Here is a 288,358-nt window from a genome sequence, read left to right as displayed (position 1 = left end):
GATCCCGGGGTCCTGGGATCCAGCTCTGCATTGGGCTCCCTGCTTGGTGGGAAGCCTGCTTCTCCCTCTCCCACTAACCATGCTGTGTTCTCTCTCTCGCTGTCTCTGTCAAATAAATAAATAAAATTTAAAAAAAAAAGACAAGTGAAATATAAGTTTATAGGTTTTTTAAATTTTTTTTTTAAACTCTACTCCATGCAAGTCTCAAACTCATGACTCTGAGATCAAAAGTCACACGCTTTCCCAACTGAACCAGCCAGGCACCCGGTAAGTATATATGTTTTAAGTTTGCTAAAGGGGTGCTCGCTTTGGCAGCATATATATTAAGTTTGCTAGAGAATTCTTTAAGTAAATCATTCGTTTACAGTTCTCCATATTGACTTTTTGATAGACCCGTAAACAGGTAAGAGGGCTCCTACCATTTGAGAACTCAGGAAAGGCTGCACAAAGGTAGAAGTCCTTGAGCTGAGACTTGAAGGGTAAGTTTGCCACAGGTGAAAAGCAGGAAAGGGCATTTCATCAGAGGGAGGCCATGGCACTGAGGCGTGTTTAGAAGAATCGTAAGGAAAGCACATACTTCATCTGGGATATTTGTATATTTGGTAATAGGGAATTAGGTTGAAGCTAGATTTTGAGGGGCCTTAAATGCCAGGCAGAGGGATTTGGATTTCATTATTATCAGTAATGGGAAGCTACTGAAGAATTTTCATCATGAAACAGTGCAGTGTGAGAGATGAAAATAATTTTTTAGGAAAGATTAATTTGTACTGTTAAAGGTAGGTGGAATAGAGAGGAAGACCAAGGTCAGGACTGCCTACCAGGAAACTACTAGCAAACAGTAGAGGAATTTTTTTTTTTTTTTTTTTTTTTTTTAAGTAGGCTCCACACCCTGCATGGAGTCCAATGCAGGGATTGAACTCAAGACCCTGAGATCAAGACTTGAGCTGAAATCAAGAACTGGACGTTTAACCGACTAAGCCACCCAGGCACTTCTGGAAGAAATGTTCGAAGTGGTGGCAGGCAATGGGAATGGGGAGGGAAAGGAAAAATGCAAGTGATGCCATAAAGGAAGAATCACTACAAATTGTGAATGACTAGATATATGGATAATGGAGGAGGGAGTGGTCAGATATGATTTCAAGGCTTTGAACCTGGTCCGGTCAGTGAAAAGAATGACAGCATTATTAGTAGAAAATGACAAGACGGGAGAGTTGGTTATGGACAAAAGATTAAAGGCTGGTTTTAGATAGAATAGGAGATAAGGCAGAGTAACCAGGTAGGAACGGCAGCTGCCGGTGCCAGAGCAGAGATCAGGAGGCTGAGGATGTACGTTCTGGAGAAAGCAAAGATGGACTAAATGCCACTTCTATGGCTATTGACCAAGTCCTTGGGTATCAAAGAGAATATCTTATTTTCCCCTGCCCTCCAGCCCTCTGCCAACTTAAATAAAATTCGTCTTCTAAACTGCTTATGCAGCTCATGTTTTTAGTTTTTAGTCTTATTCCATGTTTTAAATGATGCAGCAAATACTCATCTTTACTCCTTGCATGCTCATCATAGCATAAAAATCTAGTTTATCAGATCGATGTGCTACACGGTGATTTTTCTAGCCAATTATGTTCCCCCATTTCTAAGATTTTAACAATGAGAGTAATTGATAGTATGCAGAGAAAAAAAGGGTAGATTAGTAAACCTTAATCTTGTGGTATTCTCATGTTCAGAGGGAAGAGGAAGCATAAAAAGGAAACAAAGGCAGGATAATCAGAAGAATAGTATAACAATAGTGTAATATCGTGGATGCCAAACGAATTCCAAAAAGGAAAGAGCAGTCCATAGCATCAGATGTTTCAGATAATAATTGTAAATTTTACATAAAAACTTTCCATGTGCCAGGAATTGGTCCAAGAACTTTTTGGGTAATTTTTTGGGGTAAAGTTTCTTAATACATTTTATTTAATCTAATATATCTGAAATATTATCATTTTAAAATGTAATCGATAGAAGATGTTATAGTCTTTTCTCTATACTAGGTCTTTCAAAACTATTTGTTTTAAACTTCTAGAGCATCTCAAGAAAACACACAAACGTTAGCCCCATCTTTCTGCCACCCTTTGTGCCCATGATAGCTCATAGTTCTCTGGAATCACCCTGAGCACCCTCCGCCTTAAAATCCTCTATTCCTTACCTCCTCCTCACTTCTCTTCTAGAAAGCATAATGAGGGCACTCTCACCACACCACCCTGCTGAAGCCACCATCACCTCTAGCTTGAGCTGCTGCCCCTGTCATCTGCTCCCGCTCCCTCCAGTCCATTCTTCACTGAGTGGCTGTGATGCTTTTTTGGTGATTTTTTTTTATTGTGGTAAAAAATACATAAAGTAAAACTACCACTTAGATCATTTTTAAGTGTACAACTCATTGGCATTAAGTACATTCATAATGTTGTGCAACTATCACCATTATTCATTGCCAGAAATTTTCATCATCCCAAATAAAAGGTCTGTGCTCTTTAAGCAATAACTCCCTATCCCTCCGTCCTCCCCACCCCCTGGTAACCTCTATTCTACTTTCTGTCTCTACCAATTTGCCTTTTCTAAGTAGCTCATGTAAGTGGAATTATACAGTATTTTTTTCATTTGTGTTTGGCTGTTTTTTTTTTTTAAGATTTCATTTATTTATTCATGAGAGACAGAGAGAGACAGAGAGGCAAAGGGAAAAACAGGCTCCCCACTGAGCAGGGAGCCTGACACGGGACTCCATCCCAGGACCCTGGGATCATGACCTGAGCCGAAGGCAGACACTTAACCATATGAGCCACCCCGGTGCCCATGTGTTTGGCTTCTTTCACTTCTCATAATTCTTTCAAAGTTTAACCACATTATAGCGTGTGTCAGACTTTAATTCCTTTTTATGGCTGACTAATACTCTACTGTATGGATAAAGCACATTTTGTTTATCCATTCATCTGCTGATGGGCCTTTGGGTTGTTTATACTTTTTGGCTATTGTGAATAATGATGTTATGAACACGGATGTACAAGTATCCAAGACTTCTTTAATGCATATTTCCCTGAATCCTACCAACAACTCTGTGGACTAAATACTAATATCACCTTCATTCAGATAGGAAGAAAGAGACAGAGCTATGTGAAGGCACATGGCTGGTGAGCAGGAAAGCCAGGATTTAAATGCAGCAACATTATCATTTCATGTGTGCCATGATGTGAAAAGGATTAGGAGGTACTGCTCTATACCTGCATGTTACAGCCGCCTTATCAAAAGGGTGGAAGAATAAGGAGGGATGGTTGGATATTTTAGAGCTCAGTGTGACCAGGGGCAAGGTGGGGACAATGAAGTATAGAATAAAGAGGTCTGGCAGTAAAAGAGAAACAGAAAAACAGGATGATAGCTAGAAAGCCCAGCAGTGTCGAGTGAATGGATTTCTTTTTTCAAGGTGGGAAGCGTTTTCAGGATGAACATTAGAGAGTTTAAAACAGATTAGAGAAGTAGATTTCAAGATCACAACACAAAATAGGATACCTAGAAAGAAAAAGTCAGGCAGATAAAGTAAATGACAGACTTACTCTGGTATAAGACAAAGAAGGAAGATGCTATACTTTCCAGTACCAAGCTGTGAAACAGCAGTTCGTTTTAAATATGGATAAAAAGATTAAGAATTAAACCCTGCCTAACCAATGGCAGAGCTTTATTCATTAGGAAGAAAGCATTATTCTGAATAACATCTTATGCTACCTTGCTTGTCTCACTGTCTTTGAATCCTCTTTCAAGAATTTGGAGCAGATGCTTTTTCTTCACTGTAACTTCAGGATCAAAAACGTAAAAAAGACATTCCAGCATCTTTCGATAGTTCCTTAAGAAGAGTTGAGACCAAAAAAAAAAAAAAAAAAAAAAGAAGAAGTTTGAGAATTGATTTTTAAAAAGCTTAGCTATAGATAAGACAACCGTATATCCTGCCCAGGATATTTCTCATTTACAATGAATGTTCCACCAGCATTACTAAGCCTCCAATCCCCCTCAATCTCAAAAAAAGCCCCAGTGTGGGTAAAGTCATCCTAGTCAAAATGCATGAACAGGCAATATTTACTAATGAGGTGTATTTTTAATAGTGTTAACTTTTAAAACAGAAAGACTCTTGTACAAAATAAAATCACACTTCTATAAAAATGTTCCTTATGGAGTTTAACTTCTTACTCTGAATCATGCATATCTTCATTGTCAAAAAACTTTTGGAATTTTTCTTCAAATTTTAGTCTCAGAATACGGTTGTTGACTTTGATGACACGTTTTACTTTCACTCCTGTAATACCATATGTTCTGAAGTCCCATGTACAAAAACGTGAGAGAATTAATTCATAGCAAGAGTTAAACCTATATGGGAAGACAGAATATATACAAAGAACAGATTGTCCTAAAAATGTTGAAGAACACAAAGTTACATATAAAAGCTATAGTCCATTATTTTATGTTTTTTTTGCTAAAGATACATTGGCATATCACACTTATCAATCAATAAAAGAGAGGCTAAACTTTGAAACATAAAAGTAAGAGTTTTATTAATTATTATATATGTGTTCTGACTAAAAGATACTTTGGTTGAGTAATCCTCCATTATGCCTCTCTGCCCCACTTTCAGCAAGTCTGTTTGACCCTACGTCTAATATACATCCTGAATATAACCCTATGTCATCACCACTGTTATTACCCTAGTCCAAATCACCATCATCTCTCACTTGGACTACCGCAAATAACTTCATAACCAGGGATATAGAAGTGAAAGAGGCAAGGTCCCTGCTCGCAGTGAACCTATATTGTAAGAACTTGGCTAAAAAACAAACAAGACATAAATAAAATAATTTATAGATTGTTAAAGGCTTAGAAGAAAGAGAAGTTAAATGTAAGGATTGGAGTGGGGGCTACTTAAAACTGATCTTGGGTAAGATCTTTCAGAGAAGATATTTGAACTAAGAAATGAAGAAGGAAGGGCCAGCTATGTGAAGATCTCAAGAAAATATATTTGGAAGTGCTCATATGCTCTTTACTGCCCTTACTGGGCCATGCCCTGTCTTAAAGTAGCACAGAATTTGGCTTAATTAAGATGATATTTTAAAATGTATCAATTTGAAAAGGAAGTTAAGTGATTTTATATGGGATATACTTGCCTATAATGAGATGTCTGGTCCTAACCGGCATATCAACCAAAGCGTGAGCATGGTGTGGGCTAGGATCGCAGAAGTGAGCTTCCTGGTGGTGGTCTCTCCCTGAGACAAACTTATTTAGAGTGTTTTCCTTTCTCACTGGCAAAGACTAAACCAGGGCAGTTGGGCGCTGCCCGGTTACTCTTCCCTTAGAACTGAAAAGTGAGGGCGCCTGGGTGGCTCAGTGGGTTAAGCCGCTGCCTTCGGCTCAGGTCATGATCTCAGGGTCCTGGGATCGAGTCCCGCATCGGGCTCTCTGCTCAGCAGGGAGCCTGCTTCCCTCTCTCTCTCTCTCTCTCTGCCTGCCTCTCTGTCTACTTGTGATCTCTCTCTGTCAAATAAATAAATAAATAAAAATCTTTAAAAAAAAAAAAAAAAAAGAACTGAAAAGTGAGCTGCCCAAACCAAACCATTCCCACAGGAGCTCCCAGCCCATAGGGAGCCAGCCAAAGATGTAAGTAGTGTTGCAACTCCTATAATTAGTTCAGAGGTCTGGCTAAACAGCTACATCATCATGAGGAGTGGGAAACCTATAGTTGCATGTATAGAGGGATCAATGTCTGGGCCTAATGAGTCCAGGTCACCCCTACATTATATGTCCCGAAACCACAGAAGCTCTCATTACTCCTTGTACCCTATTTATTGTTATTATTATTGTTGTTGCACTTTGATAGAAACAAGTGCTGTAGGCATTTTATTGAGATAAAGTTTTTGTTATATAGTAATAAAAGGGTAATCAAGAATAGATGTAAGTGGGGCACCTGGATGGCTCAGTCAGTTGGGCATCTGACTCTGGTTTCAGCTCAGGTAGTGGTCTTGGAATCATGGGATTGAGCCCTGCCTCTGGCTCTGTGCTCAGTGGGGGGAGTCTGCTTGAAGATTCTCTCCCTCTACCCCTCCCCCCACTCATGTGTGAGATTCTCTCTCTCTCCCTCTCAAATAAATAAATAAATCTTTTTTTAGTCTTTTTTTTTTTAAGATTTTATTTATTTATTTGACAGACAGATCACAAGTAGGCAGAGAGCCAGGCAGAGAGAAGGAAGCAGGCTCTCCACGGAGCAGAGAGCCCAATGTGGGGCTCGATCCCAGGACCCTGGGATCACGACCTGAGCCAAAGGCAGAGGCCCTAACCCACTGAGCCACTCAGGCGCCCCTAGTCTTTTTTTTTTTTTTTTTTTTAAAGAATAGATATAAGTGATAAATGGACAATACCTAACTTCTAGTTTGGTTCCCAGGAATGCAAGAACCAGGAATGGCACAGGAAACTCCACAAAGTGTGGTCCTTTCTTAGAACTTTCCTCTGCCTAGAAATTCAGTAGTGGGGCCCTTCCTTGCATGGAATTCCTAGAGCCCTGGAGACTGGGGACCCCAGTGCTAAGAGAACATGGGCTCTGTGCTACCTGGGGTCAGAGCAGTAAAACAATGCATTCCATCGCCTGGCCATGCTGGGGATGAAAAGACATCATTCACAGAGTGCTGGAATACTGCTGGAGGAGGGAGAACCAGACCTATGCCGACAGAGAAGTACTGTGACTTCCACTATTACTATTACCAGGTCCTCACAGAGGATGATACTTCTCACAGCATTGCTGTTAAGTAACATGTCATTACTGGCTTGAGATACATGCATTGTAGTCTGAATCTGAAATAATGACTATAGAAATTTATATAAAGTAGTATCTAAATCTGTTCTACCTCTCCAAAAAGTCCCATAGATCTAAGGGCAAAATTCAAACTACCAACTCGGATGTTATTTCCTCTGCCTGGGAAGTCCTTCCCCTAATACTCTGTATAGTCAACTTCTATCTGTCCTACAAAATTCAGATCAAAGCGTCTCCCTACCAAGCGTCCCCACTTCTAGAAAACTTTCTCTACATCCCCATTCTGGTTTGAATGCCGTTCTTCTCCATATCGACAATTATCCCACAACCGAATATGGTTTCATTACCATCATCTCCTACACCAGAATGCAGCCTGATGAGAGCAGGACCCATGCCTTTTACCCCCAGCACCTAGAATAGAACCTGGCCCATAGTAGAAACTCAGTGGATGGATCCTGAGCAAGAGAATGGAATAGAAAAGATTCAAAGATGAACACAAATGCAATCTTTCTCTTCATTGAGTTTATAAACAAAAGGAGCATAAAAGTGATGGGACACGTACAGGCTCAGAGTAGAGTAGAAGATGGGAGAGAGAACAACTCAGTGCTATGAAGATTCAAAAAGAATAATAATGACTAATCTGATAAAAATGACAAAAATATCCCTCACAAAAGATGGCTCTTGATGTTGGCCTTGAAGATAAAGTAAGTTTTGACAGATAGTGATAGAGTGTGTGGGCAAGGATGGGCATTCTGGCAAAGGCAGCAGAATAGAAGAAACCACTTATTTGGTGGCATACCAGGTATGCACCATGAGCAGTGAGGCACACATGGTTTGGCTGGCTCTGAAGGGGTTTGAAAAGGAGTTAGGCTAGTTCAGAGACCATACAGTGAAGGCTGCTGAATACTGGGGTGAAGGGTTTGAATATAATTTGGAAGGTAACAGGTTGCTATAAAAGGCTTTTGTTTTGTTTTAAACAATGCTGTGTAGGAAATGCCAGCAGGGACCACATAGGAAATCCTTTAGTTATCTTTACTGATTGATTAGCAAATACCAAGTGCCTAATGCATGCAGATCTAAGAGGAAGGTTCTGAGGCCCTGGGTGCAGGTGATTAGGGCCACTATGGAGAGGAGAGAATGAATGCAAGAGATACCATAGAGGGACTTGGCCTGACTGGAGGTGGAGACTGAGGGAGAGAAAGCAGTCAAGAATGGCTTCAGTGTTGATTGCGTCTGCATGACTGGTAGGATGGTAGTGCCACAAACACAAATGGAGGAGTCAGGAGAAAGGGTGGTTTGTAGATAGAAAACAAAAACATAAAGATTAAGAACTAAGAATTTTCACACTATTTTGTCTAATCCTAGCAGTAAACTTTTGTGGTAGATTTTCATTTTTTTCATTTTTAGAGATGAGGTTCAAATGGGTTAAATGACTGTTTCAAGATTATGTACATAGAGTGTAACCTAGGTTTTCTGACTCTAACCTTACTATGTATTTTATTACTTCACAGATGAGTTCTCTTTTGAATGTGTTGAGTTTGCCTTACCAGTTGGACATCCAGATAGCATCTACAGGACTAGAGTAAAGAAGAAAGACTATAACTGTAAGTAGTTTTTAAAAGTTCAGGAATACAAGAGACTAGCAAGAGAATATAAAAAGGAAATAGAAAATGTCTAAGTACAAAAACCAAGAGAGGTGAGGAATGCCTGGTTGGGTCAGTCGGTTAAGCATCTGCCTTCAACTCAGGTCGTGATCTCAGGGTCCTGGGATCGAGCCTCACGTGGGGAGCCTGCTTCTCCCCCTGTTCCCTCCACCCCCCACTCCACTTGTGTTTTCTCTCAAATAATTAAATAAAATCTTAAAAAGAAACAAAACAAAACAAAACAAGAGAGGTAAAGTTACAGAAGGAATGGTTAGCAGCATCAAGTATGGTAGAGGCTAGGAGAATGAGGGCCCATCATTTCACTGGGTACTGTCACTCATTCAGTGGTACCGGAATGTGTGAGCATCCCCAGTGGTGATATACATCATTGACTGAGATTGATTTACATGAGAGATGCCTACAATCATTCAATAATATCCAAATGACACACTCATTTAGCAAATGTAGAATGCATGTTTTTAAAATGGCTGTAGCTCAGTAAGACCTATTAAAATGTACTTCAAAATTCTAAATACTGTCAACTTATTTGCTGACTTATACCAATATCTTATCTGTATAAAACAAAAAGTTGAGTGGGGGGAGGGGTAAAGGGTGATGGGTATTGAGGAGGGCACACGTTGTGATGAGCACTGGGTGTTATACTTAACTAAAGAATCACTGAACACTACTTCAAAAACTAATTATGTACTATGCAGTGGCTAACGAACATTAAAAAAAAAGTTTATGCTGCTGTAACTCCCTGAAAGAGTACAGGAAGCACGAAATCTTTATATATAACAGTAGATTACTGAAAGTCATTATATACACAAAAGTGAAACTGTTAAGTGAGTATCTATGAAGTGATTCAGAAACATCAAATAGTAGTTATTATAGAGTTATGAATCCAGCCAGCCCTATGCTAGTTGTTATTACTTACAAGGTACATGAAACATTTTATCAGTCCCCAAGGAACTTATAGTTACTTATATATTATTTTGTGATGCTTTGAACTTATTTTTTTTAATTGTAAATGCTCTGAGATCTATAACCAGGTTTGAAGCTTCTCAAGCACAAGGACAGTGTCTTTTATGCCTTGGAGTGAGTCCTGACTTGACCAATGTTGTCTGCTCTCAGTGGCTAACTCAACTGGTAATACACAGGTAGATAATAAGAATCTATAATGATAATGCTACAGTGGCAAAAATCTACTCAACAAGGAAATCTCTATAAAACAAGGTCTTCTCTGAACTGAAAAATGTAGTCCTTTTATTTCATAAAATAAATGAAGTGAAGAAATAGCAAATGATACATAATTAGAAATCTGCAATGCTCTTTTCCTAAAGAAATAAGCAAAGACTATTTTGACACAAAATCTTTGTATTTGGGTTCTAGCTCTACTCTAGTACTTTTTATTTAAATCCTAAATCACTGATTTTAAAAGTATTAATAAGAGAAGCCAGTGCTTAAATAAAATAAGCAGACATGTAGCACATTGAGCAATTTAAAGCACATTAGTAGTTATTTCCTTTTTTTTTTTTTTTTTTAATAATCTCTACGCCTAGTGTGGGGCTTGAACTCAGGACCCCTAGATCAAGAGTCACATGCTCTTCCAGCAGAGCCAGCCAGGCATGCCAGTACTTAATTCTTAACATCCATAAAAAAATCACAGCTAAGGTGGCCAAGCTTGTGGTACACTAAAAGTAAAAAACAATCTTTCAAATTCTGCCAATATATATTTGATTTTCTTCTTAAAGTGGGTCAAGGTTATTCTTATTTAAACCAAGTAAACAATTGCTAATGAACATCTAAATCCATCAAAGCTGGGGTGCCTGGGTGGCTTAGTTGGTTAAGCATCTGACTTGGGCTCAGGTCATGATCTTGGGGTCCTGTGATCAAGCCCTGCATGGGCTCCTCACTCAGCTTGCTTCTCTCTCTCCCTCTCCTTTTGCCCCTCCCTCTCCCTTCCCCCTGCTCATGCTCTCTCTCTCTCATATAAATAAATAAATAAATAATTTTTTAAAAAAATCCATCAAATCTTATATACCATCAGGGTGACAAAGTTACCTAAATGGCTTTTTTTTTTTTTTTTTTAAGATTTATTTATTTGACAGAGAGAGAGAGATCACAAGTAAGCAGAGAGGCAGGCAGAGAAAGTGGGGTGGGGAGGTAAGGGGGCATGGGGAGCAGGCTCCCTGCTGAGCAGAGAGCCCAGTGCAGGGCTCAATCCCAGGGCCGTGAGATCATGACCTGAGCCAAAGTCAGAGGCTTAACCCACTGAGCCGCCCAGGCACCCCTCTAAACGGGTTTTTAGTAATTTTTTTTTTTAAGATTTTATTTATTTGACAGAGAGAGACACAGCATTGAGGGGGAACACGAGCAGGGGGAGTGGGAGAGGGAGAAGCAGGCTTCCTGAGCAGGGAACCTGATGCGGGGCTCGATCCCAGAACCCTGGGATCATGGCCTGAGCCAAAGGGAGACACTTAATGACTGAGCCACCCAGGTGCCCCTAGTCATTTTGCTTTTATGTTTTTTACTCTATAATCTACTTGCTCTGTAAAAAAGCCTCCTCCGCAATAAGTTATAAAAAGAAAAAAAAATAGTAAGAAACAAATCTATTTAGGTTGAGTGAATATAAACGAAAGACTAAAAAATTATATATGTACCCAACAGACAGACACCATGCAGTTTTTGCACTTAAAAAATCAAGGCCTTTATTTGTTTACATGGAAATTGGAATTAATACCTTTTATATCTTTGTACATAAAAATCAACTATTGTGGTTAACTGAACAGTGGTAACTGCTGGGCAAATGGATGCAAAGATACAAAAGGTCTTTTTCTCACTTGGGCAGACTTTCCCACCAATGTATCCCCAAGGCCCTTGAGAAGATTTTATTCACAGAGGTAAGAGCTACATATAGTATAAATCAGGGGCTTGTTTTAAGGTAATCCATAACAATCATGTATTTTTCTTTATACAAGGTAAATGCAATTTTTTCCATTTTACTCCAGAAAGGTCAGTATATTTTTCAACACTGACTGCAAGTAAAATCCTCTGGGATGATATATCAAGTCCATCTATCACTTTATGTGTTTCCTGATTTCTCTCCACACCCACATTTACAGTATGCTTCTAGGATTCTATGACAATCTTTGGCTTGTTTGTAAGCTCCCCAATTTTGAGAAAATGATTGCAGAAATGTGAAAGTTAAAGTTAGTGATATTTTTCTGCTGCAAAATTTTTCTTTCCCTTCTTTCTTCCTTCATTTCTTTCCTTCTTTCTCCTTCCTTCCTCCCCCTCTCATCTTCCTTCCTTCCCTCCCTGCTCCCTTCCTTTTTCTGTTCTTTAGAATCATTTCTTTAGTTGTATCCTCAAGATGAGGCAGCACAACCACTTCCTGGTTTTGTACCAGTAGGCTTCAATTTTTTTTTTTCACTGATACCTATTTTTATTTTTATTCATTTTTAAATTTAATTTAATTTTTTCATTATTCCAAGATTCATTGTTTATGCACCACACCCAGTGCTCCTTTCAATACGTGGCCTCCTTAATACCCACCACTAGGCTCACCTAACCCCCGCTCTCCCCTCCAAAACCCTCAGTTTGTTTCTTGGAGTCCACAGTCTCTCATGGTTCATCTCCCCCTCCAGTTTCCCCCAATTCACTTTTTCTTTCCTTCTCCTAATTTTGAAGTGTGTATGCCCATTTCCTGCTGCTTCTGTTTCTGGTGGCTCTCTCCATTTTTTATCTAAATGGGTTTTCCACCCACATTCCTAGCTTTTAAGTGTATGCCTTATTTTTTTTTTAAAGATCACTTTTTTTTTTTTTTTTTCAGATTATTTGACAGACAGAGATCACAAGTAGGCAGAGAAGCAGGCAGTGGGGTGGGAGGGGGTCTGGGAGTGGGGAAGCAGGCTCCCTGCTGAGCAGCGAGTCCGATGTAGGGCTCTCGATCCCAGGACCCTGGGATAATAACCTGAGCCAAGGGCAGAGTCTTTAACCCACTGAGCCACCCAGGCACCCCAAGTGTATGCCTTATTTTAATTCACAAAGTCCATGTGCACCCTGACTCTAACTAACTCTAGACAACTGGTTTGACTGTGACTATGGACCTGCAGGAAATTTGCTAGGGAGGCTCCTCCAGTGTTTACAACCTGCTGTGGCCAATCTTGCTTCTGCACTCCTTCTCTATTCTAGCTTCTCATACAGTATTCAGAATCCAGGCTTGTATCTAGTCCAGAAATGAACAGTGTAAACATATGTAAAATTAATACTTGGCCATAAACTTTTAAAAATTGTATTCTGGCAACAGAAAATGTATTGATGGCAAAATAGGTAATGGCCAATTTCCAGTGGATGAATATTCTATATGATAAGTTTTTTTGAAAATTGCATATCTTGAGATTTTATAAGTTGGTATTTTGGTTGATGATCTATCTTAAGCACCAAAAATTATTTTTAAAGCTGTAACTAAATTTCAGATAGATTTACCAGTCATCAGATCGAGTGCCTTCTTCAAAGTGGATATTTCCCACAGTTTCCAACTCAATTAACAAAAATGGGATCAATAATCCATGACTTTTCTTCTTTTGCTTTACTTCAACACGATAAATTGCTTCAATTCTATTTAAAAAAAAAAAAAAAAAACCAACAAAGCTATTAGAAACACTTAAAAATCACAATAAAATTAAAATAGATTTTTTTTTAATAGCTGATGTGAAAATATAGGCTTCTGTCAATGGATAAATAAAGCCTGGTGTTAACAGTTAAACCAAGGAAAAGATATTCTATTTCTGACAATTAAAATCACTTCAAATTATGTTAATTTCAGAATATGTGGAGGTTAGAAGGCTGTCCTGGCTCCACCACTTATGGCTCTCAGATCTTTTTTATGCTGTAGTTTCTTAGTAAAATGGCAATATTAATAGTACCACACCTGCAAAAGCTTTTTTGAGGATTATATGCAAAATTCTTGTAAAGCTCTTAGCAAAGAATTTGGCACAAAGTAAGAACCCAATAAATGTTAGTTATTATTAGTAGTAGTAGTATTTATAGGGCAAACCTACTTAACCATTTAGTGCCCTAGTAAATAAAAAATTTACAGTACTTACTATGTCTTCCTGTTTTATATTTCTAGTTGATATGCAACCAGAGTTTGTTTCTACATGATTCCGGACAACTGTGTATATGCTTTGCTCAGTCAGATCTATGTGGTGAGTTTTCTGCATCAGTGGCATCTCTGTTTTTAGTTTGCAAACACCATAGCAGTGATGTGACAGGAAGCCAGTTGGGGGAAGTTCGCTATGCCTAAGTAAGTATTGCCTCTGGAAAAACAACATGTGTCAGCTTTGAACCAATGATGTCTAGCTCTACTGGGAACTGGACTGGAAACACATTCCATGTTTTCCTTCGTAATATAATTCTTTCCACTCATGAAGAAAGGAACTGAGCTCAACTGATAGCCTAGAACATTCTATTCTCTCATTTTCAAATTTGAACAACTAGATAATTCATAAAACATACTCATCTAATTTTTTGTTCCAGAATGTTACCCTTTCATTCAAGGCATTTAGTTTGGTCAATATCTTCTGTTGAAGATTTGGTTCTTCTGTGACAGTTTCACAGTTCTTTGATTTTTCAAGTTCAGTTACTTCATTGTTATTGGATCTATCATTGTGCCCTTTGCCAGATCCCTTGAGTTCAGCAAGTTCCCGTTCCAGCTGTTGAAATCAGTGTGCCAGAGAGCAAAACTTTTTAGTGGAATTATTAAATATATAGTTAGTTTAAATTAATAAAATAAAAATCTAGATAATAAATAGGCTAAAGTTCATAAAAACATGCTAAATGGGTGATTACAACCTGGGTACAAGTTTAGTTAGCCAACTTATCTTGACCAAGGGACAGTCTTAAATACTTCAAATGTGGCAGTTTTTTAAATTGACAATGAGAAAAGCAAATAAATGGATTTTTAAATATTAAGTGACGGGTTTGTTTCTATTATAAAGCCAAAGTAAAATTATAACAAATACTGGTTTTGGTATAAATAAAATACCTAAACTTCAAATTAATGACTTCTATTCAATTTTTCAATATTTTTTTAAATACTTTGATATTCTGGGAAAAAAATCAACCATAGCATATGTACAAAACATGTATATAGGGATGCTTATTTTTTCTTTTTGCCGCAGTCTCCTATATATGGCTCAGCATAGCAAGGTCTTTGTCTAAAATTTTGATATTTTGTTTTTTCTTGTTCATAATGGGCTTTGTTGGCATTCATTTGCATTTTTAAAAAATACTGCACTAGGCATGATTTATTGTGGTTACTGAGGTTTTTAGCACACAGATACTGGGCCCACAGTGAGTGCCTCACTTGTCTTGCCTTATCTCTGCCTTGCAGGATTTCAAGATAAATCGTGCTATACATGGAGAAGTGTATATAAATAGAAATTAACTAATTATCTGTTCTCCCCCTCTATAATGGCTATATACAGCTGTTAAAAAACAAATTAAGCATATTTATAAAAATGTCTGTAGTTTATCTTATCTACAGGTATTATTTTTCACATTTGCAATCTTACTTAATACATTCATTTCCACATAAAAGTAGATATAAAATGATTTCCATATACTGGTTCATTTTTTTATTCAAAAATAAATTCTGTTAATGTTTCACTTTAAGGATAAATTTCTATTATACCATTAATTAAAACCTGCTTATGTTAGAAATATATAACTTATGTTCTATAATTAGTGATAATTAATGTATTTATAAATATTAAATCTATTTATTTATTTATTTAAAATATTAATATATTTAAAAGACTTGGGTTTTAATGGTAGTATACTATTCTATCTTAAGAATGAATAATTCTTCCTCTCTGGTTAAACATTTAGGCAAGTTTCCAGTTTTTTGTTGTTACTAATAGTACAGTGATCAATATCATATCTATGTAAATATTTATCCAAATCCTTAGAATAGAGTGCTATACATGATTTATTAGGTCAAATGCTACAAGCGTTTTCAGGCTGTGAATACATGTGACCCAAATTATGTTCCATTGTTGATATAGTAGTGTCATACACCTCTTCACCAGCCTGAGTACTATGATGTTTTATACTTTGACAATTTTATAGGCAAAAATGGTTGTTATCTTAATTCACATTTGGAAAATTCATAATCAAGTTGAGCTCTTCTTTCAAATGTTTATCAGTCATTTTTTATTTCTTCTTTTGTAAAATTAAAATTTATGTGCTTTGCTTGGTTTGTCTATTTGAATATTTGCTTTTTGTTTTACTTATGACTCTTTATACTAAGGATATCACATCTGTCCAGAATGTATGTTGAAGACATTTTTCAGACTGTCATTTATTGTTTACTTTTATTAATGATGCTTTTTAAGTACAAAACGTTTTACTTTTACTTTTTGCAATCGAATCTACACTCTGTTCTTTTGTCATTTCTAGTATTTCTTTTATTCGGCAGGCTGAGGTCATGTAAACATATTCATTTATATATTCTTCAGTTTCTTCAGGTTTTTAAAATTTTTACATTTTAGTTCTTTTTTCCCCACTGGCATTTATTTTTGGTGAAGCGTAAACTAAGTCCAATTCCCCTACTCCCAAATTGTTTATGTTTTTGATACCATTTGTTGAATGATTATATTTTCTTGCCTTTAAAAAAATACAGTAAGTTCTAATATATACAAAGTTTCTATTTTGAGGTTAATAATCCTTAATTTTTCAGAGCCTACTTTTGGTAAAGGAAATCCAATTTACTCCAAGTTAAAAAAGCACACATAAAATAACTACCAAAGTATAGCTTGATTTAAAGTTCCTACCTTGTCTTTATATCTTAATAATATTAGTAAAAGGGGTATTTTAGCACTTTAGGCAAAAATATGAATTTTGAGCACAGCCTGAAGGTGTCTAATAAAAATGCAGCAGAAATAACTCTAATAGATCTTTATAACTTTTGGAATTATATTGAATTACTCAGCTTTTTAAAATGTTTATAAATTAACAAGCCTGTACCTTTTTATGGTTGCAGACTTCTAAGCACACAATGAAGTTTAGTCAAGCAAGTGGAATAAAAAATTTGGGGGCAAACTTGGAAGTATTAATGAAAACATTATATATCTAAAATTTAAAAAGTAATGCTGTCTTATCACCAGTTTTCTTAAGCTATGGCCACTGAAATTTTATATTAAATCTTACATTTTTTTTCACAAAGCTAAATAATTTTATGCGTTCTTCTGGCAACTTCTGTAATTTGCATTTTCGATCATTCAGTTTTTCAAGGTCTTCATTAAGATGCCTCTGAACAGTTTTTATACGCATATTATAATACATTATTTTTTTCATTGCTGTGGTCTAAAAGTAAGGGGGAAAAAACACAAAAAATCAGCTGGAGCAAAAAACATTAAAAGTAATTATTAGTGGCATTACGGGAGTGTGATATGTTCTATATAATCCACTGGAAAGTTTTGCATGCGCATTTGCTAATAATGATGACAGTTGAAATGAAAATGGCTACAGAGTGCTATGTTTAAACTTAATAAGCAAAATATAAAATTCCAAAGATTTTCTTTGTGGATAATATTTAAGTGTGAGGCATATTCACATTTATTTCGAAGATGACAATGTTAAGAGCCTCCAGATAGAATTCAGTTTATAAAATCATATCATTTTGCAAAAGAAGCAGTACTACTGAAGCAAATACGTAATTACATTATCCCTGTTTGATTAATTTAGGGAAAAATACATCAAAAAGCATTAAAAGCAAATGTAACATTATCCAATTGAGTTTTTTTTGTTTTTTTTTTTTTTCAGTGAAAAAAAAAAGGGGGGGGGGATTTTATTAAAGCACGGCAACAGGACCCCTCAGGCAGAAAGGGCTGTATTCTAAGTGTGAGGAATGACTGATTCTATAGGTCTTTTTTTTTTTTAAATCCTATATGGGGGTACGGAGGTGATGTTAGGACTCCAGGAAATTGAGCTTATACGTTTCTGAAGGTCTGACTACTCTTAAGATTGTGCTTTTCTTGTAAAATCTGTGATCTTTATCAAGTGACCATTTACTTTTTCCTTCCTTTGTCCTTGGGCAGTCCCGAGTGTCTAAGAAATGTCCCATGTACCCCACTCTCATCTTGCGGGGAGGGAGATTCCAATTGAGTTTTTAAACAGATGGTTAAGAAATCATGGATTTGATGGTTTTTTCCCCCAATTCTCTAAAAGGATGCTCTAAATAAACTTGTTTTAGATTGAGCAAATGATTAAGTTGTCCATCTACCCATTACCTAGAATACCTTAATACCAATGGATCACCCAGTTATTAATAAATACATGATGATAAATAGATTAAATCTACTATTGAAAAATACACCAGCTATGCTAATACAGCTAATACTCATAAGCAATATTAGTCAAAAAAAAAAAAAACTAGCTAAGGAAAAAAATAAATCAAATGCACTATTAAATGTGACCTAGATTTCACTGTTTACCTGAAATAATGAAGGCATTTCTCTTTATTAGGAAAACTGTACCTCAATTAATGTGGAAGCCTTGTACACCATTCTGGACTAGATGCAGGCTGTTGTTATGTGATTTATTTGGTACTGTGTGGATCATCAAAATCCCAACAGAATTATTTGATGTAAAAGATGGAATAGACTCAAATACATGGCATGATGAACAGGCCAAAAGAATTCCCTTGCCCATGCATATTATGAAGTTCTGAAATTGAAATGACTAAATTCCTCTGCAAAAAATAAGGCATTAATAACACAGAACGCTTCAGGGAGGGAAAAAGTGTTTTAGGATGATTAAGGTATTAAAAATCCCCGATAAAGAAGAGCTTATTTTGGAAGTGCAACTGAATTAGAAGAAAAAAGGGAATGGCAAGTAGTGTTTCTTAATTTTTGACTATTTGGAGAAAATGGAAAATCCAATAAAGAATGCTTTGAGTCAGTGGCAGCTAAAAAAATTTCTGTTGAATTCTAAAATGAGAGAACATGAATAGAGATTGGACTGCTACATAAAATATAAGATGCCAAGTTAAATTTGAACTTCAGGTAAACAGTAAATAATGTTTGAGTATAAGTGAATAAGTATGACTAAGTTTAAGAAGTATGATATTAAAACATTATTTGTTGCTTATCTGAAATTTAAATTTAACCTGGGAATCCCTTAAGTGGGGGGACAAAAAAATACTGCTTTTCTTTAGCTTTTAATCTTTTTAAAGGTTTTATTTGAGAGAGAGAGCAAGAGAGAGACAGAGAGCCCAAGTTAGTGGGGGGTGGGGGAGACAGGGGCAGAGGTACAGGGAGAAGCAGAAACCCTGCTGAGCAGGGACCCTGAGATCATGACGTGAGCCAAAGGCAGAGGTTAAGCCAACTGAGCCACCTGAGCACCCCTAATTTTTATTTTTGAATAATATACTCATGTTTTAAACATCAAAATAATTGAAGCGTGTACAATGAAAAGTCTACTTCTCACACCTGTTTCCCATCTGCCCAGTTGCCCCCACCTTCCACAGATATCTACGGATTTCAGTTTCTAGTGTACCCCTGCACAGTTTCTTCTACGTGCTTCTATATTTTATTAAGAATATACCTATGTCTGACTGACAGAATGGGAGAAGATATTTGCAAACGACATATCAGATAAAGGGCTAGTATCCAAAATCTATAAAGAGCTTAGCAAACTCAACACCCAAAGAACAAATAATCCAATCAAGAAATAGGCAGAGGACGTGAACAGACATTTCTGCAAAGAAGACATCCAGATGGCCAACAGACACATGAAAAAGTGCTCCACATCACTCAGCATCAGAGAAATACAAATCAAAACCACAAGGAGATACCACCTCACACCAGTCAGAATGGCTAAAATTAACAAGTCAGGAAATGACAGATGCCGGCGAGGATGTGACGTGCACCAGAATGTTTATAGCAGCAATGTCCACAATAGCCAAACTATGGAAAGAACCTAGATGTCCATCAACAGATGAATGAATAAAGAAGATGTGGTATATATACACAATGGAATACTATGCAGCCATCAAAAGAAATGAAATCTTGCCATTTGCGACGATGTGGATGGAACTAGAGGGTATTATGCTTAGCGAAATAAGTCAATCGGAGAAAGACAACTATCATATGATCTCTCTGATATGAGGAAGTGGAGATGCAACATGGGGGTTTGGGGGATAGGAAAAGAACAAATGAAACAAGATGGGATTGGGAGGGAGACAAACCATAACTGACTCTTAATCTCACAAAACAAACTGAGGGTTGCTGGGGGGAGGGGGCCCGCAGAGTGGGGTGGGGATATAGACATTGGGGAGGGCATGTGCTATGGTGAGTGCTGGGGATAAAATACATTATATGTTTATAAAAAAATAAAAAATTTAATAAATTGGGGGGAAAAAAAGAATATACCTATATCTGGATTTAGGAACATACATTGTGAGATTTTACTATTCCTGAACTCTTTCAAAATCACTTACAGTGTTACAACAATAAATAAGAGTTATCAAACAGAGTTTTTTTGGTCCGTGTTTGAGGGTATATACTAACACTTTGGAAAAGCGGGGAAGACTATGTTGCAAATTGTAAATACGTGGCAAACTGACTTTGTAGGCTACTATACTCAATTTGTAGGCTACTATACTCAATTTGCTTTTTTGTGTTTGGACTTTTGAGAATGTCGAACTCATTTTTCACTCAGTTCCACTTTGGTAGAATTACTTATTTATTACAGTAAGAAATTTTTTTAATAGTCTAACTGTAATGTTAAATCCAGTCGCATGTTTATACTAACAAAATTCGTTCCATTTGCTTCTTTGATTACCAAAAAGAATGAAAAGTCATAGGCTCAACTATAGTTTCATAGTAATTACTTTTATAGTATTTAACAATTAAAATGGGTTTTATGCCCATTAACTCACTGCATCTCTACAATAACAGGACAGGGACTATTTTTATTATCACTATATTAATAGTGCAGAAAACTGAAGTTTGGGAAGGGAAAGGCCTTGTCAAGTGACTGGTTGCAATGGATACAACTGGAGCTTGAATCCAAGTCTTCTGTTTTGAACTCCCATATTCTTCCCTCTTTCCCATGCTGACTGACTCCATGGTGATCCTCCTGACTTTACTTGTCACTTATAGTTTACACAAATGACTCACAGTCATGGGTGAAAATTTGAAGAATCAACAGTACTCTCTGCTCAAGGGCTTATCACAGTGGAGAATTGCTACAACCTGGCACAACCTGTCTTCTTATGAATGGTAATGAAGAAAAAGTATCTTGGGAATCCATACGCAATCCTTAAAATACTTTGAATTTGAAAAGTCATCTTGATCTAAATAAAAACCTGAGCTATATTATATATCTTATTTTTGCCTTAAAAGGGTAAAGAAAGAGAAGATATAAGGAACTATGTAACAATTCCTTATTTTATTCTTTTAATGATAGTACTTTGACATATACAAGACTAAACCAAATGTTATGACAATCTTAGGCAGAATGTCAAAAGAACCTCTCTTACTTCTCCTCTTCCATCTCTTCTCCAGGTTCCTCTTCTCTCCCCAGTCTCTAACACCCAACCAACACAGTTCCCCATTTACACCATTCCCTGGGTGATTTCTCCAGTCCCTGGCTCTATGCACCATCTATCTGCCTTCAACTCTCATATTTGTATCTCCAACCCTGGCAACTCTCTTAAATAGCAGACTCATATACCCAACTACTTACTGAACATATCCTCTTAGATGTTCAAAAGACTGAACATCAAAAGATGTTCAAAAGATGTTCAAAAAAATTTACATGCCTAAGAGGCACTTGGGTGGGTGGCTCAGTCAGTTAAGTGTCGGACTTGATTTTGGCTCAGGTCATGATCTCAGGGTTATAAGATCAAGCCTGCATCAGGCTCTGCTCTCAGAGGAGAGCCTGTTTCTCTCCCTCTCCCTCTGCCCTTCCCCCCACTTGCATGTGGGCGTGCTCTCTCTCTCTCTAAAATAAATAAATCTTTAAAAAAATTTTACATGCTTAAAATTAAGCCATGATTTTTCCTTTTAACCTACTCCTTCCCTATTCTTCCTCATCTCATTAAGAGCAACTTCTTCCCTCCTTCAGTTGCTGAGGCCAGTAACTTGGAATTCCTCTGTTTCTTTCCTCTGCACCTCAGATCCAATCTATCAGCAAATCCAGATGGGTTCCGCCCTTCTAACTACTACAGAATGTGACTACTTTTCGCCATCTCCTCCACTAACTCTTTGTATCAAACCATCAACATCTTTCATCCCAGTGACTGGGCTCTAACTAGTTTCTCTGCACTCGCCTTTTCCCTCAAATCCTCTATTCTTAATCCATTAGCCAAAAGGATCCCTTTAAAACATAAGTCATTTTGTCTCTCCTCTTTGAAATTTTCCAGTGACTCCACCACACTCAAAGTAAAAGCCAAAATCTTTACAACATCCTACAGTCTCATATGATCTCCCCCCTCCACCATTCCTGTCTTCATCTCTTCTCTTCCTCTCACTTACTCAGCTCCACCTACACTAACCTCCTGTTCTTTAAATATGAGAGGCATGCTCCTGCCTCAAGTTCTTTGCATTTGTTGATCCCTGAAAAGCTTGCTCACTTACTTCCTTCAGGTCTCTGCCCAAGAGCTGCCTGAGGAAATCCTCTCCCAACAATTCTATATACAATAGCCAACACACCTCCCGCTGCCCCCACCAATAATCCTATTTTCTTTGCCCTTGTTTTATTTTTCTCCATAGCATTTATCACTACTGAGGTACTAGTTGTTTTCCTACTTAGGTGCTTATTATTTGTCTTCTCTTATAAGAATGTAAACTCCAAGCAAGCAGGGATTTTGTTGGCTTCAGTCACTCTAGATCTCTAGGGCCTGAGCTGTGCCTGGAATGTAACAGGTATTAAATATTTGTTGGATAAGTTAATAAGCCAAGTAATTTCATGAAGCATCAACCAGCTCACCTTTGAAGAAACTGCCTAATGTAAAACTCTGCAGATATATGGATATTTCAAAAAATGTGTTATTGTGAAGTTTTACTGTTATTTTTGACTTAACACTGTTAGAGAAGACATTCTTCCCTGAATCTCCAATGACTCTACTCATCTGCTAGTAGACAAGAACTCTAGCCCTTTGCTTGATGCTGCAAGACAGCTCATTTTTAGGTTGGGGAGGGAGAAAGGATAATCTCAGTTATGGAAAAAAGAGAGGAGAGAATGGAACCTGAGAATAAATCCTCAGGCTAGTAAGAGAAGAGGGACAAGATAAATAGATAAAGGCATGGTTTATATTGAGATGATAGATGAGCCATAAGGAAAAAATGGGAGGGCTCATGCTTGGCACTTTCTAGATGCTCAAAACCTATTTACTGGATGGTTGACTGGATGAACAAATGTGGCACACTGGACTGTAAGGAGAGGAAGAAATACAGTGTGGAAAGACTATTAATAATAACGGCGAGTTCCTAAGCACTCCATTCTGAAACTGTAGAATTCTTTGATGGCATGTGAAAGTAGCCCCTTTACTGGGAGGTTCATTGTCAGTAACAGCCCAGGAATGGCTCTCTCCAAGATGTGAGAGCTCTTCAAGATTTTGGGGGGGCGGGGGTTGATCCACCTGTACTTCTAAGGAACCCCAAACCATCTTCAATTAGATTAAAATCAACCTAATCCTGGCATACTACCATCAACCATGGACATTTTCTAATTTTGATATATAGTGTTCCAAATGAGAGGGTTACTTATTTCATTTCTACTTTAGCTAAGCCTTATTAATTTTTATATCTATAGCACTAGTTCAGTTATTCTTAGGACTCATGAAAATCTTTCAGATTTCTTTTGTTTCGTATAAATTATGTTTTTCTATTAATTCACCTTCCCGTACTGTCATCAAATTTGAGATTCTAGTACTAATATTATTATTTATATACATTTATGGGAAATATCCAGCTCACTGGGGCAAAAGCAGAGTTGGTGACAAGAACTGACAAGATAATACCACCTACCATATGTGGACACAGCCAGAAAGAAGCAGTTAATTAAACTTAAGTCACAGATATCTGATTAGGGATGCACTTACATCTGCCAGTTCCTTGATCTGTCTTGCTGACACATCAAACGTGTCAAGTCTTTGAAGGCTAGGCAAGTGATACAATACATGTGTGGAATAATTGCACAGCAGACAAACTGGATTGGTTTTATATTGAGGATCATTCAGACACAAATCCTTTAAGTGACACAGCCTGGTCAGGTTAGTGAGGTCCTAAAACAACAGCAATGAAAATGTTCAATTAATTAATGGCAACAGTCCCATTTCTAAAGGAGGCATTTGAACACTTAAGATCACCCATAATTTAATGTCATGCATTTTACTATGTGCTTAAACATGTTAAAGTGGTTTAGGGGCGCCTCAGTGGCTCAGTTAAGTCGTTAAGTATCTGCCTTTGGCTCAGGTCATGATCCCAGGGTCCTGGGATTGAGGCCCACATTGGGCTCCCTGCTCTGCGGGAAGCCTGCTTCTCCCTCTCCCACTCCCCCTGTTTGTGTTCCCTCTCTCACTGTGTCTCTCTCTGTCAAATCACTCCCTCACTCAATCAATTAATCTTTTAAAAAAATAAAAAAATAAAGTGATTTAGATGGATAATTTTTTTTCTCTAGTAAAAAACATCAAGTACAAGAAGAATAGATAGCAATAATTGAAAGCAGACTCTTCTTTATTCAAAGAATATAAATATTCAAAGAATATTTACTAAACCATATATTCCATAACTGGGACCTTGGAGCCAGTCACCTGAGCACATTTATTAAGACAACGTTGCCTCCTCTGCACAGTCCCTTTGCTAACAATCCTCCCCAGTGTATCTGTAGGTCTCCTGCTTCCTTTGTTACCATTTCCCACACTTAGCACTCTAGGAACACTGCTTACCATTCTTCTGGGCCAACAGATCTTCTCTTCTCATCAATGGCTAGGGAACCCCTGTTCTGTTATAATCACCATTGATTTCCTGATTTTTAGGGGTTTTTGTTTCTTTGCTGTTTTTCTATAAATGTCCTTCCTACCATTTAAAGGCAACTGAAACCTAGCTCTCTCCTGAAGACCTCATTTTCCTCACACCCTGTGCAGGTCGGGGGTAGGGATAGATTAATAATGCACATCCAGACCAGTGCTTCTCCTGAGCATCTTTTATCCTGAGGCTTAAGCCACTGTTTACACCTTCCTTTATTTGGCATCTGGCCCTTGCTTAACTCTTCGGTCTTGTCTCTTCTGTCTCAAACCTGACATTTCATGTTTTGGCTCTACCATACAAGTGGAAGTTGTAGAATGTACTAGACCCTGACTTATCATTATACCTTCTCTCATGCTGCTGCCTTTGAGTGAACTGAATTTCATCCCAGTTTTACCTCTTAATCTGTCAAGACTCAATCTAGTACCATCTTCTCTGGGAGTCTTGTTTCATCGCCCAAGCGTGAGGCAGATGCTCCTACTATGAATTCTCTTAGCCACTGGGTTTACCTTTGTTACAGAATTTATCTCACCTCTATTACCAACTGCTTACACATACACACGTCTAGAAGCTAAGGGTCTATATAGGCTTTGGGCCTCAGTCTCTAAGCTAGGAATGGTGGTTATATTTTTTAAGTGTTGAAAAAACTAAAGAAGAACTGACGACAGAGGCCTGGTGGAGGAGGGTACTGTGGTGGGGTTGGCCTTAAACAGATGTAATGCTAGTTAGTAGAGTCAGAATCAGAGTTAAGGGAAATCCAAAGCAAAACCCAGGAAGTAATAGTTCTGAAGATAAAGTACAAATGGAATAGGGAAGTAAGTAGTGAAGTCAAGCTCCTAGAGTCAAAAGTAAGACAGGATCAGGTGGCTGATGTGTGTCCGAACTCTCTCTGGCCAAGTGAGAACTTGGCTCGCTGGCTGGCACTGAGGCTAGTACTGGGCTCGTGGCAGAAGTCGGACTAAGCAGAGCTGCTCTGAAATGGAGATTTCTGGATAGAGCTGTGCAAAGAATTATTTGGTCAAATTCTGCAGGGGCAAAGGAAGGTAGGCTATCAGACTGTTCCAAGGAGTAAACACTGTCTTTGATTTCTGGGTGGCTGTGTTGCCTTTGACCACCCTTCTGAGCTATGATGGGTATGAACTCTGAAGTCTTACCCTATCCCCACCTATAGTCTAAAAACCAGATGACACTGCAGTCTATGAAAGCACAAAATCTCACTGGAAATTAGTGTTATGGTACCTATTATGGATGGAAAGTAGCACAGAAGTTATTCCATCACCACCAGTATAGTATCTTTTTAAGGTGGGTGGAAAGATTAGAGATAAAAATTCAAGATAATAGTGTTTCAGGGACATTCTTACTGTGAGAATAGTAAAAGTTGCTGTGAATCATGTTTCAGTGTTTTTCTAAAATATTGTTATAGAGAACCTTTTTAATTTTATGCCATATAATAAATTTTCACAATCCAATTTTTACCCATATTTTTTTGATGAGGAGATTGAAACAGAATAGGTTAATATAATTCAAGTGATAGTAATCACAAAATAGCAGATCTACTGAGTACTTACGGGTGCTAGTCATTATTCTAAGAGCCTTACATTATTATTTTATTTAAACTTCATGTTACCACAGTACAATACTGCCTCTGGCTTGTGGCAGGGCTGGAAGAGACAGATCTTTCTATGCAGCTATGCTCTTTTGCGCCACAAGGCTGAAGCACCACATGCTAGCCAGGGTAGGACAAAACCTTATCTTCACAGCACTGTGGACGTATCTTCTTCAGCTTCAACTCATAAATTCTCTCCCTCACTCTGTTCCAGCCACAGATTTCTAGTTTCTTGAATTTGCCATGCTCTTTCCCCCCAACTTAGGTCCTTCACACTTTGCCTGGAATGCTCTTTCCCTAGGCACCTCCTACTCATGTCTCATAAGTTAGCTTAAAAATTGCCTCCCACAGCATTCCAAATTTATCTTTCATAGTTCCCTCTGCTCTCTTCTGCTGATGTTCTCAAATATACCCGTTGATTTCTTACCACCATATCTCCATGCATATTGTTCTCCCCATCTTAGAATGCCTACTTCCCACTGCATGTATATATATATTTAGTAATCTCTATACCCAATGTGGGGCTTGAACTCATGACCCCAAGATCAAGAGTCCCTCTGAATGCATTATAGAAGATTCTCCTCCAATGCCTATTGAAATTCTGTCAGCCCCTCAGTGTTCACATCAAATATTTCCTCTTGAATTTGACCAATAAAATTTTGTTTAAACTTAGTATGTTTTTAAAAGTTTTGGTTAAAGTGTTTATAACATTCTGCCTCGTTCTATAACTTTTGATATCTAATAGTCTTCTCTGAGTGAGCAAATGTGTATTTTCATAATGATCAATTCAAAATTATTTTTACAATGAATTTATTCATCTTTGTTACTGTCTAGAGGAAGTGTTTGAATATGCACTTTCAACTGGACACTGTCAAAATTGTAAATGCCGTATGTTTTCACCTACATTACATGCCATAAACATTACGTCTTTTTGTTTTCCTCTCTTTCATTCAAATGTTTATTGATACTTTACATGTAAAGTACTCTTTTAAGCATTGTGGATACAGCAGTGAACAAAATAGGCAAGGTTCCTGCACTCATGGAGCTTGTACTCTAGTAAGGGATGTGGATCAGTGCCAAGAAGAAAAAGCAATGAAAGAGTGATGGGAATGCTTCAGGTTAGGGAGGACAGTAGGGCTTATCGCTATTTTTACAAAAATTGGCCAGAAAAAGTATCACTAAGAACATAACATCTGAACAAAATCCTGCAAGAAATGAGGAGATAAGCCATGAAGATATTTACTGGAAGAATATCCCAGAGCAAGTGCAAAGGCCCCAAGGTGAGAGCACTAGCTATGTTCAAGGACAGTGAGGAGATCAGAGTGGCTAGAAGGCAGTAAACAAAAGGGAAAGTGGTAGAAGCTGTGGTCAGAGACACAGTGCGAAGGGAGACTAGATTATATAGAATCTTGTGGGCCGTAGGATTTCTTTGAAAGAGATGAGAAGCCACGGGCATTTTGAGCAGAAGATTGATTTTATTTGACATATTTTTTAAGGAGCAGGTTTCTACACAGCAGGTTGCTGTGTAGAAAACACTCATAGTAGTGAAAGGGTAACACAGGGAGACCTGTTCAGAGGCTTCCCCCCCACCCCCCGAATGCAGGTTAGAGATAATGGTGTCTTGAACCAAGGTTAATAAAGATCTAGGTGGTAAAAAATGGTCAGACTGGACATATCTGAAGGTGTAGCCAATAGAATTTGCTGATGGATTGCATATGGGTTATGAAGGAAAAAGAGGAGTAAAAGAAATGACTAAGGATTTTGGCTTAAGTTATTAGAAAAATGGAGATGCCATTTAGAGAGGTGGAGAAGGCTGCAGGAGAAGGTTCAGTGCAGAGGAAATCAGTTTGAGTTAGGATAGCAGAATGTCTATAGTTCTGGGGAGTTATTAGGGAAAGTAGAAACAGAAATAGTTGTTAGGGAAAGTAGAAAGTTGGGGTAATAAATGAATAAGAGATATTTAAAGTCATAAGATGATGAGATTATTTAGATAATGAATACAGATAGTAATGAGAAAAGATCCTGGGACTAACCTGGAGCAGCCCATTTTTCAGATGTTAGAAGATGAAAAACCAGAGGTGTAGCCAGAAAGATCGGATGAAAACTAAGCTAAGTATAAGTAGTTTCTTGTTTGGTTTTACTAGTGTCAGAGATCATTAGGGCCAACTTAATCAGCTGCCTCTAAAATTTCCTAGAGTATTGAATAGTCCAAAATAATTAAATTGCCCCTTAAGAAGGAACAATTTAGGGACGCCTGTGTGGCTCAGTTGGTCAAGCGGCTGCCTTCGGCTCAGGTCATGATCCCAGCGTTCTGGGATGGAGTCCCACATTGGGCTCCTTGCTCAGCGGGGAGCCTGCTTCTCCCTCTGCCTCTGCCTACCACTCTGTCTGCCTGTGCTCATGCTCTCTCTCTCTCTCTAACAAATAAATAAAATCTTAAAAAAAAAAAAGAAGGAACAATTTAGTACATTTTCTGCAATAAGATGGTTCATGACCTAGGTTGTTACATATAGACTGTTCCACTTAAACATACCTTGAAAGAACATATTTGGTTACCAGAAAGGTTTAATCTTTCCAGTTGTTCATTGGGATCAAGACATCGACCTTTAATTTAAAAAACAAGATGAAAGAAAAATTAAATTAAATTTCCTTTTTTTACGTCCTGTTCATATCCTATCATATTTCGTAGTTGTATATGATCATCATTTCTTGCATATAAGTAAGGCTAACAGTAACACTGTATAGTTAATAACAACTGATTAATATTTTCACATCCTATAATCATAGATTTAGAAATGCTCTGCAAAATATCATACAAATGAATCTAAAAAAAGAAATCTAAGAATGTACTTTTCATACTGATAAAAAATTATTATAGCATTATCTCATATTCCATATGAAATAATACATACCAATGCTGCTTATTTGATTTCCAGCAAGGTTGAGGTCATTTAAATTCTTCAAAGTTTGCAAGCCCTAAAAATTTAGACAATATATCATTTAGAAGTCAGTAAAATATATATTTATAAATGATCTGATCAATCTGGTTAGTTCTCCAAGTGCTCTGAACACTGGGTACTGTGTACTTTCACAAACACAGAAGTAAGTAGATGCTTTAATGCAGTCATCTTTGTTTCTCTAGAACATGGAGAGAATTATTGGAATAGGGAACAGGGAGGGGAGGGGAGAAGGAAGAAGAGTAGGAAGAAAAACACATCACACAGAGTGTGTTTATAATCTTTGGCAAATTATATATACAACTTCGCTAAATCTCCATTTTTTTTTTAACTTTCAAGGAAGAAATAATATCCTACCTCCCAGGCTTGGTGGGAGGAGTAAAGAAAACATGGTATATGAAGTTTTCTACACATTAAAAATGCTATATAAATGTTAGTTCTTCTTAATAATAATTAAGCTAGTCATAAATATGTCCTTAATATGATCTTGGACATTGTGATTAAAACTCCACAGGGGTAACTGACTTTACATACAAATTACTGAAATAATCTTACCTCAATATTTTTAATTGTATTGTGATTCAGCCAGAGAACTTCCAATCTGAATAATTTCTCTAAATTTTCTATTTTGGAAATTTTATTATAATATAAATACAGTTTTTCCAAATTTCTACATTCTTGAAGACCTCCAATTTTCTGTTAAAAAAAAAGAGAGACTGAATAGTGTTAACTTATGTTTTGGCATTATCCTTTTAATAAACTAGATTATAAGTACATTTTCTTTTTCTTTTTCTTTTTCTTTTTTTAAAGATTTTATTTATTTATTTGACAGACAGAGATCACAAGTAGGCAGAGAGGCAGACAGAGAGAGAGGGGGAAGCAGGCTCTCCACCGAGCAGAGAGCCCGATGCGGGGCTTGATCCCAGGACCCTGAGATCATGACCTGAGCTGAAGGCAGAGGCTTTAACCCACTGAGCCACCCAGGCGCCCCTACATTTTCTTTTTAAAATCATATTTTATTGCAAAAATCTGTATCCAACAAAATAAAACATTTTAAAGATTTTTAAAATTTATTTATTTTAGAAAGAGAGAGACAGCACATGCACATGAGTGGGGGGAGGCGGTGAAGGAAAGGAAGAAAATCTCAAGCAGACTCCACTCTGAGCTTGGAGTCTCAGGCTGGGCTCCATCTCACAACCCTGAGATCATAACTTGAGCCAAAATCAAGAGTTGGATGCTTATCCAACTGAACCACCCAAGAGCCTCAAAATGAACTAAACATTTTAAAAGAGAAAACGTGTAATCTTTTTATCTAAATACAACTATTTCCAATGTTCATATTCTTTTAAAATTTTAACTCTGTATCTATTTTTATACTATAATCATTATACCTATATAATTTTGTGGATTTTTTAAACTTAAGACCATCTAAAACATTTGTGTAATCATTCAAATAATATTTAATAATTACAAAATATTATATAAGCTATAATAACATTCTTAAAAATACCTGTATGTGTGAAATATTTGTTTAATTTTTAAAATATTATAAATAGTACTGCAACAGGTAACTTTATGTTGTTTTCTGCTGTCGATTTACTCCTCTAGGATTAAATCTTGAATGAGGGATTTCTGAGTCGAAAGGTATGCACCTTTCCTTGACTCATGATACATTTTGCAATCTTGCTTTTCACTACAGTTGTTACAATTTTCTTTTTCTTTTTTCAGATTTTATTTTTAGGTAATCTCTGTACCCAAGGTGGGCTTGAATTCACAACCTCAAGATCAGGAGTTGCATGCTCCCCTGAGCCAGCCAGGCACCCCTAGATGTTATAATTGTCACATAACCAATAGTGAGTGACTAAGTAAACCAATTTAAACCAATTTACTACTAAGCAATACTGGGCATTATTTAGATCTGATATGATTACTATAAAGTAAAGTATGTCTACATTTTGAGTCTTTGTTTCTATTTTCTCCTTTGTAGAAATCTATTTCTGTATTTTACCCATTTGTTTTGTTTGTTTTGATTTACTGGGTAAAGGGTTTTATTTTACTTCATCATGTATGGCCCTCTCCATCTGTTTTGATCCATGACTCACACATATATTTCAAGGAACTATTTTTCCAAGGCCAAAGAATTCGCATAAAATACTTCATATATGGTTATGTTTAGACTTACCTCTATGTAGCATTCAGCAATCCAGAGTTCTTTAAGTTGTAAACAAGTTTCTAGCCCTGAAATTTCTTTTATATCTTGAGCAACAACTGTGAGACTTGTTAAATTAGGAAATAATGATAATCCAACTATACGGGGATACCCTGAGAAAAACATCTCCAGTTTTGAAGCATCTGATCCTTCTTGTCCAACCATCTCATAAGACAAACCATTGCATAAACACTGTTTCAAAAAAAGAAATTGGGTCATTGCCTATTTAAAATAATTTAAAAATTATTTTGCTATTAGAAATTATAAACTGTCAATCGCACTGATGTCATTTTAACTCATAAGAAGGTAAGTTATACCATATATATGGTTTTTCTCTACTTTCAAAGGTCATGAGGTAGAAGAAATCTAGGTAAGCTCCAGAAAGGAGTGTAAAAATGTTCCATTTAATATGCTTGCAAATGTAATTGAAAAGAAATTTGGCTTTGACTCACCAGTTCTTTAATTATTTCTTCCTGGTTTAGGTTTTCACATTCAATCATCTTCCATTAAAAATAAAGGTCATAATAATATATCTGTTAAGGAAAATGAGAAGTTGAAATAAGACAAATTCTAGAGTCATGTTATTCCAAGTTGAAGGGGCCTTAAAGCTACTTAGGTGGAATTACCCATATGTGGCCTGAAATTTTCACACAGTGTAATACCAGCTATCTGTCTGGTCCCTGAGACAGTCCATTCCATCTCTAAAGTTTTCTGTTAGAAAATCAATTTATTTTGAATTTAATTCTGTGTCTCCGTAACTCCACTCCATTGTTATTTTACCCCCCGAGTTCAAATAAAACCAGTGTTGTTTTTTTCCATGTCATAAGCCTTTCATACTTGAAGAACATGGTCATCTCTCGTCTACAACCTTACCTCACTCCCCAGTTCATCTCTTTAGTTCTCTCACAAGAGATAACTATTTCTGTCCTTTGAACAGGACCCAGTGTATCCTTCCTATTATACTGCTGTGTCTAAAACTGAACATAACTCTCTCAGTGTACTAGTAAAGAAAAGAAACCTCAGGATTTTGTGACATACCTGGCATGGGAATAAATATTTAATAAAACGAATTAGCCAATATTTTCATTTTAGATTATATGAACTGCTTAATACGTAAGTAGCTATAATAAAAACTCAATTTTTGATAATTTCTAGTATATTCATTATATTATTCCAGATATATATTTTTAAAATATAGGAATCTAGGGGCGCCTGGGTGGCTCAGTTAAGTGTCTGCCGTCAGCTCAGGTCATGACCCCAGGGTCCTGGAATTGAGCCCCTCATTTGACTCCCTGCTCTGTGGGAAGCCTGCTTCTCCTTCCACCACTCCCCTCTGCTGTGTTCCCTCTGTGGCTATCCTCTCTTTCTATCAAATAAATAAAATATTTTTTAAAAATAAAATAAAATATAGGGATCTAGGCTTTAATATGATGACATAACAAAGTGAAATGTAGGTATGATGTATATTGTGATCCCACTTTTTACAATTCCTCTGTAGTTATGTATGGGTGTACATCTGTGTGTATATGTATATATATGTATATGCATGTGTATATGATTACGTAAGGAGAAAATATGTAAAGATACATACTAAATTGTTAACATGAGTTGCCTTGGATGCAGGTGAAAACTAGTGTGGTTATAATAGACACGAGAGGTTGGATAGGGATAGAGCTAGGTAAAAATGGAAAAGAAAAAAAAACTTCTTAAAAGTGTGTTTAGTACTGTATAGTATGACTATATAAAGCATTTATATTAATTCTACTATTAGTAGATGTTTGGAATGTCTCCAGTTTGGAGATCAATAGTGCTTCCCTGAACAGTTTTATCATGCAAGACATTAGGTCCACTTAAGTCTGAGTTTATACCTAGAAGTGGAATGAGAAAGAAACTATTGTTGTATACAACATGGATGTTCCCACAAACACAAGCTGAGCAAAGGAAGATATGCACACAGTGACGTTTATACCATGTGGCTCTGTTCACATAAAATTTGAAAACGAACCAATTTATGGTATTAGAAAAAGTCAAGATAATGGTTACCTCTCAGGGTGAGTGACCAGGAGGAGGTAAAGAGGGGCTCCAGAGTGCTGATGAAGATATATTTCATGATCTGTGTGCTGGTTAAAGGAATGCATTGACTTTGAGAAAATAAAATTAGATATCTAAGATTTGTGTGATTTCTATATATATATTCTACTTAAAATGAAATTTTAGTTAAGTATTTATTTAAAAAGCATATGCTCACTTTCATTCATTCATGCAAAACTATATACATGTACAGGTGTACACATAAATTAAAATTTTAAGAAAAAAAAAGATGGTGACTTGTGTCCTTATATCTACCTACCCCCTCTCTCTCCAAATCTTACTAGAATGAGTAGGGAAATATGAAAATAAGAAAACAATGTGTAGCAGTGCTAGGAAAATAGCACTGATTGCCAGAGATGTTGAGAAAGGTATTTTGTTGTTGCTTTACTTAAATTCCAGTATAGTTAACACACAGTAATAAATTAGTTTCAAGTGTACAATAAAGCGATTCAACAATTCTATATATTATGCAGTGTTCTTATTGATAAGTGTACTCTTAATCCCCTACACCTATTTCACTCATTCACCCACCTCCCCTCTGGTTATTTGTTCTCTCTAGTTAAAAGTCTGTTTTTTTGGTTTGTCTCTCTCTCTCTTTTTTTTTTTTTAACTTCATTCATTTGTTTCTTAAATTCCACATATGAGTGAAATCATATGGTATTTGTCTTTTTCTGACTGGTTTATTTAACTTAGCATTAACACTCTAGATCCATCCATGTTGTTGCAAATTGCAAGATCTGGGGTTGTTTTGTTTTGTTTGCTGAATATTCTGGGGTGTGTGTGTGTGTGTGTGTGTGTACCAACTCTTCTTTATCCATGCAACTATCTATGTATACTTGAGATGCTTCCACAGTTTGGCTATTATAAATAATGCTGCAGTAAACATAGGGGTACATATATCCCTTTGAATTAGTGTTTTCCTATTTGGGTAAATATCCAGTAGTGCATTTACTGTATCATAGGGTACTTGCCAAAAATATCATAGCTATTTTTAACTTTTTGAGGAACCTCTATACTGTTTTCCACAGTGGCTGCACCAGTTTGCATTCCTACCATCACTGCATGAGGATTCCTTTTTCTCCACATCCTTGCCAACATCTGTTGTTAATTTTAGCCATTCTGACAGGTGTGAGGTGATATGTCATTGTACTTTCAATTTGCATTTCCCTGATGATGAGTGATGTTGAGCATCTTTTAATGTGTCTTTTGACCATCTGTATGTCTTCTTTGGAGAAATGTCTGTTCATGTCTTCTGCCCATTTTTAAATTGGAATATTTGATTGGTTAATATTTTGGATACTAACCCTTTATCAGATATGTTGTTAGCAAATATCTTCTCCTATTCAGTAGGTTCTCTTTTAGTTTTGCTGATTGTTGCAGAAGCTTTTTATTTTGATATAGTCCCAATAGTTTATTTTTGCTTTTGTTTCTCTTGCCTCAGGAGACATATTTAGAAAGATGTTGCCACAAACAAGGTCAGAGAAATTATTGCCTGTGCTCTCTTCTCGCATTACGATCTCATCTCTCACATTTAGGTCTTTAATCCATTTTGAATTTATTTTTGTGTATGGTGTAAGAAAGTGGTCCAATTTCATTCTTTTGCATGTAGCTGTCCAGTTTTCTCAACACCATTTGTTGAAGAGACTTTTTCCCATTACATATTCTTGCCTCCTTTGTCGAAGCTTAGTTAACCATATAATTGTGGGTCTATTCCTGGGTTTTTTATTCTGATCCATTGATCATTGTGTCTATTTTTGTGCCCGTACCATACTGTTTTGATTACTACAGCTTTGTAACATAACTTGAAGTCTGAGTTGTGATACCTCCAGTTTTGTTTTTCTTTTTCAAGATTGCTTTGGCTCTTTGGGGTCTTTTATGGTTCCATACAAATTTTAGGATTGTGTGTTCTGTTGGCATGTTGACAGGGATTGCATTAAGCTTAGTGTAGATTGCTTTGGTTAGCACAGACATTTAAACAATATTTGTTCTTCCAATCCATAAGCATGGAATATCTTTCCATTTCTTTGTGTTGTCTTTAATTTCTGTCATCAGTGTTTCATAGTTTCAGAGTACAGGTCTTTCACCTCTTTTGTTAAATTTATTCCTAGGTATTTTATTAGACAAAGGTCTTCTGAATGGAAATGAAGTAGGCAGCATGAGACTTGAGTACAAACCAGCCACAAATTTAACATACCAGGGAAAGAAGTTTTACAACTATGCTAAAAACTCCCCACACTCAGAGCCTCAGTGATTGTGAAGAAGGTGGCTGGGAGCAATCCAAGAGAACCAAATCAAAGGACTTTGAGGCTTGTAAACTGGAGATGCAGTACAACCCTGCTGAGTTGAGGAGAGGAGGGGCTCTAGCTAACACCACAAAAAAAAATACAGCCAGAAAATTATCCTGGAATCTCTACCAACTCATTCACTCATTCATAAATATATGTGTTGATATACTGATACAGCTACCAGTCAGAAAATGACAGGGGTAGAAGAAAAGACTTTTCCAGTAAGGTAGCATCTGGGCAAGGAGCTGAAGGAAATGAGGGAAAATGTACCCAGGCAGAGGGAAGAGCACATGTTAAAAAAAAAAAAAAATGTGAAAGATACTTGGCATGTTTGCAGAATAGCAAGGAAAATGATATGGCTAGAGCACAGCTAGGAAATGGGAGACTGGTAGGATGTGACATCAGAGAGGTAGTGCAGGGCCAGATCATGTGCTAGCTTGTGATTTGTAGGCCCTTTGGAGGATTCTAGATTTTATGAGTAAGATGCAAAGCTATGAGGATTTTGAGGGGGAGAGTAATATGTGCTGTCTCAAGTTTTGAAAGAGATCACCCTCAAAGGATCTGCTGAAAATAGACTATAGGGGTCTAAGGTAGAAGCAAGGAGACCAGTTAAGGGATAGTTGTAATAATGTAAGTGAGAGAGGATGGTGTTTGTAGTAGGGTGGTGGTAGTGGTGATGGTGAGAAGTAGTTAAAGGATGGACCTGTGTTGAAGGTAATACTCATCTTTTCTTCTTTGCTTGCCATCAGCAACTGTCTCTTGACCCCATTCTTGGATACCCCAAGATATTACACCGTAGGATGCAGGAGCCAGCCAAGGGAGCACTAAGCAAGGAACAACGTGAAAGGATTTAGATACTCCATCAGAGGCCCATAAATAGATGCAGGCCACAGTCTTGCCTCCCTAGGCTTATTTGGATGCCATACTAAGTAAAGTAGGGCTTTGTACCACTACTTCTCATCAGAAAAGCCTCCCCTACATTCTGGTTTAATGTCTGTGAACATTAAAAGGAAAGTCTGCCTTCCAACTGTCCTCAGTACATCCAAAATCACCAAATGGGGATCCAAGTTATCTAGTCTATATCCAAGATGTCTATTCCAAAAGAAATTAACTGTGCCCTTTGTTATTCGCTAAATTATCACATATATTTGAGCCTAATTTTTGACTTCCCAATCTGTGTTCTTCCTTAGCTCTATCTTTTCCTATAGCATTATCCTGTTTTAATTACTGTGGTTTATATTAATTCCCACCTCATATTCTTTTGTAAAAATTTCTTGGCTATTCTTTAAAACAGATTTATTTTTCCAAATAAAATCTATGATAATTTCATATTTAGTGTTTAAAAATTCACTTGGGTTTTTGAGATTCCATTGTAAAGCTTCATTCAGAGAAAACTTCCATCTTCACAGTATTCAGTCTTCTTGAGAACAAGGTATAGCTCCCCATTTATTCGGGACTACTTTGTCTTGACAGAGAAATATGCCTGTTTTGGATACCAACCTTACTTCCCACTTCATCTTATTTAGGAAAAAAATCTGTTCTAATTCAACAGTTAATTAGCAAAACAATATACAATTTAAAAATCCTCAGTTCTATAATCTGCGTAACTACATCTGAATTAGAAGAGCCTGAACCTCCCTGGAACTTATAAGCTTCCCATGCTTCCTCCAGTCACAAGTGGACCCAGGTCTTCCAGGTGAAGTTTCTAATTCCCTCAAGAGGTGTGCCCCGCTGGCCAGCTTGCACCCATTCTCCTCCACTTCGCGAAAGTTCTTTTCAGGGCCTGACCATCTAAGAGACCACGAATCTTTTTTTCTAGTCCCTTCAGGGAACTAGGAGCCACTCGGAGCTTCTACAGCTTTCACCCTTCAAATCTCAAATCTTGGATTGCTTGAATCCCCTCCTTCCCCTCTCCACTCTGGAGTGCTGCTGGATGATTTCACATTACCAGCACAGAGCTGAAATCGCTGCAAATGCATGGCGTCTAACTTCAGCTGGATCTTCAACAAAAGGCATTTTATATTTTCCTCTTCAACTTCCTCTTCTAAGGAGAGTAGGGCTAGAGATACAGCTCTGGGATTCATGACATAGGGAGTATTCTAAACTTCTACCGCTCTCCTCCAAGTCTCCTTCCCACCCCTCCTCGGCAGATTTTTTTTTTAAGGTTTTATTTATTTATTTGACAGAGAGACACACAGCGCGAGAGGGAACACAAGGAGGTGTACTAGGAGAGGGAAAGGAGGCTTCCCGCTGAGCAGATAGCCCAATGCGGGGCTCGATCCCAGGACCCTGGGATCATGACCTGAGCCAAAGGCAGACGCTTAATGACTAAGCCACCCAGGCATCCTGATCTTGTCCGCATCTTAACAGAGAACAGTGATACCATCATTCATTCCTTAAATTCCCTTTCCTCCTAAAAATGTATTTCTTTTCCTTCCTGACTGCTATCTTAGTAAAAGTATTCTTTCTCTTGTCTAAATTGTGTGTACTGATCCCATTGTCTTCATTCTCTTTCAGAACACTGTTATGTCCAATTTTCCTCCTCCTTTCATCCCCATTTTTCTTCTCTAGGGTCTCCCTTCTCCCCATATATGAATGTTAGATCATTCCTGTCTTTAAAGAAAAAAAAAAAAAGTCCTCCTATCCTATATTCTATGAATGAATGTTTTAGATACTTTTACAGAAAAACTTAGAGGAGTCATTAGAGCAACACTTCACTACTTCCACTCAGTTCTTTTTTTTTTTTAATTTATTTATTTGACAGAGATCACAAGTAGGCAGAGAGGCAGGCAGAGAGAGGAGGAAGCAGGCTCCCCGCTGAGCAGAGAGCCCGATGCGGGACTTGATCCCAGGATGCTGGGATCATGACCTGAGTCGAAGGCAGAGGCCCTAACCCACTGAGCCACCCAGGTGCCCCTTCCACTCAGTTCTTAACTCACTGAAACCTGACTAGGGATATGTCAGGCCACTACTGCTTCTTTTGCCAAAGTCAACAATAATCTTCTTGTTGCCGAAGACACTGGACATATTTCAGCTCTCAACTTAACTCTCTTCTTTCAGTTTTCTTTTTTGGTTTGCCTTTTTCTCCTTGGCTTCTCTCTACTTGTTATTTCAAATCTACTTTTCTTTTCTTTTCTTTCTAAAGATTTTATTTATTTGTTTGAGAGACAGCAAGAGAGGGAACACAAACAGGGTGAGTGGGAGAGGGAGAAGCAGGATTCCCACCAAGCAGGGAGCCCAACATGGGGCTGGATCCCAGGACCCCAGGATTGTGACCTGAGCTGAAGGCAGATGCTTAACGACTGAGCCACCCAGGCGCCCCTCAAATCTACTTTTCTGATCAGTTGTTTCCTTCTTGGTGAAAAATTTACTAATCGTTATCTTTTTTTTTTTTTTTTCTGTATAACAAATCCAACTTCCCACATGGAAAGCTATATCTGAATGTATCACAGGCATCTCAAATTCAGTGTGTTCAATACTGAAGTCATATTTCCCAGCCAGCCTGCTTCTCCTAGTGTATGCCTTCTCTTGGTAAATGGCATATCTTTGCAATCATCCATATCAGAAACCCAGGATTTATTCTGAACCACTCTTCTACTCTTTCTTCCATGTTCAGTCATTAAATCCTTCTGCATATACTTCTTAAATGCTTATCATTTTCCCCTTCCTCTCCATTCTGTTTGCCTCTGTTTTGGTTCAGGCCTTCATCACTTCACCTTAATTGGATGCTCTCTTTACAGCCCTGAAGCCTCCATTCCAACCTCTACACTACTGTGACAGCCAACGTCCTGAAAGATAAATACGTGTTTAAGCTTCTTCCCTTGATAAGCATTCATGGTATCCATGCTCTGACTCCTGCCTACCTGTCAAGCTCATCAACCACAAACTCCCAACACCCTCAGGGTCTGGCCACAACTATAGTTCTCTGAATGGGCTGGGGTATTTCTATATTTTGTCATATGCTGTCTTCCTTCCCTAAAATGTCTTTTTCCCTTGACTCTATGGCATACTCCATACATCCTTAAAGATTTAAAGCAAGGGTCTTCTTGGTGAAGATTTTAATTCTCTCTGGTAATATTATAATCATTCTCTTCCTTGTGATTCTAGTTAAGGCCTGCATATGTTCTATATATAGCACCTGTCCGACTGTATTGTGATGCCTGCTGGTCTTTCCTCCCTACGAGGTTACATGTTCACTGAAGGCTGGGACAATGAACCTATCACGGTGCCTGGCACTTGCTTGGTGTTCCATAAAATTTGTTGAATAGTTTGAATTAATTGTCATGCTACAGAGTTCTATATGATGTAACTTGGAATATATATATATATATATATATATATATATATAAAATATGTAAATACTTGGCGTACATGCCCAGAGTGTAATAATAATTAGGGTGTAAAGCACCATGTTTCTGTCTGCCAGGAGAGCCTGGTAGGGTAGTATTCTGAGAAAATCAAATTTCTTTTCTACAAACTAAAAACTCTGTATGATCAAACTGTCTCCTCCCTTGGGTATAAAGAGATCAGAATCCATCTGTTAGCACCGATGGACCCAACAACAAACACACTTCTGGCCCTAGGTGAGCAATAACCAGTTTGGCCAAGGAGCACTTGTTTTTCTCAGTTTTGGACCTTAACGTATGCAGTAAAGTCTGCACAGGTGACTGTGGGCCACCTTCCCTTTCCTCCTCCTCTTAACTTTTGCTCTGGTCACCCTGACAGCCTCCAATAAATACACGTCCGTATCTCATTATTGTTATCTCCATTGCGCCATTACCGGGGTCCTTTGACCTCAACGTTGCTAGTCTCCCATCTTCCTCTCGGGGGCGGACAGAGAGGGAGGAGAGGAGAACAAAGACTCCTGGGGCCTGCAGACAGGTGACATAGGCCCGAAGGCCACAAGGTGACACACTCACCTTATCCCAGAGAGATGGTGGCTTCCAGGGCAATCCGAGACAGACCAGAGTCCACTCCGACCCCTCAATCCCTGTCTTGCAACAGCGGGCACGACACCCTCTCTAATCCCGGGCCTGCTGTGTGTACACTACCAGCTCCAGTTGCCTAGGAAACCTGCCCTCCGCCTCCCCCGACCTTGGAGTGGGGAGGGGGACAACAGAGGCGGGGAAAGCAGCAGCCGAGTCAGTTTCTAGGTCACGTGGCGGCAACCTCCAACCAATCAGCAAAGGTAGGGGTCCACCCGGAAGACCCCGCTGGTGCTGCTGGGAAATGGTGGGGATTTTTTCGCTCGCGGGTCTGTTTGTGCCAGCGCGCATCTTTTCACCTGCCTTCACTGGATCAGGGGACCGGACTGGAAACACCGAGTTGTGGGCATAGTGACAGGGACCTAGTCGTGTGACCTCCTCCAGGCCCGGCTCTCTCCCACCGAAAGCCAAAGGCTTGGAAGCCCGGAGCCTCGCTGGACTTGAACCTCAGTCATGGCGCTATGATGTCATAAGGCAACCGAAGAGCCAGAACAGCCCCCCGATCCCCTGGCGTGGCCTCCGATCCCCTAGGAATGTAGCTGACCTCCGCCTGGGCTGCCGAGCACAGACGAGCCGATTCGAAGGACGGCACTGGCAAACGAACGCCTCGCTGCCCTCTGGAGAAGAGATGGGCCCTCCTAGGGTCGTCTCAAAGACGGAAAGGGAGGAACTTCTAAAAGAGTGGGCAGAAGGGATGAGAAATGAATGAACTTAGTAAAAGGCAACTCAAAATAAATGTAGCTCTCCATTTCCTACATCTGCCCGTCCAGTAGGGGAGTCACTAGCCACAGCCAAGCGTGGCTCTTGAACACTTGAACTGTAGCTAGTCCGAATTGAGATGTACCATAAAATACGCATTGTCTTTTGAAGGCTTAATATTAAAAAATAAATAAATAAATAAACTTTGTGTATTGATTCAATGCTAAAATAACAATATTTTTGATATATCGGGTTAAATAAAAATGCGTTATTAAAATTTTACTTTTTAAAAGCAGTGATTAGAAATTGTTAAATTGCATATGTGAATTCTATTATGTTTCTGCTGGACAGCGCTACTGAAATTTTTGTGGTTCAGTTGGTTTGTGCAGAACATCTATGACGTTCAGTTAATGTAAGATAGTGCCGGCAGTGCCCTTTTCCGTCACCAGATGGCCGCCTCATTCAATAGACTAGAGTTTCAAGCTACTTTCTCAAGAGAAACAGAAATGTAGATTTTAAAAATATTTCTTGCCAGGGGCGCCTGGGTGGCTCAGTGGGTAGAGCATCCTACTCTTGATCTCAGGGTATAGGTTCAAGCCTCACATTTCGTGGGGAACCTACTTTAAAAAATTTTTTACATTTTTCTAATAACTATTAACAATTCAACATTTGTCGTGATTCACTTATTTTTTCTATAATGTTGACTGTAAATGCATAAACATTTTAAAAAGTAAATTAACGTTCCCTCTATATTTTTTATGTCACAAGAATTTGTTCCCATCCGTCATTAATTAGTTAAGAATAAATTAATTAAAATATTTGTGGCTTAGGGGTTTAAAACAATACCAGAGAAATCTGATTTGTATTTTTAATATTTTTAATATTATTTGGAAACCTAGTTAAACAAGACCTGTCTAAGCAGATACTCATCTTGGGGTATAATACTAGATAAAGACAGTTTAGCAATCTCAACTTTTAGGGCACCTGGGTGGCTCAGTGAGTTAAAGCCTCTGCCTTTGGCTCAGGTCCTGATCCCAGGGTCCTGGAATTGAGCCCCGCATCGGGCTCTCTGCTCAGCAGGGAGCCTGCTTCCTCCTCTCTCTGCCTGCCTCTCTGCCTACTTGTGATGTCTGTCAAATAAATAAATAAATCTTTAAGGAAAAAAAAAAAAGAAATCTCAACTTTTAGATCAAGAAATTGGGTAATTGATTTAATGAGGAGAATTTTATACACCAAGCTTCTCATTTGGGGGATGCAGCTCTTTTGGATAAAGCATAGAGACTATTATAGTATATTATTAGAAATCGGTTATGACTGTCCTAACCAGTAAGACTAAGAAAGAGCTAATACAGTTTTCTTTATGTTATATAAACAAGTGATTTTATTTCTAGGTTTTGTGTTCTATCTATGGCTTTTAATTGTAATCATCTTTTGTTCCAAATACCATCTGGAATATGTTAACAGGAAATTCTTCTTTTGAGAATTACTCAGGACAAAATCTTTAGTTTGGCAAATCACCAATGGTTATTAGCCTACAGCTACCCAAAAACTCTGACTCAGTTGCTGACTGGCCACATCCTTGAGCTTTTGCAATAAATAGGGAGGTGCATATATCTTTTTGAATTAGTGTTTTTGTTTTCTTCAAGTAAATACCCAGAAGTAGAATTACTGGGGAAATGCAAATCAAAACCACAATGAGATATCACCTCACAGCCGTTAGAAAAAAAGACAAGGAACAAGTGTGAGTAAGGTACAGAGAAAAGGGAACTTTTATTCACAGTCGGTGGGAATGTAAATTGGTGCAGCTACTATGAAAAACAGTATGGAGGTTCCTCAAAAAATTAAAAATAGAAATATGACCCAGTAATTCCACTAGTGGGTATTTACCCAAAGGAAACAAAAACTAATTCAAAAAGATACATGCATCCCTAGTTTATTGCAACATTATTTACAACAGCCAAGCTATGGGAGCACCCAAGTGTCTATTGATAGATGAATGGATTAAGAATATGTCCTTAAAATTTATACATCGCAACGTGTAGTTGAGTATTAGCTTACGTATCCCAAACCAGTGCTGCTTTGACTCCGTACATATTTATCCACATCCTTTTCATTTCTAATATTTTATAATAAAATACTTGAGAAGTAAACAGATCAAACATGAGACGCCCCTCCCCCACCCCACAGCATTGGCTTACCTTTCTTGATTTGGTGAAGCTAATCTACTAGAGGATTTAAAATACTGGAGATTTGCTCCTGTTTTCATCTGTTTGTGCCCAAGACTAGTGGGAAACAGCAGTTTTGCCTAAGTGAATCTTCACCAAACCAAACTTTCCCTCAGGTAGACTGTTGCAAGATCTGTTTGGAAGATGGAATATTAGTGAGCCCTTTTCTCTACAGATACACACCCATTTTCCCAATGACACTTCCAGTATTATTAAAGTTGATATTTTAAGCTCCCGTTATATGTCTCATAACTATTTCCCAGGCTTAATATGATTCAAATTTGATTATTTGAATAATTTGATTCAAAGCTTGGAAGGGAAAAACGGGGTATTGTTTATTTGCCTTCTAAAGCCTGGTTCTATAGTTTGGGTTAAATGTATTTTTGTATAATCCAAATGTTTGAAATTGAAAATGCATATTGACACTGAAAAAGAATATTCTGTAAGTCAAAATAGAGAGCTCTTTTTCCAGTTTAGGAAAGTGATAGTGTGCTGTACCCTTACTAGAGATCTACCTCTTAGCAGCAAGTGCACAAAGATGATAGTATCTGTAGAATTTAGAGCCAGCCTACACAGAAACACCTGATTTGCGTTATAAACCACGGCTAATGTGCACATCTGTGTACTTGAAAAGAGGTCCTGGGAAAGAGATCCAGCACTGTTATCAAATACAAGGACCTCTAACACAATTGCTGTTTGTGGCTAGCAACATCTTGCTAGCTCTGCCAGAAGGATCACTTCATGAGCCAACCTGCAAATCCAACACCTGAGTGGAAGCAGAATTTTAATTGTGCAAACACAAGATGAATGCCACCAAGCAGAACGTTAGACTGTAATTAGTAACTTCAAATGACCCTCTTAAATAAAAAATAAGGACATCAAAAATAAGAAAAGACATCAAAAATAAGAAAGACATTCATGCCCTTGAAAACATAAGTAAAAAACTGATACATATATAAGGTGAATGTCCTATATGTATTTTCATTTATGTATATGTATTTATAAATACACAGAAGAATTTTACCTATGACAGCAGCTTTTGTATCAGAGTTTTTAAATTATTGTGCTTAGGAGACTTTAAGCATTTAATTCACCTTTTAACATGGAATCACATTTAAAATCATCCCAGATATTTTTTCTTTGAAAGATGTATTAGCAGTCTTCCATTTTATTTTAAAACCCCATATTGGCAGGACATGTACCCCATGTCTGACTGACCTAAATCTGAAATGCTATGGATTCTGTCATCTTTGTCTTTTTTGATCTTCAATAAACATACCTCCTTATCCCCATATTTAAAAGTCCATGTTCTAATCAGTTCTGTTCAATAGAAATAAAATGTGGACCATATATGTCATTTTAAATGTTTTATTAGCCATATTTAAAAAAGTAAAAAGAAGCAGGTGAAATTTTTTTTATATTTATCTCCCCAAGGAGAAATTTTTTTAAATTATTATTTATTTATTTGACAGAGAGAGAGAGAGAGAGATCACAAGTAGGCAGAGAGGCAGGCAGAGAGAGGAGGAAGCAGGCTCACCATTGAGCAGAGAGCCCGATGCGGGGCTCGATCCCAGGACCCTGAGATCATGACCTGAGCCGAAGGCAGCGGCTTAATCCACTGAGCCACCCAGGCGCCCCAGAAAAGTCTTTTTTTAAATTGAGATTTAATTGGCATACATTATAGTAGTTTCGGGTGTACAAATTTGATATTTGTGTATATTGCAAAATGATCACTATAATAAATCTAGTTACTATCCATTATCATTAGAACTTTCTTGTGGGGAGAACTTTTTAAGATTTACTCTCTTAGCTATTTTAAAATATGCACTACAGTATTATTAACTATAGTTATGATTTTGTATATTGCATCCTCATGACTTTTTTATTTTATAACTGAAAATTTCCACCTTTGACTCCCTTTACCTACTTTGCCCAACCCCTAAACCCCAAACCCCATCTCTCGCAACCTCCCACCTGTTTTCTATTCATGAATTTGGTTGTTTTGTTTTGTTTTGGTTTGGTTTGGTTTTGTACTCTGGGTATAAGTGAGATCATACAGCATTTATCTTCCTCTGTCTGACTTATTTCACTTAGCATAATGCCCTCAAAATCCATTCATATGGTCACAAATGGCAAGATTTCATTCTTTCTCTTTTTTAAAGATTTTATTCATTTATTTGACAGAGTGAGAGAGAGAACACAAGTAGGCAGGCTGGGGCCGGGGGCAAATAGGCAGGCTGCCGCGGTGGGTGGGGGGGAAGGCTTCCTGCTGAGCAGAGAGCCAGATGTTCTAGATCCTAGGAGCCTGAGATCCTTACCTGAGCCAAAGGCCAAGGCTTAACCCACTGAGCCACCCAGGCGCCCTGCAAGATTTTATTCTTATTTACGGGTATATATATATATATATACCACAGTGTCTTCATCCATTCATCTGTCAGTGGACACTTGGAGTGTTTCTGTGTCTTGGCTACCGTAAATAATGCTTCACGTTAGTTTTCATTTTCTCTGAATAAATACCCAGAAGTGGAATTGGATCATATGGTAGTTTTATTTTTAATTTTTTTTGTGAACCTCCATGCTGTTTTCCTCAGTAGCTGTGCCAATTTACCTTTATACCAACAGTGCATGAGGGTTCCTTTTTCTCCATATCTTCACCAACACTTGTTATATCTCATCTTTTTGATAAGTCTTTCTGACAGGTGTGAGGTGATACATTTTGTGGTTTTGATTTGCATTTTTGTGATGATTAGGAAAGATAATTAGAGAAGATGTTGAGCATCTTTTCATGTGCTTGTTGGCCATCAGTATGTCGTCTTTGGAAAAATGTCCATTTGAATCCTCTGTCAGTTTTTTAATCGGATTGTTTGGTTTTTTTTTTTTTTCTCTATTCGGTTGTATGAGTCCTTTATATATTTTGTATATCAGCCCCTTATCAGATATATGGTTTGCAAATATTTTCTCCCATTCAGTAGCTTGACTTATTTTGTTGATGGCTGCCTTTCCAGTGCAGGTGAAATCAGTTTTTGTATTTTCAACCAAACATATCAAAATATTTTCATTTCAACATGCACTCAATATAAAAAGTCATTAATGAGCTATTTGCCATTCTTTCTTTCATATGAAGTTTTCAAAATTTGAGGTATATTTTTTCCATACAGCACACCTGAATTCAGACCAGCCGCATTTTAAGTGTTATTAGATACCTGTGAATCATGGCTACCATATTCAATTGCATAGTTCCAAATGATTGCCCTTAATTTTTTCCATTTAGAATTTAGATGAATATTAGACTCAGGTTTGGCTGCACTGAAAAAAAAAACACAAAATAATCATAGCTTTATAAAGATGGAAATTTATTTCTCTCTTATACAAAATTAGGAGATAGTGGTGTGGGCCTTGTAAGGTGTCAGGACCCAGCTTCCTACCTTGTTTCTCTTCTGTGTATGTCCTTTATTAGCAGGGTCACCTCATGGTCTAAGATCCTTGCTTCTTCTCCAGTCATCCCATCTGCCTGCCAGCCAGCAGATGGTGGGGTGGGGGGGGGAGAAGAAGGAGAAAGTTTTATGTAATAATTGTATACTATCAGCCAGATTTTAGTGACGGGTCCACAGATTGCTGCAAGAGAGGCAGAATATTTAATGTTAATTTAAGGTAGCCCTATGTCCAGCTCAAAATCGGAGCTTTTGCTACTGCAGAAGAAAAAGAACTAGATAAGGAGGGAAAACCAGTAATCTTTATTTCAAGTCTTTGAAAAAACTCAGTAGGATTTCAAAAAAATTATCTTAAATATACCCACCATCAGAACTAAAACAGACCTCTTTAGGGTTATACCTTCTTTAGTAGAATTAACCCACAGATTTCTTAGTTTACTGGCAAACCCACTGATATTCAACATTCTATAAGGTAGAGATTTCAACAGGTTGTGTGACCTTACCACTTGAGCAGCACAGAACTATGCTTGGGTGATGAACATTCAGAGAAGTTTCTGCTATAGTAGAAAGGTGCCCTCAGTCTTGCTTTTAGCCAGATCTTGTGACATGACCCAGTCTTGTATTCCACATGCAGATGTTTAATTGCCCAGTTATTACATTTGGGTTGTATTAAATCAAGAATTTCTCTGAACGTGGAACTGTTTTCTAGGGAGAAAATGGGCTAAATGGAGGATAGTGTCACTTTCCCCCTTTTGGCAGGTGGATTTGCTACCATTTAACCATTTTGTTAGGTATCTTTTTTTCTGCTTAAATATCTATAAATAACCAGAAGGCAAGGGCCTATACATTATTGCTTTTGTGTTTCCCACATACAACTTTAGTATTTAAATAAACAGATATTTGATATTTCTAATTAAACCACTGCTCCTTTAAAGCTATGAGATCTAGGGTAAATACCCACGGATCAGGGTTACAGATAGTACAAACACTCAAAGCCATACCCTTCCTGCTTTAATTCAAAGCCAGTTTGCCTACTTTCTCAAGATATATCTTGAAAGTTGAAATCAAAATTCTCTCATTCTTCCTTCCTTGGTCATTATTCTTGACTTCTGATCCCACAGAAAGCATCACTGTTCCAGAAAATTATTTAAATTGTGTGGAGACTTGAAGCCTGGTGATAAGTAGTTGAGTTCCCAGCGCAAGTTTTGTTACAGTGACTTGAGTAATCTAAACAGATACAGCAGAATTCTTAAAATGAACTCATTTTTACTTAATTTAGTAAGTGAGTGCACTAATAGACAGCTTGGGTTTGTTTGAGAAAGAGCAGGAGAGAGGAACAAATAAAGGGAAGTAAAATGTCATCCAGTCAAATAAATGGGAGAGATTCACTATGTGCTTTTGAGCCCATATTTTCTCTACCAGACTGGGCAGCCCTCAGGGAATGGGGTCCCCCTCTCAATCTCTGTCTTTAGGCCTCAGAAATGCTCTTTCCACATAGTGGTTAGTGGGCAAGTGTTAATTGTGAAATGATGGATACTCTTCCTCATTGCAGTGGCCCCAGGAAATATTGGCTGAAATACTGCCAATATCTTTTTACTAACCAAAGGTGGTTGAGTTAAAAGGATAGTTGAGTAGAACACCTGCGTGGCTCAGTTGGTTAAGCATCTGCCTTCAGCTCAGGTCATGATCCCAGGGTCCTGGGACTGAGCCCCACGTTGGGCTCCCTGCTTAGCAGGGAGTCTGCTTCTCCCTCCCCCTCTGCCTGACACTCCCCCTGCTTGTACTTTATCTCTGTCTCTGTCAAATAAATAGAATCTTTTAAAAAAATGATGATTTTAAAGAAAGCACTTGCCCTTCCCACACCAAATTCTTTTTAATGTGTTTAATCATGGTTGTGATTCTCATTTAGAACTATTTCTGCAGCCTCTCAACTGGGTTCAAAAAGGGAAAAGAAACTAGAAAAGATTGAAGTCCCTTCTAAAGATGTAGATCGGAGAATGGAGACGAGAGAATAAATGAAATGCTTGCAGATGAATCTTTGTGTTCTTTGGTTGTAGATGTTTCTCCTTCCCTCGGATGCACTTTCTGTCTTGAATTCTTCACTTATCATCTTTACTTCTTCTTATTAAGTTGAAGTGATTATTTAATTCATCTGCAATCATTGTTTTGAATGCCCCAATTCTTTAAATTGCCATTAAGAATTTTCCAACTGGAAATTCCATTGGAAGAAAAGAAAATGTTCATTTCTTCAAGGCTTTTCAAAACATTCTTAGATTTTTATCACTAATTTTCTTCCCTTTGGTTTTATTTATTAATTTCTAAGTTCAATTTAAATGTGTTCCTAAGCATTAGGGGTACTATTTGAGCCATAAATACAGGGACTCATGAGAGAGCGATACTAGACATTCATGAACAGCTGTAATGAGTGACTGACAGTTACTTCAAATTACAAGTTTATTGTGTTGTGGGTTTTTTAAATAATAATAACACATTGTCCTAATTTGCAGAATATCCCTGTCTTTCCCAGTTTTCTAGACTATCAAAGCATATTTACTAGAGAGAGCTTTAAGTTTAGAACTTCATTACAAAATTTTCTTGATTAGAACAAGTATTCTCAAGCTTTTGGGTCTCCTTTATACTCTTAAAAATTACTGAGAACCCCAAAGAACTTCTGTTGGTGTGAGTTATACCCAACTGATACTTACCATATTAGAAATTAAAACTCGGAAATTCAAAACATTTTTACTTTAAAAAGAATAAATGATTACAGTTAGCATAAATAACATGTTTGTACAAATAATTGTACTTTTTGAAAGAAAAACTTTAGTGAGAAACCCAGCTTTGTTTTACAAGTTCTTTAGTATCTGACTTCAGAGAATATGTCTGACTCAAGTGTCTGACTTAAGATTCTTACATGTGCTTTTGAAGTTGGTCTGTTGCAAAATCTCAGCTCATGTAGCTTCATACACTCATAGGAGAATGAGAATGAAAGGCAAATTACACCATAATATTGTTATGAAATAGTTTTGACCTCATAGACCATGAAGGTCATCCACCACACGTTGAGAACTACTGGTCTTGAACAACATTTGGTCCACGAAGAAAAAAATTTTAATATTCATAACTGAGAGTAAAGGAGTTTAGAATTCTAGGCCTAGAAGCTACTCCATTGTTATTGGAATTGTTATTGGAACAATTGTTTTAAATCCATTTCAAATAATGTCCTCACTATTTTGCTTGTGGAGGTCAAGATCAGTTTCAAAATTCTAAAAAATTCTACATATGTGCTTGGCATTATTGAGTATATTGACATTATTGACATAATATAAGGATATATACACACATTGAGCAGAACTTTATTTTTTTTTTTAAGATTTTTTAAAAATTTATTTGCCAGAGAGAGGGAGAGAGAGCACAAGCTGGGGGGGGGGGGGCGGCAGGCAGAGGGAGAAGCAGGCTCCCCACCAAACAGGGAGCCCAACTGGGGACTCGATCCTAGGACCCTGGGATCACACCCGAGCCAAAGGCAGACGCCCAAGCGTCCCACATTGAACAGAACTTTATAAAAAAATGTCATCAGAAGTTGTCATTGTTGTGATCGTACTATTTTAAGTAGTTACCACCAACATATTGCCCAATAGTGTCAGCATGGTGCTGGATAAACAGCTCAAGGTTTTGAGTTGTAACTTCAACACTGACTGGCTTTGTGAATGGGCAAGTTACTTCACTCCTCTAAGACTCAGTGTCCCCCTTTGTAAAATGGGAATAAACGCGCCTGTGTTGCAAAACTGTCAGGACTGGAGGGTGTGTGTGCGGATGCGCGTGCGCAGGGGAGAGTTAGCGAGCTAACCGCTGGGACTAGGGGGATGAAGCTTCCGCCTCACAGCTGAGCATGGATTTTGACCGACAGCCATGCAGAATTCCACCTGGAAACAGGTGGGGGCAGTGGTGAACTGCACGAGTAGGAAGGCTTTGGCAAACAGCGGCAGATCGGCTGCAGAGACCCTACTGATCCAAGCAAGAAGTGGCGGTGGCATCAGAGGAGTACGCGTATCAGTTACCCTGAGGTACAGAGACACAGAACCCAGTGTGAACCAAGAATGAAAGCCAAAGGGGCGCCTGGACGCCTGGGTGGCTCTGTGGGTTAAGCCTCTGCTTTCGGCTCAGGTCATATCTCAGGGTCCTGGGATGGAGCCCCCTCTGCCTCTGGCTCTAAGCTCGGCGGGGAGTCTGCTTCCCCCTCTCTGCCTACTTGTGATCTCTATCAAATACATAAATAAAATCTTTTTTTAAAAAAAGGAAGAATGAAAGCCAAAGAGCAGGCCGCCACATCATCAGAGCGGAGAGTCGGATCAAGGCCAGGAATTAGGAACAGTTAAGGACCGGGAGAGGATGCAAAGAATCTCAGGAGAGACATTTCAGGATCTCTTTTGAGGTGGAGGCGTGGGCAGTCATACAGGCCCCGCCTGATCAAAAAGACAGCTCTTCCCAGTGTGGCCATAGAGAAGGGGAAGAAGCTTTGACCATGCTCTGCTCAGGCGCCGGATGAATCCGGCCTGGGTGAAGTAAATACTCCCCATACTCCAGCCTCTCTCCTTCTTCATCTTGTAACGGAAGTGTTTATTCCTGTGGGGAACTCGTGCCACATAGAAAAAGTAAGGTGGCCAGTTTTCCCAGTTTGACTGGAACTGAGGGGATTTCCCAGGACATAGACTTTCAGCTTTAAAACTGGGAAAATTCCTGGGGTGCCTGGGTGGCTCAGTGGGTGAAGCGACCCACTCTTGGTCTGGGCTCAAGTCTTGATCTCAGGGTTGTGAGATCAAGCCCTACGTGGCTCTGGTGGCTCTGGCCTGGGTGTGGAGCCTGCTTAAGATTCTCTCTCTTCCTCTGCCCCTCTCTCTCCCTCTCTAAAAAACAAACAATCTGGGAGAATTCTAAGCAGACCGGGACATGTTGGTCACCTTGGCCCATAGGACAACCAACCCCCACTCTAAAGCAATGCACATATCACAAGTGAGGCCGGTGGAAGTCAACCCCCGAGAGTGTTCTTTTCAGAGCTTTCAGTAAAGACATTTCTATGGCTCCTGGCTGAACTGAGTTAGTGGGATGGATGTCAGGATCTGCCAAAGGTAATTTCCACCACTATAGCAAGAATTTCTGTCTGAGAGATAAAGATAAATCCTGATCTCTGATGATCATCTTGATCCAGCTGAGCCTGAAGCAACACTACCCAGGGAACTTTCAGTGACATAAATTTACAAATTCTTTCTTCTGCATAATTTTGGATTTGGTTTCTAGCCCGGCTTAATATAGTGGGTACCTTGAACAGAAGGCAGCTTATAAATCATGGCATACACTTAGCTACTAGGACCCTTTCTCACTTTGTGAGAAATTAGAGCTGACTGGGTTAAAAGCTATAATAAGGGACTCCTAGACTATAAATAGCTCTGACTTTACCAATGTCCTATGACTGACTGTCTTATATTGACTTGATGTGTCTGGTAATATAGCCTTTACTAGCTTAGCGTGTTTCTCAAATTCTGCTGAGTATTGTCAGTGATGTCTTCCTGCTGTAACTGTCCTCACTATCTCCTCACCCCTCTGTCTTAACTCTTCTAGCACTATACCTCGGTTTAAACCCCATTTCTCTCAGCTACTTGCTAGTATTTAATGCTCCCAGCTCCACCAGTCTTTCTGGGTTCCTAGCTATAAACACTTCTTGACCTACTTGACTACAACTTGGCCATGGTTACCTGCTCTAGTCTCTGCTTAACTTGGTCTGCCCTGACCTTGGCAGGCCAGTAGGGACTGACAACCAGTAAATAGAACTTTGGCTTAATCTTTAGACACTTGACTGCTGTTCTTGGTTGCAACAGCCTGTTTTTGTCATTATTGGAAACACGGTCCTTTTCCAAATAATTCTTTCAGGCTTTATGCTCCTTTAGTGGTCAAGAACTTCCTCTAGTTCTTGACCAGAACTCGAAGTGTTCTCGACTAGGTGGTTGTGTAGGGCAGGGGATGGGGAATGGTAAATTTGCAGAATAGATTTGTGAAAATGATGAGTCAGGGCTGAGTAAAGAAGGATGCTGCTACAGCTATAGTTTTCAGATTTTAGTGACTATAAGAATAACTTGAGGGGCTTATTTAAATTGCATATTTCTGAGCGTGTTTCCAGTGAATCTGACTCAGTATGTCTGGGATAGGGCCTAGGATTAAGCATGTTAAGCAAGAATACCAAGTGATTCTGATGTAGTTAGTCTCTAGAGCATACTTTGAGAAATATTCCTCCATGTTGTGTTCAGAACATGTGCTTGGGGGAGGAAAGACCCCGATAGTTTGGGTGTGCTAGAATAGCTACAGGGGTGGATAATCTTTGTGATTTTCAAATCCTTTTGGATCTTTTATGATGCTTGGCTTGTTTTCCATAAGCAGTTTGGTAAGCTTGGAAGTCAGGATGGAGAAATATGGAGATATATATATATATATATATATATATATATATATATATATATATATCTCCCACAACTATGCCATAATATTCCACAAAACCCAAATTTACCAGAGACTTGGAACTCGATGGCCTGCCTAATCCATGTATATCATTGAATGTCTTGGGGGGAGATGATTCTAGAGAACTGGACTTCACAGTATTATATTTTGATTGATTCAGCTCAGCAAAGAACCAAAATTACTAGCAGCAATTCAAGGTTATAAGAGAGAGTGGGCCAGGTCCCTGGAGTTGTGAGACAATCATCCAGAATACAATTGTACCTCAATCCAACATGTACTGAAAGAGGATATTCCCTGTTTGTGGCACCTTCACAGACTGGTTGGAAGGAAGTTTTGGAGTAACTGCATCTGTATTCTGGGAACAATGAACATGGCTCATTAGAACTGGGGCTGCTAGCACCAAGAAGGTAGCTTCCACGATACTACAAGTGTTCTGGAATTCTTGACACTTCCAGCATATCTCAGGAAGGCTTTGTTTGGCTGATGGTTTCTGGACAGAATCCAGGAAAACCACAGACCTCTCTAGGGGAGCAAAGTGCCAGGTCTACCCTAGACCACAAATTTCGGCACCTATATGGAAAAGTGAGATACATATTACACTAAGGGTTAGAGTCTTCTATAAAACTGAATAATTATCAGGAGTAGCTGGCTTGTCAAGTTTGGCCACCAATGGTCTCAGTTTCAGTGAGGCAACAAAATGGCTGCAGCATTTGGCTTTTGGAACCTCATCCACATAGAATGCAATGGCCATGGAGCTCCATGTAATATTTGTATTTGTAAAATAATAACATTGGGGACAAGGTTGTATAAAAAGAAATGTGGTCTCTAGTTATTGGGCAAAGTGTATAGTTCCTGAAACTATTTAGGTTGGTAGAACTTTTGGAGGATGTAACTTGATAGATGGAGGTCCTGGGGTTGTTCTATGATGAGATTCATCCTTTGATAGGGGCCTCATTTACACCAGAGCTGATTTTTTTTTCTTCTACTCTTTCTCCACTGGGGCTTGTAAATGGCATAGTGCCTCACCTGCCCAAGCTCAAAGAAGAGAAAGGTTGGAGCCAAGTTAACTTAAGTGCATCAGTTTAAGATGACCCCAATGGAGGCCACCAAATTGGAGCATAATGAAGACACCTGAGCTGGTATTTAAGGGGCCTTGAATCAGCTTCAGTCAGTAGGCACAGTAATGTGGACGGAATCACTACAATTTCCACTTGGGTGGCCCACATGGATTATTGAGAACTTCCCAAAACTCATAAAGTGGCTTTATTCCAGTCCAAACTGAATAAGCTAAATGAAATTAGCAGTATAGACCAAGACTAAGCTATACCTCTGCTATTATTAGCACTGACACTTCCAGACCCATTCATCACCTTTTGAACATCCTTCAAAATCCACCACAATTAAGCTCTGGATTACCCAAAACAGCAAAGTGAAGAACTGTATTTATTATTGTCAGAGGTTTTGGGTTTTTGGGTTTTGTTGTTGTTGTTGTTGTTTTGTTTTTTATCTCTCATCCTCCTGGAGTGGTAGTGTATGAGGAAGTCCAAACTTTTTTTTTTTTAAAGCTTTTATTTATTCATTCGACATAGAGAGATCACAAGTAGGCAGAGAGGCAGGCAGAGAGAGAGGAGGAAGCAGGTTCCCTGCTGTGCAGAGAGCCTGATGCGGGGCTCGATCCCAGGACCCTGAGATCATGACCTGAGCCAAAGGCAGAGGCTTAACCCACTGAGCCACCCAGGCACCCCAAGGAAGTCCAAACTTTAAGGCACCTGTGCTGGTCTATAGTTCTATAGCTAGAACTAAAGCCATGCCAAGAGGCTGGACAGGGTCTTAATGTTTCTTTCAAGTGTATTTGGGAGGCTAAGGAGAAAGATTACAGGAGAAACCAGAGAATTAAGTGAGGGACTTCAGTTTTAAAAATATTTAGGAATGGTATGAACTTCTACATGACCTTGAGCTAAAGGTAGTATTTCTCTATGCATATTTGAGGTCAATGGGTAGCATAGGCACAACTGACAGAACCCAAGAGGTTAACTTCAGAGACTGCAGGTACCAGAGCTGCACAGAAACCTCTATCTCATAAGTATCAGATGTAGAGAGCAGAAAGCCAAGGAGTAGAGAGCCAATGACTTGGGTTTCACTGGGAAATGGGTGGAGACTTGCAAGGTAAAAGGAGGCTGAAATGAAACTAGGGGAGGGCAGATCACCAGAAGTGAAGCCATATCTGGGGATAAACCAGGACAAGCAGGGATTAAAACCTGAAATCTAAGTCAGTTCGTCTCCAGGAGGAAAAGAATAGTCAAAGTCAGGACCCAGAATATCACAGTATCTGGAGGTGCCAGTAGAGATGTCTCAGGGTTGGAATGGAGGAGCAGCACCTCTTAAGGAGGTGATCCTGCTTAAACTAAAAGATCCCCAATGTGTCTTCCAATCAGGACACCACGCTTCACTCATTTATTCAGCTATCATTTATTAAGTATCTACTATATGCTAATCTATAAATCAGTGAGAAAAAAGATATCCAAGAACTCAGTGCTACTCTGTTCAACACAATATATAGGAAACAGTTCATTTTTACAGGACCAAAATAACTCTTAGTCAACATGAATCCATCTTCACAATGCTCTTTCACAATCCCTCTCCTGGCAGCTGGCCCAGCTGGTCGGCCCAACACTGCTGTTTCCTAGCATTTCTTAACCAAGAAGGACCATCATTGCCTGTAGCTCTGTGTTCATTGATTTTTATGGTGTTTCTTCAGCTTGAAGTTATATCACTTTTTGGTTCATGTCAGAGCAGCTACTTAAAATCTTGAGAGCATTCATGCTTTATATGTATCTGCTCAGATGCAGTGTTAAATGCCCCCTTATCTCTAGCATATTTTAGTGTTCCAACTTTCTACAACTGTGTAAAAACATATTCCATGAACCATAGTTGGAATGCTGGCATTGCCAATTAGGCTTTAGGTAAACCAATGTTTATTACTGGATCAGAATCATCTCGAAGAGACATTTAGAACATTCCCTTTAGAATAATTTGATACCATTTATTGAGTCTTGACTATACGTCAGGCATTGTGCTGAACATATCATAATAGTAGTGTTTATTTAGAACTCACTATAGGGGCACCTGGGTGGCTCAGTCATTAAGCGTCTGCCTTCAGCTCAGGTCATGATCCCAGGGTCCTGGGATTGAGAACTGCATTGGGCTCCCTGCTCAGTGGGGAACCTGCTTCTTCCTCTCCTACTCCTCCAGCTTATGTTCCCTCTCTTGCTGTGTCTCTCTCTGTCAAATAAATAAATAAAATCTTAAACATTAAGGGCTTTATATTATCACTCAATCTTCACAACAGTTCTCTGAAGATGGTACCCTTAAAACAATTCTGAGTTGAGAAAACTGAGGCATAGAGGCTAGCTCACCTAAACATCTCACAGCTAGACTGTGGCAGAGCTGGTATTCTAACTCAAGCAGCCTGATTGCAGAGCTTGTGCTCTTAACCCTAAATTTATGATCCACCTCATGGAATGTTCACAATAATCCTATGAGGTCTACATTAGGACAGCTGCTTTATAGGTTATAATACCATTATTAAGGATGTTAGAAACAGGTTTTCGGGGACTCATTTGAGCTCATTAATTCACAATTTGGACCCAGGAAGTCTGATGCCACAACGTCCTTCTGCCCTTTTTTGCTTTACTATACTATCAGGACGTGGCACAATTGGAAATCAAATCCTGCCTGACTTCAGAGTTCCTAACCATTTCAATATCAGTCTGTTGCACACAGTTCTCTTTGTGTTTGTTTGTTTGTTTGTTTGTTTTGGTTAATGATTTGTACTAAGTCTTAGAAGCAGTGGGCTAACTACTGCAGCTATTTTACTCCACTGGAATTATTGAAGAACTTTTAGAAATAGAATATCTTAAAATGCTTTATGTATGAAAGTTCAAGTTGATTATTCATTCAACTATATTGCCTTCCAGGGAGAGCATATTAGAATGCCTTTGATTTAAAACAAAAAAACAAAAAAACAAACAAAAAAAACCCAGTCAGAAAGCTCTTTGATAGGGGCACCTGGGTGGCTCAGTGGGTTAAAGCCTCTGCCTTCCACTCAGGTCACGATTCCAGGGTCCTGGGATCTAGTCCCGCATTGGGCCCTCTACTCAGCAGGGAGCCTGCTTCCCCACCCCACCCTCCCGCCTGCCTCTTTGTCTACTCATGATCTCTGTCAAATAAATAAATAAAATCTTAAAAACAAAACAAAACAGAAAGCTCTTTGATAATGTTACAATTCTCCATTTGAAGAATTACAGTCTAGCAGATCGGAGGACAAATGTATATAGTCATCAATTGGAAAAAGCAATACAAATTACAAATATTGGGCTTACACACAACCTTTCCTATTCTGAAACCCTTTGATTCCTGCCTTCATGCATTGACCATGACTCAGCCTTATACTTCACTGAAAAGTTATAGGCCATTTGACATGAACATCCCTCATCTGCAGCTCAGACTTTTTTTCAGTATTCATCTCCTTTGTGTTCTCTTTTCTATCTCTGAGAAAGAGGTAAATTTCCTACATTCTTTTCTTTTTTTTTTTTTTAAGATTTCATTTATTTATTTATTTGACAGACAGAGATCACAAGTAGACAGAGAGGCAGGCAGAGAGAGAGGAGGAAGCAGGCTTTCCACTGAGCAGAGAGCTCGATTCGGGGCTCGATCCCAGGACTCTGGGATCATGACCTGAGCCGAAGGCAGAGGCTTTAGCCCACTGAGCCACCCAGGTGCCCGTAAATTTCCTACACTCTAAATTTAATCCTTGCCCTTAAGGGCCTGCACCAGGTTGTGGGTCCTATGGAGACTAGATTAAGTAGGATGTTTTAGCTGGCTAAATTCTAGGGGGTGAGTGTGAGCTGTGGACCAAAAAGGCGAACATTAGTATTAGAGGTAAATATCAAGCCCCCACTTCAAGGAGAGCCTTCAAGGCTATAGCAAAGCAGGCAGGATCAAAGAGAGGCGGGAACTGACCAGGAAGTGGAGTTCTGGAGGGTCCAGATGAAATAGTTTAGGACATAGGCAAAAACAAAGAGAACGAATGATAAGTTGCTTCTTTTGGGTGATGAGTATAGCAAGTGAGGAGAACCAGGTGCTGATTCCATCCTCATCCACTGGCTTCATCAATATCTCTTCTTTTTCTTGAATCTACTGTTTTTCCTCCCCATTTTATATTTTCCCTTAGCCTATACACTTTTTCTCTCCCTTTCCAAAAGGCCACACTGTCCCTTAATCTTTTTATTTCTTTAAGCAAGTGTCACCTTTTCCCCTCTTCCCTTCCAGTGGCCAAATTCAGTGGCCAATTGAGTTATTATCACCAACAGGCTCTCTGTAGCATTAAATATTGTTGAAAGTGCCCGCACTTGAATCTCCTCCCTTGGCTGTTCTTTCCCCCTACCTCCCTGGATTTTCTTCTCCTTTGGACTCTGAAATATGTATTTCTTAAGAATATGTTCTTGGCCTGCTTCTTAGCCCTTTACTGTCTCCCACAGTATACCTATCAAACCTTATGACTTGGATTACCCTCTCTACCCAGGTGATGCCTCTATCTGAATCACCATCTTTGACTTTGGCCTCCTTTTCACATTTCTAGTATCCTGCTAGGTACCTTCATCTGTGTCTCATCTGCACATTAAATTCTGCATGGCCAAACATTAACTATTTATTCTTCCACAACCAGCTTCTCTTCCCATGTTTTTTTAAATTTCCTGTTAATGACATTTATGAACTCTCCATCCCTCAAATTCAGGACCTTTGGGTCAAACTTTACTCTTACCACATTTAATCAGGTATCAAATTCTGTTGGCTGAAATATTTTTAATATATGTCACCCCATTTCTATTATTATTTCCTTTTTCCCAGTTGCCCTTCATCAAAACGACTTTAATAGCCTGATAGCTGGCCTCCCTCCCATTAATTTTTTTCCACTCCAAACCATTTTAATTGCTACTACCTTTTCCTGAATAGCATCTGTCATACCTCTCATTGAGACTCTTATCTATATTTAAAAAAAAAAATCCCAACATCTTAACCTAGCATTCTAGTTCCTTCACAAGCTGAATGCAGCCAATTTTTCTGTTTTTATTTCTGACTTTGCTGGACCTTTGCTCTAGAAAAAAACAGGCTTATTCTTCTCTGTAAGTGCCCTGTAATTTCTCTCTCCCACGTTCTTACTGTTTCTGAGACCAGAATGGTCTCTATTCATCAGCTCTTCATGTAGAAATCCTACAACTTTCAAAGCCTAGCTCAAATACTTCTCATCCCATGAAGCTTTTCTTGATCTTTTCAGATAGCAGGAATCTTTATATCTTCTGATTCACCATAGCACTTTATCTGTACCTTTTTCCTAGTTCTTATCACCCTCTATCTTCTTCTTCTTATTATTCACATGCACATTTTATTATCTCTGTGATTTGATTAAATAAATATTGAAAAACAGATTCATCTTTGTAGTCCCAAAGTGCCTGGTATAAATATTTGAACAAATTTGATTGGACTCGCCAAATATTCCATGTACTTTTTAATATTTTCCAGTATCCTTTGCCATTAGACTTGGGGCATATGACTAGTTCTGGCAGATCTCTGTAAGCAGTTACATGCAACACTTTCAGTTTGAAGTATTTTGGAACAGATGAGAATTCTCCACTCGTTGTCCTTCTTCTCCTTCCGTGGCAGTCCACAAGGCCATGTGTTCCAGCTGCAACTTGGTAGAGTTTCTATGTCTGAGTCCTGGTTGATCATGTGGATCAGGGTCCCCCATGAACTGTACTAGATGTGAGTCTAGGAATTCTGTAGTGCTAAGCCACTGAAATTTCAGAATTAATATTTTACTGAAGCATAGTCCACCCTAACCTGACAAATAGAGGAAGTATTCAATACATTTACGAATGAGCACATAAAGAGGGTGTCTATCAGATAAATTGTGTTATTATTCAAGAATTATTATTATTATTCAATCATTCAAGAAGCTTGATCCACAGTTCAGTTTGTAGGCGATTCCAGTTTCATAGGTGTCTGCACCAAAGGACAATATAACATTGTAAGTGCTCTACCATTTGATATCATTCTCCTTATGAATATCTTATAAACCTTTTGCTTTAAAAAATTCATTTGGTAGTTTACTGTGTATGTAGTTTCATGGGTTTTTGGAGGGGGTAGCAAAATTTGAAGTTAGGTATTAGAGATACATTGCTCATTGAATGGTATATGTGAGGTTTTCTTGATGCAGTTGAATGCATAATCCTTATCTTCCTCTGGCTTACTGATGGCTTGTAGTGATCTTTTCATGAATCGATTCTTTTTTCTTTTTTAAAAGATTTTATTTATTTATTTGACAGACAGAGATCACAAGCAGGCAGAGAGGCAGGCAGAGAGAGGGAAAGGGATCAGGGTCTCTGCTGAGCGGAGATCCCGATTCGGGGCTCAATCCCAGGACCCTGGGATCATGACCCAAGCCAAAGGCAGAGGCTTTAATCCACTGAGCCACCCAGGCGCCCCATGAGTCGATTCTTGATGCTTAAAATGACTTTATCTGAAAAATTTATAAGCAAAACTTCCTAGTATCCAAAAAATGCTGGCCGTTTACCTTTGGGACTTTTAATATAACTGCTTTTTCTTCTTAGGGAGTTCAGAAAAGATAAAAAACATTTAAAGAAGAAAATAAATGTTTTCACAATCCTAGAGATAATTTCTGTTACAATATTACAACCTGCAAGGATTGGTAAATAGGTTTATAGTTTGTAGAAATGAATTCAGTCCTGGGGAAGTTAAGCATCTTCCTCTGATCCTCAAGGGGCTGCAGTTGTAACACTGTGGACTGTCTTCCCTGGGTGATGTGGAACACTTTGACTCTAGCCTTCTCTCCTTATCAAAATCTAAGCTCAGCTTAGTAAAGTTATCTGGTAATTATCTATGAGATATCAATACTATGAATGCCAAGTTACCATTTCTGGGGATGCTACCATTTATAACAGTACTGACCTGACACATTTATAAAGTCAAATTGTTGTATTTCCAATACCAATTACAGGCCAGAGTAGGAGCAACGTTTGGCATAATTCTGTTGAAGAATGACATTATTTCAGAGTAACAACTTGATGCTTCTGCAGAGCAGTTGTCTAAGATAGCTGACCTATTGCTTATAAAACAGGAAGCTAACCCCATGACTGATGCTGTAATATGCTATACCCATTTCCAAGAGACATAGTTCAAGATTCTCTTTTTCTCTTATTTCTTCAAGTGAAATGAAACAGATCCAAAGTGTTTCTGTCTCTTGGTTATGTGATAGATATCCTGGACTATCTTCATGCTCAGGAGTTTTATTTGGAAGCTTCTACCATCATCAGGATTTTCACTTAGGTTGATTTGCCAGTCATTATAGGTTTATCCTGATTTATTACTATTTTACACCTTACCCCAATAGGGTTGCAGTGAGATAGATGACTGAGTCTCAGGACAGCTCATAAGTGCATACAAGCCACAGAGGTTTTTTTAAATTTTTTTCTTTTTCAAGTTCTATTTAAATTCCAGTTAGTTAACATACAGTATAATATTAATTTCAGGTATAGAATTTAGTGATTCTAAGCCATAGAGTTTTTTTTTTTTTTTTTTTTTTTTTTTTTTTCTAAAGATTTTATTTATTTATTTGACAGAGAGAGATCACAAGTAGACAGAGAGGCAGGCAGAGAGAGGGAGGGAAGCAGGCTCCCTGCCAAGCAGAGAGCCCGATGCGGGACTCGATTAAGCCATAGAGTTTTGTGTGGTCCCATCTGCTCTATGACACCAGTGGTCAAACCTTTGTTAATGGTATATATGGAATCATAAAGATATCCTGGCTCTGAGCACTTTTACATCAGTATTCCCCTCAACTCTTCCTGGAACTCTCATGTGAACTTCAGCTTTTGCCAAGTAATGTCTGAGGACACCACTTACAGTAGAGTTCCTGCCAGTCCCTAAATTTGATGGAAAATCAGCTTTCTAAATAAATCTCTAAACAAGGATAGAAAGAAAACAATTTCTCCTCAAACTGGACTAACCCCTAAGGAGCCCCAGGTAACTTGAATTTCTTAACATATTGGTCAGGCCCAAAGATGAGGCCATGTCACCTCACAAAAACAACAGACTCTTGGAAGATGGTATGACATTTTCCTCAGGAAAGACTGAGGCCATATGAATAAGGCCGGTGCCCTTTAAGTTGGGACTTACTGCATAATTTTGGACCAACCACAACTCTGGAGTTTTACTAATTATAGTCTGAAGTTAGAAGAAAAGTCTAGCGTTTGGTTAAGGCGCCTACTGAGCTGTCCAGGGTTCTGACTTCCGCACAGGCCATCAGTACCTTCTTTATCCTTGGTCTTGATGCTGATAATTTTGCTTTAAACTTGGAATACTTTGGATCTACTTTGTGATTCCTAATCTTGAATACCTTTGTGGTCTCAATGAGCTCTGCTGGACCAGGCTCTTGTCAATGGCATAGTATATGCAAACTGAGAAATTGATTATGCTATGTCAGGATTTTAATTTGGAGAGCTTAAGTCCTAGAGTCAGAAGGCTCAGAGTTTAGTGACAGCTGATATAGCCATGTGACTTTTAAGAAATCTCTGAAGGTTTTTTCAGAACCTTGGGTTTTCTCATCGTGCCTGAACAATAAAAGGTGACAAATATCTGCAACATAAATGACAAAAATAAATACAAAGAGCATTTTAAAATATTTAAGGAAAAAATACCTGATTAGAAAAGGCAATTGGACTGGACACAAAAGGCAATTCACAAAATAAGAAAGATAAATTATCCACATGATATATAAAAATTAACTCAAAATGGGCCAAAGACCTAAACATTAGTGGTAAAACTATGAAACTCTTAGAAGAAAATTTAGCTTTATGTCTTTGGACCTGGAATTAGGCAATGGTTTCTTAGATATGACACCAAAACCATAAGCAGTGAAAGGTAAAGTAGATGAATTGGACTTCATGAAAATCAAACACATTTGTGCTGCAAAGGACACTCCCAAGAAAGTAAAAAGACAATCCACAGAATGGGAGAAAAAATTCGCAAGTCACATATCTGATAAAGACTTCTATCCAGAATTATAGAGAACTTCTACAACTAAATAATAAGAGACAAACAACCCAATTTAAAAGTAAGCATGGGGGCGCCTGGGTGGCTCAGTGGGTTAAAGCCTTTGCCTTTGGCTCAGGTCATGATCTCAGGGTCCTGGGATCCAGCCCCACATCGGGCTCTCTGCTCAGCAGGGAGCCTGCTTCCTCCTCTTTCTCTACCTGCCTCTCTGCCTACTTGTGATCTCTGTCTGTCAAATAAATAAATAAATAAAATCTTTTTAAAAAATAAATAAAAGTAAACATGGGATTGAATAGATATTTCTCCACAGGAGGTATCCAAATGGCCAATAAGCACATGAAAGGATGCTGAACATCATTAAGTATCAGGGAAATGCAAATCAAAACTAAAATGTGATATTACTTCACACCCACTAGGATGGCTGTAATAGAAAAAGGCAGATAATGACAAGTGCTGACAAGAATGTGGACAAATTGAAACCCTCAGACACTGCCAACAGAATTTTAATGTGGAAAACAAATTCTCTAAAAACTTGACAGTTTCTCAGACAATGAAATACAGACCCTATATGACCCAGCAATTCTAATCCTAGGTATAAATGCAAGATAAAAGAAACATGCTCCCAAAAATCTTGTATGCAAACAATTATAACATCTTTTTTTATAACAGCCCAAAAGGAGAAACAACCTAAATGTCTATCAACTGATGAATGGTTGAACAAGTTATAGCATATTCATACAATGAAGAATCCATGCAAGAAAAAGGAGTGAAGTACTGATACATGTTATAACATAGGTAGACTTTGAAAACATCATGCTAAGAAAAGAAGCCAGTCACAAAAGGGGTCATAATGTATAATTCCATCCATATGGATCCATATAGGTAAAATTATGGAGTCAGAAAGTAAATCAGTGATTGCCTAGGACTGCATTTGGGTTGTGGGGGTGGAGAGTGACTACGAAGGGGCATGAAGTTTCTTTTTGGAGAATTAAAAATGTTGTACAGTTGATTGTGGTGATGGTTACACAACTATGTGACTATACTTAAAACCATTGCATAAGACACTTTAAATTATATTATATGCAAATTAAATCTCCATAAAGCTGTTATTTAAACAAATAAATACAAATTACCAAGAACCACATTTGAGATCTTCTAATTCATTGGTCATCAAATAAATAAAAAAACTTACTGGGAGGATACCATATCTCTCATCATATTTTGGAAATTGAAAGTTGGCATGTGTGTGTAGTCAATGAGATCTGTTTGCAAAATGCAAAGAACTGTTCAAAGGCAATTTACCTCCATCGTGCAGATTTTGGTTTGCTTCTCAATCTCAGAGTATCTTAAAAGGTGTTTTGTGATTCCAAAGCATGGAGAATTCATGTTACAGATCTCCTAATTCATGTTTTTGCTCAAAGAAATAGCACATCTTTGCAGTTTTGCTCAAATTCACAAATTCTTTAAGAAAACGAAAACTGGATTTCTGAAAAGCAATCCATTCTCTTCTTTCCTTCCCTACTGGAGGACATTAGAAGCATCTATGTTTTATTCCCTTGGATGGCAGAGTCAGAAACAGCAGCCATTCCCTATGGAAGACAGGAACCTGGTGTGTTCCAAATGTGTTGTCAGACATTTGTGAGTGTTGTAGTGGTCTCCTGGAGAAAACACAGCTGTCTTGTGCACAAGCCTGTGGTCTCTATAAATTAGTTTCAATCTAAATATTCTTTCACTGCCATAGGACATGGAGGACTCTTTTCCATATAAAATTCAGGAGCTTCCATCCTTGTAGTAGAGTAAAAACCATGTTGCAAAATGAGCTTGGTGCTACAGACACGATAAGCTTGAACCAACCCCCCACACAAACGATTTCATAAAATTTGAGGCTGCAGAATGAGTCTCATCGTGAGTCAAACACTTTATCTTACTAAGTCACTGGGAGTGATTTCACAGTTGCATTCTTTCCCCAAAAGTTTTAAAAGGTAGAAACTAGGTTTGGGTGTTGATAAACATATAACCCAGAGAAGGCAAATGTGTTGGCATATGTGGTCACCTCTCCTTCACTTGTCTGCATGTAGCTATTGCTTATCCTTCTAGGCACTGTTTCCTACTGAATCTGAACATAGCCCAAGACTCTCAGTACAGTGCCCCAGGTATTCAGTACTATTCAATGATTTCTATTTGCCATTCCCATACAAGCTATTCCAAGTTGAGTGTGTATGTGTGTGTTTGACAGCTACTTCAGAGAACATTTGAAGTATATTTATTTTTATGTAAGTTTTGCCTTTCAGAATTATAGATTTTTCAAGTGGAAACAGACCAATAGTCACTCAATATAGGGGAACATTTCTCATCTAATTTGTTTTAAATGCCTTCAAATTGTTTTAAATGAATTCTTTGATTCTTTGGCATTGACTCTTTGATCTTTGCAAACATAAAATCTGAAGGCAGAGCTTTTACCAATATAAGCCATTTTCTGGAAATAATCTGGCGTGTGCTCTTCTACGTTAATAACATACCTACTTATGTCAGCCGGTTTGGTGCTCCCTCAAACCCTGTACAGATGATACTATTAAAATCTCCAGGTTACGGTTGAGGAAACTGAGGCACAGAGCTCTTATGTAACTTTAATGTTGAAGCTGGAAAGGATTTCATCTTGGTTAAAATTTGTTACTTGTGGTGCTCTTTTTGCCTGTCCCTATACTCCTTTCCCCATAAGGTTTGGTCTAAGTTAAGAAACTAGGGATAAATAAATGCTCCTCACCACATTCCTTCTTTTGAAATAATGAACAAAACTTTTCTAAAGAACAATAGCTTTGTCTTTGAAGACAAAACCTGACAGTTCTTTTGTCTCAACTCTTCTTGCTAAGAATTCTTTGTAAGTGAGAACCTTATTTTTCTTTTTTAATCTCCAAAGCATGTTAAAGCAATTCATAACTTAGAGCAACTATGCAAGCCCTGGAATTCCACATCTGACTGTGTGTTATGCCCATAAATCTCCAAAATAGTTAAGCTTTGTCAGTACACAGGTGCTCAAATATAAAATAACATGGATAAACATTGGTAATTTCAAACCAAAGCACAAACCTGAAAATTTCTTCAACCAAATAGGCAATAATTTATATCTATCCAGAGGTGGAATCTAAAAAAGTAAAGATGGTTGCTAAGACTGAAAAGTGAACACATTTCTTTTCAGCAGAGCAAAACAGAATCATTTATCAAAATGGAATTTCAATTAAATTGGAAATGAGAATGGACAATTTCAATTTCCTCTAACAAGTAAAATTCAAATGCACTGGCTATTTCCTCCTCACATTCTCAATTAGAGTATTGATCAGCATCTGATGAAATATGGAAGATAATTAGAATCCTATTCCCAAATTTCTTATCTATTTAGGCATAAGGAAGTTAAGAGGCTTGCATAAATACTCCAGTTTTTAAAAAATTTTTTATTTATTTGAGTGTGTGTGTGTGAGAGAGAAAGAGAACATGAGAGAGGTCAGTGGGAGAAGCAGACTCCCTGCTGAGCAGGGAGCCTGATGTGGGACTAGATCCCAGGACTCCAGGATCATGACCTAGAGGTGAAGGCAGTCACTTAACCAACTGTGCCATCCAGGCACCTGACACTCCAGTTTTTTAATGATGACTTTCATTAGTGCTTCCCAGGGAAACAAAATAACACACTGTGTAATTCTGTATGTAATTGCCTTACCCTAACAATTTTCAAATGTCCAGTACCCATCCAAAACTGCTTAATGTTACATCAGTAGAGTTTACTGTGTTCTTGGCATGTTCTCAATAATGAAACTGAGAAATTCCCATCTGGTATTTCTGATGCATCAAGGAATTCTAAACAATAGATCTGAGAAAGTCTCACAAGTGCCCCCCTGATTATACAACAGGATTAAGCTCCATGGAAAGACGGTAGTAGAATAGCTTTTCATCTTAAAGATTTCTTAAAGTTTTTTTTCCCATGGAAAGATTTCAAAAACTATGATGATTCATGATAACCAAGAAGTTTTTTGGTGGTTTTTGTTGGAGGGGGTAATTTTTTATAGCTTTACTGATATAAATATATATATATATATATATGTTAAATTGCACATATTTATAGTGAACAATTTGATTAGTTCTGACATATGTATACACCTGTGAAGCTATCACCATTATCAAAAAAATGAGCGTGTCCATGATCATTTTTAAAGATACCAGTAATGTAAAATTTTGGTGATCATCATATCTCCAGGGATATCTGGCACTAGTAGGCCATATTTATTGTCTACTGAGTGAATGCATTTTTTCTAATTTATTATCACTGGACATCTTTTGGACATTAGTGTACTAGAAGAACAAAGGGTTGGACAGAATTAGGCTTTTAAGTATCAGCATTTTAGAGGAGCATCCGAACAGTGCTGAAGTTGGCCTTTGAATATAAAAATGAAAAGATATGGGTGCCTAGGTGGCTCAGGGGTTTAAGCATCTGCCTTCAGCTGAGGTCATGATCCCAGGGACCTGGGATGGAGTCCTGCGGCTGGCTCCATGCTCAGCAGGGAGTCTGCTTCTCCCTCTGTCTCTCCCTCACCTCTCATGCCCGTGATATTTCTTTCTCACTCTTGCAAAAATAAATAAAATCTTTTTTTTTTTTTTTAAATCAACAGGTATGAAACCCTTGATAGGCCTATGGTGGCTTAGCTGTCTCACCATATCCCAAGTACTTCTATTCCATGCCCCACCTTTCTGGAGAAAGATCAATGGATAAGCCTATTCTTCTCGCCTGTGTGTTGGCTTGAAATTTATTTTTTCCCAAACCACCTCATTTTGTAGACAATTTAGGAAGAAACAACGCACAAGTTTTGTTTGAAAAGATGGGTCCATATATGGGAATAATACATCATAAGCCAACTTCTCTGAGTTCAGTTTATCTTTCAAGTATCCTCCACTTTGTCAGAGACAGCTGTAAAGGAAAAAAAAAAAAAAAAAAAAGCAAGCAGCAGCAGGAAGATTCCCCAGATGTCCACATTCTCAAATAAAATAGACTGCCCAGGCAGCTTATCATTTGTATGGCTTTTGGCTCAGTGTTTCTGAAAGGAAGCATAGCCGCTTTTTGTCCTGCCTAGTGAGATCCTACTTGCTTTCAGTGCTGGTACGGATGAGGTCTGGTAAGCTTTTCTCTTCGGAGGCTCTCCTGGTAGTTCTTTCCCGTACTCCACTGTTTTCAGCCCTGTTCTGGAAACAACAGTTTTTAAGGACTCAGGATTTAACCTCGGGGTCGCACCTCCCCCTCTCCTGCCAACATTCATCTTCAGTCTTCCCCGCGCAAATCCACGTCCCCTCCACAGCTGATGCTGGTCATCCTCAGAACCGTGGCCTGGAGGTCTCTAAGCTCCCTTCCTTTGCCCTGAGTCCGGGCTCAACTTTAGGAGTTGGGAGGGCGTCTTGCTTCATCCGTCACGCTTCAGCTGGGGACTGTTTCCACCTGCTCATCTTCTTAGATTATCACCCCAAAAGAGAGGAAGATTCAGGTGGATTTGGCCCATCCCCTAATCGGGGCCTGCCACTAGCAGGCCGGGGGCTGGTGTGGGCCGAGGGAGACTAGGACGAAGCAGGCCATTTCCACCTGCGTAATAACAGGCTTGGGAGTAGCGAAGCGGCGGCGGCGGCTGGAGTAGGAGGAGGAGGAGCGCAAGCAGCGGGCCGCGGCGGGGCCGGGAGGAAGAGGAGGGGGAGGAGGAGGAGGAGCTGAAGCGGGGAGAGCGGCAGCCAGCAGCTCGGCCGGAGTTGCAGCAGCGGCGGCGGTGCTGACACCGCAGCTTCCCCGAGCGCCGAGTCCAGGCGGGGACAGCAGCAGGGAGAGCCCGGTCGCACAGGCACCGCACCTCGGCCCCGCCAAACCGCCCTCGCTGAGCCGGGCGGGACCGCCAGCCATGGCCACGCCGCCGGATCCCCGAGACGAGCAGCTGCCGCTGGCAGGCTCCGGGTCCCAGTGGTTCGGGGACCGGGGGGAGGGGGAGAACGAAGCGGTGACGCCGACGGGGGCCAAGCCGGCGCCGCAGGCGGGGGAGCCCGGCCGGGGGTTGGGCGCCGGGGCCGGGGTAGTGGCGCCGCGGGAACCGGACTCGGGCCCCGCCCGACCGCCGCCCGTTGCTATGGAAACTGCATCCACAGGTAAGGCGGGCGTCGGGCGCCGCTGCCCCGCAAATGGCGTCGGGGACCGGGTCCCCCAGCCGGTCCCCTTCTCCGCATCTCGGCTCTGCACCTCGCTGGCGCTCTCTACCTTGAGCACCAACCTCAGCCCGCTTCGCCACGGGCGACTGTAAATATTGGCGCACTGGTAAAAAACAGGAAATTTTCTTTTTTTCCCTAAAGGCTCGGAAGAAAACGAAATACTATCTATTCATTTTATTTTATTTTCATTGTTATCTCGGCTTTAAAAATTGTCCTCGGAGGCAAACAGCAGCATCGTGGCTGCTGGCGCGCCCGCGTACAAGTTTCTTCCTTCCGCCAAGGGGTTGGGGGCTGTAGGGCCCGCTTGGCCAGTTGCGATGATTTTTTGGGGCGTGTTTGCGCTCGGCGTGCGCGCCGGCTACGAGGCACGCTGACAACAAAGCGACCGGCAGGCGGGCTGCCACTAGATCCGGCTCGGTCCGGGGCAGAGATGTGGCTGGAAGTGTTCTTACCCCTTCCCTCCACAATTCGCCACACCCTACTCCCTTCCAGTTCCCCCTCCCATTCTCCACCTCCCGCTCCCGGCCGCGGAAAACAGAAATCCCAAGGTGTGCGTGTCTCATTCAGGAGGGGCAGCGTTGCAGGAGGGTTGGGAGTTGTGACTGTCCTCGCCCAGAACTGCCCAGATGTCCCCATCTTGCTGAGAGCATTGAAACTTGGAACCCATAAAAGCGGCCGGCCTGGCTGCGGTGTGAGAGGGCTTGAGCGGTGGTGGTGAATGAACGAGGCACAGCTTCTCTGCAGTCTGGACCCGCCTGGGCATTTGGAAATTGCCTTGGGTTCGGTCACCCTTAGCCTTCAAGCCGGAGCGCGCGGGTACCCAGCTGGGACCAGGGCGTTGGAACATCCCGACCAAAGGATTCGGGAGGCCAGCTTTGGGGAGGGGCTGCGGGCCTGGGTAGTCCTGTGTTTCCAGGAAGGCGGGGTTAGAGGGAGCCATGCTGTGTTGTTTTCTGAAAAAGCTTTGCTGTAGTGGCATGGGAGTTGTGTAGATTTGGACAAGCAGCCCTCGAGGATCTGGGGTGGTGGGTGCATCCGGAAGACGGAAAGGGGATGGGACTGCTTGCGAGTTCTTGGCAGCTGACTTAGGGAAACCCCTTTCTTAAGCCACCGCCTCTCTTAAGGGTCGTGTGGAGTGCGTTAGGTAGTCTTTAACTCTGGTCGAGTACAAAAGATTTGTGCTGAGGAAAGGAGGTTTAGGGAATGCAGTCATTAAAACATAACATTCTGATGGGAAGAGAAAAAATTCGGACCATGATTAGGAAAAAAAGGAAAGAAAGGAAGGAAGGAAGGAAGGAAGAAAGAAAGAAAGAAAGAAAGAAAGAAAGAAAAGGAAAAGAAAAGAAACTCCAAGGCAGAAAACCCCATTTGTCATATATTATTTTATGAGAGTGCGGGGGTGGGAAGGATTTGAGACTAAGAAAGGCTGCCTAGCCTCTCTTTCAACTTATTCATCTAAATGAAAACAAAACTCCTTATAATTGCAAAGGAAGATGGAAGAAGATAAAAGACAAAGGGAGGTAGCTTTTTTGTTGGTTTGACATTACTGTTCTTTGTAGGGTATAGTTTAGAACCTTTATCCACCATTATCAAAGTAAATTTTTTTTTAATAAATATTTCTCACCTCCCACTAGTGTCACCAAGGTTAGGGGAAGCTGGGAAAGAAAGCTAGTGCCCTGTGTTCCGTAACACACTATACACTAAAATGAGTTGCTATATATAAAATGTTTGGAGCAACTCCTGTCACAATGTAGCCATTTGCAATTTTAACATTATTATTATAGAAAATTATAGAAACATTTTACTTTGCTGAATATATTGGGGGTTTCCTGTTCTAGATAACAAATACATGAATGACATGGAACATGATGATGCTGAGTTTGGATAGGAGGGGGGTGAAGGGACTGGAAAGGAGCATATATTTTGCATATTTATATAGAATATTTTTAGTTTATTATTGCTGCTTGAAGGAATGTCTCATATAGCTGTTGATTGTTAAATGTTTGAAATCCATATGTTTCATATTTCTTATACTGGAGAGACTGCTGTAAGAAACCTAATTGCTGGAAATAATATCTAAACAGCTAGGTCTTGAAAAATCCAAACAAATTCTGGGCCAGCTTCCTTGTCTGTTACCATGATAATTTTATTGCTATAAGCAAAGTCAGTAACTACATATTTAACTTTATCAGAGACAAAGTCCAGAGAGAGCCTATTAAGTACACTGATCTACTTTTTGAAAAAGAATGGTGTTCTTTGGGACTCAAACTAAGAAGTAACTTAGGCTTTGAGCATGATGCACTGTAAACAGATTTTGTTTCTTTTTCAGATGGGATTATGAAGTGTAAGATAGATATTGATATTTTAAAAGCTTTATTTTTTCTGAAAAACAGCACTAATCATGCCATCTGGACAGAAATTCTGTTATTTATTTTTATACATTGATGGTAATTAAAGTTCCTAAAGAAACGTTTCCAAAAATATTTCTTAGTAATGTCCTGCAGTGAATATATGTTTAGACATTGTTAAAACTCCACTGTATTTTCAGGTATTTTCATTTCTCCTGTCCCTTTTGTGGATTGGAAATGTTCTTAATCAAAAGTAATGCTTTTTTTTTTTTTTTTTTTTTTTTTTTTGTAATGCTTTCTTTTAAAGCTACAATTTTTCATGTTGAAAACTGTTAATGGCTGAACACCTGGGTAGCTCAGTTGGTTAAACACCTGCCTTCGGGTTGGGTCATGATACCAGGGTTTTGGGATCGAGCATGAGCATCGGGCTCCCTATTTGGTGGGGAGCCTGCTTCTCCCTCTCCCCCTGCTGCTCTGCTTGCTTGTGCTCTCTCGCTCTCTCTGTCAAATAAATAAATGAAATAATTAAAAAAAAAGAAAATTGATAATGGACATGTGAAATGATGTCTGTTGCCAAGGGAACATTTAAAACACCATGTGTAGGCTACAACATGTTAAAGTTGTTAAATCATGAATCAGCACTGTCATCTAATAACTTCATACAAAGGATGGTAAGAGCAACTGTTTTGATTTCTCATAATCATGATTATTTTATTCCTGGAAACTATTCAAAGGTAGCATACAATAACACAAGGATAGAAGAATGGCCCTTTGTTTAAAGGAATAATTTAAAATAGAACACTTGAACAAAATGCAGTGGTGAGAAGTTAACTCATGATTGCTTTGGAAATTAACTCATTGTTTGCTGCATGCATGTAGGCAGAAGGAACAGAATGGAGAATGGTCCAGAGAAATCAATATGTTTGGCTTCTGTAATATTGACTTACAGGTAATTTGACTTAAATTTCTAGATGATTGGAGAGAGATGTTTTTACTTTATTTGGACCACAATGCTCATAAATTTATGTTTTTCAAAGGCTGAATGTGATACTCTGTTGGAAAAACTCTCTCTTTCATAACTTAAGTAACTTCAGAATATTTATATACGCTGTGTTTATTGTTTAGTATAATAAATTTGTACTGTATACATCACTGAGATCATCTTCTAAAATTCACATGGAGGCTGGATTGAATCTCTTGTGGGTGTGTTTGATAGATGTGTCTACATTTTTTTAATTTGGAGTCATTCCCAGTAATCCCCTTCAGAAGGTGTAAATTTCAATTTTCTGTTTTCTTTCATCTTTTTAGAAAGCTGCAGTTATGTTGAAATGAGAAGGAATACTACACTTAACTTTTACAATATTTTACAGAACATTTAAGAAGAATAAAAGAGTTTCTAATGTAATTTATTTCTCTGGACATAGCCTCTGGTTACAATCAGTAACAAATTTCAGCAGAAAGTATGGTATATGGGGGCGCCTGGGTGGCTCAGTGGGTTAAGCGTCTGCCTTCCCGCTCAGGTCATGATCTCAGGGTCCTGGGATCGAGCCCCACATCGCATCGGGCTCTCTGCTCAGTGGGGGAGCCTGTTTCCTCCTCTCTCTCTCTGCCTGCCGTTCTGCCTACTTGTGATCTCTCTCCCTCTGTCCAATAAAGAAATAAAATCTTAAAAAAAAAAAAGTATGGTATATGTCCTTTCATTTGGGAAATTTTCATTCCTTAAATTTTCATTTAGGGTGTTCAAATCCGGGTGAATTAAAATTTAGAAACACTCACATGCCCTAAAAATACATTAATAATAAATTTTATCAAGGCTTCCAACATCATTTCCTCTTCATGAACTCACCCTTCCTGGAAACCCATCCTGGTTGTTGCCCCTCAAATCTACCATAGGCCTTCTTGCCTCCTGTCTCTTTTCTAGAGTGTTCATCTACTTCTGTTCCTGCAGGTTTGGAGACAAGTTGTGGCTTTTCTTGCTTATTATACTGTATCCTGAATAGCATTGGTTCCAGAAAGTTTTTGTTACCTGTAAAGTGAGAAACCATTGCAGTTCAATTCAGTCTAGTAAACATTCATTGGATGCCTCCTTTTTGAAAGTTTCTGTGCTACACCCAGATCATGGTTGCCAGGAGTAGTGCATCTGTCTGTTTCACATTAGTATTTAGTTTAATGAAACAGTTCCTTTGGTGTCATTTTTCATTTTCTTTATTCCCAAGTCATCGCTGGAAACGTGACTAGAAGGGCATTATAATAATCTAACCCCATGGGCACAAGGGCATGAGTTAGTTTTCGGAGGTCAACACGGGATAAATAAACATGAGTACAACTTGCTCTGAGCACACAGCTGTGGGAAAACAAAATGTATCTATGTATCTTTCATTCTATGGGATTGAAAGAGAAGGGAACCTTTTATTTATTTTTTTACTCTGGGGGATTTTAAAGCATATTTATAAAGTGATGGCAAGATGGATAGTGTAGGAGGGAGAGTGTGTTTCCTGTAACTGAGTAGGTGAGGGGAATGGATCCAGGGTACGGCAGAGGGCTGCTGTTAGATGGACTTAAGGACAGCTTGTGGATATAACTGAGCAAAGACAGGCAAGCGGGGCATAGGGGTGGGACACAGAACAGCGACAGATCCCTTCCAGCTGCTTCTATTTGCCATGACCTAGGAAGCAGGATCAAGAGAAGAGTGAGGGCAGGAGTGGAGTTGGAAGTTTGAGAGGAGGGGAGGAAGTATAAAATTGTTGCTAGAATGGGAGAGTGAAAGCATTAACGGAAATGGAATTCTGAGCTGTCATAGGGCTCACTTGGAGTTTGTGGTCATGAGCTTGATGTGAGACCAGTTTACCATATATGTTATCTATTTTTTTTCAGCCATATTCAGCTGCCTGAGTATGGTTTGGAGTAAGTGGATGGTTGAACTGGTTTTATTTATTTTTTTCCAGTGAGCTGGACAGGAAGAGAGGTGCTATGGAGGTGAACAGTGTGTAAGGCAGTGAGGATACTGATGGGTTATAGAATCTGGGGAGGAGGGAAGGAGGACAAGAGGGGGCTGATGCTCAGTGAGAAGATGATATAAATGGTTTGCATGTGCTGGTAGGGTGGGAGAACAGATGGGACAGGGATTCCTGAATAAGGGAATTGCGAGGATAAGAGTTGGTGCTTTCAGAGTGGGTGTTTGAGACAGAGATTAAAGAGGAAGTGCAGTTATTGAGTAGGAGACCGAGGTGGAGTGGAAGCCAAGGTCATTTGAGGAATAGAGTCCAGAAGAATGGCAAGGGCAGGAGTAAAATAATCACCTGTATGATTGCTGAAATCACAAAGAACTGTGGCAGAGATTGGAGAGAGACAGTGAACTTGATGCTGGTATCTTTAGGAAAGTGGCCTGGGCTTCAAAGCTAGTGGTTTCTGGAGCGGGGAGGGAAGAACAGTGGCCTGTAAAGTGATAAATGTAAAGTCCTGACTGTAGGTTCCACAGACTCTGTTTAATATGTACAGAACGTAGGAAATGCAACTTAAAATAGTTTATTGTGGGGGATGGGAACTCTGAGGGTTAATTACAACCTAGATATTACAATACATACCTAGTGGTATGGTGAAATTACTAAAAATCTCTTATGTAATTTTAGATAGTATTAATAGACAGTCTTGGGTACACATTATATAAGGTAATAATTCCTCTAGATTTTGTTCTAGCCAGATTTGGAGTCTTGTACTTAATGATGGGTACCATGCTGTGAGAGACATTAATGAACTGCAGAATGCTGAGAGAAGGGTGACCAGACTGGTGTGGCTTCTAGAAAAAATGCCATTTGAGAAATGGCTGAGGAAATTAATAATTTTTTTGCCACAAGAAAGGAAGAATTAAGGGAGATTTGAATGTTAAATTCAAATACCAGAAGCACTCTTCTGAAGCCCAGACATGACCCAGACATTTTCACAGGGCACAGTTGGGAGAGTGGTCAAATTAGAGATGCAGATTCCTACTTAGTGAAGGAGAAAGGTCTACTAAGTAGTACTACCTGGAAGAGAGATATGTTGCCCGTCAGTTAATGGAATTTAAGCAAAAGTGAGGTGGTTGTTTATTGGAGGAAACTTTGAAAGGCAGGTATTATTTATACCAAGACCTTTATACCTTCCTAAAATGTGCCTAACTTACATTGTGGTTGTTAACATGGGCATATTTCTCAAAAGCGAACAGCTTCCTAATGAAACCAGAAACGGAGTCCACCACAAAACCCATAGTTAACTTCAAATTGACTATCTAAAATGCACTCTCCACAAAATTGTGGCCTCCTTGAAATTCTGTAGTTCTCCATTGTCGAGAAATATTCCTTAATGTAACATACTTGCTTAAGAACTACACAAATTAGGGGCACCTGGGTGGCTCAGTGGGTTAAAGCCTCTGCCTTCGGCTCAGGTCATGGTCCCAGTGTCCTGGGATCGAGCCCCACGTCGGACTCTGTGCTCTGCAGGGAGCCTGCTTCTACCTCTCTCTCTGTCTGCCTCTCTGCCTACTTGTGATCTCTGTCTGTCAAATAAATAAATAAAATCTTTAAAAAAAAAAAAAGAACTACACAATATTATCCAATTTGGGGTTATTAACCTAAATGAGAAGCATGATATTTGCAAGTATCTCTTTTATTTTTTTCTTGAACTATCTTTTCCACTTTTTGTTAATATATCTAGTTCCATAGATACTCAGCATATTCTAAAATGTTTGGAGAATTCATTAAATAATTCTGTAGTGCTAAAAGAATCATCTGAATCTCTACTTAGTCCTCCGCCTCCCTACCTGTACATTTTTGTGAGATTATTCATTGTAAAACTATGTTTGCTGGGTTTCCTAATGAATTACCTTACTAGCTGGAATAGTTCTGTGTTTTAACTTCCATCTCGAATCCCCAAATGGATTTTCTAATTCATCTACTGCATGAGATTATTAGAAAACCAGTTATAGATGAAATTCTTGCTTCTTGAATGTAGGGAATTTGTTGAATATATCCTATCTTTCAAAATACCCAGACCTAGAATTTTGTTTCGGGCATAGGAAATCTTCATGCGTTTTCAAAGAACAACTCTTGGATAACAAAAAATTGCATGTGTTCAAGTTATTGCTGATCTAGTTGATGAGCGTAAGAATAAAAACCAATGTCACGTCTATCTTTGGCATGAATTTTGCAACCGATCCTGAAAAATCAGGACTTACGAAAATGTGGTCTGTAGATTGTCTGCTTCAAGATCACATGAGGTAATCCACAGACTTCAGACTAGGGAAACAAGCCTGCCAGATGCATATTAAAACTTCAAGAAGCACCAGTGTATCGAGTCTCCTCCTTATGCTTGGCATTTTGCTAAGAGCTGTGGGGGAATAGAGAACATGAGCTATGTCCCCTTTTCCCCATTCTTCTGAGCTTACTGTCTAGATGGGAGATAAGACTAATTCCCACAAAATGAAGGTAAACAAGTCAGAGTACAGTCTGCTGGTTGGACAGATGGTATAACTTCTAAGTGCTGGGCACAGTTCATGATTTCATGGGTCCCAGAGTACCTGGTCTTTTCAAAGGGTGGAGTGTGACATACATATAGAATAGACAAGGATATAAAGATATAAGGATATAATGGAATAGGAATAAGCAGAAGTGAGCTGAAAGACAGTTTGGGTGAGGGGAGAAACATGGGTGATATGACCTGGGGATGACCAGTGACTAGGCTGGTTTAACCTGTCCATCTGGGTGAGGGGAGACAGATTCTGGGGGGCTTGAAAGCTACAGAAGGGACTGTAGAATTCTTGTATATGGATTCTGGGACCTTTGAAGGTTTATGGGTGGGGGAAGTAATATTATAAAGCTGTGTCAGGGAGGATATTCATTGGCATAGAATATGAACTTTGTGGGGAAGGCTGACCCACTATCAGTGTCAGGGCCTTGAATAAATAGCCATGGGAAGTAATAGGAAGAAAGATGAGTGGCTTCCCAGGAACGTTCCATAAGACTTGTGACTGATAGGATGTGGGGTGTGAGGAAAGGAATAAGTCAACTCTATAAAGTTCCATGTCCTATGGCTGGGAGAATGTCGACATTCTGGGGAGATAAGAAGGGGGAACTCGTTTAGGATCATGGAGTCATTTTTAGTCTTGATATGATGTGGGGCTCGATACGGTGATATGCCCCTTGAGTGGAAATCTCCACTTGGCACTGAAGATAAAGGAATGGAATTTAGAGATGAAAACAGGATTGTTGATATAGATTTAGAAAGCTATAAGAGAAGTCATAGTAAAATTAGATTTTTGAAAGAGTATGTTGTATGGGATGAAAAAAGGGCCAAGAAGGGAGCACGAGCTCCTTGCCTCTTACTAGTGGTAATGCTGAGTGGCATTAGGCAAGTTTTTGAACCTCCCTGAGCTTCAGATTCCATAGTAGATATATGGTACTGGGTCTTGCAGAGGGTCTGGCAATCAAATGGTAATTACTCTTTTTAAAAAAAGAAGTTTTTATTTATTTGAGAGAGAGAGTGTGCACATAAGCAGGGGGGCGGCTCAAATGGTAATTACTCTTAGAGTATCATGGAAGACAAAATGGCGTGGTGTAGAATGAGCTCTGACTGAGAAAACAGATTTTTAAAGAAGATTTATTTATTTATTTCAGAGAGACAAAGCACATGAGCAGGGGGAGGGGCAGTGGGAGAGGGAGACAGACTCACTGCTGAGCAGGGAGCCCATCACTGACTGGCTCAGTCTCAGAGCCCTGAGATCATGACCTGAGCCAAAATCCAGAGTCAGAAGCTTCTCCAACTGAGCCACCCAGGCGCCTCTGAGAGCTTTATCTCCTCTTGATTTTGGCACCTAATATCATGGCAATGTGGGCAAATCTGCTTTATGTCTCAGTTTCTTCATGTATAAAATGGGCATGATACTGTTGTCCTGGCTATGTTACAGAGGTGTTGGTGAAGATAAAATTAAGTAACATGGGGAGGTAAAAGCAAATTGCAAATAACTAATAATCTGGAAGATGCTATTAATAGGAAACCTGGTCAGCACACTGTCAGACGCAGAAGAGAGGTCTAGGAGAACAAAGACTGAGAAAAAGTCATGCTACCTTAGTCTTAGGCTTTTTAATAGAAAATGCTTGTTGTGCTGACCTGGACCTCTGCCAGATCTCAGCAGGGAGTGGCAGGAGAGCATGAAGGATGGGGGAGGGGAGAAGTCCGTTCTGGTGAAGCAGAGAGGAAGACATTTTGACTTCGGGGAGTGCAGCTAGAGCTGTGACTTGCCTCATTCCTCAGGACCTAAGGAGGGGTCTGTGACTGGAGCAGGGTTGAAGCGTGCCGGTGGGGGCCAGCTGGAGTAGATGCAAACAGCAGGCGGAAGGGCAATAAATGCAGGAAGCTGTCCTAGGTCTGTGTGGGAGTTGGTCTGGAGGAGGCTGCTTCTCTCACCAAAGAGGGTATCACAGGGAAAGCCAGCTCCTGCCACTACCTAGTCCCCTCACCCCCCACCTCTTGCCCCCAGGGCAAGACTAAATCAGCTGATCCTGTGGGCTCCTGGGTATATGCCTGCTAGTCTTAGAGCTCTGTAGGTTAAAGTCTTTTATAAATAGACTAATGCCTCTGGAAAGATGGAGCAAATACACTTTTCTGTATCCTCCTGCTAAGTATAGCCAAATGCCTAAACATTGTATATAAAATAAACATAAAAAGACTGAAAGGTGGAGAGAAGAAGGCAGACTTACTGGGGACCTTGGGACCTGAGAAGGGACACATGGTGAGTTCTCTGGATTTTCCTTTTCCCTCATCTAGTTCAGACTCTATATGGTAGAAGCCAGCCATGGGGAAAAAGGCCAATGGGCACAGACAAAAAGCACATACAAGAAAGCCTGTTCTCTTCAGCCAGATGACTAGGAAAGGAGCAGCCTAGCAAGACTGAGAACTTTGTGACAATAAATTCTCTGCTCCAGCTAAACACCATGAAATAAACTGCTTGCTCCCATCTCCATCCCACCAGCAAAAGCCAAGCAGGGAGCCTAGACTTCACTCCTCTGAAGCTGTAAGAGGCACCCCAACACCCCCCCCAAGTGCCAGTGGACACCACGTGGGAAGCCTAGACTTCCACTCAGCATAGCAAGGCTTTGGACCTAAAAGGCCTCTCAGCTAGTGTGGTGTCAGAGGAAGCTGAGTGGAGAGGCAGGTGTTTTAACACCGCTCACTGGTAACCAGACTGAGAGGAGAACCTAAACTCCACCCCCCTCCCTGCCCCCACCCCAACTGGTGGTAATAAGGCAGCACCCTTTTTCCCTCTTAGTTGTGGCATTTACATAAGATCTGTAGTCTCATAACAAAACACCCCAAATGTCCAGATTTTAATTGAAAATCACTTGTCATACCAAACCCCAGGAAGATCTGAATGTAAATGACAAGGGCTAATCAACACCAAGATGACACAGATGTTGGAATTATCTGACAAGAATTTTAAAGCAGTCATCACAAGAATGCTTCCATAAGCAATTATGAACACACTTGAAACAAGTAATAAAATGGGAAGTCCCAGTAAGGAAATAGAACGTTTCAGTGAAAAATGTAGAAGATATAGTGAAGAACCAAAGAGACATTTTAGAACTGACAAATATAATCACTGAAAGACTTGAAGAGAAAAAAAGAACACAACAGTTCAGTGAGTGAGCTCAGTAGTAGAATGGAAAGGATAGAGGCGAGAATCGGTGAACTCGCAGATGAACAATAGAAATAACCAATCCGAACAACAAAGAGAAAAGAGACTGGAAATAAAAGTGAATGAATAGTAAAACCCTTCCAACTCTGTAGCTCAGGCATGTTTTCCGGGCCTTGTGTCCTTTCTCCACTGTTCCCTGAGTGTTCATGGCGAAAACAGACTGAGAGGTGTGTACCTCAGCTTTGCTAAGTACATCAAGTCTAAGCTGTGTTGGTCTGGATGTGGACTGTAGGAAGAAGAACCCAATCGCACTATTTTAAGTCTTTGAGCTATTTTCTGCATTTACAATACTCACTTGGTTTTTGACTCTCTCGTACTTAGGTAACTAAATAGATGAACATATTACCTGAAGTATTTATTTAACAAACACTTACATAGCATGAGTTCTGGGCTCCTTACATTTTATTGTTATTGTTATAACTACCCAATGAAGCGGGTGTAGTTGTCTCTTCCATTTTACAGATGAGTAAGTGGAGAAAGAGGTTAAGTGACTTGCCTCAGGTCACACATTAGTAAGTGGCAGCCCCGAGATTTGGGTCTAGAGTCTGTACCCTTAATTAGCCCACCCTTGCCTATTTTGGGCTTTTCTTATGCAACATCTTTTTTATGATCCATGCAGTAGAAGTTGCATGCTCAGGAAAGCCTATCTGAACTAGAATGAGAGAGAGAGAGAGACGCTAGGTGACGGGGACATAGCTAAAATGTGGATTGATAGAACTTGAGAGTCTATAGGAACCTCAGGGGAAAAAAACTGGTTACATTTCAAGTGGAAGTTTGACAAGGACAGTTGTCAAATGTTGTCAAACTATTAAAAAACAAAATGGGAGGGTCATGGGGAAACTGTCACACATATAAAGAAAAAAAAATGCAGTGATCTTACTTAACTAGAAGTTAACTTTAAGTCAGTGGGGTGAACCAGCTGCCCCCACGGTGATGGTTGGTCTCTGTTTAGCAGGGGTATGTGGCTTGGGCTGGGGCAGGGGTGAGGGGCTGCTGGGTAGGTGCTGACCACCCGTGTGGCCAGGTGGGGTCCCGAATGCAGTGAGAGTGCCAGAATGGAGATGGTGCCGATGGTAGCAGAACCTTGACTCTGGTTGAAAGAACTGAGGGTTTGCAGCCTGCACAAGGAGAAGATAGGATGGGTTATGACAGCTATCTAAAAATACATGAAGAACTGTCAAGTGGCATAGGCACTGAATATGTTCTGTGTGACTCTGGAGGATGGAGCTGTGGTCAATCAGAAGTTATGCTGTGAAATATGAAAGCCGCCAGGACCACCCCATATGGTGATGAGTTTCTTGTCCCGGGAGGTATGTAAGCATACCTGGATCACTCATATATATGATAGAAGGGATATAATAGGATACATTGGGTTAGTAATTCTTTATCTTTTCAGGTTCATAGACCGCCCCCCCCCCTTAGAGAATATGATGAGAGCTTTGTGATCTCTGCCCAGGAATATGCACTTATAAACACCATTTTGCACACCAATTCTGGGATTTTTCAGAGGCCATGGATGGAGGAATTAAATAACTTTCTGACTCTTAGCAATGGATCATGCCAGATAACCTTATATAGATCACTGTTTATACAAGGCCACTAGTTTTACAACTCAGTAAAATCTCAGTGAATCATCCATTTATTTATTCAACAAATATTTATTAAGCACTCTCTAGATTGTGTGTGCGTGTGTGTGCGTGTGCAAGGTATATACTAGGTACAAGTAGGTGTATGTGTCACTAGAATATAAAAACTAGAATATAAAAACAAATGCAGTAGAATAACAATATAGCCAGACTACGAGGAAGAACAGTCTATATTAAGGAAAAAGTCTACATTCCATAAATATTGTCATTAGTTTTAAGAATATGCCGTGACTGAGTTTGAACTGAATCTCTCAAAGGGTTACCAAGCCATGCTCTTTCTAAACCGGCTGTGGCGAAGTGGAAGAGAGTGTGGACTTAGAGATGCCATCCCGGATTCTAGTCTCAGCTCTTCCAGTGTCCAGTAGCTAGTCGTCGCCTCTGTGGATGGCTAAATGGTGGCTCTAGGTGAACCTTCAGTCTCCAGATAAATGAGGTATCACTTGTTCATACGCTGCTTTTGTGTATCCTGTACTTCTGTGCACACTTCAGTTTTCGGAACCAGTTACTTAAGGCAACATCCCTTTACTGTTAGTATCAGGACATGCTTGGGGAAGGGGTAAGAGAAGACGTTCCTTCTCCCTCTAGTATCCCCACCAGCCATCAAATGCTAGAGTAAGTAAATAAACAAGCAAACAAGTAATCTCTGATGTGGACAAGTGATGTTTTCTCAGTTTGATGTAAAGTGTGCATACGATTTTTTAAAATTCTGTACTGCTTTTATTTGTGTCTGAATACATCAGTCGTCAAGGTAGAAACAGGGTGATTGCTGCACAAAGGTAGCTTCAAAATAAGTCACCTGGCTCTTTCTCCAACTAGCTTGTGGCCCCTAAGTACTACAATCTAGGAAAGTTTGGAGTGGCCCCTACTATTAATTTGTTTATCAAACCTTTTATTATAGATAATACAAGGGTAAATTGTGACTCAGCATGTTTGCATCACCAGACTTGAACTTGAGTGAGTTTATTTTTTTAATCAATCCATGGTGTTAGAGAAGTCTTTCTATTTTATTTCAGCAGGAATGTGAAAAAGAACAAACACCGTTTGTTCTTGTAGTACCGTTTCCTAGAAATTGCATAACCTTTTAAAGGCCAAGCAGTTTATAATTTGGATGCTTGCATATCAGAAGTCTCAGAAGAATCAGTTTCATTTCTGTAAATAATGTGGAACAATTTTTAAAAATTTGTTTGAAAAGGGAGGCAATATACTTTCTAGAGAAATGAGCCCCAGAAATATCCTGTCTTGAAGGTAGACATGTATTAGGAGTAGGGAACAGTTTTTGGTGGGCTGTCAGGCCGTTTGTGTTACCTTTTTTTTTTCTTTTTAGGTATAGTACTGATCTCTGTGCTCAATACTTATTTAACCATTATAATAACTTCCAGGAACATTGGTTCCTAAATGAAATCTCCACCAATTTGTTAATCAGAAAGATCTGCCATTCTGTCAGGTAGGGGACTCAAGGTCAACCTCACAGTGTATCACTTAACAAATAATGATTGGGTTTCCCCTGTGATCCTTTGTGTGAAAATGTCTTCTGGGTATTGATTTGATATTGAAGTGCTCCATTATATAATGAATCTTGTGAAGTATAATTTTCAGTTCATAAAAGGGAAAATTGGCACATAGGTTGAAAACAAGAGCCTAGAACTTCTTTTCTTTTTTGAAAGGCCCTGTCTTGCAGGGGAAAAAAGCAATCAGCAGAGGACTGTGTATAAGTTTAATGGAACTTAATTCAGTTGATTTTCTTAGTCATATGGAAATATTTAATTTCACAACCTTGTTTTAAAATTATAGAGACAGGGGCATCTGGGTGGCTCGGTCACTTAAGCATCCGACTCTTGATTTTAGGCTCAGGTTGTGATCTTAGGGTTGTGGGATCAAGCTGGGCTCAGTGCTCAGCAGGGAATCTGCTTGAGATTCTCTCTCTCTCCCTCTCCCTGTGCTCCTCCCTGACCCTGCATGTATGTGAAGGCATGATTTCTCTCTCTCTCAAATAATAAATCTTTAAAGAATATATGAAAACAATGTTTGCAAGGGAAAAAACTTAGCATCTCCTCTTCACACACTTCCCTAGAGTCAACCTTGTATAGTGATTTGAAAGGTCAATGAAATATTTGTAATGCTTGACACTTAGGACCTTGTGTTTGCCATTCTTATTGTTGTTTTAATTCCCTATTAATTTATTTCATAATAATCACTAACCTATAATGCATAATAATCACTAACCTTCCTTAAGTGCTTTAGAATGGATGAAGTGCTGTTGTTGTTTATCTAGTGATCCTCATTTTATAAATGTCAATTCTGAGAAAGAGGAAAACCACATCTCTGACTGAGGTGATGGGGAGGAGGAGGGGGATGGTGATGGAGGAAGAAAGCTTGACCCTCAATAGACTAATGAGGGGAGGGAGGGAAGGCGGGGAAATAGATATGTGGATTTGTTGGGGAAAAAAAAGAGGAAAAGAGAGTTTTCTAAATTCTGGAATTGAAGTTCTTGGTCTTACTTTCCTCTGAAATTCTAATTTGCATCTTTTTAATTTTTTAGAGACTTTTTCTAAATAGAGTGACCTCAGCAGGCCCCTGGGGCTCACGGGTAGAAACTTGAGGTGTTCTGTGTAGGGCTGCCCAGAGATTTCTGACCCACAGGCTGAATGAAACCAAGTAGTGGGCTGAATCGGGCCTGGGGGCTAAAATGTTCCTTCTTCCATCTGGGGAATTTCCAAAGGATTTACATTAGCTTTATCTAAATGGAGAAAAAATGAGCTCAGAGTTTTCTCTTGGAAACAAGGGATTATTTGTAAACTTTTCTCTGTGTAACCAGCCCTGAGGTTCACAAATGCTGTGGTTTGATCAGAGAATTAACTGGTTTTCCTTTACCATGCTCATGTATAAAAATGTACTCTATACCTTGACTGAGAAGTGGGGGTGGTTGAGGGAAAGAGAGGAAGCAGAACAAAGTGAAGAATTAAAATTTATTTAGCGCATAGGGCAATGCAGGCAGCACGTGATACACATTTAATATATCTTCTTAGCTTTAGTATCAGTGGCCTATTGAATAGGTAGCAGAAAACTACATTGTCATTTGGTTTAAACCGAGCAGCAGTGACCACTAATTTTTTTTTTTAAAGATTTTATTTATTTATTTGACAGAGTGAGAGATCACAAGTAGGCAGAGAGGCAGGCAGAGAGAGAGGGAAGCAGGCTCCCTGCCGAGTAGAGAGCCCAAGCGGGACTCGATCCCAGGACCCCGGGATCATGACCTGAGCTGAAGGCAGAGGCTTAACCCACTGAGCCACCCAGGCGCCCAGACCACTGATTTTTATAAGTCCGTTTATTTGCTTCAGAAATTAGACGTAGAACAGGAGTTGTCCATTGAGATCGCACTAGGCTGCTTAGGAGAGGGGACAGATGTTGGGTTTTGAGTCCTAGCTGGTGATACATAGGCATTTTCAGGAATGTTTATTTAAACCCCATTCTCTTTGGGGGGACCTGCTGAAATAGCCAGCTAAGGATTTGGGGTCCTCCCCATCCTTTCATCAATGATCGTTTATGTATGTGTACTTGTTCACACTGCATTGAGTACAGGAATGTTTTTTCTCCTCGTCTAGACGGAAACCCCCCAAGGCAGGTGTCATCTCCAGTAATCTATAATCCCTAGCAAAGGATCAAACACAACAGCGTCAAAATTTCATCATTTGATGATTTATTTCATTCCTTGCTTACATAAAAAGATCTCAATATCATACTGGGGCCATAGCACATTTTCATAAGCTTTCAGCAGTCACAGAATCGATGACAATTTGAATTTAGAAGTAAGAGATTGGATCTTTTATGTATAACTCATGTGACCACGATTACAATGTAAATTATTATTCCTGTTTATATGATTTATAAGAATAAATGGCAAAAAATTGTCATATGTCCTACCACTTTGAATTTCTTTAAAAACTCTCGGGTGCTAGCTTAAAAAAAAAAAAAAGAGTCCTTGGCAGTTATGATTAAAAATGATGATAAATGAATTCTGTTAACATTTTTTTAAATTAATTGAGTGGATGCCCTTGATAAGGTGTTCAATTATCCTGGGAATTCACATAATAAAATGCAGTAGTTTGCACCGAGATTAGTTTGACACAGTTGGTCATTAACAGCCTCTCCTTAACACCTGAGGCCTCACCTGGCAGCTCAGCCTTCAAACAGGGGATGTGGCATTGGGGCGCAGACCATTAGGAATAGCAGTGGTGAATTAATCTTTCATTAGTTGGTAGGCAGCAAGACATCACAGTCTTTTCCATTCCATTCTCGCCCTTTGAAATCTGGGCATTTACTTGGGATGAAAGAGGCTCCACAGAAATGGGCCTTGAAAACAGGCTTGGGCCTGGTGAAAAAATTATTTCAGGTAGCCTGGTGAAGATGGCCTGGCTAGAAGTCCTCGTATGGGATTTGAGAATCAGTTCGGGTCCTGGGCCCACTTCCTGCCCGCCAGGTTGGCCACTCGGTGCCAGCTTCCTCCATCTCTCCTCGGCCCTGCCTGTGTATGATGCTGTCTCTTCATGTGGCAGGAACCGTCTGTGGGTTCAGCAGTTAGACCTGTTCAGAAGCAAACAGAGCAGGAAGTAGGACATTCTTCGTGTGGAAGGTTTGAGCATGATCTCTTCTCAGCGATGTTTAAGAGGAGGCTTATTTTCGAGTGGGAAGTTGAACTAGATTACTTCAAATTTTCTTTATATTCCTTTTGTCTCAGGAGTCCATGATTTTACCATAAAAACTGGGATTTTGTATGCGCATGTGGATGACTTTAAATTGCCACATACATTTTTTTAAAGAATTTATTTATTGATTTATTTATTTGACAGAGAGAGATCACAAGTAGGCAGAGAGGCAGGCAGAGAGAGAGAGAGGGAGAAGCAGACTCCCTGCCGAGCAGAGAGCCCGATGCGGGACTCGATCCCAGGACCCTGAGATCATGACCTGAGCCGAAGGCAGAGGCTTAACCCACTGAGCCACCCAGGCGCCCGCCACATACATTTTTAATATCGGGGCATTATATCTTGAGCTAAAACTTGCAGGAGCCCGTATAAGTAAGCCAAAGCACAGGTCATTAAAATGAACAGGTCATTTTAATACTGAAAAACATTTTCTATTTGTTATTTTTATGGCATGGTCAGATTAAGTGTCTTTGATTAGTAAAGTGGAAACGTTGATTAATCATTATGTTCTCTAAAATGCTGTTGGTAGACAAAATATTTTATAAAGTAGTGCTCATGAGGGGCAATGATGAAAGATGGGCACTAAATATTCATTATTATACACTTAAATGTCAGGTATTATGCTAAGTGCTATTTTTAAAAATTTAAGAATTTTTTTAAAAAACTCTTTTCTCAAGAAACTGATAGTCTAATGAAGGAGATAAGTAAGGCAACAATTATATTTTATTGTGAAGGAATATGATAAAAGTACGTAATGCCTTCTCAAGCATCTTAACAGAAGGGAAGGTTGGAAAAAGTTTTTACTGCCACTGCTTCTGAAACTGACTTAAAAGATGAGGAATTAGCAAGATAAGGCATGGGGAAGACCATTCAGAAAGAACAGCCCTGCTTAGAACCATATTTCTCCCTTCTTGCTGTTTCAGAAAGGAATCCTTTTTTTTTTAAGAGTCTCTCAGACTCTAGGTTCTAGAATAGTGATGAAGGGGTATAGAGCTCTTTTTTTCCATTTGTCTTTAAGCCTCTGAATTACTCCTGGTTCACAAGCAAAATCAGCTGTCTTGAAGTAGCTGCTTCCATGAGAGAGTGTATAGTTTACAGAACTGGACAGACTGTATGTCACAAACAGGTGTGCAGACACCCGGCTTAGGGCCAGGGGCACTCAGAGGCAGACTAAACAATGTCAGTTTTCTCCAGTAGTAAGCCTTTTAAGATATTGGTTTTTATTATAAAATAAATGGATGTATTAAGGAGGACATTCACATGCAATTGACAAATGTGAGACTTGAAACTTCATCATGCATTTAGGTTTCGTTCAGGAGCCCTTAGGATACATACTTCCTCTTCTTTTTTCTGTGATGCTTACTTTGTTGGAAATATTTGAGGAACACCAGGCAGAAAGGTGTCTGTGTAGGTGCTCTGGGGTGAGGACTGAGAACCTCAAGAACAAGGTGGCAGATGGGTGTGTGTGTGTGTGTGTGGACATGTGTATGTACCAGCTCATAGGTATGGGTGCTGAGAGGAGAAGAATGCCATGGAAAAGAATGCTGGCCTTGATGAGTGATGTCTGCCATGTGTGAAAGTGAGAAGGGAGAGAAGGAAAGCTGGGCCAGAATTTATCCCTTGGGTCACTTTATTTCTCTTTCCTCAAAAGCACCAGTGACCCTGTAGCCAGGAAGGGGTAGGAAAGATGTCACAGTTCTGGTCCTGATTCTTTCTTCCAGGATCCATTCCTTGTGCTCCCATGTCACTGACCAGCTCTTATATCCTACGCTGGTTCTTGGCCCTTAATGGTCCACCCCCGACTGATGGCTTATGGATGGCAAGGTTGCTGTTATAGAGAGTTTTCAGGTTTTTGCAATTGTTCCAAGTTTATTTTTATATAAAGAGCCTTCATCAACTCTATGTTTATCATTCCAACGACTGCTGTTCCTAATCTACAATAATGCCCGCATGTATGACACCGGAGTTAAGGGACTTTTTTCTCCTCTAGCATGTGCTCTACAGAATTGTCCAGAATAGTCATGCCTGAACTAGCTTCTTTCTTTGGGTCTAGAAGAATGTCCTGTGCTGGAAAATGGTGGGGGAGGACTTTTTAGGGAGAGGGTTCAGTGAGTACAAATGAATCAACTTGTAACGTTGGCGTGAGGGGATACAGACAAGTGGTTCCAAGTGGTTCTGTGTGTGCGGAGACTCTCCTGGGAAAACAGGACGGATAAGGGCAGGGTGGAGAGGGATTGGGGCAGTGAAACACTTGGAACTGTTGGATGCTCACACTAAGAACTTTAAGTTTTATTTTCTGTTGATAATGGAGAATCATTTGAGGTTTTCTCATCGAGATAGGAACTCCCTCATTTGGCGTTAAGTAAGCACTCTGGCAAACGTGGAGGATGGGAGTGAGGAGCAGGGCAGGTGGTGGGAGGTGAGTTAGGGGACTTCCATGGCAGTCCCATGAGACGTGGTAAGACCAGAACTGTGGCAGTGAATAGCAAGAGGGCTTGGGGTGGAGAGATTTTAGGAAGTACAGTGGATAGAACTAGGAGATGAGAAAGACTTAAAAATTATTTCTGTTCCTGGCTTGAACACGTGCGTACACAGTGATACTGTTAATTGAAATGCAGATACAGAAAGAATCAACGTAAAACACTTTCAGAGATAATAGCACTCCATTGCAAATGTAATATATTAATATTAAAATCACATTTCACTGAACTTATCTTTAAGGTAATGGTCATCCACAGTATTGATTATACAGATGTAGAGAAACCATTAGGAATCACAAAGCCAGTGCTTTTATAAACACCATAACAAAAAATGCAAACAATAAACCCTTTTAATTTTTAATTGATGCAGAGAATCTACAATGTCAAGTTCATGTATAAGATGATTAGATTTTACTTTGGTTATAGGTCTTACTTTAGTAGCAATTTATGATATGGAGAAATAGTAACCAGTCCTGACAGAATATAGGTTGATTGTACAACTGCATCCTTATAATATCATTATTTAGCCTCCATAAATATTAACTGAAATTGCTAAGTCTTAGAGAACAAATAAAGCTTGACAAATTCTAAGAAGATGTATCAGAAAGATATTTGATTATATATTAACCCATTTGGTAATTTATTAATATTTTTTAAGGATTTTAATTATGTGTTTGAGAGAGAGAGAGAGAGAGAGAGAGCATGAGCAGGATGAGAGGGAAAGGGAGAAGCTGGCTCCCTGCAGGGAGCCAGATGCAAACTCCATCCCAGGACCCTGGGATCATGACCTGAGGTGAAGGCAGACGCTTAGCTGACTGAGCCACCTAGGCGCCCCCCCCACCGCCCAATTTGGTAATTTATTAAAGCAACAGGAGGATTCATTACTTATTTAACTTTTCCCCATGATTATCTTTTTAAATATTGTTTTAAACTGTGGTAAAATGCACGTAATGTAATTATCATCTTAACTATTTTAAAATGTACAGTTTACTGATATGAAGTACATTATTGCACAACCATCACTGCCTTCCATCTGGAGAACTCACACAGTCCATGAAACAATGGCCCGCCATTCTCTCCACCCCCAGTCCCTGGCAACCAGCATTCTATTCTCTGTCTGTAAATCTGAGTACACTAGGAGGATTCACTACTTTTTTAGCAAGAGAAAATAATAGCATTTTCCTCTAACCTCTGGCTGGTTCTCTGTGTTGGCTCCCATGTAATTGACTCATTGTCGGAGTAACTTTTAAAAGGTCTTAAAGCAGCACAGTGCAGTGGGCTGGGTAGAAAAGTCACACCTTGGTGATCCTTCCTTGGACAGGCCCTTCAGATGCTGCCCAGTTCAGATCAGGAGCTAACCAGCCGTCTCCTGAGAGCATAGTATCTGGAGTTGCTTTTGGTTCAAATCAGGGGCTGTCATTTCCTAATTGTGCAACGTTGGGCAAATTGATTGAACTTCGAGAGTCCCAGTTTCTTCATCTGTAAATCAGTAAAACCTTCCTTAGAGTGTGGTCGAGGCTTCAATTTGTTATTCTCTACAAAAGCATTTAGAACAGAGGCTGGCTTACCATAAGCGTTTCATCAATGTTAAATACTATTATTTCTCAGTTGAGCTGTTACTCCCAGTGCCTTGTGTTGTCAGTCTGAGCTGACCAGGGAGCACGACTGAACCATGGTTATAGAATATTTTAAAACATTACTGCAGTGTATTTGAAATTAGCTAGAACTGGAATTGTGAACTATGGTCATGGTTAGTAAAGTTTATGGGGTTCTACTCTGGGCCTGATGCACTTCTACAGTTTTAATAATGAAAATATGAAGCATGAAAATTAAGAAGGCCTTAATGGGTCAACTCACACCCCTGAATACACTGTACACTATTCAAAAAGATTGTGAATCAAAGCATCACATACTAGAGGGATTGCCCAGATTCCTCTGTATCACAACAGAATCTTGCCTTGAGGTAGGCTGTGGCCCCAGGTAGGGATTTTCTTCCCTTTGATTGGCTGGAGCCCTCCTCCCTCTCCCCCAGGGCATCGTGGAAGAAATGGATTGCTCTAGTTGAAAACTCTAGAGTTTTCCCCCATCCCACCCTATCCTTCCATAATTTTTATCCCATTCCACATTCACAGACTAAAACAGGGTTGTTCTTTCTCTAAGGATAGAGGTTTTGACCATCACTTATTCAAAATATTTGCTGACTGACGTGGTGAGGCAAAGAAGGATTATATCAGCAGCTGTATAGTCAGAAACCCGGTGACAGCAACTCACTTGTGAATACCTGGTTCATTTTTCTTGTTTGAAAATTTTATGTTCCCTGAAGTCTAAGTCTAAGCCCTAAAATTCCAGGCACTCCATTTAATTCTTCCCTATTAAGAAGGTGTCGCATGCTTCTTCATTGTACCTTGCCTATTTTACTTTTGTATTTTTCCATCTTAAAACACGTTTTTTTTTTTTTTTTTAACATAATGATCACGAACTCTTCTTTTTCTTCTCATGCAAGTAACAGGGCTATTATCACAAACTCTTTTTTATCCCCCTTCCATCCTGAAGTTGTGTTAGAAGACCCGCGTGCTTGTGCCCATGAGAACACCCACAAGCTTTCCTTGTTCTTTTGCCCAGACCAGACTCAGTCCTCCATTGCTAAACCAGCCTGTATTTCCTGCGGAGGGGCTGGGAGTAAGGACATCCCAAGAGGATGCCGAGATTCCCAAAGCAGCTTTTTTCATGGAGCAAATTAAGGACAAACACAAATCATTGTGGGATTTTGACCTAAATCTTAACCCATTTATTTTCTTAAAATAAATCTCTTTTTTTCTAGTGCCTCGAAAATGTTTGTAAAAAAGCACTACACTCTAATTGTTGCTTTCTACATAGAAGACTGTAAAACTCCAGTGGCTAAGTAATTTATGAACATTTTATGAAGTTTATCTAACAATTTATAGGGCACGCGCTCTACAAATTTTGCATTTTTTCCAGCGTCTCACTTTTGTGAAATTGCAAGCACAAATTCCTTTCTTAAATCACAGGTGCCTTCCTTTTTCAATTTGTTTTAGCTTATCTTTCCAAGTGTGTACAGTTACACTTGCTAAGCAGATGTTAGTAGCAGATATTTAAGTTAGAATAACATTAATAGGTATAATCTGTTAAACGTCATCAGGCTGATTTCGTGATTTAACTTAATGATACCATTTAATCTTTTAAAAATACAGAGGTGTACTTTACATATAGAAAAGTAAACAAATCTCATTTGTTCTGGTAGGGGGCTGCACACTCATGTAACCATCACCCAGATCAAGAAAGAACTTTTCCATGATCTAGGAAGGCTCATTCATACCACTTCTTCCAGTCAATCCTCCATTCCCGGAGGCAACCATTATTCTGGCTTCTATCACCACATGATAGTTCTATCTGTCTTTGAACATACACAAAGGGGAAATTTTTGTATTTAGCTTTCCCCCCTTCTTTTCTTTAATTCCAGTTAACATAGTGTTATGTTACTTTCAGGTGTACAATAGAGTGATTCAACAATTCCATACATCAGACTGTGCTCATCCCAAGTGCGCTCCTTAATCCTGTTTCACCCATCCCGCCCAACCCCTCCCCTCTGGTAACCGTCAGTTTGTTCTCTATAGTTAAGAGTCCAGTTTCTTGGTTTGTCTGTTTCTTTCTCTTTCTTTCTCTCTCTCTCTTTTTTTTTCCTTTGCTCATTTGTTTTGTTTCTTAAATTCCATACAGGAGTGAGATCATAACGGTATTTGTCTCTGACTTATTTTGCTTAGCGTTATACTCTCTAGCTCCACCCATGTTGTTGCAAACGGCAAGCTTTTGTTAGTTTTTATGGCTAAATAATATTCCAGTGTGTGTGTACATGTGTACCACAGCTTCTTTATCCATTCATTAATCGATGGACACTTGGGCTGCTTCCATATCTTGGCTATCATAAATAATCCTGCTATAAACATAAGGGTACACATATCCCTTTGAATTAGTGTTTTTGTATTTTGGGGGTAAATCCCCAGTAGTGCAATTGCTGGATCACAAGGTAGCTCTATTTTTTAACTTTCTGAAGAACCTTCATATTGTTTTCCACAGTGGCTGCTCTGGTTGGCATTCCGACCAGCAATACAGGAGGATTCCTTTTTCTCCCCATCCTGGCCAGCACTTGTCTTTTGGTGTTTTTTTATTTTAGCCGTTCTGTCAGGTGTGAGGGGATAGACATCCTGTTGCAATTTTGATTTGCATTTCCCTGATGATGAGTGACGTGGAGCATCTTTTCATGTGTTTGGCTTTTTTTTTCTTTTTTTCCTAACAAGATGTTTTTGAGATTCATTCAATGTTATTATGTATATTGAGAGTTTGTTATTTTTTGTATTGTTGTGAGATATTCTATAATATAAATATACCACAATTTGTTTATCCATTTACTTGTTGATGAACATTTGGATTCTGCCTTATTTTTTGGCTATCATGAATAAAGCTGCTATGCACATTCTTGAACATATTATTTTGTGGACCTGTAGAAATATTTCTCTTAATTATGTGGCTAGAAGTATAATGAAAAGGCATAGGGTGGGTCTTTTTTAGTTTCACTAGGAACACCTGAACAGTTTTCCAAAGTAGCGGTATCTTTTTACTCCTGTCAACAATATATAAAAGTGAAGTTTTCCACATCTTCCTCATTACTTGTTATTGTCAGACTCCTTTATTTCAGACATTCCGGTGGATGGGTCATGGAATCTCCTTGTGTTTTTTTTCCCCACTGAAATATATCAAGATGTAATTTACATATAATAAAATGCACCCATGTTAAGCAAATAGGTTGATGAGTTTCCAAAAATGTATAAAACTGTGTAAGTACCACCCCAATCCATTTTTAGGTATAAATGTTCTGTCTGTAATTGCCAATTGGGTCAGGTTAATAAATAATGTTTTTCATATCTTCTGTATCAACTGCAGAAGTCATAATCTTTTTTTTTTAAAGGTTTTATTTATTTTATTTGACAGACAATGATCACAAGTAGGCAAAGGCAGGCAGAGAGAGAGGAAGGGAAGCAGGCTCCCCGCTGAGGGTCTGGATCCCAGGACTCTGGGATCATGACCTGAGCTGAAGGCAGAAGCTTTAACCCACTGCGCCATCCAGGCGCCCCCAGAAGTCACAATCTTAATGCATCTGTTGTATGGCTCTGGAATGGTGTTAGTTATATACCATCTTTGGAAAACTTGAAAAAAAAAAAGTTATTCAAAACACTTGTTAAGTGCTTAAATTTTTTTTGCACAATTCTAGCTCAGGAAGGCTGTTTGTTCTATGCCTTATCGTTTTTTGTCTTATTTTAACCACTTATGAAAGAGGGAATTTTAAGTTTCCAATAATAGTTGATTTTTCTCTTTATCCCTTTAGTTTTTTCAATCTTTGCTTCATATAATTGAAGCTCTGTTATTAGTTGGATACATGGTTATGAATGTTATGTCTTTCTGATAATTGTCCTTCAAATAATTATAAAACTATGCTAAAACTCCTTAAAGTGTACCTCATCTTGCTTTCTCATGTTTATTGTCTGAATGTATGTCTTTGTCTACTCCTCAACTTTGTCTATCTAAATCTTTATAAAGCATGTCTCTTATAGACAGCATACTTTTGAGTTCTGCTGTTTTATTCAGTCTAAAAATCCCTACTTTTTCCCCTTCAATTTTATTTTTATTTTTAAATTAATTAAAATTTTAATTGAAATATAGTTGACATACAATGTTACCTTCGTTTCATCTACAACATAGTGAATTGACAAGTTTCTATGTTATGCTGTGCTTACTGCAAGTGTAGCTACCATCTGCTCCCATACAATGCTATTACTAACAATTTTTAATAGATGGAGTGTTTAGATGCTTACATTTATGTAATTTATTGATACTGATATTTAGTGATATGACTGGGTTTATGTCTACATTTTTATTGTTTTTTATTGGTCTCATCTGGTTTTTGTTCCTGTTACTTTGTTTCTTTCTTCTTTTCAGTTGTTCAAAAATTTATTACCACCAGGGTGCCGGTGGCTCAGTCGGGTAAGCGTTGCCTTCAGCTCAGGTCATGATCCCAAGGTCCTGGAATGGAGCTCTGCCCTGGGCTCCCTGCTTAGTGGGAAGTCTGCTTTTCCCTCTGCCTCTGCTACTCCCCCTGCTTGTGCTCTCTCTCTCTTTGTCAAATAAATACAATCTTAAAAAAATTATTACTATCAATTTTATTTCTTCGATTGTCTTTTTTAGCTATTATTTTTAATGGTTGCTATACAGCTAATATCCTTAACTTATCAAATTCTACTTGGGATGGAAATTAGCATTTTTAACCACTTAATCTTCACATCTGCTCTATGAAGTATGTATTATTATCCAGACTTTCTAGATGGATGAGGAATCATGTCCAAAGAGGTTATGTAGGTTGTTGAAATATAGGAAGAGGTGGAAGAAAGACAGCATCTAAAGAATGTGAGGTGCTTAAATGGTACTGATGATATTTAGTTCAGTAGTTCTCTCTCTATAGTCATTGCTTCTGCTGTTTACCTTTATGAATAGCATCCAACAAATATTTGTGCTGAGGACTTAGTGAAAGTTCTGCTTGATTGGTCATCAAATGCTTCTCATGAGAGAAACGGACATCTCGAGGCTATAAGACTGAATGCTTTCTCTTTGAAAGATTTCTTTAATCACATGGAAATATTATTGATATGTTTCTCCAAGAAAGCCAGTCCATGGAAGGGAAATAATAGAGGGAAAATAGTGAATATTTTGAAGTTTGGAGTTGGAAGAATATTTGATTTTGGATATTTTATAAGAATGAAAGACTGAAGTGATATAAAGTGATCATATACCATGTAGTGCTTTTCAGAGATCATCACATTTTTTTCTCTTTATTTCTTTATGTATGTTGACCAAGGTCTTCCTATTTCCTTTACTGCCTAACCTCTGGTAACTATGCTTCTACTCTTTGCTTCTGTGAGTTCAAATTTTTTGGCTTCCACGCAGAAGTGAAATCATAAAGTACTTATCTTTCTATAACTGGCTTAACATAATGTCCTCCAGGTTCAATCATGTTGTCATGAATGGCAGGATTTTCTTCCTTTTTGAAGGCCAAGTAATATTTTATTATCTATGTATATTCTGTTATATATTCCATTATACATATATGTATTCATTTATCTGTTGACAGGTAAAGCTCATTTACACATCTTGGCTTCTGTGAATAATGCTGTAATGAACATGGAAGTGCAGATATGTCTGTGATATGTTTTCTTTGGATATGTACCTGGAAGTGGGACTGCTGGGTCCAGATATTAACAACTATACGTGGTGGGCATGTTTTTATCTCTAGTTTGCAGATGAGGGAAATTAAGGCACAGAAAGGATATGATGTGTCCAAGATCACACACCTGGAAAAAGAGAGAACTAGTCAGGTCAACTTGAAAATCTGTGTTCTTAACCACTATGTAAATTGAAGGTAGAGAAGAGAGGGTGGTTTTCAGTCTACAGCTCTTCTGAACTCTATTTCACAGAGGCCTTACAACAACTTTCTGAAGTTGCCGATAAATGCAGTTATTTTAATGATGGGAAGATGGAGACAGTGGTTAGGTGAGCTCAGCAACATCCAGTATTGCCTTCCCTGAGTCCAGAACTCCTCTTGGTCATCAGGATGGGTCTGTACTGGGGTGGAATAGAAGCAGAAGAGGCAGGACCATGTCAAATGAAGAGCAGAGAATGCAGTGGGTTCCAAAGGTTAAAAATGGAAGCGGTTGACAATGATTCTGGATACCTATTTTGAAAAGTTTGGGAGAACAACAGTAACAAAAAGGCCAAAAGGTGGAAAGAAAATTTAATTATAGAGCACAAAGAAATTAGGTAATCTTAGAACCTAGGAAAGGCTACATTTACAATGCAGAAGAGATCTAATTAAGTTTTTTTTCCTGCTTGTTTAACACTAAAAAAGAGATTTTCAATTATTCTCTATATGAATGAGAATTCTGCAAAGGAAATTCACTGTCTAAAATTAATTATATGTATTAGAGAAAAAGCTGAGTTTTCCCTGTAGGTGAGGCTGAATTTATTGAAGTTTTGGCTTTAATTTATAGAAAAAATTTCCTGCTTCACAATTGAAGTTAGTAAGGGTTCTGAATCACTTTTGATATATTTCTATTGATTTTCTTATAAGTATATAGATTCATACTTTGCAAAACCACAACATATTTTGCTAATGGCCCGAACTTTTTCTTTTTAAACCTATAAAATCAAAGTAAAATAAGTGTTTTAGAGAGTGCCAAAGGACAACAGCCCAACAGTTAACCTTGGTTCCTCAGTAGAATGGATTTAGTGGAGGGAGGAAGATTACCAACTCTTTCAATTTTTCCGAGCTGTTTGACAGGTTACAATAAACAGGCATTACTTTGAAATAGCAATAATTATAATAAGAGAAGGGAATCATAATGTATTTTATGAGCTAAAGCTAAAGACAAGCTCATGTGCATTTTGAACGTCTGAGAGGAAAAATGGGTTTATTCAGAAAGTATTTTTTTAAAGATTTTATTTATTTTTTGAGAGAGAGAAAGAAAGCACAAGCAGAGGGAGGGGCAGAAGGAGAAGAAGAAGCAGACTCCCTGCTGAGCAGAGAGCACTAGGAGGGGCTCAAGTCTAGGACACTGAGATCATGACCTGAGCCCAAGACAAACGCTTAATTGACTAAGCCACCCAGGTACCCCAGAAAGTATTTTTGTAATAGTGGATATATTGAACTTTGATTTCTAGTATAAACTGAGTTACATCTGCATATATTTGTTAGGAACATAAAAAAAAATAGAAAGCAAAAAAAAAAATCTGAATATTATCCATTCAAATGAATTCACTTGATAATCCAATTTTATTGATCATTTTCAGTCTTTCTCTTTGATTCATAATGGGGAATCTCAATGAGAAATCTGGGAGATTTTGCTAGTAAAATAGTCTGGAGAATGCTTCTCTATTTTTGTCTGTTGCCATCTCTTTATCAAAGCTTTAGTAATAAACATTTGGATTCACCTTTACCTACTACGTCCAAATCCTTTTCCCTTTACAGTCCAGCTTCCACTTTTATCTCCTCTTCCTCCCCAACACAGGCCTTCTGCCCTGGACAATCTGGCCTTCTTGCCTTCCCTCAGTGAAGCATTTTAGCCTTCCTGCCTCTACCCCTTGGTTCACATACTTCTCTCTGTCTGGGTTATCATACCTCCTGTTTTTTTTCTACTAGTCGCAAGTTGTAGCAGGTCCACAGATGAGAAGAAGAGACTACGGGGGCGCCTGGGTGGCTCAGTGGGTTAAATAAAGCCTCTGCCTTTGGCTCAGGTCATGATCCCAGGCGCCCATCTGCCTACTTGTGATCTCTGTCTGACAAATAAATAAATAAAATCTTAAAAAAAAAAAAAAAGAAGAGCCTACGACCTCTGGACACCATGAGTTAAGAAGAGTTGTGAGAACTGACAGAATTAGGTATATGACCTGGGAAGGCCCTTAATGCTCCTGAGCCTTAAGTAATCATTCTGTAGAATGGGGACAAGAATAGGACCCACTTCTTATGATTAATAAGGACCTTGAGGTGGGAGAGATTATCCTGGATTATCCAGGTGGGCCCAGTATAATCACAAGGGGCCTCATAAGAGAGGGACACGATGGTCAGAGTCAGAGAAGGAGATGTGATTACAGCAGCAGAGGGCAGAGTGATGGCAGGAGGGGATCAAGGCAGGGAAATGATTCTCCCCCAGAACCTCCAGAAAGAACGAAACTCTGATGACAACTTGATTTCAGACCAGACTTTGGATCGGCATAAATACAGGCTAAAACACGTGTGTCTAAATCTTAAGCCCTTTAAGCTTATGGTAATTTGTTATTGCATTAGTAGGAAATGAACACAATGCTATAATTAATTTCATCATCATCATTATCATAATTATTAAACCTGGAAAAAAGAAGCCTTAGGATATGATCATAGTTTTAATACAGTTAACGGATTTTCATATGGAAGAGTGATTCTGCATGGTCCAGGGGGCAGAACCAAGGTCAATGGTTGGAGATTATAAGGAAAGACATTTTGAGGTGATTAAAAAAATGACTTCCTGAAAGTACAGTAAAGGTAAATTACTGCTCTATTAATCGAGGCAGCCATGGGATAACCTCTTATGGAATAAGCTGTACGTGCACCTTGTAGAGTCAGACAAAATTTCAGTCTTTGAGCCTAGCTTGCATGCCTTTCCCTTTAGTGTGTTTTCATTGTCATGCCAGCAAAAGGAAATGCTTATGCACATTCTCTCTCTCTGCTACTCCCATTACTCTTGGATGTGTCGCTTCCATGGTATTCATCACGTAAGACCTTATGTTAAATATTTAGATTCAGGGCTCCCGAAGACCTGGGCAGCATCTTGCACAACTTGGTAATTTACACATGGTTTGGCATGGTTTCTTTGAACTCACCAAAAATATGTTGAAGGAAAGATGGATTTCATCACAGTTCAAGTGTGTAAAATATCCAAACTTCCGTTCATCTTCCTTTGAGTTGGTTCATGGAATTAGGGACTATTTCCGCAATTATTTTAAGGTTGATTCAAATTTTTATTTTAATGAAGTTATGAAACCCAGGATATGTGGGTCATACCCGTTGACAGGAATACCTATTTCTCTGCCTTCGAAACTGTAAGATAATTAGCATTGTTTGTGGGCTTCCTGTTATTGAATGCTTTCCCCTTGTCTTTTATATGATTTGCCTATAGGATTTTTGAAATCCATGTAGTCTCCTGGAACCTTGAATTCTATTCCTGATCTGTACCAACTTTAAACCCAGACCAGTGGGAACCCCGACCTGAATCTTGCTCTTAAGAGGGCTCTGTGTATCACGAACACCAAGACACTAAGACTTAAAAAAAAAAAAAAAAACAACAAAAAAAAACCCCTCTCTTCCATCTTGCAAAATTCATCATTTTTCCAAGTTCAGAAACCAGCTGAGCAAATGAAGGGAGTGTTTGAGCCTTTTGCTCAGGCAAGGACTCAGAAGTCTTTGGGGGATTACAGAAGATTGTGGGAAGTCCATAAAGGAAGGAGGAGAAAATGAGAGCTTCTGTCCTAGATAGCAGAGGGTGCTTGAGCAGATGGAGTGCCCCAGGTACCTGTGCTCCTGCTGTTTGCTCCGCTCACACAGTGTCCTTTTGGGAGGCACCCCGAGTCTGGGAATTGAGGCTTGCGGGAGAAGCTTGGTTCTGGTAGTCCTCTCTGGATTCAGGGAGGGCCAGCTCCTACCCCACCCCCACATGTTCATGCCCTCATTCAGCTTGCAGGGAGCAAGGCTGGCTCACTAGGAGCAGATCCTTAGCCTCTAGCTCTTGGGGCCCAGGAGAGAATGTGGGCTGGGAAGAGGCACGGTTTGATTTATTGCTCTGATATATTAAATTTGTGCTGTGAGTCTCTATTTGCACTCTTGCCTCAGGCCCAGCGTTATGTTAGGGAGGACCCATTCCTGACTCTCAGTTTCTAACTTTTTTCCTGGACTTAAAGTTTAAGTAATTTTTAAAAAAATAAAAATGAAGATCATGTCTTTGCTGAGAGAGGAACACAGAATGGATTTTGGTCTATTTTGTTCACTGTTACATCCTATGTCTACAGTGGTGCCTGGCACACAGTGAGTGCTCAACACATTTTTGGTGACTAAAGCTATGAAATTGTTATTTTCTTTTTTAGAGAAATAGTTTTATTGAGGTACAATTGGCATATAATATGCTACATATATTTAAAGGGTATATTGAATATAACATATATATAAATCTGTATAACCATCACACTGATCAAAATAATGAATATTCCCATGCCTCAAAAAGTTTTTGGTGCCCCTTGGTAATCCAACCTCCTACTCCTACCCCCAGTCAATTTCTTTTAATATACAAGTTTGCATTTTTCTAGGACCTAATATAAATTCAAGAGCACAATATGTACTCTTTATGTATCTAGCTTCTTTTATTCAGTATAATTATTAAAAATTCATCTGTATTGGGGCTCCTGGGTGACTCAGTGGGTTGAGCCTCTGCCTTTGGCTCAGGTCATGATCTCAGGGTCCTGGGATCGAGCCCTGCATCGGGCTCTCTGTTCAGTGGGGAGCCTGCTTCCTGCTCTCTCTCTCTGCCTGCCTCTCTGCCTACTTGTGATCTCTCTCTGTGTCAAATAAGTAAATAAGATTTAAAAAAAAATTCATCTGTATTATGTGTATAAATATTTCACTCCTTTTTATTGCTGAGTCCATTACATGGACCACCAGCATTTGTGGTCAAATTCATACACCAGAATTTGTCTTTCCATTTTATCAATTGAGAACTATTTGAATTGTGTCCGGTTTTTGGCTGCTACAAATAAAGCTGCTATGAAGGTTACGTACAAATCTTCCTGGGCACATATACTTTCATTTCTCTTAGGTAAACACCTGGGAGTAGAATGGCTGGATCGTAAGATAGGTATATGTTTAAGTTTGTAAGAAACAGCCAAACTTTTTTTCTTTTTTTAAAATTTACTTAACAGACAGAGATCACAAGTAGGCAGAGAGGCAGGCAGAGAGCGAGGAAGGGAAGCGGGCTCGCCGCTGAGCAGAGAGCCCAACGTGGGGCTCAATCCCAGGACCCTGGGATCATGACCTGAATCGAAGGCAGAGGCTTTAACCCACTGAGCCACCCAGGTGCCCCGAAACTGCCAAACTTTTTTGGAAAGTGCTTGTATGAGGCTTGGGTGGCTCAGTCAGTTAAGCGTCTGCCTTTGGCTCAGGTCATGATCCCAGAGTCCTTGGATTGAGAACTGCATTGGGCTCCCTGCTCAGCGAGGAGTCTGCTTTTCTCTCTGATTCTGCCTGCTGCTACCCCTGCTTGTGCTCTTTCTTTCTCTCTCTCTCAAATAAATAAATCTTTTTTTTTAAAGGTTAAAAAAAAAAAAAAGAAAAACGTACTTGACTGTGTCCCTTCCCACCACCATTGTATGAGAGTTCCAGTCCCTTTATAGCCTCACTGACATTTGGTACTCTCAGTCTTTTCAATTTTGGCCATTCTGATAGATGTATAGTGATATTTCATTGCAATTTTAACTTAAATTTCCCTAATGACTCATGATGTTGAGGAACTCTTTTTTTCATATTTGCCATCCATACACCTTTTTTGGTGGAGTATCTGTTCAAATCTTTTGCCCATATTATTATTAGATTTTTATCTCACTGAGTTTTGAATGTACTTTACATATTCTGCACACAAATCCTTTATCAGGTATGATTTACAAATGTTTTCTCTCAGTATGTGACTTGTCTTTTCATTCTCTTAACAGTCTCTTTGAAGAGCAGAAGACTTATTTTGTTATAAGTCCAATTAATTGATTTACTCTGTTACAGATTGCTGTCTTTTATGGATTTTCATCTTGTATGTAAGAAATCTTTGCATAACTCAAGGTTGCAAAGGCTTTTCTCTATTTTTTTTCCTGGAACTTTTATAATTTCATATTTGCATTTTGGTTTAAGGTCCATTTTGAGTTAATTTTGGATGTGATGTGAAATATGAATAGAAGTGTTTACTTTCCTTCCTTCCTCTCTTCCTCCCACCATCCCTCTCTCCCTTCCTTTGTTCCTTCCTTCCTTCTTTCTAACAGTAGATATCCAGGTTTGGGGGGCACTATTCGTGGAAAGACACTTCTTTCTCTGAATTGCCTTTGTTGAAAATAAGTTGTCCATGAACCCTCTTGCATTGTTGCTGGGAATGCAAACTGGTGCAGCCACTATGGAAAACAGTATAGAAGTTCCTCAGAAAGTTAAAAATAGGACTATCCCGTGATCCAGCAATCATACTAATGGGTATTTACCCAAAGAATACAAAAATACTAATTCAAAAAGCTACATGCACCCCAATGTTTTAGCAGCATTATGCACAATAGCCAAATTATGGAAGCAGCCTAAATGTCCATTCATTGATGAATGGATAAAGAAGATGTGGTATATAGACACACTGGAATAATATTTAACCATAAAAAAGAATGAAAGCTTGCCATTTGCAATGACATGGGTGGAGCTAGAGAGTATAATGCTAAGTGAAATAAGCCGGTCAGAGAAAGTTAATATACAAGTTTATATATAGTTAATAAAATTTATTTTTATTTTTTTTAAAGGTTTTATTTATTTATTTGACAGACAGAGATCATAAGTAGGCAGAGAGAGGGGGGAAGCAGGCTCCCTGCTGAGCAGAGAGCCTGATTCGGGGCTCGATCCCAGGACCCTGAGATCATGACCTGAGCCGAAGACAGAGGCTTTAACCCACTGAGCCACCCAGGCGCCCCAATAATTGTATTTAATAATAATAAAAAGTTAATATACAAATATACATATATAGTTAATATACAAATACCATATATAGTTAATATATACAAGTTAATATACAAATACCATATGATTTCACTCATATGTGGAATTTACGAAACAAAATAAACAAGCAAAGGGAAAAAGAGAGAGAGACAAACCAAGAAACAGACTCTTAACTATAGAGAACAAATTGATGCTGACCAGAGGGGAAGTGGTTGGGGGGATGGATGAAATATGTGGTGGGGATTAAGGAGTGCATGTGTTGTGAGGGGCACCGGGTGTTGTATGGAAGTGTTGAATCACTGTATTGTACACCTGAAACTAATATCACACTGTATGTTAACTCTACTGGAATTAAAATTTAAAATTTTTTTAAAAAGTAGTTCATGTAAGTGTGGGGTCTATTTCTGGACTCTATTCTGTTCTATTGATCTATTTATCTTTAAGCTAATACTACACTCTCTTGGTTATTATAGCTTTACAATATGTTTTGAAATTAGGTAGTGTTTGTCCTCCAACTTGGTGTTCATGATTTTTAAGACAAATGATTTTTAAGTGAAAGGAAAATTCTCAAATATTATTTAGAAGAATTTTGGAATGTTTTAGACTTGCATTTGCTTTGGGGAGCAAATATATCTCGTGACCTTTCTTAATGTTTGTGCTCTGAGAAAAATGGAAGTTACCAAATTATTTACTAGAGCCTGCATAGTCTCTAAAGCTAATGTATAAATTATGTCATTAAATTTTAACTATTGTTTAATGTTTTCCTACAGTTAAAAACTCTGTATTACTACTTTGAATATTTGCCAACCATGAGATAGTCAATATTTACTCTATTCTTTTTCTTTCTTTCTGTACCCCTTAGATTTATATCACCCATAGGAACTCATGTGGATATAAATGTCTCATTTTCAGATAAATCTCTGCGTTATGAGCCATTTCTCTAGGTTTGTAAGCTCTGGGTCTTGGAAAATATTTGTTCAAGCTTCAGTTTGGCAGTTACGCAGATGTGTCTTGTTGTTTATTTTTCTCCTGAGGCCCTTTGTCATATTTTCTTCCAGACATGGTCTGGGTACCTCACTTATAAAGATGCTTCCTGATGGGTAATCTTTTTAGAGTGCAGTCTTGACTTTCTTTGCGTAGTTTGTTTTTTTTTTTTTCCCCTTGACTACCTGTGCTCTAAGGGGAATGAGGGGGAAAGTGACAAAGTGGATTCAATGATTTTTCCTAGGTAAAAGAGAAAAGATACATACATTTTCTATAACTTATTATGGATAATTATAAATAATTATGAAGTGAAGAGCAAATATAATTATTTTTATCTTTATAAAAAATTCAACCTTTTCATCTTTTTTCAACCTTTTCATCTTTATAAAAATATAGATATCATATAGATATGATATCTATATGATAAATAATGATATCATATAGATATCATTACTTATATTCATAGGTAAATATATTGACACTTTTCTGATCCTTACAGCCCTAATTTCAGATTATAATTTTTCCTGTCTCTGCTCATCAGGTTCTTGGTATGAACTGTGACTCTCGGAAGCCCAAGGTCTTGAGTCTAAATCAGATTTGCCAGGGTGCAGGGAGATTGTCAGTGTGATGCTAGGGAAATGCTGCCTCCAAAGGCTTCGACTAGAGGGGCCATCTCCTGTGCCCCAGAGGGTGAGAGGGGAACAGGCAGAGTGTTGGCAGTGTGGCCGTCCTTTCAAGTACAGTGGAAGGCAATTGGTTTTTTTTTTTTTTTCTAATCTCAAGAGGCTAGCAAAGTAATAATTTAACATTTTTTCTTTTGATTTATAACCTGTAATTTTATCTTTTATCTTTAAACCCATACTCACTGGGCAACTGATCTAAAATACACTTGTATCTTCTTGCGAACTTGTCTGGGACACAGAGCTGAGAGTTCTAAGTGTTGTTCCTGTGTCTCTGACTTTAAATTACTAATAGTAATAACAATGATAATAGTAGGTAGTAATTATTTAGCTCTTACTACATACCAGGCACTGTTACATATGTTAATTCATTTATTCATTACAACCACCCTGTGGGTGACATCTATTTCTATCCTTATTTTACAGAAAATTGAGGCACTTGAGAGGTTAAGCACTTGCTGATGTCATACTGCTAGTTAGGGGGCAGAGTTGTTATTTAAACACTAATGATCTGTTTCTTTTTTTTTTTTAACTTTATTTTATTTTTTCAGTGTTCCAAGATTCATTATTTATGCATCACACCCAGTGCTCCATGTACTACCTGCCCTCCTTAATACCCACCACCAGGCTCACCCAACCCGCCGCCGCCCTTCCTCTCCAGAACCCTCAGTTTGTTTCGCAGAGTCTACAGTCTCTCAAGCTGCGTCTCCCCTTCTGATTTTCCCCAACTTCCTTCTCCTCTCTTTATGTTTCTTAATTGGGAACAGGCTTTATTCTCTGATTCTAAAGGAAGAGGGGATGGGAAGAGGGTAACTGATTTGCTGAGAGGCACTTGACCTCTAGGAGGCAGAGCTGGGAGTTGTCCTTGGGTACCTGTCACCCCCCTCTAGGGTGCTTTTCCACAGTGCTGTCCCTACTACCCTCAGATGCCTGCCCAGACCCCTTCCCCACATTGAGCACTTCCCCTTCTCCCTGCCTGGGCTGGAGAGCTCCCTGAGCTTCCGGCCTGGCTTTCAGGAACAGTACTGCAGGTATGTGGGTGAGGGTGTCCAGACATCTCTCTTGTGGCTTGCTGTTGGGTCATTTCCTTACAACGTGCACTTGAAGAGTCAGCACGGAGCATCTTTAATGCTGGCAGTGAACAAGTTTGGCTCCTATCACAGTCAGCCTCCCGTCGGATGGAGCCGGGGCTGCTTTCCGGCAGGCATCTCCTGCATCCAACCAGATTCTCTACAATGCCTTCTGGAAAGCACTGTAACAGCTGCGTGCTGCTGGTGGCCAAGAGAGTCGAGCCGGCAGAGATGCCTTCCCCGCTGCTCCCTCTGGGGCTGGCTTGTCTGTGTGACTGTTCCCGTGGAACTCATTCCAGAGTTTACTCCGCTGTCACAAGAAAATCATCCTTAAGAGCAAACATGTGCCCTAAACACTTACTGTCTTTCATTGAAGACTCTTAAAGAACCAGTGCCCAATTATATACAGTTTGTGTCCTTTGTGTACCGTAGTCCTTAGTGCTATTTGCCAGATGTTTTTGGTTCTCCTCTGGGCCCATCCCTATTCCCTGAAAGTGAGGAATGGCTGTGTGATTGGCTTTGGCTCCTGGAACGTGAGTGGCAGTGTCGTGTGCTTCTTCAAGGTGAAAGCTTCCAGAGCCACGTGTGCTCCAAGATGCTGGCTTTGCCCTGCTGGGTGCAGAGTATGTGTTGGCGGGTGCCCTCCCACCGGTCAGGGTGTGAGGACCCCAGAGCACCGTGCCCAGCCAGCCTGCCTGCACAAGCTGCAGGAGTGAGACCTAAATCATTGCTCTTTGCTCCCTCACTTGCCTGTTTATTTGGACTTTTCATCTTGCAGTAATTACAGATTTATAAGAAATTGCAAAAATAGTACAGAGAGGTCCCTTGTACCCTTCACCCAGTTTTCCCTAAGGTTTCTATCTTACGTAATCATAAAATGCTACTTTAAGTCACTGAGATTTGGAGGTTACCTCAGCATTAGCTATTCTAACAGAGATGTTTTCCTTTTTAAATGCACGTACCTTAATTGCAGAGACATGAAACTCTTTCAGACTCATCATATTTTGATTTCCTCTCTTTAATCAAACAGATTGCTTTTTTCCTCCTGTATTATAGTCACTCATCTATATATTTATTCTTTTTCAGATCACAGGCTCCCTAAAAGAGCACATCTGATTAGCCTTTGAATCTCTCCCAATACGGTAGTGTGTGTCATGCACTCTAAAATGTTTATTAGTCAATGAGTACTGGATTGCTGTGTAGGTGCCAGCTTCTTAGGTAGAAAGGATGGGAAATAAGAAGCTCATCTGTGGACCTAAAAGGTGCTAAATATCCTGAAATTCTTCATTATCCAGCTGCTTCAATATTGTGCTATGAGATCAACTGGAGATAGGGTGAAAGCCTAGGACGTTGCATAATACATTATTTGGCAGAAGTGGGGCTGGCAGGGAAGGCACTTACCATACAGCTTTACTTCATTAGGCATAGTATTCTGCCCTGCACCATTTATAGGCCACCTTGGTTCCTTATTGCCTATAGCTTTTTAAGTGCTTTAGAAACTTCATCTGTGAATGTATGTCTTTTTATAGTCGGATTTTCATACTGAAATCATGATACCTCCCCCTCCCCCACTATTCGATTTTTTTTTTTTTTAACCATCTACCTCTGTGCCATGGGGAGCAAAAAATCACACTGTCATTTGCAGTCAGCCGTGCATTTCCCCCTAGCAGAGGGCATAGTAGGGAGGAGCTGGCCGGGTGTCACACGACAGAGGACCCTTCCATAGCGGCATCGGTAGCAAGCCATCGCCTGAGACAAAAACTGGGACATATCTGGACCACTGGTATCTGATTTTAAGGCAGTTTGCAATTCCTGTGCTGCTGGTATGCAAATGGAGGCTCAGCAGCCCTCCCTGCGGGCCACATAATACCCGCTCATCCTCACCAATCTCTTCTTTCAGGCTTCTGTCGTCTTCTGTCTGTGCTCCTATCTAGTGTCTTCTGCAATCCTCTTAAGGTGGGGTTTGTCCAGCCCAGAAATGAGCACAGCTCTCCAGGGAGAGTCAGGCTAGTCAGAACATAATCCCTGGCTTCTGCTGAGGTATTACAGCTAGCCTCTCTCTCCCCCACCCTCTCTCATTCCCTCGCCCCCTGGTCCTCCCCCCACCCCTGCACCTCCCCTCCTCCACTAATGGTAAACTTAACCCAATACTTCAGTACTGAGAAAATGATTCCCTCATGGTGTAGACTTGATCACCTGTGTTTAATTCTTTAGCTTTCCTTTTAGAATAAAAACTAAGGACAAATGTTTGAAGGTCTTTCTTCGGGAAATAATAGCAAAGACACAGAAAAAAATAACCGTGGCAGGAGAGATGATTCTGAATGGTCGGTGAAGACGTAAGGTTGCATTTGCCAAGCTACATTCCAACATGAGGTGAACAAAAGTAAGCAAGCCTCCCCTGAACTAATTTCCTGGGAGGTAAAGAGGGTGATAACTTATATTGGTCCTACATGGCCCATTAAACATGAAAGTGCCCTGTCCATTTGCTCGCATGGGAGAACTTAAAGTAGGTACCAGAGATGAGTAGGAATAAATCATACATAGGCTACAACTGCTGGGAGTATGTCTTTACAAAGTATCTGAAATCAAAACACTTGCCTCAAATGAAAGTACATCCAGAGGAAAGGACATAAGGAAGTTTGACTACAGGGCGAGGGAGAGAGGAACATTGTAGGTATCAGGCAAGGCTATTACGACTCACACGGGTTGGCTGACGCCAGCCTTTTGCCTTTTGTTGAAAGCCAGGTAGAATCTGGTTTGAGAAGGCTGAGCTTATTATTTGTGAAGGAGAGGCAATGACTGAGGCTTTCTCCTGGGGTAAGCGTGCCTGATTTATTTTCAGTTACAGCCAAATAGTCCTTGGAGCTGATGTAAAGAGTATGGAATCTATTGTTTTCTCAATAATGTTTCCATGACTAGTTGCTAGGGTTGGGGATGCAGTGAGTGTGGGCTGGTGAGTGACTGGGTGGGCAAAAAATGGTCTGCCCAGGTTGCCATGGCAGCCAACAGGAGGGCAAGTCCAGTGAAAAAATGAACCCAAATGATGCAAGGAAGAAGAGTGCACTAAGAATCACACTTAGTGCCCCCAGTGTATTTAGTGCCCCCAGATCTTCATCTGGTTGGATGCTTCTTGCCATCCAGACACCAGCTGGGATGTTACTTCCTCAGAGGGCCCCTCCTTGACTAAATACCATGTTCCATGTCCCATCGCTTTCTGCCAGTCAAGTCTGTTAATTTTCTTCTTTGTACTCTTTGTCAGCTGATGTTGTGTTTTCGCTTATTTGCTTGTTGTCACTAGAATGTAATAACCATGAAATCAGGCGCTTGTCCTTCCTCCATGAGATCTATCATCAGAGCCTTGCATAGATCCTAACACAGAGTAGGAGCTCAGTAAGCATTTGCTAGATGACAAGCTGTATACTGCTTATGGGGGAAACCTTGTGTTATTCATCTTTGAGTTTTAAATTTCTGGCTCTGAAACATTTACTGAGCAAATGTAGGCTCCTGTCAAGCCGGGAGATGATTCCTGTGACCTTTGTTTTCCTTGTCCCTTGCACCCAGGAGCCATTTGCCCACGCAAAGTAGTGAAGGAACTCAGAGCTTCCAGTGAGCTGCTCAACATTATGGTTATATGGTCAAACCGGGTTTGGACATGGAGGGGAAACAGACACAGCTTGCTGGTACAGGACAATAATCACTAATAGTTACGAACTGCTTACTATGTGCCAGCTACTCTGCTGAGCACTTTATAAACACTGTGTCACTTACTCTTCACAACTGTACAAAAGAGTAAGTTCTAGTGTTGTACCCATTTTATAGATGAAGAAGCTGAGGCACAGAGAGCTTAAGTAACTTACTACAGCTCACCAAGTTTTCAGTGGTGGAACCAGTAGTCAAACGTACGTCATAGGCTCATGTTCAGAACTGAGAGGATTTACTTAAAAATGTGGCATGTGTTCCTAAATGTTTTTTCTTCCTCCCTCCTCACTCTTTCTGTTTTCTTATTGCTGCTTTTCTGATTCCTTGATATTGTGGTTTCATGCTTTTCTACCAACTTCTTTCTTTTATCTGTCTGGTGGGGAAGTAGATATATACTATAGATTTAGTAGCTCAGAATGTGCAGGTGCACGGAGAAAAGCCAGTGCTGAAGAATGAAGTGTGAAATAGGATCCTGGGAATGGGTGCTGCAAACTGTTGGGTGCTTCTTCCCACCATGCCTGGAATGAAGGCCATGAGGTCTGCTCTGAACTCAGCTGCTACATAGCTTTGTGACATAGCGTATGCCATATAGCCTGTACAGCCTCTGTTTTGTTTTCTCTAGAACTGAAGTTCAGGTGGGGCCTTGAGGCAGATAAACTTGAACGTCTATGTGACTTTAGGAGTGCATGAGAACTTTGTCCTACAGCCTCTTGTGCTTTGTGTGGACTCCAGGGTCTGTGGAGCACTGCATTTGTGTGGCTGGAGCCCTGAAGGCCCAGATGTGACCCTGCAGTATTCTTCTCACACTGCAGGCTACGGAGCAGACAGCTCCCCCTTGGGCTGATCAGACTTTGAAAAATCAGAAAACACATTTAACGACTTTATTATAATTTTACAGCAACTTACTCGGAGTTAAAGCATTTTCCTGGATACCCCAGGGTTTGGACAGTAGGGGAAACTAGAAGGAGAGAAAGTGCAATGTTTGCCTAAAACATTTTAGAGCTGGCAAGCGAGGGTCAGAGGTCAGAGAGCCCAGAGGTTGAGTTCAAGAAGGTTACCTAACTTTCTCAATAGAGGGAGTGATTTTCCCCCTGAGGGACATTTGCTGAGAATTTTGATTGACATGACTCAAGAGTGCCATTGGCATATAGTGGGTAGAAACCAGGGATGTTGCTAAACATTTTACAGTGCATACGACAGCTGTCCACAACAGAGAGTTATCTGGCCCAAAATGTCAATAGTGCCAAGGTTAAGAAACGTTAAACTATGGTGAGGGGGAATCACACAAAGAGTCACAGCTAGAAAAATCTGAGATCAGAGATCAGGAACAAGGTAATAGGCAAACTGAATAACAGGAGGGCAGTCAGTGCGAGGTAGGGGGTTTGGCCCATAAACTTGCAGAAACCCAGCTAAGGATTAGGATTTAGGCCACACATCTGGAAATAGGCACAGACCACCAGCAGAATGAAACTTCTAATGTGCTGTCTGTTTTCTGAAGTAGGAGCCTCTTTTCGTTTTTTTCAGGACCTTGCTGATACTAGTTTCTTGCTTCAGGTCAAGTCTGGCATCAAGAAATAGGCATACAGTTCTCGTGTCTGATCCTCCCTACAGCTGCTTAGGTATGGCCCAAAAGATGAAGATGGCCATTATTATTTCCATTTTACTGCTGGGACTTCTGAGGCTGTGGGGGGCTAAGTGGTTGCCACATACGGCACAGTAAATAAGTAACAGAGTCTTCAGAGCCCAAGTCTTGCAGTTCTTTGATTGAAAAGGGTAGAGGGCAAAGTCAGATCATGTGACCAGAGCAGGTGAGGTAGGGGGTTAGGATGAGGGTAGCTCTTCAGAGCGTCCTCCATCAAAGCTGAAAGATGAGGGCACCTGGTGGCTCAGTCATTAAGCGCCTGCCTTCAGGTCAAGTCATGATCTCAGGGTCCTGGGATAGAGCCCACATTGGGCTTCCTGTTCAGTGGGGAGTCTTCTTCTCCCTTTCCTACTCCTCCTGCTTGTGTCCCCTCTCTCACATCTTTCTCTCTCAATAAAATAAATAAAATCTTTAAAAAAAAGCTGAAAGATGGTAAGGAAGTGGTCAATGAAGAGGTGTAGGATTTGTGCTCAGATTTTAGCATATAGGGATTTGGGAGAATTTTGTCATCTTTCGTTGAACAGATCTCATTAATGAAAACAGGAATTTCATATATTCTGACAACAATTTTAATGATGCCTTGAAGTTGAGGGTCTAGACTTCTCAGTTGGTAAATAAAAAATCATAAAGTAAAATGGAGCGCAGTGTCTTTTTGAGCTAGTTGCTGGCCAAAACTTTTTGTTGCTACAGTTCCTTGAACTATATTTTGAAAAAATTAGCTACCCCTTAGATAAAGAGAAGGACTTACAGCATGGGAGCTGATAGCACATTTTCCTCCAGGATCCCAAGGCGGGTATTTCCTGAACAACAGATTTTAAAAGGCACCACAAATAGAAACATTTGCATGTAAATACTATACGACATCTTACTTTTCTAGAGATCACATTTTCGGCAATTTTAGGAAATGATTATGAACCAAAGCCTGAGCTCTCTAACCCTACCCTTCCCTCCATAAATTTAAACCATCAATACAGGAGTCACAGGATCCAGAAAATAAAGCTGAAATACTAGCAGAGGTTCACGGGCTTTGCTTCAAAGTGTATTTATTTTACAAAGACTTCTCTTTACAATAAGAACAGGAGCACTAAAATAATAAAGAAAATGGCAGAAACAGAGAAAATATTTTTAATCATTTTGCCAGGTTAATGTTTATCCCATGAAATATGAGAACTTAGAAAGGTAAAAGAACACCATTAAATTGATGACAGATAACTAGGCAAATAGTGATCTACTGAATGTTTGCTATACCCTAGATCCTGGGTTTAGCGCCTCAGGAACATTATTTCATTTGATCCTACGCAACACTGTAGGGATAACTACTCTTACCCCTATTTGACCTATGAAGAAGGTTAAGCTTGGAGAAGGTAAAAAAAAAAAATGTTCAAATGACATAAAAGGAAAAAAAAAACAGTTAATCAGCTTTTGAAAACTGTTTGACCTCATAGCAAAGAAGCAAGAGTTAGACCCATACCCCTGAAACAACTAATACATTATGTTAATTAAAAAAAACAACAAAAAAACCTAGCTAAGTAAATAAATAAATAAAACTTTAAAACAAAAATAAAGAGGCAAGAATTAGGCTTTGGGTTGTATCTTTTCAACTAGCAAAAATAGAGAAGCCATTGAAATGGGTTGCTGACAGAGCTGTGGACGGCCAGGAGCAGTCCGCGGCCGTCCGCCATCGTGCTCAGCTACCAGCGTCCTGGGCTGGCAGTGCATTGTGGGAGGCGCGGAAGTGCTTGCCGTGCTCACCAGCGCTCCCATTCTCCAGAATTGTTCTTGAGGCAAAGAAAATCAGAGGAAGAAGAAATACGTGCAGAGATGTTTTAGTGTGTTCGCCACGGCCCATTAGTAAGGAAGTGGTGAAGAGAGGGGTGGCGTATGTGTTCAGAGGGCAGCGTGTCGGTCTCCACAAACGAGAAACATGAAGATGCTCTTCTTCAGGATACCCGCTCTTCGTCAGGATCTTAGAACGTGGGCTTATTTTCACAGACAGTTGGAGGAGATTCTAAGGTAACTTGTTGGTTTTTTAAGAAACTGATTCAGATATGCTTTTCTCCCCCCGCCTTGTTTGAAAAATGCCCTTTCCTGCCTACAAAACATCAGTCCGTATATAGGCTCATAGCACCCTTTATTTTTTTCTTCATATTACTTGTCACCATTTCTAATTATATTTTTATTTTTTTGCTGCTAGTTCATACGTATCGATTTCCCCCACTGGACTATAAGAGGTCCCCTAAGGACAGGGACCATCACTCTTGTAACCCTAGGGTTCGGCTTGCTGCCTGTCACACACAGGCACTTAGTAACAATTTCCTGAATAAGTGGGTGCACGTGTATTAGAACCTGAGCTCTATGTTTGACTGTTGCCTTCAGAACAAAAATACCTCTTAAGCCATTCACTCTGTTTTCTTGTGAGTTCACCAGGTACTGTTCATCACACTGAGATTTGCCTTTAGAACATATATGAAACAATCTTTATTAGTACTGGGCATTTTATAACTTGATCCTTCACAATATTATTGTTTCACAGCTCTTCACCAAACCCCTCTCCCCCAGCCAGGTCTTAATTTTATGCTGGGTTCTGGCCGTGACCTGGTTTGTTTCCTCTATCACAAAACTTACTTACACATGCAGTAAATATTCCTTAAGCCCCTATTCTGTCTCAGGCACTGTGTGAGGGTTGGAGATATGGAGCTAAATCTGATTCAGTTCTGGTTTCCTAGGAGCTGCTTGGGGCTCAGAGAAGGCAGACTGCATACCACATGGCCATGTGGTCAGCTCTACAGTGAGAAAGAAATGGACAAGGTGCTAGTGGAGATGTGTGAGGGTGGACAGTGGCTTCCCAGGGTGATGGCTGTTTTATTCTTTTCAAAAGATCTGACTCAGCATGAATGAATCACCTGAGTTGCTATTATCTTTGCATTTATGTTTATGTGTGTGGGTATGTACGTTTATTTACATATCTTAGTCTCAGAAATTATGCATGTAGTGTTAAAGATAATCATACAAAGAGTAGGAGATAAGGATCCTGCACTCAAGCATCAGGGAGAAATTGTGGTTCTTTGTATCAGGGAATGTTGAGTAAAATAAGTGGTATGAGGATTCATCAGGGTAGGCCACATGGTGGTAGTTAATATCTAAGAACAGGTGGCAAAAACAACTTGACAGTGGTAGGGAGACGCCATGATAATAGAAGTGGAACCCTGAGCAAAGTCTTGAGGAGTTGGTAAACAACACAGGAAATAGCAGATTAACTGGGCTACTGCAAAAGGATGCAGATACCAAAGCGGCCCAAGTTGGGGCTAGGGGAGTTTCAGGGCCTGGGAATCAGAATTATGGGAATGAGGAAGAAAGGAGGGCTCTAAGAAGGGAGGAACGGTATTGAACAGGCTGACCCCAGGACTGGGGGTAGGAAGGGAGGAGTGTGAAATTTCTATGGGATGGAAGAAGCACTGAAGGATGGAAAGAGCTGAGATGAAGACGGAGAGTCCATCGGGGAGCATCTTTGTGTCCCTCCAAGGGCACAGGGAAGGTGGGGGTCCGTAGATACCTTCTGCAGAAGTACCTGCCTGGCTCAGTTGGCATTGGTTGATGGACCAGGTGCTTGTGATGAGTTGAGAGAGTGGGAGTTGAGAGGTGAAGAGAGTGTAGATTACCTACTGTCTAGAACTGACGTGAAGAGATGAGATAGGAAGACCCTGGCACCTGCAGGGGCACATTGTGTTCGGGAGGGGATTCTTAAAGTCAGGAGAGAGTTTTCAGGGCAAGAGAGACTGAGGATGAGCATTGGGGTGACATCTCCAAGCAAGCTGCAGGAAGGGCTCCTATGGGCTGGAGGGAGACTTGGACTCTGGATCAGGGGGCGCCAAACTCTAGTTCTTCCAGAACTATTACCCTCAGAGTGTAAAATCCAAAATTCTGTTTGTTTCAAGTTACAGAATGGAACTTTATACAGTGCAGTGTGCAGGAGTGTCAAGAAGAATCATCATTAGGAGGGTTGTCAGTGCCCGTGATGGTGACCTTAGAGAGAAAACTTTTTGAGAAGAAATCACTTTTCAGAGTAAATATGAGCTGTCTTGCTTTAAGTGGTAGCTTCTCAGAAGTAATGTATTATATGTTTTGTTTGGAGTAAATGAATAATGCACAAGACTTTTTGAGTCTCGAGCAATATAAAATAGTTTGGACATACTGAGCAAGTGATGTGTAATCTTGGCCTTAAATATTACTATTTCTGTTAGTTGAGCAAAGTCGCTGATTCTATTACAGAGCAAAAATCTCAAAAATACTACATATGAGAAAATCAGGCAGAACACAAATCAGGACAACTTTTCCTTATCGGAGTAAAATCATCCCAGAGAGAGCTCGGCTGCCATTCTAAGCTGTGGACATTCTTGTATTTATTTCTTTGTTTGGGCTGCCTGTCATAGTCGAAAATCATTGAGGTTGTTTTACATGGGCGAATGAATGAGACCATTCATAAGTGAATTGTCAGCATTTCCAGTCAGGGTTTTTCCCAAAGAGTATTTTGAAGTTGGTACCAGTCTGGCTCTTTAAAGCCATTTCAGATGCTCTGATGCTCTGATGCACTGTTGTTCACAAAAATAAGCGAATGGGTTAAAAAGTGTGAGAGGGAGTAGGATGGAGAGAGGTTCATTTGGCTTTTCTTTCTGGTAGTCTTCATCAACATTGAGCTGATGATTCTTTCCAGAGAAGTGATGACTTGATGTCTTCAGAGCCTGCACTTTCCGATGGAGAGCCGGCTCCAGGCTGTTGCCACTGGGGACGCCACGCCCTGGCCCCCAAGCCCTAGGACACAGCTTTCCTTGGCCCCTCACCAACCCACATGTACCAGCCAGTAGTCATGATTCCTGCTCAGTTCTCTTCAGTAACCTTTGTTGAGCCTATGCGTCAGCCTCTGACTCTGTTGTCTGCCTTGATATAGATACAATGCAGAAGGAGTTTTAGTTGACCTCCTGGGATTATTTTTCCCCTGGTTGCCTAGCCCTGGGTTATCTGTCCAAGCTTTTAGCGAATGTGTGTATTCTGTCTTTTTTTTCTTCACCTTTTCTTCTTCATCCTGCCTGTAAGTTGGACACGGTGTTTAAGAGTGCAGCAGACATCTTGTGTGCATGAGGGTATATCCCTACATTAAATAAGGCTTTCTGAAAAGATAGAGGTTTGGAACTTTCATGTGTCTCAGCCTAGGACCACCTGCATTTGGGCTTCTTTTTGTGGGAAGATTAAACCTCTAAAGTAGGATTTCTGATAACTTGGGGCTGAATGCAGTCCTTTTTTTTTAATTTATTTTTTTTAAGATTTTATTTATTTATTTGACAGAGATCATAAGTAGGCAGAGAGGAAGGCAGGCAGAGAAAGAGGAGGAAGCAGAGCAGAGGGCCTGATGTGGGACTCGATTCCAGGATTCCAGGACCATGACCTGAGCTGAAGGGAGAGGCTTTAACCCACTGAGCCACCCAGGTGCCTTTTTTTTTTTTTTTTTTTTTAAAGTGAGATCAAGAGTACCCGTGTGAGCAGGGAAGGGACAGATGGAGAGAGAGGAGACTCTTACGCAGGCTCTGCACTGGGTGTGGAACCTGATATGGGGCTTGATCTCATCAGGTCTCATGACCAGAGCCAAAATCAAGTTGGGCCCTTAACAGACTAAGCCACCCAGAAGCCCCTTGAACACAGTCTTATTTATTTATTTTTTAAAAAGATTTTATTTATTTATTTGACAGAGACAGCAAGAGAGGGAACACAAGCAGGGGGAGTCGGGGAGGAAGAAGCAGGCTTCCTGCCAAGCAGGGAGCCCGATGCGGGTCTTGATTCCAAACCTGAGCCTAAGGCAGAGGTTTAATGACTGAGCCACCCAGGGGCGCCCCCCCTCCCACCCTGAATGCAGTCTTAACCGCTTCACCTCTCTGTGGTCCCTCACTTTTTTATCATAATGTCTAGCAGTTAAAAAAAAATTGAAAATGGATTTCTACAAATTTATGTGCATTCTTATTAATCACCCACGTGTACTAGTATATTAGACATAAAGAGAAAAAGACAAAAAAATTAAAAATAATTTCATATTCTATTCTGTTTATTAATGATACAAAATCTTTTTTATTCTCAGTGGTGAGCAAAATAGGGAACAGTGTGACATGATTAATATGCTTTTAATTTTTTTTTTCAAATTTCTTGAGAGTCTTAACCTAGCACTGTTGGAATGATCTGAAGGTCTGTCTTTAAGGTTAGCTTAGCTCTATGCTTGGTTTTACTGGCTGTCAAATCTGAGAAAGACGTCTCACAAAGATACATATTTTCATAAGGCATAAGTAGGGCATTGGTTGAACTTATTAAATATGGATACTCATTGTTCAACCCATCTGTCAGTAATGCAAAGTTGTTTTTTTAATTGTTAAATTTGGCTCGTAAACCTCACTCTTTCCTGATGACTTTCCATGAAGACTAATTGGGAGTGATTTTTTTATGTTTTCAACAATTGGCTTCAAAACACAGAGACAGAAATTCCTCAAGTGGAAGATTTTTAGACGGTTTGGGAAATTCAGTTTCCCATTTAATATGTGTAGATATGAGCATTTTTATATATGACACACATCATTTTCAGCAAAAAAAAAAAAAAAGCCTAACAATGGAATCATTTCCAATTATTCACTTTCAAAATGCTCCCTCCAGAGCCCTGATCTCTTTTAAAAAATTGCAGTTTCAAAAAAAAAAAATTGCAGTTTCTTCTTATGATTCAAATACCACCTTCATGGTGAAAGGAGACTGTGTGTGTGTGTGTGTGTGTGTGTGTGTGTGTGTGTGTGTGTGTGTATTTTTATTAAAACTTCTGCTTGGTACCATAACACAAAAGGCATTTGTCATACCAAGAGAGGTTGGCAAATTTAGATTACTTTTGTGTGTGTGGGTAACTCAATTTAAAGTTAGAATTCTTTTATTTTCTTTACAGTGAGATAACCAGCAAACCATGATGTCATGGAAAATATCTTCTTAGGCACTCTCCATCTCATTGCAATTGTTCAAAGACTATGCTATATTTCAGTGTATTGTTTCTGTAATCTAAAGCACAGTCAGTTATGCTATAAAGCTTATTTGGAAATGTGAGTTTGTTCCAATGCAGTTCATATATTAAGGAATACTTTGAACATAACACAAATTTTGTGTTTGTTATGCAGTTTCCTCCATGAGAAACCAACGGTATATGAACCTAGTTAAATGCAGAAAATACCTGAATCAAGATACACACACACACACACACACACACACACACACACACACACACACACTCAGCTGTCTACCAGCCACCTCATTTACCATGTTGTGTTCCATGTTATGTGTGTTATGAGCCATACTTCTTTTCATCTGGTGTCATAACTTTCCATCCAATTTCAAATAACCCTTCTTTACCACATCACGATAATCCACAAACTGCACCTATTTCCACAAACCTTCAGGCCTTTTTCAGATGACAATGCACCAGATTTAGTATATATTTATGTATTTCTTAGCCATCAAACCATGTAAAACTCTGTTCTTCTGTTTTTATTATATTTCTACCCTTTTAAAAAAAATTCATCACTGATGAGTTTTTGGATGTTTTGGGTATTTTCTGAATAAGCCTTATGATTTTTCTTACAGTGTTGCATCATATGGTGCTGTGATTTTTAGGAATAGATAGGTCATGTTGTAACAGAACTGACCATATGTTGATGACCTCTGGTAGCAGTTTGTACAATCCTGTCTCTAACTGCTTTGCACAATAGTTTGCTTGTAAATGATTCAAAAATGGGTTTCGTGGTGAGATGTTATCACTGCAACCTTCCTCCCTTTTCTCCTTCCTAATGCAAGAAGTATTTACAGTGATTCTGTTTTAATTGGTCTGGGAAGGGACCTGATCATAAGCATTTTTAAAATGTATTCAGTTAATTCTAATGTGAGCTTAGGGTTGAGAATCAGTGCCTCAGTCCTTCATCAGAAGTAACTCTTTGTGTATTTAATTACTGAAACAGAGTCCAAATACTGTAAGCTAAGACATGTTGAAACCCTAGTACTTTCATCTGTATAGCAAACCTCCCACATTGTATAATTTGTACTAATACAAGTCTCTTCAAATATGCAGCAACATCTTAATGTATCTTCCAACAATACTTTCTGGGTTGAAGCACATAATAATATTAAGCAACATTGAAAAAATTATAATTGTTGACTCTGTGTTTAGGATGCTTGGTTTTTAAATTTCTTGCTAATTGTGAGGACTTGACACCAACATTAGCTAATGTATCAAGATTCAACAGACACAATGCAGTTCAACTTTCTCCATCATGGATATAGATCCATATTTCAGTTAACAAGAAAACAAATTGCTGTGGTCGGATCTGATTAAATTGTCATTGATTATCATTTGTAATGTAGCTGATGAAGAAATCAGACTAGAAGTGACAACCCATTTTCAGGTCGTTTGTGTTTGCATTATTACTGCTATGGTCCGTCTGTGGCTTCTTTACTGGAATATTTTTAAGCCATTTGTCCATGTTTGAGGGTTAGCCTCAAACTGTGTAGTCTAATCTTCATCTATTCTTCACTCAGTGTTCAAAGACAGCAGTGTCCCAACATGCTAAAAGGAGTTTCACACTCTCAAGGATCCCCTATATAGATATCTTTATATAGATCTATATAAAAGATCTGTGTAACCTGCAAGATCAAAAATACAGATCATCAAGTGAGGGAGTCAATGTCTACAAATTCAATACTAATAAAATTAATTATTTTTCTTTTTTTTAAAGATTTTATTTATTTATTTGACAGAGAGAGATCACAAGTAGGCAGAGAGGCAGGCAGAGAGAGAGGGGGAAGCAGGCTCCCTGCTGAGCAGAGAGCCCGATGAGGGGCTTGATCCCAGGACCCTGGGATCATGACCTGAGCCAAATGCAGAGGCTTTAACCCACTGAGCCACCCAGGTGCTCCTAATTATTTTTCAATAAAAGACATATGGAAAGGAAAGGAAATATATGGAATATATGCAAAAATAAAGGAAATATATGGAATAAATATTCCAGTCTATTTTTTGAAGTGCTGCAGTGGATTGCCTCATATGCCTTTCTTTGGAGACCATAGGACAACTAAGATTTCGGCTCGTGGGAGGAGATACGAGGGCTCCATGAGATATGGAATGGTAGATAACAGTTCCAGCCATAGTTTGGTTCAATCCTGGGTTCACACTTGATGCTCCTTTCTGGCATCTCCCACAGAGTTGGGAACATAATGGGTACTCAGTAAATATTTGTTGAAGGATGATTGAGAGCAGCTGGAAATTGGAAAAAAAAATTAGGGGAAGGAGGAAATTAAAAAGGGCCTATTTCAAAAGGTTTCCCTTCAAAAATCTTTGAACAGAGATTAATTTCTTTTAATAGACATCAAAATCATCAAAATCATCCTGAAATTCTCTCTGCCTCACTAGGCACATCTGAGGTGCTCTGTTGTGCCCTCTTGCATTTGGGAAGTGCCCAGCCTTCATTCAGCTGCTCTGTGGCAGTGGGCCCAAGGAGGGAGACCTTCACAGAAAAACCACTGACCACACTTCTAGGTAGCCCTGGGCAGGGGGGTAGTGGGTGGGTGGGGGAGATAGGGGGATGGGGTGGGGGGAGATAGGAGGATAGGATGGGGGGAGATAGGAGGATGGGGATTGTGGGGGACACGACTCTTATTTCCTTATGTTAAAGCTAAATACTGAATGCTGATGCCTATTACAAGGAAGGACAATTAATGGACTCATTAGTTAGGCTTCTGTTTACCCTTATATCACAGTAAATCATTAATTTGTATAATTATGGCCCTTTTCTTTGGCTCAGTGATATTAGCATAAGAAAGAATTTGCTAAATCTGACTCCTGGTGTAAAATATGGGGAAATTCCAACATGCTTGTAGAGATGAAAACCCACTTTTATTTATTACAAGTAAGAACCAATTAATAATGTACTTCAGGGTGTACTGAGGTAACAAGGCTCATGTAGCTCAAACAAAAATTTTACTCCTACCCCGGTCCCCTTTCCGGTCCATTTTGTGGGGCAAGTTCTTCCTTGCTTTTTTGATGAATGCTAAAGTAGTTCCATCATTTTTCAGGTCACTGTTGGAAAATAAAACATCCTCAGCTACACTGAATAGCAAAACTGTCACATTTTGCATGTCCTTGTAAATGTGACAAACCATCATGTCCTTGTAAACTTCATACCAGTTCCTTGAAAGTCAAAGTTTTCCCCTCCCACAACCTGCAGGGCTATTCCATATGGGAGGTTGCAGTGGAAAAGAGGGGGCCAGTAAGGTTTTTTTCCCTTCCTTTTTTTTTCTTTTCTTTTCTTTTTTTTTTTTTTTTTTTTAGATTTTATTTATTTATTTGACAGGGAGAGACACAGTGAGAGAGAGAACACAAGCAGGGGGTGTGGGAGGAGGAGCAGGGAGCCGGATGTGGGGCTTGATTCCGGGACCATGGGATCACGACCTGAGCCAAAAGCAGATGCTTAATGACTGAGCCCCCCAGGTGCCCCCCAGTAAGCTTTTCCATGACTCTGTCATGTCCTAGTGCAGCCTGTGACTTTCCAAGGTTAAGGTGGTGGTGGGGAGAGAAAGCATCAGGAAAGGTTTCATTTGAAAGACATTGATGTAAAGGGCTGTTGACTTCTGAGTGGGGCAGGTGTTGAAAGCCATTATGGGGGTATGAGGGATTCTTTGTAGATTGTCCCCTCCCTAAAGATCTCTCATCTGCAATTACTTTGCATCTCTAGTGGACTTTCATATCCTGAAGACCAACTTTGGCCTCATTTGGCAGGAGTGTCCTACCAGGTCCAGGCTGACCTCTGGGAATGCTTCTAAGACAGTGCAGGTCAGCTTGCCTTGGCTGTAATAAATAGGATGTATTTCCTTCTCCAACTCAGCTCTCTACTCTGCAACCACATCTGCCCTTCTGGGCCACCAGACCACAGTGCTTCCAGGCGTTAGAATATATACCAAGGTTGGGTAGGTTTCTCCTGGAAGGCACTGTCATGACTTGAAGGCACACTGACACCTTCCTTCACTGAAACACTCCTTTCAGTTGGTAACTCTCAGCCAGCCCAACTTTAACACTTAAATCACATTGAATGAGTTAGGGGCAAAGAGTTACAGATTTAATTTTCCCATTTCATTTGAATTACGGGAGTATTAGCCACCTAGTCTTATTCTCAGCCTTTTGGGGCCCCAGCCAAATCTGAGATAAAGAATCTTATTTAAAAAATTTAGCTTTGAAAGGTAAAATATAAAAATACATTGCAATTTATGGTTGTCTGTTGGATTTTGATCAGACTTAGAAAAAAAAATCTCCACAGATCAACATTGAGAAGAATGGTGTATAATGGGAAAGAAATATAATTTTATGGGCTGTGATTTATAATTTGATTAAGTCAAACATATATAATGACTTATGTATATAAGTAATATAAACCATAGCAGACACCTGGTCCCAATTTCATGGATGCCTTTCAAGTAGGATTGAATTCAATGAACAAAATGAAAGGCATTACGTATTGTTTATCTTTGCTTTGTGCTCTTTCTTTTCTGGGTCTTCTTGATATAATTTTGGGAAAGTACCAAATAATGTAGAATTCATGATATTTCCTTTCATTGTAAAATCAGGAGGTATCATTTAGGAAACCTAACTGATGAAAAATAAAGTCTTTTATAGAAGAAACTTTTTTGTTAATTGAGGTGTAATTGACCTACAACATCATATTAGTTTCAGGTGTACAACATGATGATTCGTTATTTGTAGATATTGTTAAGTGATCACCATAACAAATCTAGTTAAAGTTCATCCCTACACATATTTACAGATTTTTTTCTCATGATGAGCACTTTAAAGATCTACTCTCTTAGCAACTTCCAAAGATGCAATACGGTATTTTTAACAATAGTCAGCATACTGTGCGACGTTACATCCCTATGATTTATTTGTTTTATAACTGGAAATTTGTACCTTTTGATTCCTTTTATTATTTGGCCTACCCTCTTCCTCCAAAATTCTGGAAACTACCAGTCTGTTCTCTGTATCTATGAGCTTGGTTTTTCATTTCTTAGATTCCACATCTAAGTGTTTGTATTCTACATGTAAGTGTTCCACACGTAGTACTGATCTTTCAGTACTTTCTGTCTGACTTATTTCACCTAGCATAATGCCTTCTATGTTTATCCATATTGTTGCAAATGGCAATGATTTCATTCTTTTTTATAGCTGAATAATAGTCACTGTATACATATGTATATGTATGTGTGTGTATATATATATACATATATATATATTTCTTTATCTCTTCATCTGTCTATGGACCCTTATATTATTTCCATATCTTGGTTATTGTAAATAAAGTTGCAGTGAACATGGGGGTACATATATCTTTCTGAGTTAGTTTTCTTTTGATAAATACCCAGAAATGGAATTGCCATATCATATAATAGCTCTATTTTTAATTTTTTGAGGAACCTCCATACTGTTTTCCATAATGGCTGCACCAATTTCCATTCCCTCTGACAGTGCACAACTGTTCTCCTTTCTCCACATCCTTGCCAACAATTGTTATCTCTTGTCTTACCATCTTTTTGATGATAGTCATTCTGACAGGTGAGAGGTAATATCTCATTGTGGTTTTGATTCACATTTCCCTGATGATGAGTGATGGAAAAATCTTTTTGACAGTATTTTAGGTCAGACTTTGTGATTTTGTCATAATCACACACTGTAGGCCTTCTAGGAAAGGTTCATTTGTAAGTGTAATTCATTTGAGCATCAGTGGTTTGGGTTCTAAGTTGTTATATGGTCCTAATGTTTTATCCTTTGATATAAATAAGGCCTTATTGGGAGGGAGGTGGGTGGCCATGTCAGTGGTTAGGTTCCAGTCAGGATGTTCAGAGCAGAGACTTGACCAGACATAGCCAGGTTCTTGGGTGCTCCGGGCCTGTGACCTCCCTCTCTTCCCCTACCTTGCTTAATCCTGTAAGTCAGTGTGCCAGAAACCATTTTGGAATTTGGGGGCAAAGCAGTGAACCAAGAAAAGCCCTATTGTGGAATTTACATTCTAGTGAAGGTAGGGGAGTATAAAAAACAAACAATGTCAGAGTGTGTAAGTATCACCAAGAAAAATGACCAGAATAAGGAGATAGAGCCTAGCGCTTGGAGGTGCCATTTTTAGATGAAGTGGTTAGGAAAGACTTCCCTGTGGAAGGGACCTTTGTACAAATAATACTCTCCATGAAGATAGATTGTGATAAGCTAAAGTCTTCTATAGTTAGAGAAAATCACAATATTTTGACCTGCTAACATGCTAGTCCATCTTGTGCAGCATTTCCTAAGTGTCCGTGAGTATGGAAACATTTCAGAACTCACTTGTGTCCCAAGAGATGCAGTTTGGCAATTGTCTGGATATAGCACGTCATGGGCAGTTGAAGTTTTTGAAGCATCTGATATAATGACTAAGGTTGAGTGAAATCTGCAAAATAAAGGGGGGAGCGCTATTTTTCTCTTTGACTCCATTTACTGACTGGCAAAGTCGTGGAAAATTTAAGGATTGATTAATTAAAACCCAGATAAACAGAACTGTGGTCTTTTCAGAGGAAGGGGCTAGAACATTGCTAGGCAAAGTGTGGTCCATAGCCTAGCATTACCTGGGAGCTTGTTTGAAATGCAAAATTTCATATTAAGCCAGAGACTTCCTGAATCCCAGGCCAGATTGGGCTAGAAAAATACATGGCACTGGGCTGCAGTGGACTGGAATATGACTTCTTCTGGGGATATGCTTTAAATCTACCTGAATCTGAGTGGTAGAAACATCAGAATTTGCCTTTGCTTCAATGACTGGTAGAAAAAACCCTTAATTCAAATTCTGGTTGTTAATACACACTCTTTACACTTAATGTATATATGTAATTTCAGATGAAATTAGCATTTGAGATTTAGTAATCTGAAATTCAGTAATGCACTTCAAATATATGTATTTAACATTTGAGGTTTTCTTCAGTTACCATTTTCAGTATTTAAGCAGCCACAGCAAAGAAGGAGGCTTCTGGATTGCCCACAAACTTCACCCCTGGGGAAGCCTCACAGGTTTTGCCCTCCCACTCTCTGATCATAATTTAAACCAATATCTTACTTGCTAAAATGGCAACAGTTTTTAATTGCATTACCAAATCTTTTGTCTTTCTCCAGAAGACTGTCACCATCTTGCTAAAAGAGGCAGGCCTGGTGCTATCTTTTTTGCTTGTCTCAAAGTAAAAATAAAATGGAAATAGTCCTTTATAAAAGACGGCTTTTACAAGGAGGAGAAAGGGAATGGGGAATTGACAGCTGACATTTAGTCCTCTCAGCTTTCACCACTTAAAAAAAAGGAACCTACCCAACAATCCACCACCCCTCTGGTGAAATTGATAGAGACAAGGACCTGTCATTTACTCTGGGATAAGCACACAGGCCAGGCAGAAAATAGCTGTCTTTCTACATGAAATCACAAGGAACGGCTGCCTCCTTTCTCATTTGCCCAGAAACAGCTGGAGCGAGGACACCCATAATCAGAACCCCCTGGAGCTGTGATTCTGGCTGGCTCGCCAGACTGCCGAAGGGAGGGGAGAGCAGAGCTGATTCCATACCAGACACTGAGCTGTCTGTGACCTGCCTCTACACTCAAGGAGTGTACAATTGAGTAAAGGCCTTTGCAAGCTAATAATTCAGTCCAGATGTGCAAAGTTTCCAGACCTGTCAGTAAGTTTTCATCCTCCAGGAAGGGAACGAGTATCTCAGGGAATGGATGGCCTATTTCCCTCGAAGGCCAAGCCTCCACAGTTAATGCAAAGAATGAGGGCAACTATCCAGATAATTCAGGCCACCCAAATCTACGTTGGCCTGAATTATTCAAATGAAAAAGCAACCTTCTTCGCAGGATCTGGTCCCCCATATAATTGAGGGGGGTTGAAATCCTCCAGCATTTTCTTACTTGGGAAATAGGCATCATTTTCTGCCTCAGCCAAGAGAGGTTAGAGTATTCATGTAATCCACTTACCTCCATCCTCTGGCTCTTTTTGCCTGGATACATGACACTTTACTTTCTGTTCTAAATAGCACTTTCCTTTCCCAAGCTGTACTACCTGTGACCTGAGGGAGAAACAGTAGTAAGTAGCAAATGAGGCAGTAAGCAGGTGGGTGGTTTAGGACTCTTGACTTCGAAATTAGAAATCTGAGGCCCCAGTATTCTATGCTCTATTGTCTGTATGTGATACAGACTGTCTTTTATGCTGAGGATTTTTTTTTTTTAAGATTTTATTTATTTATTTGACAGACAGAGATCACAAGTAGGCAGAGAGGCAGGCAGAGAGAGAGGAGGAAGCAGGCTCCCTGATGAGCAGAGAGCCCGATGTGGGGCTTGATCCCAGGACCCTGGGATCATGACCTGAGCTGAAGGCAGAGGCCTTAACCCACTGAGCCACCCAGGTGCCCCGATTTTGTTATTTTTTAAAAAATAATTTATTTAAACATTATCTAGAATAGTTTTGGGTTTGCAGAAAAGTTGTGAAGATAGCATAGAGTTTCCATATGCCCCACACCCAGTGTCCTCTATTATTAACATCTTACCTTAGTAGGGTACAGTTACAATTAATGAATTAACATCGATATACTGTTATTAGCTAAAGTCCATAATTCATATCTCCTTAGTTTTTCCCTAGTGTCCTTTGTTTGTTTCAGGATCCCATCTAGGATGTCACATTCCATTTACTTGTCACATCTCCTCAGGCTCCTCTTGGCTGTGACACTTTCCTCGTTTCTGATGACCTTGACCAATTTGAAGAATACTGGTCAGATATTTTGTAAAATTCCCTCAGTTGGAGTTTGTCTGATGTTCTTCTCGTGATTTTGCTGGGGTTGTGGATTTCTGGGATGAATGTCATAGAGTATGATGCCATTCTCAGCACATCAATCAGGAGCGTAAGATACTGACAATACTTATCATGGTCCATGTTAGTCTTGATTACCAGAGGTGGTGTTTGCCAGGCTTCTCTACTGTAAACATACTGATACAAACTCTTAATGTCACACTTACTACAAATCTATATTCATTTATATCTAAATAATAGTGTATTTTAAAAATACTGGCCCTTAAAGTACTTCATTTTAAAAAGAATTATAGAACACTCATCTCTCTAGTGAATTCTAGAATCTGAAGAAGTAACTGTGGGCATAAAAGATTCAAACCCCAGGTTCTAAAAGTATTTGGATAAATGTTTTGTATGAGTGGAGGTCATCAGAATTATTATGAAAAAGCATGCAAGAACTAGAAAACCATCCACTGGCAAAACTGGGTGGAAGGTGAATTTTCTTCTAGAAATTCAGCAGTTTTTCAGGTGTAAATTCTCAGCCATTACCTTTTCAAATATTTTTCTGCCATATTCTCTCTTCCCCTTCTGAGATTCTAATTACATATATGTTAATTATTTGATGTTGTCTCATAGATCTTGGATGCTCTGTTCTTTTTCCCTCCACTCTTTTTCTTTGTTTATTCTTGTAATTTCTATTTTTTATAATGTCTATTTTTATAATTAAAAAATGAATTACTATTTACTTATCTGTAGTTTTCTTTCTTTTCTCAGCAGTGTTCAGTAACCTGATATGCTTGTTAAAGGAATTTTTTTACATCCTTTATTTTATTTCTAGCATTTACATTAAAATCTTTTAATTTTTTAAATATCTCTTTTATTTTTTCTATTTCTCTGTTCATTTTTTTCCCTACTGGATCTGTTATCATGTGAGTCAGTTATTTCAAAGTCACTGAATGGTATTTTTGACATCTGTGTCAGCTCTTGGTCTGATTCTGTTGATTGCTTTATCTCTTAACAATTAACAAAAATATATTTTAAGGGAGCCTGAATGGCATAGTCGGTTGAGCGTCCTGCTCTTGTTTGAGCGTCATGATCTCAGGGTCATGGGGTCGAGCCTTATGTCAGGGCTCCACACTCAGTGCAGAGTTCCCTTGGGATTCTCTTTCCCTCTGCCCCACCCACTCATGTTCTCATTATCTCTCTCTCTCAAATAAATAAGTCTCTCAATCTCTCTCTCTATATATATGTATTTTTGTGTTTCCTACAAATTTTGAATAAATGTCAAATATCACATGTAGAAGAACAACAGAGAATGAGGTAAACCACATTGATGCCTAGAAGTGGGCATACCCTTCTTCTGGAAGGGTGTTAGAGTCAGGAATTGAATCAGTGGTTTAATTAATTAGTCTTTGGGTTTTGTCATCTCTGTAGTTACTTTCATTGTCTCACACCTTCGTCTTCAAATTCTTTTCACAGTGGGTTACTGTTGCTTTGTGCTTACTGTGGTCATGTAGTGCCAAAGGGGTTTTTTAGTTTTCCTGCCTCACTCTCAGCTTGCAGCAGGCCTACATATTTACTCCACAGAGGGAGTCTCTGTCTCTTTGCTTTTGTTTCTCCCCAACCTGTCGACTTTTGCTTATAACTTGGTGCAAGGCTTGTTGAGGTGGGAGTTCTGCTGGTCCAGCTTTAGTTTGAGGCACCTCTTCTGTACTTAGAGCTTAAAGGTAAGTCTTTTTCTCAGTGTTTTCCCTCTCCTGCTTTGGCTCTCAAACTTTTGTCTTGTATCTCTGGCAGCTCTTGGAAAGTATAGATTCTTCACCCCAGCCACTCCCTGTCCTGCCCAATGAGTGCAGATCTATGCTCAGGACCCTGGTCCCAAAAGGTTTTCCTGCCCTTCCTCCAGGAGTAGAGGGCTCTTATAACTACCCTTCTAGAAGTAGAAGATTTGTGTTTTAGTTTTGACAGTGGCTCAAGTTATTTGCTTTGTAGGAGAGAAGAGTCTGTTGAAGTGGGTGTTATTTCTCATCTGCCCCTAACCAGCAGCTGATCACCGCCTGAAAACCTGTGCCACTCAGGTGGGACTTTCCTGGTCTCTTGCCCTTTACAAATATTTCTTGTGAGCACCCCAGAAGGCCAATAGAGAAGAATGTGAACTCTTTGTATTTGGGAATCCTGGTTATTTTAAACTTACGTACTAGCCCACATTCAGCCTCTACAAATTCTTTAAAACTTTAGCTGATCTCTTATGGTGGCTTTCTCTGCCTCCATGCTCTGGCAATGGTGAGAGAGTTTTTGTGCCCCATATCTTCTTAGGTAAGATGTTCCTCTTTGAAAATCAGTTCATTGGTTGCCTTATAACCTCAGCTCTCTGATAGGCTTGAGACAATTGGTAATTTTTTAGATCATCCAAATATTCCTTGATATTAGAATGGGAGTGATGTTCTCTTGAAGTTTTCTTCTTCTGAAGAAGGAGCAGAGTTCCTTCCTTCACGATTATTACGGTGAGTGAAACATGATGAGTGTGGCTCAGTAGTTTATTCTCATTCCATAGATATTTTTTCATTCACAGTTTTGTTGTTGGTCTGTTCTCTGAGTGCCATTTCGAAAGAATTTTAAATACTTTTTTAAATCTCAAATTGTGAGGTAGTACCCCAAGTTGTATAAAGTAAACCATACATTTAGGGTAATATAACATTTTTTTGTGAGTCAAGTCATAATTCCCCTGTCCTCATTACATTTTTACAAAGTCTGGGAATTATTCTTTGAGTGACCTTGGCAAATCACTGGCTGTACTGGGGATCTGAGAATCCTTTGCTTATTCTCATATTAATAGTTTGAGTCGCTATTTAAGTCATCAGTATTTGAAATATTTTATCTACAAATTTATTAATCGCAATACATTGTAGACAGAATAATGCACTCCCCCCCACCAAAGATATTCATGTTCTAACCCCTGAATATGTTACCTTATTTGACAAAAGAGACTTTACAGATGTGAATAAGTTACATTATGGACAATAAAATAGAGAGATTATCTAGGTGGGCCTAATGTTATCATAAGTCCTGTTAAGAGAGAGACAGGAGGGTCAGAGTCAAGAATGAGGAGATGATCAAAGCAAGGGTCATAGATCAGGAGATGCCACAGAGCTGTCTGTGAGGAAGGGAATGGGCCATGAGCTGAGAATGTAGGCAGCCACCTCTAGAGGGTAGAAAAGGGAGGGAAACTGATTTTCTTCTCGAACCTTGAGAAAGAATCCATGCCTACCAACACCTCGATCTTAGGACTTTTGACATTTGTAACTGTAGGGTAATAAATTTGTGCTGTTTAAGCCTAGTGGCTAGTTATAGCAGCAATAGGAAATTAACATAAACTTTGAAAGGCTAAAATCCCCTTTCTTATACATTCATAGCATAAGAAAAGGAATTATCCTGTGGATGAGACTATTTTAAATAATATTCATTCAAGTGAGTATTTAGTTGGTAATCCTAAAATAGGTCCTTTACACTGTCACTTGAGCTGCTTAATGGATTTTGACCTATGATTTTAGCAGATATAAATTCATGATAAATGATTCATTTTAACGAAGGAGGAAAGTCATGATTTTTAGTGGCCTCTTATCTGGGGTAATATTATACCCTTTATTCCAGAGATTTACTGTGATGTCCTTTTGTAACATGGATAATAATGAACAACAAAATATCCTTATAATGGGGAGTGTATTTCCTGCTTGTTTTTTTTTCTTCTTGGCTTGATATATATATATGTTGTTGCCTTTTCACTATAGAATTTGTGGCCATGTTGAATTAAAGCTAAGCCATTATTATTTGTAGCAGTAACAACAATAGCAAAAATAAATTTCCATTTACTGTGAGTCATATAATATGCTGGGTACTAAACATTTATCTCATATAATTCTCATAGTTACAGAAATAAGTATTCTTTTCACTATTTTATAGTAATTAAAGCTCAGAAAGTTGATGTAACTTGCCCAAGGTTATACAGCTAGTCACTGGAAGAGCTAAATTTGTACTAAGAGAGCTAGGTCTCCAAATCTTATGATCCTCATTGCTATAATAAAATACTGCTCAGTAGTGCTAACATAGATGGCACTCAGCAAAAGTAATAAAAAGGTAGATTTTTATCTTTAATATGACTTGAGTCCCTCTACTTCCATGTGAGGAAGGAGTAGACCTAATGCCTTAAACCAAAGGAATGACTCATAATGGGTAGATAGTTGGTAACATTCAGACCTTTTATTATATCTTTAATGTTATGCCATGTAGGTAGCTGCTGCTAATCCCTGGGTTCTGCTTACTAAGTGATAGATTCTGGTTACTGGTTGCACGAGGGAATCAATCTATCTATCATCTATCTATTTTTCTTTCTTTCTTTCTTTTTCTTTCTCTGTTTTAAAGATTTTATTTGTTTATTTGACAGAGACACAGGAAGAGAGGGAACACAAGCAAGGGGAGAGGGAGAGGGAGAAGCAGGTTTCCTGCCGAGCAGGGAGCCTGATGCAGGGCTTGATGCCAGGACCCCGGGATCATAACCTGAGCCAGAGGCAGATGCTTAACAACTGAGCCACCCAGGTGCCTCTAAAAGTTTTCATTTAAATTTCAAGTAGTTAGCAGACAGTGTAATATAACTTTCAGGTGTACAATGTAGTGAATCAATATTTCCATACCACACCTGGTTCTCACCACAACCTATTTCATCCATCCCCCCACCCACCTCCCCTCTGGTCACCATTAGTTTGTTTTCTATAGTTAAGAGTCTGTTTTCTTGGTTTGCCTTTATTTTTTCCCTTTGCTCATTTGTTTTGTTTCTTAAATTCCACATATGAGTAAAATCATGGTATTTGTCTTTCTCTAACTTATTTCGCTTAGCATAATACCTTCTAGTTGCATCCTTGCTGTTGCAAATAGCAAGATTTCATTCTTTTTTATGGCTGAATTATATTCTGTGTGTGTGTGTGTGTGTGTGTGTGTGTGTGTACGTGTACCACATTATCCTTATCATTCATCAGTCAGTGGACATTTGGGCTGTTACCATAATTTGACTATTCTATGTAATGCTGCTATAAACATCAGGGTGCATGTATCCCTTTGAATCGGTATTTTAGTATTCTTTGGGTAAATACCTAGTAGGACAATTATTGGATCATAGAGTAGTTCCCTTCTTAACTTTTTGAGGAACCTCCATACTTTCCACAGTAGTTGCACCAGCTTTTATTCCCACCAACAGTGTAAGAGAGTTCCCCTTTCTCCACATCCTTGCCAACATCTGTTGTTTCTTGTGCTGTTGATTTTAGCCATCTGACAGGTGTGAGGTGATATTTTGTAGTTTGATTTGTATTTCCCTGATGATTAGTGATGTTAAGCATCTTTTTATGTATCTGTTAGCCATCTGTATGCCTTTGGAAAAATGTCTATTTACAACTTCTGTCCATTTTCTACTTGGATTATTCATCTTTTGGATGTTGAGTTTTATAAGTTCTTTATATATATTTTGGATACTAACCCTTTATAAGATATGTCATTTGGAAATATCTTCTCCCATTCTGTAGCCTGCCTTTTAGTTTTGTTGATTGCTTCCTTTGCTGTGCAGAAGTCTTTTATTTTGAAGAAGTCCCAACAGTTTGTTTTTGCTTCTGTTTCCCTTGCCTCAGGAGACAGATCTAGAAAGAAGTTGCTACACTGATGTCAGAGAGGTTACTGCCTGTGTTCCTTTCTAGGATTTTTATGGTTTCATGTCTCACCTGGTCTTTTACCCATTTTGAATTTATTATTGCCTTTGGTATAAGAAAGTGATCTAGTTTCATTCTTTTGCATGTTGCTATCTGGTTTTCCCAATACCATTTGTTGAAGAGGCAGTCCTTCCCCCATTCTTTTCTGTTTTGTTGAAGATTAATTGACCATATAGTTGTGGGTTCATTTCTGGGTGTTCTCTTCTGTTCCATTAATCTATGTGTGTATTTATGTGCCACAGTACGACACTGTCCTGATTACTACAGCTTTGTAATATAGCTTGAAGTCTGGAATTGTGATGCCTCCAGCTTTGCTTTTCATTTTCAAGGTTGCTTTGGCTATTCGGGGTCTTTTGTGGTTCCATACACATTTTAGGATTGTTTGTTCTAGCTCTGTAAAAAATGTTGTTGGAGAAATGTCTGTTCATGTCTTCTGCCCATTTCTTGATTGGATTATTTGTTCTTTGGGTGTTGAGAAGACATCCAGATGGCCAACAGACACATGAAAAAGTGCTCCACATCACTCGGCATCAGGGAAATACAAATCAAAACCACGATGAGATACCACCTCACACCAGTCAGAATGGCTAAAATTAACAAGTCAGGAAATGACAGATGCTGGCGAGGATGCGGAGAAAGGGGAACCCTCCTACACTGTTGGTGGGAATGCAAGCTGGTGCAACCACTCTGGAAAACAGCATGGAGGTTCCTCAAAATGTTGAAAATAGAACTACCCTATGACCCAGCAATTGCACTGCTGGGTATTTACCCTAAAGATACAAACGTAGTGATCCGAAGGGGCACGTGCACCCGAATGTTTATAGCAGCAATGTCTACAATAGCCAAACTATGGAAAGAACCTAGATGTCCATCAACAGACGAATGGATAAAGAAGATGTGGTATATATACACAATGGAATACTATGCAGCCATCAAAAGAAATGAAATCTTGCCTTTTGCAACAACATGGATGGAACTAGAGGGTATCATGCTTAGCGAAATAAGTCAATCGGAGAAAGACAACTATCATATGATCTCCCTGATATGAGGGAGAGGAGATGCAACATGGTGGGTTAAGGGGGTAGGAGAAGAGTAAATGAAACAAGATGGGATTGGGAGGGAGACAAACCATAAGTGACTCTTAATCTCACAAAACAAACTGAGGGTTAATGGGGGGAGGGGGGATGGGGGGGTGGGATTATGGACATTGGGGAGGGGATGTGCTATGGTGAGTGCTGTGAAGTGTGTAAACCTGGCGATTCACAGACCTGTACCCCTGGGGATAAAAAGATATTATATGTTTATGAAAAATAAAATTAAAAAATAAAATTAAAAAAAAAAAAAATGTTGTTGGATTTTGGTAAGGATTGCCTTAAATGTGTAAATTCCTTTGAGTAGTGTAGACATTTTAACAGTTACTTGTTCTTCCAATGCATGAGTTTAGAATGTTTTCCATTTCTTTGTGTCCTCTTCAATTTCTTTCACCAGAGTTTTTATAGTTTTCAGAGGACAGGTCTTTCACTTCCATGATTAGGTTTGTTCCTAGGTATCTTATTATTTCTGGCGTGGTTGTAAATGGAATCAATTCCTTGATTTTTCTTTCTGCTGCTTCATTATTGGTGTATAGAAATACAACAAATTTCAGTTGATTTTGTATCCTGTGACTTTACTGAATTCATGTTACTAGCTCTAGCACTTTTTGGTGGAATTTTTTAAGTTTTCTGTATAGAGAATCATGTCATCTGCAAATTATGAAAGTTTAATTTTTCCTTGCTGATTTGGATCCCTTTTACTTCTTTTTGTTGTCTGATGGCTGTGGCAAGGACTACCAGTACTGTGTGAAATAGCAATGGTGAGAGTAGACTTCCCTATCTTGTTCTTGACCATAGAGGTAAAGCAGTTTTTCCCCTTCGAGGATTATATTAGCTATGGGGTTTTCATAGATGACTATTATATTGAGGTGTGTTCCTTCTGCACCTACTTTATTGAGGGTTTTATTATGAATGGCTGTTGTAATGTGTTGAATGCTTTTTCTGCATCTATTGAAATGATACTGTGGTTCTTTCTGATCCTTTGTTTTCTTAATTTAGTGTATCATGCTGATTGATTTGCTAATATTGAACTACGCTTATGACCCAGGAATAAATCCCACTTGATTGTGGTGAATGATTTTTTTAAATGTATTGTTGGATTCAATGTGCTAGTATTTTATTGAGAATTTTTGCATTCATGTTCATCAGGGATATTGGCCTGTCATTTTTTTTTAAGTTTTATTTATTTAAGTGATCTCTACACCCATAGTGGGGCTCTAACTCATAATCCCGAGATCAAGAGTCGGATGTTCTATCAATTGAGCCAGCCAGGTGCCCCTGTATTTCTCTTTTTTCAGGAGTCTTTATCTGGTTTTGGTAACAGGGTAATGTTGGCCTCTAGAATGAGTTTGGAAGTTTTCCCTCCTTTTTTATTTTTTGGAATAGTTTAAGAAGAATAGGTATTAACTCTTCTTTAAGTGTTTGGTAGAATTTGGCTATGAAGCCATCTGGCCTTGGACTTGGGAGTCTTTTGATTGCTGATTAATTTCTTTGCTGGTTATCAGTCTATTCAAATTTTCCATTTCCTCCTGTTTCAATTTTGGTAGTTTATATGTTTGTAGGAATTTATCAATTTTTTCTAGGTTGTCCAATTTGTTGACATATAATTGCTCATAATAGTCTCTTAAAATTATATTCTTGTGGTGTCGATCATTATTTCTCCTCTCTCATTTGTGATTTTTTATTTATTTGTGTCCTTTCTCTTTTCTTTCTGATTAGTCTGGCTGGAGGTTTATCGATTTTATTAATTTTCTCAGAGAGCCGTCTCCTCGTTCCATTGATGTGTTCTATTGTTTTTTGAAATTTCTCTATCATCTATTTCAGCTCTAATCTTTATTATTTCCTTCTTTCTCCTGGCTTAAGGCTTCATTCATTGATTTATCATTCATTTATCTTGCTCTTTTAGGTGTAAGGTTAGGTTGTTTGAGGTTTTTCTTGCTTCTTGAGGTAGGCCTATATAGCTATGTACTTCCCTCTTAGGAATGCTTTTGCTGCATCCAAAGGTTTTACACCATTGTGTTTTCATTTTCATTTGTTCCCTGTATTTTTTTTTTAATTTCTTCTTTGATTTCCTGGGTAACCCATTCATTGTTTAGTAGCATGTTATTTAACCTCTATGTATTTGTGGTCTTTCCAAATTTTTCCTTTTGGTTGACTTCTAGTTTCATAGTGTTGTGGTCAGAAAAGGTGCATGGTATGATTTCAATCTTTTTGTATCTGTTGAGGCCTGATTTGTGACCTAATATATGATCTATTCTGGAGAATGTTCCATGCACTTGAAAAATGTGTATTCTGCTGTTTTAGGATGGAATGTTCTGAATATATCTTTTAGGTTCACCTGGTCCAGTGTGTCATTTAAAGCCATTGTTTCCTTGTTTATTTTCTCTTTAGATGATCTGTCCATTGATGTATGTGGGGTACTAAGTCTACTAGTGATTTTGTGTTATTATCAATTAGTTCCTTTATGTTCGTTGTTAAATGTTCTATATATTTTGGCGCTCCCATGTTGGGTGCATAAATATTTACAAGTATTATATCTTCTTGTTGGATTGTCCCCTTTATTATGATATCGTGCCCTTCTTTGTCTCTTGTTACATCTGTTTTAACATCTACTTTGTTGAATATAAGTATTGCTACTCCAGTTTTCTTTTGACATCCATTTGTGTGATCAATGTTTCTCCTTCCCCTCACTTTCAATCTGCAAGTATGTTTAGATCTAAAATGAATCTTTTGTAGGAAGCATATAGATTGGTCTTGTTTTTTTTTTTTATCCATTCTGACACTGTATATCTTTTGATTGGCATATTTAGTCCATTTGCATTCAAAGTAATATTGATAGATATGTACTTACTGCCATTTTTTCTGGAGATTTTCTAAGATAACTTCTCTGTTTAAAAAAAAGTATTTATTTATTTATTTAAGTATTCTCTGCACTCAACATGGTGCTCAAACTTACAACCTTGAGATCAATAGTCATATGCTCTTCCAAATGAGCCAATCAGGTGCTCTTCTGATCCTTTCTTGTCTTTGTCACCTTTGATCTCTCCTTTGAACTCAAAGAATCCTCTTTAATATTTTTTGCAGGGCTGGTTTAGTGGTCACAAACTCCCTTAGTTTTTGTTTGTCTGGGAAACTCTTTACCTCTTCTTCTATTCTGATTGATATCCTTGCTGGATAGGGTATTCTTGGCTGCAGATTTCTCCATTTAGTGCTTTGAATATATCATGCCATTCCTTTCTGACTTGCCAAGTTTCTGTTGAGAAATCTCCAGCTAGCCTTATGGGTTTTCCCTTGTAAGTTAAGGACTTCTTTTGTTTTACTGCTTTTAAGATTTTTTCTTTATCACTATATTTTCCAAATTTAATTATATTACATCTTTCTTTGGGAGATTTTATTTATTTATTTGTCATAGAGAGAGAGTGTGCATACACATAAACAGGAGGAGCAGCAGGAAGAGAGAGAAAAGCAAGCTCCCCACTGAGCAAGGAGTTGGATGTGGGACTTGATCTCAGGACCCTGGGATCATTACCTGAGCCAAAGGCAGACACTTAACCAACTGAGTCACCCAGGTGTCTGCTAATTACAATATGACTTTGTCTTGACCTGCTTTTGTTGATTTTGATGGGAGTTTTTTATGCCTCATAGATCTGGATGTCTATTTCCTTTCCCCAATCAGGGAGGTTTTCTACTACGATTTCCTCAAATAAACTTTCTGTACCCTTTTCTCTCTCTTGTTCTGGGACTCCTCTAATCTGAATGTTAGTACATTTGATGGAGTCACTGAGTTCCCTAAGTCTATGCTTGATTCGCATAATTCTTTTTCCTCTCTTTTGTTCAGTTTCAGTGTAGTCCATTATTTTGTCTTCTAAGGTCACTGATTTGTTCCTCTGCTTCTTCCAGCCTGCTGTTCATTGCATAAAGCCTGTTTTCAATCTTGTTTATTGCATTCTTCATCTCTTTTTTTTAAAAGTTTATTTTTAAAAAAGATTTTATATATTTATTTGAGAGAGAGAGAGAGAGGGCACAAACTCTTATTGTTTTGTTTGGGATAAATTCCTCCATCTTGGCATTTTGTCTAAGTCTCTGCCTTCTTTTGTGTGTTAGAAAAGCCAGTTATGTCTCCTGCTCCTGAAAGTAATGTCTTCATGCAGAAGAGGTTAGGCGGTGTCTAGGGCTTGGTGCTTCAGGCGTGTCTAGCGTGTGTTTCATGTGCTCTGCTGTTATGTTTTGGCTGCCATATCCTGTAGGCCAGTCATCTGCAGAGACTCTCCTTGCACAATGGACTTTTGAATAACTAAAAATAAAGATCTCTCTATAGCTTTACAGGAAAGAAAACTGCTGGATATTGCAGTGCCTTTCAGAATCAGAATCCACTGTTTCCTAGTTTGACTTGCTCCAATTTTTATTTTTGAATGACATAGTAGGTTGCATTTTCAATACAATTAGCCTATTCGAACTAGAGAATCCAACATGGTTGTTGGACAAGGGGACAGTGTATCACTGTCTCATACTCTCTGTGCTTGCAGAAGTTGCTCAGAAAGTGGTGCAGAATGGTGATGATGAAGATTTATTTAGTGTTTAGCAATAGGTTGTTACAAAGAAGAAGAAGTTCAAACTGCTTCATGCCTAATAAATAATGAATCTTCCAAAAGAACCCATCTTGAAAGCCAAAAGCTTGTGTTATTCCAAACAATGATGAAGGGAGACATTCAGAGAATTCAGGTAATTCCCTTAGAATTTGAAGAAGTTATTGAGTTATGGTAATTTGCATTGAGTTCATTTACAAACTTAACATATCATATCTTTTATCCATTAACTCAACAAATTTTTGTTGAACTCTTACATTGTACAAAGCACTATTCTAGGCACAGAAGATATAAAGAGGGACAGGATAAAACCACTGCCTCTCCCTCAACCCCAGAGCCCACAGTCTAGTGAGTGAAAGAGGTTAGTAAATTAAAAGTTAGAAATAATTCAATTTATGCAATCAGAAAGAATGATTTGTTTGCATAGAATTAGAAAGAGTACCTAATACTGTTTACAATGGGGGGAAAACTTTCTTTCCAAAGAGGATGAAACCGGAGCTGAATGTTAAAAAATAAATAGCAACCAAGGAGAGGTGGAGTTTATGCAAAGGCATGGAGATGAGAGACAAGATAGAATGTTCCTGCAGCTACAAGTGTTGATATAAGGATAAGATGTAGAGTGGTACAGGGAAGTGCTAAGTGAACAACAGCCAGTACATTATTAAAGTCCTGTGTATCTTGCCAAGAAGTAGGGGTAATTTCCTGCAAGCAATGGGGACATTGAAGGTTTTAAACACCACCAACAAAAATGATATGAGCAGTGCTTTATTGATGCACGACATTGGCTTTGTGACCAGACTGAATACATCACAGGGGCAGGGACTTTGTCTCATTCCTCTTTATCTGACCCAGTACATCACACAGTACTTGGGATTAATATATGATTTTTGGATTAATGTAGATTATTTTAATGATCATATTTATTATAAAGCCCAATTTTGGTCTTTTCCTTATCCCATGTTCCTATTACACCCCAAGTTCCTATTAGATTCCTGGGATGAGAGCAAACTCATGTTCTGTGACATTAATCAGCAATAGTTACATGTATATACATCCAAATCTGTCAGTCCAGGTGTACCTATGTGCTCCTTAGGTACCAAATATTAGTGTCAAGGGCCTTTGTCTTTTGGTGAAGACCTTAATAATATGTTTGCTTTAAAACTCCATACGTGAGTGTAGCTTCCTAGATGCCGAAAAGTTATTTATAATAAACTATGAACACTAACATAATACAAACAGATATATTTTATGTATTAAACAAGTTCAGAATTCTGGCTAAGGTTGCCATTATCCACAACTGTTAACATTAATTTAGTTATTTTTGAAATGGTTAAAAAACAAACCATTCTTTTCTTCTTTTCTTTTTTTTTTTTAAGTAGGCCCCATGTTAGGCTCAAACTCACAACCATGCAATGGAGACCTGAGCTGAGATCAAAAGTCAGATTCCCCACCAACTGAGCCACCCAGGTGTTCCTAAACCATTCTCTTCTTAACTGACCTTAGAGAGTAATTGTTCACACTTATTATACTACCATTCCTTAAAAACCTTTAATGTCATCAATTTGGGCTAATTCCAGTATGTCCTATCAAAGATTAAAATTAGTCATGGAATATTGAAATTAGCCGGAGTTTGAACTTTAATTGGAATGCACACAAACATACACACAATATGGAATTATTTTCATGTAGAACTCAGCAGATGGAATTGAAATTCTGCTAAACTGGAGTGGATATTAAATAGGTTTTAAAAGAACAAATAGAAATGAATTGGTAGATCATAGGAGATAGATTATTGCACCATATGTGACAATCTGGGTAAAAGTCAAGGTGCAGAATTAGTAGTTCTCTTCTAACATCCATTCTTTTTTTCTCCCACAATGGAAGACTTTTTAGCTGAACATATGGCTGCCCAGATAATGATCACATATCTCAGCCTCCCTTATAGTTAAGTGTGACCATACAACCATCCTTTGGTCAATAGACTATGACGACAAGTGCTATATGCTACTTCTGAATTGTACCCTTAAAAGAAAAGGATAAGCCCTTTCCTTTCTCTTTTTCTCTTCCTCATCCTTGACCCAGGAACAGAGAGACTTGGTGATGAGCCACCTTCAACCATTCAGATTACAGCATATCCAGAGTGTGTCAGGGCAATAAGATATTAATAACCTGGCCCCAATACCATAAAGCGGCCATACTGACCTTGGACTCAGTCGTTGTTATTTTGGATAACAACTATTTTGGACAACCAAAAATTTATTCTAATACAGGTAGAAAGGAGGAGAAAGCTGTTGTGTTGCAAATAACAGAAACTCAATCCAGACTGATCAAAACAATAAGGGAATCTATTGGCTGATGAATGGAAACTCTAGAGGCAGACAGGTTTCAGGGGTGATTTACTTCAGTGGTTTACAATACATTCAGGGCTGTGGTGCTTTTTGTCCGTAATTTTTTCCATTTGTCTTCCTCTGCAAGTCAGAAGATACTGCTGGAAACTCCTAGGGCTACATGCATTTTTGTTAACATTTTGAGGGCAGATCGTAAGGGTGAAGGTTCTTATTCCTCTACCCATGAACAAAGAAATTGAGTTTCATTTTGAATGCAACAAATTTAGGTCTCATGTCTACAACTGAATTAGTCACGATGGCCAAGACAATGCCATATACTTACTTGCTTGTCTCTAGGTTATCAATAATTGTAGTAAAGGGGATGTACCATCCTGAATAGTTTAAGCCAGTGGACATCCCTGGGCCTGGAGGAAAGGTCAGTGTAACTCAAGTTTCATGGCTGCAGCTTAGTGGGAGAGGAGTATAATAGATGCCAAGGAGGCATCTAGACAGTATCCACTACCAAAGGTGAGCAGACTGAAGGAGAAAGCATGGGGCTTATGGGGTTCAGGAGTAGGGTATATATGTTAGGGTATAGAGGCAATATGTATAAAATTGTGTGGGGCTCCTATAGAAAGTGTTTGAAAGTCATAATCAGGATTTTGTATGTAACTTGGACATTTGGACTAAGGCAAGAACAGGACTCAATGAAGGCGATTTTTTTATTTTTTATTTTTTATTTTTTTAAGAGATTTTTATTTATTTATTTGACAGAGAGAGAGAACAAGCAGGGGAGCAAGAGGCAGAGGGAGTGAGAGAAGCAGGCTCCCCACTGAGCAGGGAGCCCGAAGCTGGACTCAATCTTAGGACCCTGGGATCATGACCTCAGCCGAAGGCAGCCTCTTAACTGACTGAGCCATTCATGTGTCCCTGAATATGAATTAAAAAAAAAAAAAAAAAATTTATTTATTTATTTATTTATTTATTTTTTTGAGGGGAAGGTGTGAGGAGTAGAGGGAGAGGGACAAACAGACTCCATGCTGTGTGAGACTGCAACCGGGAGCTTGACCTCACAACCCCGAGATCTGTACCTGAGCTGAAATCAAGGGTCGGAGCCCTAACTGACTGAGCCAACCAGGTGCCCCTGTAGGTGATTTTTGATAGTAGCACAACAGCAAGTGGAAATGAGTATCATGACCCCTAAGAGAGTCAAAGAGGATATATGTCTGGATAGCTTTTTGATCTTGTGACTGTGTGTGAGTTTGTGTGTGTATGTAATCCTGAAAAGGTAATGGAATTTTTGCGAATTCTTCGTTAAAAGGCCCTGGGCACAGGGGATGAATTATATATGATTAAAAGTACACCCACACACTTACATATGATAATCAGTCTCTTATTACATTTTTAAGGTTATGAGCTGGGTATTTGTTGTTGTTGCTCTTGTTAGGATTTGGCCTAAATTATCCAGATAATGGGGGCACCTGGGTGGCTCAGTGGGTTAAGCCTCTGATCTCAGGGTCCTGGGATCGAGCCTCACATTGGGCTCTCTGCTCAGCGGGGACCCTGCTTCTCCCTCTCTCTCTGCCTGCCTCTCTGCTTACTTGTAATCTGTGTGTGTGTGTGTGTGTGTGTGTGTGTGTGTGTGTGTGAAATAAATAAAATCTTAAAAAAAAATTATCCAGACAGTGGACATAATTATCTACTTCACCTCGGTTAAACAGACTTGGAATGGAGACTGGTGCTGCTTCTGTTGCACTTACAATTTAGCTTTTCATCTTACGACTCTTCATCTTCTGGATGGCTGAAAATAAAGGTGGCAACTGTAGTTTACATATCCCGTGTCATGTGGCAGTGTCCAACACAGAGCTCTGCTTCTGTTATCTGGTGGGATGAATAAAACTGGGAAATCAAGTTTCTATGGAAAAATAATCACAGTTTTATCCAGATCAAAATAAAATACTCTATATTGGTTTAAAAATGTACACTCTATGTTAATTATTAAAAGTAGTTCCATCACAGGGAAGTCTTGGTTTCTCAGAAGAGCAACTATAATGTATGTTCAGATTTTGCCAGTTTTAGTAATTTCTACTTAGGGTTGTCATGGCTTGACCTTGGGGCTAGAGTGGATCAATTGCTTTAAACAGCATTTTTAGAGTTTAAAGAAGAAATCAGGCTAAGATTGTCATATGATTTCAGATATGTTTTCATTGTCTTATTATATTGCTGTTGGCTCATGAAATAATATAGATCATCTCAACTCAGCAGGACAGAATATCAAAGAAGCCTTTGTGTTCTTTCTTGGGGCCACAAAAGAAAATGCCATTTAACAATTCTCTTCACTGATAGAAAAAATATTTGCTAGAACTCCCAGAAAATCTGGAAAGTATTATTGACAATTTCTTTCTTCCTACGGGTAGTATTTGAAGGATTCTGCTTTTACATTCTGTTTTTAAAGTTTTTACAATACTCATTAAGTGTGATTAGGTGGAAAATATGTTGACTACACCTTGACACTTCTGGTGAAATTGGAATGATAGTAAATACAAAGAAAGCATGAAATGAGGGATTTAGACCCCCTTTTCAGAACTGAGCCATAAAGAGTACTGTTGATCCTCGTTTAAATTCCCTGGTGATTCAAAGGTAGTTGTTACCTTATCATTTTTTATAAATACCTACAGCGTATCCAGTTAGGGATGTCCAGTTCTCTGTTTGACTTTCTTATTTACTTATACAAGCACGCACATATGTGAAGGTATTTCAATAGACATCTTACCTCAGAACCCTTTTTTTCCTTAGGCTGAATTGATATTTTTAAAGTTTTTAACCATTGAAGAGTAAAATTTACTTAGAGTTACTTTTGGGAGGAGAGCCCCAATATATATAACCTTAACTCTTCTTCCCAGATAAGGTGGCAGAATGAAGCTTAATCACAGAATCCCCTCTCCCAAAAAGTCCTCAGAAAGAAACATGACTCCAGGAACATTCATGCCTCTGAATTACATTCCATTTCTTCCTGCTCCCAGGCCAGTGAGGGAATAGGATGTGAGTGGAAAATGCTCTAAGTCTCTCCACTATTCCTCAATTTAGGTAGAGGCAATCCATGGAGTGTGTAGGCAGCCCTGGGGAAGAATTTGAAAAGCCCTTCCTATGCCCTCAGTGTCTCACCAAAGGAAGAAAAGCACCATGACTAAACTTTATGAAACTGATCAGGTGGAAAGAAAGCTGAGAGAGAATTGGTAGTAACTATAATTACCCTGGGCAAATGATCTCCAACACTAACTGGGGATTCAGCTGAATGGAGGATGAAGGAGGAAGTGAAAGATAGAAGTAGGAGCCTAGAGGAAGAGGTCCTTGGAGAGGCCAGTTGTTAGACCATAGCAGGATGTGACTGCAGCCAAAATGCTTTACTTTGGTCTCTGTTGGCTGGGAAGAGAGTGAGAACCACTGCAGGTAGAGGAAGGTGATGCAGAAAAAGACACTGGGTCTGTCTACATGAATTTTCCTTTGGGAAATTGGGAAAATGAGGATAACATCCCTCGGCATGGAGAGAATCAGAAAGTGTGCCCTGAGATGCAGGGCATCTTTATTTATTTGGAGCAGAGGTACAAGAACAGAGGCGAGGTCTGCTAAGCAGAGCTGCGTCTAGTCCCAGCTGAACTCACCCCTGCTAGAACCTGAAATTCCCAACTCCTGGAGAATAAATAAAGGAAAGGATGAAGGGGTCAGATAATATGGAGGACAGCCAAGAGGCAATTACATGGTCTTGACAGAGCTGTTCGGGTTAAACATGAGTAAGGGAGAAAGAAAACACATGGCAACTGGGTAAGGGTGAAAGAGAAAAGAGGAAAAACAAGAGAGAGGAAGACTGAATGTCAATGAGAGAGAAAGAATTTGTTCTGGAAGAATACTAGCTATGAAATAGAAATGTATGATCTAAATGTTACTTTCTGCTATAAAGAATTTAAAAGACCATGAATTCCAGGAAAAGGGCACCAGACACAAGATGACAGAGCTATAGAATGAGATAGAAAAGGAAATGTCAGAGTCAAGGAAATAATGGAGGGCCCAAATAATATTGTTACCCTAGTGATAAATAAATTGGAAATAGGAGGAAGAGGATAGGCATGGATAAAACCTGAAATAATGACATAGAAGAAAGGTTTGAAAGAATCAGTGGGCGTAAAAGGGAAAGAGATTTAAGCAGAAGATAACAGTTATGGAGCTCAAAGATGGTCACAGCAAAGGGAAAATTGGTATGTCTGTGTTAGAAAATAGAACAAATGGCTTAGAAAAATATTAAAAGAAATGACGGTCCCAATTCTGAAATTGCTGATTCGCCAGCTCAAAAGAACATACTATGCCCTAGGAAGAAATGATACAGAAGGCTCAATGCCAGGATATATATTTTTTGGTAAAACTGAAGCTAGAGAATTAATTCTTCAGGCTACTTCTTCACACATAAAAACAATCACTTTGTGAGTAGGAAAAATCTGGCTTACCTTAGAATTTTCTAAAACAATGCTCACAGCAAAAGGCAATGGAGCAAAGTGTACAGGATTCTAAAGAAAAAGAGTCACTCAAGAATTTCATATAAGTAGTAGGTTAAAATTTAAATATAAACACACAAAAAAGAATACAAAGCCCTATTGCTTACTAAACAAAACAATGATGGCTACCACTCAGAAGTAATTACTATTAATGGTTTGTCATATTCCTGCCACATTTTCCTAAGTGTGTGAATGTGTGTATCAGACATAGTGAATGACTACATTGTTACCATTTAAAAAGTTACATGAATTACCTTCTGGCAAAATAGGAATAGATGAAAGTTTTCTTAAATATTAGTGAAGAAGCGTCTGCGTGTCTCAGTTAAGTGTCTGCCTTGCGTTCAGGTCATGATCTCAGTGTTCTGGGATCAAGCCCCGCATGGAGCCCTGCACTGGGGCTCCCTACTCAGCAGAAAGTCTACTTCTCCCTCTCCCTCTACCCCTTCCCCCACTCGAGCTCGCTCTCTCAAATTAATAAATCTTTAAAAAAGTAAAAAAAAAAAAAATCATACAACATTAAATTTTTTTCCCATTAAAATAGTGAACAAATGCCATCCATCTTTATTATTTAGCATTTTTCTGTTTTGGCAAATGAACTTAGACTAAAGAAAGAAATACTGCTTGAAAGGAGGCCAAATACAGTGTATCAAGAAAAGCTGAAAGAATCAAACTGGAAATTGTGCTCAAAATGTTGAGAGTATGGTGAGGTGGCTTATTACATAATCAGTAAGGAATAAATAGGAAATACGAAGGAAGAAGAGATCCTATAATCATAATAACCAAACGGTAAAAATGTATGGGAGAAATTTAACATTATTCACAATATGCAAAAGGCCAATGTAAAATGAACATTAAAAGTCCACCAAAGGACATACGAAGATGGCTTATGTAAATTTGTATCCTACTCTTGAATAGGAAAATTCTGAAAGATGTTGTTTCCCCCCCCCAAATTAATCTCTAAATAAATATCAACCAGAAGTCAAGGTATCCTTTATGGAATTTGACAGAATGGCAATCAAGACCCATCCAGAAAAATAAGCCTGTCAGAATAGCCAGAAGATTACAGGGAGAGAACAATAGCCAGTCAAGACAAGAAATAAGCAAAGAATAGCCAAAGCTACTTAGAACTGAAAAAGAAATTGATCAGTGGAAAAGAAAAAGATTCTAGAAGCAAACAAAAATTCATATAAACACTTGGTATTAGAAAATGAAGCATTTCAAATTAATATAAGAAAAGATACGATACATGGGCAAATTAATTTAGCGGACAAAAAGGAAGGACAAAACCTTTCAAAATAAAAGAGTGGACAATTCTTATAAACAGGAGTTTCATAGAAAAACAAAAAGTTTTTGTGGCAAACAAACATGAAAAACAAATATGATAATTATATTATTTATAACCATTTATAACCAAAGAAAAGCCAAAGAAAATGGTACGTTACTTTTTGTGTATCTGATGGCAGTGTTTTGAGCATTTGCTAGCACTCAGTGTTGGCCAGGGTGAGTGGAAGCAGGAACTCTCATGCTGCGGTTAGGAGTGCAAATTAATGCATTATTTAATGGGAAAATATTTGGCAACATTTCTCAACAGGAAAAAAAAAAGCGTATACCCTTTAATTTAGCAGTTCTGTTGCTGGGAATTTACCCTCTGGATGAATTTTGAAGAAACACATAAATTTATGTGTACAAGGATGTTTATTGAAGTGTTATTATAAAATGCTGAGAAAAAATGACATGTTCACTGATAGGGGTCAAATTAAAAATATTAAAGCACATTCATAAAATAGAATACCTCTGAATTATTACTGAGAACAAGACAGTTGTATAATTGCACATGTGGAATGAGCTCTGAGATGTGTTATTTAATGGAAAAGGGAAACAGGTGGGGAGGCTCACATGTCCACGGTTCCTTTCTGTAAATAAAAAGGAGGTGGTTCCGACTCAGGTGTAGGGCTAGAAAGTGTATGGAGATCAATGTAGGCTAATAAAAGCATATAAAATTTCCTGAGGGACACAAAGATATGTGACACTAGGTATCAGAAGGTGAAGAAGCACGTTTCTTTCAATCTTACGCCTTTTGTCCAGTTTGCGGTTTTTTAAAAAATTAACATATAATGTATTATTTCTTTCAGGGGTACAGGTCTGTGATTCATCAGTCTTACACAATTCACAGCACTCCCCATAGCATATACCGCCCCCAATGTGCATCACCCAGCCACCACATCCCTCCCACCTCCCTCCCCTCCAGCAACCCTGCTTGTTTCCTGAGATTAAGAGTCTCTTATGGTTTGGTCTCCCTCCCTGGTCCCATCTTGTTTCATTTTTCCCTTCCTTCCCCTATGATCCTCTGTCTTGTTTCTCAAATTCCTCATATCAGAGAGATCATATGATAATTGTCTTTCTCTGATTGACTTTTTTCACTTAGCCTAATATCCTCTAGTTCCATCCATGTCGGGGAAGAGCAAGCTGTCCAGTTTGCATTTTTCACCGTGTGTGTGTGTGTGTGTGTGTGTGTGTGTGTGTGTGTGTGTGTGTTTGTAAAGGTTATCCGTTACACCCAGCCTCCGCAGGACCCCAGCCACAGCTGTCCTGCTGCCAGCCTCTTGTCTTTCTCTCTGTTAGGGGAGGACACTTCCAGCATGTTCTGGGTTTTACTTTAGTGCTGACTTCACCCTGGCAGGTAAAACCTGCCTAAGGAAGATGGAGGATATCAGGCCCGCATTTCTACACCAGTACTAGTTGTCACTGATGTTTACTGAGTGCTAATTGTGTTGAGCACTTCCCAGGCCTGGTCTCAGTTCCTGCTCACGGGGGCTCATGAAACTGGTACTATTTTCACATCCACTTGACAATTAATCTTACCATTTAGAACAACATGGATGGACTTAGAAGACCTGATGCTAAGTGAAATGAGTCAGTCACAGAAGGACAAATGGCTCATGATCATGAGATATCTAAAATAGTTGAAGGTATAGAAGTACACAATAGAATGATGGCTACCTGGGGATGGGGTAAGATAAGGGAATTGTTCAATGGCTATAAAGCTAGGGTTATACAAGATGAGTGTGTTTCAGGGATCTGGTGTATAACACAGTGCCTAGAGTTAACAATAAGGTATTCTGGACTTAAAAATTTGTTAGGAGGGTAGATCTCATATTATCTGTTCTTACCATGAAAGACAAAACAAAACAAATAAAAAAGGGACACAAGGAAACTTTTGGAGGTGATGGATATAGGTTTATGACCTGGATTGTGGTGATGGTCACAGAAGTGTATACATATTTCCAAACTCATCAAGTTGTACACATTAACTATGTGCAGTTTTTTTCTATATTCATTATATGTTAATAAAGCTGAGGGTGGGGTGGGGAGACTGTAGACTGAGGAGTATACAGATATGAGTACTTGTCCAGGCCCTTACCTATCTAAAAAGAGGCAGGTCAAGTCTTCAAACCTTCAAGCATAACCCCAGCTAGACCTTTTAATAGTATCACTGTACCACCATTTCCCTCTTCAGAGGACAGCTCAGCCCCAGGGGGAGTCGAATAGCATTCCCTAGGCCCAGGAAAACCACTCTTATGACTTCTTTTTCTTGATGGGGATATGTGTTTCAGGTTCCAAATACTGACTTAAATGGACTTGGGGAAATGTAAGTCCTTTATAAGCTGAAAACCATTCTCAGCTTAATATTCTTTTCCCTTCAATAAAACATATATATGGCCAGAGTGCTGTAAGTGCTTTACTGTCCCTTGTTTGCTTTCCCCAAATAATTTCTGATTGCTCAATTTTATAGCCATCAGGACTATTTTTGGAACTTCAAAGGTGTATTTTTGGAATTACTCATTTTGCTTTAGTTCATTTACTAAGTTCTAACACGATACCTCTTATAGCTAAACATCGTTTCAGGCCAGTCACTATTTTTCTCTCTCAATGGCTATGTTGCTTCTATAACAAATGTAAAAAACTGGCCCAGCATGATAGTTTTAGCCTACGTAGTAATGAGACATTTTGAACAGATATTAAAGGGAAATTTTCCTTAGGCTGTACAATTTTGCCTTTTCCTGTTTTTTCTTCTTAACCTGATCCTCCCTCTTGATCCTATAGTCTCACGCTTTCTCCATAACTCTTACTGCCCTTCCCTAAAATCCAGAAGCTGGAAGGCAACTTGATACGGCCAGTTATCTTCCCCACTAATGTAATAGTAGTAATAGTAGTAGTAGTAGTAGTAGTAGTAATAAAACTATTACTTATTGGGTGCCCATGATGAGCCATGTATTGTTTATTTTATTTTATTTTATTTTATTTTATTTTATTTATTTGAGAGAGAAGGTCAGAGATAGTGACAGAGAGCATGAGTGGGGAAGAAAGGGAGAAACAGGCTCCCCGCTGAGCAGGTAGCCCGACACTAGGTTCGATCCCAGGACCCTGAGATCATGACCTGGACTTAACGGACTGAGATACCCAGACCCCTGAGGCATGTATCATTGTAGGTACTTTATATTCAGTGTCATTTATTTCTCTGCATCAGAGAAAAAGATGGTCAGACTTATACTTCTGCTACTAATAATTCTAATTGTACTTGCTATTTATGGAGTGCTATGAGGTGGTTTTATTCACTCCATTTTACTGTTTAATATAGGCTCTAAAAAGTTGTACCCAAAGTCACAGAGTAGTAAATAGTGTCACTAGAATTCAAACCTAGGCCTACCTGACATCAAATCCTTTGTTTTTTTTCTGTGGATTCCTGTTCAAAATAGGGTTTCCAGTAGGCCGTCTTGGACACATGGATAAATTTGGTGGTATCTAACAAGGTGCTTGTCCCTTTTTCTCATCTAGGTTGCCTGTGGTCTTCATTGGGCCATTAAATTCTATGGGTTATTGGTGGTATCTTTCACTTTCTAAGTGGTGAGGCAGAGAATTTTCTGTGTCCTTCTGTTCATACTGATTAGAGGGGAAATTTTCTGAGCCTTTGTGGCCAGTAAGAGGAAGCACAGGGAAGACTTTTGGCAAAAAGAGGAAAGGTCTGTCTCTGTGGGGTATCAACCCTTAAAACCTCCCTCAAATCTACTTTTTCCTAGGAGGTACCATCAAGAGCCCCAACCCTGGAGTCCCAAACAACACCAACCTGACATTCATGGATGAGTGTGGGCATGGAAGTGTTATGTATTGGAAAAATCAGGGACAAACTAGATAAGACAGGTTCATATTCCCGTTATGCCACTTAAGAACTGTATGACTTTAGGCAAGTCACTTTACATTTTTCATACTGAGTTTCTTTATATGTATAACGGAGATTATAATAGTTATAACATGAAGTGTAATGGGGCCTAAATAATAAAGTATACAAAGTTTCTTCAAATAAAGATATTTGCCATTTGATACGGAAGTCATATTAATTCTGGGACAAATGTTAATTTGCTTAAATAAGTTTCCGAACAGATGGGAGAGAAACAAATGTACTTAGGTAGAGACAAAGCACCAGATGACAAAATTTGTCTTGGCTCTCAGATCTTCTGTGTTTTACTTTTGTTACAATTTTTCATATGGATTTTAGCAATGTACTTGTATCATTAGGCACTAAAATTAACTCACGTCATGCAAAATGAGACTGTTTTAAGAAGAAGAAAAATAAAATCAGTGTTGCAGGAAGAATAAAGATGAAACAGTTTGAGCCTTGTGAGTTTTATTAATTCAATTAACATAATGATTGGAAAACACATTATTTTGTTAGTGGAAAAGTATCAAGGCACAGTCTGCTACATCAGGGTTTGTAAAACACAGCCATTTAGAGCATGAGCTGATATATTCAGTGTTGTACGACATAGACGCAGCCGTGTTTGAATCAGTTACTGCAGGATTTATTCAGTAAGGTAAACTCTGGATTAAGTTTTGCAACCATTGTAAGATCTATGAAAACGGGTCAAGTTGGAAACAAAAGTGACAGCTGTGGGATGCCTGGGTGGTTCAGTCAGTTAAGCGTCCACTTTCAGCTCAGGTCATGATCCCAGGATCCTGGGATCGAGTCCCACATTGGGCTCCTTGCTCAGAGGGGAGCCTGCTTCTCCTTCTGCCTGCTGCTCCCCCTGCTTCTGCTCTCTCTCTCTCTGACAAATAAAATCTTTAAAAAAAAGTGACAGTTGGAAATATATTTAAATCTATTAGGAGATTCAGGAAGGTTTTCTATTACTAAAATGTATCAATTAAAAGATAGAATTATATGCCCCAAAAGTTTACCAGTTCACACTCTCATTTTCAATCTTGTTTTCCCTGAAATATATGCCCCAATAGTGATCATTACTTACTTTTCAGCCACCAGGATTCACTTTGCTATCCCAGCAATATGAATTTGCATATGGCACACAGTTTCTTTCTACCAAAATATTCAAATTAAGAAAAACAGAATAACGTGTTTCACAAAGGTGAATTGTTATTATGAAAAAGAAACTTCTGAATCATCTTACCAAAAGGCTATACCAAAGCATACTCCCAAGTGTGCTCCAGTAATATTTTCTGCATGATACGTAAAACCCAAAAGGCATATCAACAAAGATACAGATTTGACCATAAGGAAACCAAAACTTCTGTACAACCAAAGATACCACAAAGTTGAAAATAGTGTGATAGAGATTTTTAAATATATAAAGACAAGATCAATAATCATAAAATATAAAGAGTTCCAACAATGTTACATAACAAAGACAAATGACCTGATAGAAAATATGCAAAGGGTATGAAGAGTTAGTGCACAGAGAAAGAAATGATAAATAACCAATAAGCATTTGTAAAGATTCATACCCTTTCTGGAAACCAGGAAAATAGAAATTTAAATCATGAAACACAATATTTTTTGGCCACCAGATTAGAAAATTATAAGATAAGACTGTATTACCTACTTTTTATCATCTATTTGTTTATACTACACTGTTTTGTGTGTATGTGTGTGTGTGGTTTTTTTTTAAGACTGAATTCATATCAAATATATTTTCCAGCCACAGTGGCACAAAACTAAAGATCAACAATAAAATAAAGCCAGAAAATCTACAATGTAAATATTCAATATTTAATATGTAAAAATTAAACAATACCTTACTGCACAAGCAATGGGCCAAATAAGAAGTCAAATGGCAAACCAAAATATATCTCAAAACAAAAGAAAATATGATATTCTAAAACCTATGGGATGCAGCAAAAGCAGATGATAGAGCGAAATTTATGCCAGAAATACTTGTATAAAAGGAAAAAAAGTTCAAATAAACAATATTATACCACAAGGAGCTAGAAAAAGAAATTTAGCTGACCTTTAATAGAGGAAGGAAATAACAAAGAAAAATCAGAAATAAATAAAATAGAGACCAGAATAAACAATAACATAACATTGAAAGTAATGATTAGTTTAAAACACACACACACACACACCAAAATTGGCAATGCTTTAACTACATTAACTAAGGAAAAAAAAGAAGACTCAAAAACCAAAATGAGAAATGGAAGAGAAAATAATACAACAGAAAACCATAGGCACACATAGTGTGATAACAAGTTACTATAAACAATTAAATGCTAACAAATCAGATAACTTAGAAAAAAAAAAACAGATGATTCCTAAAAATGCACAAGTTACCATGATGAAATCATGAATCTCATATCCAAGAAATAGGAGATCTTCCTAGACCAATAATAAGAATGAAAGTTGAATTTGGAATAAAAAATCTCCCAGCACACAAAAGCCCACAACAACTGGTTTCACTAGTGAATTCTACCAAACATTTAAAAATATAATTAATGGCCATCTTAATAAAAATATTACAAATAATGGAATAGAGGGAACATACTCAAAATCATTCCATGAAGCCAGTACTACCTTGTCACCAAAGCAGGATAAAAACAACACAAAAACAAAAAAGTCTAGTTTGTCTGATGTAGATACTGCTATTTGGACTTCCTTTTGACATCCATTTGAGTAATCAGTGTTTCTCCATCGCCTCACTTTCAATCTGCAGGTGACTTTCAGTCTAAAGTAAGTCTCTCATAGGCAGCATATGGATGTTGTTTTCTTATCCATTCTGACACCCTGTATCTTTTGATTGGAGCATTTAGTCCATTTACCTTCAAAGTAATTACTGAGGTATGTATTTATTGTCATTTTATTATTTGTTTTGTTGTTTTTGGAGATTTTCTCTGTCCTTTCTTGTCTTGGTCACTTTTGGTCTTTCCTTTGCACTCACAGAATCCCCTTTAATATTTCTTGCAGGGCTGGTTTCGTGATCATGAATTCCTTTAGTTTTTGTTTGTCTGGGAAACTCTTTACCCCTCCTTCTAATCTGAATGAAACCCTTGCTGGATAGGGTATTCTTGGCTGCACATTTTTCCCATTCACCATTTTGAATATACCATGCCATTCCTTTCTAGCTTGTCTGGTTTCTGTTGAGAAATCTCCAGCTAGCCTTATGGGTTTTCCCTTTTAAGTTAAGGACTTCTTTTGTCTTACTGCTTTTAAGATTTTTCCTTTATCACTGTATTTTGCCAATTTAATTATAGTGTCTTGGTGTTGGCCTGCTTTTGTTGATTTTTGTGGGAGTTCTTGGTGGCTCCGGATCTGAATGTCTATTTCCTTCCCCAGATTAGGGAAGATTTTTGCTGTGATTCCATCAGATAAATTTTCTGTCCCCTCTTCTCTCTTCTGCAACTCCTCTAATATGAACATTAGTACATTTGATGGAGTCATTGAGTTCCCAAAATCTATTCTCATGTTGCATAATTCTTTTTGCTCTCTTTTGTTCAGCTTCAGTATAGTCCATTATTTTGTCTTCTAGGTCATTAATTGTTCCTCTGCTTCTTCCAACCTGCTGTTCATGGCATCCAGCCTGTTTCCAAATCTTATATATTGCATTCTTCATTTCTAATTGATTCTTTTTTAACTCTTTTATCTCTGTGGTAAGGGTCTCACTAAGGTCTTCTACTCTGGGGTCTCTGGGTGACTCAACCATTAACTTTCTTCCTTCAGTTCAGGTCATAATCCCACGGTCCTGAGATTGAGCCCCGCATCAGGCTCCCTGCTCCGTGGGAAGCCTGCTTCTCCCTTTCCCAATCCCCCTGCTTGTGTTCCCTCTCTCACTGTCTCTCTCTGTCAAATAAATAAATAAAATCTTAAAAAAAAAAAAGTCTTCCATTATTTTCTCAAGTCCAGTGAGTATGCTTACAATTGCTGCTTTAAATTCTCCATCAGGCATGTTATTTATATCTATTTCACTTAAATCTCTGACCGTGTCCTTATCTTGTCATTTCCTTTGGGATAAATTCCTCCATCTTGGCATTTTGTCTAAGTCTCTGCCTTCTTTTTGTGTGTGTGTTAGAAAAGCCAGTTATATCTCCTGCTCCTGAAAGTAATGGCTTCATGCAGTAGAGGTCAGGTAGTGTCTGGGGCCTGGTGCTTCAGGGAGTGTTTCTGGTGTGTGTTGTATGTTCTGCTGTTGTTTTGCCTGCCCTCTCCTTCAGGCTAGACATCTGCACACTGTTTTAATTACTCAAGGTATATAGTGCATTTTGCTCGCTGGTGAGGAAAATGCCCCTTCATTTGTTTTTTCTTTGTGTATTCCCCAAAGGAAGGAACATTATCCTTGATGTCTTGGTGATGACCTTCAGCGATACCCCCATGTTATTCATATGTCACTGGCCCCACTCCCTTCCCCCTATTTGGTATAAAGAAAGTGGAAGATTTGCTTTCACTGTTTTCCTTACATGTGTGATTTTGAGTCTGGAGGCTGTTTTTCACTGCTCTCAGGAAGGAATCCCAACACCTAGAGCTTTTGTAAGTTCAGTCTCTGCTAAAAATCAGAAGACTGTGAGGGAGGAATCCCATCCCACATCGCACAGCTGTGACTACCCCACCTCCTGTTCCTCTCACCCTCCACCCCTTACAAAATTCAAGTGAAAGTATTCCTTAGTGCACCCAGCCTCCTGGGAATATAATCCAGGGTGCATTACAACTGTTTCTCCTATGGGTTGTGGCCTTACCAGGGTAATTTTCTTACCTAGCTTCTTCTTTGCACCCCACCTCATGCAGAATTTTGGTGGTTCTGTTTTCCTCCATCTTATGGTGCCTACAATAGAAATTTGGAGATCTTTGTGATTGACCAAAAACATAAACATGGGCATGTAGGGAGGTTACACAGCATAGGGTTCAAGGAATAGTTCTGGACTATGTGTCCTTGGACAACTTCCTTAACATTTTTGTCTTGTTTTCTTCCTCTGTACAGTCAGAGCAACAAAGTTTTCCTTATGCAGTTTTAGGGCGTAAATGAGATGATGTATGCAAAATGTACCAAGTGTTTAGCACAGAACAAAGGGTCATGGTAAGCAGGGCCATTGCAGCCATCACCAATATAGCCACTGGGTAAACCTGGATTCCACTATTTCTACTACTCTTCTGTGGGTGATGATCAAACAATCATTTTGCTTAAGATTAAAGGGAAACTCGTGACTGAGACAAGAAAAAAAATTGCACCAAAGATTTAAGTGCTACAAGTCAGCAATATTACATAGCAGTTGCTTGAAAAAGGTGTTGGTGAAGTGCATGCCTTTTCTTGTAGTTATCAGGGCAGCTATAAATTAGGGCCCTGACCTAAAAAAAAAAAAAAAAATTATAGAAGGTAATGATCACATATTATCCTATCTTAACCATTTGGTAACATTTTGTCTCTTTCTAGGCTCTTAATAATTAATTTAGGTAAAAGACTTGGGATAAAAGGCTGATTTGACTTCTTTGCATTTCTGCAACTCTGTGCAGTGAAGTTTTATTGGTTCTTTAAGATGGTTCCAGTTCTGTCAACCCAGGGGAAAATTGCAGTAGCTAAATTGATAGAGTTTTTAGCCCTTTCAACTTGCATTCTTATTCCCAGCTACTTTCATTGTAAAAGAAGAGCCCAAAGCCAGGAGATTAAAATAAGAATATATTTTCTCCTTCCTGTGCATAGATTTTGAGGGATAGATATGCTGGGTAGCTGTCTTCCAATAACAGTACCCACATGACCCACCTTCCTCTGTGGAGTCTATACACTCTTTCATCATATCTTCAAGAAATGTCTGTCTTTCATCTCAGAGGTATTTTAAAAGCTATCTGTTATTTTTGAAATCTATTTCTTATCCAACCTACTCCAACACTTCTGCAGTTTTAATCAAGTCATGTGTCTCTGGAACTCCATGTATAAGAAAAGTGAGGTTTAAATTCCAGGCACTTTAGAAATTCTTATAATTTATAAACACCTCAATGTCAATTAATAATAAATAGGAATGGAGGAAAGGGTACATGAAATCTGTCTATGGTTATTCAGAAGGAAACCAAATAATGGCTGGAATAGAATATTTTATAGCCTTAAAAATGACAAGTGGTATGAACCATGTCAGAAGTTGGGGCTAGATTTTAAAATAATACAGAGAAGAAAAAGCAGAGACTCGAAATTATATCCTGATTACCACTGAGTAAAACATTAGCATTATAATAACAACAACTGGAATAGAACAAGACCAACTACATAAACAATTGATAACTGAAATTCTGGAGATTTTTCTTCCTATAAAGATGGTAAAGTTTACAGTGAAGTCATTAAAAAAGAAAGAAAATCATCCAAGAGGTCTGTTCTGATCTTTGTTCTGGTCTGCTCTGAACAAGTAGAAAGGAGATGAGTGATGGAGAGCCTGGGCCTGGATTCAGATCCCAGCCCCATCCTGTCCATGTGACTTTGGTCCAAACACTTCCACTTCCTTATGTGCATCATGGGGACAAGACACCAGTTCCACAGAATTGTTGGGAGACTAAATGAAGTGATAGAAGTAAAAGGTGCTTTTCCTGGTCTGCTCATTATGATGATGTAATTAGTATATATTATTGTATACTAATAGATTTGCCTCCCATGCAGGTGCCTGGAAGTAGAGGCTTTCATAAATATTTGTGGAACTAATGGCATTCCAGCACCTTTATGTATTTACCTTACTCTCTCAATTATATATTGGGTTCATTGCTGCCAAAATGAGCGTATGTTATGGTAATTCACAGTCTTTTCACTCATTTATTTGTAAGAAACAATGAGAAGAAACAAAATGGAAATGGAATTTCCCTTAAATAGTTGAGAGAAAGAGAAAGGAAGACAGAGAAAGAGAAAAGAAAAACTAGTGAATTGTATGAGATCTGAGATCTGCACTAGACATTGGCTCTCTACTTTCAATAGCTTCTTCATTCAGTTAAAATGAGTCTGTTCCATATTCTCTCTCCAGTTTGATAACCATCAGCTTTGATTACCTCTTGGATGGGTTGGCACTGTGGACTACCACTTGCTTGTTTGGCTTTTCTTCTTCCAAACTTCCTCTCGATTTCATGACATTTGGATCTAAATCCAAGGTAATGTTAAGTGTTGTTAATATTGGACATAGATTCTCTTTAATTTATTTTAATTTCTTTGCTTTTATGGTGATATTTACATGCTAGAAAGTCAAGTCTTAGTACCTTTAGGTAGAATTCAGCACCCTCTCTCCACCTTCAGTGACATCTGCAAAGACCTCTTTCACAGCATGAATCACAGTGTTTTCTGTCAACCTGTCCAGCCTCCCAGCCGCCTCAGAGCTCCTTGAGGACAAAGATCACGATGCCTGACATAAGGGTGGTGAATGAAGGACTGAGGCCAGAAGGTGCAGGAAATGCCAAGTAGGGGGTTATTTACGGATTTTTTTCTTTTTAGTCCTGGTAGAACTTATTTGTAGGAAGAGAAATAGATGATTCTGGGTTTAAATTCTTGCCTTACTATTGACTAGCGATAGAATCCTTGCTAAATCATTTAACATCTTTGTGTTAATGTTCTCCTCTGAGACTGCAGTGTGGAGGTAGGGAAAAGTAGAAAAGCAATGAGGTTATAAGCAATAATGAAAAGACCTAGCAATACATGGACATTTAAAATGTGTAAACACAGAGCTGGACTAGGTTCTCCAAAAGAAATCAGGCAGATTCTCAGAATCACTAAGTAACCTGGTAAGAATGTGCCAAAACAGCATGAAAATGTCCCAAAAGGAAATATAATGTATCAATAGGAGAGTGTGATTTTCTTAATGTAGTAGGAACCATTTTGCATTCTTTATTGTTTAAAATAAAAATGTAGGGGATCACTGCCGTCTTTACTGACTCTAGCTCATCAGTCCACACCAGAAATGTAGGTTTCATTCCTTGGGATTTGGCTTCCCTTTCTCCAGTCTTCTGCATGACATCATTCACATCCGTGGCTTTATCTACCAATGCTGAGCTGAGGTTTCCCATCTTCATTTCTCTAGCCCAGAGGCAGCTCACTCACAAGTTTCCTAGGCTTTTTAAATTCCATGGACCCCCAAATAGAATTTGTTTTCTGTCTTCCCAAACCTCTCTCTGCCCTTAATGTATGGGAAAGTTAAATTAACTTCCACCTAACTAGCCATGCCTCAAACTCAAGGATCACCCCAGACTTGTCCCTCACTCTTTGCTTTCACACTCAATGGGCTATGACATCCTATTGATTTCTCTTCCTTTAGTATCTCTTGTATCCATCTTTACTGTTACTGCCCTAGTTCTGATTGTCATTACTGCTGTCCTGGGCCACGGCTTGATCTTCTATTCTGATCTTATAGTTTCCAGACTTGCCTGTCCCTAATCTGTCCACCCTCCCCACTTCCAGAGTGACTTTTCTGAAATATACTTGGATCTCCTTGCTTAAGGCCCTTCAGTGACTTCCCATAGCTCTAGCCTAATGCCCAAGGTTTTTATATGGCATATGAAGCCCTCTCTGACCTGCTCATGCCCATTCATTCTAGCCTTAAAACCTGTGTTCTGACTTGGTGTCACAGTCTTCCATGCCTTTGCTTTCAGGGCTCCTTCCATCCTAAAGCCCTTATTACTAGTCTGTTTGGTAAGTGACTTGCTTATATTTCAGGATTCACTACTCTTCTGGTAGACCAGTCCACCCTCTCCTATGTATGCCTGCTATATGCTAGTTCGGCAAGCATCTTAACCTGTATGATATTTTATTTTACTTACTTTTTTGCAAACCTCTCTCACTAAAAAGACTTGGGTGCTCCTTAAAGAATTGCAGCTTATTTATTATTTTATTCCACTCTCTGGCACAGAGCAAAGCAAGCAGTGAGCACTCAATAAATATTGGATGAATGCATGGAGAAGTATGGTCTTGGGTTCCATCACTTACAGTGACTTGGACAAATCATTTAGTCCAGAAAACAATATTCCTTTATCTTAAAAAATTGAATTTAAAATATCTATAGCACAAGATTTTCTAGGATTTTTTTTCTATTTTTTTTCAAGATTTTATTTATTTATTTGTCAGAGAGAGAGAGCATAAGCAGGCAGAGTGGCAGGCAGAAGCAGAGGGAGAAGAAGGCTCCCTGCTGAGCAAGGAGCCTGATGCGGGGCCTTGGGATCCCAGGACCCTGGGATCACGACCTGAGCTGAAGGCAGTCACTTAACCGACTGAGTCATCCAGGCTAGGAATTTATTTCTGGGAATAAATTAAAGCCACTTATTCATTAATTCAAAACATGGCTTAAAATGCTATGATGAACAAAAGCGTATCTGGGCCCTGCTGACATGGAAGCACACAATCTAGTGAGAGAAATAAAATAATCACAAAAATAAATGTAAAATTACAAGTGTAACCAGTTCTGCAAAACAGAACCCCATGGGGCCTGGAGAGTCTAGGTCAGAAGTACTGACCTAATCAGAGAAGTCAGGGAAACCTTTCTGGAGAAATCGAGTGATCTGAGGGATGAGGAAGAGCTGTTAAATAAAAAGGAAGGTAACATTTTCCAGGCAGGAGACAATCAGAGCACAGCACACCCAAGGAACTGAGAGAAAATTTATGTCCCTGAGTTGCAGAGGGCAGAGGGTAAACATGCAATGAGAAACAGAAGCAGGTGGAAGTTACACTGTGCAGCCCTTGACTTGGCACAGGAAAGACATGTAGTTTTCCCTGCCTTGATTTTTCCTCATCCTTGAGTTCTAAAGACTTAGGAAAAAAAAAAAAAGGAGGGAAAAAGAATATTCTGTTTTGCTGAAATTGTAGCATCAATCTTAACAGACACCCATTTGTTTCCCAAGAAAGGTAGGACATTCCTTTGTTCCTAATAGTGGTCCTGAAAAGGGGCAAAACTGTTGGGATTCAGAGTCGAGCATTAAAACATCCTTAGCTGAGCCAAAGAAGCCATCACTGACTTCCATTTTACTCCACAAAGAGATTTTTTGGAAGAAATGTTCCCCAAGTTAATGACCAAAACAAAGAAAGAGCCAGCAGTAGGGACCAGTCATAATAGAAGGGTATTTAGACAACAGAGTCACTGGGTTGGTATAAGTTTAAAAGGAGATATTGCTAAGATGGAATGTGGTCTCATTCCTGCAGCTTCAGCAAGTATGATGTTCTCTAATTCCAACTGACCAGAAACTATTACTGGGGGAAAAGAAAGTGTTGAGAGGTGAAAAGTCTGCAGGCCATGATGAAAGACAAGCAGAAAAAGAAGATTCCCCAGGATTTTAGGGTATGCTTCTAAACCAAGAGATGACAGATAGTCCATCGTGCCCATGACAGCTCTCTTCCAATAACGTGGCATCAGACAAAGGAGAACGCAAGGTGGAGGTCCTGTGTGGTCTTCTGCGATGTGGGCAGAATCCTTGTATTGAGGTTTCCATGCCCAGGGACCACGTTTGCTCATGCTGACACATTTAGTCTTAGGTGAGGGGCTTGTGGCCCCATGATGAACACTCGCTCGTTGTTGCCTGTCAGTGATGGCAGGTGAATTATTTTGAGTTTGGGAGCTGTAACTCAATAAATAATTTAGATACCAGTGGGAGTTGCGGTGTTGATTAGTCTTACGACTTCCTCTCTGAGTTCTGAACCATTCTAGTCAGATTCAAACCTTATACAGTTGCTTTCTTTCCGGTAAACCTGGGTTGGAGGGCACAGCCTGGAGCTGTAGTGGTAAAATGGACTTCTTACTCCTCCTGAAATGAATTTCCCATCCAGTCCCCAGCAGAGACTCCTCCTGATGACAGAAAGGAGGGGTGTGCGGCTCTAAAGGAGAGTCAGAGAGGATGAGAGTCAGGCTCTGGGAGGCAGGCTCAAGCTCCTTAGCTTCATCCAACAGAAGAAACCTCAGCCTCTTCTTTTGGACAGGAGCAAATGAGGCAAAGAACAGGGCTAAATAGTTTTTTCCCCCCAAAACACTTCCAAGACAAAGGATGTTCCTACTTTATGGACCTTGTCAGAAACCAGGAGAAAGAACAATGGCTGGGCAACTGATGTTTTTCTCACAAGTGTTTGCACAAAGTATTTATTCTCCAAGACACCATAGGCTTTTGACTACAGAATAAAAAGGAAAGTGACAGAAGGCAGCTAAATTATAATTTGGCATGCTATTGAATCACATTTTATGTCATTTTTAATATTGGATATTATGTATATGAATTGATTTCTGCTACCCTTAATTTAAAAATGTTTATTCCTGATTGTGAAAGCAACAGTTCAGCCTTCAAATGGCTTTTCCTCTTTATTTTAATTATTAGAGGCAATTTACTGTTCCATGAATGAATGAATGGTCTTTTATTTTTAAAGATTTTATTAATTATTTTTTAAAAAGATTTTATTTATTTATTTGTCAGAGAGAGAGAGAGAGTGAGAGTGAGCACAGGCAGATAGAGTGGCAGGCAGAGGCAGAGGGAGAAGCAGGCTCCCTGCTGAGCAAGGAGCCCGATGTGGGACTCGATCCCAGGACTCTGAGATCATGACCTGAGCCAAAGGCAGCTGCTTAACCAACTGAGCCACCCAGGCGTCCCTTATTAATTAATTTATTTAGAGAGAGAATCTCAAGCAGACTCCAGGCTGAGCATGGAGCCTGACGCCAGTCTCTATCTCACGACCCTGACATCATGACCTGAGCTGAAACCAAGAGTCTGAAACTCAATGAACTGAGCCACCTGGGCGCCTCTGAGTGGTCTTTTTAATAAACCAGGCCACCAGTCCACAATTTGTATTGCCTATTTAAAAAGTGTATTAAAATTTATAATAAAACAGAGGACTTTGGTTTTCATCATATAAAATATAGAATACAAAATGCCTTACTTCTGTTCTAGAGATGCATCATCTGGTATTTTAGTTCAATTTCTGTTACTGTGTATTCTTAACCTCACTGTGCCTCAATTTTCTCATCTGTAAAATAGGAATAAAGAATAGTACCTATCTTGTGAAGCTGTTATAAGGATCAAGTTGATACCTGTAGAGGATTTAGAACATGTGTGACTCACATTTAAGGATTCATAAGTGTTAGATATCATCATCATTATCAAGAGGCATCATGTTCAAAATGTTCTGATAGGCTTTCTCTAAGTTACGGTGTTGGTAGTTGCTATTAAAAAAATGATGTTTAGGGGCTGCCTGGGTGGCTCAGTGGGTTAAGCCTCTGCCTTCAGCTCAGGTCCTGATCTCAGGGTTCTGGGATTGAGTCCCACATCAGGCTCTCTGCTAGGCAGGGAGCCTGCCTCCTCCTCTCTCTCTCTCTCTCTCTCTCTCTCTACTTGTGATCTCTCTCTCTGTCAAATAAATAAAATCTTAAAAAAAAATAAAAAAAATAAATGATGTTTAATTTCTCAAACACAGTAGAAGTTTATTTCTCACTCACATAAAGTCTAAAATGTGTGTTTCTAAGCAGCCTGCCCATGGCCCTCAAATGGTGATTCAAGGACCCAGGCTTCTTTCATATGTTACTTCCACCATCTTTAATATAAGGTTTTCAGTGTTATGTGGGACAGCGACATTCAGCCAGTAGATAGAAAAGAGGGGCTGAGATACTCCCTTTTTAACCACCTCAGTCCAGGGGTGACACTCATTACTTCTGCTTACATCCTGTTGGCAGGAACTAGTCCCATGGTTCCACCTCATTAGCCATCTTTGCCATACTGTTGAAGGAGGTTTCTGTTTATTATTATTATTTTTTATCAAAATATCATTGACATACAATGTTACATTAGTTTCAGGTGTACAGCGTAGTGAATTAGAAGCTCTATAGTTTATGCTTTTCTCACCACAAATGTAGCTACCATATGTCACTATGATACCATTGACTATATTCCCCATGCTATACTTTTCATCCCTGTGACTTATTCATTCCATAATGGAATAACCTTCCACCCCACTTCACTCATTTTATCCATCCCTCTCCCCTCTGACAACCATCAGTTTGTTCTCTGCATTTTTTGTTTATTCCTTTTATTGTTTATTATTATTTTATTGTTTATTATTTATTATTATTATTTATTTATTTTATTGTTTATTCCTTTTTATTGTTTGTTAGACTCCACATATAATCATACAGTATTTGTTTCTCTCTTTGTCTTATTTCAAGTAGCATAATACCCTCTGGGTCCCTCCATGTTGTCACAAATGACAAGATCTCATTCTTTTTTATGGCTGAATAATATTCCATATCTTCTTTATCCATGTATCTACTGATGGACACTTAGGTTGCTTCCATGTCTTGGCTATTGTAAATAATGTTGTATTTTTGTAAAAAAGTCTGTAATTTTATAAATAAACATAGGGGTGCATGTATCTTTCCAAATTTGTGTTTTCATTGTGTGCAGGGGTAAATACCCAATAGTGGAAATACTAAATTATATGGTATTTCTATTTTTAATTTTTTGAGGAATCTCCATACTGTTCTCCACAGTGGCTGCACCAATTTACATTCCCACTAGCAGTGCACCAGGGTACCAGTTTCTCCACATCCTTGCCAACATTTGTTATTTCTTGTGTTTTTGGTTTCAGCCATTTCTGACAGATGTACTGCAATTAACTCACAGTTGTTTTGATTTGCATTTCCCTGATGATTAGTGACGTTCAACATCTTTTCATGTTTCTGCTGGCCATCAGTATGTCTTCTTTGGAAAAATGTCTATTCAAGTCCTCTGCCTTTTTTCAATTGAATTATTTGGATTTTTGTTGTTGGGTTGTGTAAGTTCTTGATGTATTTTGGATATTTAACCCCTTATTGGATATATCATTTGCAGATATCTTCTCCCATTCAGTATGTTGCCTTTTTGATTTGTTGATGGTTTCCTTTGCTGTGCAAAAGCTTTTTATTTCAGTTCTTATAGTTTATTTTCACTTTTGCTTCCATTGCCTAAGGAGACAGATTAGAAAAGTGTTGCTAAGACCTATGTCAAAAGTTTACAGCCTTGGGGCGCCTGGGTGGCTCAGTGGGTTAAAGCCTCTGCTTTCAGCTCAGGTCATGATCCCAGGGTCCTGGGATCGAGCCCCACATCGGGCTCTCTGCTCAGCAGGGAACCTGCTTCCTCTTCTCTCTCTGCCTGCCTCTGCCTACTTGTGATCTGTCAAATAAATAAATAAAATCTTGAAAAAAAAAAAAAAAGTTTACAGCCTCTATTTATTATTGCAACAATTTCCCCCTGAAATGTTAATTCAGTAAAGCAATATTGAAGTGGTTACTTGGCCATCTTTGCCTCTTTGATTGATGAGAAAAAGATGATATTTTAATTATTAGGAAAAAATTTTAGAAGAGTGAATTCCACTCATCCCATCTCCCATTTGGAGACATTTTTGGAAATTTTGTGAGTTGGCTGTTGACTGATTTCTACCATACCACTCTTCAGAGCTCAACTTTGGTGGTAGAAAAATATTGTGACCAGATTTATCCATATAGCTCATGGTTTGTTCAGAAGGGAACATTAAGAACACATATGTAAGGGCACCTGGGTGGCACAGTCAGTTAGATGTCTGACTCTTAGTTTCCACAGAGGTCGTGATCTCACGGTCGTGAGGTGGAGTCTCTGGTCCAACTCCATGCTCAGGGCGGAATCTGCTTGAGATTCTCTCTTCCTCCTCTTCTGTCCCCCTCCCACTGCCACTCGTGCACTCTCTCTCAAAATAAACAGATAGGATGCCTGGATGGCTCAGTCGGTTAAGTGTCTGCCTTTGGCTCTAGTCACAATCCCAGTGTCCTGGGATTGAGCCCCACATCGGGCTCCCTGTTTAGTGTGGACTCTGTTTCTCCCTCTCCCTCTGCCTACCTCTCCCCCAGCTTATGTGTTCCCTCTGTCAAATAAATAAATAAAATCTTTAAAATATATATATCTTTTTTTAAAAAGAATATATGTGTAAATATTAGATTCTGTGTGGAAATTACTTGAATTTCATTGACTTCACATATTTTTATTTGAGGCTTTTTGGGGGGAAAAATAAAGAATTGGACTATTATGAACTGAATTTATCGGTGTAGAAAGAGAGTGCCAAATAGTTTATTTCTGTCATATTTTTGGCATGAATTATTTGCCTAATACTTCAGCTCTCAATTTTGCCCATGTCGACACAGCTAACCCAGCAGGTGACACAGCTCAAATTGCAGAGGTAGAATGAAATGAGCCCCTCGGAGCCAAATTACAATATTCTCTATAGCGCTGTATAGGTTATACGTCACTTTTGTACTCTGAGTTGATTCCATGTTCTACCTGGTGGGAGGCAGAATGCTTTGGGGGGAAATTCAGCAAATTTTAAAGTCCATTTAGGAAGTAATGTGCATTTTTTTTGACCATAGAATAGTAAGAATATATGCTATCATTAACTCAGCAGTTGCATTATATTTTAATTCTGCCACTAAGACATTTAAAGTTTTCCTTTAAGTGGTACTAGCAGTTCAGTATAGATATTCTTTGACTGTAGTGGTGATACTAGCCCAAGGTTTGTAAACCTAACATTCTAGTTAGCAAACATGTATGCATGTTTATCCCAATCTTTCAATAATGGATAAATAACAGTAATCGTGTTACTAATACAGAAGAAAGAAAGGTGTAGGTGGATAAAATCTTCAGATAGTCTGGGGTGCCTGGGTGGCTCAGTCGGTTTGACTCAGGTCATGATCCCAGGGTCCTGGGATCGAATTCTGCATGGGGCACCTTGCTCAGTGGGGAGCCTGCGTCTCCCTTGGCCTGCCATTCCTCCTGCTTATGCTCTCTCTCTCTCTCTGACAAATAAGTAAAATCTTTTTTTTTTTTTAAAGATTTTATTTATTTACTTGAGAGACAGTGAGAGAGAGCATGAGAGGGGAGAAGGTCAGAGTGAGAAGCAGACTCCTCTTGGACCTGGGACCCTGATGTGGGACTTGATCCCAGGACTTTAGTATCATGACCTGAGCTGAAGGCAGTTGCTTAACCAACTGAGCCACCCAGTTGCCCAAACAAGTAAAATCTTTTTAAAAACTTAAAAAAAAAAAAAAAAAAGCTTCAGATAATCTAAAATCCTTCTTTCAATCACTATATCCCATCATCCTATTATGCTATCCCTTCCTGAATATGCCAAAAATGAAGTACCAGAGAATGAGCTGAATATTCCTTTCTTTTCCTGTCTTGTCCTTTTCTTTCATCTTTTCTTGTGTATGATAATTAATGAGATTGCCAGAAAGCAGGGTAGAAAGGAGAAGAAAGACAGTAAATGAAAAGCCAAACTATATCATCCCCTACACACCTGAGGAATGACAACACTCCCACCTACTTCTGGGAGCCTGTGTCGTACCCTGGTCCCCACTGAATCTTAGACAGAGAGGGATGAATTGGTAGCTCAGGTGAGGACACAGCTGTGTTTTCAGGAGACTCTTCATGTGATAGAACAACTATTTTTGATACTTGATTATGGAAATTTTAGCTTTTGTGAGGAATTTAAAGGTTTAATCCAAAATGAGAATATTTATCCCCTGTAAATAAATATTGTTATTTGTTTAAAGTGAGTTGCCTTTGCCATGCTGGTTTATTTTTCAGAAATCAGCTTTTGGCATCAGAATGTGCATAATAGAGATAGAATACTACCTTATTTTTTTCTTGGAACCACAGCAGTAAATTACATGATTTAATACTACCTTTAGTTTTTTTTTTAATTGGGCTTAATATGGTATTCTTTTTACTGCAACAAGAAATAAATGGTGAGGATATTTTTTCTAATATGACTAGGCAAGGTAATAGTTCTAATAGTTCTATAGCTAATGAGATAGAATACCCTTTGAAATATAACTCACAGATTTGAACTTAACTGTCTTTGGGTCTCTTCTTACCTGAGGAACCACTTCAAATACTTCAGGAAAGGATAATGTGGTTAAGGCCTAATTTATGATCTACCTTAAGGTAAGGAATTAGATCCTTTAACTAACAATTTTACTATTATGCTAATTTATAGCAAGCCATGTGAAATTCATTGCTCTTGAATTTTTCTGTAACAGTCAGTATTCATTAGAGACAGAATGCAGTATGAATTGGACATGACTTGATCCTTATCCAAAGGAGCACAGTGACTGGTATACCAAAAAGCTGGACCATTTACCTGAAGTTCAATCACAGGGACCCACAGACATGACCATAGGATTTCATTAAATAACAAATCTTTTAATTTTTTTCTAAGCTTTAAATTTTGTCATAACTAAAATGGCAAAAAGAGCTCCTTATTTACCAATAAGGATTTTATTAGTGGGTTGCCTACGTTTTTGAGAACCTGAGATATTAAATAATGAAGGACAAGAGCTGTGTCTCAGTCTCATTTATCTTAGGGGGTGAGTGTTTTTCACAGCCTAGGAGCTTCCTTGAGCTTAGCAAGAACCTAAAAGATGCCTAGTCATAGTTGCCTGATTTAGCATCATGTTAGCAGAAGAATCAGCTAGAAGCGAAGATTTCCTCTTATTGCACCTTTTTTTTTTTTTCTTAGATCGCATGGAAAGAGAGGAAGGAATTAGGCTGTCATGGAACTCAATTTGGAAAAGCTGTTATTTTGACCTTCTTTTGCTTCTTCGGCATCTTAATTTCCAAGTAGAGTGCTGAGCACCTTGAAGACAGTTAAACGTAATTGTTGATAAGTTGAACAATGGAATTGAATTATAGTGAGTACATTTGTAAATGGAAGTAACTAAGGAGTTACCAAAAAAAAAAAAAAAAAAAAATTCCTGAGGGATAGCATAACTCATTCAAAAGTAAGACTATCCCAGGATCATTCTCAAAATGTGGAAACAGCAGGTTGATTAATACAGTTTAGTTTTTTAAAAACCAATTACATGATATAAAAGCAGATTTTTTTTATATTCTGTAGATGAAGCATCAGTTGACTGACTAAAAATTTTATTTTCCCAGTAATTATGTGTGTCCTAGGCCTCCAGATAGAAAAAGTCATTTCAGTGCTCTTGTCTTCAGTTGTTCTATTTGTTGAGCTTTTATGAAATATTTTAGTCTATGTATTCTCAGATGTGATTATAAAAGGCAATAACAATAAATAATGAATAGTATACTCGAGTCTAAAATAAAATGGTTCTTCGGCAATTTTAATGTAGTCGTTCCTTCTCACTGTGTTTTTTTTGTGGTCTCATAATTTTAAAAAAGCACAGTGCAAAATGACATGAATCCATACATGAGTAATTCTTCTGAGAGTGTCTTGTCATATCCACAGGAAGAATAATTGGACTTGCATATAAGCTTTTTATTTACTAATAAGGATAATCAAACATGAAGCCCTCCAGTGACGATTCTACCATATGGGAGAAGTTACCCCATTCCTCTGTTTATTTGAAATTTATGGTGAGAATAGTGACAGTGAAAAAATCTTTATGGCCTCCAGCAGCAGTTGGGTATTGTATTATGAAGTATTTTCATGGCTGAAGACACAGCATTCTTTTGCTAATGCACCTCGAACACTGCCATGCCTATGCAGTATGTGGGCGTTTAATAAATACTATTTGATGATAAGACTTAATTTAGGCATGACATTTTATTCATGCTTATGATTCACACACCTCCCTGGTATTCACAGATGCATTTGGATTTTAATTTTGTAAAAGTTAAGGAGCCAACTTGGCACCTTAGAAAGCAAAGCATGCACCCCTTCTGTGTACATAGTTCAGACCGATGGATCTACCAGCAACTCTTGGTTATTCTTAGCCTGTTTGGTGAGAAGCGCACTGAAGATCCTTACAGAGGCCTCTGACTTTGATGGGTTCCATACAGGTGGCTCTCTGCTCCTACTCTGCCATTCTGCAAATATTTGACCAAAATGTCAGTTGGGGAATGAAAATGTAAAAGGGTCATCATGAGTCCGTCACAGCTTTTAGAGAAATAACTCAAAGTACAGAGCCTGCTGATGATCAGTGACTTTGATAGAAGAAGAGCTCATGTCATTGCACAATTCTTTTTTTTTTTTTTAAGATTTTATTTATTTATTTGACAGACACAGCAAGAGAGGGAACACGGACAGGAGGAGTGGGAGAGGGAGAAGCAGGCTTCCCGCCCAGCGGGGAAGCCCATGCTGGGTTCCTCCCAGGACTCTGGGATCATAACTTAAGCCAAAGGGAGATGCTTAACAGCTGAGCCACCCAGACGCCTCCTTCCTGTATCTTCTGTCCATTACCTTTCATCCCTGCGGCAACTGATGTACCATAAACTCCTGGAGGGCAGCAGCAGACCACTTCAGCCCTTGGTATTGTGAGAAGTGCTTGTGGGGGCACCTGGGTGGCTCAGTGGGTTAAAGCCTCTGCCTTCAGCTCAGGTCATGATCTCAGGGTCCTGGGATCGAGACCCACATCAGGCTCTCTGCTCAGCGGGGAGCATGCTTCCCCCTCTCTCTCTGCCTGCTTCTCTGCCTACTTGTGATCTCTCTCTGTCAAATAAATAAAATCTTTAAAAAAGAAGTGCTTGTGGATGCAGTGTCTTCTGCAGATGGGCTGCCAGTAACCACATGATAAATCAAGGTGGATTTTTTTCCCCCTGAACCAGCCAAGAGATGCCTAGGTGTATGGTGTTTACAGAGATGACATAAGATTATTACGTAATAAAAACAAAGAGAAATAACTCTTTTTCTCTTACTTCTGTTTTAAGTTTACTTTTAGTACAAAGCAAGATCTGCATGGCTGATCTTTTGAGACTGCATTTGTGCGTTCTGTTTTCTCAGGTTCTTGCCCCATGGGACGGGTTCTGCATGGAGCAGTCCTGCTCCTTCAGTCTTCCCAACACAGTTCTTGTCAGCTGTTCTGGGATTCTAGAGGCAAAACAACTCATTGCTGGGCAAAGTGTTCACAAAAAATTTATTTCATTTCTAATGAGGTTTAATAGTGTATCTTCATATTCGTGTTTATAATATAGAGCCTAATGAATGCTTGTTATGTATTAATACTGACTTTTTTCAGGTGCCAAATTAAAAAAAAGTCTTACTTAGAGGCACCTGGGTGGTTCAGTCCGTTAAGCATCTAACTCTTGATTTCAGCTCAGGTAATGTATGATCTCAGGGTAGTGAGATTAAGCCTCACTTGGGCTACACACTGGCCATGGAGTCTCTCTCTCCCTCTCCCTTTGTCCCTATCCCCCCACCCCCAGCTCTCTCTCTTTCTCAAAACAAAGCAAACATCTCTCTTAAAGTACATATGTTAATAGTGTTTTGAAAAACCCTTAATGGCGAGATTGCAGTGCATAATGTGATGACTTCATGTAAAGGACTTTCTGGCTATCACTGTTTTCACTTACCATTTACCAAATACCCTAGAGAGAATTTTCATTCTCTTTAGTAATTGTCTTCATCAGCTCAGGCTGCTATAACAAAATACCCTGCAATGGGAAGCTTATAAACAATAAAAATTTATTTCTCACAGTTTATGGAGGCTGGAAGTCTGAGGTAGGGTGCAGCGTGGTCCAGTTGTGGTGAGGGTTCTCTCCTGGGTTGCAGACCTCTCTCTCTGTCCTCCCAGGGTGGAGAGCAGACAGCAGCAAGCACTCTCACAACTGATGGGCACTAATCTCAGTCATGAGAGCTCTGCCCTCAAGATCTCATCTAAGTCTATCACCCCAAAGTTCCCATCACCTTGGAGGGGAGGGTTTCAACATGCAAATTTGGGAGAGTTACATTCAGTCTGTAACAATAATGAACACATTAAAAAAAATCAAGCAGTGTGACATTGTGGTTAAAAGCGATTGCTTTTAAAAAAAAAAACAAAAACAAAACAAAACAATTGCTTTAGGGCATCTGGGTGGCTCAGTTGGTTAAGCATCTGTCTTTGGTTCAAGTCAGGAACCCAGGGTCCTGGGATGGACCTGCATGGGGCTCCCTCCCCAGGGGGGAGTCTGCTTCTCCCTTGCCCTCTCCCCCTTCCCCTGCTCATGCTTGAATGTATGCATGCTTGCTCTCTCTCTCCCTCTCAAATAAATAAATAAAATCTTAAAAAAAAAATTGCTTTAGAATGCAACTACCCAGGGTCAGATTCTTCACCTACTTACAGTATCATCCACTTGTTTCCATTTGTCCAAGACATTCCCACTTTTAGCACCGAAAGTCCTATGTCCTGGAAAAACTCCTTGGTCCTAACCAAACCAAGATGACTGCTCAGCCTTTTATTTTTTGTTTGTTTCCTTCAAAGCACTTATAACTATAAGCTACTTGATTTATCTGCTGTATTAATTAGAGAACAACCTAAGCTGCTATAACAAAGAGATACAAAAATAGAGTGGCTCAGACGAGCTAGATAGAATTTTATTTCTCTCTTATGTAACAATCCAGAAGTGGGTGAGGGTCTGTCCCAGGAGGTGATCCAGGACTTGATTCCTGCTGTTTTTTGTCCATCACCCCCTCCTGTGTCGCCTCCATCTGCATTGCTAAAGCTGGCTCAGTGGGACACTGTTGGTGGGCTAGCCCATGGAAAGGGCAAAGAGAGGATGGAGGGTAACCAGCTTCTTCTTTAAAGACGGGATCCAGAAGCAACACACATGGCTTTCATTTACATCCTTGTCACATGGCCATACCTAGAGGGAGGTTGGGGAGTGTAGTATTTAACTGGGTGACCATATGGTAAATTCGTGGGGGGTGGAGGTTGTCTGTTGCTAAAGGAGAGAGGGACAGAATAGACATGGGGGGGACAATTAGCAGTCCCTGCCATGCCTACATAGTTGTGTTTTTGTTTACGGTTTTTAAGGAAAAATTAGGTTTGTTATATCATTATTATGTTTGACTTTAGAATACTTATTGATTGACATGCTGGAAACTTTAAGCATTAGCGGAGTGACTGGCAGGCACATAGCAAGTAGTCAACAAATGGTAAATTTTCCTTCCACTTTTTTCAGTCAAGAAGAAAAGATTCATGTATAGGATATAAACATATTTTAAGAAATAATACTGAAATTGTTAATTTTGCTATTCATGGAAGAAATCTGAAGTATTAAAACATTCTTTTAGGGATGCCTGGGGGGCTCAGTTAAGGGACAGACTCTTGATTTCAGTTCAGGTCATAATCTCAGGGTCTAGAGAATCAGCTTCCCCGGGCTCTGAGCTCAGCACAGAGTCTGCTTGTTCCTCTCCCTGCCCCACCCCCCAGGTTGTGCTCAAGCACACCCACTCCCTCTCTCAAATAAATTTAAAAAACAAACAAACAAACAAAAAACCTTAGGAAAAAAACAGAATTCCCTTAATGAGTATCATTTTCAAGGGTCTCTCTGAGATCTTCTGACAAATTAGCAACATCTAACAGGCAATTGTATAGCTGTTTTAACCTGTGGTTTCTTTTCAAAATATAAGAGCACTTGCCTTACAAACGTCCAGGTAAATAAAAAATACAGTTGACCCTTGAACAACTGAGCTTTGAACTGGAAGGGTCCACTGATATGAGAATTTTGGGATAAATATAGTACAGTACTATAGATGTATTTTCTGTTACGATTTTCTTAAAAGAACTTACTATTTTCTTTTCTCTACTTAGTCGTAAGAATGCAGAATATAACCCATAGAACATACAAAATATGTGTAAATTGTTTGTTACTGGTGAGGCTTCTAGGCAACAGTGGGCTACTAATTAAGTTTTGGGGGACTCAAAAATTATATGTGGATTTTTGACTATGCAGGGAGTCGATGCCCCAACCCCCACTTTGTTCAAGCATCAACTGTAATAGGTTTGAATAATATACATGAGTTTGGAACAAAGATAACAAAACAGAGACGATACATCGACTCTGGCCTGTTTCTACACACTTTAAGAAAGAGGAAACTTGATTCTCTCTTTTCTTTCCAATTGCTCTCTTCAAGAAGCATTCATTTTGAAAAACTACTTTGTGTTGAGGGACAGATTTAAGTTCCAGCTAATTGTTAACCAATTTTTTAAAAACACACACTTAAATAGAATTGACTTTTGTTTGTGGCCCAATCTGTTAATTCAGTCCTTAACTGGAACAAAGTACAGTTCGTGGGAGTCATGATTAGAGGGTTCCAAACACCAGATGCCAGAGATGATGTCCTGCAGATTGTCTTAAAGAGTTTTTAAAAACTATGAAAATTTAATGCTTATATTGAATTATTGACAGAGTAATTGGTTGCTGGTTCCTCTTCCAGGACACATTTGATGGAGGCTTCTGCTCTCATTTTATGGATCTTACAGAACAAAGAAATGCAGTAGCCCCTGTAAGCTCTTATTTATTTGTGGTTTTACTCAGACAGTTTTAACTGTTCACATACTAGCTTGTTTAAGGAATCATCTTTTTCACCTTGAACACAACAGATTTGTTTCAGACTATTCAAAAAAGATGACTGTGAGATGGTGTCCAAACTTCAAATGGAATATCTAGAAATTCACATAACTCTGTGAATGTGTTTGACTGAACATCAAAGCGCCAACACTTCCATTCTTAGAAAAACTTTACCAGGGGTGCCTGGGTGGCTCAGTTGGTTGGGCAACTGCCTTTGGCTCAGGTCATGATCCTGGAGTGCTGGGATCGTCCCACATCAAGCTCTCTGCTCAACGGGGAGTCTGCTTCTCCTTCTGACCCTCCCCTTCTTGTGCTTTCTCGCTCTCTCAAATAAATAAATAAAATCTTTAAAAAAAAAAAAAAGAAATACTTTACCTATTTTTTAGCCTGTATGAATTCTCCACATCCGTCAAGATGGAGCTTCAATCTCTTCAACTCTGTGATGCTTCCCTATCAGGAATTTCTGTGTTAAAGTCTTTCTTTTGAACCCACCTACTCTAGTCTCTCAGAGCTATTGGGTTTGAGGTCTGGAATTCCAGGCTATACTTCTATGCAAGTCCTGGTGTATGGTTCCCGTTTTTCATAGCATCTGGTGGAACCACTCTTTTTCTTAGTCTCTGGACTGTTGAATCCTGCTCCTTCTTTGCTTTGTTTTCTTCTAATGCTTTCATTTTGACACATAGAAGAATGCTTTACTAGGCCATTTTCAAATAGTTCTGTAGTAAAGTAGAAAGACAGTTAAAACTGTTTACATTCTTGGGGCGCCTGGGTGGCTCAGTGGGTTAAGCCGCTGCTTTCGGCTCAGGTCATGATCTCAGGGTCCTGGGATCGAGTCCCGCATCGGGCTCTCTGCTCAGCGGGGAGCCTGCTTCCCTCTCTCTCTCTCTCTCTCTGCCTGCCTCTCCATCTACTTGTGATCTCTCTCTGCCAAATAAATAAATAAAATCTTAAAAAAAAGAAAAAAAAAAAAAAAAAAAAAAAAAAAAAAAAAAACTGTTTACATTCTTGAGCTTCAGTGGTCCTATCAAAAAGTCATATACTCAAAAGATGTTCATTGCCATAATTAGAACAGCAAAAGAATGGTGACATCGTAAATGTCCAATAGAAGGGGAATGCTTAAATGAATTTTAGAACATTCATTCTGTGGAATACTGATTCTTCAAATATAAAGTAGGTCTCTTTCTCTCTTTCAGAGTGACCCAGAAGTAGGGATAGGAACTGTAACTTTTTAACTTGTGTATGTCTATATTTTTAAAAAAGTATACTGATCATGTATTATTACTTTTATAATTAAAAAAAAAATCACACATTTATTTGACATGCCCCCCAAACCTGTATGTTACCATTGTGGAAGCTATTTTTGGGCTAATTGCTTTAAAACAATCACTGGATCCCCCCACTTTTATAAAGCCCTCATGCTGGCTCCATAATCCCAGCCACTCCTTCTGAGTGGAGTTTGCTCTGGTTCCCAAACTCTCCTGTTGGAATTGAGATTTTTTCCTACTCATTATTTTGCCCTTGACTTTGCTATTATTTCTTCCCCTAAAATAACTTCCAGTTGCTTCTGTTTGCCTCTCTAAAATGATACCTATTTTCAAATCCCCCAAGCAAGTCTCTATTCTCTCAATAGCAACCCTTCTCCAAATTCCTAAAAACGGGGCGTCTGGGTGGCTCAGTGGGTTAAAGCCTCTGCCTTCGGCTCAGGTTATGATCCCGGGGTCCTGGGACTGAGCCCTGCATCGGGCTCTCTGCTCAGCTCCCTGCTTCTCTCTGCCTGCTTCTCTGCCTACTTGTGATGTCTGTCTGTCAAATAAATAAATAAAATCTTTAAAAAAATAAAAAAACCAGATTCCTAAAAACACAATATAATGGTACCTGGATGGCTCAGTCAGTTAAGCATCTGACTCTTGATCTCAGCTCAGGTCTTGCTCTCAGGGTCAGCATGGAGCCTACTTAAAAAAAAAAAAAAAAAATTAAAGAAATACCCCACAATGTATTTTTATTGATCACTTAGGTAGATCACACTAGAAAAACCCAATATTTTAGTTACCCCCTTGGAATATACAGATGATTGAAATTTTATATGAATTTCAGAAATTATGTATGTTTTGAATTTATTGCTTGTTGTTTACTGTCCTTTTTCTTCCTGGGGAAAGAAAGTGGGAAGAAAAGAAATCTTGCTATAGTTTCCTGATTTAGCACTGAGTGCCGCTTGGAGCAATGCTCCCAAACTCAGGCACATCAATGGCTGCGTTATGGTCTTGTTTGAAGGACACAGTTTACCTCAGCCCACAGATCAGAGAGCTCAGAGGAGCAAAATGGATGTTCTGTTGATAAAGGACATTAATCTTTTTGTCACTTTTGTTGGTTAGTATGGCTACATCTCAGGCTATTTTCTATACACCTAGTAGAATAAATTCTCTACATATATTTTGATCTTGACTCCGTGTATGTGTGTGTGTGAAAGTCAAAGGATCTACCAACTGATGTGTCCCAAATTCCAATTTTAAGCTAATTTGTCCCAACATGTCATTCACATATTTCTGTTTTATAAGATATGTTCCAATATGAGATAATGTTTGAAATTAGGAATGCTCAAAACCCCAAATTAAATTTTAAATATTGCATGAGTCACAAAACATAGGAGTTAGATTTTGAAAACCTGAGGAAGAAGAAATGCTGTAAAAAGGCAAAATGGTAGCTAATGATAATCACATTTCAAAATAAAAGCCTTCTCTTCTACCCACATACCTCAAATAGGCAGTCAGCCTAAGAATTTTTAATATCCACTTTGATATTCTCTCAGTTAAATGCTAAGTACTAGAACACACACTTTCTTGCCACAGTCACTTAATGATTTATGTAAGGAATGAACATTGATCGGCCATTGAGTTTGCCTTGTGCAGAGACTGTGCAGAGACCATTTCTTTCTACTTGGCTGCATTATTAGCTGTGATGTGACTCCAAATTAGATCCATCTAGCTTTGCTTGAGAAGGCAGCCACAAACTGTTTAGTCTCCTTTAATCCTCCAGGCAATTCTGAGAATAGTGCTAATGGCATCTGCTTTGCAGTCCGATTAGCCCTAAATCCAGGTTCTGGTCCTGTCCTTTCTGGTTGTGTTCCTCAGAGCAAATTCCTTGACCTCTCAAAGCTTCAGTATCTCCATCAATAGCCTGAGTGTGGTTTAAAAAAAAGAAAAAAGTCTCATAAACTGTTAAAGCTTAAAATGAGACAATCTGCTCAATTAACTCGTTTGGAGCATAGTAAGCATGTAACTTAAATGTTAATTATTGTGGTTAACTTCCTCTTTTCCTGAGAGTTTAATGCCGGTAAAGGTCAGTAAGTTGATAGAGATGGAACTCCAAGTCCTCTTGATGCCTGTGATTTTTCTGTCCCAAATTGCCATACCCAGAAGCCCAGCACACCATATGCCATGTTGTATCATGCCACCATGGCACGGCACATGGCACCACACCACACACCACACCACGCCACGGCATGCTGTAGCATACTTCATACCACGTCAAGACACATGACACACCATGTCATCTTTCTAACACTGGTTTCCCTCAGTTGACATCCTCGTTTGTCCTTCCTTATGTACCCCTCACAGCTTTCCATGACATTGTTTTAGATCCCAGGGATCTTTGTGACCTATGTTCAATGCCCAACACTGGCACAAAACCCAAGACCTTTTGCAGAGGTTGCAGGCCTGTGGTGTAGATCTGTGTCCACCCGAAGAAGAATATCTTTTTTTTTTTTTTTTTTAAGACAGTGTGGACTGCGGATAGCCCTACAAGGATGGCCCCAGGCTTTGTGGCCATACATTTCCCTTTATAAGACACATTCTAATGAGAAGATCCTAAATCCAGCATCAACATTAGCTTGATTTGGGGGATTATTCCAGACTGAGGTAAATCCCCTTCCCAGGGTCTTCTTCAGTGTGTTCAAAGTGATAGCTGCAGGTCATAGGCATCATTATCATAGGTCATTCATTATTATGAATATTCTTTGCCTCTGTCTTCGATGTCTTTCAAGGTTATGAAGTACACCCAGTACTATGGTTAAAACTACATTTTGAAATTATGCAGTCATTTAGAGGAAAATTAAAAAAAAACTTATATTATCCATATGTTTTGGTTAGCTGCAAAAGCAACATGAGCTAAGAGTGCATGGTGGCAAGTGTAAAAATTTGTGAACCAAGAAACAAACTCTTAACTCTAGAGAGCAAACTGATGGTGACCAGAGGGGAGGTGGGTACGGGGATGGGGATTACGGAGCACACTTGTCCTGATGAGCACTGGCTGATGTATAGAAGTGTTGAATCACTATGTTATAAGCCAGAAACTAATATAACACTGTATGTTAACTATACTAGAATTAAAATTAAATTAAGTGAAATTAAAAAGTGAATAAAAATAAGAAATTTAAGTCAAGGGGATCAAAATTGGTAGGGGAAATTGTCTCACTGTCTCATTCTTCTCATCGACTTGTAGTCAGGTCCAGCTCAGATTTTAGAGGGAAGAGGACAAACTACAGTGTATCCATCCCCCAGTGGAAACCAGTATGATGAGCTTGGAAACACATTTGTTCATTCCATAAGTATTTACAAAATAAAAGCTATTTGCTGGCAAGTGTGCCTAGCACCAGGGAAGCAGTGAGCACAAGTTGTAGTCTGTGTCTCCTCAGAACTCAGTGGGAAGAGAACACGACATGAAAATGTGGTTTTAGCCTGAGCCATCAGAACAGAAGAGAGGACCTCTCTGTCTTCACATCTTTGTCTGTCATGTGCAAAAGGAAGCTGGGTTGGGGCTTCCCATCAGAGCTTGTGCCACATGATTACATTAGTGTCTTATCCTGCATTGTTTTCTTTTTCTTTTTTTCAAAATGAAATTAATATCTTAAATAGTATACATTCTTTTGGGAAAAGGAAAATTGTTTTTAAAGAGAAGGACACAATGAAAAGTCTCCCTTCTATTTGTATTACTCTCTATCCTGTTGCAACCCCATGGTTAATAAATAATTTCTCAAGTTTTTTTCCAGTTTCTTTATGCAGATACAAACAAATGACAAATATATATTCTTATTTTCCCCTTTGCTTACAAGAAAGTTGGCATTCTGTAGATCTGTGTTTATATCTACAACCTATTTTGTGCATCTTCTCACTTAACAATATTTACCTGGAAATCTTTCTATATCAGTACATGGATGTTATCTTCATGCCTTTGTACAACCACACAGTATTATGTGCGAAGAAGTACATAATTTATTTGACTAGGCCCTGATCCTGGATATTTGAGTTGACTCCAAATTTTGTTATTTCAAACTATGCTGTGATGAATGGCTTTGTTCACATTCACTTTTAAACATGTGCAAGTATGTCTATAGAATAATTTCTGTAAGAGTGCTTGTTCAAAAAGAAAATGAGTTTATAATATGGAGAGACACTGCCAAATTACCCTCCCTAGGGGTACATAATATACCAATCCTACATGCCTGTGTTTTGGTATGAGAATGCCTTTTTCCCCCCGTCTCACCAAAGAGTATATAGCCAAACATTTTTTGAGTTTTACCCAGTCTGAAAATGGAGAAATGTTATTTTAAGGGTTGTTTTAACTTGCATTTTTATATTCCGAGGTTATTTATATTGACTTTTCCATGCAAAGTATTTATTCTTGTCCTTTGTCTATTATTAAGTAAATGGATTGGTGGCTTTTTCTTCTTGGTTTCTAGGAACTCACTATATTTTAGGGGGATTAGCTCTTTATATGCCATATTGTTTACTAATTATTTGAGGTATCTGTTTCCACTAATAGAATATGAAGACAAACCTGGGACTAAAGGCTGAAAGCAATAGGAGGCATATTTAAGTTAAATTTTAAAAACAATAATGAGTCCTTCATATGTATCAGCATGATGCTTTGTGCTTTGATTCCAATATCTCATTTAGTCTTTGTAACAATCCTAGGAGGTGGTAATTATTGTTAATAGACGAAACTGAAGCACAAAGGCATTAGGAAATCTGCCCGTGTTCACACAGCCAGTAAATGTTGGAGTTAGTATTCAAAGTCCTGAATTTCACCCCAGGGCATAGGATCTTGACTATAACACTTACTAATAACTAGGTTTGCAAAGCAAGCAGTGAGATACCATCAATGCAAATATTCAAACTAAAGTTGGGAAATAGTCGATCTTAATCTCGTGAATGTTAGATTCTGGAATTAGATGACCTCAAAGGAACTACCACCACCGCCGCTCCCCCCGCCCCCCGCCGCTTTTTATTTTTTAGAGAGAGAGAGTACTCGCAAGGTTGAGGGGTCAGAGGGAGAGGGAGAGAGAGAATCTTAAGCAAACTCCCTGCTGAGCGTAGAGCCCAAAGGTTGGGGGTGGGGGGTTGCTTGATCTCATGACCCTGAGATCATGACCTGAGCTGAAATCAAGAGTCAGTCACTTAACTGAGCCACCCAGTCGCCCCTCAAAAAACCATTTTGTTCCTTCTTTATTTTTTTTCTGATAACACCATGACTGACCAGAAAAATGAATCAGAATATATTAAATGGCCGGGCTCCTTATGAGACCTCCCTGCTCTAGTTATGATCCCCTCAAGCCTCATTGCCATAAGCAGCCAGGGGGACCTGAATTCCTATTTACAAACAATGGCTTCATGGTGAATGTTTGCGATACAGCAGGTTACTAAGCCTACATAAGCATGGGAATGTCCTTCATTCTGGTGCTTTGCAATGACTAAGTGTTCAGTAAATTTTTTGAATTGGATTAAATACATTAAAAGCTCATTCTAAATGCTCTTGAATGTGACTCAGTCAGATGGTAATATGGAGGTAGTCATCCAGTCAGTAATTACTGAGTGTGTACTATGTGTAAAGCACAGTGCTAGCAACTCAGGGATATGAAGAAGTGTAAGTCACAGGTTTCCACAAGTATACAGAAAAAGAGCTGACAACAAAGGCAGAAAAGCCAAAGAGCCCTAAAGAAATGGTCATGGCCCTTGGAGCGGGGATGAGGGAGAAAGCACTGAGAAGTGGAGAATTAAGGGGAGAGAGACTTCCTAGAGGAGATGAGACATCTTCCATGACTTTATTTGGATTTGGGGAGGAGTAAACGATCCCTTAAGTTGAAGGGAAGGGCTTGAGTAAGGGTTATAGAAGTTGAAAACCTCATGTTTGTGGGCTTGATCAAATGTGTTTCCTGAACAGGCTCAGATGTAAAACCATAAAGGCGGACTGGGACCTCATTGAAGAGGATCCTGAGTTCTAAGCAAAAGCATGGGTAGAGACAGCCACCAGAGACTTTGGAGTAGAGAAGTGACATGTGAAAGTAGTGTTTTAGGAAGAGGAATAAGGTAGCTGTGTGCAGAGTGGCACACAGAAGCAGTGAAGCTGGAAGCCAAACGTTTGGAACCTATCAGTCATTCAAGGGGAAGGTGGTTAGAGTCCAGCTGAGAAGGTAGCCATGGAATGGGAAGTAAGGGAGAAAGATCATGTAAAAGGAGCTATGGGAATTAACTAGATAATTCTATGTGGGGAGAGGGAGCAAACGGACCAATAACATACAAACAAATTTATAGTATACCTTTTTTTTCCCCTACTATTCATGTATATATAGCATTGAAGTCATGTGACCAAAACCAGTTATTTTCCTCTTTGGAAATCAGAGAGCAATGTTCTATCAACAAATGATAAATAGGATGGGATGGCTCTTGTTTATGTCCCAAAGGTAATTCTTTGGATGGCCGGGGTAACTGGGGTAACTGAGAGCTTTCTCTGTATTGAAAGCATCAGGGTAGAATGCATCTGAATTAGGGGGGTACATTAGATAGCGATGATGGTTGTATAACTCTGAATATACAAAAACTACTGGACTCTACACTTTATGAGGGAATTTTATGGTTTGTGAATATAATTCACATAATAAAGCTGTTTAAAAAGGCAATGGGAAGTCTATATAGGATTCGAAGGACTTTTTCTTAAGATCTAAGTAAATTCCAAATATTTACCTCCCCTTTCCTCCCATAAATGATTATCCCCCAAAGAAGGTCATAGAATCACATTTTCACCTTTGGACAGCAGGCAAACTATATCCCATACTTCCAAGCTCATCAGAATTCCCACTCGCATTCCATCTCAGTGCTCTGCAGCTTTGTGCTTTCCAAGGCACTGCTGAGAACTGTCGGAGAACTTAGACAGTGGTTTGTCTGGCAGGCCAGGTTTTTTCCTCTAATAGAATTTTCTGTTAAAGTAAAAATTCTTTACTCTAACAGAATTTTCTGCTAAAGTAAAGGCAGTGCAAGTCCTGGCTTTTCATATGGGGGGAAAACACACCCACAAAAGACCCAAAAACTTGCTGAATCATTTTTTATTAAACATTAATTTTGCAATCTCAACAGCTAAATCTATTATCCTGACAGGCAAGCTTTAAATAAGGCAGGAAATTGGGGAAAGAAAGAGTAGTTACTTATCTTCTTAATCCTCCAAACTTGCCATCAGCTTTGGCTTAGAGAACGCAGGCTCATTTTTCTTTGTTTCTCTTTCTTTTTTTCTTCCTTTCAACGTTATTAACTAATCACATAGATAACATTTTAAAGAATGGGTATACCTGGATTTTTCAACACCCATTTTTCATGTTAAATCACAGACCACTTAATTTCAGAAGGAGAATGTTTTCTGGGTGACAGAGAGGCCCTGGTATATTCATCCCTCATAAATGGCTCTGTTGTCAAGTGTGTCACAGCCGCCATACTGTGCGCCTGCTGATATCTCAGCACTCAGAAAGATGAGTGGGAGTTTCAGGGAAAAAGCCTCACAGCCTAAACTCTGTGTAGGCTACAGCCATCCATCACATGGGCAGCCTATGGGTAAATGATTGTGGGGAAAATGAATGCAGATTCATTCCGGGTCACTGCTTCTGGCCTCTAATTCTTGAATTTTAATGTGTATTTCTCTCCCCACCCCCACTGACATTCCAGCTTTTTTTTTTTGTCACCCCCCCCTTTTAAAAATATATTTCTCAATTTAATTGGACTAATGTTCCCTATATCTGTAATTATTGGCTCTATTCAAACAATAATTGATGTTTTCTGTTTTGTTTTGTTTTTAATCCTGGGGGAAGGGTAAACCAGATTTCTCTAATGGAGCGTATGTACCTCTGTGCAGAGAAACCTTTTGGTATAATCAGTCTTTCTTTCTGGCATTTTCTGTTGCCATTTCAAAGCAGTATGAAGGGCTTTATTGAGATATAAAATATCATCTTATACCCTAGACCCCTTCTCGTCTCCCTGAGGAGTAAGAATGGGCTCTATCTGCAAGGAAAAGCTCATCCATGGATGCTGAATATGTCTGTTCCTTTTCTGTCTGTTGTCTTGGTAAATTTCAACTTTTCAGGTTCAGGTCAGTCATCACCATGTCCATGTGGGGATCTATGTCTGTTGCATCACTAGATAGTCCTCCAGGAACAACCACCTGCTCATGAGGCTGCACAGACAGCCATGGCCTTGCTCTCTGGGGATTCTAGCATCAAAGGCAGACCCAAGAGAGTAACCGGTGTGTGGAATGGTTAGGTGTAACTTGTGGCCCAAAAGACCCCGATCACACCTCCTTATGGATAAAGTCCTAAACTAATAGACAGGTAAGAATGTGTTACAAAGGGTTGGTATCCTCTTTGAAAAATGGAAGTAATAATAAAATCTATAGCTCTCCTTTATTGAGGGCATACTATGTGCCAGGTGAAGAGCTGAGTAAGCATTACGTCATTTAATCCTTGTAACAGACCAATAGAAGAACCACTCCTGCCCGCATTTTCAAAATGAGTAAACTTATGCACAGACAGGCTTCCACAGTCTCCCAGCTGACAATGGTAGAGCAGAGTATAAAACCAGGCTCTAGGTCACCAATCCAAGGAGCTCAATTCTGTGAGGATGGGTCAGAATTTAAGAACTAAAGGATTTGAGGCTTGAAACTTTCCTTGGGAAATGTAAGAGCATCTTCTGCAAGTCATCTTTACCATCTCATTCCTCAGTACTGCCAGAGAATTAAAGATATAAAATAAAACACCCACCCTTTATGAAATTATTGAATTTGTCTAGCTCATGATTAGTACTTCTGACCTTGAACATTGGTGGATGCAAGAGTCTGATTTTATCCACACATGTGCTCCAAAGACAGCAGTTTTAGCTTGTTTTCATTCTTCTTCCACTTAACTTTCGGCTAGAATTAGAGGTGCGGGAATCCTTCAGTTTTTTATTGTAAGTACATTCCTGAAAAGTTACTTGCAAATTGAAAAATTTAAAGTTCAATCCCATTTTAAATGCTTCCAGGTAACTGAATTTGCTGTCCCCTGCAGTCCATCTGCCTCCTTAGGCAGCATCTGTGGGTCCACACACACTGACTCTCGGTGTAAACCAGACTTCTAGATGACCAAGGAAACAGCTAGAGAGAATGAGGAAGTCAGACGTTCCAAAGGAATCTTTGGTTATATAAAGAAAGTAGTCATTTCTAGTCCAGAAAAGGAAAGCACTTTTATTTGGTGGATTTGTATTTAACAATATAACAATATTGGTTCCAACCTGGGGCAAATGGCTTTTGCTCCCTGCCTCAGTTCTTACATCTGCCAACTCTGCAGGAAGCCCTGACAAGAATTAATTGGCTTTCCTGAGCCCTGAGGCTCAGCTCGGCTTCTCTGTTCTAACAATCCCACAGGACTCTGCTCTCACATAATTTACTGTATAGAAGGACTTTCTGTTTTTATGAATTCTATCTGATAGGCACTAAATAATGTATACGCATTTCAGTCAGTTATAACCTAGAGAAACTTTGAGGGTATTTAGCTCAGTTTAAGAAAATGGGACATTATTTATTGCTTTTACAAGAGCCCTGACATGGTCCCATCCAAAATGTGTGGTTTATACAATGACTTTCTTCTTCTTCTTCTCTTTCTTTTTCTCCTTCTTCATTTTAAGATTTTATTTATTTATTTAGAGAGCAGGCATGAGGGGTGGGCAGAGGAGGGCAGAGGGAGAGAGAAACTGAAACAGACTCCACACTGGGTGCACGGATCTGGTCATGGGGCTCGATCTCATGACCCTGAGATCATGACCTGAGCCAAAATCAGAAGTCAGACACATAACCATCTGAGCCACCCAGGCATCCCGTGACTTTGTTCTTCTTCCTGTAGTTGGTGGTATTTGCAGAGTATGGCAAAATGGCCCTTCCAATTTTGTGCTGGGCTCTTTGAACAAGATCAGCACTGATATGATAAAAATTTTGGGAGTGAGAGTTCTTCCTAACTGTTGGTTCTATTTATAGACTCACAAATAATGTAAATGGGCTCTAGATTTTATTCCTTTAGTTATCTCTACACATCTGGGAAGCCTCTATTCTTTGCGGCATCACCTCAGGGAAAATTATATTGATTCTCTTTTACTGGTAAGGGAGAAGTAAAGGAGGTTTTGTCTGACTGTGGGAGCAGCCAATGAATGTCAAAATCCAGCAATTTGAAAGGGACTTCTGCAGTTATCTCAGCCAATCTCCCAGCAAATGCTTGTTCCTGCCTAGACAGATGCTGGGCCCCTCTCTGAGCGCCCAAGGGATGAAAACACTCTCCTTCCTGAGATGCGGCCCCACCCTCTTGTTGAATAACTCTAAATCTAGACTGTCCTTTCATATCATAGATTAGAAACACCTGCTTTGTAACTTGCATCAGTTAGTGCTAATTTGTTTTCAGTAGCCGCATAGAGTAAGTCTGCTCCTTGATGGATGGGTCCATTCATTCGCCTATTCATTTTGTATCAGGTGCCTACTGTGAGCAATATAGTGTGTTAGACATGAGTCCAAACTCCAAAAGGTGATGGGTTAGTAGGAGATAACATGGCCACATCACCCTGAGCAGAATAAATTAGCTGCGACAGGAAAAAGCAGGGAGGACAAAAAGGAAGGGGTCAGGTCCAGACAGGTGTGGTCAGCAAATTCATCAAGGAGGAGGAAGCATTTAAAGCTACTTATCTGTAGGGGCACCTGGGTGGCTCAGTGGATTAAAGCCTCTACCTTCGGCTCAGGTCATGATCCCAGGGTCCTGGGATCGAGCCCCGAGTCGGGCTCTCTGCTCAGCAGGGAGCCTGCCTCCCTCTCTCTCTGCCTGACTCTCTACCTACTTGTGATCTCTCTCTCTGTGTTAAATAAATAAATAAAAACCTAAAAAAAAAAGCTACTTATCTGTAAAGGTTTGAGCTTAAAAGGCAGAGATTTGGTTGTGAAGATTGGAAGGATAAAGTGTTGGTGATGCAATGGATTTTTTAGACCTATCCAGAGCTCAGAGTTTAAATTGGCAAATGGAAGTCAGTCTAGAAAAGCCGGCGGAGTGCGTGTGAGATTGGGAAGGGCTTGGTGTGCCCGGAGTGGAAGGACAGCGAGAGGAGCAGCAGAGACAGGGCTGTGAGTGAGGCCGTGTGGCCTTCTCATCATCTCAGATGCCCGGCTGCAGAACTGAAGGATTTTCTGGGGAGACAGGGCAGAGCCCTGGGGCCAGTGGCTGAGTAGTGGACAGTGTGTGCAGTATGAGAACTGAAGGCAGGAGACTGGGTGATGAAACAGGAAGAGGCCATATGGGCCCAGAGCCCTGAGGTGGTCCCTGCAGTGGAAGCACCAAGTGGGGGCTGAGTGATAATAACTGTGCCACAGGCCTGGAAACCACCTACTTGTATTCTTCCAGAGAGATCCTCTTCCCCATCCCCCATGCCCCCCAGCCTCTTTATAGCCTTGGGCAAGACCCTCCTCACTTTCTGGTGAATACTTGCTTACTAACACATGGAAGTATGTCCAGAGAATTGTGCTAGAGAATCCCCACGTCCAGATGTGTGTAGAGAAATACCTCAGGATTGATTCCCCTGCCTCCAGTGAGATCTACATGTGGACAGAGCCCCTGTCAGAAAGAAGCTTTACAGTAATTCCAACATATCTTCTCACAATCCTGTTATCTGTGTTTTGTTCTAAACTTCAAAATACCTTTTATTTGGCAAGTATTTGAATACTTACTGTGTGCCAGGCCCTGTTCTAGGTTTTGGACTGCCTTAGTGAACAAAATGTTCATATTCCTGCCCTCATAGAACAAACCTCAACAATCAAGAAATAGATAATAAATAAATAGGTTAATTAAGTGGCATTTTAGAAGGAGACAAGTGTTGTGGGAAAAAGAAGAGGTAGAGAGAAGAATAGGAGCACACAGGATTGCCAGGGAGTAGGAAGGGGAGGGCTGGTTGCAATTGGAGAGAGAATGGTTGGGGTCATCTTCCTTAAGAAGGTGACAGTTGAGCAGACTTGGTGGTGAAGGGGGGAGGTAGGTGGGTATCTGGGAGAAGAGAGCTCCGGGGAAGGAAAACAGCAGATGCCAGGGTGGGAGGGACTAGACGTGATACGCTTTTCCATTCCCCATAGAAGACCAGTGACTTGAGCCACCAAGAAGAGAGAACACAAAATTCGAGTTTATTTGTAATAAAACTGATTTAAAATTACTTAAAAAAAACCTTCCCAAACTGATTTAAGGAGGTGCAGAAGGTGTTAGAGAATGTTTCCTGACTTTGAGACTTCTTGGGTTTGAATCCTGGCTGGGATTTCCTTGTCTGTAAAATGTGGCTAATAATAATATCCATCTTCTTAGATTGCTTTGATGATTAAATGAATAAATATTAATTAAAAGCTTGGAACTGTCTCTGACGCATGGCAAACATGCAGATATTAGCTATTAATATTATTATATTACTGCTACTACTTTTTTTTACATTTCTGGATTGATGCCTTGGAATATTCTTTGCGTGTGTCCTAAGGGCTTTGTGTGTGTTGGTGTGTGTGTGCAATGTTTTGAGAGTGAGGGGCTTACTTTATAAAAGAGTTGTGAGAATTAGGTAAAATTCCGCTGCTTAACACAAGATTAGGCCTCAATAAAAGTTAGATTTCTTCTCCTTTGGCAGCATTTTATAACAAAGAAAAATTATAGAGGGTTTCCCTCTTCTGCTTGTTATTAGTGAACTTTTTGGCTGTTTTATGAGTAGAATAAAGGCCAGGTGAAAACGTTGCATAGACTCAAACTTCAGAAACTTGTTTTGCCCTTAGCACCACCAGTGGAACAAGAAATTCCCATTGGGTCATTTTGAATATTACTGGATGGTAGAAAATGGGTAGTAGGTGGGTAAATGAGGAGGGAAACAAAATGAGGAGAAAATTGGAGAAATAAAGAAGTGCTTATTAAGGTGATACCACTTTGGGATGAGGCCATGGGAAAACTAGGAGTCCCTTTTTCTGAGGACCTTTAAAAAGAGAAGGGACAGCACCTGTCTGGGTGAACCAGGTATTCCTGACTGAAAGGGCCAAGCCAGAGGGTCTCTTGAGGCCTTTCCCTGCTCTCTGAGTCTCCAAGACGAACCCCTCTCCCCACTTGGCCATCCCATTGTTGCATCTACAAACCTGAATTAGCCTACATTTCCAGCTGTATTTAAAGAGTCATTAATACTTGAGATACAAAGAAGGCTTCTACTGAGTAATACCAAGAAGGACCATGTCACTGTATACTGAGATAGTAGATTTTGAAACATCAGCTTTCCCCTCCCCTGAGACATGTCCCCAACTATTCTGGGTGTGGCAGCTCATGTGGACCTGTGCGCTCTGCCCCAGGAAAACACCAGTTCCATGGGCTGGGAGGGAGACAAGGAAAATGAACTTGAGTGTGCGCCAAGGGAACTCCAAGGGCTTCAGGGTGAAGGACACAATGTCTCCACAGGACGCGGGGTGGGGTGGGGGAGGGGGTGGTTAGACAGGAGAGCGAAACGAAGACAGACGCCCACTCACTGTCTGCTGCTGTCTTGATTCCTAGGTGCAGCAGATGTCTCCAGTGCCATGGAGCACACCTTTTCAGCAGCATCAAAAGAAGGGGAAGGATCGTGTTACACATCTCTGATTTCCAACATCTGCTACCCACCTCAGGAGGATTCTACATATTTCACGGGAATTCTTCAGAAGGAAAATGGCCAAGTCACCACTTCTGAGAGCCCTGAGGAATTGAGTACCCCCAGGCCCTCCTTACCAGACGTGCCTGGGACGGAGCCTCGTGGCTTATTTAGTTCTGATTCTGGAATTGAGATGACTCCTGCAGAGTCCACCGAAGTGAACAAGATCTTAGCAGACCCCCTGGACCAGATGAAAGCAGAAGCCTATAAATACATTGACATAACCAGGCCAGAGGAGGTGAAACATCGGGAGCAATGTCATCCCACGTTGGAAGAGAAAGGCTCGGACTTTAAGAATAAGGACATTGGTATCTCAACAAAATCTGAAGAGGCCCGTGAACCTGAGAAACCAGTTCCTGTGGAGGGAAAACTTCTCAAGGACCATTTATTTGAAGAGTCAACATTTGCACCATATATAGATGATCTCTCTGAAGAACAGCACAGTGCTCCTCTGATCACTGCCCCTGTCAAAATCACACTGACTGAAATCGAGCCTTCTGTTGAAACCGCGGCCCAAGAGAAGACCCCCGAGAAGCAAGATGTCTGTCTGAAACCAAGTCCTGACACAGTCCCCACAGTCACCGTCTCAGAGCCTGAAGATGACAGCCCAGGATCCGTCACGCCCCCATCTTCCGGGACAGGTAAGGGAACTCGTGTTCCCTGCCTTGGGAAAATGCAGGATATGGAGATCTGAATATTAAAGGAATGTGAATCTGTATTCAAAATATTTTACTATAGGGTCCCTTTAAGGCTCAGTTTAAGTGGATTGAATTAACATACCTTTTTTTTCAGTCCTGTGCCCATGGTACAAAGGTTGAGAACTGGGATTTCGCTGGAAGTCCTATCAGATTTGTCTCGTAAAGTGTTTCTTTCTTCATTTGAGGGGAGAGATAAGGATGACACGATGGAACAGGAAAAGCCTCATGGGGCTCCATCATTCAGAGCAGAGAGGCAGGTGCTACTCTGCTTCTAGTTAGCTTCCCACATGGATTTCCAGGACCCCAGAGGCATCACAGAGAGAGCACCATGCCTGTCCTCCCCAGACCAGCTGGGTCACCAGCTGGCACATTCCTTGTCCCAGCTCCAAGTCTGTACAGTGAATGGGGGCCGGGGTACACTTCAGGGTCTTTAGGCGGACATGGGCAGTGAGAGGAAACAAACAAACAAAAAAAGAATACTTTTCCTTCAACCTCAGTGGGGTCATTTTTGTCTTTTAACTTTGTTTAAGTTCTCCATATAGTTTTATTTTTTTAAACTTAGAGGATTTATTTGATTAGAATAGAAAAGTTCAGAATTCACTAAGCTCTGATCTTTGTCAACTTGAAAATTGTCCTACTGTGACCCAAGGCAGGGTGTTAAACCATACTCAGTATATCCTCTCAAACTTAAAGGGGTCTCCTGTAGCCAGGTGATGGGCCAAAGTGGTAGCAGGAGTGTCCCCAGCCCACCCTGTACCACCCCATCCGTGGTGGCAAAAGGGAAGACTTTGCACATCTATCTCTTTTCGGTGTTCACGAGGTGTCAGAATGGAGAGGATGAGAGGTCCTTGGATCTTCCCCTGCCTCTAGTGGCTGGCATTCTTACCTGACTCAAAAGTGATTTGCAAACCTTTCTGATTTAAAAAAATAATTTTCAGTAGTCAGGTGCAGGAGCTTTTACTGAAGTCTTAAAACAGAGCCAAAGCCTATTAGGAGTCAGGGCTCTAAATCCTCATAATGCAGTAAGTCCAGGTGTCAGAGACAACTTAGAGGAAGTGCCTCCAGTCTTGTTTCCCTAAAGATTTTAGCATCAATCCCCACTTCCCCAACCTGACTTCAGACTCATTCAACTATAAAAGCTCCAAGGGTCTTAAAGATCCACTGCACCATGACCCTGATTTTCAAATTCATTCATTCTCTCAACAAACATGTTCTGCATACATTCTTTTGGTCAGACACTCTCCTAGATACTGGTGAGGCCAGGACTGAAAAAACAAACAAAAACAGTTTCTGCCTTCCAGTGGAACAGATGACCATCACACCCCAGTGTGATTTGTATTCTGAGAGAGGTAAACATAGAGTGCTGAGGAGCATTGGGAATCCAGCAGCTCCCAGGTGAATGGAGCAGGAGGAAATATACAGGTGAAGAGGAGGGGCAGGAGGGCCTTCCAGTCCAAGGAGGTTCAAGGAGATGGAGGGATGAGTCCACAATGAATTTCCATGCAATGTAAATTGTTGTCAGTAGTGACAACAAGCAATGTTGTCAGTAGTGACAACAAATAAGGAAACCGAGGCCCCAAATGGATTAGATGTGACTTATCTGAGATTATGACATGAAGTAGCAACATATCTGAGTCCTGAAGCCTCCTTATGGTCTTTGTGATAATACATCATAAAACCGTTCTGTTATTCAATGATATAAAGATATTGATACTCTGAAGAGGTAAGCTGTATTATTAGCTGTGTTTTCTCAAGCTATGGGGTTGTCTGGTGGTTGTTTTTAGAAGAACTTCAGGAAGAGGGAAAATGTCCTAGCACATACAGGTCCATTTGCATGGCTCATGCCTCATGTAAAAATTAAGTTTGCAGACCTGATGAAAAAGACTTGCTGTGATTCAGAGTTTAGGGATTATTAAGAAATTTCCTTTTTTCTTTTCTCAGTAGCCATAGCCCATTGAGGTTTTGGAGCAGCTTCAAGATAAGACAAAGACAGATCTGGCTGACATGATTTTGGAGTTTTATGACCTTGGGTTGTACACTTGACAGCATTGGATTAGGGCAATGGCTTTTTTCTGCAGTTGCTCCAAATAAACATTCTAAGCAAAGTTTGTTCAAGAAAGAAAAAGTCCCCAGATCCAGTACATAGTTCTCTCCCATGTTCAGCTCCTCTCTCCACACATGCTTCACATCATAATACCTGAGTCAAATGACAACATATAAGAATAAAATTAACAGGAAAGTTAGGAGAAATTACCTTGTCACTAAGGCCTTTCTCCTTGTTCTTTCTATCCTAAGAGGTTACCCAGCTCCCTCCCCATCTTGTGATCCCCTGGCACTCTGGCCATGTGACACTCTGATAATAATAATAATGATTCTAATTATCTATCTAATTCTAGTAATTCTAATTATGTGAATTATGAATCAGAAGAAGTTCTCATTTATAACAATTTTAGCCACAGACCCTGAAGCTTAAACAGTCTAACGTATTTCCTTCAATTCCAATAAATTATTCCATTTTGTAATTTTCTCCAAAGTGCTGAACTATTTTCATCATGTTAAATAATATACTCTGAGGTTCAGAGGCAAAAATTCTTACAGTTTACATATTGAAAGTTTCTTCTCAGCCCAAATCAGTCATGAATACAAGTGAAGCACTTTAAGAAAACATGCTCAGTGTCCTGACACATGCCAGACCATTGACCCGCTGGCACCATATTGTTTCTGAGACAATGCCTAGGACTACATTATGGCGGTCATGGATATTCTTCGAGGTGTTAGCCTCAGAAAGGACAGTAATCGAGAGGTCATTATTAAACTGCTCCATCTTCCCTTAGTAAGAAATAAGTAAGAAGTAAATCAGTTTCATAGTCTCTGAAATTTCACAGTCTGACTCCTATAAGGAGTGATAGAATGTTGGGTGTGAAGGGGTCAAGGATGGCCTCTCTGAGGACGTGACATGTGATCTGAGATCTGAATGAGGAGAAGGAGCCCACAATTCAAAGGAAGAGGTAAAAAGGAGACACCAGGTACAGAGGAAAGCAAGCACACAGGCCCCAAGTCTGTGTTTTTTAGGAATTGAAAGATGGTGTAAAGAAATGTTGACTTTAAAAATAGTTATTTTGCCAGCAAACATTGGTTTATTCAGGAATAGCAGATCATTACAATTCAGGACATGCTATCTATGGTAAAACCATAGACAAGTCCAACAGAAGAGAGGAACACTGTTTTATTGATAAGACAAATGAAGTTGGGAGTGGTTGTTTTGAATGAGAGTCCATTGGAGAAAAGCAAGAGTTCAGGTTCAATGATGGTTCCTCCTTGGCTGAGTTGCAGAGACAATCAGCTTCTCCTAGAAGATTCATGTACCTCTTTTTCTGTTGGGGCATGTAAGTGAGCTTCCCTTCCTATTGATGATTCTTCTGTTGAGGTCTATAATTGAGAGGTCTTTAATTGCCTTTGAGTGGTATAGTGGCCCCTTCTTGCTTCCCAGCTCTATATTAATGAGGTTTCCCTTTATTAATTTTTATAAAAGCAAAGGATAAGTATGACATAGAGTTGCAGAGGTTGGCAGGGCCCAGATCTTTCAGGGATTCATATGCTAGGATGAAGAATTAGGATGTTGTTCCATATGCAATAGGAAACCATTGGAGGGTTTTACTCTGGGAATTGACATTCATTCATTCATTCATTCATTCATCCCTTCACTTAACAAGTATGTGTTGGCCATTTTATCCATGCCAAGCATTGTCCCATCACCACTGGGGATACAGTGCTGAAACCTAACAAGATTTTTGTCTGCATTCTTATTGGGAGGACTTACACACAAATAAATAAATATATAATATCAGATATTGATAATGGTAATGAAGAAAAATAAAGCGACATGCAGTGTAAGAGAGTGATGAGGGTGGTTGGGAGGAAAGGTTTCTCCCTGCTGAGGGCTCTGAACAGAGACCTGAATGGGGGAGAGGGGAAAGCAGCAAGCCATGTAGATACCTGAGGAAGAGGGCCCAGGCTGAGGGGACAGCCAGTGCAGAGGCCCGGAGCCAGGGAATGTCTCCTGTGTTGAAGGAGCAGCTGCAAGGTCAATACGGCCTGAGTGGGGAGGAGGAAGGGAAGAGTGGTGGGAGCGGATGTATGTTTTCAAATGATCCCTCTGTATGTTGAGTGAAGAATGAGCCCGGAGCAAAGGCTAGACCCGAATGTCAGCATCATTTACAGCTGCATGGTAGCATCTGCAACTTGGCAACCTGACCCATGTTCTCCTTGCTTTTTATCATTCTAAATTCTATCATCATAATTATTAGCAGCAGCAACAAACACAACTCCCCAGGCAGCGCAGTTCTAACCTCAGTTTTTATAATCTGTTCTTGTATTTTTGTTGACTATTGCTAGCTTTGCTGTATCAGTCGTGACACATAATAACCAATATCTTAACCAGAGGCCCATGAATTTTAATACTGAGTGTACAAAAACTTCTATTTTGTTCTCATTTTTTTCCCCGATTCCTCTTAGCACTTGGTTAAACTTTTGGTTCCCATTAAGAACGAAGGGCAAATATCTATTAATTTCTACTGAGAAGCTTTTAACTCATAATGAGGTTGGATTCTCTTCAGGGTAGTACCTTCACCTGCCCAAGATGAAATACATCAGGCCCTTCTGTCCCACATCCCACAGCTGTCTTATACCATCATTAGTCTTGAGTAAATGAAGCAGGATCCCTGAGCTTTTTCTGAGTGCTCTACCTCAGTGGTTTTCAACTGGAGGTAGGGTTGCTAATAAAATACTAATAGTTCATGGGACATACACTTAAAAAAATTCAGAGTTTAGCAGAGATTCAAATGTAACTGGATGTCCTCTATTTTTATTTGTCAAGTCTGCCAACCCTAACTAGAGGTGACTATTAGAATTTCCCTTGGAGGGGCACCTGGGTGGATCAGTGGGTTAAGCATCTGCCTTTGATTCAGGTCATGATCCCAGGGTCCTGGAATTGAGCTTCGCGACTAGCTCCCTGCTCCATGGGGAGCCTGCTTCTCCCTCTCCCTCTGCCTTTTGTTCCCCCTGCTTGTACTCAGTCTCTCGCTCTCCCAAATAAATTAAAAAAAAAAAAAAAAAAAAAGAACTACCCTTGGAGTTACAAAATTCAGATGGCTAGGCCCCTACAGACTTACTTCAACTAAGGCAAAATTTCTGAGGGGAATTTTGAGTCATACACATGAGTAAGAACCACTGTTTTGAAGATTTGAGCTAGTCCTCACATTAGCCAGACCCTACACTATGTGCTGGAGATATGACCATGAACAAAAAGATGTTGGCTCCCCTTTGCCCTCCTGGGACTTTGGTCTGGGGTCAGAGAAAATGGGGAAGGCTGAAGAGACAGATGTTAATCATATCATCACATAAACAAATATAAAGCCTCTCAGGGCTCCTGGTTGTAGAAAATGAGTGGACACTAGCCAGTCTCCTGGTCCACAGAGCTCTAGGCCAGCTTGCTCACAGGGCAGGCTGCCTTGCAGGGCTGCTTGTAGCCCTCTGAGCCCCAGGCCCTGCCCGCACGCTTCCTGGTCTCCTAGGAATGTTGTACAAGCAGGACTTGGTGAGACCCTTTGGGCATCTGTGATACCTAGAAATCATTGCTGCTCCCACCTCCAGGCCTTTCCACTATGGGTTCCCTTTGTTTGGCATGCTTCTTCCTCTGATTATTGTCATGAGTCACTCTCTTGACTCCTCAAGTGTTGAATGTAGATTACCTTCTCAGTGAGGTCTGTCTTGGCTACCGTATTTAAAATTGCAGATTCACGGGTGCCTGCGTGGCTCAGTTGGTTAAGCATCTGTCTTCTGTTTGGGTCTGGATCCCAGAGTTCTGGGATCAAGGCCTGTGTCCTTCTTGCTCAGTTGGGAACCTGCTTTTCCCTCTTCTTCTGCCTACTGCTCCCCTCTACTTGTGCTCTCTCTCTGTCAAATAAATAAATAAAATATTTTTTTAAAAATAAAGTTGTAGTTAAATTCCCACCTTCTCCTGGCCCTCCTGATCCTTTCACCGTGCTCTAATTTTTTCACAGCACTTAATATCTTACCTACTATATGCTTTAGTCATTTACTATATATAATTATGTATTGTATTCTCCTCCCACTAGAATATAAGCAGAGATTTTGTTACCTATTTCATTCACTAATATGTCCCAAATGCCTAGAAGAGAGTCTAACACATAGTAGGTTCTTAATTAATAAGATGAATGAATGCTATATGGATAAAGGATAAAATCAACTCTGCTTTATAAAGAATTAGACAAATCTGAAATGTTTTGTCCATGAGGGTTCCCCCACAATCCTAAAGCAACAGATTACCTAGCCATAGTCTGTTCTCCTCACCCCCCAAATATGTGACCTCAAAGCTTTGGAGAAATGATGAATATTTCTTGCTTATAAAAGGGCTAGAGACCACTGTCTGGGATATTCTGAAATAAGGCCCTGCTGTGTGACAAGGGAAAAACCAAGCTCCCCAAAACAGTTGTCATGGTGATCCCAGGTAGTCTCATCTAAGGGAAAGAAATATCAGCAAGATTGCTGGTGAAGTGTTCTGGCCATCTGGATAAACATCAGGCAGAAGGCAGGCATTCACCTAGGGGACTGGGGGTGACTCTTGGGTTTTGTTCTCAAGAGGAGGGGAAGAGAGGAAAATGAATGATCGTGGGCTACGTCATTAGAAGCCCGGGGCATTGGGCCTTATGGTCATCTTCATAGCCTGCTCAGTAGAACTGGCAAAAATTTTCTCTTATATTGCTCTACTTTGTTGTACTTTTCACTAAAAAAAAAAAAAAAAAAAAAAGAGTAAAGGTATTGGTTCTTACAGGAAATGTAAAGCTCAGAAGTCAAATTGCATATAAGGATCCAGACTAAGCTTTCTTTTTCTTACTGAAAGGGGAAACATGAAAAGCAAACAATGAATAAGGAGTAATGGGTGTCTTTTCAGATTTGTTGATATTGGTGGCCAAAATAGGCAGTTTGGTACATCAGATTACCTGATGAAATCTGTCAACCTGGAAAACTTCCTTGAGGGAATGAATCAGAAATTAAAACCATAACTTCTAGAATCTTCACCATATTGAATTAGAAAAACCAACTGAGGGACTGTTGCTAAGAAATTGCTTTGTCCTTTTTTTTAAAGTAGCTAGATGAAGATAGATAGGTACGTAAAACTCTGATTAATTGGGCCATAATAGTAATTAGCCTTTTCCTTCAGGTGGCCTGCCTTTTCAGCAGAGCCCTGGAAACACTATTTCTGTGCTAATGAGATACGTGTTTCTCAAGCAACAAGAAAACATCTCCCCTAATGGAATTTTGTTTTATTTCTTCTGTCTGTGTCCATCTGTCTGTCCGTGTGTGTGCCTCTCTGGCTCTTTCTCGCTTTGTGGGATGACAGAACCATCTGCTGCAGAATCCCAGGGGAAATGCAGCATCTCCGATGATGAGCTGATCACTGCCATTAAAGAAGCAAAGGGGTTATCCTATGAAACAACGGAGAGCCCACGGCCGGCGGGCCAGGGGACCAACAGGCCTGAGGCCAAAGTCAGGTCCGGGCTGCCAACCATCCCCAGCCCCCTGGACCATGAGGCCAGCAGCGCGGAGTCGGGGGACTCTGAGATCGAGCTGGTGTCTGAGGACCCGCTGGCCGCGGAGGACGCGCTGCCCTCGGGCTACGTGACCTTCGGCCACGTGGGCGGCCCGCCGCCATCGCCAGCCTCGCCGTCCATCCAGTACAGCATTCTGAGGGAGGAACGCGAGGCCGAGCTGGACAGCGAGCTCATCATCGAGTCGTGCGACGCGTCCTCTGCCTCAGAGGAGAGCCCCAAGCGGGAGCAGGACTCGCCCCCGATGAAGCCAGGTGCCCTGGACGCCATCCGGGAGGAGCCGGGCGCCCACGCTGAGGAGGGCGCAGCCAGCCGCCGGGGCCTGGCCGACCCGGGCCCCTTTCTCAAGTTCCCCGCGGCCACCCCCCACGCCGGCCCCGAGATGCCATCTGAGGACGGAGCCGCGGCGCCGCCGGAGGGGCCCACCACCCAGGGGAAACCTGAGGAAGCCGCGAGTCCCAGCTCAAGCCCGGTGGCCGCGGCGAGCCCTGGGCTGCGAGGTCCTGGCGTCGACCCCCCTCTGCTCTTCCTCAGTAAGCAACAAGGTAAAGTGACAGCTCTTCTCACTACAGCAACTTGGTTGCTAACTGTTCGTTCCCTGGGTGCTCTGACATCGGCAGAGCGGGGATTCAGGCCCAGCCCTATGGCCCTGTCCTGGCTGGTCCAATAGCTGACCAGAGAGCAACCAGGAGAGGATGGGAAGGAGATGATGGGGAGAGTCAGAGTCGCAGTCGGGACTTGGGTGGCAGAGCCTCTTGCTGCAAGCAGCCCCGCTGGGCTGGCTGAATCCTGGCATCCCCAGTCATGAGCGCTTCTGTGTCCATGCGGAGATCTCCTGGGTGGAGTGAATGCCTCCTGTCTTTCATCCCTAGTTGGATTTCCTTACCTGGGAAGGGATGGTTGCTCATTTCTATCCTCCTACCCCTCCGTGATGGGGAGTGGCTCCAGCCCTGTAGGCCCTGGAACCCACTGTAGTGAGCACCTCCATTTCACTGGCCGAACTGGTTCATACCTGGGCCACTTGGATCTCAGCACCTTCCTTTCTCTTACATGAGGAACAAGGGATTTGGACCTTGATAAGGTCCAGATTTGTGTGTGTGTGTGTGTGTGTGTGTGTCCTGGCTAGTCAGGAAAAACAGAGACCAAAGTTAATTCCAGAATTTTTTTTCTTCTTCAGCAAGACCTAAGTTAATTTTTAAAGTCACTTATAATTTAATAATGATTTTAATTTGGCCATTCTACTTTTCCTGCAAGAAGTCTTGAAGTCTTCAAATGCAGGAGAAATGGAAGGTGTTATTTTATCTTTCAGACATTGTATGTGAAGAATGTGTAACATTCTTCTTTCCAAATCTACCACACCTGACTGCAACTGTTTTACGGAATTCAGGAAAGGAAGCGAAGAGTGAGTGAATAAATTAGGCCCTGTGCAGTCTAGCACGTGGACTACATTGTGTGAAGGAGGGAACATCTCTCCAGCTCCTGGGTGGAGAACACCAGGTAGAACTTTAAAACCAACCCCAAAATCACAGCTTTATTCAAAGTCCCCTCCCGCCCATCTCCTCTGCTTTCTGCTTCTTTCAAAGTATTTTGCCCTTGGGGGATAAATGATTTCAAGGGTATACCCTCTTTCCTGTGTATATGCTAATAACTTCAGTGATACTGGTAGCAATTAAAGTGTTTCATATAAATACAGAGTGCAAATCTTTCCCTTTGTAGATTAGAAGCAGCTTCTAAATTCTTCAGCACATTGGAACAGGGAAACCGAGAGGGATGTGATAAAGAGATAACACTTGCTGTGTGGTTGCTTGGTGGCTTAGACACATGGCATCATGTAGGGTCCCATAGAATTGGCCTTTGATTTCCCAAATAACTCTTCCCTGAGAGTTTGAAGTGTCTTTAGTGCATGCAGTAGTGAGGATATTTGATGACAGATTTAACAGTGGGAATGCATGTCTGTTAGGTGAAGATCAAAACCAATTTTGGATTCTTTTGCTTCCACTCTGACTGTGAAGGGGAAGGACCCTGCAAGTTGTAGGGAGCCCCGGGAAATGGCATAAGCATGAACAATCTTCCATCCCTTTCATCCTGAAGCAGTGGAGCTTGTGTCTTGCGGAGTACAAGTTCATATCACTGTACTTGAACTGTTTCCATTTTATCCTCCAAATAATGTCTCTGAAAGAGTCACCATGTGTGCCGTGCTATTTAAATATGTTTATTCTCAGAAGCAAATACATCGGAAGGCTAATAAGGAGAAAATTGTGCAGGCCCATTTCTCTCCCTAATAAATCTGAGAGACCAGTGCAACAGCTGGGACTGACAGAGTGACCCGATGTCTGATGAAGGGTTAAGGCGGAGGAAAACCACAGCTGTGAACGCAAAGGCTTCAAGCATCTTTCTGGCCAATTCTGGTGCCATTCTCATCTCTGTGCACGTTGTCCCATATGGCTTGGACCCTCTGCTGCCAAGTTTAGACTTGAGAGAGGAGAGAGTGGCAGTCTTTTTAAACAAGTCAGGCATGCCAATGTGAATAACCTCTGCTCTCTGCACTGAGGGGTTCTTTGAATTCCAGTCTCCTGCCAGAACGGACTGCTCAGCCGCATTCTCTGTAAAGTCTAAAAGGCTGTTCTGGGGCAGCCAAGCACCAGAGGTCTTGGGAGGATGACTCAGTGCTGCCAGCACATTATTTGAGCTCCGAGGTTCCTCCCGTTCTCACCGGCTCCATCTCAGCAGGTGAGAGGATCGGTGCTGCCCAGCCTCCCCCAGGCAGTTCTTAGTCACTGTCTGTGGACCGAAGGACTGTGCTCAGGTCAAGCAGGACTCCGTCAACAGTGAAGTCAGGTCGGCCCCTATGGTTGCCTGCTCTTGCCCACCGAAGCCCCTGGCTTTGGAGCTGTGTGGCTGATGCTGAGCTAAGTGGCAGAAAGGTCCAGAAATATTTAGAATAAGGTCTGGCGAACATCTGATAGCATTGTAATATGGACTGTCAAGGAGTGCCAGGGTATCCTGGTGCCCGTGGCTTCATAAAGTCTATTTTTGGATCTTTTGCGCCTCTCAAAGGCCTCTGGTGCTGTTGCACCAGAGACAAAAGGCGGTTTGTCATGTTGCAGCTTCCCTCCTCTGCGCGTTCCTGAGCTCTCGCTCCCCTGTCATTCTGCTCCCCCACACCTTCCAGGAAGGCCTTTGAGAGCGTAGGGAAGTTCTCACTGCTGCAAGGTTAGCCCTGACTGTCAGGGACATCTGAGTGAAAAGCCAAGCTGGAGATTCTCAAGAAAACACTGACACCCAGTGTGACTCATCAGGATGGCTGTGTGGGATTCACCAAACCTGTTTAACTGCAGAGTTTTTCTTATTGGTGTGTTCCTCGGGGTTCCTCTTCCAGGGAGCACTTTTGGGGAAATAGTGGTCTCTTCATACTCACATCCACTCCCAACATTCTGATTTCTTTACCTGGCAACTCAAATGTACAGTGCTTGGACCATCCCCTTGGGTCATATGTGGAAGCCTGTTAGAAACCTCACTCCATGGGGCGCCTGGGTGGCTCAGTGGGTTAAAGCCTCTGCCTTCGGCTCGTGTCATGATCCTAGGGTCCTGGGATCAAGCCCCGCATGGGGCTCTCTGCTCAGCGGGGAGCCTGCTTGTCCTCTCTCTCTCTCTCTCTCTGCCTACTTGTGATCTCTGTCTGTTAAGTAAATAAATAATAAAAAAATCTTAAAAAAAAAAAAGAAAGAAAGAAACCTCACTCCATCCCAGACCTATGGAATCAGAGCCTGCATTTTTACAAGATCCCAAAGTGATTCCTATATCTTGCAAAGCCCGAGAAGCAGTGTTTTAGACCAGGGTAGCCAGCTTTCACATTCCTACCTGTAACCATCCTGATAAAGGTCACCAGTGACCCCTTCTTGCCCCTAAAATGGCCTCTTTTGAGTTCATCTTTCTTATCCTCTCTGCTAATTTGAGATCATAGTGCTGGCCAGTCCTTAAAATGTTAGTGAGAAAGTAGTATACATTCATAGTAATAAATATAAGTGGAACAAAATCGTGCCAAATAAAAGTTATAGTTCCCCTGCTCCGCCCTCCTGATCTAATTCTTGGAGATACTCACAGGTTTTGTTGTTCTTGTGCCTTCAGAAATTTTCTGTAAGTATTCAGGCATATACAAGTTGTGACTGCACAAGTGACACAGGTCACATTGGACAGACTGCTTTCTCACTTGCTTCCTGGACTTGCTTCCTGTGACAGTAAAAATCAAGAACAGTACCCACTCACATGAACACTGTTCTCTCCTTCTTAGAACTTTTTCCTCCCTTATCACTCTGGTGTCTCCCCTTCCTGCTCTACCCCTTACTCTCTGACCTCTTTTCCCATCTTTTTGCTACCTTCCTTCCAGTTCCTCTGTCTTGCCTCTGAGTTCTGTCCCTGTTTTTCTTTGTCCCTCATTTCTTTCCTGTCACCCACACAGGTTTTCAGCCACTGCCTTATGGGTAGCACATCCCAGATCTCTGGCTTTGGAGAGTTCTTCACCTGAGCTCCAAACCCATTTCCCCACTGTTGTTCAGACAACCCGTAGACCCTCCACATGCAATTCATTGATGTTATTTGTCAGAATCAGCTCCTTTCCTTCCTCTGTGCCCTTCCTGAGCTTATGACAGGATATTATTTGGGCTTCACTTGGGCTTGAACATTCAAATCAGGTCTGGATCTAAATAAAACTCACTATTCATGTTGTAAAAGTACAACATGAATATAAACACTTAGAGGAAGTCTCATGGCAGTGTTTGGTTATAAAATTATCATCCAAATGACCCAGAATGTTCTTTTTTTTTTTTTAAGATTTTATTTATTTGAGAAAGAGAATGCAGGTAGGGTCAGGGGTTTGGCAGAGGGAGAAGGAGAAGCAGACTCCCCATTGAGCAAGGAGCCCCAGGTAGGGCTCTATTCCAAAACCCCAGAATCATGACCTGAGCTGCAGGCAGATGCTTAACTAACTGAACCACCCAGGATCCCCCCAAATGTTCTTAAAATATGAAAGATTATTAAAATAAAAATACAAAATGTGAAAATTTTCTTTGCGACACTCCCAAGAACGCATCCAGTGACACCAGTTTGAGAAATGTTGGTTCAAGCCAGTGGTCCCCAAAGTATTGCCCAAGCACCAGCTTCCTCAGAACCTCCTGGAGTACTGATGAAAAAAAATGGAGGTCTCACTCTGCTCCTGCACCAGGACTGCAGAATCCGAATGCATTGAAAGCAACCTGTGCTTTCAATAAGCGTGGTGAAGGGTAAGCAGATGAGCTGAGTAGCCCAGATCTGTAGTAAAAAACCACCTTGGTGAGCATGCCCGAGACATATGCTGTTTTTTAATTAGAGAGACCAAGGGGGCACTCAGCTGTTTCCGTCCCTTCCTGTGCCCTGGGAAGCAGACCCTTGTACCTTCCGTTTGTGGACACCAGCTGCAGCGGCCTGAGCTTGCAGGACTCAGCCCCTTGTGGCATGGAGAAGCTGATCTCCCCCATGGGGGCGTGATTTCCTGGAAGGCTACCAGATGGAGGTCTTCTAAATAGACCTAACATTTATGAAGTTTATTATTGCTTCTCATCATTATGCCAAATATTGCTTCTGTCCTAAAATATTCGAAGGAACCAAAATAAGTGTGACCCATTTACTTTTCATGTAATTTGAAAAACAAGTCATCAACTTCTAGTCCCATGTTTTTTTGCTTTCATGAGATGGAATTAATAAATCAGGCTGTAAAGATTCTTGGAAAGTCTCTATCTTTCACAGTGTAGATTTCAGAATCAGCCTGAGGACTTAGGCTGATTGCCCCTAAGCCATTGTAGCTGTTGCCCCTAAGCCAGCTTTCAGTAAGATGGACCAATAACTGCTAGATAAAGCTTGGCTTCTGTGAGGACATATGCAATGTACTACTTAGAGGGAGACGTTGAGCTTTCCATCTTAGACTATTCAAACCAATTAAACTGCTTTTGTGAGACATCCCAAATAAGGCTGCTGGTAAGCAGCTCACCTCACTGGCTTTTCCATCTGAAGTAGTTGCAAGGTTAGCATTGTCCCAGACTGCATATTGATCTATGTTTTTAAAATGGTGGCTTTAAAACTGGGGAAATTTTCTTCTCAGACTTGGATAGAAACTGCTCCAAATCGTGGTGGCCCCAGAGCTTATTATTTCTAGGGACAAATGTTCTTGATATTTCAACAGGGTGTGTGTATTGATCTGAAATGGTTATTATACCTCTAGTATTTCAGTCATTTTTGGGGATGTGGTAAACCACAGCTCCCTAATAAATTTTGCCTGGGCACAGAAGGGGGCATAGGCAAGCTCCTAAGATGGATTCAAGTCAACATTGAACTTGCCTGTAGAGATAGAATTCACAGATGGAAAATATTACAGTGCCTCTAAGAAATAATGACCCTAATAGATGGTGATCCTGATTCACGATCTAGCCCCTTTACCCCTCACATAAATCATCCTTTCTTGCTGATGTAATCATGCATCTTGGAGGATATAATTCACATACTTCTCATTCTCAGAGCCAAGACTGACTCCAGAGGATTCTCCATCCCATTTAAATGCTAACCTCACCTTCCACTAAAGTCTGGGTGGGATACTCACAGATATAGTCTCTGTACTTCTGGATTCTATCTTTGCAATCCCACAAAACACTCTAATACAGAACGAAATAAATTTTATCTAATGTTATGCCAGCCTTGCAAATGCAAGACCTTACCAATTCATTCATCCTTCTTTTGATTCAACCAATAAGTTATACTACATTCCTGATGTTATCAGTATAATGGTGGCCAAGGCAGACATGAATCCACCCCTCATGGGGTTTGCATTGGTGGAGATGTGGAGGTTTCCATTAAAAATGAAATCCATAGAATGATGTGTGAGAGAGTGAGAGAGTACCTGGTGGTAGTCATACTTAAGGAGGAAGGTCAGAGAAGGGGGAAACTGTGTGACCAACTGTGGCAAGAGATAAAGAAAATTCCAAACTATAGAAAATACAAAGGCCAGAGGAAGGAAAGTTCTGGGTCATTCTAGAAACTGGGGGGGGGGGGGTCTGCATAGCTGGTATGTGGTAGGCAAAGGTGCCAGTGGCAAGAAATGGGATTGGAAGGGTGGCAGCGTCCTTTCTTACCCAGCCCAAGGTGCAGAGTTTGGCCTTTATACCAACCATTGCAAGAAGATACTAATAGTTTTAAACTAGGAAGTAACATGACCTGCTCTCCCTTTTTTTTTAATGGTCACATTGTCTGCCATTGAGGGACGGGGTGGGAGGAAGATGAGTGTGGAAACAAGAGCACTGATGAGGAAGCATGGGATGATGGTGACCGGGACAGGGTGGTAGCCATGCACATGGAGAAGAGTGGACAGATTTGAGGTAGAGTCTGCAGACTGACTTCACAGGACTTACGGAGGCATTAGATGGGTGGTTGGGGTGACTTGATTCCCAATACCTCACAGTGTTTAGTCACCATAATGATTAGAAGTAGATGAGAAAAACACTTACAGTGGGGAAAAGATAACCCTAAGCTTAGTGCTGTTTCATGAGTGATTGAACCCATTTTTTGTGTCCACTGTTAGAAAGCCATCCATTTGTGTGATGATGGCACTGAAATAACTCTCTCACAGTCTGACCTCTGTACCTAGTGTATCTCCAGGGCCAAGCCGCTGGGGGTCTAATGGTCATCAATATGTTTGGATGACCGTGATGTTTGGGTGGCTGAGACTGGAGCTGGAATGAGGGTCAAATATGGTACCTGTGGAGGTTAAATAAGGCCTGTAGTAAAGAGGGCAGGGATTGTGGACAAGCAAGTTGGTTATCTAGATAGAATTAGGTACAACTTTGGCTAGGGCCAGGAATTTATAAAAACTTCAGAAAGCCTAAAGTACAAGTCCCAAATATGGATAAAAATTATACTAGCAGGCAAAGAAAAGATAGCAGTCTGCCAGAGAGCAGAGGTTAAAGTCAGAGAAGGCTTTAAGACAAACACTCAAATTGGGGTCTGAAGTAGGGACAAGCACACCACAGGGTCTGGTTACTTCGTCTCAAGGTTATAGCTGACCATGGTCTTTATCTGTGATTGCTCAGAGCTTTCTGAGTCAACACTATTTCTGTAATGCTCCTTCTGGGTTTGAAATGACCTAGGCCTGAGGTAGTAGTCCTCTTCTGCCCAGAGAGGTATTGATCCAGGAATTTTCTCTCTCCTTGTGGAGATTTGGGTCAATTGGTTGGGAGAAAGGATGAGATGCTCAGTGGAACTGTTTGGTTTTTCTCGACAGTGTTCCTCAAAGTGTTGTTGTTGGACAATTTAAATATATCAGAAGCTGTTTTTTAGAATACAAATTCCTAGGCTCACCCCACAGTCTCTTAGGGAGGGACTGAGGAATCTGCTTTATTAAGTAGGTCCCATTGAATCCTAGGCACACCAGAATTTGAGAATTATTGTTTGAGGGACTGTGTTGAGGCTGAATTTCCAGAATACTCAGTAATCTTTGGCAGTTTTTTCCTGTAGTTCCCCAGCTTCTTCCAGGGCCTGAAACAGAATCCTGAAAGTTGGATTTTCTTTTCCTTTCTTTCTCCTTTCCTTTCCTTTCCTTTCCTTTTCCTGAAAGTTGGCTTTTCTGTTTGGGCTCAGATATTAGTTAAAATGGTTCATGTGATGGGTTTAGAATGAAATTTATATTGTTAGCTCTGAGACTTCCACCTCTTCATGGGAGAAGTAGAGGGGAGATAATGTGAGTCTTGGCAGCCTACTCAGAAGGATGCTCCTAACATCTCTCCACCTCACAAAGCCTCCAGAATAAAGACCCCAGAAGGATATTGTTGGGGACACAGATAGCTAAGCATTCACATTCCCAGTAGTTTAGGGCCTCCTGAGTCAGAAGGGTCCTCCAGGTGGCCTGTTTATAGCTTGGAAAAATCACAGGAGAGAGAAATGGCCTGAGGGTGGAGTTAAGCCCCAGGCGCAGGTTGTACCAGGCATAAGTGAGGATTATAGGCTTGATTTTACACACGATAAAATATCTCACTGTCACTAATAAATAATGAAGTTGAAAGCTGCAGATTATGGTAAGTACAGCATTCTGGCTTACGTCTTCCCTTCTGGCAGTTACTTCATTTTCTTATAACCCTTGGCTGAGCACTGAAATCATAGGGGACTTTTCTACACACAAATCACTTGCAAAAGCAGATGGTGTGTCTCCAAACTAATTCTTTTACTTCCAAACTCACTTTTATTTTAATCTCCCCCTAATACCTCAAGGAGATTTGATTCTACATCTAAAAGTGCAGAGGAAATCAAGTAAAGCAGAAGAGTGGTTTTTTTATTGATTATCTCAACTCAGTGTTAATGTCGGTTGTCATCCAGTGGTTGTGATGAAAATATCCAACCTTTACTTTTTAACCTCATCTCAAACCACCAGATTTGACATTTACAGCTCTCTTGGGTTATGATGTAAGAAAACATGTCTTTGAATGATTTTACAGTGTCCACTGAATGGCTAAATGACTAGACCATTTATGTGGTGATTTTTCGGTTAAATCATTAGCCATATTTTCCTTGGAACAAGAATGAGGACAGAGTTTCCAAAAAAAAATTTCCCAATGGGTAGCTTAGTTTTTACCAGAATTAATTTTAAGCTATACCATTTGGCCTGTACCAAACCATAAAATATAATACCATGTAGAATTTGTGAACCATAGTTTCCTACTAATTGGAGTTTTTGGATCAATGTTCTTGTTTTAAATGGAAGTCCAAGATTGATATATATAGATAGTTGTTCCAGGTGTTTCAGGGTCAAAAGAAACAGGATCTGAAATAAGATTTGACTCTCATCCAGAGCCCTTTTCCAACTAAATTGATTTCCAAGTAGTTGACTTGTTCATAAGAAAATCTAAAAGTTTTCTATGTCAACTTACTTTAGTATTTGAAGATTTACTATCATTTGTGTATATTGACATAAAGGACTCTCACAATAGTATACACTGTGTGCAGCTCGGTCAAGTGTTAGCACTGTCAGTCAACTGGAAATTTTCCAGTTACCTGGAAAGGATTTAATTTTTCTTCAATTTCAGGTTAGTCAACTGATGGTGAATCAATTTCACATTAAGTCATAGTTTTCTTCAATGTTGGAAATTTTTTAAAAAGTCACAGGTAATTTGATTCTAGATAATTTTGATACAGGTAAAATGGCCTCATTGTCAATTTGTCCCTTTTATTTTCTTTCTCTTCTCTTTGTTGGGGTCCACATTTTTAGGCCCTCTTTTATTTCTCTGAACAGAATCTTGAAATTTGGGGTAGATTTTATATATTCTGCAAAGATGTGCTCTAATTCCAAAGCCGAAAATCTTGGCTTTGGCTTTGATTTCTAAGCCTCTCATGGTTTCCATTCTTGTTCCTGTGGACACCGCACTTTTCCCTCAGATCCCATGAGTGTGGCTAAAAACAGAGGAGGACTTGCTTGAGAAGTCCCTGAGCCAAACCCTAGAGGCTGAGGGCTAAGTTGTAGTGAAAAGATACTTTTCAGAATTCAGCCTTACTGTTCATCTGTCACATCTGGATTGATATGCCTCTAAGATGAGAGGCAGACCATTTACTTGAATTGTAAGTTTCATCTCTCCAACTATATATAATGTTTGCCCTTATAATGTATATGAGTCCCATTTTGTAACAGATAAAGCTAGGTAACTTTCCACCGAGTTGAAACTTTCTCTTCCACAGTATAGAGTCATTTCTGAAGTGGCTGCTCAGTTCAGCACCACATTTCATAGACCTTCCCTCTAGGTGAAGCTAGGATCCCAATTCTTTTTTTTTTTTTTAATCTTAATGTTTTTTGTTTTAATTCACATATAATGTATTATTAGCCCCAGGGGTACAGGTCTGTGAATCGCCAGGTTTACACACTTCACAGCCTCACCATAGCACATACCTTCCCCAATATCTGTAACCCAACCACCCTGTCCCTACCCCCCTCCCCCCAGCAACCCTCAGTTTGTTTTGTGAGATTAAGAGTCTCTTTATATATATATACATATATATATATATATATATATATACATACATACACACACACCACATCTTCTTTATTCATTCATCTGTTGATAGTTTGGCTATTGTGGACATTGCTGCTATAAACATTCAGGTGCACATGCCCCTTTGGATCACTACATTTGTATCTTTAGGGTAAATACCCAGTAGTGCGATTGCTGGGTCATAGGGTAGCTCTATTTTGAACTTTTTGAGGAACCTCCATGCTGTTTTCCAGAGTGGTTGCACCAGCTTGCATTCCCACCAACAGTGTAGGAGGGTTCCCCTTTCTCCACACAGGATCCCAATTCTTAGCAAAAGCTCCTTCCTAACCAACACCACGTTGATCTATTAAGTTAGCTCAAAATAAATTTCTCCTGTGTGAAGCCTCTGAAATTTTGGGGTTATTCCTGTAGCTAGCCTCATCCTGACTAATATGGTCACCCATGATGTAACATGAAGTTGGGAAAGACCTGTAGTTAGAATGTATGTTAGAACATTTGTCTTGTTTCTCCTCTTTACCTTTTTACTTTGTACTTTCCTTTGCTGATGCTAATCAGTCCTACTGCTGAAATTACTGTTGCATAATTCTGAACCTATTAGAAAAAGACAATCCTGTCCTCAAGACATTGTATTGCTACCTAGCAAAATATTGTCATAAAAGCCAAACAGATCTTTAATCTTTAGTTGTGCAAATTAAGAAGTAGCCCTTGTGACCATTAGGTTCACCAGAACAGAAGCATATCAAGTTTTTGTGAGGTAAACTGCTAAGAAAACTAGAGAATTTCCTCTGTCTAGGGCTAGCCCCAGGCAAAATTGGGGACTAGGAAAAAAAATTGGGAACTAGGCACAGTATCTTGGGGTCCCCTGCCTCCCACCACCCTTGTAGCCCTCACCTCAACACTGTCCCTCAGTTACTTGAGGCTCCCAGTGTTCCTGAGCTCTCCTGGCTTCCCCTTAAGAACACACATTCCCAGGCACCTGGGTGGCTCAGTTGGTTAAGCGACTGCCTTCAGCTCAGGTCATGATCCTGGAGTCCCGGGATCGAGTCCCGCATCAGGCTCCCAGCTCCATGGGGAGTCTGTGTCTCCCTCTGACCTTCTCCTCACTCATGTTGTCTCTCACTCAAAAAAATAAATAAAATCTTTAAAAAAAAATGAAAGAACATGCATCCCCTGTATTCTGGATCCTTGGAGTCCTTCATGTTCCCCATTTCTTAGGGTATACCATACAGCTGTAATTTGATAAACCAATTCTTTTTCATGTGTTAGTAAGCTAGTGTGTGATCCCTCCTATGCAACAGATCTCCAGAATGAGCCACCTTAGGGTAAGACTAGTTCATGGTTTTAGGGAGTAATTTCCTCAATCTAAGGCTCCATTCTCAACAGTATGTGTTCTGAGACACAAACATATTAGAATCTGGTTTAAGTCAGAATGCCCTTTCTAAACTTACACTGGATGTGTACCAGGGGAACACCATCCTAGTGTGGAGATCATCAGTTCACTGTAAATTAGAGCAAGAAAGTAGAAGTCTTCATTGGAAATTTCCATCTCACTTTCACGACCTGTGAACTGTTCTTTAAGGACTGGGATCCTCAACTAGAATCAGAAGAATCCCTGAGCCATGCCCAAGGTCCTTTCCTCTCCAGTGGCCCCTTGTCTAGATTCCCTTTCTCTGGATTCTGTATGATGTTGATTGTATATCCTTTTCTTCACTGGGGCAAGGACGCAGGGGTTAGCTGGGTTTGGAACCTAGTTCCACAACTTAGTACTAGCTGTGTAATTTTGGGCAAGTTAACCTTTCTGTACTTCAATTTCTTCATCTGTTCAAAGGGGAGAATAGTACCTACATACAGGATTCTTGTGAGGATTAATTGAGATCATTTAGGTTAAGTAATTATGCTCTCATTTTATTACTATTTAAATATTTATGTTAATAATAATTATACAATGAGAAGGACTTTGGAATAGTCTAGCCCAGTTACTGATTTAATGCAGGAATTCTTTCTGCAACATCTTCTTTCATAAAATTTCAATTGATAAGTTTATAGGTTTTCTTTTTATGTCATAGTTTGATTGGCTGCTTTCCAGTGATTTATAGGAAGTTGACTTGATCTCACTAATAAGCTCCTTCCCAAACATATTGTGGGACAGGTTGCTTCTCAGAAGGCTTCCTAAAGCCAACTGGCCCAGTTTATCCTCTTCTGTTGAGTATCGGTTTTTTACCCAAAATACATATGCTTAGACCCCACCCTAAATATCCCAGAGTATAATCTTTGTGTGTAATGTCCCTACATCAGAATTTTTTAGAATCCCCTAGGGTTACCTAAAATGTCTGTACAAGGTTTGCCGCCATTGAGTTAACCCCAACTGTGGCATACGGTTCCCTGAATCTTTAGTCCCATTTGTTGTTTCTCCCCAGGCTCTGGAATTTTGTAGTTTTTTACTCCGTTAGCCCATGCTGGGGTAGCAAACCCCAAAATCTCAATGGCTTAGCACAAGTATTTATTTCTGGCTTATATAAAAACTGATGCTAGTTGGCGGGGGCTGTTTTTTGTCCAGTTACAAAGGCATCCAAGCTCCTCCTTGCCTATGGCACTGAATATCAACATATATTTTCCCAGGTTGTCATGCCAGGAGAAGAGAAAGTTGGAGGGGCACATTAGTTCTACAAAGCCTCTTCCTTGAAGTGACACATGCCACTTTTGCTTATGGCCCATTGAACAGAATTAGTAACATACTCTCCTGAAGAATGGGACACACTAGAAATTTGGTGAGCACTAATTCCTTATCGCAGACCTCTTGCACAATTATCTCTTGTTTCAGAATTTCATAGCACTTATCATTACCCACTATATTATATGTGCATTTGTTAATTTGTTTATTGCTTGTCTGTACCATGTAGATTTGAAATTATTTAACATCACACACCTTGATTTGCTGCTTTGTCTCCAAGGCCTACAGTGGTGCCTGGTAAGTAGGAGGGACACAAATAAACATTTGATGAATAAATGAATAATGACTCCAGATACGTAGATGAAGAAGCTGAAGTGTATTATGGGATTTTGTTATATGTCAGGGTGCTTTATGACTGTGCTCTTTCCCAAGAGCTCATTTAAATGTTACTGAGTCCAGTGAAAGTTTAAAGAATAATGGGCCAATCAAGAAGAGAATATTGTGTGTGGATCCCCTACCATTTCTCATGAAGAACATTTACCTCTCAGCTGGGCACTCCTGGAGTGATCATCCCAGGAAAAGGCCAATGGAGTCAGCAGAGAAAGATGCTTTTCTGAGGTTCAGCTGACATAGCCAATAATAGATTTGAGTTGACAAAGCAGAAGATGACATCACTGTAGGCCTGTGTTCAGCCTTTCTTTGCTGAGCCTATGGAATTTGTACAAGTCCAGTCTATTGAAACTTTATAACCCCTATAAAATGGAAAAACTTCCTGCAGTGAACACTTCCTGTTATTTTGAACATGGCACAACCCAATTTAAAACAAAGCTTGTTATTAAGGTTGATATGGGGACAGGCAGTATTACGTAGTGACTAAGGCATGAGCTCTAGAATAGACAGACACGGGTTTGAACCCCAGTGTACAGGTTGCTGGCCTAAAATTTCCCATGCCTCATCTGTAGAATAATAATTCCTACTCCTTAGAAGAGTAATGAGATTTAAATTGAATTCATTAAATAATGTTTTAAGGGCTGAGGTTAGTAGAAGACCTGGCACAGTGTAGATGGCAGCAATTATTATCACGTATGGTTGGATCGTGTTTTCTGTACTCGATAAGGCTGTACACCCAGGTTATAGTCAGTCATGGCGGTTGCCAAGGCTACGAGAGAATGTGAGGCAGCAGGGGTGGGCTCTCCTCAGTGGATCAGCCCCCTGGTCTCGGAGGCTGGCAATATGGCAGGTTTCAATGGCACCGCAGTGGCAGCGGGCCACGCACCTGAGCTCCCCCAGCAGCCCATCCTCCTTCTGTGGACTGAGCACTACCACTCCCTGGGATGGGGAGGATCCCAGTGGGCTGCTTCATTACCTTCAACACTCACCTGTCACAGCCCATCTCAGGGATGTTATTGTCCCTCATCAGCATTTAGCCCCCAATGCTGGTAGTTTCGGGCAAGCAGGATGGCTTTCTCCCAACACAGAAGAATGACCAGCAGCTTTAGCAGAACTATTAAGGCTACTTTCCTCTAAAAGGGACTAAATTCACCGCAAGCTGAGAATTGCACATTCTTCTTTCCCATTTCCCAAAGCATAACTCTACCCACAAAGAAAGTTCTACCCTATGATTTATTTTTATGGAAAGAACAATCAGATCCTTTAGGAATATTTGAAATGATGTTTGGGGGAAAAGTTTAGCTACGTTCTCACAATGATAAATGTGGAATAACCTCTTTAAAATGGGTGAACATATCCTTGAGGATTTGTTTCTTACATCAAATGCTGCAGATGACTGCCATTTCTCTCAAAAAGCTCTTCCATTTTTATTATATGCTTTCAGTAATCCCAAGTGGGAAGTCAGTTTTGATGTGCTTGCAATTCGGGGCAGTCTCATCTTTCAGTCCCATACAGGCAGGCGGACTGGCACTGGCCTGGGAGAAGAATTTACACAGAATTATGCCTCCATCTATGGAGGTTTCTTGTAATATCTTGCTTGTGTAGTGCGTTTTGCTTCATCTTCCTTTTCCATCATTTTTAAAAAGATTTATTTATTTTACAGAGAGAGGGGCTGTGCTTATGTGAGCGGAAGGTGGAGAGGGGGCAGGCTCTGCACTGAGCACAGAGCCTGACACAGGGCTTGATCCCACAATCCTGAAATCATGACCTGAGCCAAAACCAAGAGTCCAACGGTCAACAGACTGAGACGGCCAGGTGCCCCTCCACCATTTTCATACTTTCAAAAATAATTATGCATCATTTAACTCCAAAAATCCATACAAGATATTTCATAAGCACTGACAAAAACTTGTCATCCATAAACTAGTATGTATGTTTTTTAAAGATTTTATTTATTTATTTGACAAACAGAGATCACAAGTAGACAGAGAGGCAGGCGGGGGTGGGGAAGCAGGCTCCCCACTGAGCAGAGAGCCCGACGCATGGGGCTCGATCCCAGGACCCTGGGATCATGACCTGAGCTGAAGGCAGATGCTTAACCCACTGAACCACCCAGGAACCCCAACTAGTATGTATTTTAATTATCCTTTAAAGAAGACAAATTTAGGGTACCTGGGGGCTTTGGCTCAGGTCATAATCCCAGGGTCCTGGGATCAAACCTCACATGGGGCTCCCTGCTCAGCAAGGAGCCTCCTTCTCCCTCTCCCACTCTCCCTACTTGTATTCCCTCTCTCTCACTGTGTCTGTCAAATAAATAAATAAGATCCTTTTTTAAAAAAAGATATTTAGAATATGTAATTATAGAAAATTGTATACAGATTGAGGAAAACACTATTATGAACTCCCACATATAGATCAACAAAATTTATCAGTCATTACCATTTTTTTCAGATTCATTTCATTGAAGCATTTTAAAATTAAGTCACAGCCATCAAGAAATGTTACCCCTAAATGCTTTAGTGTACATCTCTAAAAATAGGTATATTTACTTATATGACTATGGGACCATTATTACATCTAATAAAACAAATACCTCCTATCATCTAATGCCTGGTTCATATTCAGATTCTCTCAATCCTCCAGTTTTTTCTAGCTGGTCACTTTTTTTTTAAGATTTTATTTTTTTATATTTTTTAAGTAATCTCTACACCCAGTGTGGGGCTCATACCCACAACCCTGAGATCAAGAGTCCCATGCTTTACCAACTAAGTCAGCCAGGCACCCCTTCAGTGGGTCACTTTTAATCAGCCCATGAGCATATATCTCTCAGCTTTTGTTTTTCTGCTACATTGACTGTAATACGAACAAGCAACAATGGAAAGTCCCTTTGATTTATATATTATATGATGATCAGATGTATTTCCTTTTTTCCCAATATTTTGTTATAAAAATTTTCAACCATACAGAATAGTTGAACGAGTTCTTCAGGGAACCCTTGTTTACATGGTTCTATTTTTAATTCTTTCTCTGATTTGCGGAGCTGACTGGGATTGGATGGTCTTCATACCTCAGATCCAGTGAGAAAACAAATGTTCTATGGCTTCTTTTTAGGTGGAAACCTTAAATAATATTTGCAAAGCAGATAGCAAGTGTTCTTATTACTTCGCATAGTTTATAAATCTTGAGAGTATCTTCTTCTCCAACTGGATAGCTCATGCCAGCCTGTAAATATTATTGAGCCTGACTTTCAGCTGACAGTATTTTTCTGGGGTATCCCTGGAGAGCCAGGTGCTGTGCACTGTGACAGTGGCATCACATTGTGGGTTAATGAGAACATGACAAGCCACCCTAATACTGAAGCGATTGGAACCAGCAGTGTGTTTACACCTTATGCAGTGTCAGTTGTATTTCAACATTATCCAAAAATATCATGCAAAGGTACTTGGAAAGGAGAAAAACAAATCTGGCTTCTAACGTGTATGTCTGAGGGTTGCTGCTGTTGCTATGGAGATCAGAGAAGCAGATTTTCATGGCTTTACCACACTGAGCTTGTTTTTGAACAGATTCATGAGACCGTGGGCTTTTTTCTCTCTCTCTCTCCTCCTATTCTGGGTGGTTTTGTTAGACGTAACCTTGCCTGAATAATATTAACATATCGCTTGTGTGAAAGCACATTCGATGCTAATGCTTGGAGTTGTTTTTAGCAGAGCGATTTAACAGTACAGGATTCGTTTTTCATTTGAATGTTTTAAAATAGACCGACTCTCCTAATCAGCATGAACATAGAGCTCAGCTTGGAGCATAAGGAAATGTTAGTTTAATATTTTAGTGCCATCTGCTGTAAGTTTCGTGGCATTCTACCCCATCTGGCTTATTTGCAGCAATCCCCCCCAACCCCCACCCCCACCGCCACTTTCTTTTTTAAGAACGCAGCAAGTCTCTTTCCAAATCTTCTATACCAATTGACCCTGTTTCTTCCTACTGGTCACTGGATGAGGCTTTTGTCAGAAAAACATATTCCCTTGGCTCTGGGTGTCCATTTCCCGAAGACTCCTGCTTCAGCTTAGTGGGCGTGCGCATGCGTGTATGTGATACTTGTCAAGCAGTTAACACGTTCCTAGACCTCTCTGCTTCATCTGGAATGAAAGCCTGACTCTTTGTGAGTGAACAATTGTAAATTCAGCAGCATCACTAAATAAATAACTGTGGAAAACCTATTACATGCCAGGTTCTTTCCCAGGCACGGTGAGTGGTGGGGAAAGTGGAGAGGAAAGCAGACACCCTCCTTCCATGGAGTTCCATTACAGGGGAGACTAATAGTACACAAGTAAACACACATGGGGCGGTAAACGTTGTGCATTAAAACTAAAGCAGGCAATGTTATTTTAAATAGGATGGTTAAAGATGGTTCATGGGATTAAAATATTGCAATGGACACCTCTCATGTATTAAGACTGCCATCAAGGACACCAGATGTGTCCTCCAACCCTGAGGCTCTTGTTCAAGGCAGAGACTCCTTGTTAGTTTTCTTTCAACATTAACCAGCAGCATTACACAGATGAAAAACAAGTCTGTCCTTTGAAGCTGTCAGTTTCTGGTATTGCTGTGGAACTGGGTAGACCTTGGACTTGACTCAGTTTGACAATTCTTTAATTCAGCACATGGTTATAGCTTCTCTATGTGTCCAGTTCTTTGTTGGGTTCCATTGGGGAGCACCAGAGGATTTCAAGTCAGAATGTGCTCTCCACAAGTTGCTTTTCACTGAATACTTCACCAACCCTCAACCCATCCAGAGGATAGAATAAATATATATGGGACGTTTAAATAAAAATGCCAGGTACTGTTGCAATTAACTCTCATAAAAATGCTACTGAGCTTAGTGCAATCATGTTGGATTTCAGAGAAGGGAGAAGTGTTAAAATGTCCAGTGCATTTCTCCCTGCCTCCCCTCTTTAAATGTCAGTTTGAGCTGAACAGTAAGCCCCATAGAAACTACTAATATCTCTGTAATTAGAAACAAAGGAGATTTGGAGGAAATAGAACCATGAGTAACACATTTTGATTTCTCTGTATGTGCTTGCACTCAATTGATGCAACATGCTCATTCATTCATTCATTCATTTAAGAATCAAGTTTCAGGCACCTATCACATGTGAGTGACTGGGCTGTGGCCAAGGAAACTAGGATAAATAATGCCCACAGGTTTCTGTAGGGAGAAGAATATAGACAAACTAGTGCAATAAAGTGTTACAGGAGCAATGAAGCTGTATTTGTCCTAGCCTTGTCTGTGTTATTGATTTATGCTGCAGTGGCTGATACTGCATGAGTGTTCTAACCTTTCTGTGCCTCTTTTCCCATTTCTTAAAAAATCTGGGGCAGAGAGAAATATTAGCCGAATAATGATTCCTGGCCCTTTCTTGGAGTTGAATTGTCCCAGAGTGGTGAGGATATTAGTTTTGGCTTACTGGGAAATAAGCCACATAAAGAGAATCACTGTCTTAGTAGCTGGAGTAACATTACCAGCATTACCAGACGCTGTAGTGATAGCACACCACTGGGAGAAGCAAACAGTAAGAAGGTATTATCTCCCTGTTTTCCTGTTTATACAATATACATGGAGTTACTGGATAACTTTAGAGACTCATTAGCCCTCTGTACTGTTCAGTGTCAGTGCTCACCCCAGTAGAGCCTGATTGCAGGCTAACTGCAGAATGAGGTGGAGAGGGGTTCTGTCCTCCCTCCTGAGCATGCAGTCTTCCCCTGCCCTGTGCCTAGGAGCACTGGGGGAGCTGCGCCAAAGCAAGGGCAAAATTGAGTTTGGGAACATGATGAGATTGTTAAATGTCTTATTTATTTCCTATGCTATGGAGAGCTTTTAATGTTGCTTTTCTGGGCGTAAAAGACAGACTTAAGTCCACCATATTACCCTTACTGTATATGAAATTCCTATCCAGTTGAGTACCACTTCTCAAAGCCAGGAAAATATCTGTTGGTCTAACTAAAGCCGTAAATACGGCTTTGTGCTGAGTGTTTATATTGATGATCCAGCCCTCTGATTACCCACTTCTCCTCTTTTCCCCAATCCAATATGCTTGGTTGGCATCGAGATGCTATTCCCTGCTCTCTGGCACAGGCTTTGTGAGAGATGGATTTCCCTCCTGTGTGGGGAAGATCAGTGGTGGCGGCAGCGAGTCAAACTCCAGGATCAGCAAAGGCTCCCTCCCGCCTTTAGTGACATTTCTCTATCTTCTCTCCTCTCTCTCAGTAGCAGGCAGTTTGTTTATTTCTCCAAAGTTCTTCACTTCTATATTCTCCGCACAGGACAATGCTGAATTGAAAAAAGACAAACCTGGCAGTCACTTTATTCTATGGTAGGGACACCCCGTCCATACAAAAGAGGACGAGTGTGTAAACTCCAGTGACTCCCTCCCTGCCTTTGGAACTCTGAAAGCTGACTCTTTAAGTGCCCCCGATTTTCAAAGCTCTGGCTCTTTCTGCCTCTCCTTTTCCCCATGGCAGACCATATTGTACTCACTGCTCTTTCATTCCGCCCTCACAGAGACAGAAGGAGTGGTTTGCTGAGAGGGAACGTTGTTAAATATTGGATGAGCTTTCTGGGCAATGCTAAATAATCTTCTAAGTAGATCTTTGAAGCTGACAGGGATTTGACTATTTTGAGAGCCTTCCTTGAGGAATTAGAATTCAGGGATTCTTTTGCTGGACCCCTGCTATGGTCTGAATATTTGTGTCCCCCAAATTCAGATGTTGAAATCTTATTCCCCAAAGACACTGGTCTTAAAAGGCGGGGCCTTTGGAATGTGCTTAAGAAAACATTGTCTAATCCAAGGTCACAGTGATTTGCTTCTATGTTTTTTTCCCTAAGAGTTTTATAGTTTTAGCTCTTATACTAGGTCTTTGGTCCATTTTGAGTTAAGTTATATTTAGTTTGAGATACAGTTATATTTATATATAATTTATATATTTATATATATATTATATATAAATTTATATTTAGTTTATAGTTTTTAGTTATATTTAGTTTATAGTTATATTTATATGTGTTTATAGTTTTATTTAGTTTGAGATATAAAGGAGTTCAACTTCATTCTACAATATGTATGTGGGTATCTAGATGTCTTGGAATCTTTTTTTTTCCTTTCTGTTTTTGAGAAAGAGAGTGCAAACTGGGGGTGGGTGGAAGGAGAGAGAGAGAATCTTAAGCAGTCTCCACTAACAGCGTGGAACTCAATGGGGCTTGATCTCATGACCCTGAGATCATGACCTGAACCAAAACCAAGAGTGGGACACTTAACTGACTGAGCCAAGCGCTCCCTGGAACAATTTTTTAAAAAGATTGTTTATTTCCCATCAAATCATCTTATCATCCTGCTCAGAAAATAATTGACTAAATTGACTAGAATAATTGACTAAGGATTTATTTCTAGACTCTCAGTTCTATTCCATTAATCTGTATGTCTAGCCTTATGCTAATACCACATTGTTTTGATTAATGCAGCTCTGGAGTAAGTGAAATCTGGAAGTGTAAGTCCTCCAAAGTTGCTCTTTTTCAATATTGTTTTAGCTCTTCTGGGTCCCTTGCACTTTCATATGAGTTTTAGAATTAACTTGTCAATTTCTGAAAAACAGAAATTGGTAGGGATTGTTTAGACTTTGGTAGAGATCCATTGTTAGGGATTTCAGTAAATCTATAATTTGTGGAGTATTGCCATCTTAACAATATTAAGTTTTCCAATCCATGAACATGGCATATCTTTCCATTTATTTAGGTCATATTTATCATTGTACAAGTCTTGCACTTCTTTGATTGAACTTTTTTTGAATTACTTCTTTCTTTTTGATGCTATCACATCGCCACCTGTTTTTTAAAATTTTATTTTAAAATTTTATTGGAACACAGCCACACTCATTTGCTTATACATTGTCTTTGGCTTTTGTGCTGCAAGGACAGAGTAGGTATAGCTGAGACTCTATGGCCCACAAAGCCTAAAATATTGACTATGTTGCCCTTTACAGAAAACATTTGTTAATTACCATAATTTGTTCTCAGAAATGCTTATTCTTGGGGGCACCTGGATGGCTCAGTCATTAGGCATCTGCCTTTGGCTAGGGTCGTGATCTCAGGGTCCTGGGATAGAAGTCTGCATTGGCTCCCTTCTCAGCGGGAAGCCTGCTTCTCCCTCCCCCACTCCCCCTGCTTATGTTCCCTCTCTTGCTGTGTCTCTGTCAAATAAATAAATAAATAAAATCTTAAAAAAAAAAAAAAAAGAAAATGTTGATTCTTTTCCTTTCCTCCCTCAGAGATTCTGTATGGTAAGATGGAAGAGGAATCAGAATCATTTTATTTGATAGTGAGAAATACAAATAATATTGCACAGGATGAGTTTTGGAGTTAATGAGATCTGGGTTCAGATCCTGGGCCTCACTTTTTCTATTTGATCTCTCTGATACTCTGTTTCTCTTCCTTGAAATTTTAGTATCCTTTTCTTATGAGGGAAGAAAATAACTTGTTAATGTCATATGTAAGAGCCAATGTCAAGAACTGGGCCCAGATCTTGGCCCAGAATTCCAGAACATCTACCTTTTTGTCCATTTTCATTTCGATGACTTAGAAGTTAAATCTCTGCCTGGGAGATGTAATTTAAAAGTTGCTCCTTCCCACACTAAATTCTTAGTATTGGCTCTCTAGTTGTGCCTTTATTAATTATTTATATCATTTGCTTCTTTTTCATAAAAATTTTAGTGCAGGAAAATATGTCGGTCACTCAGTATTAGGTGGTATGGGAGCAGGTTTTGTTCTGTGTTGTTGTCCCCTTAAGGAAAAGATGCTACCTCCATTTTATAGTAATGGTATTCTCGTTTAGCTCATCAACAGTAGAACACATTTACATTAGATGTAATGAAATGGAAAATGTAGTGGTTTCAGCCACCAAAAGCACGTCTCCTGCAGTATCTGTTTTGTTGGTATAGATGACAACAGACTTCTAGCTGGAACAGGTTCAAATGGGTTTCCACTTATTCCTTTTTTTGAATCTGCTCCAGAAGAATGTTGACTGTACCAAAACGGATTAAAATATTACTCAACAACTCCAGTTGTACACATAAAATGCAGACATCTAGTCACAACTGAAAGTTTAAAAAGACTTTAAAAATGTAACCTTGTGGTTCTCTGGGAAGCAAACCTTCCCAGAGAAATACAGAGGCCTTACTCAGTCGCAATGTGTTTTTTTAGCTTGATTCTCAATGCCTTATGAAAAATTAGCTGTTTAATCTATTCATAAAATTGCAGGTGATTATGACTACTCATTCTTTCCAGCAGGACATAATATTAGAAATGTTCATGTATTGAGATAATTTTTTTTTTTAACCTGACTGATCAAAGAGCTGAGAATCAGAGAATTTCTGGGTTTGAAGGAACCATTACAAAAGACCTTAGGAACATTCTGAGTGACAGGTAACTCACTGCCTTCCAAACTAACTTTCCATTCTTGGCCACTTCTAAAATTTATCTCATAAATTGATGTTACTTATCCACTAATCCTATTGTACCATGTAGGGCCATAAAATAAAAACATAAGTGTCATACTAACCTTGCATTTTTGGTTATCCAAAGTCTAAATTTCCATTGCTATCAACCGACACAGATTGGTTTCAAAACCATGTGCCATTTGTTCTCTTCTGTATGCCCTCTAGTCCCTCTAGTCCCTCTAAATCCCTTTTCTGAGTGTTATGTCCCAAGAAGAACATCTTTCTGAGTAGTGTGTGAGCCAGTTAGTGCATTCCACAGCAAGACCCTGGCTTCCCCCACTGTGGACACCCAATTTTCACCCATTCAACCAGTTTTCACCCGTTCAACCAGGTACATTACCTGTTTGTCAGCTGCATCACTTCGTTGACTTGTGCTGAGTTTACATCATCTAATATCCTTAAGGTTTTATTTATGTGTGCTTATCAATAAGCTCTATTTCTTATATCTTACATTATTATGGTTGGCATTTTGGAAGGAAAAACTAGACCTTGCATTTTAACTCTACTAAAATTAATCTTGTTAGGTTAACTCCATTTTCTTAGTTTGCCAAGATTTAAGAGGAGACTGTCACTCAATATATTTGCTATCCCTGCCAACTTTTGTATTATTTATAGACACAGTCACTTGATTTTTACCTATCATTGATGAAAGGTTTGAGAGCCTAGATCCTGTGATTGGCTATTAGAAACTTCTCTCCACAATTGTATTTAATTCCATAAACATTTATTCAACATGTATTTGGTAATGAACTATAGTCAGAGTTCAATGAAAAACAAGATAAGATGGTAGTCTGAAGCGAAATCACTAGAGTGGAAGACATCCAAACAAATAGACAGAGTATACAATGAGGAGTACAATAACAAAGACGTGAACAAGGAACACAGAGGAGAGGTCAGTAATTACCCCGGGAGGTTAATGATGTGTGCCAAGACAAGATGACAGTTGAGCCTACTCTTGAAAGAGGAGGAGCTATTTGTGAGAGGAAAGGAAAGTCTGATTATCATTCATTAATCAACATTTATTCATAGGAGAACAAAATGTTATTTTCCTGAGAGTTCTTCTGATGAGGAGCAAGTGGATCAAAAGTTGAGACTCTACCACTATAGATAATGTTAGCCAACCTAACCTAAACTCTGGAGTATCTATCCAGTGGTTACTTCACAATGATAACAGCAATCACACTTAATGGAAATTTCCATTTAAAAATTTTCTAGATCACGTGTTTTCCTGGGTTTGTTTTGGGGTTTTTTTGTTGTTGTTTTTTGTTGTTGTTGTTGTTGTTTGGTTTTTTTTTTTTTTTGCCTCTTGAGGGTGATTAGAAAACTCTTACTAAAATGTTCCTTAGATTTAGGTTCTAGGAACCAAGAATAGGAAATCCTGAAAAATTATTTCTTGGTGGCTTATCTTTATTGACCCAGATCTCTCTTTTGTGACAGACTTCTCTGTCTTGGAGGAACAACTCTTACCCAGATTAGATCCTCCAGCAGCTAGGTTACAGGATCTTCCAGCCTCTTCGATCAGTACTTGGGACGCCTGAAACTTACAATGGACTCCACACCTTCACAGAAATTCAGAAATTTATTGCTGACAATAAATGGATTTGTCACCAGCCCCGCCAGCCCTAAAGCCAGGACCAGCTTGTGTAGCTGTAGTGAATAGCATTTTCCATTTAGTATCTCTACAAGGACAATCAATTTAGCAAGAGATTTTCTCCTTTAAAAACCAAAACAAAATTAAAGCTGCCTCTCTTCTTTCACAATAAGACCTGTAATGTAAAAGTACTTGTCATTTTATTAAGTTATGCTGCTGACCTTTTAAGTGATGTTTTGGCCCTGGGAATGATGAGTGACTTGGGCAGAAAGCCATCTCAAGACCAAAGTAATTCTCCTGCAGGCCAAGTCATTCATTTAGTCAGAAGTTGCCACACCATTTAACAATGATCCTGCAGCTTTTAAAAGCAAAGTCATTCTAGCTGCTGCCTCAGCATAAAGGCTCATGACCTTGTCTACTGCCAGGCAGGTAAATGCAGGTATTAAATTGCTGTTGATAGCAGGTAAGTGGAGAAGTTTAAAATTTAGCTGGATTGTTGGAAACTTAGCTGAATAGTTGCTCTGACTTCAACAAAGTCACCTGCTAAATCTGTTTAAATCTCCAGGGAAGCCAAGAATAATATGAGGGCTCTAAAAAGTAAAAATCTTTAAACTGTGTTAAGCTTCTGGTAGTTTGCTATTCTTTATAGCTTTTATCATGGGTTTTAGTTGCAGATCTATCCCTGTATTCCTTCATTAATGATTGTGTTCCCAGTAGAGTGTAAGCTCTAGGAGGGCATGGATAGTTTTATTTGTCATTGTTTAAATGCTGACTACCTGACCTACTACTGACTACCTTTTTTGATGTGAAGCCACTCAAGGTTCAGTGGAAGAAAAATGACAATTACTAGTTGCTCCTACCTCTGTCTCTCGAGCCCACAGCCTGACTTCCTTCATGGCTTTATACATATCGGCCTTGAGCTGAACGTTTCTAGAGCATAGTTCCACTGGTAGATGTTCTTAAGGCAAAGTGAATACCAGAGAAGAATCTTCCTTGGCCATCTTATTGCTTCTGGGAGGCAAAAGCAGAAGCAGCATTTAGAGACATATGTCTGGGATATGAGAAATAATGAAAGTAACTCACGTGTATCTTCTCTTAGCCTCCTTTTTGCCTGTCATTTAAACCATTGGTAGGGAAGTCCATTGTGTGTACATTTATTCTGTCATTCAGTCAATTAATATTCCTAATTGCCTATTATTTACAAGCCCTATATTAGACACCACTTGGAAATAAAGAACAAATAAAAATAGGAAAATCATACCAGCATTTCCCTCTGGTGGTTCCCTACAAGGCTGGGAGGATAATGTATCTGTGGAAGGTCAAAGTAGAATGTTGACCAGGGTGACAGGAAGGATTTGCTTGAAAAAAGTGTATGTGATGACATATACCTGTGGGTACTTGTCAGATGTGGTCTCCCATTTGTCTGCCACCTTTGGCTCTTCTGCATAAAAGGCTGCTTAAGATTACCATTTCCCTCCCCCCATCATTATAATGCATGGTCAATATATATACTGTAAGATTTGGGGACAAATAAACATAACATTTGAATACTTTTCTATAAGCTCAGTAAGATGCTAGCATTTTTCTGAGATAGATAACATCAAAATATAGCAAAATAGTGCTGAAATAATCAAAGGTATTTTTAGGGATCAATAGTTAAAGTCAGATAATATTCCTCTGAGGAAAAATGAAAACTATCTTTAACTTGTATGGATAAAACAGATGGTAAATCCTTCTGCCACCCTCTAAGTCAGTGAGTTCTTCAGCTTTTTCTAGTTTAAAACAAAGAAGCCCCAGACCTCCGTGGCTTACAAGAAATAGTTTTTCTTCCATACCTTACATCAGAGTTTGACTCTGCTAAACTTTTTTGGTCTCTGCTCCATTGGTGTTTTTTGTTTTTGGGGTTTTTTTTTTCCCCATTTTGGAAGCCAGGCTGAAGGAGCAGCCCCCATCTAGGACGTGTTCTTCTGGTGCAGCAATGGGGCAAGATGGCACCAACCTAGCCACATCATCACATAAGTTTCTGCTCAGAAGTGGGGAGTGTTGTGTTCCCTCACACCCCATTAGCCAGAACATGCCACAAGCCAAGCCCGACATCAATGGATGGATAAACAAGGTAAAAGAAAGGAAGGAGACAATCATGTAAACAAACAATTACACAGCATAGCATATCAGCATCAGAACTGTAGTCCGACTTTTTGGACTTTCTAGCTTCTGGCTACGTGGCTATAAAAAGTGTTGTTCTGTTTGAGAAGGACCTAACTGAAAACAAAAACCTTGTTGTTCAGTTTACATTGGGGCAATCTGTGTTCTTGGGTCAGAGCCACGTTTCTTTTTATTGCTATATATTAAGTTTGTCTTTGTATTTGCTACAACAAGTCTACTCTCTCTCTTTTTTCCAAAATTGACTTATCATACTGAAATTTTTGTTAGAATTGTACTGCCTTTGTATAATTAGCTGGGAGAAAATCAGCATTTTTATAATGTTAACCTTTTCATTCATTCAGGCAGTATGTATCTCCACTTGCTGGAGTCAGTTAGTTGCTTATTTGTGTGATGATTCAGTAGAATTTGAACTTTTTCTACATAATGTTCTTCTATCTTTTTAGGTTAATTCCAGTATTTTCTGTTGCTGTTGTAAAGGCAACATACTTTTGTTGGTTATTACTGGTATAGAGGAATACTCTGTGTGGGTGTATGCATATATACATATATATTCTATATCTGACAAGTTTGCCAAACTTGTGTATTAGTTCCATATCATATCTGCTGACCCCTTTAGGCTTTCTGTATAACTGATCATACTTTCTTATACCTGATCATGAAGGAATGCACTAAGTATGATGTCTGTAATTTGATTTGACATTTAACCTTTATGAATGAAGTTTCCTTATATTCCTAATTCTCTAATATTTTTCAGTCACAGAATAGGAATTTAACTTTAAACACTTTATCTGTATCTATTATGATAATCATGTGATTATTCTCTTTTGGTCAATTAATGTAGCAAATTAAACTGATAGATTTTCTGAAGCTAAATCATCTTACATTTGTAAAATAAACTCTGGTTTGATTAGCTGCTATTTTATGTAGCATTTTAGCATCTGTTGGTTAGCTAATATTTATTTAGAACTTTGATAGTCATATCAGTATTAATAATTACTAACACTAACAGAATATTTACTACATCCCAGACACTGGCCCAGGACTCTACGTATATTAACTCAATCCTCCCAACAATCTGTGACATATGTACTAGTATTTGCCATTCTGATTTTACTGATGAGGAAGCTGAGGCACAAAGAAGTAACATTCCCAAGGTCACACAGCTAGTTGTGGTGGAGCTGCTATTTCAACTTAGAGAGTCTGGCTCTGTCATCTGTGTTCCTACGGGCTGTGCTTTACTGCCTCTCATCAATGAATGGAGCCTATAATCGTTGTTGCTTCTATTGCCCTCATCCCATTTTGGAATCAAGATTATATTTGCAACATAAAATTATGTGGATGGCTTTGCCTCTTTGTCTCTTCTAGAGCAACTTGTATAACACAGGCATCATCGAGTCTTTGAAAGTGCAGTAGAATTGAAACCGTAGAATCACCTGGAATCCATGGGTTTCTTTTAGGGAGGAAGTCTTTGATTACCATTCCAGTTTATTTGAGTATTGTTGTTTAATGTAAGATTTCTATGCTTCTTTGTACCAATTTGTACAAAATTTTCCCAAAATGTATCTATTTTATTCCAGTTTTCAAATTATTGTTGTATAGTCACCCACAGTATTGTTTTGTGATTCTTGTGTGTCTGTAGCTATTTCAGTTCTTGGTCATGTTGCGTTCTATTTGCTGCTTCTTTCTCCTTTTCTTTCTTTTTTTTTTTAAGATTTTATTTATTTATTTGACAGAGAAAGAGATCACAAGTAGGCAGAAAGAGAGAGAGGGAGAAGCAGGCTCCCTGCCAAGTGGAGAGCCCGATGCAGGCCTCAATACCAGGACCCTGAGATCATGACCAGAGCTGAAGGCAGAGGCTTTAACACACCCACTGAGCCACCCAGGCACTCCTCCCCTATGATTTTTAATTTTATTACAGTTTGGTTGTTTTGAATATCTATAATGTTGATTTTCTAGGATTTACTAAGGTTTTGATCATTCTCTAGCAAGTAATTGATTTTTGTGAATATTTCTTGTATACATAAAGAAATGAAATGTATAGTTTCTATTGAATGTAAAGTTCTTTATTAATTGGAATTTATTAATTATGATATTTCAATCTTATGTATCTTTGCTAATTTCTGTGTTCCTAAACTGAGAATTTCTATCCAGGGTTTGTTAAACTTTCCAATTTCAACTTGTGATGAATGTATTTCACTCCATAGTTTGATCAGTTATGCCTCATGTATTTTGAGGCTCTAGGTGCGCGCCTCACAGTAAGCCTAGGGAGTGTCAAAGGGAATGTTCTTCAGAGTAGAAAGCCTCTCCTCTTATGATCTGGGTTTGACTTTCCTTCCTTCTCTACCTTATCACTACCTACCATTCCCACCTCATCACTCAACTGTAAAACTACCAGGAGACCTTGTCTTTCTGGAATCTTTCTGTATCTTCCCCCTAGAGGAGGAGGGGATGGTGTTACTATGACAAGCTGGTATTGCTGTTTTTCTGCCCCAGTGACCTATGCCAGAGTAATAAAAGGGAAAAAAAAAAACTAAAAAGCTTCAATCTTAACTCTGTGAATACCCACCTTCCCCCACTCTGGACTGCTGTCTGCTGTCCACACTGAAACCCAACCACTACTCTTGCCTGAGAGTTTCCCTGTTTCTGTATAAGTTTCTAAGATCGGTCAGCCTCCTTTTCCTTTCTGTGGCATCTCCAGTGTTAGGCTGAAGGAAGGAAGAAGCAACTAATGTACCTTCACAATCTTATCAGGCTACTTGGTGTTGTGTAACTAGTAATTTGCATATCCTAACTATAAATTGATCCATAATGTTGGGAGGTGGCAATCAATTTTGAATGTCAGATTAAGTATAAGAATACAACAGAAATTCTCTTTTCAACCTGAATCTTTGAGGTTCTAAGATACCATATGGCATTTTCTCAGTTTTGTAATTGATGTAGTTCAATGTTTTTGCACTGTGCAAATTTTCAGAATTATTTTCAGAAATTTGTAATTAATGTTTCTTTAAAAAGATATTTAATTATCCTTGTCATATGAAATATATTTTGATGAGATTCTGACTCTCAAAAGAAGAGTGCACACACATTCACATATGCTACTTCTTCCTTCCATTCTTGCAGCATTTGTCAATCATTTCTGCCCTTTGGGAGTGACTTTCCCCTCCCTCCCTTCCCCCTGTCCTGAACTGTGGCACCCTTGTTTCTAGATAGATAATCTGCTACAATTAGTTGTCATGCTGGCATTACTTTTATTGAGTATTGACTATGATCAATAGTTTACTGAAGTTAAAAAATCTGGATTTAAAAAACAAAATTGTGACTATATCTGAGGAATAGGAGCTGGGTAACAAAACACCTGACCGAAGAAGGTGAACACAATGAAGACCCTATGCTGAAAGGTGCTATTTAGAATTAAAGTAGCGTTTCAGAACCCAAATGGGCCATGTGCGTTGAGATGCGTCTCCATTAAACCAAACTGAGGGGTGGACACAAGTGAAGGCACTGAAAAAGTCAGTCTGGTTCTGAGCATGTTGAGTCTGGCAGAAATCATCTTTAGATGTGTTGCCATGGAGCAAACCCACTTTCATTTTTGGCTGAACTCACGAAGCTGTTTGGTATAGACTAGCCTTAGTGTGGATTCTCCAGGTCTCATTTATGGAATGCTCGTTGTCTGAGTGCATTATAGACAAAATTAAGGCACAAAGAGAAAAACAACTTTGAACAGCAGTATCCATATTGATTCGGACTATTAGAGTCAACCAAACTGTACAAAACAGCCAAAACCAGGAGCCATGTTCAACGACACGAACATACAGATGTTCATTAATATTCTAGTAAATGCTACAAATGACGAATTGTGCAAAAATTGATCTTCAAGATAGCTCATTATTTCTTATTGGTCCTCTGCTTCCACCCTGGCCCCCTACAGGCTGTTCTCCACATGGCAATGCCAGAAGCTTGAATCAGAGGATGTCAACTACTAGTTAAAAATGATTGATTGTCTTCCCAGTGCTCTTTGAATAAAATCAGTCAGTGTCATATTTCTGAATGGCACATGAGAAGGCAGAGACACATGATTTCAGATTTATGTGGAGAAATGATTTTGAACCTAGACTTCTATATTCACTCAAACTCTTGTAAAAGAGCAAATAAAAGAGCAAAATCAAGGTATTTTCTGACTTGCAGAACCTGAAAGGTTCTCCACTCAAGTACCCCATATTAAAAAAAAAAAAAAAATTCTCAAGGAGATAAGCTTAACAAAACAGAAGTAAATCCAAGAAAAGCCTAGAGTAAAATATAAGAAAGAATAGTAGCTGAATATATAACCTATAAGAGCAAAGACAGTTGAAATTAGTAGAAAACATATTGGGTTTTTTAAATTACTTTTATTTTTATTATTATTATTTTTTAACTTTTATTTATTTATTTGAGAGGGAGCTCAGGCCTGTGCACGCGGGACTGGGAAGGGGGAGAATCTCAAGCAGACTCCCCACTGAGCACGGAGCTCCACCTTATGACCCTGAGATCACGACTTGAGCCCAAACCAAGTGTCGGTTGCTTAATGGACTGAGCCACCCAGGTACGCCCCATATTGGATCTTAACATTTAAGGCTTTTTTCTGTTGAGCAGAGGCCGCTTTAGTGGTAGATTATTATTTCCCCCTTTTTTTTAGTCTAAACTCACTACTTATTCTTGTAGTAAATAATATTTAAATAGTTGTAGTGCTATAAGTATAAATACCATAAATTTTAGAATCACTTCCATGGACAAAGCAAAGATGTCCTAATTACAGCTCCTTAAAAGAATGTAAATTTTAGAGGAGCTGGGTGGCTGTTAGTTAAGCACCTGACTTTGGCTCAGGTCCTGATCTCAGGGTCCTGGGCTTGAGTCCCTAGTTGGGCTCTCTGTTCAGTGGGATGCCTGCTTTTTTAAAAAAAGAATGTAAATTTTATAAATCTTGGCACTAAAAATAAAGTGAAAAATCAGTAACAGGAAAGGAAATGAATGATAGTGAAAGTGTATTAATTTTTTTAAATTTTAATAAAACAAATGCTGCCTAAAATTAGTAAATCAAGAAATGATTGCAAGATAGATTCATTTAAATAGATCACAGTAACTATCATACATAAAATACGGAAACTAAGTAATGGGTGGAGTGAAGAAAACGTCAAAGGAAAAGCTTATACTAATTAAAATTCATAGTTATATTATTACACCATTGCAAACTAAATATACACTCCATATATTTTGCTTGATTTATTACAAAACTCTAAATGCAAAAGCTTTCTGAGCCTATGAAAGTCAATCACTAAAACTACTTTTAAGAAACTGACTCAAAGCACAATGCTTGATAAGAAGAATGACACAAAGACTATCAAAACACTAGGGTACTATTCATAGTGAAAGGAGTTGGCTTTGACAAGAATAGAAAACCAAAGAAGAGCAAATTAGATGGATCATCAGTTTTCTTTCATGGCAGAGAAAAGCCGAAAACACTTTTCTAACTAATAAGGTCAACTACCTGAAACCAAAGAGGAAATAAAGAGTAATTCTAAAGCAAAAGAAAGGAGCCCTTCAAGGGACCTGCTATTGAGCTAGAGTATCTAATCTTTCAGGAAATAGAATGAATAAACAGATTTGTAACTTGGCTCACCTGGTTTGAGGAACAAAGGAAGTTTTCAGAAGTTGTGGCAAAACCGATCATTTGTGACATTCAATTCTACAATGAATGGATCTTAGGAAAGTACCGTAAAGTGTTCTGGTACCAGTCAAAGATGTACTCTAACCGAGATTCTTTTAATTTTCTAAAAGAACATTAAAAAAAAAAATTCTAAATGCTTAATAAGTTGATAAGGATTAATGCATATCATTTTAAATATGCAAAATATATTTTCCATCTCAACCATTTTGTAAATGTGCAGTTTTTACTTTCCTGATCCTAGAATGATTCGGAAATATTTAGATAAATAAGTCACTGTGTGAGTCCCTGAAAATTAATACCACCTTTGCCCATTTTTGTTGGGGAGGGGGTATTCCATGGAGTTACATTTATTTCTTTAAACATTACTCAGTGCTCATCATAATAAGTGTACTCTTTAATCCCCATCACCTATTTCACCTATCTCCCTGTGGGTTTGATTTGCATTTCCCTGACCATGAGTGATATTGAGCACCTTTCAAGTGTCTCTTGGCCACCTGTATGTCTTTGGAGAAATATCTGTTCACATCTTCTGCCTATTTTTATTTTTTTTAAAGATTTTATTTATTTATTTGAGAGAGAGTGGGAGAGAAAGCACAAGAGTGGTGTGAGAGGCAGAGAGAGAAGCAAACTCCCCAATGAGCAGGGAGCCCGAAGTGAGATTTGATCTGGGGACTCCTGGGATCATGACCTGAGCCAAAGGCAGACACTTAACCAACTGAGCCACCCAGGTGCCCCTTCTTCCTATTTTAAATTGGATTATTTGGGGGTTTTGGTGTTGAGTTGTATGAGTTCTTTATTTATCTTGGATACTAACTCTTGATCAGATAATATCTCTTGCAAAAATCTTCTCACATTCAGTAGGTTGTGACATTTTGGTTCTTGATTAATATTTTAAAAGTCTAATGACACAAAATATTTGATGACTTGTGTTCTATTTGATTGACTGTGAACGGGAGTGCTAGTTACCAGAACACAGTCTAAGGAGAAGGCAGTGCAAGTGGGATGAGTTTGTAGAGGCCGATGAGACACTTAGGGTGATCTGTTTAGTGAGCAGTTAGTCACCTGAGTCTGGAACTCAAACAAGATCCAGGCTAGAGATACAGACATGGTGGTACCTGTGTCTGGTGTAACCATGAGCATGACTGAGATAGTCCCGGGGGAAAAGATAGAATGTATAATCCAGATTCCTTACTTCCCAGTACCTCCTGCTGTGTAGGTTCATCATTTAGAGATGGAATTGATATGACTCTCATTGTCTATAGTCATCACTGGAGCTAGAAAAAAGGGTTGGAAGCAAGTAGGATGGTGAAAATTTTGGTATTATCAAATTACCATTTTTTAGATTTAGAGGTTTTTTTTTTCTACTGAAAGATAGTAAATTGTAGGGGGAAAGATCAATTGAGAACCAAGTAATTTAAAAGCAAAGTGACTGAATTTTTGTTAGAGAAAATATCTGTTCATATGTCCAAACTAATAATTGTTTCTCTAATAATGCTTAGTACATATTTAATAGATGGGTGCATGTAGAATTCTAAATTTTATACAGTAAATAAGCAGATAATAAATTAATTTTCATTTTATTTTATAGACATTTAGAATGAAAGGAAAGAGGCAAAGAAAAGAAGAATGAGAATACATCAATATATTAGCTCAGAAATATATAGAGGACAGAAATAGTTCTCATCCACAATGCAACGACCACATAGGGCAATTATCACCAAGTTCAACATTTTCCAATTTTTTTTACATATTTTACCTACTTTATATATTATGCTGTATATATAATTTTGTGTGCTTCTTTTTTTAAACTTATATGATAATCATTTTCCTAAAGTATTAAGAACTTTTCTTAAATGTGATTTTTAGTGACAGCATAAAATGCCCATCGTTTTCTAATTATTTGTTTGCTATTATTTGTTCTTTATTGTTCTACATTTAGGTTTTTGTTTTTTCTATTTTAAATTCTCTAGGGAACATCTTTGTTATAAAGCATTGTGTCTATTTAAAATAATTTTCTTTGCATAGGTTCCTTAAAAGGGAATTACCATATTAAAAGGTGTTAATGGCCCAAATTTTTGTGTCCTGAGAGTCCCCCACCCCTCACATATTGAAATTCTGTTGCTGAATGTGATATTATGAAGGGGAACCTTGGGAGGTGCTTAGTCATGAGGGTAGAGGCCTTGTGAACAGGATTAGTGTTGTCATAAAAGAGAGGCCATAGAGATCTTCCCTTCACCATGTGAAGACACAGCAAGAACACACAGGCTATGAACCAGGAAGAGGGCCCTCACCAGAACATGTCCGTGCTGGCGCCTTGACCTTGGATTTCCAGCCTCCAGACTATGAGAAATAAATGTCTGTTTGTTTGTTTGTTTTAAGATTTTATTTATGTGTTTGGCAGAGAGAGAGAACTCACAAGTAGGCAGAGAGGCAGACAGAGAGAGAGAGAGGGGAAGCAGGCTCCCTGCTGAGCAGAGAGCCCGGTGCGGGGCTTGATCCGAGGACCCTGAGATCATGACCTGAGCGGAAGGCAGAGGCTTAACCCACTTAATCAAGGTGTCCCAATGTCTGTTGTTTATAGGCTACCCAGCCTGTGATATTTTGTAACAGTAACCCAAAAGGACAAAGCTGCAAGATATGAACGCTTTTATGTTCTTAGTGCCAAAGTGCTTTTTAAAAAGATAGTATCAATACACTTCTGTCAGTTTTATACCACAGTGCCACGAAGCATACTACAAAGTCTGTATTTGGGATCATTGGGAAATTGGAAATTGGCACTATCCTTGTACTCTATTGATTCAATGAACACCCTGATAAGGTCAAATTAATGTAAAGGTTGTCTTATTTTAAACAATCACTACTATCTCTTTTCTTTGCCAACCTTCATCCAAAACAGTCTTAAAAATGTAGTTCAAATCACAGTACATTCCATACATTTTGTATGGTCAAAAAGCTTGGAAATGTTTCTCTGAATGAATAAATGAAGAAATGTTTTTCTAACTAGTATCCAGGGGAAGAGGGTTTGTTTTTTTTTTTTTCTTAGTAAAATTAAGCAGTATTTAGCAACAATTTTGGAGGGTTTTTGTGGCTTTTTAAAAACAGACAGTGGCCCATTTATTTATTCAAGAGCAAAGCTTTTAGAAGGCAGCAGCTAAGGGCTCTATTCCTAACTGATAGTTTGCAGGAGTTCTGCTCAGCTACCATGGTGATAGGTACCATGGAAATAGACACACTTTGTCAGATGCATTGTACATGCTTTTCGGCGTGAGGGCAGCAATCGCTGCAAACATTTTATTATTGCTGTGTTGCAGAGGTTATACAACATACTAAAGCTTACTTAGGTTCCCTTGATAGGTCTGATCTAGATTAAAAAGAAAGGTTCCTTTAAAAAAACTAACAAAAGCAAATTTAACCTATGAGACCTAAAATGAAATGAAAGCAATTTGCAAGGCTCACAGCCGTCGTTTAAGAGAATAAGCAGATCTGTGTGGAAGCTGCAGGAAATCATACGGTATTCCAAAGAACTGTGAACTTTGTAGTGTCTCTTGCAGTAGGTGATAGGCAGAATGTAAATAATTGAAATCCATAAATAATCCCAGACTTCAGCTAAGCAGCTCAGTTTTTCTTCATTGTTAATTTCTATAGTGACAATGTGAAATGATTAGTAGTGGTTACTGGTATTAATACCTATTTTGTGCCCTGCTTTTTTCACTCATCAGCCCTCTTTAGCAGCCCTAAAACATGCAAATGCTGGTACTAGAAGCATGGCCATTCCATAATGGTGAAATTAAGGTATAGAGAAGAAATAAAGACCTCACAGTCTCAGCGAGATGGGTGGAGTTTGAATTGATGAAAGTGAGAGCCCAAGCCCAAGCCCAAGCCTTATTTTATGAATATCGATACAACGGCAGAGACAAAACCTAAGTCAAAGGATGTATGGGGTCATCATCGTGGTTCTGATGAATAGATAATGCAATTTAGCAGACAATGCTGTTGTTTCCTTTGGGAGCACCTGTGTGACTCTCAACACTAAAGAGGGAAATGCAGAATGCTTCCCCAATTCACACCCAAGCCACTCTGACAGTTACAACTGCCACATGATACTCGTTAAGTCAGGGTTTACACTTGTCTTTTTTACTTGATTCCTACCTGTGTCCAGTTCTTCCCAAATATGATCCAATCTCTCACTTTCCAAATCCCAGGAACAATCAAGACCCAGATGCTGTCCCTTGCTTTTTTTTTTTTTTTAAGATTTTATTTATTTATTTGACAGAGATCACAAGTGGGCAGAGAGGCAGGCAGAGAGAGAAGAAGGGAAGCAGGCTCCCTGCTGAGCAGAGAGCCTGATGTGGGCTCCATCCCAGGACCCTGGGATCATGACCTGAGCCAAAGGCAGAGGCTTTAACCCACTGACCCACCCAGGTGCCCCTGTCCCTTGCTTTTGAATTCACTGTTGAACTCAAGAACCAAGTAGATTAGAGAGTAAGACTTTGCACCTGTGGTCATGAATCTTAAACCCATCTGTATGTAAGAATTACCCGGGGAATTTGGCTCAGGTAATGATCTCACACTTGTGAGATGCAGCCCACACTGGGCGTAGAGCCTGCTTGGGATACTTTCTCTCCCTCTGCCCCTCCCCTTCTCTCCCCTCATTTCTAAAACACACAAACAAAAAAGAATTACCTGGAGAACATGTTAAAAATGCAGATTCCCCCTCCCCATTCTGACTCAGGAGGCCTGGGGTGGGTCCAGGAAGGTGCATTTTGACAAGCTCTTGTGATGCTTCTGAAGCAAGTGGTCTGTAGGTCTCACTTTCAAAAACCCGAGAAGCAGCTTGCCAGACTGTTAGAGCCTCATCCAGGCCTGTGGTCCCAAACTTAATGGGGAAAGTGGGGAGTTTTGGGAGGTGGCACTAGTGAGAAGGGAGGCCTGTGCCTCTGTGCCTGGGAGCCCAGCAAGGAGCCTTCTGGCCCAAGGTCCCAGCACGTGCTGTGATCCAGACCGGACAGGGTGTGAAAAGCAACAAGTCTTCAGTATTTACAGAGAAAGAGGCACAAGTTAAAAATGGAAACAGGAATGCAGCAAGCCACAATCCAAGTCAGTGAGAGTCATCTGTAATTACTGAAGTGTTTAAGTCAATTTTTTCCTCCCAGATAGTGGAAGCCAGACCATACTTGAAACAAAGACTAGGCCCCAAGCTTTTAGAGAAATGGAAGGTTTTGTGACTCACTGGTGGCTTCAGACTTGCTGTAGGAAGGGCTGGCTAGTGTAGCTACAATAATTGAGCTGGGTCACTTTAGCGTTACCATGCAATCCTTAGATAAAGCTTTGGAGAAAGGCCCCTTTCTCACTCCCCACATGTCCCCCTGCCCCTACCGCCTAAGCTTTTGTCAGCCTTCCAAACCTTCTCAGAGCCCCAAGCAGCACTTGTCCCCTTGGCTTGTTTTTCCAGGGCTTATGTGACGCCCTTGTTCCCTTCTTGGCAATCCGAATGGAGCTCTCTCTCTCTCTCTCTCTCTGGCCACAGCAGTGGTAGTCATTGTTGTAAATAGCTTTGACTAATTTATCTTTCTGAAATGCTTAGAATAGCATTTAGATGCCAAGATACTTGGAGTGGGAAAAGACGGTTATTTTTGTGAGAAATACTATTTTAGGGGATTGTTCTAACATTGAAAGGCAGAAATGGGCCAAATGGTTTGTTAAGAAATTTACTTGGAAAAAAAAAAAAGAAATTTACTTGCAAAACTAAAATCCATGTTACTTCCTTATATGAGTGGGGCGGCTAGTCACTTTCCCACTTGCTCTTAAACAAGGTCATGATTCCTGAGTTACGGCCACCTCTCAAAGTTAGAAGAATGCATGAGTCTGGTCAAGTGAATTGACTTAAGAGAAAGCCAGCATAGGCTTCATTGATTTCCATCTACCTGTGGAAGCCAGGCCCTTATCTTCCTTTGGCAGAGCAATTATGACCACTTGTATCATCTCCCTCCCCAGGGCCAGATTTTGTTTTGTTCTATGTTTTTGTTTTGGTGATTAAAAATCTCCAGTATTAGGGCATTTGGGTGGCTCCTTTGGCTAAGTCTCTGACTCTTGATTTCAGCTCACGTCATGATCTCAGGGTTGTGAGATCAAGCCCCACATCTGGCTCTGCAATGGGCACGGAGCCTACTTGAGATTCTCTCCCTCTCCCACTGACCCTCCCGCTCTGACCCTCTCAAATAGGTAATAAATAAATAAATATCTCCAGTATTCATATCAATCTCTTGTTTCATTTCTTCTAGATCATATTCTACCCATTTAATGCAGTATTTGGCTTCTTGAACTACATATCAAATTCTAAATTTCTCCTCATGCCTCCGAAAAAAAAAAAAAAAAACAAGGATTTTTCTTGTGTCTTTGTGTATTGCTTTTATCTTCATATATAAATCACGGTTTCCTCATTGACCAGAGCCATGAGGTCCCATCATCCCTGGAAAAAAGATGTCCTGAATAGCCTACAATGAAAATCAAATGGAGAGAGCCTTTGCCTGTTAGAAGCTCAAAAGCTGAGAAAAAAACAAACTGGTGTTGCTTTTTAAATTCAGAATGTATGAATGTATCAAATCAACCAACTTAAAACCAACACCTACGGCTTTGCTTCTTATAGAGAGACTCAAAGAATGTGGTTCTGGAGGAAGGGGTTTGGAAGGCACATCAGAGGGAAGAAGAAGCAGGGCCTTCAGACAACTCTGAGGGGGCATTCAGTGCCCGTCATTTGGGGAGACATGTACAGAGGGCCATAGAGCAAGTGCACAAGTAGATTTGTGGTGACATCTGCTTCTTAGGTAGGGTATGGAGAATATGATGCATCTGTCCTCATCATCTGAATTCATAAAGCCTTTCCAAAAAATCTCTCTGGGCTCTGCATCTTATCTCTTAGAGAATAAGCGTATCTGAACCTCTTCTCTGTCTGTGCTCTTGTTATTTATCATGTTTCATAGATTTAAGAACTAGTGGGTCACTATTTTTTCAGTTCTTAATAATAACCCCCAAAGACCAGTTAAAATACAAGTTCTAGGCTTCATCCCCTGTGGTTCAGATTTGGTTAATCAAGGATGGATACAGAAATTTTCATTTTTAATGATTATACCAAGCTGCTAGTTAACAGAACACTGCCCTACTCTACTTCCTTTTTCCTCCATCTTTAATACTGTCCTGCCTCCTTTTTGGCATTCTTCCAACACACACCATGTTTGCGTATGTGCCCTTTGCCCTCAGAAGTCTTTTCCAGTCATCAGTCAGCTCAGTACCCACTTAAGCTTTAGCCTATCTCTTGGGCCTCTCCCAGAATTTCATTAATTTTTCTTTGCATCTAACTCTGACTACTCTCAGGCCATAAACCTCCTGGTAATTAATTGAACCTGTTTCCTAATTGCTGCCACTGCAGTTACAAATAATAATGATATTCTCAAAGTCATTTATATGCTACAGAAAATAAACAGCATTTGTTATATACACAGAACCCTTTGAGGACCTGGTATACAGGTGTCCCCCACTACCCAAAAATAGAGCATTCTTATGAAATTTTTCGTGAGCTGTTGTGGAACAAAGTGGAGAAGCAATTAGCATTTCATAAAAGTGAAAACTCTCTTTGAATTTCTTTCAGTTAACAACAAGAGGTACTAGTGTAGGTCTTTCATAAAAGCAAAGTGGCATAAAGCAGACTTTTAGAGAGAAGAATCTATGTACAGAAGACATTGACTCATTAACCTGTACAGTCTCGGCAAAAACTAGCTCACATCACTTTATCCACTTACCAACTGAAGACAGTTGGTCATAAGCGTATATTCCAGTGTTAACTTTTCTTATTACTCTTGATTCAGAAAATTCATCTACTGGGTATTTTAAAATTAACTGCCATATGAGAGGCTCTGTACTAGGTTCTAGTGACATAGTGATGAACCTGCCCTCATAAAAGCTTCCAGGAGAAGCTTTTGGAGAGCAGACAAAAAGCCAAGGTGTATTATGAGCACATACATGGTGGCACCTAGCCCAGTAGGAGAGGGGGCAGGACTGTCATGAGGTATCTGGAAAGAGTGAAAGTTAAGTAGGACTAAAGATCTGAATGGGGGCTGAATATGTTGAGCCTAGATCATGTCTTCGATGCCTGGTTTCATTTAAAACAAAATTCTAGAATTTATTTTCTTATGATTTTTATATTAATTATGGAATTGTGATAGATAACAGATAACAGAAAATAACCCAGTTAACTGAGGACCACAGGTGTTGGAATTGGACCCCTCTGAGTTTAAATTCAAGCTCTATCCCTTATACACAGTATGACTTTGGACAAGTTACTTAATCTCTCTAAATCTTGGGCTCCTCATCTTTTGTGAAGCAAAATTAATCACCCCTAAATCACAGGGTTATTTTGAGAATTAATATGAGGTGACACACAAAAAGCATCCAGTGCAGTGTCTGGAACATAGTAAGTACTCAATAAATTTTAATATTCTTCTCTCCCCAAAGGCTGTCATTCTCCAGTAATTACATTTTGTACTTTAATTAGTCTCTTGACCCCCCAAATTAACATGCTGGCTTCTTTCTGAGCACTCTGATTTTTGCCTCCAGATTCCCTGGCCTTGAGGACTTTGTGCGTTCCCTCGCATTTTCTCTTTCCTCTCTCCCCCACCTCTGGCCCCATATGCACACATTTTCTGTGTGACTTAGTTTACTTCTCCTTCAAGACCCTGCTTAGACACCACCTCCTCCCTGAAACCTTTCCTGACCCTCTTCACCACATCTTGATTTGCCACCCCTCTCATGAGTACTGTAACTCACCGTCCTTCCCCTTGAGAGGACCTCTCACGCTGTCTGATAATTGCGTGTGCTCATCTGCATACCCCGCCTCCTGTGCGGGGCCTAATTGTGTGTGACTTGCTCTCCTTTTTATGCCCAGCACCTGGAAGGAAGCCTGGCCTTTGACAGGTTTACACTAAGTATTTTTTAATAAATGAATAAATAAATGTATCACTTTCCCCCTAATTTCAGCTGAAGAGGTATATAGTTCATATTCGTTAGCCTTATTAGGCTTCTCATTGTAATTTTTTACAAATCACTTGTCTTTCCACTGTTTGCCATTTGCAATTTTTGAAGTACTTACTTACCTCTTCTGCTGCTTCCTCCATTCTTGCCCAAGTGTGCTCTGTTGTATGCATCCTTCAATTTAGAATTGTTCCTGTTCAGTTGCTTTCTTTTCAAGTATGAAGCTATGAACTTCTCTCAGTATGAAAAGAACTTTCAGTAGAAAAGATGAAGATCTTTCAGTATGTTGAATGCTGTATACACACACGTACACACATGCACACACATACACACACCTCTTTATGCCTGGGTTTTTTTGGAATGGAATTTGTGAAATAATCCTTTTTGGTAGTAATTTTTTTAGATTTTATTTATTTATTTGTCAGAGAGGAGAGACAGATTGAGCACAGGCAGGGGGAGCAGCAGGCAGAGGGAGAGGGAGAAGCAGACTCTTTGCTGATCAGGGACCCCAGTGCAGGGCTTGATCCCAGGACCCCAGGATCATGACCTGAGCTGAAGGTCATGACACCAGGGACCTGGGATCAAGCTCTGCACTGAAGGCAGACGCTCAACCGACTGAGTCACCCAGGCGTCCCCAACCCCCCTAGCTTTAAGTGAAGTCATTGTTCATAACATTTTTAGTAATTGGTAATTTTTAGCTATCATTAAAATAGTTCTCTGTCTCCAACCCTTTACTCCTTATTCTGTATTGGGAACCAAATATTTGAAAGAAATTGTGATATCACCTGCATTGTAATTACTGCTTTACTTTTCTGCCTCCCACTTACTGATGAACACTTGTACTTCATTCATCTGTATTTCTCCAGCACCTAGCACATGCCTGAAACACTGGGCACTCAACTCAACTCAACAACTACTTGTTGAATTAAAATGTAGCAAAGTGCCTGCAACAAGTATGTCTCCTCACTTCCAGGAAAGATGCCATATTTGGTAACACATAGAGACACCATCACCTTGCTTTCTGGCCAGGTTAGCTGACATCTCCAACAAGGCTGTGATGAGGCTTAACCTTGTTTCTAAAATATTTATTCATTTGTATTTATCTCCTATGGACTTCCAAGACATACAGGAAATAGGCCTGATAAAAATAGAATTAAATGTAAGAAGATTGTGCAAGGGGAGTGTGGTTAAAAAGGGGCAACAGGAGAGAGTTTTATGGTGTTGCAACTGTTCAGTGTCTTTAGTGTGATGATAGATATACAAACTTAACAAGTGATAACACTGTAGCAAGCTTAACACACACACACACACACACACACACACACACACACCCCAGAACAAGTAGGAGAAGTGTGAAGAAGGTTGGGGAATTGAATGGATGTCCACACACAGATTATGCTACAGTGTTACAGTTTTGCAAAATGTTATCATGGCAGAAACTATGCAAAGTGTACAAGTATCTATGTGTATTATTTCTTAAAACTGCAAGTGAATTTACAAGTGTACTAATAAAAGTTTCAATTAAAAAGAAAGAAATTTGGGGCTTCTGGCTGGGATCAATCAGTAGAATATATAACTCTTGATCTTGGGTTGTGAGTTCAAGCCCCACACTGGATGTAGAGCTTACTTAAAAATAAATAAATAGGGGGACGCCTGGGTGGCTCAGTTGGTTAAGCAGCTGCCTTCGGCTCAGGTCATGATCCCAGCATCCTGGGATCGAGTCCCACATCGGGCTCCTTGCTCGTCAGGGAGCCTGCTTCTCCCTCTGCCTCTGCCTGCCATTCTGTCTGCCTGTGCTCGTTCTCTCTCCCTCTCTCTCTCTGACAAATAAATAAATAAAATCTTTTTTAAAATAAATAAATAAATAAATAAATAGGAGTACCTTGGTGGCTCAGTGGGTTAAAGCCTCTGCCTTCGGCTCAGGTCATGATCCCAGGTTCCTGGGATCGAGCTCTGTATGGGGCTCTCTCTCAGCAGGAGCCTGCCTCTCCCCATTTCTCTGCTTGCCTCTCTGCCTACTTGTGATCTCTGTCTGTCAAATAAATAAAATCTTTTAAAAATAAATAAATACATAAAAATTTAAAAAGCTTTAAAATGAAAGTTAAAAAAAGAAATTGGGAACCAAGTCCATAAAGAAAAAACAAGTGAAGTAAATGTGCTAAGATAAATTTTAGTATAGCTCCTCTGATTTTATATTACATTTGACTTTGAGCTCCCTGGTTGAACAAAAAAAGTCAAGGTAAAAAAAGAATGCTTTGTATTCATTCATTCATTCATTCAGCACCAAGTTATTTGTTAAATAACTGTCATTATCTACTAAAACATAATTTATTTTATAAGGTAATACCTCCCTTGATATTAATTTGGAAAATAATTAATTGGCCACATGGTGGATCCTTTGTGTGGATTATATACAACTCAAAACACCGTGGTAGAAAAAATAGTGATTCTCCTTGGAACATAACACTGTTTTAAAGTAACATCCTTCAAGGTCCTGAGGTAACTTAATAGTGCTATACTCCCTACTGTGGAATGGTTTTTTATGTTGAGGTGAACAGTCTCGTTTTGCCCTCTTCTGAACTGGCAGCAGCTGCTGTATACTGAACACCTGGCCTATTTACCTGTGTGTGCTAAGCATTATCTTCTCTCTCCTGCTGATGAACCTGAACGCAGGGAAGTCAAACTGTGTGAAGGAGGGAGACCAGTACATGGCTGAGCCAGAACTCTTTCTTCTGCTATTGCTGCGTCTTAAGCAGACTAGATTCACATCCCCAAGTCCAGAGAGAAAGCAAGACCAACTTCAGAGACTCCCAGCATTTGGGTGTCCGATGGATCACTTCCTAATCGCTGTGGCATCAAGTCCTATGGTGTCCATTTCAAGAAAGAGAAAGGCAGGAACTAGGAGTCCGAACTGTAGTATCTGAGCTGTCTTGTTTTCATTTTGTGCGCATTAACCAATGACTAAACAAAACAAAACACTGAGCACACCATATCCTCTCCCTTCATTGAATTCTGAGCCCCAGTCCTGCTCCATAGAGGATGGAGCAGTCCCTTACCTCGGGATGGGCCTTTTCAGGTTCAGAAGTTTTAGACCCTTTGTTTGCGCAGCCGTTGGCTTCTCTGGTACAGACAGAGGGTGGTTGTTAGGAAATGTCAGGAGGCAGAAAAGTATTCTGGATCACAGCCGGTGTTCTGAAGCTTGGGAAACCTGGGTCTGAACCTGACTCTGCCACTGAAGGGCTTTGGGGGTTGGGTCAAGGTACGTAATTGAAGCCCCAACTTCCCCTCCCCTCTGCAGCCTCCCCACCCCCATAAAATGGGAGTATTAACAGCCCTTCTTTATAAGTTCGTTGTAGTCAAGGGGAGAATCCACGTGAAATACTTAGCCCGTGTGTCACTTGGTATATATTAATGACTGTGTGCTATTATCGGTGTCACTCTTATTCTTTTGAGAGTGGAGTGTTTTTCTCTGCTCTTTGATTTATGTATGAGTTACATATAATATTCATTCTGTGTTATCTGACAGCTGGAAAAGGAGGAATAAGAAGGGCTTTTTTCCCTACAAACTCCTGATGGTTTGCCTTTAACAGAGGTTAAAAATAGGAAGTAAGACTCCTTCACACACCTGGTAAGACTGTATAAAGAAGGATGTTCAAAGAGAAACAACTTCAACATTGGATATTTTCCCCTTTCACAGATTTGACTCTTTGACATTATCTTTGCAGGACAAACATGTCTTTGAAAACTTAACAGCCTTTTCTCCTCCGCATGCACACTTCCATACATACCAAACACAGGCTGAGCCCATTTGTACCGCTGCTGAGTCCCTAACTCAGAGCGCGCTAGGATGGAGGGGTGGGGGCTCGGTGTGACAGCACTGCGGTCAGCTCTTTGTGGTAGTTTAGGTGGCAAAGTCCTCAAAGAATATTGTGCAAACATAACTTGCCCAGTTGACTTCTATTTTCATGGGAATTGCTTAAGAAGACTCGGTTGGGGTGCCTGGGTGGCTCAGTCAGTTAAGCATCTGACTCTTGGTTTCAACTCAGAGCATGATCTCAAGGTGGTGAGACTGAGCCCCACACTGGGCTCTGCACTGGGCGTGAAGCCTGCTGGGGATTCTCTCTCTCCCTCTCCCCCTCCCCAGCTCCCATGCTCTCTCCCTTTCTCGCTCGCTCTGTCTCTAAGATAGATAAGTAAGTAAATGTCTTTTTAAAAGAAGACTTGATTAATAATCATACTGACATTTGAGACATTCCAAGGAGACTACTTCTTGATTATAATAAACACCTTCTGACATGGCCCAAAATACATTGCAAAAATATACTAGACATTATGATAATTGGCCGTCATTTACTTTCTTTGAGCATACTGATTTAGTACATACATACTTGTTCCGCTCATACCAGCACATATGTTTCATTTTCAAGCACATGGATGGGCTGAGAGATGGCCCTACTCCCATGGGGCTGCTAACACGTGTGGTTGAAGGAGATTGGTCAAAACATGCCTGATCTCTTCTAACTTCAAGTATAACATCGGATGTCGGTCTTGCCGATATTACCTTTAAGTCAGTGTCTCTTACCTTCAAGACTCTTAAAAACCATCATCACTTAAAGAAAAATAAGAATAAGAAAATAAGAATAGAATAGGGGCACAGCTCTATATTTTATACTACAAAAGTAAGTCTAATGCTAAAAACACTGAAGCTGAGGCAAAAAGCGGCCCTAAGTGTATTTCTGAGATCAGTACCCCTGTAAGGAGACACCGTCTGTGTAGATCTTCAATTAGTCAACTTCAGAAGCACTCCTGCAAGGCCCCTGGACAAGAACAGAGTCATTATAAGCGTCTTTTAAAGTTCACCTCACGAGTTTTTTGCCTGGGACTGACTATGGCCATTATTCTGAAAGAAAGAATACCTCTCTGGTCCCTGAAACTTCTAGATTTACACTACACAGATACCACCCAAAACATCAAAAAAACAGAGGTGTTCCATGATTGTTAGGCTAGCTAAAGGTGAAGAGATATTCATAGTTTAGGAAGCATATTGATTCAATCTTCGTGCTTTATTCCTTGTTTTTATTACTTTGTGTTTGTATTCCTTTTATTCCTTTATTCCAGTATGGCTGTGTGCTACCAAAATTTGCAGGGTTCTTTCCTATTACCCACAATAATTGACTCTTTTTGTCCCTTGCCCATTTATTTTTTTCCTAACACAAAGCCCTCTCTGAAATTCCAAACCTTATATAGTGAGACTCTGGTTTGGTGGATTCAGGTTGTCTCTTGCTGAGAAAACATTTCAGTGCCTCAGCAGTTTCATGGGCTCTCAGATTCAAATTTTTTCTAAAAATTTCCTTATAGATCTGTTAGGGGTGGTTTGCAAAATTGTAACTGTTTGCAAAATTTACTGCTGTGCTGTAAATGTTTAATGAGATCATTATTTTAATCCAGTTCCTGGTCCTTGTTCATTAGTGCATGTTCAGCAGAGGAAACTTTTTTTAAGAGGGGAGAGGGTGACTTTGTACTAATAAGCACTATTGTGAAATCATCAGTATCTTCGTTGTATGATGTATGATTTGTTGAAAATGTTTCTTTTACACTGATATACAAGGCACATTTTTGCCACAGCAACCCATTTCATTAGTTATTCTATTTGCTGTAGCTTTCTATCAACATGGTCAATGATGACCTCCAAAGAAAGTGGTTGAAAATATTGAACTCGGGGTGCCTGGGTGACTCAGTCAGTTAAGCGTCTGCCTTTGGCTCCGGTCGTGATCCCAGGGTGCTGGGATCGAGCCTGACATCGGGCTCTCTTCTCAGTGGGAAGTCTGCTTGTCTCCCTCTCCCTGCCATTCCCCCTGCTTATGCTCTCCCTGTGTCAGATAAATAAATAAAATCTTTAAAAAGAAGAAAGAAAGAAAAGAAAATGTCTAACTTATTCACAGTGAGGATACAATTGCAGGAAATGGAAAGAGAAGACATTGTTGCTCATCACTGGAACAAAGAGTCTATATAATAATCGAGGGATCAGAAAAAAAAATACCAGCGTTAACCCTGCTACATATAGAAGCTCAGTCAGTGACCTGTCGGTAGGAATGCTTTTGGCTGCAAGTGACAGAAAAATCCAAATATCAGTGTGAACCAAAAGGACATTGAGTGTGCACTTAAGAAGAAGTTTAGAAGTAAGAGAGGGGCACGTGGGTGGTTCAGTCGTTACAGTGTTTCCCTTCAGCTCAGATCATGATCCCAGGGTCCTGCTCAGCAGGGAGCCTGCTTCTCTCTCTCTCTCTGCCCCTCCCCCCACTCATGCTCTCTCTCACTCGCTCTCTCTCACTCTCTCTCTCTCTCAAATAAATAAAATCTTAGGAAAAAGAAATTTAGAAGTAGAAGATACCAGAGACACTGATGCTTCAATACAGCCACAATATTCGGGCATTATACTCTTCACAGTTATCATGGCCTTCTCATGATCACAAGATGGCTGCAGCAGTTCCAAGTGACATGTCCTCAAAGAAAGCTGGGGGCAGTGAGGGTGAGAAACAGGTTCTCCTTGCTTCTTAATCAGGAAAATAATCTTTCCCAGAAGGCCTCCAGCAGACTTTCCTTTCTGTCTTACTGGCTAAAACCTGGCTTTATTGTCACTGCTATATGCAAGGTATTCTGGAAAAGCTAGTCTGTGTGTGTTTGCGTGTGTGTGTGTGTGTGTGTGTGTGTGTGTGAGAGAGAGAGAGAGAGAGAGAGAGAATAAGAGAGAGAGAGGAAACATTGTTACATATACAGTTAGCTACTGACCAACGTAGCAACAAAAGAAACAAAGTCTGGAGTCACCCACAGTTAGAAGGCTGGGATGTATGAAAGGCAAGTCTGAAGAATTGAATCCTTAGTAAGGAAAAAAGTCTGCAAATAGAGTCATGCCCCTGGCTAGTGGAAATGAGCAGACTGCAAAAACCGATTCAAGTTATGTCCAGCAATAGAAATTCTGAGAAATGTGGTGGGAAGGGAGAACCAGGAAAAGGACAGCAATAAACTCAGGTTGTCAAGGAGCTCCGGAGAGCAATTTTGGCTGGAGCCAGAGTTGTGCTGTCAGTAGAGGCTGAGACAGAGAACAAGGCTGGCGGAGGGTGGGCTGAGTAGTAATCCAAGCTGCCATGCAAAGTTGCCAGGTTGTGCCCTTTGTCAGAGTGCCTGGCCAACATGGCAAATGAGGCTTAATTCCCGCTCACACTCTGTTCACCAAGCCTCATGCCGAGATGCAGCATTGCAGCCATCTGGAGGAGGAATCTTTTTTTTTTAACTGCATATAATCTTTTTTATTAATTCGGGTATGGTTAATATACAGTGTTATATTAGTTTCCCGTGTACAATATAGTGATTCAGCAGTTCTATACATTACTCAGTGCTCATCATGTTAACTGTACTCTTAATCCCCATCATCTATTTTACCCATTCCCCTACCTACCTCCCCTCTGGTCACTACCAGTTTGTTCTCTGTAGTTAAGAATCTATTTTTGGGGGGCGCCTGGGTGGCTCAGTGGGTTAAGCCGCTGCCTTCGGCTCAGGTCATGATCTCAGGGTCCTGGGATCGAGCCCCGCATCCGGCTCTCTGCTCAGCAGGGAGCCTACTTCCTCCTCTCTCTCTGCCTGCCTCTCTGCCTGCTTGTGATCTCTCTCTGTCAAATAAATGAATAAAATCTTTACAAAAAAAAAAAAAGAATCTATTTTTTGGTTTGGCTCTTTTTTCTTTGTTCATTTGTTTCTTAAATTCCACAAATGCATGAAATCATATGGTATTTGTCCATATGTCTGACTGACTTTTATTTCACTTAGTTTTATATATTCTCTAGATCCATCCATGTCATTGCAAATGGCAAGCTTTCATTCTTTTTTATGGCTGTGTAATATTCCACTGTGTATATCTATACCACATCTTCTCTATTCATTCATCTATCAGGGGACACTTGGGCTGCTTCCATATCTTGGCTATTATAAATAATGTGGCAATAAACATAGGAGTGCATGTATCTTTTTTTAATTACTGTTTTCATATTCTTTGGGTAAATACCCAGTACTGGAATTACTAGATCATCTGGAAATTCTATTTTTAACTTTTTGAGGAACCTCCATACTATTTTCCACAGTGACTGCAACAGTTTGCCTTCCCCCCAGCACTGCATGTCTTCTTCTCCACACTCTTGCCAACACTTGTTTCTTGTGTGGTTTTGTTTTATTTATTTATTTTTAAGTAATCTCTATACTCCCTGTGGGGCTCAGACTCACAACCCTGAGATCAAGAGTTACATGCGATTCTGAATAAGCCAGCCAGGTGCCCTGGTTTCTTGTGTTTCTGATATTAACCATTCTGACAGATATGAAGTGATGTCTTAGTTTTTTCACTTCCTTGATAGTATCCTTTGATGTACAAAAGTGGTTTGGTTTCTTTTGGAAGTCAAAAAAAGGATCAAAATTGAAATCAACTTACCTGTTTTCTTTTGTTTGGTGTGCTTTGGTGTCATATCTAAGAAACCTCTGGCTTGTCCAAGATCGTGATGATTTATGCCTGTTTTCTTCTAAGAGAGATCTAGTTTTATCTCTCACATTAAGTCTTTGATCTATTATGAGTTTGTATAGCAAGTTGTCCCAGCACCATTGTTGAAAATATTGTTCTTATCTCCATTGAATTGTCTTGGCACCCCTTGTTGCTAATCGGTTTACTGTATATTTTAGGGTTTATTTTGGGACTTTCAATTTTATTCCATTGACCTATGTGTTTAGTCTTATGTCGGTACCACACTGTCTTGGTTAATGTAGCTTTGTAGTAGGTTTTGAAATCAATAAGTGTGAGACCTACAACTTTGTTTCTATTTTAAGATTGTCTTGTCTGTTATGGGTCCCTTGCATTTCCATATGAATTTTAGGATTAGTCTGTTGATTTCTGAAAGAAAAAAAAACTTAGCTTGGATTTTGACAGGATTGTGTTGAACCTATAGATTAATTTGGGGAATATTGCCATCTTAGCAATATTAAGCTTTTTGATCTATGAACAAAAATGTCTTTCCATTTAATTAAGTCCTCTTTAATTTCATTCAACAATTTTTATAGTTTTCAAAATATAAGCTTTATACTTTCTCTGTTAAATTTATTCCTAAGTATTTTATTCTTTTTTTAAAAATATTTTATTGGGGCACCTGGTGGCTCAGTGGGTTAAAGCCTCTGCCTTCGGCTCAAGTCATGATCCCAGGGTCCTGGGATCAAGCCCCATATCGGGATCTCTGCTCAGCAGGGAGCCTGCTTCCCCCCTCTCTCTCTGCCTGCCTCTCTGCCTACTTGTGATCTCTGTCTGTCAAATAAATAAATAAAATCTTTAAAAAAATAAAATAAAAAATAAATAAAAAAGATTTTATTTATTTGAGAAAGAGAAAGAGTGAGAGCAAGAGCAGGGCAGAGGGAAAAGGAGAAGCAGGCTCCCCACTGAGCAGGGAGCCTGACGTGGGGCTCAATCCCAGGACTCCAGGATCATGACCTGAGCTGAAGGCAGATGCTTAACTGACTGAACCACCCAGGCACCCTTATTTTATTCTTTTCTATGCTATTATAGATGTAATTTTTTTATTAGCTTCATTTTTGGATTGTTCACTGCTAGTGTGTAGAAATACAGTTGGTTTTTGTACACTGATCTTATATCCTGCAAACTGCTAGACTTGTTTATTGCCTCTAAATATTTTTTTTTATTCTTCATAATTTTCTATCTACAAGCTCATTTTGTCTGATAGTTTTACTTCTTCATTTCCAATCTGGATCAGTTTTATTTCTTTTTCTTGTTACATTGCCCTGGCTAGAATCTCCAGTGCGATACTGAATAGAAATTGCCAGAGCAAACATGCTTGTCTCTCTCCAGATCTTACAGGGAAAGATTTCAATCTTTTGCCATTTAGTTTCCTGTTAGCTGTGATTTTTTTTGTTTTTTGTTTTTTGTTTTTGAGATTCCTTTTTATCTGGTTAAGGAAGTTTCCTTCTATTCCTAGTTTGTTGAACATTTTTTATTGTGAAAGGGTAATCGATTTCTCAAATGGTTTTTTCTGCATTGAGATGATTACATGGGTCTTGTCCTTTATTCTGTTAAGTTGGTATATTACATTGGCTGTTTTATCACTGGCATAAATCCCATTTAGTCATGGTGTATCTTTTTATATGTTGCTGGATTCAGCTTGGCAGTATTTTGTTGAGAAATTTTGCATCTATATTCTTAAGGAATATTGATATGTAATTCTCCTTTTTCATAATGCCATTGTCTGCTTTTTATCAGGGTAATAGTGACCTCATAGAGTGTGATGGAAAGTTTTCCCACTTCCACTTCTTTTTGGAAGAGCATGAAGGATTGGTGTTATGTATTCTTTAAATGTTTGGTAGAATTCACCAGTGAAACCAGGGAGACCTGGGCTTTTCTTAGTGGGAAGTTTTAAAATTACTAATTCAATGTCTGTTCATCTCAATCTATTCTTATTTTCTCCCCTTGAGTTGGTTTTGGTAGTTTATGTCTTTCTAAAGGTTTGTTCATTTTCATCTAGGTTATCGAATTTGTTTGTCTGTAGTTGTTCATAGTATTTCTCTATAATCCTTCTAATTCTGAAAGGTTGGTAGCAATGTTCCATCACTGATTTTAGTAATTTGAGTCTTTATCTGTTTCTTCTCAATCATTCTAGTTAAAGGTTTGTCAACTTTGTTGATATTTTTAAAAAACCAAGTTTTGGTTTCATTAGTTTTCTATATTGTTTTTCCTATTTCATTAATTTCCATTCTAATATCTATCACTCCATCCATCTGCTTGCTTTGGGTTTAGGTTGTGCTCCTTTTCTAGTCTCTTAAGGCAGAAGTTTAGGTTGTTGATTTCTTTTTTTCTATCATAGGTGTTTACAGCTATACATTTCCCTCTAAGTATTACTTTGGCTGTACCCTCTGGATATTTGTTTCATTTTCATTCATTTTGAAATATTTTTAAATTTCCCTTGAGATTTCTTCTTTGACCCATTGCTTATTTAGAAGTATATTGATTAAGTTTCACATATTTGTGAATTTATAAATTTCCTTGTTATCAATTTCTAATTTTATTCCAAGTGGTTAGAGAATACATTTTGTACAATTTCCATCCTATTAAAATGTATTGTTTAAATGTCTATCATATAATTGAAGTAATATGATCAACCCCTCACCATATCTGTTAACAGAAGAAGAAGTGAACCCTTTTTTGTGGGAAAATAGCATCAACTGCCTATCTGTATGGTTCTTGAATACACAACATCTATCCTACTGTAAAACGTTACTAGACATGTGAGAGAGGCAAGAACATGTGACTGATAAACAACAAAAAAGACAATAGGGATGGATCTAGAGGGTATAATGCTATGTGAAATAAGTCTGTCAGAGGAAAGACAAATACCATGTGATTTCACTCATATGTGGAATATAAAAAACATAACAAACCAAAAAAAAAAAAAAAAAAAAAAGACAAACCAAAAAGCAGACTCTTGCCTAGAGAGAACAAACTTATGGTGACCAGAGTGGAGGTGGGCAGGCAGATGGATGATGTAGGTAAAGAGGATTAAGAATACACTTAATCATGATGAGCACTGAGTAACATATGGAATTGTTGAATCACTAATTGTATAGCTGAAACTAGTATAACACTGTATGATACCTATGCTGGAATTTAGAAAGACAGAGACAATAGAAGCTGACTGATAGATAAGCTGGATATTGAAGTTAGATAAAGTCTTTTAAATAACTATTATAAATATGTGAAAGAAAATGGATAAAAAGATGCAAAATTTCATCAGAGAAAGGGTATTTATGAAAATAAAATCAAGTGCATGTTCTAGAACTAAAATTTCTGAAATTAAAATTTACTTAGCTCTTTGGACACAGAAGACGACAAAATAAGTGAATTCAAAAATAGCTCAATAGGAAATATCCAAAGTAGTGAAAAAACTGAATAAAAATATGAAAAGAACAAAGTATAAAAAACTTGTCAGAAGGCCAGACCTATGAATAATTGGATTTATAGGAAAGGAGAGAGAAAATGGAGCAGACAGAATATTTGAAGAAATATGGCTGAGACTTTTTTTTTTTTTTCAAAATTGGTAAAAGGCATCAATCAATATACGGATTTGAGAAGCTCAATAGACACCAAAGGAAATATAACCTTATTATAATCACACTGCATAAAACCAAAGCAAAGGATAAAAATCCTATAACAAACCTAGCTTAAAAACCCTGATACAAAACTTAAGAAGGCTATTACAAGAAAAGAAAGGAAAAGGACAGATCTCATGAATATAGATAGAAAATGTCTACACAAATCATTAGCAAATTGACTCACATTTGAGTAGCAATATATAAAAAGAATGTCACATCAGTACAGAGTGAGTGGAGTTTACAGTTGTAAGATTCTTTTATTGCATAGGAAATTGTGAAAGTACTATATACAATAGACTCCAGTAAGTTAAGGTTGAACATTATCATTGTAAGGGAATCACCAACGTATTTAAAAAGGTGTAACTAGAAAATTATTGTGGGAAATAAATGGATTAATAAAAAACATACTTGATTATTTTGAAAGAAGGCAAGAAAGGCAGAACAAATGAGCAAGGAGATGTGATAAATAAGAAATAAATAGCAAAATGATGGACTTAAATCTAACTATATTAATGATTACATTAAACGTAAATCGACTTAATACTCACCTTCAAAAAACAAAGATTATTAGTTGGAATTAAAAACAAGACCCAAGAATAAACTGTTTTTAAGAACATCAAAAGATACAGATAGTTTGAAAGTAAAGGATGGGAAAAGACATATCACGCAAACACCAACCAAAAGAAAGCTGTTGTGTATATATCCATATCAGCCAAACTAAACTTTGAGTCAAGGAGTGTTACTAGAGATAAGGAGGAACATTTCATAAAGATAGAAGGGTTAACTCAACAGTAAGACATGGTAATTCTAAATTTATAAGAGCTCAATATATATAAAGCTATATAAATGGACAGAATTGGAAGGAAAATAGGTCAATCAACATGAAAGTTAGATGTTGTGATATACTTATTTCAATATCTGGCAGACATACAGCCAAAAAATTAGTAGGGAGATAGATTATTTGAAGAATGCTGTTAACCAGTGTGACTAAATTGACATTTATAGAATACCCTTAAAACTTTAGAATATGCATTCGTGTCCAATTAACACATGTATCAAAATTGATCATATTTGGGAATGCCTGGGTGGCTCAGTCAACTAAGCCTCCAACTCTTGACTTCAGCTCAAGTCAGGATCTCTCAGGGTCATAATATCAAGCCTCATGTTGGGCTCCACACTCAGTGCTGAGTCTGCTTCTCTTCCCTTCTCTTCTCTCTATCTCTGGCCCTCCCCCTGCTCGCTCGCTCTCAAATAAATAAATCTTTTAAAAGGAAATAGATCATATCCAGATTCTAAAGCAAGTTTTGACAAGTTTCAATGGATTAAAATTGTATAGAGTTTGTTGTCTAACTACAGGTGAATTAAACTGAAAATAAACAATAGGATAGTTAGAACAAGCCTCAGAAGTTTATAATCCTTACAATCAATGGACCAAAGAAAAAAAACCACAGTGACTGTTAGAAAATATTTTGAACTGAACAATAACATGAACATAATGTATCAAAACTTGTAGGTTGCCACTAAAACAGTGCTGAGAGGGAATATTACACTTTTTTTTTAAAAGATTTTATTTATTTATTTGACAGACAGATTACAAGTAGGCAGAGAGGCAGGCAGAGAGAGAGGAGGAAGCAGGCTCCCTGCTGAGCAGAGAGCCCGATGTGGGGCTCGATCCCAGGACTCTGAGATCATGACCTGAGCTGAAGGCAGAGGCTTTAACCCACTGAGCCACCCAGGTGCCCCGGAATATTACACTTTTAAATGAATATGAATATATTAGAAAAGAAGAAAGGCTGAAAATAATCTAAGCTTCTATTTTGTGGAGCTAATGAAAGAAAAATGAAAGTAAAAGAAGGAAATAATAGTAATAGAATGAAAAAGCATATACAAAGATACACAAAGGAGAAAAAAATAAAAGAAAAATTTTATTATTTGAAATTAATTCATGCAATTGATCAATCTCCAATAAGATGATTAAGAAATGAAGAGAAAAAAATAAAACTGACCAGTATCACCACTGAAAAAGTAGACATGGCTATAGCTCCTTCAGATTATTAAAAATGTAAAATTATGATGTTATGAAAATTTACAGCAATAAATTTGACGACATATTTTAAATGGATAAATTGATTTGAGGAAAATGAAACTTGCTAAAATTGATATAAACAGATTAAAAATCAAAATGTCACATTAGAACCATATGGGGTATATCCAAGGAGTGCAAGGTTGGTTTAACATTCAAAACTCAATCCATGTAATTTATGTATTAACTGAATTAAGGATGAAATCCCTGTGATCATTTCAGTAGCCTCAGTAGAAGCACTTGATAGAATTGAGTACCTATTTATGACAGAAACTCTCAAAAAAATAGGGATAGAACGAACTTGCCCTAATCTGATAAAAGCTAAAATATTCATGGCCAACGTCATATTTAATGGTAAAATTTTGAGCACACTTTTTCCCTGAATCCAGGAGTAAAACAAAAATGATATACCCTTTACCACTTCTACTCAGCATTATATGTGGAAGTACTAGCCAGTGCAATTAAGTCAAAGTAAACAAGTAAAATCATAAAGATCAGAAAGGAAGAAATAATACCACATTTATTCAGAAAAGATATGATAATGTACATATAAAATTCCAAAGAATCCACAATTAGAGTTAGTAAGTGAGTTTATTAGCCAGATCACTATCCAAAAATCTATTAACCTGGTATAGTTTTTTCTGTATCTACTTTTAACTTTACTGTGGCAGTATGTTTTAGGATTTTCTTTTATAAACATCCTTTACCTAGATTTTTTTCATCCAATCCGAGTTTCCATCTTCTTGGTTAGCATTATTTGGATATATTTAGATGTTTTCTGCTACTTTGTTTTATTCTTTCTATTTACTTGTTCTCTACTTTGCTTCTCATATTTTTCCTTTCCTGACTTCAATTTGATTTATTAATTACTTTGTTTATACATTTTATTCATTTAAAAGTTATATGTTCTAGTTATTTCTGGTGATGACCCTTGAATGTTTAACTTACAAATTTGAATTTTCATAGCCTAAAATTAAGATCTAAAAAATATTTTAAATTAAATTAAGATCTCTACTGTTCTCCTGAATAGTACTAAGACGTTAGGATGCTTTTACTTTTATCACTCTGTCCTATCTTACGTTCTGTTTTCATCTACTACTTTAATTTCACCTTTCTTTCACAAACCCCCCCCCAAATTAACCATTGTCAATTTTTACAATTAGTGTTCTTTCATGCATTTCCCTTCTTCCTTCTAGGTTTAGTTTTCTTCTTCCGGAAGCACCAACCTTGGTCGCTTTTTCCGCAGGGTTCATAATTGGGAAATTCTCTCATTTCTTACATTTGAAAATACCTATATTAGTCTTGCTGGGTACAGAAATCTAGATGATAGTTATTTTCCCTCACTACTTTGAAAACGTTATTCCATTGCCTTCTGGCTTCAGTTAATAAAAAGACTGCTGTTGGCCCAACAGTTTCTCAGGGCAATGTGTTGTTCACTTTTGCCTACTTTTAAGATTTCCTCTTGTTTTTGATGCCCTGCAGTTTCACTTTGATGTGGGTCAGGGTATTGATTTCCTCTTGTCTTGCTCAGGGCCAAAATGTATGTCTTTTAACAATCCTGGAAAATCCCAAGCCAAATCTGGATAAATTATTCAACTTCTCAAGATGTTATTCCTCCCCCTTGAAACTCTACAGCGTTTCCTTCATTTACTGACAGTATTATTACTTGGCCCTGTCTCACTGTCCCCTGCAGCTGTCTGTGTTTTAAGTTTCCATATCTGTATGCCAGGAAAGCCTCATCACTCAGACTGGTGATCCTACTTTTTTGTTCATAACTCAGCTTTATTATCATCTATTTTCTGAAGCCTCTCCTAAAACCTTTTCTTCCCCTTAATCACTGTGTATCTACTCTTTCCTGCTCATACACCTATCTGTTGATTGCATTTATGTATTTATGTGTAAATCTCCCCCACTAAACTCAAGTTTCCAGTGGCAGTTCCTTTTGTATTTACAGAATCAGGCAGTTTGGGCACCATAAATGTTTGCAGATTGAATGGATGAATGAATCAAGAAAATGAAGGTAAACGCTATCTACCTCATAAGGGTCTATAACAACTAAGTATATACCATATGAGAAAGCACCCAGCAAATAACAAGTGCTAAGCTCTTGTTCAATTTAAAGGCAATTTATGCATTATTTTGGTGCAGTGGGTTATGTGCCAAATTGGTTGTTACTTTAAATTTCCTTATTCCATATGGCATAAAGCAGAGTTCTGAGTGTTCTTTGATCATAATGAAGTACTTTTTTTGGTTTTGTGCCTTTTCTTCCAATTGCTATATTTCTCAGAGCATGAAACACACACACACACACACACACACCAAACATGGAGTTCTATGAGCTGCCTATAGTTTACCAGCTATTACATTCTGTCCTGAAACTCAGTGCATCTGTAAATGCTCTTCTCTCATATAGCTAAATGGCCTTCTCCTTCTCTTTAGTGTGGCGTCTGCTTTAATTTTACCTTACGAGATAGGCCTTTGCTGACCCTCCTCATAAAATAGAAAACTTCCACCCCACTCCCATTCTCTATCCCCTTTACCTGCTTTATTTCCCCCTGTACACCTGTCCACAAGTGAAATATACATTTACCTCTTTTATTATTATCTGCCCATCCTACTAACATAAAACTTCTTAAAAGTAGCAATTTTGCAGGGCCCCTGGGTGGCTCAGTGGGTTAAGCCTCTGCCTTCGGCTTAGGTCATGATCTCAGGGTCCTGGGATTGAGGCCCACATCGGGCTCTCTGCTCAGTAGAGAGACTGCTTCCTGCTCTCTCTTTGCTTGCCTCTCTGCCAACTTGTGATCTCTCTCTCTTTGTCAAATAAATAAATAAAACCTTTTTTTAAAAAAAGTAGAAATTTTGCTTTATGCCTATAACAGTGTCTAAAATACAGTAGGTGCTCAGTAATTACTTATTGACTAAATATGTCAATATAGGTGTACTGATTCTCATCAGTAAAGTCCTGGAGCAACAAAACCCAGGTGCCATACAGCCACTCTGGGCATGGAGGTCTTCAACATTTCTCTTGATCTGGAATGAGATTTCAAAATTTGACAATCTTGTTTTTCCTTGAACCGAATGCCTGCAGCATGATTTCATCCTGAAAACTAAAGACATCACTTCCCCTCCTGGCAGGCACCTAAACCAAGTTCTGAGCTGGCTGTGTACAAAGCCCGTCTGTTCTCTCCTGGTTTAAAGACAGTGGCAGTTCCTGCCTGCTTTTAGCAAGCTTTATTTTGCTTTCTGTTTTCTTTCACCACTCAAGGACAATTTACATATCTTTTCTACCCATTTTATCATTTTGATCTTGGCAAGAGATTTTAATTAATACTGTGTGGGTACTTGTGCAAAGAACGTACCTGCTTACAATGTCTGCAAAAAAGAAATTCTTATTATTTCACAGACACAAGCATCTAAAGCTGTAATTCATTTGTATAATTCATTTCTCATTGTGAGAGAAAGGTCCAAAGGGGATAACTACTCGCTGAAGGCCACATAACTAATTTCTGCCACGGAAGTGGGTCTTAACACCCACATCCCCCAATTCTCAATCAAGTTCTTCACACTTTTCTGCCTGATTTTTCTTTAATACATTCATTTATGTTTTCTCCTACCACCTACGCCTTAACCTAAAGCCCCTCAATACGTATCTCACTGCTGTGTGTCTCTGTGGCATCAGATGCCTTACCTCAACCTTCAACTATCAGACTGCTGTCTTGACTTTCTGGGCATCATCAAGCTTCTGTCTTCAGATTCAGCATGACTGAAAAGAATGTGGTCTTTCAGCACAGCTGACATTCTAAGGTCAACTTGGTGGCCCAGGAAAATACATGGCCCAAGAAGGCTGACACAGCTCCCCTCCACTTGAGGGAGAGTTAGCATCTTCCTGCCCTCTCCAGCCAGGGATGTGCTGCCCTCAGCTCACTGCACAGTACCGCCCATCAGATTAGCCGTGAACGGGGGCTCTGCTAACATGGTGGACACTTAGTACTCGCCAGTAAAGGTAAGGGTGGGGGGGCACCAGCTGGACTTAGGACTGATGACTGGGGCTATCATTGGACTGGCAGTGCCTCCTAGTGGCCAAGCCTCCAAAGGTTTTCAACTGAAAAGGAGCCAGGATAGGCAGCCCACATGGCAACCTGCTTCCTTATGAGTCTTATTCCCACCTGTTTTTAGTTTGTCCAGCCCTACTTCATACAGCGAGAATTCACTGCTGGTCAGACCATCACGTACATGTCTTTTCAGTATTTTCTGAATGAATTCCCAAACATGACCATGATGATGAAAAAAATTTGGGGTAGGGTTGGAAATATAAATCTAAAAACATCACTACAGTCACTGGAGCAGGTCAGTTTGAAAAGTGCTTTGTAATAACTTTTTTCCTTCCTGTCAGCCCCATGGGAGCTCTGACACCCCTTCTTCTTATAGGAGATTTCAGCTGCCCAGAAGTGCCAAATCATCCTCCTGGTCTCATTCTTATTAAGCTCCCTTAGTAATTTCAGTTATGTTACAGACCAATGGAGAGAAGCTTGGTTTCTCTGGAAGCTTGCATTTTAATAATATATATATATATACACATATATATAATATCCCAAAGATCACATTTTAAAGTGTATACTCTTCATAAAATGAAAGATAAATCATAGCTATAAGCATAACCTTGAGACTACTCTCTTTAAGTCCTTGCTGATGCAGTATGTGCAAATGTAGGTTTGGGTCTGGCAAGGAACCTCTTCGGGAACTGTGGAAGAATCGTGAAGACTCCAATTATCCTCGAGGGAGAGAGAGAAATACTTTATAAAAGATGATGTCATGCCACAAGTAAAATGGGGACTCTTCCTTCTCTATGCCCCTGTAGTTCCAAAGGTGTCCTCTGGCCCCATGTTATATTTTGTCTCCCCATGGGTCCTGCCACTAGGACTGCCTTCCCCAGACAATGCCCAAATTCGAGTCCTTTCTCTCTGTCTCTACATGTTCCTCATCAAAATGTACCTATCCCCCCCCATCCATTCTCTCAAGTTCTTGGTGTATAATCTGATAAAGTATATCATGGTGAGATTTAAATAGTAGGTCACCACCCACTGTTCTCCTCCTCCCATTGACATCTGCATTGTAACAGGGGACTTGAGTCTCTTGACTCACTGGGTTTGGAAACTTACTTTCTATCTCCCCAATGATACACACAGCCCACCTGCATCTGCCCCCAAACACTCAATCCCAAAGATGATGCTGTTGAGGCATCATCTTTGAGCAAATACCCTTTGCTTTCCTGAGTTCTTTTTGGATGTGTCCACAACTGACCTCCTGGAGTGTCCGTGCAATGATCAATAACTCCACATGTGAGAGTCCAGGGCTTTGCACCGGAGCCTACAGGCACCGCATTCTGATAGGTATTTATTCATTCCAACCACAAACTGAGCTGGAGAAGAGGGGCAGCAGGAAAAACATACCAGACCTCCTGAGCAGCAGGATTTCTTTACAGTGATTGTGGCTTGCCAACAAAGGTTTTGGATAGCCATAGAACATTCCAGAAAGAGGAAGAGATCTGGCAATTGCTTGGAAGATGCCAGGCACTTAAAATAAATCGGGGCCAGAATGTAAAGAAATGGGGAGGAGAGGTGAGTGAGCAATGGGGACAATGCGGGGGGTTGGGGGGCATTCTCCTGAAAGCCAGACATCCGTACTGCCATTACCTGCGTCTTACCCAACAGGTTTCTTAGGTGTCTCAGAAATTTCTAGAATATGCACCCTGTGTCAAGAACTCCCTGGAACGGTCCAAGTTCCGCACTCTGATCCCCACCCTTGGCCCTTTCGCCCTCCTCTTCTCCCATCTCCCCACACCTTGACCGCTTTTGTGCATCCTGGGTTAGAACGGGCTCAGCCATATCCGGGGCCGTCCCCCAGGACCGCCGGCGGAGCCCGCGCTCTCGCGTCGAGCCGCGGCCGCAGCCCCGCGCGCGCAGGCAGCCCCGGGGCCGCGCCGCGCTGATTCGCTGCCGCGGAGACTGCGGCGCCCGCGACGCGCCCGCCCCTCGCCGCGCGCCGGCTGGTGCAGCCTCAGTCAGTCTGCAGCCGCGCGGCCACCGCGAGCCCTGCCGCTGCAGCCGGGGCGCCGACCCTGAGTGCCAGTTCCGCGCCCCCGAGGACAGCAACGGCGAGCCCCCCAAGCCCGCAAGATGCAGGCCACTGCCGACTCCACCAAGATGGACTGTGTATGGAGCAACTGGAAAAGTCAGGGTATTCTATTTATTTCAGTAGTGCATGCCTGCGGTGCACGGGAACCCCGGGACCCGGACTCGGCCATTGTGCAGCATTTCACCTGTGGGACCTATGCATGCTTCATACCCGAGAGCTTTCTGTTGGGGGGAGTAAACTTGTCCTGTCAAAAATCAACAAGGATGGTGTTTGGATTCTTTTCCTTTTTTTTTTTTTTTTTAAACCCCCCACCCCCACCCCTTTGTTTTCTTGTTGTAATGCTAGAAATTTAAATAATGCATCAGTTGCCTCCTCCGGGAGTTCTTTTGGCATCCGTTGATTGTTCAGTACTTGTTTAATCTCTTCTCAGCCCCGGAGTTAAAATGCTTTCTTATTGTTCCATGCATCCCAGGCCTGTTAATTTCTGCCTGAAAGGTTGAAATCTCCTGATAGAACCATTAAGTGAGAGGGCTCTAGTGCATCCTTTTGAGAGGGACACACCCATTTCAGGGTTGTTATTTGTGGTCACACAAAGGAGACTGGAAATGCAGACTAGCTCTGGAAATCCTGAAAATATGATGGCGTAGCCACATATTAGGATGGTTCACTTTGAAATATTTCAGGGTTTTTGTCTGTCATTTGGGTAACCTGTAACTACTATTTATTAAGAATGGGTATCTGCGATACAAATAGAGGGGAAATACAAAGCAGTGCAAAGTGCCCTCTGATATAACAGATTTATTTTGAAACAGTCCATATTAGCACTGGGTGTGGCCACCCTCCAGCCTCGCTGGGATTGCTTTTCAGCCATTTTTATTCAGCCTCATACTTCACACATCCATCTCTCCTTTGTTACATTAAGATTCCCTCCTTCACCTTGCTCAGTTTGAGATTATGAGGAGAAAGAGAGAATTTGGAAGAATGAATTATGTGTGCTAAACTCGGGCATTCGTAAGATGAAGTGTCTTTTAATCTTTAACAAATAAGGTTCTGAAGAAGGCGCATTTGGCTTAACCTGAAGGGTTGCAGTGTTCCTCAGGGGACCAAAAATACTCTGGAGCAGAAGCTGATTTCTTTTTTTAATCTGGCATCTTCCCCTTGTCATTTTATATCACAGAAAGAATAGAATGGCTTTTCATCTTTAGCGCCCCTGTAAGATTTTTCTTAAGTAAATTTTTTAAGCAAAGATAAAGTAAACGTGAACGTCAGAATTAAGAGCACATTAGCTATCTCTTATTCATTGATTTGGGTGGTGGTGACATAAAATGGTACAGTCGAGTTCAAATTATGTGGGTCTATTAGAAATACAACTGTCAAATGTAAATAAATGGTCCTAACATATTTAAAAGCTAGGAAATAAGAAATGGATGGCAATTCAGGGGCATAATTTTAGAGAATGATGGCGGTGATATGAAGTCGCATATTTTATACAGAAGGCAGTTGTGAAAATGCTGGGTGACGTTTCATTCTTAGGTATTAGACTCATCCAGTTTATTCTGATAACACTTCACAGACAACTATGGCGTGATATAATATCAAGTTTAGGTTGGATGCAAAGACATTAAAAAAAGTTGGTTTTTAGACTATGATTATGAGTTTCTTCTATTCATACAAAAAGTAGATGCCAAAGCATGGCAGATTTTCTTTTTTATTGGTACAAGATATAAAACACTATTTTCATTATATTCCTATGTGTTTCGCCTCAGTCAACCTTCTCACTGCAGGGGTTAAAAAAGCGCATGGCTGTTTATAATCAGAAAATAACACAAATGTCATCATTTGTCTATTGAAAACAATCATTTTCATTTTCAATATACAGCTACTTGTGAAGATTAATGCAAGATCATTGTAGGTCTTTTACACTCCGTGACCTTTGGTCATCTTCAATACCATTGATTTCCTTTTGTCAGATAGAACAAAGCCATTATCTTGAAAATTGACTAATAACTGGGTGGGTGGGTTTATAGGCACGAAAGAGAAATAGTAAGAAATAAATTATTCCTTTTTCTTTCACTAAGAGAAATTTCATTTAAAATAAATCTATAATAAGATTTTTGTTTAACGTTTTCCATGTATCTTCTTCACGTTAGTTCCTCATTATCAAAAACAGCTGTTCTTAAGCCTGGCTACACATTAGTATCATCTGGGGAGCTTTTAGGAACACAAAGGATGCCTGGGCCCCACCCCTAGAGGTTCTGATTCAATTGGGTCAAGTATCAATATTTTTTTTGAGGATCCTCAAGTGAGTTTAATACTCAATTGGGGTTGAAGCCACGGTTGGTGTGTAATGATTCTTAGTGAGCCTGGTCCATAGCCCAGCAGAGCAGAGTTGCGTGTAGAAATGAAATGGGTGTGATGTAGGAGCAACTGTGAATATGGTTGCAGGACGCAGGGTAACATTGTTGAGAATGTCCTCCAGAAGTATTACAGGTGAGAGTTTTGCTTGTGAAAGGGTATAAAGAAAGTGAGCTTCAGGTTTTCTGCATATTATTAAACATTCCATGGAGAAATTGCAGCCCATTGACTATTTCTTGAAGACTCGGCTGGCACTGATACAATTGTCATAAGAACTGTAGTACCCATGCAGAAGGAACTTATATTTACTTTATTAACATGTAAGATTTCAGCTGGAGACAGGAGCACTTAAAGAGAGTCTAAAGTCCACATTGTACTAGTACAAAGATTCTGTAATACATTACATTACAGTATATTAATGCATTAATGTATACATTACAAAGATCCTGCTTCCAATATAAAAAAAAAAAAGATACCACTGCCAATATTGGTTATAAACCAAAGCCCACCCAACTCAGTGAAAATGGAAGCAAAATAAAACCATAACCTAATAAGACACCTATAGAGATAGTAACGTTACAGATCACGATAATACTAATATGTTGGGGGCACGTTTACTAATGCTTTACTTGCATCATTGCGTTTAATGCTCACAAATCCTGTAGTGTGTAAATTTTATTATTATTTTATAAGTGAAGCTGAGGCCTCCACCAAGGTACATGGCTAGTATTGCCAGAAGAGGCTAGATTCAAGCCTCAGCTGTCTGACCACAGAACCCCTCACTTCTCACTGCTCTGCCATTGGCCTCTATGGTAGATAACTTTTTCCTCAATGGTGTTTCTAAGAATATGAATTATGCAGGTAATGGTGATTGTGTGGGCTTAATAATCCCTCACATTTACATTGTTTTCATTTTGCCAAGTGTCTTCTCATAGGAGCTTCTCAGTTTACTCTTGGACATCATGAGGCTCAAAGAGGTTAAGTGACTTACCCAAGGTTTTTTGATAAGTGTTGAAGTGAATAGTGAGAACGTGCCTGCTTCAAATCCAGAACTCTTCCCATCACAGCACTCCATGTTCTTTACTTGTGCTGAGTTATAGAGTGAACTTCCACTGACCTCTGCCAAGGTATTTCTCATATAGTTTCTTCCCTTAAGAGCTCAGAATTTATCAGCAAGTCAGTGGTCTTGACCAGTTTATGCCATTGTTGTCATCCTCACCACCGTCATCAATTAATCATCCCAGATTCTCTGTAAATATTAGCTATGTCCCTGTAGCTATCCTAAACTCTTGCTACATGTCTTTAATTAAGCCTTATATGAAGGCTTATTTATGAGGCTTCATAAATATGAAGACGATTATCTTACTCCCATTTTACAGAGAAGGAAACAGGGGTTTGAGGCAGAGAGGGCCAGGAATTTGCCCTCCCACTTAACTGGGTCCCAAACATAAGGCAGGCTGATTCTGAAAGCTTTGCTGTTAATGACTTTATCATATTGCCTAAATCCAAATAGTACTGGGGCAGGGGAATAAAGTTTGAGCATAATCACTCATCCCTATCATTCTATTTGTGCTCATAGATAGTTTTTTCCAGGGGTGGCTGGGTGGCTCATTAGGTTAAGCCTCTGCCTTCGGCTCAGGTCACAATCCCAGGGTCCTGGGATCTAGCCCCCCATCAGGCTCTCTGCTTGGCAGGGAGCATGCTTCCCTCTCTCTCTCTGCCTGCCTCTCTGCCTACTTGTGATCGCTGTCAAATAAATAAATAAAATCTTTGGGGAAGAAAAAAGATAGTTTTTTCCAGATATCACCGTACTTGACAAATTTCCCTGGCAATATGCTTGGGAATACACTGGGTTGATTCTTGTCACCTGTTTGGGGCTTCTGGTCAGCTCTCACCTGACCCTGTGTTGCAGCATTCCGTAGTTACAGCTTGCCCAGTGTGTAAAGTATTAATGAAGGGCAAAACACTTTCCAGAGAATATAACTCAAAAGTATTTCTGGTTTTTTACAAAATAAAATATTTTACTCTGGTCTACAGTGCTCTGTGGAAAAACTGTTCATGGTGGTCTATTCTGAAAGGTGCTAGTTGAAAACAGCCAAGCATCCCAGAATACACAGGAAAAACATGCCTGCTTTAGTGACAGAAATTGAAAGAAATGCTTGTATTTTGAAGATGACATTTGGTCAAGATAATACTCACATAAAGGCAGACCAATACAACCATTTATCAAACATCTTTTATTTGGACAGAATCTCATTATAATACTATGTAAATGTTACAACAGAAGTATTACACTTGCCGGCTCCCTCCCTGCAGATTCTAATGAGATCCAATGGGGCAACGGGCTTAGCTGGGAATCTGGAGATGTTTTTTTCTTTTTTTAGAGAGAGCGAGAGAGCACATAGGTGCAAGAGCATGAGTGTGTGTGGTGGTGGTGGGGGATAGAAGGGGCAGAGAGAAAGGGAGAGAGAATCTGAAGCAGACTCTATGCTGAGCATGGAGCCCGATGTGGGGCTCCATCCCAGGACCCTGAGATCACAACCCGAGCCAAACTCAAGAGTCGGGCACTTCACCAACTGAGCTGCCCAGGTGCCCCTGGGGATTTTTTTTTTTAAGTGAAAGAAAACTCTCATTATACAGATAATATATGAAATATGAGTAGTTACTACTCCATTGAAAAATAAAACTCTACTTTATCATTGTGTATGATTATTTTCAAGGGAATCTTTCTAAGGGAATATTCCAAAGATTGGGGAGAGAATAATGGCTTTAATCTTTTTCTAAAAGGAATACATACCTATTATGAAAATTTCCATTTATTCAAAGAGGGGTTCAAATGAAAGTCACAACTCGCCCAAAGTCCTACCACCAGCATTTATCAGCGTTAATATTTGCTGAATATTGTCCAATATCTCCATACCATGTAACATGAAGCTAGAGGACTTGGCAATAAAAACAGCTTTTATAAAACAAGATTGTATATGTCTCAGAAGTATTTGAAGTAATTTAATGGAAGAAACTGACGTGAAACTGAGAGAATTGCTGAGCGTCTGACATATGTTTCTTTACTGTATGAGCTATTACTTTCTAAAATTAAGAAAAAGTCTGTGATAAACATCAATACATCAGAATACTTTTTTACTTTCATGTTTTGGTTTTAGACTGTACAAATGGACTCTCTGCAGAGTCTTTTTTTTTTAAAGGAAGATCTGTCATGGGTGAGAAAGGTTGACAAAAATGTTGTTCTAAACCTACATCCTCAAATCTATGATTTTTCTCAGATTTCCATGAATTAATATTTATTTCATTAAAAACCCCAGTAATATTCCTGATACTGTATGACTGAAGCACGAGGATTGTTGATTGCAGACCTCTATTCCATCTTAATGAGCAAGGTCGCTCCTTCTTCATTATTTTGAAAAGGTTTCTGTCTCTCCCTCTTTCTCCCTCCCCCTCTCTTCTTTATTCCCCTCCCTCTCTCTCTTTCTCTCCCTCTCCCTGCCTCCTTCTTTCCCTTTCCTCCTTATATTTGAAATTATATTCTTTATTCAATTCTCTTTCATCTTCAGACTAGTTAATACATTTGGGAACAGAATCTGTGAAGTAATTGATATATTCTAAGTTACTATACTTATAGTAGAATTAAAAGTTAATATTCACCTAATCCAGCAAACAAAAGCTAATGTGGGTAGATGACTTCCAGAATAGCACTTGTCTTTTTGGAAATTATTAAATGTATGTGACCACAAAATTTCCCATCCATCTCAACCTGGTCTCCCAAGTTGTGTACACATTTGACTAAGTATTAATATTTACATATTGTCATTTTCCAGTTCTTATGAAAGTACACACAACTATTCAAAGAAACATGACTGCCTTATAATTAAGCTCACAGTTTGAAAGCTAAGAATTTGACATTAATAATTCTTTAAAAGCCATCTTTGGCCTAGATGACAATAATAATAATTACATTAAAATCTGGGTCATTGTAAATGTATTCCAGATTTGTAGCATATATTTCAAATAAGATAAGAAATTTGTGGGACACCTGCATAGCTCAGTAGGTTGAGCATGTGACTCTTGATTTCAGCTCAGGTCATGATTTCAGGGCCATGAGATAAAACTCCATGTAGGGCTCCACACTTGGTGCGGAGTCTGCTTGAGATTGTCTCTCTCCCGCTCCCTTTGCCCCTCCCCTGCTCAGGCAGGCTCCTTCTCTCTCTAAAATAAACAAATAAATAAAACCTTTATAAAATAAAAAGAAATTTGTTAGAAGTTTGAAGTATAGAGTTCTGTGTCCTCCAAATATGTTTAAACTATATTTTTAAGTTAAATCTGAGTAAAGTTGTCTTATAATTCAAGCATTACTTACAAGCTCTTTGCCCAAACTGATGTTGATTTTGAAGAGATGAAAAGTACAAATGTAACAGGTTTTAATTTTTAGAATTTATTGCAGTTCTACCCATTAAACAATGAGCATGTCTTGCTTTTGGTAACACTCTACCGAACTGCAGATCCAATATACTGGTAATAGGGATCAAGAAGGACATAATAGGGGCACCTGGGTGGCTCAGTGGGTTAAAGCCTCTGCCTTCGGCTCAGGTCATGATCTCAGGGTCCTGGAATCAAGCCCGGCATCAGGCTCTCTGCTTAGCAGGGAGCCTGCTTCCCTTCCTCTCTCTCTACCTGCCTCTCTGCCTACTTATGATCTCTGTCAAATAAATAAAATCTTTAAAAAAAAAATTCTTAAAAAAAAGAAAGGCATAATAATTTATTGACAGAAACAGAGGTACAATGAGAGATCATTCCTTTTCCTTATCATTTTAGTTCAAGAAGCATTTTGCCTTTATGGTCTTAGTAAGAAATGTTAAATATATTTAGTTTTTATAAAGGAAGCAATAGCTATCTATCTCCATGGTTCTTTTCTATTTCAATACCATGATGGATTTTCTGGTGTGGCCCAAACAAGATTTTGTGGCTAATTATGATTGATTACCACCAACCAAATGAACAGTTTTGTATTTTGATCAAGTCAGAAAGCTTAAAAAAGAAAAAAAATCACACAAGGACATCCATTATTTAATACTTTGCAAATCTTTCCATGTGCTTCCCTCAGCTGCATGTGCCCAAAGCCTATCTCTCTCTCCATATGGCCATCTCTCCCTCTGATGCCAGTTGCCCTGTGGAGACCCCTCCAAATGAGCCCAGTTGCTAAAAGATTTAGCAGGAGGAGCTGGCCACACTGTCTTAAACACTGGGCCCTGCTGTTTCATTTCCTGGCCAGGTACATCCCATCGAGGTGACCACGGGTCTAAGCATCATTGCGTTAATTTCATAGCACAGGGAGAGGGTGGTGGTTAGAACTACCATGTGGATTAAATGCTGTGCTCTTTTACTGTCCACACAGAATGCTGGGTGTAATGTATCTCCTCTTTCAAAATATCCCCAGAATTATTTAAACATCTAGAAATAAGAGTGTTGGCATTTTTCTCTTGACAGTCATACTGGCTGTATTTAAGCAGTGAGAAGAAAGGGCCTGGAAAATGGAATCACTGCAGATGTCTTTATCAGCAGAAGTCGCTGCAGCAGTTTTCCCCAGGCTCAGGGGCCCTAGGTTACCATTTAAAGTTTAAACTTATGTATGAGACTATTTCATGGCGAAGGAAACTCATAGAATCCATGACTTGGAGATGTCATCTTTGAAGGTCTCTGTGCCTGTTTAAGGTTTTTTTATTATGTTGATTCCCATTATGTTTCTCCAGTTCGATGGCAAAATGAGGGAAAGTTAAAGTAGGGAAAGTTACTACTGTTTCCTCTTGTTAACTTTTGGTGTTGATACTTTGTTGGCCTCATGAAAATCAGAGAAACTGACTACCACTGCTTTGGACACAGGCTGGTAAAGGACTGAGGTTTTTCAAGCCTCTAATTCTTTTCAGAAGAGAGTCAAGTATTGTAGTCAATTATTGGAAGCTTGCTGAAAAGTCAATTAGAGTCAATAGCATATCATTTTCAACAATCCTTTGATGAAATGTTGATATTATATATAAACAGAATTTTCTCATTTGGCCTTTTATGAAGTAGCATTCACTTGTCACATAGCATTTTACTGGATCAAAATGGAATATAAATAAATACACTTAAGAATATGGTGCAGTAATGAAGATCATCCCGCATAGTTCATTGTCATTCATGTTCTCTACTTATACCACATTTTGCCTTATTAATAAAATATGAGTAGCTGCACCACTGTCTTTAAGTTCGTACAAACTTTCTGAATACTGTGCCACTACTGGATCATATAATTGAATACATTTAGAATGGTTTCCTAAACCAAAAATTTTTGAAAGAAAGCAAAGGGCTTTCTTTCTAGAAATTTGGCAGGGCATTTTATTTCTGTTCAAACCCTGGATCACTTCTATTTCTTTTTACTGTCCTTGATTGGATTATGGAAATGAGGGTAGCACTGATTTCTGCATTTGAAATCAGGATTCTTCAAATCTGCCAGATATGCCAGTTCAGCCTTGACGGAATGAGTTCCAGGTGAGCCCCAGGCAGGCTGTAGCAAGGGCTCCCACTTGTGGTTTGGGGACTATGATGAGATCACCAAGCCCAGTCCATTTCTCAATAGAGAGGATGCACCCATCTCTCATTTCAAAACCAATGCATTGCTCCTTGGTTTTTAGCAACATAACTTTAGTTTTTATACTTGGCAAAGCAATACAGTAATTTACCTGCCTTTGTGAGTGTGCTTAGTGAATGTGACTCGAGTATTTAACCTCTAATATGACCCTTCTGCGTTAGGAGGATTATTAAAGGAAGAGAAAGCTGTCTATACTTTGTTGTACCCAAAGACTCCTGGGGGTAATTTGTCACAGTTACAGAGTGACTTTTATTTTTTTGCTTAGGTTTTAAGGAAGTTTTATTCAAATATCCATTTCTTCTGGATCAGCTACTATAAAGCTTCCTACACAAGTTTACATCACTCTAAGCAAAATTAAAATGTGAAAAGTCATCATTTGCACAGCAGACTGGAACACAAAGTCTCTTCTCTGATCACACTTCACTTCCTACCCTTCCCACTGAATCATCACGGGCCATTTGCTGTCACTCTGACCATAAGCAGCCATTGCCACTCTTCCAGCCCGTGAGTTCCCAGCAGTTTTGACCGCCTGTCATTCTCAGCCTGAGCCTGAGTTGTTCATTTCAATTCTGTCCTCTTGGATCTTCGACTCCTCCAACCATGCTGCTTGTGCAAGTTCACGGCCCTGGCTCACTCAGCTCAGCCATCTACTGCTGGGAACACCCAGCCTCCAACCCTGTTGCCTGGATCCACCAGAGATCCCTAACTTTAACCAAACCCTCTTTATGGTCAGGCAGTTTTATTATTGATTCCTTTTTTTGACACACTGTATTTTTCTAGATCAGCACTATCCAATAGAAATACAATGTGAGCCACTAACTAGAAATGTTAAGTTTTCTAGTAGCTTCTCATTAAAAAGTAAAACAAACAAACAAACAAAATAAAAAACAGGTAAAATGAATGTGATAATATATTACTCCAACATATCCAGAGTATTAGCCTTTCAACAACCAAAATAAATTACTACAAATCCAATAGGTAGCTTATAGACTCAGTAGCCACAAGTGGCTCATCACTACTGTACTGAATGAGGCAGGTTTGCACTTTCCTAATCTCTTCTAGCCGTACCCTTATCATCCTCAGTCTCAGGAAAGCCTCCTAACTCACTTTCCAGGATTTGAGTAAATCTACCTCAAGCCACTTTCAGCCACATTATGTTGTTCCTTTTCCACCTCAACGCATATCTATAGCCACACCCATATGTTCCCAAAGTGTCTCTTCCTCTTTACCCATTCTTTTCATCCTTCTCCCTTTGAAAAGAAAGAGCTGTGATTAATCCCATCCTCTCTCCCCTTCTTTGAGACTTTGCTCAATCAAATCTCTCTTTCCAGAATGCTCACTCCTTCCTTTCTATTAATATTCCCAGGCTTTGCTTAACCTAAAGTTTTGCTTTTGCTGGTACTCACCCAAACTACCAGTGTATTCACCATCTTTCTTATTACTTTGAACTTCCCACCATTTACCCAACCCTTTACAAGATGGCTTCCATCCTCACTACTGGTAGTACTCTCTGCTGAGTTATGAATGACCTTCCAGTCTCCAAATCCAGAGTCCTTTCTGAGTTATCATTTACCTTTTTATGTCTTCAGCATCCGTCACTGCAGTCTGCCTCTTTGTCCTGAGGGGCTTCCTTGTTCTTGACTGCTGTCAACTACACTGTTGGGGTCCCCATTCTAACACTCAGACAGGACTCTTTTGATAAGCTGCACTTCTTTGAGTCTTAAACTATGGTTTCATCCTCAGTTGCATTTCTTAGTCTCTCCTGTCTTGGAAGTTTCCTTCACTCTCATGGCCTCAATCACCCTTTCTACTCAGAATATACCCAAATGTAAATTATTCAACCCTCTTTCCTAAATTACAGTCTTGTACTTCCAATTTCCTACTGTACATATTCATCTTAATATCATTGGACTATGATATTACAGGCCATTTAACTCAGGGCTACTATGACAAACCCTAAAAAAATAAATCATTTCTAACCTTTAAAAAATTTCAGAAGCATTGTAATTGTCAGCCTCATCTCACCTGTAATCCCTATCTCACCTCTCCCTAGACTGTCGAAATGCCCTGCTTTGATGTCATCACATTAGAACCTGGAGGTTTAAAAACTAGTATCCGCTTTACCCCCAACCAGCTCACCCTCCGATTTCCTGTTTTTGTCAGTGACACTAATCACTCAGTCACCCAGCTTTGAATTGTTGCCTTCACCCTTAATTGGCTCTTCGTCTTTTCTCCCGTGGCTAATTAGTCACCATTCCTGTTGATTAATCCTTCATAATATTTCCCTTTATCCACTCCGTCTCCTTAGCAAATCGTTCGCTACATTCACAAGCCATCCCACATCCTCTTTCATCAATTCCAGCACTATCCCTTCCTTGAACTCAACTTTTGCCACCTCCAACAACACAAAATATATTGGCACAAATTCACCACTTGTAAAATGAATGTCAGTCCTCCCAGCTAGATCTTCAGTTCCTTAAAAGCAGGCACAGAGGGGCGCCTGGGTGGCTCAGTGGGTTAAGCCTCTGCCTCAGCGCAGGTCATGATCTCAGGGTCCTGGGATAGAGCCCCGAGTCGGGCTCTCTGCTCAGCAGGGAGCCTGCTTCCCTATGCTCTCTCTCTGCCTACTTGTGATCTCTCTCTCTGTCAAATAAATAAATAAAATCTTAAAAAAAAAAAAAGCAGGCACAAAATTTTATGATTGGTTTCACTAGATGAATAGATGACCAATAATTGTATCTTACAAACTTGCACTTTAAATATAGAGCTCTGGAAGGAGACTTAAATAAATCAGTTTAGCCGAATTAATTTTGCATGCTTCGGGGAACATTCAGCCTATAACCACATAATGTGAGAGAGGCAATTTGTGTTTTGGAGGAAGCAGCAAACTTAGGGTTTGATCTTCTCCCATTAACTCCCATAAGACAGATTTCTTAACTTTTATCTTCTTCATCTGTTATACCTGTTATATACCTATCCAGTAGAGTTGATTGTGAAGTTTAAATGCAGTAACTTCTAAAAGTGCTTTGAACATTTCAGAATCTATGTATGTAGATTACCGTGCCACAAGGTACCCAGAATAAACATCCCATTTATGTCATAAGATTACTCTTTTGTTCACCTCCTCATTAGAAGCCTCCAGCAAACCTAACATGTTGATCAAAACACCTGTTGTGTAATGACTGTGCCGAGCTAATACTGTTTAGCTGACCGTCCACTCTCTGTCCGTAGTTTCTTCTCATAAAGCCCCTGCTTGACGCCTGCCATTCTCAAGCTGTTTGACCAGGTATCCGGGGATTCAGAAGGCTTTTCTAGAAGGGTACACCATTTTTAACAAGCATTAAGCAACTTAAGTGATAGTAGCAAATTTTATGTTTTCTTTGCCTGAAAACTGTAGGGTCTCCCGTGCCCCCTTCACGTCATCTCAGAGGTGAGTAAGCCTGCTTTCTCTACCACTAAGGAGTGCCCCCTTTAGCACAAATCATGCTGTCTTATAATGTATTTGTTTCTAAACATGTCTGCCATGTAAATCTGTGGGTGTCACAAAACATTACAACTTATTTGCGCAGTGGGTTTCTTTTTTTACACAATTCATTGGTTTGATATTACTGACACCTAGCCCAAAGCCTGGCCCTTAAAAAAAGTTCTTGCCCAATAAATACTGAATAAATTGAACAAAATGGGGAAGAGGAAACATTGCAGATAATGGTGGTGTTTTCATCTTTTTATTCTCCACACCACCCTCCCCTACTTGAAACAAAAGAAATGCTAGGAGGCTCCAGTTCGCCAGGGGCCTTTAGTCCTGCTGGTCTGGACATAGGCCTAGGCTTACTTCAATTTGTTGCTCCAAATCCACTCAACCACAGGGAGCACTAGGCTTCTGTGGAGACCCCTTCTCCTCACCCTTCTATCACCTACCCTCAGAGGCCCAGGGTTTTCTTGTGTTATGTCTTTTAAAAGATCCCTCTTCTCTGCCTGAAAAGGATTATTACCTTAGTGCTCTGCTCTCAAACTCTTCTAAAACAAAAATCATTTGGAAAACTCATTTGTATTTTGTTGTTAATGACAAGCTAAACTTTATTACATTTTCCCTTTCTGGGATCTTTGCAACTAAAAAAATAAATAAATAAAAATAAAAAGGATAAATACAAAAATAAAAAGGATAACCTAAAGGACTGAATTTCTAATAGTAGAATGTCGGTCAATGTAATTGGTAATTGGGGAAGGGAGAAGAGAGAGGCTTTAGAGCAACCTTGCTTTTCCTTTGCCCCTGGAAAACTACTAGTAGAACCAGCCCCACTCAAAAGAGAAAAAAATCTTTGCTTCACATCAAAACATGCATATGATTCTCTCCTCTACTTCCTACGCAAAAGTGTTGTAAGAGAAAAAGAACAAATTTTTGCCCAACAAAATGGCAGACTATGGCAATCTTGTGCATTCATGTCATTGGTGGACCAGGTAGATGAAAAGTAGGTGGGGATGGATGACAGATCAGCTCAACAGTAAATTCTCTCTCCATCTTCAGATTGCTGAGGGATCCTTAGCCAGTTTTAAAAGAGCCCCCACCCCACCCCTTCAGTCCCTGATTTACTCTCCAGCCAGCCTGGAGAGTAATATTTTGCTCTGCCACACTTCTTGTTTCCCCTTATATTCCCCTATAGCATGAAAGGGTTTTCACAGGCTATGTGACCTTTTCGATACTGTTCCTTCAGTCAGTTAGTGTATAATGGGAGCAGTACCCTGCTCTCCTCAACCTGGTCACCTTCATTTTCATCTGAGCAAATGACTGGTATCCAATTCTGTAAACCATGTGCGTCCCAGTGCCCTGCCCATGAAGCTGGCAGTGTAAGCAACTGCCATTTTCTTTTGGTTGTAAGATGGGAATTTTGTGTCCTCTCTTTCTGAAAACTTATTGATGTAACATTCTATAAAGACTGTTTGTTGTGACAACATAGATGGACCTTGAAGCCATTATACTAATAGAAAAAATACAGAGAAAAATATGCTTATGATCTCGTTTATAGGTGGAATCTAAAATAGCCAAACTCGTAGAAACAGGAGAATGGTGGTTACCAGGCTTAGAGGGTGTGGGAACTGGGGAGATGTTGCTCAAAGGGTACAGACTTGCAACTAGAAGGCAAATCAGTTCTGGAGACCTCATGTGCAGCACAGTGCTTATGGCCAACAATACTATATTATAAACTTTGATGTTGCTAAGAGACTTGATCCTCAATGTTCTTACCACAAAAGAAACGGTAATTATGTGCTCTGGTGGAGGTATTAGTTTAATGATCTGGTGGCAATCATATTACAATATATAAATATATCCAATCAACGTGTCGTACACCTTAAACTTGTACCATGTTATATGTCAGTTATATCTTAATGTAAGAAAAAATTTGTGACTTGATTACTTGGGAAATAAATTGGTGTACCATTCTTTAACAAGGCTTCTATGCCTTTTTCATAATCTGGTGACTAGAATATTGAAAATACTTTAAATTATGTATCGTATCTGAAGCATCATGGCTTTGTTCTTTTGAACTTAATTTTTCTGTGTCTAAGTGAAAGAGGGAAATAACTAAATGAGATATGTGCTGCAGAATTTAAAGCTGTGTTTCAGATTTTTAAGTCACAATAAGTGAGCAAATAGAGTATGCTATATAAAATGGTTTAGTCCAAATGTCAGCTCCAAGGATTCGTGAGACAGCTACTAACTATTTAGTGTTGCTTGCTTTGGAGGGGGGCTGTATCTTTTTTTTTTTTAAATATGTTTGTATTTTATATATATATATTTTTTATTAACATATATTATTTGTTTCAAGGGTACGGGTCTGTGATTCATCAGTCCTACATGATTCACAGCACTCACTATAGCACATACCCTCCCCAATGTCCATCACCCAGACACCCCATCTCTCCCACCCCCCTCCCCTCCAGCAACCCTCAATTTGTTTCCTGAGATTAGAAGTCTCTTGTGGTTTGTCTCCCTCTCTGGTTTCATCATGTTTCATTTTTCCCTCTCTTCCCCTATGATCTTCTGTCTTGTTTCTCAAATTCCTCACATCAGTGAGATCATAGGAAAATTGTATTTCTCTGATGGACTTTTTTTGTTTAGCATAATACCCTCTATTTCCATCCACATCGTTGCAAATGGCAAGATTTCAATTTTTGTTGGCTGTGTAATATTCCATTGTGTTTGTGTGTCTGTGAATATACACATACACACCACACCTTCTTTATCCATTCATCTATTGATGGACATCTAGGCTCTTTCCACAGTTTGGCTATTGTGGACATTGCTGCTGTAAGCATTGGGGTGAAGGTGCCCCTTCAGATCACTACACTTGTATCTTTGGGATAAATACCCAATAGTTCAATTGCTGGGTCATAGGGTAGCTCTATTTTCAACTTTTTGAAGAACCTCCATACTGTTTTCCAGAGTGGCCACACCAGCTTGCATTTGAGGCAGGCCGTATCTTTATTCAGAAACCTTTGGCCTTGGCTGCGTCTCCAGACTCACTGCCATGCTTCTGGAGGGACCACTTATCCAGAACCTTTGTTTTCATCATTGCTGCCCCTTCTTAGCAGCAGGGATGTGGGTATGACTGAGCTACACACCTCTAGGCCACCACCAAGGCATGAAATTTGTCAGTAGGATGCATGTAATCGATGCCATCCAAAGGGACAGAACAGGTATTCCAAGTCCTCGCACTTTCCGTCTTGTTTCAAAGTCACAGATGGTGTAGCCTAGCGAGACACACCCCTAGAGGTAGGGTCGCTGGAGATTCAGCAGCTTTTTTCTTCTCTGTGAATTTATGAACCATCCTCAGGGATGGAAGAGAGGCCTCCAAAGCACAATACGATGACAGTGAGCGCCCCAGCCAAAGCCCTGTGTCTGCTCACTTGTGCTCAGGCACCCGAAGGCCAGGTGGGCAGATGCAACGTCCTCGGCTTTGCCAAGTGAGCCCCGAGCAGCCACCCAGCTGCAAGGCCCACATTAAGTGTGTGTGTGTGTGTGTGTGCGTGTGTGTGTGTGGCTTTTGTCTCCTCTCCCCACAGCTATTGACTTACTCTACTGGCGGGACATCAAGCAGACCGGGATCGTATTTGGGAGCTTCCTGCTGCTGCTCTTCTCCCTGACCCAGTTCAGCGTTGTGAGCGTCGTGGCCTACCTGGCCCTTGCCGCGCTCTCGGCCACCATCAGTTTCCGCATCTACAAGTCTGTTTTACAAGCTGTGCAGAAAACCGACGAGGGCCACCCTTTCAAGTGAGTGTCCCAGCCGGACCAGCCCTGGCCCAGCCTCTCATGGGACTCCTGCCCCCGGACTTGGTGCCAGCTCCTGGGCATTTGGGTGATGCGTCACTGGGAACTGACAGACCTCTCAGTCTCTTGAATGCCCTGACTTTTAATACCTGATATTTCAGGTCAATTTCTAAAACAACTCAGTTATTGCTATGGTGACATTTATTGCTGTATTGATTTTTTAAATTTTCATCACCATGAATGAATTAATATATGTATGTAACATAAATTTACATATAATATTAATATTTTATATTTAATTATTATTAATAGTAGTCATAATCCATTATATGTGTACAGCATTTTATAATTTAAGTAGTGGTCAACAATGAATCCTCCCAACACTATGAAGAAGGCAGGGCCGTGTAATCTCTATTTACAGGTGGGGAAACAGATTCTAAGAAGAAAAGTGACTTGCCCAAAGTCATATAGCCAGTAACTCACATACAGTCAGGACTAGAGTATTTGGATTTTTATTTCTGTGGTCTCTGGAATCTAAATACCAAAGGGCCAACTTTCTGGGGGGTGCAAGTTTCATGAATAGTCTTATAGTATACCCTTCTCTGCATTTTTAGACTGGGGAAATCTGACTGGAATGAACATTGAAGAGGAGGAATTTTTTGTTTTGTTCTCTTTTCTTAATTTTATTTAAATTCAATTAATTAACATATAATGTATTATTCGTTTCAGAGGTAGAGTTTAGTGATTCATCAGTTGTGAGGAAGAGTTTTTTTTAAGGCAATCTACTAAGAGGACAAATGAAACGGGGCAGAGCCACCAGTGGCACCCAACTCCACCCCAATTTATCTCCCAACTCTGGCTTGTGAGGGCGGGTTTTTCAGCACTGATTGTCAGAGCCCCCCTCTCCCCCGGCGCTGGCCCTACAGGTGGCCTCAACTCCTGTAACGGAGGGACAGCTCTGAGTCCTAGATGAGCCCTGTAGAAGCTGCTGCTGGTGGCTTCTGGCCAGAGCCAGTCCTTCACTCAGAGATGCCTCTGAGTCCTCCTGGCTCACCCTCACCAGTCAGCTGAATGAAGGCCTTAGGGCATCAGGCTCTTAAAAGGGGAAAAGATGCCTGTGTTGCGCGGACTTACTGACAAAAAGGAAAAAGCTGCCTGTCCAGCCTCCCTTCCCAACCTCTGGTTCCTGGCCTCAGTGTTAAACAGTTATAGTCCAAGCATCCTTGCCCTTGGGATGTATTAGGCCTTCTTCTAATGCAGAGTGAATGGGTCTTCTGGGCTGTAACTTGGCTATCCAAGTTCCCAGCCCGAAGGTGAGAGAAGCGAAGGGGAGTGTCTTCATACCAGGATTATGTCGTGCCTCATTTAGTGGCTCCAGCCTGTGACCAGGGTTCCCGTCTTCAGTGTCCTGCTCTGCCCCAGCCTGTACCCTCAGCCAGCCGAGGAGGCTAGTTTCTTTCACATTCTTGGCCCCCAAGACTGACACATTTAATTAGCTCAACTACTTTATCTTCCTTTAAGAGACAAATTTAAAATAAAAAACTTTCCTTTGGTTGAGTTGTTTTTATCAGTAAAAGAAACATCTGACTCAGTACATTTTGGGTCAGAATTTACTATCTAGACAAACAAACATTTTTCTATTTTTTTCCAAGGAGTAGGAAAGCCATAATATTTCAGTGTAAACTCTCTAAAATTCAAGCCAAATGCTCCTTTTTTTTTTCCATCTCAATTCACAGAGTTAAGTAAGCACTGTAAGAACTCTAGAAATATCCTCTAGGTAGAAGATGTAGTACTGTCTTAGAATAGAGAGCGGGAAGGAGGAAGGGAGGATGGACCCTCTGTGGGGAGCATGGCCAAACAGGAAGATGGACTATTTGAGAAGCCTAGTTTATCTACCCATAATCATATGTCATCATTTGAAAAAACTGAAAAATGTAGTCACTGAAAATATTGCTCTTAGTAGAGACAGTGAGCTTTTGAATATGGCCCAGGTCACTTGAGTTTTCAGAGCTCTCTACATAAAACTTGGAAGTATTTTCCAAAATTTAAACATGAAATATTAAAATTTTAATAATGAACAATAATTGGCAACTAGGATTTCAGATATCTCAGTTATTAAAAGAAATAATCCCTCTCCATGAGACCAAGAAGAAATGAGGACTTTCCCAACTACCTAGTGGGCCAGGCATTCTGGAGAATTCAGCAAATGAGCTGATTTAGGGCTGGCTTTTCTCTGCCTCTAGCCATTGTTCTGAATTATCAGCTCCCACTTTCATGCAGTCTCTGGGACACAGAAATAGTGACAGCCCACCACTCATGGCCAAGATTCCCAGGTTCCCCCAGGCACTGGCAGTAGGTGTGTGGGGTGCCCTATAGCCCAGCAGCTGCCCTATGCCCCCAGAGGTGACCCCGCTGTCCTCAGAGCGGGAGAAGGAAAACTCAGCTGTTCCGAGATTACCTCTGATGGAGCTGTCTTTGGGGTGGTTTCTTGACAGGACCTACCTGGAACTCGAGATCACCCTTTCTCAGGAGCAGATCCAGAAGTACACAGACTGCCTGCAGTTCTATGTGAACAACACGCTTAAAGAACTGAGAAGGCTCTTCCTTGTCCAGGACCTGGTGGATTCCCTGAAAGTACGGTTGCTTATGCCGTTCACTTGATAGTCTTGAGTTTCGTTTTCCCTAAAGGTATACTGTAAACCACCACAAACTAGAAAATAAGAAGCAAGTGCTTAATCGCATTCTAGAGTGAGAAAACCTCCAGCTGTATGGTCCCGTGAAGCTCATCCAGTCCAATCCCCTCATCTTACAGACACCAAAACTGTGGCTCAGAGAGGCTAAAACACTTACCCGAGGTTGCCCAGTGAGTCACTGGCAGAGCTGGGATCAAACTGAGGGCCACACAGCTTCTAATTTTGTACTTTTTACAACACACCAGGTTGTCCTTACCATTTCTAATTCCTCAGCCAATTTCCTAAAATTAAATTTAAAAAATCTAGTGTGGGGAATGTGAAAAATGTCTATTCTTTTTTCATGAAAGAAACTCTGAGCTCAGCTAATGGTGAGAGGGGCAAGTGTCCTTACATAGCATGGGCTGTGAGACGAAGCTTCAGAAACAGTGGACCTCAGCCACCCAGGTGTTAGTCCTGGCACTCTCATGAACTTATCAGGATTCTTTGAACACACTACTTTTCCCACCCTGCAATGTATAGAGAAACCTGAAGTCAGTGAGTCATGATACAGCTGGGCATGAGCAATGTTATTATGGGTTCCCCATGCTTCCAGAATGCTTTGTACACTCTGGGCAGGGGGTCTTGTGGCAGGGGGCTGCCCAGCAACTATTGGAGGAAGGGAAGAAGGAAAAATGAGCAACATGGCCTGGGCCCTCAAGACGCTTTCCTGGAATAACATCTTTCCAAGTAAGGACTAGAGAGAAATGCCAGGGAGATTGTAATTATCTACCCTAGGGCTTTTCAAGTGATCTTTCTGTATGTGTCATGTAAAAATAATGGGCTAGAGCAGGGGTCAGCAATCCTTATTTGTAAAGGGCTGTATGGTAAATACTTCAGGCTTTGCATGCCGAAATCTATGTTCCCAGCTACTTAGCTTTGCCATCAGAGCAGGAAAGCAGCCAAATACAATGCATAAATGAACGACTGTGGCTGTATGCCAATAAAACTTTATTTATGAACTCTGAATATTACATTTCATTTCATTTTTACATATCATACAATGTTGTTCTTGTGTTGATTTTATTCAACCATTTAAAAATGTAAAATTCATTCTTAACTCTTGGGCACATTTAAAACAGGCCAAGGGCTGCAGTTTGCTGACCCCTGCCTTATTATTTCATGAGTCCTACAAATCTTCTTTTTATTTATTTATTTTTTTTTTAAGATTTTTTATTTATTTATTGGACAGAGAGAGATCACAAGTAGGCAGAGAGGCAGGCAGAGAGAGAGAGAGGAGGAAGCAGGCTCCCCACCAAGGAAAGAGCCCGATGTGGGGCTCGATCCCAGGACCCTGGAATCATGACCTGAGCCGAAGGCAGAGGCTTTAACACTCTGAGCCACCCAGGCGCCCCGAGTCCTACAAATCTTCTAACAAAGAGATCCAAAGTCTCTAAACGCTTACATTTCCCATTGAAATTATGGTGTATTTTCCCCCAATTTTTTTTTTTAGATTTTATTTATTTATTTGACAGATAGAGATCACAAGTAGGCAGAGAGGCAGGCAGAGAGAGAGGGGGAAGCAGGCTCCCCGCTGAGCAGAGAGCCCGATGTGGGGGTCGGTCCCAGGACCCTGAGATCATGACCTGAGCCGAAGGCAGAGGCTTAACCCACTGAGCCACCCAGGCACCCCTTTTCCCCCAATTTTAATCTCAAAGAAGTCAATGAGATAAGACTCCATCTGTCACAAATGGTTTTAGAAGCTCTGATAATCATACCGTTCTTCAGTTTGCAGTCCTGATGTGGCTCCTGACTTACGTTGGCGCTCTCTTCAACGGGCTGACCCTGCTGCTCATGGGTAAGGACAGACAAGCCTGTTATGTCTCCTTCACACGCTCCGTGAGCATAGAGCTTCCTAGGCTCTTAGCTGGGATATTGTTGTCATAGATTCCTAGGAACCAGTGCCACATAGTATACGGCATTTTCCCTGTCATAGTTCCTTTAGAGAATATAATATATATTACACATTAATAATGAATTCCTTAGTCTGAAGTGTTTTTTTCTCTTTAAGCATAGCAGTTTTGTTTGGTTTCCAATCAATATCTGTTTGCAATAGTCAGTTATAGACTGAAATTCATTTTCATCGTCAGAGTGTACAGTCCATCCTCATTCCAGGAATAATGGCTTAATACCTATCAAATGCTCAGCATCCTCTTATTTTCCTTATGGACTGCCCTGCCATCTTTAGCTAAAATGCTAGCTACTATAAAATAATGTTATAAGATGACATCATTATATAATTATATATATTATATATAATATATATTATATAAAAATGTATCTGAAAGCTTATCCTCATTGCTGTCAGAATTTTAATACTGTATTTGTTTTTCATCCCAGCTGTGGTTTCAATGTTCACTCTACCTGTAGTGTATGTTAAGCACCAGGTAAGTCCTACGTGATGTCAAATATTCACCTTAAATTTTGACCTTGTGACCTTTGGGTGTGCTCATTATTTCTTCCTCTTTGCAGGCACAGATCGACCAATATCTGGGACTTGTGAGGACTCACATAAATGCTGTTGTGGCAAAGTAAGTTACATAGTACGATTCCTAAAAAGGAGAGACTGCCTTAGGCTGGAGTTTGTGGGGATTAGAGAGGGGTCATAAAAGGATAATAAAATACTAAGTTGACATCATCATTCATTTATTTGAGTCATGTAATTAATATCTTTTCCAATCATATTACTTCAGAAAATAAGTATACGTTTTAAAATTCTCAATTAAATAAAGCTTTCAGTGGTTTAGTCCAGGTATCATGATGAATGAGTTTTAATGAGTGAATGAAGTTCAACTCTATCTGGAGACTGGCTCATGTCTAAGAATAACTTTCCTTTGGAGGAAAGAAGGAAGCCTGATTCAAAAACTAAAATTAATTTCTAACAGTTTAATTGAAATAAAAACAATCAAGTTAACAAACATTTTCAACAATAAATACTATTGATTTTATAAACCATTTCAATGGTTTAGAAAATGTGACAAATTTAAAAAATCTATAACAGCTGTTATATTTGCCATTACGTCGTTTAGACTCTACAAATGCATATGTTTATTGGCTTACTTAATTAACACCATCGCTTTTTAAACCTGAGTCTTGAGTAGACTCCACTTTATGGTCACTTTATATATCAGGAGATAAAAATTCTAGTTGTAAGTAGCCACGGCTAACATAGGCATTAATCTTAGTTTTCCATAACTTTTAAATTAGTGTTTGTATATATATATCCTTCTAAAATGATAGTTTTTATGTTGTCATTTCATTAACAATTTCGTTTTCATCAAAAGTTGACCTAGGCTCCCACTGGAAATAGATGCCATGAAGGGGCTAGATTTTGTTGACACACACTTCCTCTCACAATCTCACAATCTTAGAATCACGCTGGACCTAGGTGATCAGAATTAGAGGGAAGTATTTTAGACAGCCAAAGATGTATGAAACAAAACAAAAATAAACCACTTTAAAGCTCTTCTGCTATTCGATTTGCATATGATCAGTTATGGTTCTCTCCTAAAGTACACAAAGTTCATATTCCTCCTCTTAAATTCATGGTGAACTTGGATCTAGATCAGATCTACAGCACATTTCAAAATGCCTGGAATTATCACCTTGGACCCAAATGCAACTAAGACCTGATGAAAATCAACAAATTGAAGCTAAAGTATTCATTATTTTTGTTTTAAGAAATGGCAGCATGTTATAGCATGAAAGTTGGCGGGGCTGGAACCTGGGGAAACTGGTTAAGACCCCAGTTCCCAGACTCTTAAAACAGACCTATTGAATTAGAATTTCTAGGATTGGGGGCCTGGAATCTATACTTTAATGAACTCCCCAGGTGACTTTTTGGCAATTAGAGCTGTGTTTTGGGGAACTATAGCAACACCATTACAGGAGCACAGCAAAACACCAGAATAGCCTAGAAACTAGAAGACAGAAATTCTAGTCCTAAGTTGTCCGATCCTTAGTTTGGGGATCTTGAGAAAATCATATCTATTAATTTTTATTTCATTGATTGGCTTGTTGGTCCCAAAAAGAGCCATACCTGTGATGTCCCTCCCAGGTAATGCATGTTAACAGGCACAGAGGGTATAAAGATGAATGAGATGATCCCCACCCTAGTACAGCTCTCAGCCTCTTGGTGTAGACAAACTATAAAAAAAATAAGGATAAGACAATGTAAGAACTGCACTGGGGTTGTATAAAATGTGAAGGTCAGGGAGATAAGGAAATAACTGTTCCTACCTGGAGGGATAATGGAAATGACGCTAAATCCTCACTAAAATGAAGGCCTTTGTCTTAACTCGGGCCGCTATAACACAGTACCACAGACGGGGTGTCTTATAAACAACACCAGTTTATTTTTCACAGTTCTGGAGGCTGGTCGTCCAAGATCAGAGTGCCCACACAGTCAGGCTCTGGCCAGGGCCTTCTTCCAACTTACAGACTTCTCACTGTGTCCTCACATGGTAGAAGTGGAAGGAAGCTCAGGTCTCTTTTACTGGACATTAATCCTATTCATGAAGGCTCCACCCTCATGACCTGACACCTCGGAAAGGCCTCACCTCCTCATACTAACATGTTAGAGGTTAAGTTTCAACATATGAATTTGGGACAGGAGGACACAAACATTCTGTCTGTAGCAGCCCTGAGGGATGAGTGAACATTCACCAGGTGGGTGATGAGGGGAAAGACATTGCAGGAAGAAGAAACAATATAAAAGCAGAGGCAGAAGCATGAAAATGTAGGTCACGTAGGAAACAGTCAGTCAAGCATTGTGTCTAAAGCTTACATGAGTAGAAAGATCAACTGGAAAGAGTCTAGAAAAGAGGCTGAGGTCAAGTGTGGGATGCTCTACGGAGTGACTCTGCCCCAATGGGAAATGGCCAGCCCCTGCTGTTTTTAACGTCAGGGTGATGTAATCAGAGCTATGCTTTGCACAGATCACAATGACAATCTAATGGGAGGGGAGTTGAACCAGAGAGTGGAGACATGGCAATCAGATTGGCTTGGAGGCGATTGTAATTCACAGAAAGTGATAAGGGTCTAGGCCCGTTAAAATGAAGAGAAAGGAGAGAAGACAACATACAGTGTATGAACATACATGTATAATCGATTGTTAGATTAAAATTGGCAATCAGGGCTGTGGAAAGGAAAAGAAAGAAAGCATTACCCATGAGGACTAACATGGTTTCTGTAATTGGGCTTTATTCAGATTTGGCTCTGAGCTTGGTAGCTAGAGCAAAAAGAGAATATAAGTGAGTTACACAGATAGGTCTTGTTATCAGAAAGGAGGGAACAGAAGTTCTTCAAGGGAACCTGTTTTGGGGTGCCTGGGTGGCTCAGTGGGTTAATCCTCTGCCTTTGGCTATGGTCATGATCTCAGGGTCCTGGAATTGAGCCCTGCATGGGGCTCTCTGCTCAGCAGGGAGCCTGCTTCTCCCTCTCTCTCTGTCTGCTTACTTGTCATCTCTCTCTCTCTGTGTCAAGTAAATAAAATCGTAAAAAGAGAGAGAGAGAGAGAGAGAGAACCGGTTTTGCCTGACACTATATTTTGAAGGAAATTTCTTGGTGGTATTTTACCTCTAAGGCTTCTTTGGCTTTGAGATTCTGACTCCGTATTAGACTAATTCCCAGCACAGGAACTCACATCATTTTGGTGAAACACTTAAGAACGTGACCTTTGGAGTCAGGCTAGCTAGAGTCCATTTCTGGCATTTTCAGCTTTCTGAGTTTGTTATAGATGTTATTTGACTCTGTGAACCTGTTTCCTTATCTGCACACTGGGAATGTTAATACTTGTTAAGGTTGTTGGTGATTAAATGAGATACTGTCTGTAAAGTATTCTGACTTGGGCATAAGACACACTCAGTAAATATTAGACATCATCATCATCATTCTCATCATCAGCCTATTACTGACTAGAGATCGGTTGAAGAGGAGTGTGGAGGACAGTCCTAGACCGGGTCAGGAAGACCTTAGTGCCACTACCTTCTCTATGAAGAGTAGATGGATGGAGCCTGGCCCAGTCATTTCTGGGTCTCAGTTCAATGCACAGAAATGTGTCTCTATTGCTGCATAGAAATGCATTCTTAAATACTCCTACTTTGCTATCGTATCTTTTGGAATATTAAGCTATTCGGTCAGCTAGTTAAAGCAACAGCACCCAGTGAAGTCACAGAATGATTTCATTAATGACACTTGTGCCTTACCATTTTTTTTTATATTGTCTTTTTTCAGGATTCAGGCTAAAATCCCAGGCGCTAAAAGGCATGCTGAGTAAATCAATATCCCACCGGGGACTGGACACAAACCAGAATGTGTGGAGTGGTAACAGCTCTGTTCTTACATGTTACTGCAAATTGATTGTTTCTCCCCCCAATACCATCATCTTAGAGACAAACTCTCAACAGCTGTTTTCAGGCTGTTCCTGTACTCTTAGGATATTTGAGTCACTTGTGTCAAGCACTAAAGTATAGAGAAAGTGTATTAGATGTGGTTTTAATTTTGTGTTGCTAAAAAAAAAGTGCATGATGGTGAGAGCCCAATTTATTTTTTCTTCTTCGGTGTTCTCCTCCTCCTCTCTGCAATGCTTCTGTAGCTTCTAATGTCCCCTGTGGCTAGGCCTTTCCCGCCGAGTGCACTGATGCAGTAGTGGAAACCGCTTACATGTCTTGGGTTGCTGGTTGGATTCATCTTTAATAACAATATATAGAATTGTAGACTGATGTTTTAGTGTTTTTCCAGCACACAACATAAAAATAAAAACAGTTGGCCGTACTTCTGGTAATCAGTTTTGTATAACTTAAAATAATTAAATAAATGAACAACAGCCCCTCCCCCCAAAAACATGCAGTACTTTTGTTGTGTGGGACTGACAGGCTGATTTACATGTATGGTAAAAAGTACCAGCATGTTAACTTTATTACAATTTGTATTACTTTCTCTGTAGTTCCTAATGGACCTAATATGGACTCTGGATATTTGCACTTATGTACTTGATACTGAATGCATAAATAAATGTTACTAAATGTAAAACCTTCTCCCTCTCTTCTTGTGGTATGACCAGAAAATGCAAAATTTCTAAGAGACAGAGTCTTCCGAGGACAGGTTGGGAAACCTGAGAGCAAGAGCTCACTTTGTTCCTTGCTCCAGAACCATAGGATCCAATCCCAACTTGGCATATGCTCCTTTGGGGAATTGACGAAGCCACCAAAAAGTAATAAAACTGGAAAGCATGCTTCATGTTGTACTCTGCGGGGTTGATGAAGATATTTTGAGTCATATTTTAAAAACTGGAAAGTGATATAAATCCTTCATAAATTTCTTTTATAATTTTTAATATTTTATCTATTTTTTATGTTTTTAATTAACATATAATGTACTTTTGTTTCAGGAGCACAGGTCTGTGATTCATCAGTCTTATGCAACACCCAGCACTCACCACAAGACATACCCTCCCCCGTGTCCATCACCCAGCCACCCCATCTCCCTATCCCTCACCTCTCTAGCAACCCTCAGTTTGTTTCCTAAGATTAAGAGTCTCTTATAGTTTGTCACCCTCTCTTCTCTGCCTTGTTTCCTCTGTGATCCTCTGCCTTGTTTCTTAAATTCCGCATGTCAGTGAGATCATATGATAATTGTCTTTCTCTGATTGACTTATTTCACTGAGCATAATACCCTCTAGTTCTATCCATGTCATTGCAAATGGCAAGATTTTGCTTTTTTGATGGTGCATAATATTCCAGAGTGTGTGTGTGAGGGTGTGTGTGTGTGTGTGACGTGATATACATATATCACATCTTCTTTATCCATTCAGCTGTTGATGGACATCTGGGCTCTTTCCGTAGTTTGGCTATTGTGGACATTGCTGCTGTAAACTTCTTATAATAATATGCAACAGTTTATTTGCTGTGAAGTTATTCTTTTGGTAATTATTTCTTGAACACCGTCTGTGTGCCAAGCACTGAGAACAGGACTGGGAATAAAAGAGATGACACTTCTGCCATCACCAAGACAAATCGTATAAGGATTGCTTGCTGCTTTTCATAAAAACCAAATTGCATATTTCATTTCACTGTTAGGGTCAAAAGTCAAAGAGGATGAAATTGAAGTAGATGAAAATAGTAGTAGTGGGAGGAATAAAAGTAGCAGGAGGAAAAAGGAACCATAACTTACAGAAAGCTGCCTTTGACCCTTTGACCCAAGTTTCACCTTGGGCTCAATAAACACCCGTGGAGTTCCCCTTCCATGAAAAGTGGTGTGACGACCACAAGAGCAACGGGACACTGTGCCAACAGCCAAGATGGGGGGAGGTGAGGGCAGCTATGTAGAAATGTGAACTAAAGAAAAGGCAGCTTAAAATAAGAACTGTCTTCCAAGATTAGAGCAGCAGAGAAGGATTCTCAGAGGAGGTAAAATTTGCAGCTGGGTCCTCGTATGGCTTTTTCCGGAGGGAGAAGATGGTTCATCCCAGTATGGACACAGAACATGACCTGAGATGCTGAGGCTCGGAAGTGCATGGCATATGCAGGGAACGGTGT

At 39.6% G+C, this 288,358-nt stretch overlaps 2 protein-coding genes across 3 annotated transcripts in view; one reads left to right on the top strand and one right to left on the bottom strand.

The window, feature by feature from the left end:
- LOC111140648 (leucine-rich repeat-containing protein 9) overlaps positions 1-31,772 on the bottom strand; it is a 104,620-nt gene extending 72,848 nt beyond the window's left edge. The window contains exons 1-11 of the mRNA XM_022492847.1: positions 31,725-31,772; positions 31,246-31,464; positions 29,619-29,759; positions 29,019-29,082; positions 28,640-28,710; positions 23,576-23,758; positions 16,675-16,830; positions 13,981-14,177; positions 12,949-13,080; positions 4,210-4,386; positions 3,751-3,868 (exon numbers count right to left, since the gene is read on the bottom strand). Coding sequence (XP_022348555.1) covers positions 3,751-3,868; positions 4,210-4,386; positions 12,949-13,080; positions 13,981-14,177; positions 16,675-16,830; positions 23,576-23,758; positions 28,640-28,710; positions 29,019-29,082; positions 29,619-29,759; positions 31,246-31,464; positions 31,725-31,772 — 1,506 coding nt within the window. The remainder of the gene's footprint in view (positions 1-3,750; positions 3,869-4,209; positions 4,387-12,948; positions 13,081-13,980; positions 14,178-16,674; positions 16,831-23,575; positions 23,759-28,639; positions 28,711-29,018; positions 29,083-29,618; positions 29,760-31,245; positions 31,465-31,724) is intronic.
- Positions 31,773-69,550: 37,778 nt separating this feature from the next.
- Positions 69,551-286,853, top strand: LOC111161144 (reticulon 1). 2 transcript variants are annotated; one of them, XM_022524666.1, is made up of 9 exons: positions 69,551-69,791; positions 189,822-190,595; positions 198,076-198,828; positions 276,888-277,095; positions 279,588-279,726; positions 281,550-281,619; positions 282,162-282,208; positions 282,294-282,352; positions 286,056-286,853. In XM_022524666.1, the coding sequence occupies exons 1-9, from the start codon at positions 69,551-69,553 to the stop codon at positions 286,096-286,098; spliced, it is 2,334 nt and encodes a 777-aa protein (XP_022380374.1). In that variant the 3' UTR covers positions 286,099-286,853. The 2 variants fall into 2 exon arrangements, with proteins under 2 accessions (XP_022380374.1, XP_022380384.1); XM_022524676.1 differs by lacking the exons at positions 69,551-69,791; positions 189,822-190,595; positions 198,076-198,828 and adding an exon at positions 260,759-260,932.
- Positions 286,854-288,358: the final 1,505 nt, after the last annotated feature.

The sequence above is a fragment of the Enhydra lutris genome, unplaced genomic scaffold (genome assembly GCF_002288905.1).
Source record: "Enhydra lutris kenyoni isolate GAN:26980312 unplaced genomic scaffold, ASM228890v2 scaffoldscaffold4, whole genome shotgun sequence".
In the NCBI taxonomy this organism is placed as follows: Eukaryota; Metazoa; Chordata; class Mammalia; order Carnivora; family Mustelidae; genus Enhydra; species Enhydra lutris.
This window is presented reverse-complemented; position numbering and strand designations above follow the sequence as displayed.

Bases quoted from the DNA above. Each gene is read 5' to 3' on its own strand.
- LOC111161144 (XM_022524666.1), top strand. From the start codon at position 69,551: ATGGCCACGCCGCCGGATCCCCGAGACGAGCAGCTGCCGCTGGCAGGC. The intron at 281,620-282,161 runs GTAAGGACAGAC...TTTTCATCCCAG, and splicing joins GCTGACCCTGCTGCTCATGG to CTGTGGTTTCAATGTTCACT. The intron at 282,209-282,293 runs GTAAGTCCTACG...TCCTCTTTGCAG, and splicing joins TAGTGTATGTTAAGCACCAG to GCACAGATCGACCAATATCT.